Source organism: Elephas maximus, chromosome X (genome assembly GCF_024166365.1).
Source record: "Elephas maximus indicus isolate mEleMax1 chromosome X, mEleMax1 primary haplotype, whole genome shotgun sequence".
Lineage (NCBI taxonomy): Eukaryota > Metazoa > Chordata > Mammalia > Proboscidea > Elephantidae > Elephas > Elephas maximus.
This window is the reverse complement of record NC_064846.1, coordinates 134,898,075-135,186,432: the sequence shown is the minus strand read 5'-3', so window position 1 is coordinate 135,186,432 and position 288,358 is coordinate 134,898,075. Positions and strand designations below refer to the sequence as shown.

General features: G+C 46.2%; 1 long non-coding RNA gene and 1 other non-coding gene across 8 annotated transcripts; both read right to left on the bottom strand.

Moving 5' to 3' along the window:
• Nucleotides 1–69,718: 69,718 nt before the first annotated feature.
• Nucleotides 69,719–260,956, bottom strand: LOC126068908 (uncharacterized). 7 transcript variants are annotated; one of them, XR_007515770.1, is made up of 4 exons: nt 259,846–260,651; nt 241,415–242,318; nt 143,154–143,247; nt 69,719–69,750 (listed from the first exon to the last, which is right to left on the bottom strand). It is a non-coding gene; the product is annotated as an uncharacterized LOC126068908 (long non-coding RNA). The 7 variants fall into 7 exon arrangements; XR_007515769.1 differs by lacking the exon at nt 69,719–69,750 and adding an exon at nt 139,634–141,351; XR_007515772.1 differs by lacking the exons at nt 69,719–69,750; nt 143,154–143,247 and adding exons at nt 218,405–222,859; nt 249,433–249,891.
• Nucleotides 260,957–267,011: 6,055 nt separating this feature from the next.
• Nucleotides 267,012–267,082, bottom strand: TRNAG-UCC (transfer RNA glycine (anticodon UCC)). The gene has a single exon. It is a non-coding gene; the product is annotated as a tRNA-Gly (tRNA).
• Nucleotides 267,083–288,358: the final 21,276 nt, after the last annotated feature.

Genomic DNA, 288,358 nt, shown 5'->3' with positions numbered 1-288,358 from the left:
ACAATGTCTAGTCCAGGGTCCAACCCAGCCCTATGGACAGGAGAGTGCTTTAGTGCAACCTGGACAGTGACACTAATGTTGAACATCCTATCCCATCACCCCTACATGAATACACCTGGTGAAGGGGATCCCCACGTAAACCTGCTCCTATAGGCTTCTTCCAGAATCTAACACCAGGAGCTAAAAGCTCCACGATCATGTGCTAATAACCCAAATCGCCAACTCCTTTTTAAATTACTTGTCACTCGCAAGCTGGGGAGCTACTAACTGGCTGTGTGGCTTTGGGTTAATTACGTCAACTCTCAAAGCCTCATTCTCCTTATGGGTGAAATATGGCTAGCACCTACCTCAAAGGGCTCATGAATGAATTAAATGAGATAATAGCATATGCTTATTGAGTGCTCACCATGCTCCAGAAACCGTGATGAATCCTTTAGTGACTTCAATCTGGGAGCCTGTTATAAACTTCCATCACCATAAGACTAGCTGGGCTCAAGGAAACTATAAATGATTTGAATATGATGAACATTAACTGTATTGAAAGTACTTGAAACAAGTGAATAATCAATTGGGGCCGGAAAAAATCTTGAAAACGGATTTTTCTTTGTAACATGAATCACATGTGGCATTGAAAGAAAGTCAACCTTCATTTTGGCTCTCAAGGTGGCAGTGCAGAGGAACACTGACTTAGGAGCATGACAATTGAGCTGTCCTTCCACGTTTGTCCCGTAGCAGCCAGAGGAGTCAGGCTTTCCCGTGGCTGCCCATTACTTGGGGAACACAATCCAAAGTCCTCACCATGGCCACAAAGCCCTGCAGAAGCTAGCCCCTGCGATGTCCCCAACCTCAGCACCTGCCCATTCTTCTCCCTTCTTTCACCCCAGCTCCCTGACCTCTTTGCTGCTCCCCAATTGAACATCCAAGCCCACGCTTGCCTCAGGGCGTTTGTGCTGGCTCTTCCCTCTTCCGGGAACATTCTTCTCCCAGATATTTCTGGCCTCGCTGTCTCATTTACTTATGCCTCTGTTCAAATGATCCCCTTCATCATCTATCCCCTTAATTTGCTTTATCTTTCTTTCTTTAGGATGTTGATCTTGACATCATATTACATACCTGTTTGTTTATGTGTTCATTGTCTGTCTCGCCTCACTAGAATGTAAGCTCCCTAAAGACAGGGCCTTGGTTCTTCTTCACCTTTTCATCCTCAGCATCTGGAACAGGATCTGACACATAGTAGATGTCCAAAAAATATTTATGGATGAGTGGATGACCTTTCCAAAATGTCAACCTGACCCATCAGCTCATTCAAAGGCTCCCCTTTGCCCTAAGAGTAAAGTCTTACAGAGCCCCTCGTGATCTGGCGTCTGCACAGCTCTAATCCTTCCCCACCCCATCCACTCCACAACTCACACACTCACACTCCCAATCTCATGCACACATGCATATACTAGTGTGCACACACAGACACGCACACATATGTATCAACTCACAGATATATGAATATATACACACGGGCACACACGCAAACGTACATGTGGACACACACAGACACACATATATGACCACACACACACGTGCATACACAGGGACACACAAATACACAGACACACCTACGAAGACATACAGACAGACAGATACACACAGATATGCACACACACACATACATACACACAGACTCATACAGACACATGTGGGCAGACATATGCACTAACACACACACAGAGACACATATACAGAGTTACATGTACACAAATGCATACACACACCAACACACACACAGTCCCACAGACAAGCCAAACTCTTACCTCCAGGATTTTGCGATTTTGCACTGCCATTCCTTCTACCCGGCAATTCTCTCCAGGGCAGCTCCCGTTCGTTCCTCAAGTTATAGCTCTGATAGAGTCCTCCCCAGAGTGTCATATAACATAATGTGTGCACAGACTCTGGAGCCAGACTGCCTGAATTCAAATTTTGGTCTGGCCATTTGCTAGCTGTGTGACCTTGGGCAAGTTACTTAACCTCTCTGTGCCTTACTTTCCTCTCCGATAAGCTGGGATGGTGTTAATAATAGTACCTACCACAAAGGGCTCTTTTGAGGAGTAAATGGGCTAATTTAACACTTTTTTTTTTTTAAAGAACTTAGAACAGTGCCAGGCACGTAATAAAGGCTAGCTAGCTATTATTTTTTTTTAGCTATTATTGTGATTTCTGACTACCCCTAAGATTAGAATTAGTGCTCCTTAGAATCCAATATGGTTTTTTGCACAGGGTGTGGAGCAGTCTGCATTATTTTTTTTTTTTAGCTATTATTGTGATTTCTGACTACCCCTAAGATTAGAATTAGTGCTCCTTAGAATCCAATATGGTTTTTTGCACAGGGTGTGGAGCAGTCTGCATCACAATAGCCTCTTTATTGTCTTTCTCCCCAAGGGCATCCTGTGCAGTCTGGGCCCCAGTGCTAAGCCCGGGGCCTACACGCCGAGGTGCTGGACAGATACTGGCTAAATATCAGAATGCCCTTGGGTGAGCCGTTTAGCTGCCCTGGAACCTAGCTTTAGCTTCTGTAAAGGGAACTCATTGGACTGGAAGTTTTCTATGGTCCTTCCGGGTCAAATGGTCTGTGAATCTCCAATTCCATGCATGACCCTCTCTGTGAAGAAAAGTTCTCCCCTTGTTATACCAGAACCGTAATTGGTATCTTCATGAAAGCTCTTTTCAACTCTTTCCGATCTTTTCCAAAGGGAACTTGTAAAATGATGCGCTTCAAGGGCCCTTGGAAATGAGGTCAATGCCGACCTTTTGCCGCAGAGAGGCCCGAGGCCCAGAGACTGGAGGAGGCTGGCCTACGGTCACACGGTGAGCTAATGGAAGAACCACAGCCACCATTTAGGAGTCATGGCTTCCTACACCATTTTTTTTTCTGCACAATAAATATGATTGGGGAGAGTTCTTTGGCGAAGGCAGAATAGTGAAAGCTAGCAAAATTTGGATGGAAATTTGAGAGAGAGGATGAGTCATAGCTCTTTAAAGTATCACTCTGTGCTTTTGCTGTGACAGGACATAAAAATAACCCTTGCTAACTGGTTTAGTGAATTCGTGCTACCAGCCAGGCACTGCACTAAGCACTCGACACACTTTTTCCCAATACGCCTCACGCCAGGGCTACCAGAAAGGTACCCATTTTACAGATGAAGAAATTGAGGCTTCGCAAGAACAAATAACTTTTCCAAAGGTAGCCAAGCAGTAAGTGGTAGAACCAGGATCAGAATCAATATGGGGCAATTACAACTCCAGGTACCTGACTACTGCACTGTTCTGCATACCAGCCCCTCCTGGCAGAGTGTCATCAGCCCGAAACCAGACCCATTGCCCTTGAGTCAACTCCGGTTCGTGGTGATCCCACGTGTGCAGAGCAGAACTGCTCCATATGGTTTCCTTGGTTGTAATTTATGGAAACAGATCTCAAGGCCTTTCTCCCGCAGTGCCTTTGGGTGGGTTTGAACTGCCAACCTTTAGGTTAGTAGACGAGCGCAAACCATTTATGCCACCCAGGGACCTTTTGTTATCAATACTTCCTCACAAATTAACTTAACTTTCCTAGACAGAGTGGTGCATTTAGCAGAAACAAGTTTACGAGCTGAGCATTTCAGCTCTTTTTGTCCCTCATATTTTATAAACGGCTTGCTGTATAGGTCATGTGCATGTGTGGCAGACACCACCTCAGGGAAGTGGATTACAGAAGATGGGTGATATCAGTTAGCTATTGCTGGGTGACGACCACTCCCACACTCAGTGAATTTCTTCTCAAGTCATGCGCACGCGTCTCAGGGGCAGCGGGGGCAGCTATGCTTCACTGCATGCCTGCGCATCGGCTGACCCAAGCTGGACTGAACTCCAAGCGTCCCCCATGTCCCCTCCCGCTTCTAGGACCAGTTGGCTCCCATGTTGTCTCATGATGATGGCAACAATGCAAGACAAGCACGTTATCGTTTCTGTCCACATTCCATTGGCCACAACAAGTTATACGGCCAAGCCCAACATCAATGAGATGGGAAATAGACTCCAGCTTTACTGAGAGGAATGGCAAAGTTACAAGCCACTGGGCATGGACCGAGAGAGGGGTGAGGAATTGGAAACAGTTATACAGTGTACCACAGGGGTCATTCAAAAATTTAGCAAAATATGAGCATCAGCGCATTTTCATTTTGTGAAGATGCAGGAGGGAGGAGAAAGGAAGGGGACTGCGTTACCTTCGTTGCAAAAGCTGATTTCAAATGCTGACAAGACGTCCTACTTCACTTTGAATTCAGGCCCAAGGTTTCCAGGGAGAGCTGAGAGAGGGGCAGGGAAGCTTCTGGTCTGGCCAGGGGATCTGGGACCAAGCGACCTCCTGAGGTGTGTTCTCAGACCATGATTAGTGCAGCAATTATCGCCATTAAATCGGAGACCTGTTTGGTGTGCACCCCGTGTGTCGTGAAGAGCCGTAGCCTTAACCACTTCCAGGGGGCTCCCAGGGAAAGCAGGTGGGCACACGCAGATGGCCCAGACACCTCCATGCACCAGAAATGATAACCAGATGGCCATGCTGCATTGTGTGGCGGCGCATCTCCTCCCTGCTGCTGCTGCCGCTGCTCCTCCTCCTCCCTCTTGAGCTAGCAGGAGAAATTCCATCCATACAGGCTTGGGGAATGAAGCCAAGGGGTCAGCTGAGCTCTTCCTACTCGGGGAGCATGTTGTCTTCCTCTGCCGCCTGTCTGCCCTAAACAAATACGTCTCGCTCTCTCACTACCCCCCTCTCTGTCTTCTCTCCCCTCCCCACTATTTCTCTTCTCTCTTTCTCCCACTCTCTTCTCTCTCTCTCCCACTCTCTTTCCTATTCTCTCTCCTCTGTCTCACTCCCACTGTCTCTTCTCTTTCTCCCTCTCTTCCACTCTCTCCCACTGTCTTTCCCATTCTCTCTCTCTCTCTCTCTGTTCTCTCTCACTCTCTCTCCCACCTCTATCTTCCCTTCCCTTTTCTCCCTCTCCCTCTCTTGGGGCCTCGATTTCCTCACTTTTAATGACAAGTGTAAAATCCTCCCCACCTCCTACCGAGGAGCCAGGGGTCCTATGGGACATGTGAGGCAGTGGTTACCAAGTGTTCCTGGAGTGGAGATGAGGATCTGACACCTGGAAAGTGTGAAGAAGGTGGTCCAGGCCCCAGCTTTGGAGTCAGGCAAGTCCAGCCTGACCACCGTCCAACCTGGGCCTCAGTCTTTTCACCCAGAAAATGGTAATAATGATGATACCTTCCTCACAGGAATGCTGTGAGGACTGAATGAGGAAAAATTTCTACAGTGGCTGGTACATAATAATCCTGTGAAATTCATGGCTATTATTATATGTCTCTTGGATTTATGATGCTGGCGTTGAACTGCATGTTAAATCTACGCAGGCACGGTCTGTCTTACGGCAATGGTGTTCTAAACATCTCACATCAGCCTTGCCAAAGTACAGCCTTGCCGGTGGGCTCCAGAAACCCATACATTCACTCATTCATTCATTCAGCCATCCATCCAATTATTTTTATTGGTGGCTTGCTATATGCCCAGAACCTTCCCAGACACTTAGGGAAATATGAAGAAATATAAAACAACCTGTCTCTCAAGTAGCTCCTGGTCTAGCTGGGTATCAATGCCTTGAAGCCTGGGAGCTACTGGGATGGTAAATCTGGGAGACAGGAGAGGCCTAAAGGCTCCTGGCCCGATGCTCACCTAAGGCAAGAAGTCCCGCTGCCACTTGCCCCACAGACGCTCAGCCAGCCTCTGCTGAAAAAGCCCAGTGACAGGGGGCTCAGGGCCTGGCAGTGTGGGTGGGCGGGACTGTTCAGTTCTGTGAGAAAAAAATCTCTTCTCTAACTTTGAGCTGAAATTCATCTTCCAGTGATGTTTGACCTCTTGGAACATTTGCAGGCAGCTGTCCCATCTCCCCTGAGCCTTCTCTGAGCCAGACACCCAAGTTCCCTAAATGGTTCCTCAGATGAGTCCTCGCCATCCATCTATAGATGCCAACTCCTTCCCACAACACCCCTTTCATGTAAAGCAACAAGTCCCAAGACCCAATGTTGACGAATTTACTAAGCCTGTGCTTTCTGGGGTGTTCTCTGAAACACTAGTCCCACAGAGTAGAAGTACGTATTGCAGCAAAATAAGGGTTCTCTGGTCGTTGAATTTGTGAAATTCTAACGGCGCAAAAGGCTTGCACTTGTCTACTAACCTAAAAAGGAGCTTGGTAGCATAACGGTTAAGTGCTAGACTACTTCTCAAAAGGTCAGCAGTCCGAACCCACTTCGAATCCACGCAGCAGCTCTGTGGGAGAAAAACCCGGCGACCTGCATCCGTAAAGATTACAGCCTAGAAAATCAACGGAGCAGTTCTGTTCTGTCACATGGGGTCACTGAGTCAGAACCAACTCGACGGCACCTAACGGCAACACTAACCTAAAGAAAGTTTGGCCATTCAAACTCACCCAGTGGTGCCATGAAAGAAAGGCCTGGCAATCTGCTTCTGTAAAAGTTATAGCCAAGATTATGGTGCGGTTCTACTCTGTAACACATGGAGTCACCATAAGTCAGAATCAACTCAAAGACAACGGGTTTGGTTTTGCTTTGTTTTTGGTTAGGTGAGCAAAGCCAAACAGGTTTCTTTACTGAAAGATGTTGCAAAGCTTTTAAGAGGACCATGTGCATTGTGACTCTCCAAAAGGTGACAGAGAATGCAGCTATCCCCAAATCTTTTTGATCCCAGAACCCTCCACTCATGGAGCATTTCCCAGAGCCAGTGTTCCTCAGAGAGCTCTTTGGAGAAAGTGGTGTTAAAATAATAAGTAATCCAGGCTGTGAGTACACAGGCAAGAAAGACTGTTCTGAGTTGGATGGCGTAGCAGAAGCCATTGGGCCCTGCCCGTACACCTCAGCACTTAACATAGCCATGCACGCTGGGCTTGACTTCTAATTGCCAGCACCTGCATACCTGCCTGAGAACTTTCTGGTATCTAGAGCCCACTGTGCCCATGCCTGTGGCAGGCAGCAATTTCAAGAGATCTAAAGAGCTCCTCCCCCAGAGCAGATCTCAACCAATGACTGATATGAGGTACTGAATAAATGACCCTTGATTGGGATAACTCGAAGATTCATGCTCTACACTTTTGCCCAGAGGTTTTCGGTGGGATTGAGCCCCAGTTGTCCACAATGGTAACTGACTTGATGACACACATTTTGTTGGCTTCCTTCCCTTCCTTGCCTCAATTCCTCACTCCCCTACTGGTTTTTCCTGTGACCGCCTTCCAAATAAATTATTTGCACGCAAACGTATGTCCATGCTCTGCTTCCGGTGGGACCCAAATGACAACAGATGGTCTGGGGAGTCCACTCTGAGATGCTGGGGCTTGGGCATAAAGGCGGAGGTAGTGTTTGACTGGGCCAGGGAAGGAGAAGGAGGAGGGGGATTGAGAAGGGAGGTGTCTTGCAGAGGCTGACCTGAACACCCTGCATGGGTTCTTCCTGCTCTTGGTGAACTGTCTTCTTCACTTCCTCCCATCCTTCCTGAACAAAAAAGCTTTCTTGTCTTGAGGTAGTCATGGTTCAGTGGTAGAAGTCTCACCTTCCATGCAGCAGACCCGGGTTTAAGTCCCAGCCAATGCTCCTCCTCTGCACTTGTCTGTCAACGGAGGTTTGCATTTTGCCATGATGCTAAACAGCTTTCAGTAGAGCTTCCAGACTAAGACAGACTAGGAAGAAAGGCCTGGCAATCTACTTCCAAAAATCAGCCAATGAAAACCCTATGGATGACAATGGTTCAATCCAAAACCGATCACAGGGATGGTGTAGGACCGGGTAGCATTTCGTTCCATTGTGCATGGGGTCACCATGAGTCAGGGGCAATTAGACAGCAACTAATAACAACTGTCTCTCTGCTTCTCTCTCGGCCTCAGTTACCCCACTTGTTTCCCTAGTGATTAGGGACTTAGCCTGGCCAGAGTGGAAGGGGACTGCAGACAAGGAGTCACGGGAAAGAAGGAATTCAATCTCTTGGGCACATCAATCACTCTGCAGTGGAGAGGCCTGGTGGCCCCGAGCCCCAAAGGTAATTCTCAGGGTTTCGAAGAACTTGGCAAGCAACCGCCAAGTCGGGGCGAGACTTGGGGCCCAGCTTCTGAGGCACTTTTCTCCATTTTAATGTGGGTGTAACCTTGATCCCTCTGCAGAGGTAAACAACAGGGGCTGAATTATCTGGTTTGGAAATGGAAGAGGCCCCAGAGAGGTAAAGCGCCGCAGTAATAAATGAGGAGCAGAGACTGCTGTGTGGAGTGTGCCCGCTTCCCCGTCCATTAGCACAAACCCAGGGCATCTCTAAAAGCTAAAAGGCATCACTCTCCTCTCCCTCCAGCCTGGACCAGAGTTGCAGAAGCCACAAATCATGAAGAAAAGTGCACAAGAATGTTCACCATTTCTTGGAATGGAAATAATAATAAATAATAATAATCTGTTTCGTGTATTTAGCCAAGCCATTGTCTCTAAGGAGCTTTGTGCTCAAATTTATCATTAAGTCCCCACGGTCTGGATATTTTTTAATTAAAACTTTTATTGGGGACAGCATACAAATACAAAGGGAAAAAAAATTAACCCGGAAATGAGTTAGGTGGAGGGTCATCATCTTGCATTTCTTCATCATTTGTCTTTTTGGTCTTTTGCCATTGGGATGGTTACATCCCGATCAGTCCTGCTATGTTGACTGCTCATCACGTAAAAAATTATCCGTAAGTACCTGTACTGGATGCCCTGAAAGAGAGAAAGGAAAGGCGTGAAAAGACATTGAGCATCTTCTAAGTGCCAGGCACATCTGACACACATTATATTCTTAATTCTCATTACAACCCCGCGAGCAACCACTGAAGTGATTACTATGTGCCAGCTAAGTGCTTTTGATGCATTACCCCATTAAATCCTCACCAAGCCCTCAGATGTGCTTTCTCTCAGCATCCCCATGCTTCCGAATAGGACATTGAGGCTTAGAGAGCTTAAGCAACCCTACTGAAATCTCACAGGTGGAAATCGGATGGAGCCCAGGGCACGAGTTTTCCCTCTGAAAGAGGGAAGGCCAGACGCTGGCCTTGAACATCACCTTCTCCCAAAAGCCATGCTGAGCCAAGGAGTCAGGTACAAGTGACTGATGAAGGCCACGCTCCCAGGAGCAACCAGTAAGGGGATAGGTGAGCAGGAAGGAAAGGGGAGTTAGCCAAGCAAAGCACAGACTCAAAGTCCAGTTTCAACCTGATCCTCCAGGGGAGCTCTGGAGTGTGAATTACACCCCAGAGTTTGTCCTGCCTCCAGGCAACCAGTTACCAGCAGCTGTGGAGTTGATTCTAACTCGTGGCAGAGCTGTGCTCCAAGGGTTTGCAACAGCTAGTTTTTCTGCAGGCCTTTCTTCCATGGTGTCTCTGGGTGGACTTGAACCTCCAACCTTTCAGTTAGCAGCTGAGTGTATTAACCGTTTGCACCACCCAGGAACTCTACCTCCAGGTGAAGGAGCTGGGTTTTTATTTTTTTAAAACTCAATACAAGTCACAGACCTGGTGCCCTGGAGCATAGCATGGAAGTGGGGAGGGGGACATAAAACTTGTAGGCCCTTCCAGCTCTCCTCAAATACCTTTGAGGAGGCACCAGCGCCCAAGGGCCTCTGAAGGTTGCCCTCTGAACCCTCTGACAATTGGCGATGTTCACAGCAAGGCACGCTGAAGCTGGGAGTTGGGCCTACAGACCTGGTAAAACGAATGTGAGCAACTCTGGAAGGGGCACCAGCAATGTGCACCACACAGGGCAACTCTATTAAGGATGGACCACATGGAAGGCTCACGTTCTTGGGCATGCGACCTTCCTCCAACCCCCTATTGGTGGCTGCTTGGTGAAGAACCTTGGGAGTGGACATAATTGTCAATAGCCTGCCCCTACCCATAAGACCCCATGACACATATCACCTTGGCCAAGGCTGAGGGAATGAGGGATGGAATGGGTGGTTGACCCAAGCTAGTCAATCCACTGGTTGAAGAACAGCCAATCAGATATTGTCACTTAAGAATATGAACTAGGACACGGTGGGTCCTACCAGGTCCTATAGACTTGCAGCTGCTGCTTAGCTAAAAGCATGTGCAAGAAGCCTGAAGCCAGGGAATAAGGACCAAGAGAAGCCAGCTGGGCAGGCCCATGCCACTCTGAGAGACAGAGAGTATGCCACCGTGGTATGTGTATACCAAGAAGCCCAACTACACTTTGGTCTCTGTGCCTGTGAGACTGCCTAGGGTGGCCTGACAAAGAACCCTGCTTTGTCTGTGCCAACCACAGGGCCTTCACTGAGGCAGAAGGTCAAGAGCCTGAGTGCCAGGTATTTGACCAGAAAGAAGCACAGATGTAGGGTGCCACTGAGCCACAGCAATGCAGAGACCGGGAGTCCACAAAGCCCTACACTGGCGCTTTGGGCCTGGGGCTGCCCCGGTGCCCCTCCCTAAGGCTCAGAGCTTGCTGTGAGGCCTTTCTGGATCTCACCAGAAACCTCTTTTTGAATTTAGGCAGGTTCGAATGGGTATCTGTGCCTGGTCATTAACAATCTCTAATACACTTGGCACTTCAGGCTCCCAGAGACAGTGGAACTCAACAGGGCAGCCTGGGACATATTCAATTCAGGTAGAAGGGCTCATATACACACACTCACATTCACACTCATACACAAACTCAAACTCACACACACTCACACAGACACAGCCACACACAAACACAATCACAATCACAATCACACACAGATACAAAGACACAATCACACACTCATACATACAATCTCTCTCTCTCTCACACACACACACCTCCCACACCTTGCCTGTTGAAGTACAAAAAATACTCATATCACATTAACCAGAGACTCCACCAGCCTGAGATCTGAAGAACTAGATGGTGCCCAGCTATCACCAGTGACCACCCTGACAGGGGACACAACAGAAAGCCCCGGACAGAGCAGGAGAAAGATGTAGAACAGAACTCACATGAAAAGACCAGACTTAATGGTCTAAAAGAGACTGGAGGGATCCCCGAAACTATGGCTCCCGTACACACTGTGAACCCAGAACTGAAACTATCCCCAAAGCCCACTCTTCGGACAAAGATTAGACGACAGTATAAAACAAAAAAATAATACACGTGAGGAAAGTGCTTCTTAGTTCAGTCAGATACATGAGACCAAATGGGTGGCTCCTGTCTGGAGGCAGGATGAGAAGGCAGAATGGGACAGGAGCTGGTTGGATGGACACGGGGAACCCAGGCTGGAAAGGGGAAGTGTGCTGCCACATTGTGGGGATTGCAACTAATGCCACATAACAATATAAGTATAAATTTTTGTATGAGAAATTAACTTGAGCTGTAAACTTTCACCTACAGCACAATAAAATAAAGTAAAAAAAAAACTCATAACAACACACACATTATGTTCTCTATATTTATACATGTTGATAAGTGTCATTTCATTTCAGTCAATGGAATAAATTTTCTATTGCAGGACATGTAGGTGGTTTCCACTGCTTTGCTATTGCAAGCAAATAACGTTGAGCGAACAAGATATAAGTCCCAAAAGGCTACGTACAGGATGCTCTCACCTTTGTGAAATCTAAAAACGTTCCAGACGACGGAGGCTATGGTCCATGAGTACATGCGTTTGTAGTCCAAGTCCAAAGCATGCAGAGGGTGAGACACCCACCCCGGATGGTGTTGAGCTTCCCTGGCGGAGGGAGGGAGCGGAGGAAGGAGTGGGGGAGGGGAGGGAGAGGGTTTTATTTGTATTTGGAAATTGACATTTTTTAAAGGCATGAAAGATGAATGAAGGAAATATGGCAAAATGTTAACGTTTATCTAACCTCTGTGGTAGGTTCATGGGTGTTTCATATTACTTCCTGTACTTTTCTGTATTTGGAATGTTTCCTAGGTTTAAGTAATATTTCAATGGTTTTTAAAACGTTAAAGCTGAACATCGGCATCCCCTACGAGCCAGCAATTCTACTCCTAAGTATCCACTCAATGAAATGTCTCCATGTGTTCACCAAAAGGCATGAACAAGAATGTTCCTCCTAGCACTATTTACAACAAGCCCAAATTGGAAAACACCCCAAATGCCTGTCACCAGCAGAAGGGATAAATAAATTATGGTGTATATACTATACAGCAATAAGAAGGATCAAACAACACACAGCAACTTGGATGGAGTTCACAAACATTATGCTGAGCGAAAGAATCCAGACACCAAAGAGTCTGTACTGTATGGCTCCAGTTATATGAAGTTCAAAAAACAGGGAAACTAATTTCTAGCATTAGAAGTCAGGAGAGTGCTTACCCCTGAGGAGGGTAGTGGGTGGAAGGGGGCATGAAGGGTCCCTGGACTGTTAGTCATGGTCTGTTTCTTAATCCAGGTGTGGTTACATGGGTGTGTTCATTTTGTGAAAATTCACCAAGCTGTGCACTTACGATTTGTCCAGTTATCATCAGGATGTTAGGTTTGAATAAAATCTACACTAATTTTTTTTTCCAAAACTTGAAAGTGAAGGCACATTCAACGTAATGCTCTCTGTCCGAGCTACCACATGAAGGCCATTGTCAGCCATTAATTTCTCAGCTCAAATTAATCTATTGATCACCAGTGTTGTAACATACTCAATATTGGACATGAAATTATCGACCTGCAATAGCCTCTCAGTTGCTGCAGTAATGGGGGGTGGGGGATGGGGGCTCTGTTAATGGTATTTCACAAGAAGTAGCATTGCGTCGCTGCATCTGCCCAATGGAATGTCCATTTTTAGCCCAGATCCATCAGAAAATGACTCATCCCACTCCACAGGAAATTAAACTACCCCTCCCTGCTCTAGAGCAGTAGACTGATCGCAGTCCAGAACACAGACCCAGGACCAAGTGGCCAGGTTAGCTGGGCAGCTAAAAAAAAAAAACAAAAGGCCAGTCTGCCCAGTCTTTGGGACCACATAGTTCCTTTGACATCAGCTGCAAACGCCTGGATCCAGAGAGACCTTTGAGCATGGGCAGAAGCAGGTGTGCAAGCCAGGTACACACAACTTCCTAAAATGGGAACGGCAAATACACAACACATGGGCCCCATCTCTCTGCCAAGCCCTGGCAGACATTACCAAAATCACAGCCCTTTTACCTCTTAAATGGAACAAGACCTCTCAGTCCTTCTCAACGCCTCTCTGGGAAGCCTGGAAGGAGACAGTCTAGCAAAGACACTGTTGATTTTTCTGGGCTTGGTGCATACATTTGGAGCCCTGGTGGCACAGTGGTTAAGAACTTGGCTGCTAACCAAAAGGTCAGCAGTTCTAATCCACCAGCCGCTCCTTGAAAATCCTATGGGGCAGTTCCACTCTGGCCTTGTAGGGTTACTGTGAGTCGGAATCGACTTGACAGCAATGGGTTTTTTTGTTTGTTTTATGTATACATTTATTCTTCTGTTTATTGAATACTAAATATATTTCAGAAGGTGGACTGTCTTTCTGTGGTCCTATGGTAAAGTACCTCTTTGAACTATTGTTTCATTCTCATAGTAGACAATGAGACTTACATCAGCAACCAAGTGTACCTTTCCGCCATAGCAAGGACAAGCTGGAAGGGCAAGAAGCTGGAAACTTCGCCTGTTTCATAATTGTGCACAAGCTAGACCTGGGCAGGAGCCCAAGTCCAACTGACTGCTTAAAGGTAAAAGTGCTATCTTTCCTATGCAGAAACATTCTCAATGGAACAGATTACCAAAAGCCAGGGCTGCCATGTTGCACAACTCCAGGGGGCACTATTCACAGTATATTCGATGAGATTTGCTTTCCCTGGAGCTGTGCAGCACAGCAGCCTGGCCCACCAGGGACTGAGCAATGCCCAGTGGAAAGGCTGCCCATGAGTTGCCCCCTGGAAGGAGGGCAGAGGGCCCTGGGAAGGGCCATCTCAGGCCAGGATCAACCTGTCCAGTTGTTAATAAAATAGAGCTTTGTCTTGCGTTCAGCTGTCGTTCCCCAGACAGGGGAGGAAAGCTCGGGGGAGGAGTCAGGCCCCCAAACCCCTTCTGCAACCCCAACAGATTCTGACACTTGGCTGCAGGCAGAGAGGGGAGTTGCTGAAGCGCCTGCAGACAGCCATCTATTATCACATCCCCACCCCTGGAGGACTGACAGCCGCTCTCAGCCTCAACATGTCTCCCCGGCCAGCTGCCGTGTACGGCGTGGCTGCGATCCAGCCGTCAAAATGGCTTTTTCCCCATGGCTGAGGTGGCAGACAGAGCCTTCCTCTCCTAGGGGAGGGTGAAATGGTGACTCAGTTGCTCTGTTAACCCCATATTTAACCCATCTGTGCTCCTGACATGTTCCCTGAGGTGGCTGTGGCATGCCAGCTCATCTGCCTCCACTTGGCCCTCCATTCCTCCCTTAGCTCCTCAGGGCCATGCCTTCCCTCCCAGCACACCCGCCCCCCTGCTGAGGCCCAGAACTGGATCTGAAGAAAATCTTGGAGGATTTTGCAAGCTTCCGTTCTACTTCGTTCTCTGATTTTAGATCCAGCTCCTTCAGGCATTTGTCCTGAGATCGATAAGATGGAACTTCTCTGGGCCAAGTCCCAACAGTGTGCAGGTTGCTGAAGTGAAAGGGGGCAAAGGGGTGCTTCTCCCAGAAGCCCTGCAGCAGGCATTTCCAGGATCAAACTCACGGAACTAAGCATCCTTCTTAATGCCCCATTAAGCCTCTCTCGGAGAAGGTCCTGAATCAGAAGAGATGACAGGTGAGGTTGTGCCATGGCTCCTGGATGGAACACCTTTTGCATCACACCAATAGTTTTGGGCTTTGTTTTTTTCTAGCTAATTGAGAGCCATTGGAAGTCCTTAAAGAGGGGAAAATATAAGCAGAGTGACATTTGGGGAGGTGTGCAGGAGAAAAGCCTGGGGACACAGGACCAGTAGCCCAAGAAAGAGGGGAGGAAGACCTAGCCCACAGCAAAATTCCAGACAGTTCCAAGAGGGAAGAGAGAGTTGCAAGGCTGAACAAGCAAAGCATCCAAGGCAACCATTTCCTCATGAAGCCATGTAGAATGCAACCACAGGTGCTTAGAAGTGGATGTAGCCTTGGAGAACATCTATCCCAGCCACCTCTTCTCGCAAGTGAGGAAAGTGAGAGCAAAGGCCCAGAGGAACTGACTATTGAGTGCTGGCTCTTGGCCAGCCCCTATGCTAAGTGGTTTATTACCTCTTCCCCACCCGCTCTTGTTGTTGTTGTTGTTAGCTGCTGTCAAGTCGGCCCCCAACACTTGGTGATCCCATACACAACGGAAAAAAACTCTGGCTGCCTGATCCTGTGCCATTCACGACTGCTCATGGGACCACTGTGATCCATAGGATTTTCTATCACTCGTCTGTCAGTAGAGGCTTGCATGTTGCTAGAATGCTGAGCAGGTTTCAACGGAGCTTCCATACTAAGATGGACTAGGAAGAAAGGCCTATTGATTTACTTCTGAAATCCCTACCCTTAGTCCTCCTAATAACTTAGTGAGCTAGATATTATTATTCTCATTTTTCTGGGATGGGGAAACTTGTCCTAGAGGGGTTAAGGGATTTAGACCAAAAGGTGGAAGTGGGAGAGATGAGCTAAAAGCACAGAGCCTCCCAAGCGTGGAAAACTTAAACGGAGACCTGTACCCTGGGACATTAGGGACAGCATGGCAGCATGATGGCTTCAGCCTGTGCTGCTGCATCGCCCAACAAACAGAAAGCTGAGTTTAGCCTCGGACCCGTGGGTAACCACAGGAGCTCCTCGCCTACAGCCAAGAGCCCTCACGAGAACTGGGGCACACTCAGAGAGGAAGGAAAGCCCGGAAAAGGCTTTCCTTAAGTGTCTTAGGTCAGGTTCCCTAGAAGCAGAGGCTAAGATGGGGATGCTTGTGCAAGTGATTTATTGAGGGAGGACTCTCAGGAGTGAGGGAAGCAGGACAGGGCAAGCAGCCAAATGAAGACGTGGGGTCAGCTCAAGTCCAGGGTGACCAACGGTCCCCGTTTGCCCAGGACCAGAGAGTTTCCTGGAACTCAGGACGTGCCGTGCTAAAAATAGGACAGGCCTGGGAAAACCGGGGCAAGTTGGTCACCTACCTCAGCGTGCTCCAACAGGGAGCTCTGGAACATGAAATTCACCACAGAGTTGCTCTTCTCTTTGAAGCAAAGGGTCCAGGCTTTGGTACCACTGGCAGAGGTCTTTGGCTATGCGCTTCCCCACCCCACTCCCATGGGGTGTATATTGTTGTTGTTGTTGTCGTTAGTTGCTGTCGAATCAGCTCTGACTCATAGTGACCCCATGTACAACAGAATGAAACGTTGCCTGGTCTTGTGTCATCTTCATGATCATTGGTATATTCAAGCCACTGTGTAATTTGAGAGCCTGGTGATACAACAGTTAAGCACTTGACTGCTAACCAAAAAGTTGTTTGTTCAAACCCACCCAGTGGCTCCACGGAAGAAAGACCTGGCAATCTGCTTCCATAAAGATTACAGCCAAGAAAGCCCAATGGGGCAATTCTGTTCTGTCACATGCGGTTGCTATGCATCGGAGTCAATACAAAGGCACACAATGACACCAACCAACCTAGGGAGCTCTCACCTCCCAGCACTATGTGGAGCAATATCCTGTTGTGATTCATAGGGTTTTCATTAGCTGATTTTTGGAAGTAGCTTGCCAGGCCTTTCTTCCTAGTCTATCTCAGTCTGGAAGCTCGACTGAACCCTGTCCATCATGGATGACTTTGACGGTATTTGAAATACCAGTGGCACGGCTTCTAGCATCACAGCAACATGTAAACCACCACAGTACGAAAAACTGACAGACAGGTGGTGAGTGGGATGTATAACCTCCCAGATATCTCTGGGTAAGGTGGATCTTGTTGACCAAGGGCGTTCTCCTGAGAAGGAGGCAACTGTGAGCTAACAATAGCAAGCACCCAGCCCAGCTGGTGGAGGGGAGCACCAGTCAGGTAAAGGGAATCTGGAAGAGGCGCCAACCAACAGTGTCTGCTACATAAAAAATGTAGTCTCTGAAGAACCACCTCTTCCCATGGCCCTCACAGCCTGAGCACTCAACCCACTTTCTCTTCTCTCTTGAAAGTGACTCCAACCCTTACAGTCAGAAGAGCATGCACCTGGGGCCGTCTGTTGGGGGCTGCTTGGGAGTAGGTTGGCTAATCCCTCCGCTCCCACAGGGGCATCATGGTTGAAGGCTTTCACCAACACCTCTCTGATGCAAGTGAGCAAATGGCCCCAGGCTCATCAACAATCCAGAGCACAATAACTAAGATCTGTATCCTCCAACCACATTCTATACTTAACTGAGCTTTGATGAAAATGAGAAAATGCTCACCCATCAGTATCCTCCCGTCAACTGTCATTAACTGTCATTATTTTTTTTCAGAATGCAAAGGAAACTTGTGATTCCTTAGTGGCGTATCAAGTTCGATGAAAATTATTATTTAACAAAGTTATCGGAGAAAAAAAAGCAATGTGAAATGCCAACACATTCCTAAGGTTCACATTAGGTTTCTTCATTCATTTATTCAACAAGCATTTATTGAGAACCTACTATGCACCAGGCAGCTGAGTGCTGGATGCTGGGGGTAGAAAGATAAATAGCACAAGATTCCTGCCCTCGTGGTGTTCACAGTCCAATGGCAAAGCAGATACAGAACCAGATACATTCCAATAACAGTGCTGGGGAATTATAGAGTAAAGGCATCAGCTGTACCTGGGGCAGGGTGTTGGGGTGAAGGAGGGCTTGAACTTTTCCCTGAGACTTCGATCTTGGTTGAAGTTTGTCAGGTTGAAGCAGACACTGTTAGTTGTCCCCCAGTATCTGGTTCCCCCCTTCTTCCTGATTTCTGATTGGTCAAGAGGACACCCAGAATAAAACTACACTTCCCAGGCTCCTTTGCAGCTAGACATAGTCATGTGACTAAGTTTTCTGGTCAACGGGTGTGGCGTAGTGGTTAATTAAGTGCTATGGCTGCTAACCAAAAGGCTGGCTGTTCGAATCCACCAGGCGCTCCTTGGAAACTCTATGGGAGAAGTTCTCCTTCGTCCTATGGGGTCGCTATGAGTCGGAATTGACTCAATGGCAACAGGTTGATTCATTTGTTTGTTTGTGTGACTTTTGAAGCCCTGCTGGTCAAGCGGTTAAGTGCTATGGCTGCTAACCAAAAGGTTAGCAGTTCAAATCCACCAGCCACTCCTTGGAAACCCTATGGGGCAGTTCTACTCTGTCCTATAGGTAGGGTGGCTATGAGTTGGAATCAACTCGCTGGCAACAGGTAACCCCTGTGATGGATGCTGTGGTGTACTGACCAGAGCTCTTTGCAGGAATGGCTGCTTCAGCTACTGGGAGTGGTGCCAACAAACAGCCTTTGGCTATCAGTCCCTTGGGGAATGGGGCACCTCAGCTGCAGGGGGCTCACCTAAGATCATGGTCATGCTTCTTCTCAATGTAGCCCATATCAGTGACTGACAAATGTGGAGTAAGGAAGCCTGACCATCTCAGCCCAACTCAGGATCACTCTGCGGGACCATTCTCTAGCTCCCAAGCTCTGAGAGACTGTTCCTGGGCCTGCACAGCAACTCAATTTCTCCTTCTTCCCCTTCCAGCTTCCTTCTCCTCCCTTCTTCGGGTGTTGATCCCAAGAGTCCTCCTTAATATTATTATCCTGTACTTGAAACTTCACCTCAGAGTCTGCTTCCTAGAGAACCCAGCCCATGACAGCCCCTGATGGCTTGGCTTCTGGACTCTGTCCCAGTCTTTCAGCCTCTTCTTTCCCTCTCCATTCTTTAATAACAATTTAGAGCCAGTGACAACAACACCTAACGATGGGTGCAATTAGCACCTAATGCAATTAGCACTTAATATGAGCTACCGTGATGCTAACAGAAGCCTCTCAGCTGAGCCCTGGTCTAGGGTTCCTCTGACCTTCCCCAAGTGGCCCACAGGGAGGCAAGTTAGGTAAACCGAGCCCTGAGAGGAAGTCAGGAAACCTGGGTTGCCTACCCATCTTTGCCTCTGGCATACTGTGTGACATTAGTGCTGCCACTCAACTTCTCTGTGTTTCCAATACTTAAAGCAGGAAATAGAAACTACAAATTTGATGTTAGAGGACACTTTTGTCATTAAACCAGGGTGGGCAAACTATGGCTCATGGGCCAAATCAAGGCTGCCTGTTTTTGTAAATAAAGTTTTATTGGAAGACAACCATGACCATTTGTTTACCTATTGCCAATGGCTGCTTTGGAGCCCTGGTGGTGCAGTGGTTAAGAGCTCAGGCTGCTAACCAAATGGTCGGCAGTTCAAATCCACCAGCTGCTCCTTGGGAACTTATGAGGCAGTTCTACTCTGTCCTATACGGTCATTATGAGTCAGAATTGACTCTACGGCAACAGGTTTGGTTTTTTTTTTTTTTTGGTTTAGTGGCTGCTTTTGTGCTATAATGGCAGAGTTGAATAGTTATGACAAAAACCATATTGGCCCACAAAGTAATATATTTACTACCTGGCCCTTAACAGAAAAAGTTTGCAGATCCCCGGTCTAAACGAATTAAGATGCTATTATATTTCTTGTCTCAAGAGTTAGGACTGGAGCCTGCCCATTCAATATTTATCGAGCACCCACTAGGTGCAAGGCCCCATGCCAGACACTGGACTGGGGATGCAGTAGTGAACAAAGCAGACACAGCCCCTGCTCTCCCAGAGCCCATATTCCAGCGGAGGAGACAGACAAGAAGCAAACTAATAAATGTGTCAGGGGGTAAGACGTGCAATGGAGAAAAGTAAAGCAGTGCCGGAGAGAGAGGGGGATAGGGGTGGGGTGGGGCTGCAGTTTTAAATTGGGTGGTCAGGAAATGCTCCTCTGATGAGTTAGCATTAGAGCAGAGACTCAAAGGAGGTGGGAGAGCAAGCAAGCTGTGCAAGTGTCTGCCGTAAAAGCATTCCAGGCAGAGGGAACAGCAAGTGCAAATGTCCTGAGGCAGGAATACAGCCAGTATGTTAGAGCCAAGCAAGGAGGCCGGTGTGGCTGGAGCTGAAGGAGCCAGGGGGAGAACAGGAGGAAGTGAGGCCAGGGAGGTCACTAGATCCCAGGGGGCCTTGTAGAACATTGTAAGAACTTCGGCTTTTACTCTGAGAGACACTGGGTGTCACGGGGTGCTCTGAGCAGAGGAGGGACATGTCTGACTTTGGCTTAAGGATCCCTCTGCCTGCTGTGTGGGGAACAGACTGTAGAGGTCGGGGGGCCGAGGCAGGAGGCCAGTGAGGAAACTGGCAATAATCCATGTGAGAGATGAGGGTGGCTCCAACCAGCAGGGTAGAGCTGGAGGTGCAGAGAAGTGGTCGCTTTCTGAGTATGTTTTGAGGGTAGAGCCAAAAGGCAAGCACGCTTGTTCCAGGAATGGGGCGGGGGAGCTGGATTTCCCACTTTTGCCCTTTTTCCTGCTCTTCCTCAAATAGGGGTTGTTGTTGTTGGGTGCCACTGAGTTGATTTTAGACTCGTAGCAACCTCGTATGCCGAGTAGAACTGCCCCATAGGGTTTTCTTGGCTGTAATCTTTACGGAAACAGATCACCAGGCCTTTCTTCCACAGCACCACCGAACAGATTCGAACCTCCAACCTTTAGATTAGCAGTCGATGCTTAATGGCTGCGCCACCAGGGCTCCTTCAAATGGGGGTATTGTACCCTAAAGTCATTTTGCAGACACCTGGCACAGTAGGAATTTACTGGCCCCAAAAGCCCACCCTGTCAGAAACGACAAATATGAACTTCACTGATGAGGGGGAAGGGTCTGTTCTCACCAAAGGTGATTCCAGCCATCAGTGAGGAGGGCAGAGGTTCTCGTGTCAGCCATCCCCAATGACTCTGGCAGGCTCGTTTCCCCCAGACCCAGCTCTGGGCCCCACAGATACTTGGCTGCATGGCCAGCCTGACTGCAAAGAAATCTTCCCCATCACGGTGGTTCGAAAACATGTTCACAAAGGTTTTCACATGCCTCCCATCAAAGGTTCTCTGCTCCCTCCTTTGGAGCCTGGGCTGGCCTTAGCGACTCACTTGTAACCTGTAGAATGTAGAAGTGACACTGTGTGACTTATGAGGCTGGGTCAGAGAAGGCCATTCAGCTTCCACCTGGCCTTCTTGGAGCACTCACTCTGGGAAGTGCCAGGGCCCTGTAAGGAGTCCAACCACCCTGAGAACTCTGTCCTAGGGAGGCCACGTGGAGGCGTTCCCATCAACAATGCCAGCTGAGCAGCCGCCCAACTGCCAGCTCTGTGAGTGTGCCATCTTGGATGTGCAGCCAGTAGAGTCTCCAGAGGATTCCAGCCCTAACCACCATCTGACTGCAACCACAGGAGAGGCCCCAGGCACTCACTGCCCAGCCAAACCCGTCCTGATTCCCTGGCCCATAAAATCATGAGCAAAGTAAAGCCACGAAGTTTTAGGGTAAGCTGTTACCCAGCAGTACTAACCAAAACACTCATTTGGGACCTGCTGTTGAGGATCTGTAGGTAGGCTCAAATTGGTCACGCCGTGTCCCCCACTCACCTGCAGAGGGGCCGGTGTCAAAAGGACAGCAGTGTGCCACTGTGGGTTTCTTTTCCTTTCCTCCTCCAGAATAACCCCCACCAGCCACCCAAGGAACAGTGAACATCGCTTGATTTTTAATCCTTTCTTCAGCTGGCTCCTCTAAGCCAGGGGTGGCCTGGGACGGGTGGGTCCCAAACCCTAGAGAATCGCTCCCACAGGCTGAGCAGCATCTGATCCCAAACTGAGTGGGGGGCCAGAGAGTCCAATGAGGGAAAGATTTATGCCTCTTACTCTCCATCTGCAAAGCAAAACAAAAATAGCTGAAACGCCGGTTTTCTGCTTTATCGGCTCTGTGAATAAGCATATAAATTTCTATGACATTTCTGGAGGCTTGCTGAAGGGGAAAAAAGCCATCCCCCAGGATGCGGCCAGCAGCAGTGGCAGCATATGGTTTGCTGAGAGTGGAGGCAGAGAGTGTTGTATGTCTGTGAGCACGGAAAAAGGTGACTTTGCGGGTAATTTCAGACTCAAGACAGAGTTTCCACCACCCCCCCGCCCCGCGATTTCCCTCTTTTTCATTAAAAAAAAGGTCTTGCCTAAGCCAGTGCAGCTGTCACAGCCAATCACTCCTCGGCAGGGAAGCAGGGCTGTGCTGTGCTGTGCAGTGGAGAAGTGCAAAGGAGTCAGTTCTGGTCCCAGGCTCCCTTGAGATGCCACGTTCAGCCTCTGGAACCGAGTAGGGGCACCCCAGTAACGAGCTCACATAGAAGAAAGAGGGAAGCAGTCCGTGGATTTGTGGAAAGGCCCGAATAACTGAAGAACAGAATCAGCCTGTTTTTCTGCCTCACTCCACTGATTCCTTCCCCCAATGAGGACTCGGGCAGGGAGTTCAGCGAAGATATCTACAGCCCTGGCAGGCAGGGACCAGTCCTGACATTAAATCTACATCTACCCAGCAGGGAGATAAGCCCTACTCCCGCCCCCTCCCTGCCAGGAGGCAGAAAGGTCACAACCTGTGTGCAGTTTCGTAGAGATAGGAAAGACCAATCAACACTATCTCCCAATCAGCTCACTCCATACTTAAGTTCTACAATTAGATGCATTCTTATGGCTCAAGCCGTACAAGGGCCTTGTCGCCTTTTAGATTGTAATTATGCCTTTTCCTGATGCACATCAATACATTGGTTTCTTATCAGTCATTTACACTTTAGTATAAGTGAATATATTAGAACCTGTCTTGAGAATAAATTGTACAATGGAGGTGGGGGAAAGAGAACATGAGGGCACTGAGCTGGTAGTGGGGGTGGGGAGGGTTGAAGGATAGGCAGAGAGATTTAAAGAAAGAATAGAGAAGGGGAAAGTACCCCCAAAGACAAGCCTAGTTTTCTTCAGTTTCACCCAGGGCCCTACCCTACTGCCAGGAGACAAGCAAGCTGTCGAGAGGAGAAAACGGCTGGATATACTCAGAAAAAGAACTAGTACAAATAGAAGCACTGTGCCAGTATGAAGAAATGGGCTTTCTTTGTTCCTTTTTGCAGGCGCACTAGCTGACTGTCATGGATCGGACTCCATCCTGCTCCTGCCTGAGTGCTCCACTGAAGCTACCTGGACCTGATGCCCAGAATATTTGCAGAATAACAGAATATATCTGCAGAATGAAATGATCACTTCTCACCTTGGCATGTGAAGCCCATCACAATTTGGCTAATATCTGCTTTTCCAACCTTATTCTACAGCCTATCCTTCCCCTCCTGCTTTGTCCCTCTCCCCATTCCCCAAGCATTCTCCCACCTCTATCTTTGTTTCAGCTATCTGCTCTTCCTTGAGTGCCCCTTCCCATCCTTGCTGGCCGTCAAACTCCTATGCTCCCTTCAAAACCAAGATCAAATTATAAGTCTTCTAAAAGTTTTTCAAGATCTTCCCATAGACTTCCTTGTTCCTTTTTCATTATCCCTTATCAGGCTGTTTGAAAGTCGATTGTCATACTTTGCCTTGAGCCATAGCTTGGTTTCCTCCAAAAGCAGAGCCTGAGACAAGGGTTTGGGTGCACATAGTTTATTTGGGTACAAGTGAACTCAGGAAGCATAGGAAAGCCAATGATGGGGGCATCCCTGGGTGGCACAAATGGTTTGTGCTTGACTACTAACAAAAGGCTGGTAGTTCAAATCCACCCAGTGCTGATGCGAAAGAAAGGCCTGGTGATCTACTTTTGTAAGGTTATAGCCATTACTCTATGGAGCACAGGTCTACTCTGAAACACGTGAGGTCACCATAGTCAGAATCAACTCAGTGGCATTTTGTTTTAATGAAGAGGTTATCCCTGTGGACAACTGGGGTACAGTCCCCCTGGGGAACATTTGAGAAACCATGTGGCACACACCTCAGGATCAGCCAAGAATTCTGCCTTCCTCCTTTTTGAATCTTTACTTCAGCACGGAATTTGTAAGTGGTAAACACCTGATAAATAGTCATTAGCAAAGGACTTTCTTTGGCGCCTTGTGCCCAGTGCTGGGCAAGGGGTGGTATAGGATCTCCCACCCCACAAAGTGGCAGCAGGAGTTGAAAAAGCTGTGCCAGACACTTTCAACCTTCCACTTGACCAGACTGGAAGGTGCTATTACATCTGTCTTAGTTATCTAGTGGTGCTATAACAGAAATACCACAAGGGGGTGGCTTGAACAAACAGAAATTTATTCTCTCACAGTTCTGGGATCCAAAAGTCCAAATCAGTGTCATGGTCAGGGCAATTCCTTCCTTGTAGGTAGTGCTGGGTGTTCCTTGATTCCTTAGCTTGTAGATGATCTTCACATGGCGTCTGTCTCCCCACCCCACCCCCTATGTGTATGTCTCTGTGTCTAATCTGCTCTTTTTAGAACTCAGAAGTGATTACTTTTAGGGCCTACTCTATACGGGTGTGGCTTCACTAACATAACAAAGAAAGCCCTGTTGCCAAAAAGGATCACATCCACAAGTATAGGGGTTAGGATTCCAATACATATTTTAAGAGGACATAATTCAATCCATAAGACCCTCTTATCAAGCCCTGGGTCAGTAGACGTGAGGGTTCTGTCTACAGTCAGAGAAGTCCTGGCCCTCCATTGGCTCACCTCTGATCAATCCAGGAAGGTGTCAAGGAGGAGGCAGAACTTCAGATAGCTAATGGGGTGGTGAGGATCAGGCAACTGGCAAATGGGGAGGAGGCTGTGACCTGCTCAGGGGGCAGAGGCCTGCCTTCTGCACAGAAGAAGCCAGAGACACTGTCAAGATCTCCAAGCACGCTCCCACTGGTCTCTGCCTGGCTCACTCCTCTCCAGCTACTCTGGTGTGGTGGGTTGAATGGTGACCTCCCCAAAAGATATATCCACATCATAACCTCCAGAACCTATGAATGTGACCTTATTTGGAAAAAGGGTCTTTGCAGATGTAATTAAGTTGAGAATCTCAAGACAAGATCATCCCACATTATCTGGGTGGGCCCTAAATCCAATGGCAAGTGTCCTTATAAGAAGACAGAAGAGGAGAACAGAGAAGAGGAGAAGACTGTGTGAAGATGGAGCCAGAGATTGGGCTTATGTGGCCACCGTCCAAGGAACGCCTGGAGCCAGGCAAAGAAGGATCTTCCCCTAGAGCCTTTAGAAGAAGCATGTCCCTGCAGACACCTTGATTTCAGACTTCTGCCCTCCAGAGCTGTGAGATAATACATGTCTGTTGTTTTAAGCCCCTCCATTTGTGATACTTTATTACAGAAGCTCCAGGTGAAGCCATCGGCTGGTAACCGAAAGGTTGGTGATTCAAACCCACCCAGAGGCACCTCAAAGGAAGACCTGGCAATCTGCTTTCGAAAGGTCACATCCTTGAAACCCCTATGGGGCAGTTCTACTCTGCACACGTGGGGTCACCATGGGTCAGAATTGACTCGACAACAACTGGTTCGATTGGTTAGGAAACTAATACAACTGGCCTCGTAGTAGACACTCAGTAATATATTTGGTAAATAAGTGAATGATCTGAGTGCAGTAAGAACATTAAGGAAAAATAATAATTCACATTCTACGGTGCTTTATCAATAGCTGACTGCTTTTGCCAACATAATTTCTTTTGAGTCTCGCAACAGCTCTGGAAGGTGACATTATTGCTTCATTTCCCAGAGGACGAGGCTCAGAGACTGAGTAATTTGTCCAAGGTTACAAAGAGGCGGAAGTAAAATTCAAACTCAGGCCTGTCTAGCTCCAAACCTCAGGCTCTTTGCAATACACATACGTGCTAGGCGCCACTGCTAGAACATTGCCAAGAAGACGGGAAAGGACATCGTGGCCTGAGCAGAGCTAATTAAAAATCATTTGTGTTTCATATTCAAGAGTGTAAGGTTGGCATCTGTATATGTGTCTGTGTGTATACATATGTGTGTGTGTATCTCTGTGTGTGTGTCTGTACATATGTGTGTGTATCTATGTGTGTGTGTATGTTTAAAATTGAGGGGCTTGGTTCCTACTGAATATAATTGCCAAAATCGTTATTCCCATGTCATAAGGATCTGAAGTTCGAATATACGCTCAGCAAACATCCATTCAACAAATATTTGATCACTTGTAGACTACACCATCCTGCTCTAATTCCCTCAGCCCACCCCCGAGGTCACCCACAGCTTGATGGACAGTTTGGACACTCTAACAGCTTCCCATCTCAGGCATTCATCTGGCCGCCTTCCAGCTTTCTCTGGCCACAGAAGGGTGCTCAGCCCACACTCCAGGCAGGCAATGCCCAAGGGAGGACCCTCAACCAATGGGGGCACCAGAGTTGGTGCTTAAGTACCTCAGCTTCCTTGCCCCTCAGTGGAGAGCAACTCTAGGGTGTGTTCCTCACAGTCTTCCAAAAGGTACCTCGCAGGACTGAGCCCCAGTCGCCCACCTGCTCATTTGTTGTTAGGAGCCATCTAGTCTATTCAGACTCATAGTGAGCCCCTGTGACAGAGTAGAACTGCCCCATAGGGTTTCCTAGGCTGTAACCTTTATGGGAGCAGATTGCCAAGCCTTTCTCCTGTGGAGCTGCTGGGCGAGTTCGAATCACCAACCTTTTGGTTAGCAGCCAAGTGCTTAACCATTGCAACACCAGGGCTTCTTCAGTGCTCATTAGTACACCCTTTATTGACTTTCCTCCCTCTCCTACCTCACTTCCCCACCCCTCACAGAGCTATCTGGAATCACCTCCCAAGTAAACTACTTGGATCCACATCCTTGTCTCAGGCTCTGCTTTAGAAGGATGCAAATTAGGACACCTGCCATGTGCTCTGTGCTGTGCTAGAGTCAGAGCAGAGGAAGCTGTGGCGATGTTCCCAGAGCCACAGAATGCCGGTCCCAACAGTCGAGGAATCTGGAGAGTCGGCTCCCTCTGAAATGTGGCACTCCCTCTGGCAGTGTGTAGCAGCTCCACAAACTCTGGGGACGTGCCAGAGGGGTGACATATCACAAAGCCGTTCTCTGAAAACACCTTCCAGGGCCGTTGACAAGCCAAGAAGGAAAGTTAAGCTGATCCTGTTGTTGTGATTCTGCATCCCTCCTTTTGATCCTGAAAAGGATCAAAAAGGATTTCTTCGAAGAATCTCTCTTGAGCCTCCTGCTGGATCCTGGGAAGAGTGCCAGGAGCCAGGCCAGCCTGGAGTTCATGCTGGGGGTTACTCTCTCACCTCATCACCAAATGTGGCCCAAAGGGCAGAGATTTGCTACCACTGAAGCCACACAGGAACATGGCCCAGGCCCCAAAGGCATGCCCATGAGATGTTTCAAGAGCCTGTCTGAGTGATGATAGCCACCTGGTAATAAGGAAAACGCCTCCGAAGGCATCGCCCTCAAAGGGACCACACTCAGGAGCAACACCGGCTCTGGAATGCTTGTTTTCAATACAGTGTCTCATTATCTTGCTACGGCTGTTGACCAAAAGGTCAGCAATTCGAATCCACCAGCCACTCCTTGGAAACCCTATGGGGCAGTACTACTCTGTCCTGTAGGGCCGATACGAGTCAAAATCAACTCGACAAAAATGGGTTTGGTTTGTTTGGGTTATACCATTTTTTAAAATTGTTGTTTTTACCTGCCATCAAATTGAAGCCAACTCCTGGTGACCTTACGTATAACAGAACAAAATGTTGCCTGGTCCTGTGCAATCTTCATGATCATTGGTATGTTTGCAGATCCCAGCACTATATTGGACAATATTCCATTGTGATCCATGATGCTTCCATTGGCTGATTTTGGGAAGTAGATTGCCAGGCCTTTCTTCCTAGTCTGTCTTAGTCTGGAAGCTCCACTGGAATCTGTTCACCATGATGCTGGTATTTGAAATACCTGTGGCATAGCCTCCAGCATCATAGCAACATTCAAGCCACCACAGTATGACAAACTGACAAATGAGTGGTGGTTTTTAAAATTACTCGTGTTAAATCAAACAAATAGACAGACCTATATCAGACAAACAGACAAAAGATGAAGAATAAATAATCTGTGTTCACCCAGAAGGCCCTGGAAAAAAGCCAAGCCAATAAGGAAACTGTGGTAGGCTCCTTCCACTCCGTTCCCCAGAACAATACCTTCTATGAGGGCGCTGTGAGATTTCTGTGCGCTGACTGTCCTGAAAACCGAAACCGGCTGAGGCAAGCCATTTGATCTAGCAGCCTCAGTAACCCTCATTCTCCTCACATGCTTGGCTGAACCTCTGAGTAACAGCAGGACCCCTCTGCCTTACACACAGGATCCTGGCACTGCCAGCCCAGGGAGCCAGAAGCCCTCTGACCCCTTGATTCTCAGCAGGACAGCTTTAATGCCAACCTCCTGGTCGGTGCCACGGACGGTTTGTTCTGGGCTTTCCCTTTTCGCCTGCCCAGTGCTAAATGCAACTGATCACCAGGTCAAGCTCGATTCTCCCTTTCTTCTTCCCCACAGAGGAAAGGAGTTCCCACTCTCCTGTACCCACATCCTCCAAAGAGGCCCCGGGAAACGTGACTGTCCCGTTCTTTCCAGTCCAAGATGGTCCCCGGGAAGAGGCAGCAGTGAGGAGCGGGCCAAAATCTCCTGGCTTGTCCCAGCAGCCTGCCAGGCCCCTCCTCACATGATTTGAACCGTTTGCCTTTCTTCTTGCAGGATCCCAAGTTCTGTCCTTCTGTTTAATTCATCAGGAGCCGGTGGCTGGTGGAACGCTCTAAGATCAAAAGAGGAAGGAAAGGGCTCCCCAGAAGGCGCATCAGGCCTCTCTGGGAGGGAGGGAAACATTTTCTAATTCAGGAAGCAAAAATCCTGCATTTTAGGCAGTGAGTAAAGATGGGCTATTCTGTGTCTGCAAGGGTTGGGAGGAGGAGAGAAAGGAGTTATTTCTATTTTTAAATGCCACCGAGTGCTAAAAGGGGCAAGTAGCACTCTGTAATTCAGCGGCAGGGTTGGAGGAGCCCGAGGCTGACAGCGCAGAACGTTGGTCAGGGCTCTCAGAGGACACCACGCAGCACGGGGCTCAAGCCCAGAAACAGGTTCTGTAGAAAACCTGGGTGGTATGAGAGACCTCAGCCCTGTCTCTGAGATTCCGGTCTTCTCTGGGGGGCTACTGCAGCCACCCCTTTCTGACCCCTTGCCAGCCTTTCCCAGGGTGCGAGAACATATTAATTCACTCATGCATTCATCCCACAAATACAGCTACTCTGCGTCAACTCCGGATCTGGCACTAGAAATACAATGAGGGGGAAAACACAGGCAGTCTCTGCCCCCAAGGGGTTTACAGTCTAGTGGGGGAGCCAAGCATTTAGCAAATAATTTGAAATAAATATACGAGCTATAATGGAAAAAGTAGAAGGTTCTATGTGCATTTCTAATAAGGGAACATGACCTAGTCTTGGGAGGGGGGCCTCTTCCCTGAGGAAGTAATACTTGAGATCTGAGGACTTGCAGGAACTAACTGGGTAAAAAAAAAAAAAAAAAAAAAAAACTGGGTAAGGAAGGTATAAAGAACATTCTGGCACATCTTGTGACCGCCTGAAATAATGGATGTAGGCAATGATCATCAGCGCAAATAAGGGCCATCACAAAGGGAGGAGAGCCATGAAGACATCATGTCCCTCCTGGCCAAGGTCACAGCACTGCCTATGAAGCCTTCTCCACCCCTCCCCCAGCCCTGCCCCCCACCCAAAAAATGCACCGGGGCTCTGATCAAGCCTCTAGGTCTAACTACCCAATTTACAGGAAATACAGGCGACAGAGGAACATGGTATGATGCTACAAAGATGTAATCAGGAACAGTTCGAGAAAGTCTGTAAGATAAAAAGTCTGCTTTCCTTCCACAAATAAACTGCAAAGAGAGACAGGGAGAGAGCTTAGAGATATCACTTACTTCCTATGTGTGGCTCTTATTTGAATCCCAGTTCAAACAAACCATTAAAAAAAATCTTGAATTTGTTAAGCAATAGGAAATCTCAAAACTCACTGGATGTTTGGTACTATTAAAAAATGTTGCATTTTTTTTTACACATGATAATAGTATTTCGGTTCTCTTTTTTAAAAGTCCTTATCTTTTAGAGATAGATACAAAAAAATATTTACAGGTAAAACCATATAATGCTATGATGTGCCTCAAAATAATATAGGCAGGGAGTGGATAAGGGTATAGAGGAAACAGGATTGACCATGAGTCAGTGATTGTTATAGCTCAGTATTAGGTATATGGAGAATTCGTTCTACTATTCTCTTTTACTTCGTGTATACGATGGAAATTTCCATGTTTAAAAGTTTTTTAGAGGCAAAATTTACAGCATGTGCAAAGGCCCCCAGCAGGGAGGAACCTGTATATCCCAGATCCCAAAGGTGGGCCAGTGTGAACGGGGTATAGACAGTGACCAGAGCTAGCGTCACGGTGGGGCTGGAGAAGGAGGAGGCTAGATCATGTAGGGCCTTGGAGCCTAAAACTCATCTCTTTGGGGCTTATGTTATTGTTAGCTGCTGCTGAGTTGGGTTCCAAGTCACGGAGACCCCATGTATAGTGGAACAAAATCCTGCCTGGTCCTGTGCAATCCCTACGATAGTTTGCAGATCGGACCATTGTGATCCACAGGATTTTCAGTGGCTGATTTTTTAGAAGTAGATTACCAGGCCTTTCTTCCTAATCCATCTCAGTCCGGAAGCTCCGCTGAAACCTGCTCAGCTTTACCGAAACATACGAGCCTCCACTGACGGATGGGTGGTGGGTGTGCATGGGGTGCATTGGCTAGGAATCGAACTCAGGTCTCCCACATGAAAGACAAGACTTCTACCACTGAACTACCACTGGGGCTTGTAGGGATCTCCTTTGGTCCTCTGGGTGAACACAGTACAGCCTGTCTGCTTCCAGACCAGAGGAGGAAGAGGAACAGGGCAATGGGCACATGGGATTGAAGTACCTCTTGAATTTTGAAGAGTTGATGAAGGGGCCCCTCTTTGAGACAGCCCAAGCACTCTGAGTAATTTCTCAGTTGGGAGTCAAGTCACAGAGCCAAGAAAACCAAACGTAGTCTGACCTTGGACAAGGAAAGCAAAGACGTGGAAACACTGTGTATTCGTCTCCTCGGGCTGTTCTAACAAATCACCACAAACTGGGTGGCTTAAAACAACAGAAATTTATTCGTCACCGTTCTGGAGGCAAGAAATCTGAAATCGAGGTGTCAGCAGGGCTCACTCCGAAGGCTCTAGGCAAGGATGCTTCCTTGCCTCTTCCAGCTTCTGGTGGTTGCTCACAGTCCTTGGTGTTCTCTGGCTTCTAGATGTATCACTGCAACCTCTGCCTCCATCTTCACAAGCCTGTCTTCCCTCTGTGTGTCTGTGCGTCTCCGACTCTCTCAGGGCCCACCCTAATCCGCTGTGACCGCGTCTTAACTAATTACATCTGCAAAGGCCCCATTTCCAAATAAGGTCACATCCACAGGTACAGGGGTTAGGACCTCAACGTACCTTTTTGGGGGGAGGACCCAATTCAAGTGGGCCCTGCAGCTGGGCATAAATAATCTATCTGCCTCTGACCCCAGATCACCTGGCCCCCTGTGCTCAGGGTCTCCACTCCTTCCAAAGTCGTGGGGCTCTGGAGTCCTGGAATGTCACGATGAACCAGCCCTAAAGCACATCTGATCCAGTTTGAGCCCTCTGGGGACCCCAAGCTCCACTGAGAATCTGATGAAAGCTATGGACTCTCTCCACAGAAAAATGCTCACTTGCAGCTACTTCTTGAAAATGTTTGGATAGAATGTTAGGAGGTTCAAGGACCTCTAAAGCCCTGAGACCCCTGGAGCCCAGGTTAAAGAGTCCTGCGTGTAGTTTTCCAGATGAAAAGCAGAGACCTAGATAAATAGAGAGAGGCACTGAGGTCTCACAGCCAGCTCCAGGGGGAGTTGGAACCTGCCCTTCCTGACAGCAGCGCTTTCTCGGCCATAGCCCAGCTCCCAGTAAGTTTTCTGCCTGACCCAGAAGTGCACAGCAGGCCCCAAGGGAGAACCGCCAGGTCAGAAAAAGTCCCAGCGAGGAGGCTGCTGAGGACCTGGGCACCTCTTCATCTCAGAGATGGACTGCATGATGTAGTCAAACATCTTGGATATAACCCTACAAAACATGGAGCCCTATAGCCTGCTGATCACCAGAAAGTATCTCTCGGGCATGATAGGCAGCCCCCAGCCACCAAGGCCAGAGTCCTACTAAAGATATAGGCAATTGGTGATCATCCTTTCCAGACCGATTTTTGTATGAACAAGTTTCACAGAAAATTGGGTTGAATAGTGTTCCCCCTCAAAAAATTCCTGTCCACCTGGAACCTTAGAATGTGACCTTATTTGGAAATAGAGCCTTTGCAGATGTAATTAGTTATCATGAAGCCTTCCGGGATTAGAGTTGGCCCTAAGTTCAATGACTGGTGTCCTCATAAGAAGATCATATGAAGACACAGAGATGCACAGAGGAAAAGACCGTGTAATGACAAAGGATGGAGTGATGCATTTACAAGCCAAGGAATGCCACCGATTGCCAGCAGCCACCAGAAGCTAGGAAGAGGCAAAGAAGAGTTATCCCCTAGAGCCTTCAGAGGGAGCATGGCCCTGCTAACACCTTGACTTCAGACTTCTGGCTTCCAGAACTGTGATAGGATATATTTCCGTTGTTTTAAGCCACCCTATCTCCCATCCTGGAGCCCTGGTGGTGCAGTGGTTAAGGGCTCAGCTGCTAACCAAAAGGTCGGCAGTTCAAATCCACCAGTTGCTCCTTGGAAACCCCATGGGGCAATTCTGCTCTGTCCTACAGGGTCGCTGTGAGTCAGAATCGACTCAATGGCAACGGGTTTGGTTTTTGGAGTTGCCATTGAGTTGGTTCCAATTCATGGTGACCCCATGTGTGTCAGAGTAGAACTATGTTCCTTTCTACCAAGGTGTTTTGAATAGATTTGAGCTTCCAACCTTTTGGTTAGCAGCCAAGCGTGTTAACCATTTGTCCCATACCCAGTTTGTGGTAATTTGTTACAGCAGTTCTAGGGAACTAACACATACCCCTGCCAAATCCCTCGCTGGGAACATATGGGCATCACTAGAGTGTCCCACGTGAGCCTGTAGCAGGCCTCTTTCACTCCTCCTTTTGGGCTACAATAACTTCCATTCCACCTTGTTCACCATGGTCCACAATCAAGGAGAGGCCTCATCCCAGCCAGTTCCTCCATGAGTCACTGATATTTGGGCCAAGTGCATGGCCTCAGGTCACTCCCAAATGTGACCAGAACAGTGAACAAGTACCCCTCAGGAGCTGTAATCCAAACACCATTTAATTTGTGTCTCTGACTGTCCATTTAGATTGGTTTAAGCAGGGGAAGGTTTTGTCCCTGCTCCCAGGCCCTACAACTATTCTGATTTCTCTTTCACACGGTCACTTTAGTCTCTCTCTCTCCCTCTCTCTCTCTCACACACAAACACACACACACGCACAAAGAGTCTCATTTTGGTAACTGCAGTGACAGGCTCAGGTAATAACCAAAACTCCTGACATAATTTGGCATTGTACCTACACCCCTCTCCCAGACGCAGTATGGTTGCGGGAAAACACCAGCCTTGGGGGCTAGGGTGGGATAGGTTTCTGCTTTCTTCCTGGCTAACTGTGGCTTCTACCTCCTCTGGTGTTAGAGGGCGGGGTATGGGGGTGGGCCGGGGTGAGGGAAAAGGGATAAAGTTCTTATTTAATGGTGCTATCGTAAGATGGCATCCTGGGCCTATCCAATGCTTGAAGTTACTTATTCTTTCATGCGAACTTTTGTAGGCTCTTCAGAGGCTCCAGTCACATCTCCCATGATGGGTCACAGTGTCTCCTTGGGTGGACACTCTCATGCCCCTCAGTGTCCCATAGTGGTCCCTTCACCCTCCGACAAAAACCTTTGCTTTAGTTCGAGTTCACCCAGCCATGCTGGGACAGGGACTTGAGTGCAAATAGCTTATTTGGGAGGCGAACCCAAGAAACACTGGTGGGGGAGTGGGGAAGTGAGACGGGGAAGGGAAGGCAGGCAATACAGGGTGTACTGATGAGCAGGTTATAGCATGGACAACTGGGGCTCAACGCCACTGGGGACTCTGAGAGACTGTGTAGAACACACCTCAGAGTTGTCCCACCCAAGGAGAAGGAGACTGGGAGTTCACCCATGAACTCCCACCTGCTATTGGTTTAGGGCTGCTCCCAAGAGGCATTAGCTCCCTGGCACTTTGGGACCACGCAGCCAGCAGCCAAGCACATGTCTAAGAGAGAGTGCCCTCAGGCAGAAAGGTATGGGCTTATAAGGAGCAAATGGTACGGGGCTATGCGCGAGCACCAAGAACATCTGCTGCAGCCCTCTTGGCAGAATTTCTTTTAGAGAGAAACCAGGCCAACATTCCACCGTGGTTCAGCGCCTGCTGCCTGGGATTCATGCACCGTTGACCTGCCAGCCAAGGGAGGGCAGTTATTTTCTACTCAGAAGCAGCTCCGTGTGTGTGTGTGTGTGTGTGTGTGTGTGTCTGTGTCTGTGTCTGTGTCTGTATCTCTCTCTGTCCCTGTCTCTGTGTGTGTCTCGCTTGCTCTGTTCCTCTCGCTCTCACTCTCTGTCTTCTCTCTCTGTTTCTCTGTGTGTGTGTGTGTGCGCCTCTGTCTCTCTTGCTCTTGCTCTCACTTGCTTTCTTTCCTTGTTGCCTCAGGCAAATAGCCACAGCCTCTCAGATAACTGCAGGGGCCAAGTGTGGGGCGGACTCTCCAAGTGGAGCGCCTCAGTCATTCTTACTAAGATCTCGGTTAGCACCCTCCCCCCACCCCACACAAACCTTAACCTTCTTTTTTAGTGGGAGGTTGGGGGCTCCCAGCAGGGAGAAGTTTTCTCCAAAGAAATCTGCTCACAGAAAATCCAGTGCCTCTTCTTTTCCCCCTTTTATATCTTCTTCTGGGTTTTAGAGCCCTTTAACTTGTTCTTTGATATTTCCTTTGAAAAAATCTGTATTTTGGTCTCTTGTTGGAATTTCTTAGCTATTGTTTTTGGTGTCCCTGGTGAAAGAGGCTGTTTAACTCCTGACGTGGAGGCGCAACTCCGGAGGCAGCAGAAGGCACGCTGGGCTCTGAGGGGCCAGGGAGCATGCCCTCTTCCTCACCCAGTGCCCCCTTCTGACCTGGCACCAGAGTAGCCCATTGGTGCCCTGCATGGCAGAATTGTTCAGGAGACCAGCTTCTTCCTGTTGTCCTGCAACCTCTCTCTCCATAAGCCTCAGTCCAAGTTCAAAGGATCTGGTTTGGGGCCAACATTGAAGAGCATAGTGGGTTGAAGGTGCCCCTCTCCCCAAGATACACCTGCCTGGAACCTGCGAATGTGACCCTATCTGGCAAAAGGGTTTTTGCAGATGTAATTAAGGATGAGATCATCCTGGATTAGGGTAGGCTCCAAATCCAGTGACAAGTGTCCTTATTAAGAGAGAAGGGGGAGAAAACACAGACACAGAGAAGAACACCATGTGAAGAGAGAAGAAGAGATTGGAGTGATATTATTTAAGGGCTGCATTCCTTTTGGAGTCTCTAAGGTAGAATCTGTTCCCTTGCCTTTTCCAGCTTCTAGTGGCCACCTGTATTCCTTGGTGCATGGCCTCGTCTTCCATCTTCAAAGCCAGCAGGCAGCATCTTCTCTCCTCTCTCATTACCTTCTCTGACTCTGACCCTCCTGCCTCCCTCTTGAAAGGACCCTGGTGATTACATATTGGGCCCACCCAGGTAATCCAGAATAATTTCCCCATCTCAATTTCCCTCATCCTTACCTTAATCACATCTGCAAAGTCCCTTTTACCATGGGAAGTAACATATTCACAGGTTCCAGGGATTAGGACATGGACATCTTTGGGGAGCTATTATTCAGTCTCTCACACTGGGCATTTCTGACCTGCCCCACACAGACTGAGCTGCCTTCTGGAAGTGAGGGGGGTGACTCTCAGGTACAGACAGACAGACACATTGAAAGGTTGGGGGAAAGTTAGCTGTTCTTAGCAGAGCAGCAAAAGCAAAAACACACAGGGAAAGTCACTGTGTTGGCAGAGGTGAAGCAGGTGGCCACAGTGGTCTCAGAACTCTTTAGACTGAAGGTGTTGAAGAGAGATGCAGCTGCCAGAACAATCAAAAGAGCTAAACTGACACATAAACATCTTGGATTCTCACAACAAACATTTCACTGTGAGGAAGGCACATACAATTTTTCCTGTTTTATGGCCAAAGAGACTGCGGTCCTGTGATGTGCCCCAAATCACACAGTGGATGAGGCAAGACCTGCTCTTGGGTCTCTCAAGTCATCATCCAGGGCCGCTTTCACAGCCCCTCGCCTTGCCAAAACACGGCTCAGAAGAGCCTAGAATGAGCCAGGTCTATAGCCACACCTGAGAAGATGCTAGCCCCTTCGGTCACATAATCTACCTCTGAGCCTTTGAGTGCCCGACTGAGCCACTGGAATGGAGAGACCCAGCAGGACTGTTGATGAATCTGATTGCTTTACCAGAAGTTTTAAAATGTGGCTATTATGGTTGAGCATTGTTCAGAAGCTATCTCCGGTAATTTGCTTCCTACGTGTGTATACGTAAGATAAGTTGCCAGATCTGACTGATGGTACCTCCCAAATCTCTCTCTCCCATCTGTCGCCTCTTCTTCCTTCCCATTCTCCTAGCTCAGACCTCCATTTCCTCCTACCCAGACCACAGCTGAAGCCCCCTTATGGTAACTCTGTCTCTGGAGTCTCCCTGCTCCCATCCATCTGACATCCATCCTCCTGAAGAACCCCAGCTAAGACCAGCATAGGAGAGCTGCCAGTGCCCTGTCCATATCCCTCCAGACTTTTTCAGTTTGGTGTGTTCCGGCTGACTTCCGACTGCCAGTATCTTTATCTCTGTTTCTAAGTGTTTTACCAGAATCACCAGTTGGAAGGGCCAAGGAATTAGTACCCCCAGGAAAGAGTTGGTAGATAAATACCCCAGCTCTTTGCCCCTCATTTGAGATAACCCTGAGATGTGTGTTCTGTATTGTCTCTCAGGGTTCCCCAGGACATTAAGCTCCAGTTGCCCACAGTGGCAACTTGCTTCATTTTTTTTTTTTTTTTGCTTCATTACCCACCCTTTATTTCTGCCTCCTTTCCCTGTCTCATTTCTCTGCTCCCCTGCTAGTGTTTCCTGCAATCACCTTCCAAATAACTACTTACCCTCGAAGCCTTGTCTCAGGGCCTGCTTCTGGGGAACCCAAGGTAACACAATTGGGTTACTCATCTACACAACAACTTGCCAGACCGTGTCTCCCCATGACCTCCTTAGCCCACTAGCCAAGAATCTCCAAGGGCTGGTCCCAGCCCATCTTCCCACTCAAATTTCCTTTCTCCATCATGCATGTAACAGAGAAGTCAAAGCTCACGGCTCACACATTCCCTGCTGTCACATCCCCATGCCTTTGTTAAGCTGTCTCTTTTACCTGGAGTCTATCATATCCAAATCAGTTCAGAAGTATACATGAAACAAGAAGGGAAGAATGTTGATAATTGTTGAAGCTGGGAATGAGTGCATCGGGGTTTATTACACTATTCTGTTTACATATGTGTGATATTTTCCATAATAAAAGCTAAAAAGCAAAATCAGTTCAGATGTGTGAAAGGCATTGTGGATGTCCTGCCCATATGCCTTCATGTGCTCCCTTGGTTTCTCACAGCAAGCACCTGCTAGTCTCTCTCTGAGGGTGTTCTCTAGTGTGGGAGCATGCTCAGTTCCTGTGCAGAGCAGATAGGACGTGCCAAGGAATTAACACTCCCAAAAGCAGCTCTCCACCACGGAAGCATGGAGTTAGTGGATAAATACTCTGGTTTTCTCATCCTTGGGTGTCATAACTCTGAGGCGTGTTCCACACCATCTCCCAACAGTCCCCAGTGGAACTGAGTTGCAGTTGCTCATCAGCACACCCTGTATTGGCTTTCTTCCCATCCCTGCCTTACTCCCTCACTTCCCTACTGGTGTTTCCTGAGATTTCCTCTCAAATAAAGTACTTACACATAGATCCTAGTCTCAGGGTGTCTTCTGGGGAAAGCCAATCTAAGATAACATGCCACCGTCACCATACAGACGTTCCTTCTTCCCCTACTTAGAAATGATGTCTTCCTCTGCTGACCCCCTGGAGCACAATATCTGGGCTCTGGAAGATTCAGAACACACTCCTCATCAGAAATGTTTGGAAGTATGGCAGGATGAAGCCTGGTGGAGAAATCAACAGAGCAGAGTTTTAAATCCTGGAGGCCAGGGCTTTGCTAAAAATAAAAGTATTGTTTATTCTGGATGGACCAAGCCTCAGAGCACCTTCCATGCACACTGTCTCTCCTAAGAGTCTTTCTACAGAAGTCACTGCACTGGCCGTGCTAATTGGCCAAGAGTGGGCACCTGCCCCAAGCTTCATTTTCAGAAGCTTAGATCATGGAGGTCACGAGTGGGGAGCATGCAAAGGCTGGGCTAGTAAGAAGAGACCAGTCAGGGGTAAAGAACAGGAGGAAATTCAAGACTGACAGAATTGTGCTGGTGGTGGTAGGTTCCATGGGAGTGGGAGACTAGTGCCAAGCTCCCACATAGGCCCTGGTGATGGTAGAACCTCTAATGGGGCTGCTTCTTGGATTCTGGGGTGTAGACCCTAAATTCCATGGCCTTGGGAGCCTCTGTGAAGGTCTTGGTGGATGTGGTGGGCCCAGAGAGAGTGGACAGTGTGAACAGGAAACTTTCACAATGTATAGATCAGTGGCCATCACCCATGGTCCTTCCCCTAATTCTAGCCAGCAAGAAAAGGTCTCCCAGAAATGACTGGCCCTGGCAAGAAACAAATGATCCTACCACAATGAAGCAATATGGGATTTCTTGCCTTCAGGAGTTGTGAAGCAGACACTTGTATAAATTTATCCCCTGGTGTCATGGGTGCAATTGACTTCCAAAGATAAGTCAGGAAAGGCCATGAAGCTTGTGCTGTTTTCTCTTAGCACCTGTGCCTTGGGAGCCCTGAGCCTCTATATAGGATGTCCTGCTACCCTGAAACTCCCATGCTAGAGAGATTGTGTGGAAAGACCACATACAGATAGAGGGAGATGTCCAAGGGGCCCCAGCTATTTGAGCCAAGAACCGACATCAACCACCAGATATGTGAGTGAGCAGGCATTCAGATAATTCAGCGCCAGCCTTTGAGCCAACCCATCTGACACTGGGTGGAGCAGAGAAGAGCTATCCTCACCGAGCCCTAACCAAATTGTAGATTAATGAGCTAAATATTATTGTTTTCAACCACTAGGTTCGGGTGTGGCTTATAACACAGCAATAAGTAACCAGAACACCATCCCCACCCCTGAAAACTGTGTGGATGTTGAATTCTCACAGTCTTTTCCAACTGTGGCAGAAACAATGCTAAGTGTTCACCAAACCTCATTTTTCTTTACCTCTTAGATATGCAGGAAGACTCCATTTCCCAGAAACCTTTGTAGTTACATGAGGCCAATGACTGCGTTCTGGACGATAAAATGTAGACAGACTGAGGCCTGGTCTCAAAAATTTTCCAAACAATCCTATATGCTCTCTCCCTTCTCTCCTCTGCCCACTGGATGGAAAGGATCCACTAGAGGACTCCAAGGTTCTAGAAGATAAAAGAACCAAAAGATAGAAGGAGCCTGGGCCCCAAATCACCTCATGGAAAGCTACCTGCCAAACACCCATGTTAGAATCCAATATTTGAGGGTTATTTGTTACAGCAGCTAGCATTCTCTGAGTAATACATATTTACTGGATCTTATATGTGCCTTCTGAGAACTATTTGAGAGGGGGACAAAGTGCATATTGTTGACCTTTCACTTTATATTTTATATCTATATTCTTAATAATTATTTATATTCTTATTTTGGCTTCTTCACTAGGCTATTAAGTCCCTGAGAACAAATTACATGCCTGAGTAACTGTCGTATCCTCCACAGACTTCACATAGTTCCCTGCGCGTTGTACATGCTCAATCGCCATTTGTTGAGTGAACATGTTAATACTCACTAACACTTATTGAGTCATCACTAGATATTCTATAAGTTTTAACATATTTAATCATCACAATAACACCATGAGATAGTTATTATTTCCTCTAAATTAAGAAATTGAGGATCAGGAATGTTAAGTGACTTTCCCAAGGTCACACAGCCAGGAAGTGGAAGATCAGGAATAGAAGCCCAGGCTGTCTGGCTCCAAAGCTATGTGCTTCATCACTGCCTGAGCACAAGGCAGGTGTCTACATCACCCTACACTCTTTTCAATTTCCAGAATCCATGAACATAAAAGTAATCCCAACACAAGTCCTTACCACACACTTCCCATGAAGAAGGCTTTGTATTTGCCTGAGCAGCAGAACGCCAGGCCTGGTTGCTTTCCCTTCACAGTCACTGGCCTTGGCACACAGGCCTCCCCAGCCACACAGCAGCTGCAACAGGCAGCCTTCCCAGCTTGCATCATCTGGCCTGGCAGCTCCAGCTGCTTCCTCCACCTCCAACGAGCCACAACAGGCAGCTTCAGGCTGACAGAGGAAGCCAACCAAGGCACACAGGTGTGGTCCCTGGATCCTGGGTCCTCTTCCAGCTCTGCCTGCACCTTTCCCAAGGCTAGCTCTGCATTCTGCTGTGGTGATAACTTAAACCCATCAAGAGAGAAAGAGAGCGAAAGATTGTGTGTGTGTGTGTGTGTGTGTGTGTGTGTGTGTGTGTGTACATGCATGAAGAGATTTGCTTGGAAACGCCAACCACTCACCAAAGATGTTCTCAGCCCTCATTTGTACACACAGTCTTCAAACATCAAAGTGTTTGTTAAGTGTAAATATTTTTATTCGCTCCCCTCCTTCTCCTCCCTCTTCTCTTCCATCCAGGCTCCCAGCTTGGTGGATGCCAGGAGACCCCTCTGACTCAGAGCCAGCAGGGATGGTTTTTGGAAAAGGGCACTTCCAGGTCCCAGCGGGCAGCCAGCAGCTGAGCCTGACAGCCGCCTGGGACTCGGGGCTCCCAGCAGCAGGCGCCTATCTTGGCGCCTGTTTCCATAGGAACGGGGAGGCCTGGGATTGGCGGCCATGGAAGCGTTACCCACGCTGGCTGCTTTTCAAGTGGTCCCTTGCTGTACTTCCCCTGCCTTGCCCTCCCTGTGCTCCAGCCTGCCCTGGAAAGGACTATGGACCTGGAAAAGTGCCAAAGTATACGGGAATGGGGGACTTCCTCCAGCACTCTGAACTCTGGGCCACCAAGAGTCTGAGCAAACACCTTGCTGGGAGCCTTTGCTGCCCCCCAGTATCTGCCTGTCCTTCCCTGGGTACTCAACGTTGTGCCCAGCCTAGCTTTCCCGCTGTGCATCCCAGCCTGGTAGAGGACAGAGAGCCAATCCAGAGACCCTGTCCAAGGCCACGCTCAGAGGAGGTGCCCAGCCACCCATGGCAGCCACTCTTTCTCATCCAGTAAAACCCTATTATTAAGTACCTCTCTGCACTACAGCTTCATGTGCCCTGCAGGTCAAATCGTGCTCTGCCTCTTCATTTCCCTGCCAACCCTGTGCTGTGCATCTCTCATTATTAAACAGATGCCTGCAAACAGAGGGGCTTTCAGGGTCTCCAAAGCCAGCACGATTATGGCTTGACTAGAGATAACTGAGAATGCACACATGGATGGCTGCTGTCTCCCAGGGTCTCAATTCCCTGCTGGGGCGTACCTCCTCAGGCTCTCCTTTCAGGGGACACTTCAGGAGGAATGTGCTCTGAGCCATTCCAGGTTATGGCTGTCTCCATACTTTGAACTCAGGTCTCCTGGCCATTCTCAGGTTTGTCTGTGGTCTCCTTAGGCCTCCATGCAGACGGGGCCTCCTGAGGTGGGGATGAGCCAAGCTCTGCCAAGTTCAAACGGTACTCAGCAAGAAGAAGCTGGGCTTTTGCTGATGGGGTTGAGGAGTCTGAAAACTCCTGCTCAGAGCTAAAGGTTGAAATGCCAGCCCATCAGCAAGAATGAAACAGCTCTTAAAGCAGGAGGACACTCGGAACTATTGATCAAGGATGCACAGACTAAATCTATAATTAGACCCAGAAAGCTGCTTACACATCAGAAAGAGAGAGAACAACGCGACCAGGGCTTAGCTAGAGCCAGATATGCATCAGGGCTTCAAAAAGCAAACAAAAGCCCCACCATGAAAAATGCCCTATGCTGTTCATTCGTCTCTCTAGAAGGTTCCCCATGACCCATAGACTTCAGTCCTATTACAAGCAACCAGATGTTACTGAAAAAAAAAAAAAAAAGCTCAGAAGGCGGTGGCAGCCGACTCTTTAGGTTGATCGTAGCTCAACCTCCCAGCTCTGTGGTGCCCATGACCTCCCAGACCAGAGCAGCCCAGCAGCTGACGCTTTGGAAAGCCAGGAAGCCAAGTGACTGTTGAGAAGTTTTGTTTGTCTTTTGCATTATTAAAAGTGGCAGGAAAAGGCTTGGTTTCTGGGCTTTTTGTGGCATTTGTTCGTTCTTTTGTATAATGAATCTGATTTGGGAACTGCAGCTGAAATTTGGAGGGGGAGAGTCCATTAGAAAGAAATACTGTTTGTTGGGGCCGTGGAATGCTTGTGGCAAATTGCCCTTCCTAAGTGCTGTTTTTTGAAAACTCATTCCTGCGGTAGGAAAATAAAGCGGATTTCCAACACTTAAGAGATCATTTTCGGAATGGTCTAGATGCGCGCTGGTGTGCTGGTACATTTGCCTCTCATTGTTTTTTAATCACTATTTTGTCAAGTTTAATTGCTGCCACGCTAACAACCCAAATGGGAGTGAAACAAAATAGGGGATATCTATCATTGGTGAGAGCATTTTGATGGAATCTATATCCATTTGCATCTTCTCCAACGAATTAGGAAAAAGGAAAATAGAAAAGGTTTTCTCCGTTGCTGGCTAAGGATCCTTTTCACTGGTGTGGGTTGGGAAATTCCCAGACTATCAGGCAAATTGAGCTGCTTCCTACCCAGCAGCTCAGCCTCTTGGAAACTGGGGTCTGGGGTTTTCATGACTGGATTTTCTTTCTAGGGATATTATGGATTCTTACAAGTTCCACTGGATGGTGAGAGTCTTGAAGGGTAGAGAGAGATCTTGCTTTGTTTATGGATGTGTCTTCGGTGTCTGCTCCAAGTTGCCCCTTTGGGTCTTGTGACAGAGAGCGTTCACTCCGATTCCTCTTCAGGACTCGCTGCCCAGCTGCCTGGAATGTGGTCCGCTGACAGCCTTGGGGTCTACCTCAGCTTTCCAGATGAGATCAAACCCTCCTCACAGTGGCCCCTGGCCAATAGCTGAGCAAGGCGGTAGGACTGGGGCTTGGCCATTTCTCCCAAGGTGGGGCTCCTCTAATGGGCACCCTTTGCTTGGAGCTCCCATGGGCTGGCTGAGACTTTGCCAGATTTCCCTCAAAGTCTGCCGGCTGCCTCTACCCAATCCACGTCCTCCTTTTTCTTTTCACAGGTGTTACTCCTGTGTTATGATTTTATGCTTAATTATGTATAGTCCTTCCTGGGAGTCTCTGAAGGACTAAATCATCTCTCACAATCACTAACTCCACCTCAGCAACCGCTTCCTGAAGAACCCAACCCAAGACAGCCCTTTTTCCCACAAGATGGATTTTTAGAACTCTACTTCCGCTACCTTCAGCGGCTACTTAACGAAAGAATATTAGGTACTTTGCTGAGCACCAGGAGCCCTGTTTTTTTTTAGCTACCAAGGGAAAATGCCAGGCCAGCTGCTCTGAAGGATTGGAGGTGAAACCCAGTGTGCCTTCTGAAGAAATCTGGTCCAAACTCCAAGAAGTTTCTGGCATGTTCATTGCAGGGTTTCCATCTGGCAACTTGGTGAAGAAACTCAAAAGAACCCACAGTTCACAGGAGGTTTCTCCTCCAGGTCCTGATGTGGAAATAAAAGCCTTGTTCTGGGAAGAGGGATTCACAATTATGATCTGCGTCCCAGCAGGGCTGTGGCTTGTTATCACTTAAAGGTTTACCAAGCCCTCAGTTCCCCAAGTAGACTGCCTGTCAGCCCCTTGTAGGCCAAGACATGCCTGTCTTGCTCACCGTTGTATCTCCAGGGTCTACACCTGGGGAAGGCACATCATTGTTGCTCAGTGAATACTTGATGAATGAATGAATGATTGGGCTTCATATATACCATTTCATTACTTCACCCTAATGCTCCCCATCGCCTCGAGGATAAGGTCCGAACTCCTCCACATGGTGGACAAGAACCATCTAGATCTGCACTCCATGTACCCACAATGGCTTCCTCTCTCTCCAGCCATAACTCATAGAATTAGCAAAGCCCCTTGGGCCCCACTCTGCCTCACTCAGCAGTGGCTGCCTTTCACGCTACTTTTTGAGCAAGCCAGTGCCTTCTCATCCCTACTTCTCCTCTACCTCCTCCTTCTTTCCTCTCCCCCTGGCCCCTGGGCCCCAGGACTGCCAAGGGCAGTGCTTAACATTTTCATTGTTAAGGTCCTCAGATAGAAAATATTAAACAGAATGTTTTTCCAGGCCATTTCCCAGGAAGGCCTTGACTGAGAGGCTTCTGTTAACACTCTCTCTTGTACCATGCAATAATAATAGCTCACACTTTAATGTTGAGCTTACTGTATTCCGGACACTTTTCTAAGCACTTTATACATAGTAGCTAATTGAAGCCCTACGCCATTTCCACAGGCTGGTGTTATTCTTACCCTGACTTTACGAATGAAGAAACTGAGGCACAGAGGGATTAAGTAACTTACCCCTGGGTCACACAGCTAACACGTGGTGGAGCTGGGATTTGAACCCAGGCAACCTGACTCAGAAATTCATGCTATTACCAGTTCTATCATGGCCTTGACTGTGTGGATGGAGGCTGTGGACGGTGGATGGAGGCCTGGTTGTGGAAGAAACTCTGCCCCAAGTAGGGGCAGTTGGCCTGAAGCCAGTTTTTGAAACCATGGCCTCTGGCAGGCCAGGCCTTGGCTGTCTTTGTTCTGGTGGGCCTCATGCTAGTCACATACACTTGGCACCTTTTCTATCTAGAAACAGCCACCCAGTTGGCACAATCTGCCCTTACCTAGCAGAGGCCAAAGCTGAAAGATGGGGGCAGGGGGCTGATCAGAGACACACTCCTGGTCTGCTGGTCTCACACCTCTCCTGACGAGGGCACTGGTGTGAGTGCGGACCTTTGGGGAGCACCTGCCACCTGTCAGGTGGTGCCAAGACATTTAATCCTCATGACATCCCCATGAGGTGAATATTGTCACCCTCATCTTCATCTTACAGGTTTGCAGGTAGTAAGTGGTATGGTCAGGCTGTACACCCGACCAGGTCAGACTCCAGAGCACAGGCCCTGAGTGGAGCAAGAACTATAGAGAAACCCGTGAGAACCAGAACTCAACGGGACTGCCTTGTTTCTCTCACAAGTTTTCCGCCTTTGAAGGGTGCAGTCTTACCACTTTCCCATGGCTTGTTTCAGTGGAAAATATTTGAGTTTTCCTTCTCTGACAGGTTTGCACGTTACACAGGTTCCGGCTTTCGCAAGTGTTACTGTACTCACCTAACAGATGTTGGTTCGCACTCACCCCCCAGCACCTCAGAAGAAAGGCCTGGGGATCTGCTTCTGTAAAGATTATAGCCAAAAAACCCTACATATGGAGCTCAGTTCTGCTCTGTAACACGTGGGGTTGCCAGGAGTCGGAATCACCTCCACAGCAATGGATTTGCTTTGGTTTCGGTTCGTGTCTGCTGACAGGAGCACCGAAGAGGCCCTCACTATCCCAGATCAGGCCTAGGCTGCCCCCTCCTCCCACCCATGTCCCCTTCCCACCTTCCTCCTGCTGGTTTCCCTCTGGTCAGTCTCTCTTGCCTTTCTCTCAGCCACCCCCCGCCATTGTATTTGGGAGTCCTCTACTGACTTTGGGGTGCCAGCTGGAGGCTGTGCTGAACAGCTCCTCTCAGCCTAGATGCTGTGCAGTCTCCCCACCACCACCGTCCTCCGAACTGGCTGGCAAAGGAGTCAACAGCAATTGGTACTGGAGTGTCAGGCAGTCACTGAGAGGCATGATAACTAACACAGTGGTTAAAGGCCAGGCTTTGGGGTCAAATACAGGTGGGATCAATCCCTGGACCCACCACTTACTAGCTGGGAACCTAGGGCAAGTCGTTGGACTCTTTGGGCCTCAGTTTCTGTATCTGTAAAGTGGAAATAATAACAGTCCCCCCCGACCCCACCCCTTACCTGCACACACAGGGCTGTTGTTGCTATCCAATATGATGCTCTTTGGAAAAGAGCTCAGCACTCTCCTTGACGCTTGGCTTACACTCAGTAAATGGGAGCTAATATGTGGTGGCTTGTGTGTTGCTGTGACGCTGGAAGCTATGCCACTGGTATTTCAAATACGAACAGGGTCACCCATGGTGAACAAGTTTCAGTGGAGCTTCCAGACTAAGAGTAGGAAGAAAGGCCTGGTGATCAGCTTCAGAAAATTAGCTAATGGAAACCCTATGGATCACAACAGAGTATTGCCCAATATAGTGCTGGAAAGTAAGCCCCCTAGGTTGGAAGGCACTCAAAATACACAATGGCCACAACAGTGGACTCAAACATACCAACAATCATGGAGATGGTGCAGGACTGGGCAACGTTTCATTCTGTTGTACGTAAGGTTGACATGAGTCAGAGCCAACTCAACAGCACCTAACAATGGCAACAACAATATAGGTCCACAGTCCCTTTTTCAAACCATGGGGGTAGAATTGTGAATTTTTCAGATTTTTGGCAGGCCATAAGGTGTGTTTAGCACAGATTACATGAAATCCCAACAGTGTCTAGGACAACGTCTCACAACCAAACACATTAAGATGTCTACAGCAAAACAGACAAATATTCACATTAACTGGGGTTAAAAAAAAAGGACTTAAATAGTCTCATATCAATTCAGGCCAGATTTTGCCTTGAGTTTTTGCCAAACCTAGGGACATGCCTGTTCATTTTCAGGACTGCTTTTTGGATTTAGGAGCACTGGTGGCACAGTGGTTAAGAGCTCAGGCTGCTAACCAAAAGGTTGGCGGTTCAAATCCACCGGCCACTCCTTGGAAACCCTGTGGGGCAGCTCTACTCTGTCCTGTAGGGTCGCTAGGAGTTGGAATCGACTCAGTGGCAATGGGTTTGGTTTTTTGTTTTTGTTGTTGTTTGTTGGTTGGTTGTTTTTATTTTTAGGATTGAAGCATAGAAGATAAGACAATCAGTCGGGAGTGGCAAGCATTCTGGCTGCAAATGAAGGGACAGAGGCCCCCTGTGCAGGAATGGGCAGTGGAAAGCACACAGGGTAAGCAGAAAGCCTCTTCTGTTTGGGGCCCAGAAACCACCCTTCTGGGGGCAGAGGGAGAAAGACGGGTAAATCGCAAACTCACCATCAGGCAGAGGGTGGGAAAAGAAGGCAGACTGTTCCTGCATTTCTAGTAGCATAATTTTGCTCCCCAGAGGCCTAGAAAACATTCATTCCCAGACCTCCTCTATCAGCCACTGAATAGCTGAATAAATGGCTGCAAGGCAATGAATAAATAAACAAACAGAGTGGAGGAGGAGAGAGGAGTGCTGCTGGGTTCTGCACCCTCGAAGAGGTGGACAAGCCAGTCACCCCTTTTCATGGGGCATTCCCGAAGGTGTACTGAAGGACCGTTGCTGACACCCTGGCAGGAGGTGCTGGTCAAGAGGAGCATGCATCTGGCCTACAACCATGGGGCAGAAGGGAGCATGGCTGGGCTGACCACTCACCAAGGGAAATTGGCCTGTGGGACCCACCAAGAGAAATAGACCAGGAGTTACATAAGCCCCAAGAACCACATCTATTAGCCTGGTTTTTGTATCCGGGATCCTGATAGCAGCCTCCGATCGGTCATTCGTAGTGACACTGTACGTGTGTGTGCTTGCGTGCATCCTAGTGCGCGTGTACACACAAGCGCACACACATGTGTTGCGCCTATGTAACAACAGAGACACAGAGAGAAGAGAAAACAACTGTTTTCTGTGAGCCCCAAAGGGAGCAGACCCAGTGTTCTGGAGCTGAGCTGGGGGAGAGAGACAAGCATGTTCTCCTCCCCACGTCTTTTCTTATTTTGCATTTCTCATTACATCCGCATGTCATGGGGCTGCTGGCTGATTTATAATTTATTGGTTTAGTGTCTCACGGCAGGGAAAGGATGCTACGCTATATTTTTCAGGGACACTCAATTCAACTTTGGTGAAGCAGCCAGAGCCACAGCTGTGAGGGGCACAAAAGAAAGATGTGTGCGAGGAGGAGGGCGGAAAGTGAGGAAAACCAGAGAGCCTAAGGCTGCCAGGTTTGTCCTGGCTAAACACCCTCCACCATCAGATTGGCTGGCCTTCGTGCGTGCGTGCGTGTGTGCCTGTGTGTGTATGTGTAAGTGAGTTCTTTCTAATCAGATTTTGGAAATTTGATCTCAATCAAACCTGTGAGCATGCAACTTCAATGTGAGACATGGGGCTCCAAGTACAAGACAGTTTGGGCGTAGTCCTGCTTTGGTCGGGTTCCCCATGGCAGACCCTGAGACCAGGATGCACTTGGAAGTGATTTTATGAAGAAGTTCTGCCAGGAGAAATGGGTGGGGGTGGGGGTGAGGAAGTGAGACAAGGAAGGGAAGGAGGCCAAGCAAGGGGACAATGTCAAGCAAAGATTCACAAAGGGTAACTTTGGCTCCATCCAGCAGGGGATTCCTGGAGACAGGTCACCCTTAGCATCATCCTAACTGGGAAAAAAGGGAGCCAGAGTACTGGTTAAAGGAGGCCCTCAGCTTCAGTTGTCATTGAGTTGACTGCAACTCATGGTGATCCCATGTGTGTCAGCATACAACCGTGCTCCACAGGGCTTCCAGTGGCTGATTTTTTAGAAGCAGATTGCCAAGCCTTTCTTCCAAGGTGCCTCTGGGTGGATTCAACCTTTAACCTTTCAGTTAGCAGTCAAGCGCTTAAAAATTTACACCACCCAGGGACTCCAAGGAGGCCCCTGAACCAAAAGCCTCATTGCCATCCAGTCGATTTCGACTCGTGACAACCCCATGTGTTATACAGTAGACCTGTTCCATAGGGTCTTCTTGACTGTAATCGTTACAGAAGTAGATCGCCAGGTCTTTCTTCCAGGGTACCAGCAGGTGGGTCTGAACTGCCAACCATTAGGTTAGTAGTCAACCACAAACCATTTGCACCACCCAAGGACCTTTTCCAAGGAGGCCCCCAAAAATCAAACCCATTGCCGTCGAGTCGATTCCAACTCATGGTGACCTTACAGGACAGAGTAGAACTGCCCCCATAGGGTTTCCAAGGAGCAGCTGGTAGATTTGAACTGCCGACTTTTTGGTTAGCAGCCAAGCTGAGGGTGGCCCGCCGAAAAAGGGACACAGGTGCTAGCTATTGGGAATGAAAGCAATGAGAAGCTGATGTGTAGGAAATGGGAACAAGATTCCTGCTGTGAACCCTAAAGTTCAATTTCTACCCAGAGGTGACTAGTGGCCTCTTTGGTAAGTTACCTACTGCAGGTGGCGGACACATGCATGTAGCAGGGCCTGGAGGGGAGACAGAAAACTGGCAGGTGAGAGCATGGATTCCCAGGAAAGCCTCGATTGCTACTGAAAAGCCAGTTGTTATTTTCGTTATGTTTTTGTCAGTGGGAGATTTGACTTGTGAAGGGGAGGGAGAGTGGTGTACAGACAGGCGAGAGAGCCGGCCACAAACAGGGAAAAGGAAATACACTTCAGGGAAAGTGGTAATGATCGACTCTCGGGGTTAGAACCATGGTCTTTGATTGAATAACATGGCAGGGTTTTGATTCAATAGTAATCTGATTTGGGTGGCATACCAATAATAAATTCTCCAGCAAACTGAAAAATTCTGTAGGGGAATGGAAAGCATTCAAACCCCATGGTTTTCATTGAATTAAATATGAAAATGTATCAGACAATCGATATTGCAATATTTGATTCAATCAGCATTTCAGGGATGGGAACCGTTTTCCCCCGTTTGTTTTTATGCTGTCGCAAAATATTTCAATTTGCTTCAGAATTTATTATTGACAAAGCACCCTCACGGCCGTTGGGGCCTGGGATGGGGAGCTCATCACAGAGGATTGGCAGCTGAGAGCTGGTGGGCCAAATCAGGCACAGACAAATAGCCAGCGAGCAGAGAACGCTCAGGTGAAATTCCAGGAAGAGGCTGATTATGCAAGGAGGGAGACAAGGACATTTGTCACTAGGAGAAAGGACACAGACAGGACAGGTGGCCCTGCCTTTCCTTTGGATTCCAGGTCCTCTCAAAGTGAAGTCCCAGCAGCAAGGGCCTGCCCTGGGCAAAACTATGAGACAGGAAGAAGAGATACCCCTCCACCCCAGCTCCCCATGGCCCAGGCCCTCAGGCTGCCCTACCATTAGGAGAAAAGGCCTTTCACCTGGACTTCAAGCACGCTGTCTCCGTAGCCCTGGCATCAGTGGCCTGGTACCATGTTACAAATGCCAGCTTGGAGTCCCAGAAACTTGGGTCTGAGTCTGGGTTCTACCACCAACTAGCTGTGTGGCCTTGGGTAAATGACTTAACTGCTCTGTGCATCCATTTCCTTATTTGTGGAATAGTGGTAAAGCCTTACCTTCCTTATAGAGCTGTTGTAATTATTAAATGAATGCGTATTAAATTAATGGCTATAGCATGCCCAGTACTTCATACACAGCCAGGAAATGGAAGCTATTATTATTATTAGGTCCCTGGGTGGTGCAAATGGTTTGCGCTCATCTGCTAACCTAAAGGTTGAACCCACCCATTGGTATCACAGAAGAAAGGGCTGGCAGTCGGTAAAGATTACAGCCAAGAAGACCCTATGGAGAAGTTCTACTCTGTAACACATGGGGTCGCCATGAATCCGAATTGACTTGATGGCAATGGGTTATTACTATCAGTTATCTACTGCTTTGTTAAAAACCTCCCCAAAACATAGTGGCTTACAATAAATATGATTCAGTTAGTCAGTTGCTCTAAGTACCAGTCACTGTTCTAAGCTTTTGCCATGCATTAACTCAGTCAGTGTGCACACCACCACTGTGTATCACTTTGTTACTGTGTCAGTGAGCTTTTGCTGCATAACAGCTAATCATAAAATCTCAGTGACATACAACTGTGAACATGTATTTCTCAAGCATCTGCAGAATTCAGCTGATCTAGGATGGGCTTGGAGTCCCTGGGTCATGCAAATGGTTAATACGTTCGGCTGCTAACTGAAAGGTTGGAGGTTCAAGTCCACACAGAGGTGCCTCAGAAGAAAAGGCTGGCGATCTACTTGGAAAAAATAAATCATTGAAAACTCTACGGAGCACAGTTCTACTCTGACACACATGGGGTCGCCATGAGTCAGAGTTGATTCAACTGCAACTCATAGGCTGGGCGTGGCTGGGCAGCTCCGCTAATCTCGCCTGGGCTTGCTGGTGTATCTGGGGACCCGCAGGAGTGAGCTGATCTAGGCTGGCCTCAACCAAGATGGCTCAGCTCTGCTGCACTTGTCTCAGTCTCCGGCAGGCATGTCCTTAGAGCAGCGGCACAGGCACGAGAGGGCAAGCTCCAATACACAAGCCCACTTCACGCCTCTGCTCGCGTCACATCTGCCAACATTCCATTGGCCAAAGCAAGTCATATGGCTGAGCCCAGAAGCAAGGGGTGGGAAAGATTCCTCTGCCTACAGTAGGAGGGCACTGAAAAGTTGCAAGGCAAAGGACATGGATTCAGGGAGGGTTGGAGTTTTGGGAACACAAAGACACAGGATACTACATCACTGAGTTCATTTTACAAATAAGAAAGCTGAGCCCAGAAAGTTTAAGGTATTTGCCCAAGGAAGCACAGTCAGTAAGTGGAGTATGTATCCAGGGCTTGACCTCAAGCCATCTGCTCTTACCCACTCCTCTAAGCCATTTCACTCCTTCTTGTTGCTGTGTGTCATTGAGTCAATTCCAACTCATAGCAACCCATGTGACAGAGTAGGATTGTCCCATAGGGTTTCCTAGGCTGTAACCTTTATGAGAGCAGATCTCTTTCTTTTACTACTTAGCTCTGGCTTAATCCAAAAATAAAATTAAGAGTATGGGATGTATGGACTGTGTCTCCTCCAGGAAATCCTCCATAAGTATCTTTTTTCCTTCTAGATCACAGCCTTGAAAATCCTATGGGGCAGCTCTACCATGCAACCTAGGGTCACCAGGCATCAGAATTGACTCCACAGCAACCAATAACAGCAACGATAAGCCATAGTACGTTCAAGGTCATTCCGGTCAAATACGCAGAGTTTGGGCATTAAGTAGCACCGTTTGGGTGTGCAGCCACATGCTCTCACAGTTAGCTGCTCTAGGTTTTGACATCTTGTGTCAGTGAAGAGCCTGGTATTAAGGTCTCTCTCCCCTCCATGGAGTGGGAAGGTTGGGGAGAGATTCTAAGGCAGCCCCATTGGCCAGGCCAAGGTTTTACTCAGAAAATTATTTCAATCCTGTTTTAGTCCAGAATAGACAAGGTAATCCCAGAGTTACATGCGTAGAGGAACGGATCTTAACCTTTTCTGGGTCACAGACTCTTTGAGAACTGATGAAAGTTAAAGACCCTCCCTTCAGAAAAATGTATACACCCCCAGAATTCTCCGTATAATCACAGGAGTGTTGAGAAACTCATGTGTGTTCAAGTCCAGCACCTGTGAAAGGGTTGGGCTATAATAATTTTAGGCTGGGCAATTTGTACAGCAGATGTCTACGTCAGCCCTGCAAGTTTCAGTAAAGAACTCATAGGCTGTTTAACTTTGAACCACTTAATTTCCTGGCATACTCTTTGAGATCAGCTTATGGCAAAATAGGCCCCAGGCAAAATTCTAACTCAAGAGGGCTCCTCCTTGAAGAAGAAGCTTTTGCCTCCCTGTTCCAGCCTTGTCCCAGCTACTCCAAAGATGTGCCCAGAAGCCTACAACTCATATCACCCCGCTCCCGTGGCCAGCCAGAGGGTACCCATCATGGTAACATAAGTTTCCCCAGAAAGCCACAGATTCAGAATAACTCATTTCTGGCCAGAGACCAGTTAGGACAGAGGGCTTTTCTGCAGTGAGAGGCAGTAGAGGATAGAAGTTAAGAGCACGGATTCCAGTTCCAGGAGCATACAAATTATCACATATCTATTTCTACCTCTCTCAGCTCTCCTTGTCTCTGCTTCAGTTTCCATGTTGGTCTCATTCTCTCCTGCCACAAACAGGTTCTCCCCACAGGGAGAAATGATGGCAGTTGGCAGGCCAAGCTGGCGCCTTTCAACTTGCTACCAGAAAGGAAAAAGCAAACCTCCTACCACTTCTACCACTCTCCCAGCATTCATTTTTCAAAATCGCTCCTGATTGAGCTTGCTTGGGTCATGTGACTCCCTTGGACCAATCACTTTCGACCAGAGAAGAGTGTCCTATATGATTGGCCAGGTCTGGGTCACATGTCTATCCTGTATCCCAAACACAGGTGGGGCTTTGTGACTGTCAAGCTCCCCAAAACCACAAAGGATGGCAGAGGAGGGGTTCTGCAGCTGAAAGAAAGGTACAAAGCGGATAAAAAGATCAGACACTTATTACAATTATTGATTACTGTTAGGAGAAATAGCCCGATGAAGCTCATTACTGTGCCGACTGTTGGAACAGGATGTTGTAGAGACATTACTTACCATATTGGAGGGGTTCTCAAACATCAGAGCTCCTCAGAATCACCTGGAGGGCTTGTTAAAACACAAATTTCTAGGCCCCACCCTTAGCATACAAATATAAGAATTTGCATTTCTAACAATGCCCAGGTGATGACGCTGCTGCTTGTCCAGACAACACTTTCAAAACCACTGTCATATTGCCTAGCCAGTTGCGGTTGAGTGGATCCCGACTCATGGTGACTTCATGTGCATCAGAGTAGAACTGTGCTCCACAGGGTTTTCAGTAGCTGATTTTTCAGAAGTAGTCTGCCAGGCTTTTCTTCTGAGGCTTCTCTGTGAGGATTCAAACCTCCAAACTTTAGACTGCCAGGCTTTTCTTCTGAGGCTTCTCTGTGAGGATTCAAACCTCCAAACTTTTAGTTAGCAGCTAAGCACGTTAAGTAGTGTCCGACCCAGTAAGTGCCCTCTTTAAAAAGACCCACAGAGAAATCCTGCCTGGTCTCAGTATTGTACCATGATGAGTGTTGTTTCTGACCAATTGGTTTATTTTTATTTTTGTAGACACTGCGGATCTTATAAATCATGTCTCTTTCTTTGGGCTGGCTGCTGGAAAGCTCAGCACTAACGGTGTGGCCCAGTTCTATTGTGTCTACGAAGCCACAGAGTGTGCGTTCATTGACTAACTTTAACCCTAGCTTCATTTTTATTTTCCTCCTTTTGTTTTCCCTTTAGTCTAAAAAAACTGATTTGGAGAGGATGGAGGGGGTTAGAAGCTGGCGAAAAGGACACGAAAAGAGAGAGTGGAGGGAGAGAGCAGGCTGTCTCATTAGGGGGAGAGTAATTGGGAGTGTGTAGCAAGGTGTATATGGGTTTTTGTGTGAGAGACTGACTTGATTTGTAAACTTTCGCTTAAAACACAATAAAAATTATTAAAAAAATGATTTGGTTGAAAGTGACAGAAACCAGCTTGAACTATGCTAAGCAAAAAGGGGGATTTATTATAAGAACATTGGAGTGTCCTAAGAAAGAGGAACTTGGTCAGGCCAGGGAACACTTTGGGCAAGGGACCACTTGATCACCCCGCCTCCTATCTTGGCTTCTCTCTCACTTCATCTTTATTGCCCTTTTCCTTCAACCCAGCTTTCTCTACAAGGTGGGAAACATGATCACCAATGGCTCAGAGCTTTACATTTTACAGTCTCCACCACTGAAAGAGACTCACCTGATCTGATGCTTGTGCCTATCCCAGGTTTAAAAACCCCGAGGAACAAATATATCCTAGAGAAATAAGACCCATCACGTGAATAGACATATGCACACTCATGTTCATTGCAGCATTATTGACAATAGCAAAAAGATGGAAACAACCTAAGTGCCCATCAACAGATGAATGGATAAACAAATTATGGTACATATACACAACAGAATACTACGCAATGATTAACAACAGTGATGAATCCATGAAAACATCTCACAATGTGGATAAATCTGGGAGCATTATGCTGAGTGAAATAAGTCAATCACAAAAGGACAAATATTGTATGAGACCACTGTTATAAAAATACAAGAAGAGGTTTACACACAGGAAAAAACAATCTTTGATGGTTACAAGGGACAGTAGGGGTGGAGAAGGGAAATTACTAACTAGATAGTAGACAAGCATTAACTTTGGTGAAGAGAAAGACAACAAACAGTACAATACACAGTATAGGGGAAGTCAGCACAACTTTGACCAAGGCAAAGCCACAGAAGCTCCCTAGACACATACAAACGCCTTGAGGGACTGAGTTTTACTGGGGCTGAGGGCTGGGGACCACGGTCCTGGGGGACATCTAGGTCAGTTGGCATAACATAGTCCATAAAGAAAATGTTCTACATCCTACTTTGGTGAGTAGCATCTGGGGTCTTAAAAGCTTGCGAGCAGCCATCTAAGACACATCAGTCCCATCCCATCTGGAGCAAAGGAGAATGAAGAAAACCAAAGACACAAGGAAAATGTTAGTCCAAAGGTCTAACGGACCACATGAACCACAGCCTCCATCAGCCTGAGCCCAGAAGAACTAGATGGAGCCTGGTTACCATGACCTACTGCTCTGACAGGGATAACAATAGAGGGTCCTGAACAGAGTGGGAGAAAAATGTAGAAAAAAATTCAAATTCACAAAAAAAAAAAAAAAAGACCAGACTTACTTGTCTGACAGAGACTGGAGGAACCCCCAAGACTATGGCCCCCAGACACTCACCTAACTCAGAACTGGAGCCACTCCCAAAGTCCACCTTTCAGCCAAAGATCAGACAGGCCTATAAAACTAACAGCACACGTGAGAAAGGTGCTTCTTACTTCCATCAAGTATACAAGACCAAATGGGCAACACCTGCCCAAAAGCAAAGACGAGAAGGCAGAAAGGGACAGGACAGGCTAGACAAATAGACAAGGGGAACCCAGGGTGGAAAGGGAAACGGGGAAAGTGCTGACACAATGCAGGGATTGCAACCAATGTCAATGTCAATTTGTGTATAAGTTTTTGAACGAGAAACTAATTTGCACTGTAAACTTTCACCTAAACACAATAACTTTAATTTTTTTTAAAAGGTATTTTAAAAAGCTCAAAAAAAAAAATCACAAAGAACAACTCTGATTGGCCCAGATCAGGGCAGGTGCCTAGCCTCAGGCCAATCAGCTGTGGCAGGAGGTGGGTCATGTTGTACAAAATGGCTGCTCCTGCAGCAGGTATTGGTTTGGGTTTGGAGGTCTATAGTTCTCATAAATGGATGCTGGAAGTACAATCCCGTTGGTGTCCACCTCACTCCTTTTGTCTTGATGTATTCTATATACTAATGTTAACTAGCTGTAGTCAAGTCTATTCTGACTCACAGTGACCCCATGTGTGTCAGAATAAGACTGCTCCACAGGGTTTTCAATGGTTGATTTTTCAGAAGTAGATCACCAGGCCTTTCTTTCAAGGTACCTCTGAGTGGCCTCAAACTGCCAACCATTCAGTTAGCAGCTGAGCATGTTAACTATTTGCACCACCCAGGGACTCTACATTAATGTTGTTGTTGTTAGGTGCCATCGAGTCTGTTCCGACTCATAGTGACCCTATGCACAACAGAACGAGACACTGCCCAGTCCTGCGCCATCCTTACAATCATTGTTATGCTTGAGCTCATTGTTGCAGCCACTGTGTCAATCCACCTCGTTGAGAGTCTTCCTCTTTTCCGCTGACCTTGTACTGTACCAAGCATGATGTCCTTCTCCAGGGACTGATCCCTCCTGACAACATGTCCAAAGTATGTAAGACGCAGTCTCGCCATCTTGCCTCCATGGAGCATTCTGGCTGCACTTCTTCCAAGACAGATTTGTTTGTTCTTTTGGCAGTCCATGGTATGTATATTCAATATTCTTCGCCAACACCACAATTCAAAGGGGTCGACTCTTCTTCGGTCTTCCTTATTCATTGTCCAGCTTGCACATGCATATGACGTGATTGAAAATACCATGGTTTGGGTCAGGTGCACCTTAGTCTTCGGGGTGACATCTTTGCTCTTCAACACTTTGAAGAAGTCCTTTGCAGCAGATTAACCCAATGCAATGCGTCTTTTGATTTCTCGACTGCTGCTTCCATAGCTGTTGATTGTGGATCCAAGTAAAATGAAATCCTTGACAATTTCAATCTTTTCTCTCTTTATCATGATGTTGCTCATTGGTCCAGTTGTGAGGATTTTTGCTTCCTTTATGTTGAGGTACAATCCATACTGAAGGCTGTGGTCTTTGATCTTCATTAGTAAGTGCTTCAAGTCCTCTTCACTTTCAGCAAGCAAGGATGTGTCATCTGCATAATGCAGGTTGTTAACGAGTCTTTCTCCAATCCTGATGCCCCGTTCTTTTTCACATAGTCCAGCTTCATGTATTATTTGTTCAGCATACAGATTAAATAGGTATGGTGAAAGAATACAACCCTGACGCATACCTTTCCTGACTTTAAACCAATCAGTATTCCCTTGTTCTGTCCGAACAACCGCCTCTTGATCTATGTAAAGGTTCCTCATGAGCGCATTTAAGTGTTCTGGAATTCCCATTCTTTGCAGTGTTATCCAAAGTTTGTTATGATCTACACAGTCGAATGCCTTTGCATAGTCAATAAAACACAGGTAAACATCCTTCTGGTATTCTCTGCTTTCAGCCAGGATCCATCTGACATCAGCAATGATATCCCTGGTTCCACATCCTGTTCCAAAACTGCCTGAATTTCTGGTAGTTCCCTGTCAATACACTGCTACATACATTAATGTTAGCCACCTGAAATAATTTCCAGAACAACTTCAAGGATATACAGAAAGGCAGAAGAATACTAGTTGGCTATCTTTTTAAAATGGTATAAATTACATTTTCTCTCATTTCTGAATCCCCAGCACCTAGCCCAGTGTCTGTCATATTGTAAGAGCTCAGTGAATGTTGAATGAATGAATGAGCAATTATATTTTAAATGCCCTAGGAAGAACTGTGTCATTTGAAGGAACACTGAGGTTAGGCCCTCTATAATGGAATGTGAGGAATTATACCCTAATTCACTCAACTTGAAGGTTCCGAATTTAATTTATTGGGTCTCCTTAATGCCCTTAATGCCCTTAGTGAGTCCCTGGGTGGCACAAATGGGTATTAAGCACTCTACTACTAACTGAAATGTTGGTGGTTCAAATTCACCCAGAGGTGCCTTGGAAGAAAGGCCTGATGACCTACTTTCAAAAGATCACAGCCATTGAAAACCCTATGGAGCACAGCTCTACTGTGACACACACGGGGTTGCCATGAGTCAGAATCGGAGCTTTTTTGTTTGTTTGTTTGTTTTTAATGCCCTTTATAGAGAGGTTTGGTGGGTTTAAGTTTCTTTCCTCCTCAGATGACTGGGGCTGTGATAGAGATGCATACTTTTGTGACAGAGATAAGAATTAGCCCTCTACTCAGCTCTAAGCCCCAGAATTCACAGCTCCCTGGAATTCTGTGCAGGTGCTCTGAGAGAGAAACTGGACCCAGCCTCCCCCATATGAACCTAAGAGCTGGCTGTGTCTTTCCTGGCTGGAGCTGCCATGTGGCAGGTGGTACATCATGTAGCACGTCCCAGCAAGTCTTCAAACAAAAGGTGGGACCTTTCCACTCCCAGGTCTACCCTCTGCATCTGCCCAGGGCGGGAGGGGTGGGAACACACAGTTCTAGAAATGAGTTGCCAAATGATGTTTTCTCTCCAGTTGAGCCTCTTATAGCAAAAGTCCCTAGCTAACTACATTTGAAGGTGGTTTCACCATCACAACCATGATAGAAAGCAGTTGCAGGGATCCTTGGTTCAAATTCTAAAATGAAATATTCAAAATATGTAATGATTCTGTGTTGGAGGTCACAGAGGGCAACCAGGAAGTCAGCGATCCTCTATTTCACTGCACTGCCTCAGTTGGCTCATCTATAAAATGGGCATAATAAGGCATAGTGTTGTGATCCTTTAATAATATCATTAATTCATTTTTTACATATATGTATTCAATGGCTACTGTGTGTCAGACATTATTACACGGACATGGACCCTGCTCTGGTGGACATGTAAAGAAAACGAGCTGGACACCACCAAGTTGTGCCAGAAGCAGTAGTACAGGGGTAGCAGCCCCACCGTGGCACAAGGAGTAGCAAGGACCCACGTGAGATCTGAGACCCGTGGTCAAAGGCTAGCATTCAGAGAGACATTTGTCACTACCTTGTGCCTTCACCCACTCTATTGGATACAGTTGTGCAGCTGACATGGTTAATTCTTTAGTAGAGAGTAGGTTAAATATAATGAATGAAGTCATTCATCCAGATGACTTGATGGCCTCAGGCCCTTTATAAGGGCCACAGAAATGGAAACACCACCCAATGAGCACGGCAGGCATAACCAGATTAAAATTAATTAGGAAAAATACTCAAACACTGAAATGCTCTAGAAAAAAATAATTTTATGTTTCAGAAGAACATGCCTTCATGGGTGTGCATGCAAATGCACCAACAAAAGAGCCTGACACACATTTGATTAATATTTATTGAGCACCTACTATGTGCCAGGCACCGTGCTAGGCCCAGGGTATACAACTGTGAAGAAAATAGACAAAAATCCCTGATCTCACGAAGTTATATTCTAGTGGGGAGAGACAGGTGATAAACAAGTAAAATATATGTCAGGTGCTGAGAAATGCATGAGGAAAAATAAAGCAGAGAAGGCGAACAGGGGCTGGGGGACAGAGTTGCTATTGAACAAATGACTTAACCTTTCTAAGCCTCAATATTCTCACCTGTGAAACAGGTAATAATCTCAGTCTCATTAGATCCCCTTGATAATTACATTAGATAATGTAGATAATGGGAGTAATAGCACATGGGCCCTCAGAGGGACTCAATACATTCTTCCCTTAACCCGCCAATGCCAACAAAAGCCACTTGGCTAATGTTCAGAGGAAACATCTCCCTCACAGCATTTCAGAACATTCCTGTTTGTCCTTTTGCTCTATTGTCTGTATTGAGAGTATAATCTTGACCTTAGAAAATTCCAGGCATTTGTTGGAATCAATGAGGAGGTACCCTATGTTGTGGGAAATGTACAGACTTAAGAACCAGAGAGACATGAATTCAAATCCTGGCTCTGCCTCTACCAGTTGTCAGTCCTTAGTTTCATTGTTGTCGAACTGGAAAACATTATAGTCCCTACTGTAAAAGGTTTGGGAGAGGATTAAATTAAATCATACATCAAACTGTACCTAGAACACTCCCTGCATGTAATGGCTGCTCTGACAATTACAGTTCCTTCTCTTTGCCTGTGGGCACCAGAGTATGACTTGCCATGTCCAGAAGGCCAGCTGATGACAGCATCAGCACCTGCTGATCTTTCTGGGGTCATGCGTTTATGCCACACTTGTATCAGTCAAATAATCAGCCTTCACCCCAGGAAATTCAGATAAACAGACTTTAATGGAGGGGATACTTGCAGAGGTGCTGCCAGGTGAAAAGAACCAAGGGGGAATGGCGAAGCACCCACAAACAAGGAACAGCTGGAAGCCATTACCACCTTGGGCATCAAGGGGAGGAGAGCATGTTACTTGGGAGCTCAGGGAGAGGTGGAGCCTTGGAGGTTCCTTGGGCAGAGGGAGGGGAGAGGCTCTGGAAGGAGCTGTAATGATGAAGGGACAAGGCCAGTGCAAGAGACAAGTGCCAAAGCAAAGAGGGAGCAAATAAGAATTATCCCAGCCTCCTCCTCCTCCCCTGCCTCCAATCTGTTGCTCTCAATTGGCCAAAACCAGCTGAAATTTAGATCTCCCATTGGCCCAACTCAACTGAAATTTTATCCTTTCATTGGCCAACGTCCCTGGAGAAGGTCATCATGCTTGATAAAGTAGAGGATCAGAGAAAAAGAGGAAGACCCTCAATGAGAAGGACTGATACAATGGCTGCAACAATGGGCTGAAACGTAGCAATGATTGTGAGGATTGTCATGGATTGAATTATGTCCCCCCCAAAATGTGTGTATCAACTTGGTTAGGCCATGATTCCCAGTATGGTATGGTTGTCCTCTGTTTTGTGATTGTAATTTTATGTTAAGAGGATTAGGGTGGGATTGTAACACCACCCTCACTCAGGTCATCTCTCTGATCCAAGGCAAAGGGAGTTTCCCTGGGGTGTGGCCTGCACCACCTTTTATCTCTCAAGAGATAAAAGGAGAGAGAAGTAAGCAGAGAGCTGGGGACCTCAGACCACCAAGAAAGCAGCACCAGGAGTAGAGCACATCCTTTGGACTTGGGGTCCCTGCACCTGAGAAGCTCCTTGACCAGGGGAAGATTGAGGACAAGGACCTTCTTCCAGAGGCGACAGAGAGAGAAAGTCCCTGGAGCCAACGCCCTGAATTTGGACTTGTAACCTACTAGACTATGAGAAAATAAGTTTGTCTTTGTTAAAGCCATCCACTTGTGGTATCTCTGTTATGGCAGCACTAGATGACTAAGACAAGGATGGTGCAGGACCAGGCAATGTTTCATTCTGTTATGTATGGGGTCACTATGGGTCAGAACCCACACAATTGGCACCTCACAACAACATTGGCCAAACCCAACTGAAAGTGTGTCCTCCCATTGGCCAAGCCCAGCTGAAAGTAGATCCCCCCATTGGCCACACTCAACTGAAAGTGGGTCCCCCTTTTGGCCAAACCCAACTAAAAGTTGGCCCTCCCATTGAGCAAGCCCAGCTGAAAGCCAGCCATCAAGGGAGCTCAGTGAGTCATACCACAGAGATCAGTCTCCATGGCACAGAGCATGGTAGAAAGGGTTAACAATGGATCTGGGGCATAGAGGGGGTAAACAGAGAACGACCAGCACCCACCTATACCCTATCATAATGTTTACTTTTGAGACACTTTTGGACATCAGCTGTTCCTTTACAACAGTGGTCCTCACACCTGAGCACACATCAGACAGAATCTCTTGGGAGGCTTGTTAAAACACAGTTGGCCAGGCCCCACCCCCAGGGTATCTGGGGTGGAGTCTGAGTTTCTGGATTTCTAACAAGTTCCCAAGTGATTCTGATGCTACTGGTCTGAAGACCTACTGCTTTATAACATGAGATTTCTGGAGAGCAGCTTCCCTTCTTCCTTACTCAGCACTTAACCAGGTCCATAGGCATAAGCAGTTTACACTCAACTACTAACAAATCTGTCTTGAAAGAGTACAGCTAGAATGCTCTTTAGAAGCAAAGATGGCAAGGCTTCAACTTGCTCACTTTGTGCACATTAATTATCAGGAGGAACAGATCCCTGGAGAAGGACATCATGCTGGGTAAAGTACAGGGTTAGCGAAAAAGAGGAAGACTCTCACAAGATGGATAGACACAGTGGCTACAACACTGGGCTCAAACATACCTACTATTGTCAGGATGGCACAGGACCAGGCAACCTTTTGTTCTGTTATACATGGGGTCACTGTGAGTTGGAGATGACTCGACGACACCTAACAACAACACTAACCTGAAGCTTGGCAGTTGGAACCCACTCAGCAGCACCGTGGAAGAAAGGCCTGGAGACCTGCTTCCATAAAGATTACAGCAGCCAAGAGAACCCTATGGAGCACAGTTCTACTCTGTAACACTTGAGGTCCCCATGAGTCAGGATTGACTGGACAGCAACAGTTACTATGCCCACAGGACAGCTCCAGGCCTTCGCATTGCCAGCATGACATGTAGCTCAGAAATATCCAGGATAGATATCTGCAGCTCAGCTCACCTGACAGCCACAGGGCCGTGAACCCTACCAGATGGATTGTACTACCTTGCCTCCTTCCCTTGCCTTCACTCTCTCACCCTGTCCTTCCTCCCTCTGGGCCTTGTTCTCTGCCTGCTCCTCGTTAAAGCTCCCTGCCCTGCCTGCCTGCTGCACTGCTGATACTGTATAAGCATGTGCGACCCCCCCCCCACACACACACTCTGATTAGCTGCACCTGGACGCCTGGCCAGTTTCCTATGGGAAGATGAGTCAGCCACTCCTTGGGGCCCTGCAACATCCTGTGCTCAGGCTAGGAGGTCACAGTTCCTGGTCACACGACATTGCCTCTCTGCAGGCAGCCCTGCCACTCTGAAGCTTCCCCTGACATCTTTGTTGTAGGGGGAAAGAACACAGAACACTCCTGGGGCCCTGCCAAACATGGGTCATCTGTGAGGCCCCTCCTCAGTCTCCTAATGGGCCGAGACCCATGGGAGAGCTCTCCTCTTGCCCTTCTTGTCCTTGCCCAGCTCCTTATCGGACCCACCCCTTTCCTCAGCTTCCTGCTTTGAGGATGTAATTTTGACAGCAACGCCTCTTGTCCATCTTCACTAAACAGCTGCTAGTGTCATATATGAGAAGCCCCAGGGAGTGTCAGCAGAGGGAAGAGCCTTCTGTGAACACATGTTGTCTGGGCCCCTTATTCGTGGGCCCCTACTCCCACTCCATGCAGTTCTAGTCTGGCTCTTAGTCCCACCATCCTATGCTCCCTCTCCCACCCCAGGCACAGGGCAAGAAGGGACCAAGTCCTGACCAATCAGCACAACTCATTCATTCTCTAGGATGCAAGTCTTGGTCCAGGGTTGGGTCTGAGTGCCACGCAGGGGGGATCAGACTACTTTTCTGGGATGGGCGTGTGTAGCCATGTGCTGGGACCCCCGGCAGTGGCTCCTGTGCATCTCTTTGATAGCTTGAAATTGACCTGGTGGGAGTCTGTGCCATGGAAAAATTGACAAATGCTACAGATAGAGGTTTTTTATTTGGAGATCCAGTTGCTAAACATTTCACAGCACACCACGAGATGGCTAAACCAGGAGGCTGTGGAGACAGCAACTTCTTGAGCTGCCTGAAAAGAGCTGTGTGCAGCAGCAGGTGATAAAAGCAATGCAGAGAGAAGCAGAGTCAAGAATAGTTGAAGAGAGATTGTCAACAAAACGGTGTATGTGCCCCCTGGATCAAGCCCTGCCTGAACTTCGAACCAGCCCAGTTACATGAAACATAAATTGTCTGTTTCGCAGCAGCGAATTTGAATTGGGGCTTTTCCTTAAGCAATCTAAAGAAGCCTGACTGAAATGGGACGTAAGAGAAATTCTCTTCCTCTTAGGGATCCCTCCCCTCTCCCAACCCTAAAATTGTACCACAAAAGGGGACGCTTATTCAGTCCAAAAGGGATTCATCTCATGATTTGGGAGTGGAATGAAATGAAGCCTGATCAGGCCCCTGGCAAGCCAGGATGCAGGCCATCTAGGGTGTGGCTCTCCAGTATTAAGGAACCCTGGCATCACAACAGTTAAGTGCTCAGCTGTTAACCAAAAGGTCAGTGGTTCAAACCCACCAGCCATTCCACAGGAGAAAAATGTGAAAGTCTGCTTCCACAAAGATTTACAGCCTTGAAAGCCCTATTGGGCAATTCTACACTGTCTTACAGGATTGCTATGAGTCGGAATCAACTCCACAGCAGTGGGTTTGGGGTTTTTTTGGTTGCTTGTTTTCTCCAGTATTAGACTCACACTCTCAGCCCAGCTCTGGGGACCCCAGGCCCAGCCCCTCCAGGCATGAGGTCACCAGCTCAGAGAACTCCCACCACCACCACCATCATGAAGTCAAGCTTGAACCCCCTGATTTCCATTACTGGGGATCTCAGGATGCAAATGTTTGAATATTGGCCCCTTTCCAGCCAGGAAGCCTCCAAATCTTCCCACCCTGCCTGCCCAAGTCACTTCTGCATACCAGCCCTCTCAGGAAAGGTCAGTGCCAGCATGTCCCAGGAGACCCTGTTACTGCCTAAGCCCCTACTTTTGTGTATCTGAGAGAGGGCACTCTAGTGCCTTCACCCCTGAAAAAGATGGTACACTCCAGGCAACTGGCAGCCACCTCCCTCAAGGGTACCCTGTGTAACCCCAGCCTCAAAAGTGCCCTGCTACTGTTAGAACCTTGGGTGACACTTGACCCTTTCTAAAGTACCCCACTTGTGTTATTTCCTGGTCAACGCCCTGATCACTTTCCCTCTCAGGAATACTCCCACCGTTTGCCACATGGTAGTTGCCCTACTCTGCCCCACTCCCAGTCTTTTCCCCCATTGTGATTGGCCTTGAAACTCTGACACCAGAAGGTTCTGCAGGTCTTCCTTCCAGGAGAGAGAAAGAGGAAGAGGAGAGACTGTGGCTTATTCTGCGACCTGGCCTAACCATGGGAAGGGGGCCTGCAGGCTGAGCCCCAGGAGCTTAGAAGAGGAAAACAGCGAGTGGGCAGCCTGCTATGGACAGAAAAGGGGCCCTGGGCAAACAGTGCATCCAGCAGGGAGGGGCCTGGTGAGTTAAACCCTGTGTGGAAGCCAGCCTGGCCTCTGTGTGTCCAGACCCAGAACTGGACACACATACTTTCACACACATACACACCACCACACACACCACACAAATATATACCACGTATAATACACACACACTATACACATCACACACACACACTCTACACATAGCACCCATACATCACACACTGCACATACCACACACGTATGCACACACTCTACACATAGCACACACAGACACACATACTCTATACATACCACACACACACTCCACACATACCACACACATACACACACACCACACACACTACACATATCACACATTTACAGTCTACACATAGCACACTCATACATGCACACTTTACACATACCACACACATACATTCACCCACTCTACACATACCACACACATACACACACTACACATATCACACACACACTCTACATATAGCACACTCATACACACACACTTTACACATACCACACACTGCACACACCACATATCACACACACCACACACACCACACACACTCTCTACACATAGCACACTCGTACACCCACACTTTACACATACCACTCACATACACTCTACACACACCACACACACTCTACGTATGCCACACACACACACTACACACACCACACATGCACACCGTGCACACACCCTGTACTTGCTGCTATGCAGACATGAACAGAGACACATAACACCCACCAGTATATACACGTGCATGTACACATACATATATAAGCACACACGTACGATCACACGTGCATGCACATACATACTCAAATACACATGGACATATACTCTTACACATGCAAACACACACAGGCTTACATTTACACACACACACACACACACACCTGTCTACAAAAAAATCTGAGTTCAAAAGCAATCTCTAGGAGGCTTCCTGGATCAAACCTTTTTCCTCCTCACAGACAAATGCCAGTTTCTCTCCCCACTGCCGACTGCTGCAACCCCCGATGAGTGGGACGGTGCTTCCCACCCCTCCCCCGCCCCAAGCTTGCTTTCTTTTCCTGAGCAATTTTAGGTTCCCATCTGTCATTTTAGGTCATTCATCCCAAGCCAGAAGGTCAAAGAAGCCTACCCTACCTATCCAACCCATTAACTAATTACAGAAGGTGTCCGCATCACATCATATTAACCCCATCGAAGCAGCGCACCACCCAATACTTGCTTCCTGAGTTTCGCTGATAAAAATCATGCGCTGCTAGCTCCGTCCCTGGACAGCGCTGCAATGATGGATGGCCCGTGTCCAGAAAGGGCGTGGGTTGGCCACAGCAACCCACGTGTCTGGCAGAGGAGGGCATGGAGAGGCAGGCAGGGGCGAGTGGCCAGCTGCCAGGGTCACTGTTGCCTCAGCTGAGCAGGATCCCAGACTTCCTGGATACTGAGATATGGCTGCTCAGGCCTGGTGGGCCTAGACCTAGGGATGGCATGGCCTCTGAGGACAAGACAGGTGGGAAGGCTTGAAAGATCCCCCACCCCCTGCTTCTGGCAACTGTTCTTTCTGACCTTTCAGCTGCTGGTCACTCAGTCAGCAAGTTCAAGGCAGCTGGCTTGCAATTGACCACCCTTGGGCTGCAGGCAAAAACCTTCTTTCTGTTGGGTGGTCCTTGAATGCTGGTGGTCTCCAGGAGCTTTTCCTCACCTCTGCTAGGGGCTTGGAGGCCATGTGCACTGTGCAGGGACTGATGGATGGTCTATTCCCAAGCCAAGGTTGTTGGAGAGTCTGCATGCACACACATCTCGCTTTCCACTTCCAGGATTGGAATAAATTGCCTGATTGACAAAGCTCCTCCACAGTTCAAGTACACGGTGCCCCACATGTTGGCCGCAGCTAGAGTTGCCATCAGCTGACTTAATCCATTTATCTTATTTATACTGTATTCCACTTTTCATAAGCAGAGTTAGGGCCTCCTGGATCTGGTATGCAAATTTGACACAATGATTTGCAAATGAGCAGAGGCCTGGCACTTTTAAAAAATTATCGTTAAGAATGTTGCCACCCTGCCACTGGGTAGGCTAAGGGAGGTGGGAACTGAATGCCACCGAGTGTGAGACTCAAATTCCTTCCCTACATGGCTGGTGGGCACCCCCCATCCTCCCAATCTCCCAAACTCCCACTGACTCCTATCCCCTTACAGGTTCACTCCATTTTTGAGGGGTGATGGGGACAGACATCGTTGGGGAGAAAAAGGCGGACAGGAGATTCAAGAGAGCTGAACAAGGCCAGAGGGGTATGTCCAAGTTCAAGGTTGGAAGTGGTGATAAAGGCTGATACCTGCTATCCATGTGTCCAGTGGCCCCTGGAGTCCCACGCCAGCTGCCTCAGTGAGCAAAGGAAGGAGGCTCACTGATCGATTTTTTCTTTTTTAGGGGGGTGGTGAGGGGGTGGTAAGGAAGCGGACTCCCAGCTTTGTATAACCAGATCTGAATTTGAGTCTTAACCAGTTAACCAGTTACCGTGGATTAGATTTTGACTCATGGCGATCCCTTGTGTGTTGGAGTAGAACTGTCCTCCATAGGGTTTTCAGTGGCTGATTTTTCAGAAGTAGATTTTTTTTTTTTTTAGATTGCTAGGCTTTTCTTCCAAGGTGCCTCTGGGTAGACTCAAACCTTCATCCTTTTGGTTAGCAGCTAAGCGCGTTAACCATTTTCATCACTGAAGGGCCCCTGGGTCTGCACGGTGGCCACTAAATTATAAACCACAACCACACAACCTTACGGAATTCTTCTTTCCCCTTCATTCTCTCCTCAACATCCCCTTCAGGCAGATGGGGTTCAAAATTCCCAGGCAGCCGGGCCCAGCTTAGCCTTTATACATCATCCATGGCTCCAAAGTCAGGGTATGGATGAGGCTGAGCGGGCGCATAAGAATCTGAATCCTCCTAGGGAATGCCAAGCAGTACATTCACTGCGAGGTACCGGCTATGATCCCACAAGGCATCACAACGAGGGAGTCACCTCTGGCAGCCAGTGGGGGCCAGCAAGGAAACCCAGGCTTGAGAAATGGCAAAGGATCACCACTAAAGCACCTCCGTGAAGCACTGTGCCCCTTCCGCTCGCCCCAGCTTCAGCATTCTAGAAAGAAACCTCATTTTAGTTCAAGGTTCTAGGGATTAATTTGAAGCCAATGCCTTCCTTTAAAAAAAAAAAATACACTGGAGAAAAGAACATGTAATCCCAGATTTTCCAAAGGCAGGGCAGGAGACTTCAATAATAAAGTTGTATTTCATTTGGCGATCAAGGGAGGCTGTCCTTGTGCTTTTTTGTTTGTTTGTTTGTTTGTTTCCAAGTGTCCTTGATTATTGTTCTGTTTCTACGAATATGCAGAAGGGATATCTCCAGGGCAGCAGGCCCTTTTTCACCAGGAATTCCAAAAATGGCATTCAAAACATTTTGCCAATAGTTAGGCCAAAAGTGCAGTTCCCTACATGCAAATAACTGTGCCTAGTATCAGGAATGGTGTGGCAGGTTGTCTCTGACAAATAGGATGATGAAGTTTGCAGAGGCTTCCATAAAATTAATTACAAGGTCCTGAAGACGAGAGTGCCATGCTTAACCCCAAAGTGCCTGGTTTGCATTAAGAACCCACTCGGCCCTTTGCTATCCCTCCAGCTCTCAATGCAAACTCAAGGTTCTTTTGCAGCTTGTCTTAATATTATCCATCAAGGGCAAGTCACCATTGGTGACAGAGTCATGTTTTTAATTACTATGTTCTCCTTCACTTCTGAACAGTCTTGTTGTTATCATTCCAGAAGATAGGTACAAATATGACTTCTTTGGGGGTTCCCTGTGATCTCCACGAGGACTGCAGCTGCTAATGCAAGTCAACCAGGCCCCCAGCCAACAGGGTTGCTGATTATCAAGCCAAGAAACATCCAAACTCAGAAACTAATGAGCTGGCAGTGAGACCAAAACAGATGAAGAATGTGGAGCGCAGCGTTGGGGAGAGAGGCCACCGAGACAACCTTGGGAGGGAAACAGAGACGGGAGATAAACTTTAATTCTCCCAGAACATTTGTGGTTCCTAACAGACAAGGCAGCTGTGCTGACGGGAGCAGAAGGGAGCTGTTTATTTGAAGGTCTCAGAGATATGGCTGCAGTCCATCAGAGAAAAAATGTGGGGGCCATAAAAGAGGATATTTGTTCCCAGGAGGCTCTGCTTACTTAGGGAGGAGACTTTTGAAGACCAGCTCTCTCCCCCAACATTACTCTCCCTCCCTGGAATGACCTCTACCACCCACCCACCATACCTCTCCCAATCTGCTCAGCTACTCCAAGGCCAACAAGCGTTCCAGCCCCTCTGCTGGACTTTCCCAGCCAACAGTGGCTTTAATCTACTAAACACTTATTAAGTTCCTTCTGTGTCCCACACCCACCACTTGTCTGTCAGTTGATCACACTGTGGTTGCTTGCATGTTGCTGTGATGCTAGAAGCTATGCCACCAGTATTTCAAATACCAGCAGGGTCACCCATGGTAGACAGGTTTCAGCGGAGCTTCCAGACTAAGACTAGGAAGAAAGGCCTGGTGATCTACTGAAAATTAGCCAATGAAAACCTTATAGATCACAACAGAACATTGTCTGATTCGTTTGCTTTGGATGTGTCAGGGATCAATTGCTGGAGGAGGACTTCATGTTTGCTGAAGTGGAGGGCCAGCGACAGTGAGGGAGACGCTCAGTGAGATGGATTTGTACAATAACCAAAATGATGGACTCAAACATGTCAGCTATTATGAGAATGATGCAGGACCAGACATTCTGTTGTGCAGGGGGTCAACATGAGTTGGAGTTGACTCAACAGCTATCTATGTCCCATGCATTGGGCTAGGTGCTAGGGAGATGATTCTGGGCCAGTACCTGTCTGAAAGAAGAGTGGGGAGGACCAACATGTGAAGGAATACTACTAGGAAGTGGGAGCCCCAATGGCTATCCATTTAGTTAGGTAATCACGTTCTGCCTTGGGTATCATCTTGATCTGAGATTCCACTCAGGAATGTTTCAGACATACGCCTTGGGGCAGAGACGGACCAGACGCTCACCAAAACTGTGTATTCATTCTGGGCACCACTTAAACTAATTTTAAAGCCCCCTTTCGTCTTGATGATTGATTAGCTCTCACCAATCAAACGTGAGCAGAAGTCATGTGCCACTTCCTTCCCATTCCTTTCCCTCCCCTCCCCTCCTTCTCTTCCCCTCCTCTCCCCTCCTCTCTCCTCTCCTCTTCCTTTCTCCTGTCTGCTAGCTAGCTAATGCCACAGTGACCTTGAAGCCATGTGTTGAAGGACGCAGAGCCACATGTGTTAGGAGCCAGGGCGTGTCAGGTCAGGTTCCCTAAAAGCAGAGCTTGGGATAGGGGTTCCTATGCATGGGAGTTAGTAACAGAATGCTGCCAGGTTAAATCTGCAAGGGAGTGAGAAGAGGAGGATAAGGCAAGGGAAGAATCTAAACAACAGGTAACTCCCCAGGAAGCTCTAGAGTGAGTAGCTCCACAGGGATGCACCCACTTGAGGCAAAGGAGTCAGGCAATTTGCACCCTGTATCAGTCAGTCATGAGGCAGTGGTGGTTCAGTGGGAGAATTCTCACCTTCCATGCAGGAGACCCCGGTTTGATTCCCAGCCAATGCATCTAGTGCACAGCCACCACCCATCTGTCAGTAGAGGGTTGCGTGTTGCTAGGATGCTGACCAGGTTTCAGCAGAGCTTCCAGACTAAGACAGACTAGGAAAAAAAGGCCTGGAGATCTCCTTCCAAAAATCAGCCAGTGAAAACCCTAGGGATCACAAAGGTCCGATTTGCAACGGCTCATGGGGGCCAGGCAGTGTTTCATTCCGTTGTGCATGGGGTCCCATGAATCAAGGGCTGACTTGACAGAAGCTAACAACAACATAAGTCAGTCATTAGCTGTGGCCTCCCCCGGGATTGCCTAACGTCTCAGGCATTTCTGGGTGGCATGACTACCTGTCAATTCAGGGCAGATAGCTGCATAATGGTGCAGCTGTGAGCAATTAGTAGCAGATATTTACAGCAACTGCAGGATGGGAGCACCAACCTGATAAAGGGAAACTAAAAGAAGACGTAGTGGCATCTACTACAGTGTGACCCTAAATGACTGTCTGGCACAGAGCCCCCACCTACATTGGATTCTGACATGAGCAAAACGTAATCCCTTAATTGTGTTAAACCGCGAGATTTTGGATTTGTTTGTTACAGCAGGTAGTGTCGCGTACCCTGACTAATTGCACACCTAACCTCCTAAATCAGGGGTTGGAGAACTTTTTCTGTAAAGGGCCAGATTGTAAATATTTTCAGCTTTATGGGCCATATGGTCTCTGTCACTACTATTCAACTCTACGCTTGTATCGAGAGCAATCATAAGCCATATGGAAATGAATGGGTATGGCTGGATTTGGTTTGTGGGTATTTGTTTGCTGACCCCTGTCCTAAACTAGGAGCCCTGGTGGCACAGTGGTTAAGAGCTTGGCTGCTAACCAAAAGCTCAGCAGTTCAAATCCACCAGCCGCTTCTTGGAAACCCTATGGGGCAGTTCTAGTCTGTCCTACAGGATGGCTATAAGTCTGAATCTACTCGACAGCAACGGGTTTGGTTTTTGGTTTGCTCCTAAACTATGGAGTCCTTGGGTGGTGTGAATAGTTAATGAGCTTGGCTGCTAACCAAAAGGTTGGAGGTTCAAGTCCACACAGAGGCACCCCGAAAGAAAGCCCTGGTGATCTACTTCCAAAAAATCAGCCATTGAAAACCCTATGGAGCACAGTTCTACTCTGACACACAAGAGGTCGCCGTGAGTTGGAGTCGACTCCCTGGCAACTACTTTGGTTTTGGGGGGTTTTGGTCTTAAGCTATAACCCCTAAGAGTGGAAGCTAGGTCTTAGAGTTTTTTTTCTTTTTCACCTAAGACCTAGGATAGAACTTTACCTGTACTGTGCACCCCATCAGAACCCAGTCGATTGATTTGAAAATGTAAAAATAAAAGTAAGATTTTTCATTATGGTTGTTGCTTCATTTGATTGCAATTTGAGTAGTAACAAAATGGCTGACTTTCTGGGTTTGATTGGGATGGTTCTGGGTTCTGTGTGACCTATTAGAGATGGCTGGCTATAGCTCCCCATGTCCCGTCTCAAGTCTGCCTCACCAGTAGGAATAGAAAGTAGTTAGAGAGATCAGCAGCAGGCGCAGTGCTGACAGTGGAGGGCCCAGGCATGCGAAGGACCAGCAGCCTCACTGACGGTTAAAATAGAGGTCCATCCATCCAGCTTTTAAAGTCTCCTCTGCTACCATCTCATCTTGGCACTCCCACATCCAGTTTTAATGGTAAATAGACAAATATGGCAGCCATACCTGAGAAAGGTGTGGTAGTCAGGGGCTCAGTCCCATATGAGATGAGAGTCTGGACCACTCCACGAGGAAAGCTGTCCTTAAGGGTTAGAATTGTGCCCCCCTGGTACCTGTGAATGTGACCTTATTTGGAAATACGGTTTTTGCACTTGTAATTAGTTAACAAAACCTCACACTGGAGTAGAGTGGGCCCTGGTCCAATATGACTCGTGCCCTCATAAAAAGAGAACAGACACAGACACGGAGAGACACAGAGGGAAGATAGCCACGGGAAGATGGAGGCAGAGATTGGAGTGATGCTACCACAAGCCTGGGACTGAGAGAGACAAGAAAGGATCTTCCCCTAGAGCCCTTGGACACAGCATGGCCCTGCTGACACCCTGAATTCAGACTTCTACCCTCCAGATCCATGAGACAATAAATGTCTGTTGTTCTAAAACATAGTTTGCGGTGATTTGTTATGGCAGCCCTACGAAATGAATACAGCTGCCAAGTTCAGCAGAAGTGCTACTAAGTGTGAGGGAAGCAAGGAAGGCAAAACTTTGGCTTGCTTAGATGGTAGAGGGCAGGGTGGTGAATATCAGTTATGGCCTCAAGATCAACTAACCCTTCTTTTGTAAATTTCTGTTATGGATTGAATTGTGTCCCCCCAAAATATGTGTTGTAAATCCTAAACCCTATACCTGTAGGGGAGCCCTGGTGGTATAGTGGTTAAGAGCTTGGCTGCTAACCAAAAGGTCAGCAGCTCAAATCCACCAGTCACTCCTTGGAGACCCTATGGGGCAGTTCTACTCTGTCCTGTAGGGTCGTTATGAGTCAGAATCAACTGAAGGCAACGGGTTTGGTTTGGCTTTTTTATACCTGTGAATATAATCCCATTTGGGAATATGGTTTTCCTTGTTATGTTAATGAAGTCATGTCAGTGTATGCTTGGTCTTAAGCTAATCACTTTTGAGATATAAAAAAGCAGATTAGGCACGGAAGCACAGACGACTAAGGTGTGCCTGACCCAAGCCATATATGGTCTTTTCAATTGCTTCACATCCATGTAAAAGATGGACAATGAAAAAGGAGGAGAGAAGAAGAATTGATGCATTCTAAATGTGTTGGTGAAGAATATTGAATATACCGTGGATTAACAGAAGAACAAACAAATCAGTCTTAGAAGAAATACAACCAAAATGTTCCTTAGAAGTGAGGATGGTAAGATTTTGGCTTGCTTACTTTGGACATGTCATCAGGAAAGACCAATCACAAGAAAAGAACATCATGGTTGGTAAAGTAGAGGGCCAGCAAAAACAAGGGAAACCTCAATGAGATGGATTTCCACAATAGCCACAACAATGGGCCCAAACATATCAATGATCATAAAGATGGCACAGGACCAGGCAACATTTCCTTCTGTTATACATAAGGTTGCCATGAGTTGGAACTGACTCAATGGCAACTAACAACAACAACAACAACAAATCCAACAGTAACCAAAATAGTATGGTACTAGCACAAGGATAGACATGGAATAGAGTTGAAAGTCCAAAAAGAAGCCCTTACGTTTATGGTCAGTTGATTTTCAACAAAGGTGCCAGGGCAATTCAATGGGAAAGGATAGTCCTTTCAACAAATGATGCTGAGACAACTGGATATCTTCTTGCAAAAAGATGAATTTAGATCCTTACCTCTCATCATACATAAAAATTAACTCAAAATGGTAAAACTATAAAACTTTCAGGAAAGAAAATAAGAAAAAAAATTCTTGTAACCTTGGATTAGGCAGAGTTCTTAGATACAAAACCAAAAACATAATTCACAAAATAAAAAAATTAATAAATTGAACTACATCAAATTTTAAAACTTTTTCCCTCCAAAAGACATCATTAAGAAAATGAAAAGACAAGGCAAAGAGAAAATATTTGCAAATCATATATATGATAAAGATCTTGTATCTAGAATATATAAAGAAGTCTTAAAACTCAATAACAAGAAGACAAAGAACCCAACTAAAAAAAAAAGGGCAAAAAATTTGAGTAGACATTTCACCAAAGATACAGGAATGGTTCATAAGCATATGAAAAGATGTTCAACATCATTAGTCATTAGGGAAATGCAAATCAAAACCACAATGAGATATTACTTTATTTTTTTTTTTTACTAGGCTGACTATGACAAAAAGAAAGACAATAACAAGTGTTGCCGAGGATGTGGAGAATATGACACTGTGGGAATGTAAAATGGTACAGCCACTTTGGAAAATAATTAGAAAATCTCTTAAAAATTTAAACATAAATTTACCATTAAAAAAACCAACCTCACCAACAAAAAGACAAATAACAAAAAATAGGCAAAGGATATGAACAGACACCTCACCAAAGAAGACATTCAGGTGGCTAACAGACACATGAGGAAATGCTCGTGATCATTAGCCATTAGAGAAATGCAAATGAAAACTACGATGATATACTATCTTACCCCAACATTACTGGCAATAATCAAAAAATAACAAATGTTGGGGAGGTTGCAGGGAGATTGGAACTCTTATGCACCACTGGTGGAAATGTAAAATGGTACAACCACTACAGAAAATGATATGACGCCTCCTTAAAAAGCTAGAAATAGAAATACCATACAATCCAGAAATCCCACTCCTAGGAATATATCCTAGAGAAATAAGAGCCATCACAAGAATAGACATATGCACACCCATGTTCATTGCAGTGATATTCACATAGCAAAAAGATGGAAACGACCTAAGTGCCCATCAACAGATGAATAGATAAACAAATTATGGTACATATACCCAATCACATACTATGCAAAGATAAAGAACAATGATGAATCCAAGCAACATCTCACAACATGGATGAATCTGGAGTGCATTATGCGGAGCGAAATAAGTTAATTACAAAAGGACGAATATTGTATGAGAGCACTGTCTTAGTAACCTAGCGCTGCTATAACAGAAATACCACAAGTGGATGGCTTTAACAAACAGAAATTTATTCTCTCACAGTTTAGGAGGCTAGAAGTCCAAAATCAGGGTGCCAGCTCCAGGGGAAGGCTTTCTCTCTCTATTGGCTCTGGGGGAATGTCTTGGTCATCAATCTTCCCCTGGTCTAGGAGCTTCTCAGCACAAGGACCCCAGGTCCAAAGTATGTGCTCCACTCCTGGCACTTCTTTCTTGGTAGTATGAGGTCCCTCTTCTCTCTGCTTGAGTCTTTCTTTTATATCTCAAAAGAGATTGACTCGAGATACAACCTAGTCCTGTAAATTGAGTCATGCCTCATAAATATAACCTTCTCTAATCCTGCCTCATTAACATCATAACAGTTAGGATTTACAACACATAGGATAATCACATCAGATCACAAAATGGTAGACAACCACACAATACTGGGAATCATGGCCTAGACAAGATGACACACATTTTTAGGGGAGACAATTCAGTGTGTAACACCCACTATTCTAAAAACCCAAGAAAAGGTTTACACACAGAAAAAACAATCTTTGATGGTTACAAGGGAGAGGAGAGGTGGGGAAGGGAAATCGCTAACTAGATAGTAAACAAGCATTAACTTTGGTGAAGGGAAAGACAATACACAACATAGGGGAAGTCAGTACAACTTGACCAAGGCAAAGTCATAGAAGCTTCCTAGACACATCCAAACACCTTGAGGGACTGAGTTACTAGGGCTGAGGGCTGGAGACCATAGTCTTGGGGGACATCTAGGTCAATTGGCATAACATAGTTCATAAAGAAAATGTTCTACATCCCACTTTTGTGAGTAGCATCTGGGATCTTAAAAGCTTGCAAGCGGCCATCTGAGACACATCTATTGGTCCCATCTCGTCCAGAACAAAGCAGAGCGAAGAAAACTAAAGACACAAGGAAAATGTTAGTCCAAAGGACAAATGGGCCACATGAACCACAGCCTCCACCAACCTGAGCCCAGGAGAACTAGATGGTCCCTGGCTACCACCACCAACCACTCTGACAGGGATTACAGTAGCGGGTCCTGAACAGAGTGGGAGAAAAATGTAGAACAAAATTCAAATTCACACAAAAAAAAAAAAAAGACGAGGCTTCCTGGTCTGATGGTGACTAGACGAATCCCCGAGACTATGGCCCCTGGACACCCTCTGAACTCAGAACTGAAGCACTCCTGAATTCTACCTTTTAGCCAAAGATTAGACAGGCCTATAAAACAAACAATAACACAGATGAGGAACGTGCTTCTTACTTCCAAAAAGTGTACGAGATCAAATGGGCAACACCTGCACAAAAGCAAAGACAAGAAGGCAGGAAGGGACCGGAAATGTAGACGAATGGACACAGGGGACCCAGGGTGGAAAGGGTAAGCGGGAGAGTGCTGACACATTGCAGGACTTGCAACTAACGTCACCAATTTGTGTATAAAATTTTTGAATAAAAAACAAATTTGCGCTGTAAACTTTCCCCTAAAACATAATAAAATTTAAAAAAAGACAGTTGCCCTTGAGTCCCTTCTGACTCATGGTGAATCCATGTGTTTCAGAGTAGAACTGTGCTCCAAAAGATTTTTAATGACTGTGACCTTTCAGAAGTACATCATCAGACCTTTCTTCTCATGCACCTCTGGCTGGATTCAAACTACCAACCTTTCGTTTAGTAGCTGAGCTTGTAATCATTTGCACCACCCAGCGACAAATTTACCAAAAGACCCGGCAATTGTACTCCTAGGTATTTATCCAAAAGAAATGAAAACATATGGCCACACAAAAGCATGTATGTGAATGTTCATAGTAGTCTTATTCATAATAGCCCAAAAGTGGAAACGATCCAAATGTCCATCAACTGAGAATGGATAAATAAAATGTAGTATATCCATACTATTGTTGTTGTTGTGTGCTGTCAAGTCATTTCTGACTGATAGCTACCCTATATGACAGAGTAGAACTGCCTTATAGGGTTTCCTAGGCTATAATCTTTACTGGAACAGATAGCCAGGTCTTTTCTCCTGCAGCGCAGTTTGTGAGTTCAAACTGCGACCTTTGGGTTAGCGACCCAACGCTTAACCATTGCACCACCAGGGTTATTTGTCCATACAATGGAATACTACAAATAACAAAAAAATTAAAAGGAACAAAGTACTGATAGATGCTACAACACGGATGAACCTTGAAAACATCCTAAGTGAGAGAAACCCCAGACGCAAAAGACTACATATTGTAGGATTCTATTTATATGAAACATCCAGAAAAGGCAAACCTATAGAGACAGGAAGTAGATTAATGATTATTTGGGGCTGGGAGTGGAAATGGGCAGTGACTGCTAATGGGCACCAGGGATCTTCTTGGGTGAGAGAAATGTTCTAAAGTTGAATTGGGGTGATGGTTGTACAACTTTATACTTTTACTAAAAATCTTTGAACTGTACACTTAAAATGGGTGAATTTTATGGTATGTAAATTATACCTCAATAAAGCTGTTTAAAAACAAAAGAAAAAACTCTCTGCATGTAACTCTCCATCTCAAGGTCTATTTCTGGGGAACCCATCTAAGACAGCATACATTGTGTTACGAAAGAAATGCCCATTACGTTTTATTTCTAGCCAAATTTGAGACAGTCGTGTTTTTAAGATGACAATCCTCAAAGTGTGCCCAAGCACACAGAGCTCCCCTTTCCCACCTCCAAGATCTCTCCCTTTATACCATACCATCATCCTCGTCACCCTTCTCTGACTCCAGCTCTTGGACCCAACATTGGTATACCTTCCCGCAAGAAAATAACACAGTCCCTGCCCACATGATGCCAAGTTACAGGGGCATATCCTACCATTTCTGATCATTTTAGATTATGAATTCCTATCTTTAATAGATGTTACCATTCAGCGCTATTCATCATAATTCTTTGGCCTGAGAAGCCCAGATACCTGGAGGTGTAAACACTGGTGGTATAAATTACCTGTGTTTGGTGGAGAGTGAGGGTCACCAGGTTGGCAGGACTGAGCCCATGAGACAGACTAGGAAACAGAGAAGAGAAGGGGACAAAAGGAGCTGATAAACAAGGACTCCAAGTTCATCCCCACAAGGCTGGCTGCTCGTTGCTCAACGTTGCGAGACACTGACTTCTTAGAGGTTTGCAGTAACAGCTTGCTCGAGCCGGAAATTGCTGTGAATGTGCTTGCTGCCTGAGGCTGAGCTTGTAAAAAGGGTTTTCTGGTATCCTTGCCTCTCTGACAGGTCTGGGACATTCTGTGCCCCTTCAGAGGCAGCTGAACCTAAGCCCCAGCAACACTGCCCCCAATCTCTAGACCAATGTCCCATTTCGCTCCCTCATTGTTGGGTTCGATTTCAGCCAATGCCCTCATGTGCAGCCACTACCCACCCGTCTGCCAGTGGGGGGCTGTATGTTGCTATAATGCTGGTGGAAACTTGGGTGGCATAGTGGTTAAGAGCTATGGCTGCTAACTAAAAGGTCAGCAGTTCAAATCTACCAGGTGCTCCTTGGAAACCCTATGGGGCAGTTCTACTCTGTCCTGTGGGTTCACTGTGAGTCAGAATCAACTTGATAGCAACGGGTTTGGGTTTTTTGTTTGTTTTTTTGGTAAAATGCTCGTGGCGTAGTGGTTAAGTGCTACGGCTGCTAACCAAAAGGTTGGCAGTTTGAATCCACCAGGCATTCCTTGGAAACCATATGGGGCAGTTCTACTGTGTCCTGTAGGGTAGCTATGAGTCAGAATCAACTCAACGCCACATGTTTGGGTTTTTTTATAATGCTAAATGGGTTTGAGCAGAGCCTCCAGACTAAGCTGGACTAGGAAGAAAAGCCTATCAATCTACTTCTGAAAATCAGCCAGTTAGAACCATATGGATCACAGCAGTCCAATCTGCAATTGCTCATGGGGATGGTGCAGGAGCGGGCGGCGTTTTGTTCCATTGTGCATCGAGTCCCCATGAGCCAGGGGCCAATTCAAGGGCAGCTAACAACAACTATTAAAAAGCACTTGAAATGTGGCCAGTGCAACTGAGAAACTGAATTCGTAATTTTACTGAGTTTTAATTTATTTTAATTTAAAGTCAAATATCCATATGTGGCTAATGGCTATTGGAGTGGATGGCACAGCCTCCGAGGCATAAAACAGCAGGGGCGTTCTCAGAAGTGCAAGTAGTGTTATGAGGCAGAAGTTCAAGGCGCCTGGGCACCGCTGCTAGAGACCCAGCCAGGGAAAGAGGCCGGGAGGAGGAGCAGCATGTGCGGAAGTCTGGGTCACTCTGCCAGACAGCAACACATAGACATCCAATTGACACACCCAATAAAGTCATCGGTCCTCTCTTTCCCCCTCCACTCTCCTCAAGCCCAAGAGTTGCAAACTCAAATGCCTACAGCTGCCAGGGGCTGGGGGCAGGAGTGTGAAAGGGCCTCCATGCACGGTGTGGGCACCCCAGGCACTGGGTTCAAATGGATGGTGCGAGCCCATGAAAAGAAAGCAGCCGCTACTCAGCATCAGTTACACTGATGTTGTCTGCAAATGAAGGCTCAGGATTGTCAGATTGTCAGAAGTTTCAAGAGAACCCAGAAATCACTATTTATTTTGCGAAATCTTTCAGCGTTTAAATGTTGGTTACTTTTTTTAATACCCTGCAGGCCAAAAAAACAGCCAGTCTTGCCTGGGATTTGGTCCTTGCACTACAAGTTTACTGCCATTACTCAAAAAGCCAGTCTCGGACTGAAGTTTGGTCCTTGAACTATGAGTCTGTAAACAATACTCCGATCCCTATGTCTTGTAGCACCTGCCATGCTATATAGATAGCACATACCTGTGCTGGTATGTCCATCTCTCCTGCTAGGCTCACCATTCCTCAAGAACAGGGACCAAGGCTTCATTTATCTGTCATTCCCAGGACCTAGTGAAATGTTTAATAGCCATAAAAATGGACTCAAACATACCAACGATCATGAAGATAGTGCCGGACCAGGCGACGTTTTGTTCTTTTATACCTAAGGTCACCATGAGTGGGAGCCAACTCCCATTCTTACATGTTCAAGGTCACACCCTAACAACAACAACGATAGCAGTACAACATCTGCACATAGTCATTGTTTGTTGAATGAACAAATTTCATTCATGAAATAATTTTGCCAGCCAAGGCACTGGCTCAAAGAAACAGCAGCAAAGGAGTTAAAACGCAGGAAATGAAGTAGGCTTTGGGACAAAGCCCTGTTAATTGCTGTCTTACCAGAAATCCTTTCCCCTGCAAATCCTCGGGCTGTAAATTAAGATCTGAATTGTTGTTTTGAGCACAGCTTTCTCCAAACCACAGATTTGCAAAAGCGTCTCTTCTCTTCCCGGTAGTTTGAGGCCTCACAACCGTCTTCTGCTATTCAATCTTGCTGAAAAGTGGGCTGAGACCACTAGGTCTCCTGTGAAAATTATCAGACTTGTGGACGGCTGATGTGGGATTTAGCGCGATGCCTCTGTCCTTGTTACCAGGAAGGACCCAGCCCTGAAGCAACACTGTGGGGAGGAAGCTCTCTGACCTTGGGGGCCCCTCCAGAGCTGCCTGCAGGGAGGCTGGAGTCAGCAGGTGGCTTCCCAGAATGGAGAATCTGGGTCCACAGTCCCCTTGCTTGTTCCGCTCCACATTCCAACAGCAGCCTAGGGGAAGTCATTTCAACTCTTTGCTCCAGTTGCTTCAAGCGTTGACTGGAAGAAACGCATTACACAGCATGGCAGCTTCTGAAAGCCAGGTGGATCTTTGTGCAGTGATTTCAAATTTGTGGCTATATGATTAGGCACCAAACCCAAGTAAATCTGCAGTGGAACTTCTTAAAAAGACAAGGGCCGGGGCACCACAGCAGACACAGAAGTGTCTTCTCCTGAGGAACCCACACTAGCCATCCTGGTAGACAGCACGCAACTGCTTCCTGGGTATTTTCTCTCTGGGGCCATTTTGGAGATTTGAATATCTGAAATTCATCCCTGTGGAATCGAGGGTAAAAGGCACCAAGAGGACTTTGAGTGAACCCTCTCCCCCTTGCTGTATAGATGAGGAAATTGAGGCTCCCATTTCTTACATGTTCAAGGTCACACCCTCCACTGGATTTCCCCAGCCAACAGCAGTTTTATCTACTATACACTTATTAAGTTCTTTCTATGTCCCACGCCCACCATCTGTCTGTCAGTTTGTCATACTGTGGTGGCTTGTGTTTTGCTGCGACGCTAGAAACTATGCCACTGGTATTTCAAATACCAGCAGGGTCACCCATGGTGGACAGGATTCAGCATATCTTCCAGACTAAGACAGAATAGGAAGAATGACCTGGCGGTCTACTTCTGAAAAAATTGGCCAGTGAAAATCTTACAAACAGCAGTGGAGCATTGTCTGATATGGTGCCAAAAGGTGAGTCCCTCAGGTTGGAAGGCACTCAAAATACAACTAGGGAAGAGCTGCCTCCTCAAAGTAGAGTCGACCTTAATGACGTGGATGGAGTAGTTTTCAGAACCTTCATTTGTAGATGTGGCATGGCTCAAAATGAGAAGAAACAGCTACAAACACCCATTAACAATGGGCTCAAACATAGCCAAGATTGTGAGGATGGAGCAGGACTGGGCAGTGTTTTGTCCTGTTCTACATAGGGTCGCTATGAGTCAGAACTGACTTGGCAGCACCTAACAACAACAACAAGGTTACACTGCTAGCCATGCCCCCAAGCCCAACCCAGCACTCTCTTCCTTATATCGCACCACAGAGCCTCTCATTAATCCATAGGTCTGAGCACACTAGTGCCCCCTCAGAGTCATTTATGACAAAGGCCATTTTTCACAGTAGGCTATAATCTGCTAAAATCTTCGCCTGCATTCCAGGGTAAGAATGCCTGTATTTCACCGAGTAGGTTAATCACAAATATCAACTGACGAGGTGGGAAGACAGTCAGGGAAAGAAAGGAACCCTCGCTATCCACAGTCAACTTTTGAAATGGGACCCATTTTACTTCCTCTGCCCATACAACAATAGAAACCTCTTAAGAGGTTCAAAGAAGAAGAACAGAGCATCAGAATTGGAGGAAGACTCATTAACAACCTGCATTATGCAGATGACACAACCTTGCTTGCTCAAAATGAAGAGGACTTGAGACACTTACTGATGAAGATCGAAGACCGCAGCCTTCAATATGGATTACACCTCAACATAAAGAAAACAAAAATCCTCACACGTGGACCAATAAGCAACACCATGATAAATGGAGAAAAGATTGAAGTTGTCAGGGATTTCATTTCACTTGGATCCACAGTCGACACTCACGGAAGCAGCAGTCAAGAAATCAAAAGACACATTGCATTGGACAAATCTGCTGCAAAGGACCTCTTTACAGTGTTGAAAAGCAAAGATGTCACCCTGAAGACTAAGATGTGCCTGACCCAAGCCATGATGTTTTCAATCGCATCATATGCATGTGAAAGCTGGACAATGAATAGGGAAGACCGAAGAATTGACGCCTTTGAATTGTGGTGTTGGTGTAGAATATTGAATATACCGTGGACCGCCAAAACAAAGAACAAATGTGTCTTGGAAGAAGAACAACCAGAACGCTCCTTAAGCAAGGATGGAGAGACTTTGACTCACATGTTTTGGACACGTTGTTAGGAGGGATCAGTCCCTGGAGAAGGACAGCATGGTTGGCAAAGAACAGGGTCAGCGAAAAAGAGAAAGACCCTCAATGAGATGGATTGACACTGTGGCTGCAACAATGGGCTCAAGCATAATAAGGATAGTGAGGATGGCACAGGACCAGGCAGTGTTTCATTCTGTGATACATAGGGTCGCTATAAGTCAGAACCGACTTGATGGCACCTAACAACAACAACAAAAGGCTTGAATCGTTAAGTGCTCAACTACCAGCTGAAGGGTCATCGGTTTGAACCCACCCAGAGGCACCTCAGAAGATAGGCCTGGCAATCTGCTTCTGAAAGGTCATAGCCTTGAAAACCCGACAGAGCCTTTCTACTCTGCACACATGGGGTTGCCATGAGTCAGACAGCAACTAGCAACAACAGTAACAGAACTTGTAACATTTAGTAAAACTCTTTTAAATACCTGGCTATCAAATAATATTCTCTCTAAACCGATAGATGGTTTCTTTAGAAAGATAATTTATGAGTTATTTATATTAGTCTCCAGTGTCCAGGGCTGCCATCATTGAGATGAAGTGCTAGGGACAGAGTGAAATCCTTTAATTTCTCTCGCATGTGTTGCATGTTGCAGGCAAAGAAAATATAATGCAAAGTGCTTACATATTTCAGCAGCATAATAGCTTGATGAAGATTTCTAAATTTTTCAAAATGTCATTTCTTTCCAAAAGATGGATTATTTCTGTTGGGGTTTCATCTACCTAATTATTCCTGCCTTGATTACTTAACTACTCCAAATATTTCATCCCTCCATGCTCTTATCATGTTCAGCATGTTAGAAGAAGTGCAGCAGCTTATTAGCACAAAGTAGACCATCCCGTTTCCTGGTAGTTAGTATGGGAAGGTGGGTTACAAAAGGGAGTACCAGAAAACTCCCAGATGAAGCAGCTGGCCTCACAGCAGCCTCCGTCCACTTGCAATGATACAGGCTTGTCTGAGGCCTTGTCAGCCGGAACATTGTTTCATCTTCCAAACAAGTGCCCTGCCCCCAGTCCCAGGAGACAGAGCTTGCTGTCCAGCGCCATGTCTGTACATTACATAGACCTAGCATATGGGCTCTGCTTTTCTCTAACTAAACAACCAGGTGCCTTTTAGTTCATTTTGATTCATGGAGACCCCATGTGTGCAGAGTAGAACTAGAACTGCTCCATAGCGTTTTCAATGCTGTGACCTTTTGGAAGCAGATCGCCAGGCCTATCTTCTGAGGTGCCTCTAGGTGGATTCGAATCACCAACTTTCTCTTTAGTAATCGAGCCCTTAAACACCACCCAGGGACTCCGCATTTCTCTAGATGAGTGGTTCACAGACTTCAGCCTGGGAGGCTGGTTAAAAGATACTGCTGAACTCCACCCACCCACCCCCACCCCTGAAGTTCAGCTTCAGCAGGTCCAGGGTGGGGCCTGAAAATCTGCATCTCTAACAAGTTCTCAGGGGATGCTGATGCTGCTTGTCCCAGGACCATACTGCGAGAATCTGTGCTCTAAGACATTTTTTCTTTCTTTTAAAAAATAATTTACAGCTTTAGTGCTGTGGTTGTTGTCTGTATTGGGCTGGAAACTAGAACCCTATGTGACATTTATTTGAGTTTGTGAATGTCTGTCCAGTGGAAGAGACCTCTGAATTCAAATGAGCACAATAACCACTGAGGTAAAAGGTTAAGGGCCTCAAAGTGGAAGAAAAGTAAGAAAAAAGGGAGGGAGGAAAGGAGAGAAAGTGGAAGAAAGGAAGGAGGGAGGTAGGGAGGAAGAAAAAGACATACACGGTTGGAAAAGGCATATTCAAGAACATCTCCGGAGAGTGTGATTCTAAATCTATGGCCCTGAAGAGTCTGGGAGTAGGCACAGCTCCGTGGCTCAACTAAAAGAGAAAGGAAGGTGGCTTTTCTCCGTGCTTCCTCTGACGTGGGGATAGCAGGGGTCGTTTACCCTACCGCCCGCGGGTCACCCTTCACTCCCACGTGGGTGATGGGCAAAGGGCAAGACAGGAGCCTAGCGCCTGCCCCGGGTGCACCTGCCACGCCAGGGAGGGAGGCCCGCGCCCTCTGGCAGATCCCACAACCTGGAAACAAGCCAGACTCCGTCTTTCTTGGAGCGATCCCGGGTCGCTAGGTTTGTTTCGTCTGTTTTTTTTTTTTTTTTCCTAGTTTATTAAGCCGCCCCGCCTGAAGTCCGCCCCTTGCTCAGCGGTCCGGAAGGGTGGGAGGGGCGCGGTCAGTGCCCGGGGCTCCGGGAGAGCCGGCTCCTATTTCCCGATTATAAAGAAGCGTTTGTTGGGGGCTGATGAATTGCGGCAGACTGGGGCTGGCCGGGACGCACACCTGTGATGCTCTGCAGTCGCGGCCTCTGTGCCTACTGGGGTCTATTGATGCATCCAGTGTGGCCGTAGGTTTTCTTTTCGCTGGACCTTCGGGGGGTGGGGGAGATTCGGGCAGCCACTCGCTCCCCACCCCCAAGTTTGAAAGCCGCTGAGACCTTGTTACTCAAAATGTGGTCCGCGGACCAGTAGCTGCATCTGGGAGCTGGTTAGAAATGCAAATCTGTCTCCGCCCCAGACCTACCGAATCAGAACCTGCATTTTAATAAGATCCTGGTGTAGCTGTTATTCACGTTAAAGTTTGAGAAGCGAGACACGGGTCCAAGACAAAGAAAGGTTAAGATTTCCTGCTTTCAGACAGACTGTAGCGACCCTATAGGAGAGGGGGGAAAAAAAGGTTCAGTCCCTGCATTAGAAAGGTGGAGTGGAGGCTTAACCATGAGGTTTGCCTGCTGGAGCTGCGGACAGAGAAATTAACACATGGAATGGGTTAATGGGGAAGGTCATTGAAACGCGGAATAAACGCTTGTTGGGGGGATATCTCAATCTGTCTGTCCCAGAGAGCTGGAAAGAGAAGAGATGGGGTCAGTGGGCACCACCCACACTCTCAGGAAAGGTGGCTATGTTGGGTGCTGTGGTCTTTCCTTCTGCGTGCTGCATAGTGTTTTCTGACACCTAACCTAGGCGTTTTTAAGGAGCCCTGGTGGCGTAATCATTAAGCGCTCAGGTGCTAACGGCAAGATCAGCGGCTGGAACCCACCAGCAGCTCCTCCGGAGAAAAACCCGGCAATCTGCTCCCGTAAAGATTACAGCCTAGGAAAGCCTATGGGGCAGTTCTGTTCTGTCACATGGGGTCGCCATGAGTCAGAGTGGACTTGAGGGCACACAACGAGAAGCAGCCAGGCATTTTAGCAAATAACAAAGGCTAGCTGAGAAAACAGCAGCGGCTGGGGCTGACCTCAGGCGCGGGAGCGCTACGAGTTTCTTAATAAGCAGGCTGACATGTGGTGAATAAAACTTTAATGCTAGAAGAAAGAGAAAGCACATGGTCATAAAAACTGTATCGGAAGCCAGCGCAGCCAGCAGTGGCATGGATTGCAGCATTCCGCTCGTTGGAGCCCAGCATCCGCTCATGTCTGAGCCCAGGAAGCAGCCCGCTCTCCATTTTCTGCACTAGCGGAGGGGAGAAGAGGTACTGAGCGTAATAAAGAGTAGGTAATCCAAAAAGAAATGATTTAGATTTGGTGGGAGGGCAGGGACCTGTACACACAAGTCTTTCTACTGGAGCAAAGTGGCCACCGGGGGGGAGGGGGCTTGAGTTAAATCTTCTCAAATCCAGAGTAGGTGATACACTTTCGGACTGGCTTCCAGGGCTCGCTCTTCAGCCGTGGTCAACATTTTTAAGCATGGAGCAGGTAGAATAATGGAAGACACCTATCAAATGTCTGGTTGCCCCAAGCAGGTTGTTATTAGCTGCCATTGAGTTGACTCCAACTCATAGTGACCTTATGTAGAATGAAATATTGCCTGGTCCTGTGTCATACTCACAATTGCCAGTATGTTTGAGTCCATCGTTGTGGCTACTGTGCCAGTCCATCTCACCAAGAGTCTCCCACCTGCCCTCTACTTCACCAAACATGATGTCCTTCTCTAGAAATTAATCCCTCCTGATGACATGTCCAAAGCAAGTGAGTCAGACAATGTTCTATTATAATTCATAAAGTCTTCATTGACTAATTTTTAGAAGTAGATCGCCAGGCCTTTCTTCCTAGCTGCTTAGTCTGGAAGCATCACTTAAAATCTGTCCACCGTGGGTGACCCTGCTGGTATTTGAAATACCAGTGGCATAGCTTTCAGCATCGTAGCAGCATGCAAACCACCACAGTATGACAGACAGAAGAGTGGTGGCCCTATGCTGGTAAAAAAAAAAAAAAATGTAGGTTAGTTAAAACACTGGATAATCTACTTGGATTTCAGTAATGTTTCAACAGACTGTTAAAATAGAGAAACCTGTCAACGTGATGTTTATTTATTTATATGCTTCCCCCATCCTCTTCCATAAAGATTTTTAAGTGATTTGCAGGAATCGTAGTAAATTAAAATATGAAAATAAAAAAAATTTAAAAATCAGGTCCAGTTCTAATATAAATTAGAATTGAAGATCCACACTGGTGAGAATGGTGGCATTTAATAAGAATAAATATGAAGTTCTGCATTCAATCTAGAAAGCATAAGCCCTGGTATAAAATGTGAGAAATATGGCTTAGCAACAACTTGGATAAAAAAGAAACTTTAACGGACAGTAAGCTCGGTATGAGTAAAGTGTGGGATATGGTGACTGGGAAAAAAGGAATCTTGCCCCAGGCTAGTCACACATGTAAATGCCTACAAAAAGGGAAGTGATGGTCCCACTTTGCCCCACTCTTGTCCAACCACTTCTGGAACATTCAGTTCAGTTCTGAAAGTCATACCTTAAAAAGGACATTGGCAAACTGGACACATTCAAAAGATAGCATCCTAAGGAGTGGATGAATATGAAATATGAACCAAAAAGCACTCTGTGTAATGGCCCTAGAGGTACAAAGTCACATAAGATATGATCCCGTTCTTCAGAAGCTTACAGCCCTGTGAGCAAATCAGATAAAGAAGTAAACCACAGAAAGAGAGAAGGCTAAATCAGGCTGTGGGATCTTGGAAGAAACTGTGAAAATTATGAAATACTTTGGACTGGATAACATCCAACACTCAACACTCCCAACAGCTGGGGGAATAAGTGTGTCCATCCTGAAGGAAGGCTCCAAGTGGTCCATCCCCTCCATGATTTATCAGTTGCCGATGAGACAATTCTGACTCATGGTGACCCCATGTGTTGCAGAGTATAACTGCACTCCACAGGGTTTTCAATGGCTGTGATCTTTTGGAAGCAGATCGCCAAGCCTTTCTTTCAAGGCATCTCTGGGCGTGTTTGAGCCACCAACCTTTAGGTTAGTAGTTGAGCATTTAATAATTTGCACCATCCAGGGATTCCCCTTATGTATCCAAAACCCTGACTACAGTGGCTTAAACAAATAAGATGCGTTTGGCTCACGCAACAGGAAGAGAGAAGGTAGTGAAATAGAGATCAAAGAACGTCAGCACTCAGTCTCTATGATTCTCTTGCCCTTCCCTCATAGTTACAAGGTGACTGCACTGCTCTTGCCTTCATGTTGACATTCCAGAAAGAAGCAGGAAGAAGGGAAAAGGGAGAATACCTGTATCAGGAAAACAAAATCATTCCCAGGAACCCACAGCAGGCTTCTGCTTACAATTCTTCAGCCAGAACTGTGGCCCATGGTCCCATAATATGGTTAATTATCAGGAATGGGGGTTGGGTCCTCCAACCAACAGTGTGTTCACAGATAGGTTTCAAGTTTCAGCTTGGAGACAAGAAACACAGAGGAGAAACAGGTTTGCTGGGGGTAGGGGTGGCAGTCGATGAGTTCACTCACGAACATATGAAGTTGAGAAGCTTGTGAAATGTCTAAAATCACGGATGTCAAGTGGACAAACTAGATGGAAGGGTTTGGATCGCAAACTGAGAGCTCTGTGTTTAAAACATGGATTTAGGAGTCACCAGCAAAGAAATGGTCATGGAAGCCCAGGGTGTAGGTAAGGTCCCTCAGGGAGGATATGCAGAGTGAGGAAAGAGGGCTGGGTGTGGGACTAGTTTGCATTTCGGTATGAGGATGGCAGGAAGAGGAGTCTGTAAAGTGTACTGGGAACAAACAGCCAGAGAGGCAAACAGGAAGCCAGAGAAAATGGTTCACAGAGGCTGTGGGAGGAGAGACTTTTGAGGAGGGAGGGAGGGACAGGAGTGGCCCACACTGTTGACACCCCACCCCTTTTCCCTCAGACCTCTCTGAGCACACCTGCACCTGAGGGGGACCTTTCCTGTCCACGCCTGCTGACAGCTTCCCCCCCGTAAGTGCTTGTGTGTCTCTCTGCTTGAGGCTTGCTCTGGCACCACAGGGGCTTGCTCAACAAAGTGCTGGCACAGTTGGAAGCATAGGGAGTTAACCCCAGAAGCATCCGTCAACCTTGTGGGACACAAACTGTTGGATAAATGCCCCAGCCTTCCCAATTCTGAGGTGAATCCCACACAGGCTCTCAGAGGGCCCCAGAGGGATTGAGCCCCAGTTGCTCACTGCAGTGACCACTATATTGGCTTTGTTTCCTGTCCTGTCTCATTCACCCTACTCCCTTCCCCGTGCTTCCTGGGATCCTCTATCAACTACATAAGCCTGAGTTTTTGCCTCAGGGCCTGCTTCAGGGGATCCTAAACTAAGACAGGTGTCCCTGGATGGTACAAATTTTTAACACACTCAGGTGCTAACAGAAAGGCCGGAGGTTTGAGTTCACCTAGAGGTGCCTCACAAGAAAGGCTTGGAGATCTACTTCCAAAAAATCAGCCGTTGAAAATCCTATGGAGGTTTCATGTGACATCACAGTTAATTGGCCTACTAATGTGTTTAGTGCTTCTGTTCTACCTCCTAGTTGGTTGTGTAGTGCCAGGGGTTTTAAAAGCTTGCAAGCGGCCATCCAAGGCCCAACAGTCGGTCTCTATTCGCCTGGAGCAACAGAGGAAGAAGAGTTAGGAATAGGAGGAGGATAGAGAATATGTGGCTAATTGCCTCCATGAACGACTGCCTACTTTACCTTGAGATCAGAAGGACTGGATGGTGCCCAGCTAATATTACTAAACATTTTGATCAAAGTTTCCATAGAAGAATCCTGATCAAAAGCAGGAAAATGAACATCAGAATTTCAAATTCTCATGGACTTCAGACTTCCTGGAGCCATGAAGGTTGTTGGATGAACCCCTGAAACTATTGCCCTGAGACGTTTAAACCTCAAAGCAAAAATATCCCCTGAAATCATCTTAAACCCAAACAATAGTTTAGCTTAACTAGTAAAAAAAGGTCTGCCTTGAGCATTATGCTCTTTTAAGAACTATCTAGATGGGATCAAAATGACAATAGCAGCTTGAAAGATTAGATATGAGCCTCAGAGGACAGTGAGTTCAAGTTAGTGGGGGTGGAACAACTCAGAAAAGAAGGGTGAGAATGGTTGCACAACTCGAAGAATGTCATCAATGTCACTAAACAGTACATGTAGAAACTGTTGTATTGGTGTACGTTTTGCTGTGTATATCCTCAACAAAAACAAAATAAAAATTTTTAAAAAACACCCTATGGAGCAGTTCTACTCTGATACTCATGGGGTCTCCATGAGTCAGAATTGACACCACGGCAACTGGAAAAAAACCAAGACAAAAGGGCTAAACGGAGCAGAATGGTCCTGAAGGATCCTGGCCAAACCAGCCCACAGAATGCCCTTCAGTAGACGTAGTGCAACCTCTGAGAGCTGCAGTGCAGGTCCTGGTAAAAGAAGATGCCTCACTGCAGGCCCAGCAAGAATTGCAAGGCCTGGAGCCCAGGATTTGGACAGTCTGACTCCCTAAGGAGCAGAATTGCCTTGTACGGTAGTTTGAGCTGTTTGGGGGTGCTGACATGGCCATAGATGTAGAAGGCAGTGAGCCCACTATTCACTGTCACAAAAATAGTCTAAGTCCCCAGGGGCTACTAGGCCCAGTGAGTCATGGATGTGCCTCAGGAGACTCCGAGGATGTCATGGGGAGCCACCCATCCACAAAACAAAACAAAAAACAAACCCAGTTCCATCTAGTCGATTCTGACTCATAGTGACCCTATAGGACAGAGTAGAACTGCCCCATAGGGTTTCTAAGGAGTGCCTGCTGGATTCAAACTGCCAGCCTTTTGGTTAGCAGCCATAGGTCTTAACCGCTATGCACAAGGGTGTCTACCTACCCACTAGTAGCAACATTTTGTTTCTCTCCGTAAGGTTTAGTTGTTGCTTTGGAAGTAAACCACATTGAAAGCAACCTTGAACCAGGTCCAAGCCATCATGTCCACCCATCCTTGGACCTAGACCAGACTCTGTGATCTGACCCAGCACAAAGGCCAAAACACCTGAGATAAAGACAGAAAAGTGAAGTTTGGCTTTGCCAAAGGGGTTTAGTGTTGACCTTTGACGGAGCAATTTCAGAGGGGGTGGTGGTGGCTGGGGCCAGATTTCAAGGAGTTGAGAAGTATCCAAAAACTAAGGAAATGGAGTCGGCAAGAGTAGACTCCACTTTCAAGACTCTTGACTGTGAAGGGAAGGAGAGCTATAGGACCATAGCTAGAGCATGATGTAGAGTCAAGGGAGATGGTTTTGTTTGTATTGTCCTGTTTTGTTTTGTTTTAATTTAAGATGGAGGAGTGTTGATGGAACAGGCTTAGCAGATAGAATACACTGGAGAGACAGGAGAGATGGTGGCTATGAAGGGTCTCTCTGGGGAGGTGAGAGGGGACAGTTAGGAAGGGGGCAGGGAAGAAGGTGACGGGGCTTTTTGTAAGTGGGGTACCTCTTCACTACACCTTCATGTAAGGAGAAAAGAGTGGGAAGGAGAGTAGTTCTTACCTCCAAACCCAGTGCCGTGAGTATGAGTATGAGTTCTTACCTAATGACCTTCATTTTCACATTAAAGTAAGGAGTAACGGAAATGAGTTCGTACGTCCAAAAAAGACACACACAGGAATGTTCATGGCAGCTTTATTCATAATAGCCCCAAACTGGAAACAACCCAAATATCCACCAATCTAGTGTAGTTCATACAGTGGAATACTATGCAGCAATAAAAAAGATCAAACCACTCGCAACAACATAGACGAATCTCACAGATATTATATTGAGCAAAAGAAACCAGACATGAAAGAGTGTATATATTTTATGATTCCATTAATATGAAAGTTCAAGAAGAGGTAAACCTAATCTACAGTGATAGATGCCAGAATAGGGGTTAGCCGGGAAGGGGCAGTTGTTGACTGTAAGGGATCCCAGGGGAGTTTCTAGGGTAATGAAAATGCTGTATATCTTGAGCTGGGTGGTGATTATATAGGTGCAGACATAGGTAAATATTCATCAGCTGACACCTAAGATTTGTACACTGTACTATTTGTAGTTATGTCTCAGCCACAAAAAAAGAAAACAAAAGTAGGAAGTAACATCATCAGTAGTCAGTAAAATGAGAGTTGACTGGTAGGAGACTAGAGGACAAAGGGCAAAGCTTGAAATAGCCAGAGGAAAAAGGACATGACTAAAGACATCAAGGAAGAAAGTCAAAACATTATGCTGCGTGAAATAAGTCAGGTACAAAAGGACAAACACTGTATGATTCCACTTACGTGAAATATCTAGAATAGGCAAATGCATAGAGACCAAAGTTCACTAGTGGTCACAGGGGCAGGTGGGAGGGGGAGATGGGGGTGGAGAGTATAAGCAGTACAGGGTTTTTGTGTTAAGGGTGATGAAAAATTTTGGAAACAGATAGTGCTGATGGTCGCACAACATGATGAATGTAGTTCATGTCACTGAATTGTATGCATAAAAATGGTTGAAATGTTTTGATATATACATTTCACTACAATAAGATTTAAAAAAAAGTCAAGAAGCGTTTAATGCCCAGCTAAGAATGAAGACCATGAGCTCATCATGTTTCCAAACCATGGTGGTGCATTTTCTCGAACAGGCCTCAGCAGCATGGGTGTCAGGATAAAGGTATCCAAGGCACATGAGTTGGAAACACAAGGTAGACAGATACAAGGATCGGAACTGAAGGAATTGAAGGCAGAAGTAACCTTAAACCAGCTGAAGAGTCCTCAGCTTGCTGCAGCCAAAGCACAAGTGTTTGGGAACGAGGAAAAAGAATGGGAGGTGGAGAAAACTTAGATTTTGGACATGGAACAAATGAGGCCCTGGATGTAAGTGGCTGGAGCCAAAGATGGCAGCAAACATGGTAGCTAATGCCAACGATTTCAGCTGTGGTTATATGAGGGCAAAATTAGATTTGTTCGGTAGGACCTTAGTGGGAAGAACCAGGTCCATTTGTAGGAGGGTGTCTTAGTCATCTAGCACTGCTATAACAGAAATACCACAGGTGGATGGCTTTAACAAAGAAAAGTTTATTCTCTCATAGTCCAGTAGGCTACAAGTCCAAATTCAGGGTGCTGGCTCCAGGGAAAGGCTTTCTTTCTCTGTCGGCTCTGGAGGAAGATCCTTGTCATCAGTCTTCCCTTGGTCTGGGAGCATCTCAACGCAGGAACCTCAGGTCCAAAGGATGCACTCTGCTCTCGGGACTGCTCTCTTGGTGGTATGAAGTCCCCACTTTCTGCTAGCTTCCCTTTCCTTTTATTTCTTGAGAGATAAAAGGTTGTGCAGGCCACACCCAGGGAAACTCCCTTTACATTGGATCGGGGATGTGACCTGAGCAAGGGTGTTACATCCCACCCTAACCCTCTTTAACCACAGGCAGAGATTATGATTTATAACACATACAAAAATCACAAAATGGAGGATAACCACATAATACTGGGGATTACGGCCTAACCAAGTTGACACATATTTTCTGGGAACACAGTTCAATCCGTGACAGAGGAGAGGCTTAGAAGGCAGATATTGGCTCTTAAAAAGTGTGTCTTCCACACCCAGATAGGGACTTTAGGTACAAAGTGACCAGTTGAGTGTGGAGGCAGACGATCGCCTCCCCTGTTCTACCTTATATACTTCTGTTAATGCTGTGTGGCTAGATAATAACTTTATTATATTTACTTCTTGTTAGTTGCCATCGAGTCATTTCTGACTCATGATGACCCGGTGTGTACAGAGTGGAACAGCTCCATAGGGTTTTCAAGGCTGTGACCTTTCGGAAGCATATCACCAGGCCTGTCTTCCAAGAAGCCTCTGGGTGGGTTTGAACCACCAAAAACCTTTCGGCTTGTAGTCAAGCACTTAACCATTTGCGCCACCTGGGACTTCTTATATTTACTTACAGGATGTTTTTCTCCCTCTATTGTCCCCTTTCTTTCCCCCATTCAAGCATGCTTTCTGCCTCAGGGGAGTTATGTGACAGGACAGAAAGTAGACATAGCCTGCAAGTCTTTCCGACCTTTGTTTTCCAAAAGCCTGTGCCCCAGAGGAAAAGAGTGTTCGGGGACATGAAAAGTTATCTTGAAGAGATATGAAGGAGGAACATTCCTTTTTCTATTCACCAGACTAGAAGAGATTCCCCTGGGGCTAGGGGGAGGAAAGGACAGAAAGTTCTTTGAGTCCCCAGAGGCAGGAGGACCCAAAAGGAATGGCCCCGTGGAGGGTCTATGTGAAGAATAAAGTACAGACAGCCTCAGCGAAGACTCCCAAGCTGTGAGCATCACACAGGTGGCAGAGACCCAACTCAACAGGGCTGTGTGAACAGGGGCAAAGAACAGAGCATGGTCCAGCAGGGAAGGGTAGCCTGATAGCTGGGGTCATCCCCACCCCTGCCTCGGTATTACATAAGATCCAGAACTATGGCATAACCCTGGGGAGGTAGAAGTCCTCCAAAAGCATCAAAGTTTTCCACCAGGCAGTAAAATGCATTCTCTGAGTCAGAATTCCATCGGAGTTACAGAAAACAAAAATCCATAGCATGTAACCCCTAATGAAGTAATGAATCTAGGCATCATGTGTCAATGGCTGCTGACATCACAGAAAGAGAGACAACCAGACACTATGTGCCTGCTGAGGGAATTTAAAAAAATATTGAGCCTTCAAAGAAGATAAATAAACGACCAGTAAGTACATGAAAAGATGATCAACTCATTGGTCGTCAAGGAAATGCAAATGAAAACCACCACAAGATACCAGTTCAGCCCCCACTAGGATGGCTATTAACAGAAAAAAAGGAAAATAACAAGTGTTGGTGAGGTTGTGGAGACATTGGTGGGAATGTAAAATGGCACAGCCACTGTGGAAAACAGTTTGGCACTTCCTCAAAAACTTAAACATAGAACTACCATATGACCCAGCAATTCTTCTTCCAGGTGTTATGTCCAAGAGACTTAAAAGTAGGGACTCAGACAAATACTTGTACACCAAGGTTCACTGTGGTCAAACGGTGGCAACAACACAAATGTCCATCAACGGATGAATGGATAAACAAAATGTAGTACATACATACAGTGGCGTATTATTCAGCCATACAGAGAAATAAAGTCCTGATAGATGCTACAACATGGATGAACCTTAAAAACGTGATGCTGAGTGAAATAAACCAGTCACAAAAGGACAAATACTGTATGATTCCACTTATATGAAATATCTAGAACAGTCAAATTCATAGAGGCAGAAAGTACATCAGAGGTTACCAGGGGCTGGGAGGAGGAGGAATGGGGGGTTATTGCTTAATGGGTACAGAGTTTCTGTTTCAGGTGACGAAAAAGTTTTGGAAATAGGTAGTGGAGATTGTGGCACAACATTGAGAATGTAATTAATGTCATTGAATTTTATGTTATACATTTTTTATATATTTTTTTTTAATGAGCCTGAATTCAATCAAGTCCCCAGATCCAACTACCAAATTGCAGTAAATACCCAGGACAGAGGAACGTGTTAAACCACACCACAGGGATGCAATCAGCAAAACCCACACTAGGGAAAATTCTATGGCACAAATGACCGGGTTTCTTCAACAAGCCCTGGTGGCACAGTGATTAAAGACCTTGGCTGCTAGCCAGAAGGCCAGTGGTTTGATTCCACCAGGCGCTCCTTGGAAACCTGATGGGGCAGTTCTGCTCTGTCCTGTAGGGTTGCTATGAACTGGAATCAGCTCGACAGCAAGGGGTTTGGTTTTGGTTTTGGTTTTGTCTTCAAGAAATAAATTGCAAGATAAAGAGAGAAACCTACAGATTAAGAGACTTAAAAGACATTATCAGCAATCACAGTGTGTCGACTTTATGTGGATCCTGATTCAAAGAAACATAAAAAAAATTATGAAGGGTATGAGGCAATTAGAAATTTGAACACTGACTGGATATTTGATGATGTTAACAGATAACTGTTAACTTTAGGTGGGATAATAACATGGTTACGTTAGAGAAAGTCTATCTTTTAGAGTTACATACTGAAATATTTACATTTAAATGCCATAATGTTTGGGATTTGTTTCAGAATAGTCAGTGAGTGTCAGGAGGGAATAATGAAAAAAAAAATGATATGAGTAAATAGCTCTTGAAGCTAGATAATAGGTACATGGAGGTTCCTTATCCCAGTTTGTCTACTTTTGTGTATGTTTGAAATTCTGATTTTTTTTTAAAGAGGGAGGGGAGGAGCTCTGGTGGCTCAGTGGTTAAACATTTGGCTGCTAACCAAAAGGTCCATGGTTCGAACTCATCAGCTTCTCCGAGGGAGAAAAATGTGGCTGTCTGCTTCCATAAAGTTTACAGCCTTGGAAACCATTTGGGGGTGGTTCTACTCTGTCCAACAGGGTTGCTATGAGTCAGAATTGGCTGGAGGGTAATGAGTAGGAGGAAGGGAGAGAGGGAGGGAAGGGGGAGGAAGAAAGAGAGGAAGAAAAGATGAAAGGAAGGGCAGGGGAGGGCAGAAGATCACACAGTTTTCTCCTCAATCTAAAACAATAAAAATGAAAAGTAAAAAGCACGTGGCATGTAGTAAACTCCTGCATTTGGGGAGGATTACAGGGTCGCTATGGGTCAAAATCGACTCAACAGCATTTTTTTTTATTCACACCCACGGGTGGTACAAACAGTTTGTGTTCAACTACTAACCTAAAGGTTGGCAGCTCAAACCCACCCACCAGCACCATGAAAGAAAGGCTGGCAATTGGCTTCCATAAAGATTACAGCCAAGAAAACCCTATGGAGAAGTTCTACTCTGTAACACATGGGGTCACCATGGGTTGGAATTGACTAGATGGTACCAAGTTTGCTTGTTTGTTTTGTTTTGTTAATTGTTCACACACAGACTAAGAGGGACTAGGAGGAAAGATCTGGCAATCTACTTCCAAAAATCAAACAATGAGGACCATATGGATCACAACGGTCTAATCCACAACCAATCCTGGGGATGGTACAGGACGGAACAGCATTTTGTTCCATTGTGCATGGGGTCGCCACAAGTCAGGGGCTGACTGGACAGTAGCTGACAACAATTCACACCCACCACGGTTGCAGAAGGAAGGCTCTGAGCTGCTCACAGCTTCGCTCACTCCCACTGTTGACTCACTGACCATGTACTTAAAGCTCTCTACATATTTTCACTTGCCCTTTTTTTCCTTCTGAATTTTATTTATTTTGTTGTTGTTGTTGAGAATATGCACATTAAAACATACACCAATCCAGCAGTTTTTACATGTACCATTTAGTGACATTGATTACATTCTTCAAGTTGTGAAACCGTTCTCACCCTGTTTTCCTGAGTTGTTCCTCCCTCATTAACATAAATTCACTGCCCCCTAAGGTTCATATCTAACCTTTCAAGTTGCTGTTGTCAGTTTGATCCCATGAAGACAGTTCTTAAAAGAGCATAGTGCTCAAGGCATAACTTTTTTACTAGTTAAGCTAAACTACTGTTTGGTTTCAAGATGACTCCAGGGGATATTTTTGGTTTAAGGTTTAAAGATTATCTCAGAGCAATAGTTTCAGGGGTTTGTCTACCCTCCATGGCTCCAGAAAGTCTAGAGTCTATGAGAATTTGAAGTTCTGTTCTATATTCCCCCTTTTGATCAGGATTCTTCTAAGGAATGTTTGATCAAAATGTTCAGTAATGGTAGCCAGGCACCATCCAGTTCTTCAGTCTCATGGCAAAGGAGGCAGTTGTTCATGGAGGCAATTAGCCACACATTCCATTTCCTCCTCCTAATCATGACTCTCCTTCCTCTGTTGCTCCAGGTGAATAGTAACCAATTCTTGTGCCTTGGATGGTCTTTTGCAAGCTTTAAAGACCCCATGCACTATGCAATGAACCAGGGGGTAGAACAGAACCACTAAATATGTTATTAGGCCAATTAATTGGGATGTCCCATGAAACCATGATGCTAAACCTCCAAACCAAGGAACCAAATCCCATGAGGTGTTTGGTCGTACATAAGCAGCCTCAGCAGCTACTCTTTTTTTTTTTGTCATTGTTGTAAATATATCTACCACACAACTTTTGCCAATTCAGCTTTTTACAGGTGTACAACTTACTGACAGCAATTACAATAATCGGCTGTGCAACCCTGCCCTTAATCAATGCGATTTTTCCATCACCATTAACCCTTTTCCCCTTCCCTCCTGTACTTTGGTAACCACAAATAAACTCTGGTCTCTATATATTTGCCTTTTCTTGTGTTTTTATATAAGTGAAGTCATACCATATTTGTGGTTGACTTATTTCACTCAGCATTATGTCTTCCAGTTTGCCCATACTGTAGCATGTATCAAGACTTCATTTCTCCTACTGGCTGAGTATGTATGTAGCACATTTTGTTTATCCATTTATCTGTTGATGGGCATTTAGGTTGTTTCTACCTTTTGGCTACTATGAATAGTGCTGCAGTGAACACTGGTGTACACATCTCTTTTTGAGTCTCTGCTTTCAAGTCTTTTGGGTGTATACCTAGGAGTGGAATTGCTGGGTCACATGGTAGTTCTATTTTTAGCTTTTTGAGGTACCACCACATTGTTTTCCACAATGGCTATACTATTTTCACGTGCACTTTCCTGAGCCTCCTCTCTCTATCCTGTGATGTGGGATGCAAGTGTCCCTGAGAGAGAAAGTGGCTCCTCCCCCCAGAATTAGAATTAAGGGAAATTAGCTTGCCCCTGAGAAGTAAACTAAACCATCAACATTTAATGTGTCATGGCAGAGTCACCTTAAAGGGGTGGGATGCCCAGGCCAGCAAAACTTGGCAACAGCATGATTTCAGTTATTAGGAAATTAGAATGTGTCTATCACATGGTGAGCTGGGGAGGTCAGAGCTGGATACCTTCTATTTCTCCCTCCAGAATCCTTCTCCTCCCTCCTCCACCTGCTCAGTTGACCTATATGGCTTCCATCAGCAGACACCCCTGCCCTCAGGCTTCTGGTAGAGGTCAGCCCATGGAAAGCCCTGGAAGGTGATCATAGGGAAGAAGAGTGGGATCAAGATACTCAGTCCCCTGGCTCCTTCCCTGCGATGGTGCCTTGGACTGGCTGCACCCTTCAAGAAGGTCGCTTACCACCCCTCTTAAAGCACTGTGTCCCTCAAAATATGTGTTGGAATCTTAACGCCATACCTGTGGATGTACTCCCATTTGGGGATAGGCTTTTCCTTGTTATGTTAATGAGGCCATATCAGTGTAAGGTGTGCCTGAAACCTAATCACCTCTGAGTTGTAAGGAGCAGCACAGACACAGAGACAGCAAGCACAAATGGGGAAGACAGACACCACATGGGGATCATTAAGGAACTGAGGAATGCCAGGACTACAAAAGCAGGAAGAGGCAAGGATCTTACCCCCAGAGCGGATAAAAAGAGAGAGAGCCTTCCCCTAGAGCAGATGCCCTGGATTTGGACTTCTAACCTCCTGAGGATGGCGCAGGACTAGGCAGTGTTTCCTTCTGCTGTACATAGGGTCACTATGAGTTGGAACCTAACACCTCGACAGAACCTAACAACAACAAGAGCCTCCTGAACTGTGAGAAAATAAAATTATTTTCTTTAAAGCCACCCATTTGTGGTATTTACAGCAGCACTAGGAAACTAAGGGAGAAGCCCTGGTGGCACAGTGGTTAAGCATTCGGCTGCTAACTGAATGGTCGGAGGTTCGAACCCACCAGTCAATCCATGGGAGAAAGATGTGGCAGCCTCCTTCCGTAAAGATTACAGACTTGGAAACCAACGGCAATGGGAGGAAACCAAGACTGGCACCTTCTTCTCTGCCATACCCTTCCCCTGGGTTCTGGGAACCACTGTCCCCTCGTTGCTGTGAGCCTAGGGGTGCTAATGGCCCCAGGTCTCTGACTATCACTTGTGGCTCCTCTCCACACATTCCTCTGTTAAAATCAAAATTCCATTGCTGTAGAGTCGATTCCAACTCATGGCAACCCCATGTGTTAGAGTAGACCTGCTCCACAGGGTTTTCTTGGCTGTAATCCTTACAGAAGCAGCTCATCAGGCCTTTCTTCCGTGGTGCCACTGGGTAGGTTTGAACCACCAACCTTTCGATTAGTAGCCGAGAGCAAACCATTTATGCCACCCAGGGACCTCACCTGTAAATAGTGCCTATAAAAATGGCGTGGCAGCCATGTCAGGTCTCTTCGTCTAACTTCACGAGAGAGAGAGGATCGTTGGCATCGACAGCCCAAGGCTGATTCTTATGAGGTGGAAGTCAGATGTACCTCCTCTCTCCAACCTTTTGAGTAATTCTAAAACCAACCCTCCCACCCACGGCACTCTCTGCTTCTCTGCTGGGTTCGATAATTCATTGCAATGGCCACACAGAACTCACAAACTATGCTCACGATTATGGGGTCTATTAGGGAAGTAGCAGGTAACAATTCAGGATCAGAAATAACTCAGGATACAGTTCTTCGATCAGGACAGCCTCTTCTCAGCCATGCCCTCAGGCAGGTCTCTCTCTCTGGCCCTTGGCACCTCAGCCCCTTGGCCTGGCCCCTGCCCTGCTTGGGCAAGTGTTACAAATCTCTTTAGCTCTGCCAATAAGTGCCCGGGGACACCCCACTCCACCAGTAAGCCTCGGCCTGAAGGTGCGCAGCTCTCTCACTCCATGGGTTGGCAAGCCCAGCTCCGCTGACAAGTGCCTGGAGGCACCCCACTCTGCCAGGAAGCCTCTTGCCATAGGCACTTAGCTCTCTCACTCCATGGGTTGGCAAACTCACTGTAGCCTTCTCGCTCCATGGGAAGGGAAGCCCACTGCACTGTCTTGTGCCAGTCTCCTGGTGCTGCTGCTGCCAGTTCTCTGCCATGCTTGCCGCTGCTTCTTGCTGTCTTGTGCCATCTCCAGTGTTACAGCTCTCTGTCTCCTGGTCCCAGCTATTGGTAGCATCCAGTCAACTAGTTTCTGTTAATGACTGCATACCTTTCAGCTCTTTCGAGCACACTCTGTAAACTTGATTCCAGAGTCAACTCACACTGACCATCATGAGACTGAGTTTCTGAGCCTACAAAAGCTGAGAGCCACACCAGGCTGTGGGAAGGCCACCAAGGGGAGCTGGCTGATGCCCAGCTCTGCACCACTGTGCCTCACACTTCATTTGAATTCTCTGCGCTTGAACTTGGCATCACATAGCACTACAAGGAACCTTAGCAATCAGATGACCTAGTCTGGGCTCCTCATTTGAAAGGTGAGAGAATCGAAGATCAGAAAGGCTAAGTAAGTTGACCAACAGTATTCAGAGAATGAGTGGGTGATGACTAGCACCCAGGGCAGTGTCCTTTCAACCACACCCCAGTGCTGTTTACCTGGGGGCTCTAGATCTATCAGCCAATGGAAGTTCCAGCCTTCTTGAATCAGAGCCATCTTCAGAGCTGGTAAGTGGGAGTTGGTTGGTGGAATGGAAAGACCACTAGACTCAACTTAGACAGGTAGAACTTGACCTGCCACCTATCCCCTCACTTGCTGTGTGACCCTCTGGAAGCTTCTTAACCTCTCTGAATCTTTTCCTCATCTGCAAAAATGCATATAATAATACCTTCTTTCACAGAGTTGTCACGAGGATAAAATATGAAATTGCATATGAAAACTCCTAGCTTGGTGCCTGGCATGAAATAGATGCTCAGTAAATGTTATTCAGAACTAAACAGGAGTTATAAAATGTTCACCAGGGCCAAGCTTAGGACCACATCCTCCATGTGGCTGTCTTAGTCTGGGTTCTCCGGAGGAGCAAAACCAGCGAAGGGTATATATAAATATATATAGAGAGATTTACTTCAAGGAAATGGGTCAAGCCATTGTGGGAGCTGGAAAGTCCCAAATCTGTGGGTCGGCCAACAGGCTGAAGACATCTGCTGGCTCACGTGGTTTTGGGGGCTGATGAATCCAAAATCTGCAGGTCAGGTGGCAGGCTGGAGTCCTCTGCTGGCTCACGGGGGTGGCGAGATCTTACAAATCCAAAAGTTGCAGGTCAGGCGGCTGAAGGCTTCTGCAGGCTTGCATTCGAGGAACCAGAGGTCAGGCAACGAGAGTGTGAGCTTTACCAGAACATCCTGGAATATACAGAATATACTGGATGCAGGCCACACCTCCAAGGACACTCCCTTTTCAACTGATTGGCTGCTCACATCAGCTCATGAAATGGAAAGCAATTACATAGTGTCTGCCAAATCACTGAGAATCATAGCCTAGTCGAGTTGACATATAACATTAACCATCACACCAGTTGATGTTAACACCTTCCTCAGCACCCTTAATATCAAGGAAAATGTAACAGACGCTGTCAGTGCCTCACCTAGATCCCCTCAGCCTATCCCTGGATAGTGTTCTCTCACTTTCTCTCTCTCTCTTACTCTCTGCCTGAGGGATTTCTCTGGCTGCAGGAACATACTCAGACCACGTACAGGGCAGGCTACCAGTGCCAGGGAATTGATACCTTCAGGAACAACCTTCAAAATACATGGGACCTGAGTTGATGGACAAATGCCCCAGCTTCCTCACCCCTCAGTGGGACAGTTTTGAGGCATGTTCCACAAAGTTCCTGAGAAGATCTCCAGTGGAATTGAGCCTCAGCTGCCCACAATAGTAACCCACTCAATGTTGTTGTTAGCTGCCGCTGAGTCAGCCCCCGACTCATGGCGAGCCCGTGCACAATGGAACGCAACAGCGCGCAGTCCTGGACCATCCATAAGACGGGGTTGCAGATAGGACCATTGTGATCCATAGAGTTTTCATTGGCTGCTTTTTGGAAGTAGATCGCCAGATCTTTCTTCCTAGTCTGTCTTAGTCTAGAAGCTCTGCTGACACCTGTTCACCATCATAGCAACACGCAAGCAAGCCTCCACTGACAGATGGGTGGTAGGTGCATGTGAGGTGCATTGGCCAGGAATCAAACCCAGGTCTCCTGCATGAAGTGAGACTCTACCACTGAACCATGACTGCCCCCCTAAACTGCTCAATAAAAAAAAAATTTTTTTTTTGGCTTTTTTGTTCCTTCCTTACCTCACTATCTCTCTCACTCTGCTTGCTGGAATCACCTCCCAAATCAACTACTTGCACCAAAATATTTACCTCAGGGTCTCCTTTTAGGGGAACCCAAACTAAGAGTGAGAACAACAGGTGGAGGGAAATCACACCTCAGTGTGGGTCCACAGTGGGCTTCCCCCGCCAAAGCATACCCAGAGTGTTGTGGAGGCTCAATCCCCAGATGCCCCAGGGGGTCCCGGAGAGAATTAGCCTTAGGGAAGAGAGAATGGAGGAGCAACAGTTCTGGTTCATTGTTAGAGCACAGAGCTGCGTCTAAGGACAGAACTCTCCGTCACTAAAATTGTCCCCCTCCTCCAGCCCAGTGAGATTCTGTGTGTATCCACGGGCAAAGGGATATAATGAAAGAGCAAGGAAAATCAAAATTTCTGAGACGCTGAAGCACTTCACCCCTGCAGTGCTGATGGCCATAGAAGAGGCAAAGATGGGCACCAGGATCCTTGACCCTGGACACCATCAGGCTCCTTTCAGCTGTCAGCGCCTGGCCTAGCCCACCCATTTCAGCCATTGCAGAGACAAGGGAAAAGCTTCTACAGGCTTTTGCCTCCAAAAATGCTTCCAGTGCCCTTCCTGACCTCTCTTTCCCTTCCTGCCTTTCCTCAGCATCCCTATTTTCCTGACTGCTTGAAGACATTTGGCTTTCTACTTGGCTCCTGCTCCTCCCCTTGTGCCTGTGGATTGAAGACCGGTTTGCAACTGAACTTTGACTTTTGACACCTGTATTAGGCAGGTTCCCTTGAAGCAGAACCTGAGACAGGGATTCTGATGCAAGTGAATTAATGAGGAAGTGTTCTCAGGAGGAACCTGTAGGCGAGTAAGGGAAGCAGGAGAGGAGAGGTGGTGGTTGTTGTTAGTTGTTGTCGAGTCGACTGACTCATGGGGACCTTATGTATAACAGAAGGAAACATTGCCTGATTTTGTGAGAGGAGAGAAGATGCTGAACAGAGATGTGGGTTCAGCTGAAGTCCCGCCTCAGCCTCATCCTGCAGGGAGACCTGGAGTGTAAGGGTACCACAGAGTTGCTCACCTTGAGGCAAGGTGTTGGGTTTTTGTACATCCATATCAGTCAGTCAGTGGCTGCTGGCCACCGCGGGGTAGATGGTAACCCCCCAGGCATTTACTAGTCAGGACAATTGTCAGGAGAAGGGAGCAGCTAGGAGTTGTTAACAACCAAGACTCACAGCAGCTAGGGGATGAGTGTACCGGCCTCATAACGGGACCCTGGGGCACCAGTAACCAGTAGCATCTTCCATAACACCCTCCCAGAAAACAAGCTCTGCTCTCTGTCCTCTTCCCCCAATCCTGCACACATGGGTAAGAGATATCTCTGTAGGGCAGAAGCAACAGTGTTGGGTTGAATCCTGGTTCCACGACATACCATGGTTGTCATCTGGGCAATGTCATTTACCTCTCTCGGCCTCAGTTTCCACATTTGTAAAACAGGAATGTGAATGTGGCAGTTATTATTTTATTATTTCAAACATAACTCCCTTCTTCTAGTGACAGGCCCTACCCACCCCTTACTCAGCCATGAGACATGTGACACAGGCCTAACCAATCAGTGTCCCATTCACCTGACTACTCAAGAATAGGACTATGACCCCAGTAGGCCATTTAGAAGTCTTCTCTGGGATTGTTACAACTGGAACTAACAGGGAAGGCCCCTTGCCTGGGGGCCATGGAGCTGGACCAATGTAAATCAGACACTGGTGTGGCTATGTTCCCCACCTTATGTAGGAAGTCTGTCTGTCAGAGGAAAGGGAGGTCTACACCAAGAAAAGAGAGAGAAAGAATGAGAAAGAATCTGGCCAATATCATTTGCAGCCCTAGATCCAATCATGCCTGAAACCAGTTCCATGGTTCTGCTTCCCAGGTACCTAGGCCAATAAATTGTCTTCTTGTATAAGTTTGAGCTGAGTTTCTCCAACTTGCAAATATAGAAAAATGGACTAGTACAAGTAATGCAAGGTGTTAAAAGCACAACAGTTAAGTGGTCAGCTGCTAACTGAAAGGCTGGTGGTTCGAATCCACCCAATGGCTACATGGGAGAAAGACCTGGCCATCTGCTCCCATTAAGATTACAGCCTAGAAAACCCTATGGGGCAGTTTCACTCTGTCACATACGGTCTGTATGAGTCGGGATGGACTCAATGGTACCCAACCACAAGAAGTAATGCCTACTTTGCAGGACTGTTGTGAGGATTAGATAAGGTAATGTCCACAGAGGGAGATATCTAAGAAATGGACAGTGTAATTCTCAGAAGGTCAAAGAAAACGGGGGTTGAGATCCACTTCTTCTGTCAACTGTGAATATATTATCATTGAACCCCCAGGCAGAGAGCAGATGCCTTACTTGCTCGCCCTCCTACTTAGAATTTAACTTTAAAAGCCCTTGTTGATGCCTAGCATTGTTTAAGCCTTGATTTATTATTTAGCCTTCCTAATACAACTCTTACTGTTCTTTGCAACTGTTGATATGTTCATCATTGGCTGTATGCCAGCTAGCTCTTATGCACGATTTTTGATAAGTGTGTCCATTGGGGCTCCCTGCATAGCAGTAGCTCTTCATCAGGTCTGTCTTCTATTCCTCCTTGGGCTCATCATCTGTGGTAGTTGACTTGGAATTTCACATTTGAGCTTTTCCAACCTCCTGGATGGTCTCTATGACATTTCAAACCATGAGTTCCTACCTCTGTTTTCTCTAAAGCACTATTTCTCAAAGTGCCCTCTGGGGTTCACCTGCAACAAGAATACCTGAGATTCCTGGCCCCATGCCAACATTCTGAATCAGAATCTTGGAGGCCAAACCCAGGGGAATCTGTTTCTGTCCTTGGTGATTTGTATGGACCCTAAAGCTGAGAACCACTGCTCTAAGCCTTTCCAAGTCTAAGAAGCCTACTCTCCATGACCCTCATTCTGAGATGACAGACTCACTCTGTACTTGGTCGAATAGTGTCCTCCAAAAATCATGTCCACCTGGAACCTCAGAATGTGACCTTATTTGGAAATAGTATTTTTACAGATGTAATTAGCTAATATGAGGTCACACTGGATGTGGGCGGACCTTAAATATAATATGACTGGTGTCTTTATAAGAAGAGGAGAGAACATAGAGATACAGACATACAGAGGGCAAGGCCATGTGATGACAGAGTAGAGACTGAAATGATCTATCTACAAGTCAAGGAACTCCAAGGATTACCATCAACCACCAGAAGGTGGAAAAGGCAAGGAAGGATTCTTCTCTCAAGCCTTCAGAGGGAGCGTGATGACCTTACCGACACCTTGATTTTGGACTTCTGGCCTCCAGAACGATGAAAGAATAAACTTCTTTGTCTTAAGTCACCAAGTTTATGGTACTTTGTTACAGCAGCCCTAGGAAACACTTATCCTCTCCAAAAGTCCCTGCCCTTCTCTTTCACCAAACAATTCCTCCTTCTTGGTTTGAATTAAATCAAGAGTAGCAATTCTCCCTTGTCACTCCTCTGCTTTACAGGAGGTAAAACTTTTAGCAAAGCAAGCCAAGAGTTTTTTCAGATGTTCTGCTTTCAGCTGAAGGAGACTCTGAGCAGCTGTCCAGTTGGTGATGTCCCCCATCAGTAGTAGAGTCTTTTGCCTCTGGGCCAGTTGTGTGGTCTCAGTAAGGAACCCATCATCAATTTCCCCATCTGGTCTGGCAGCCTGTAAGGCAGCCTGTAATATGCTCCTACAACAATATGACTTCTGTTCTCTTTGCCTTTGATCTTCACACACATGTTTTCCAACACAGCCCCACCCTCAGGACTGAGGATTTCCATGTGGGTGTAAATCTTTTTATCCTGCACTAATGCTCCACCTCCCCTTCTAATGGTTTCTTTTTAACAAGGCCAACCCTCCTATGTCTGCCCGACCCACAGCCCTGCTTCTGAGGACTGCCTTACTGCTCAAGTGACTTTGACCACAGCTCACTGGACTAGTATTTTAGTTTGGGTTCCCCCAGAAACAGATTCTAAGACAAGGATTCATGAGCAAGTAGTTTATTTAGAAGGTGATTCCAAGATGCACTGGAGAAAAGAGACAGGGAAGACAACCAATACAGGGTGCCTTGTCAAGCAAGTTACCACTATGGGTAAATGGAGCTCAGTTTCACTGGAGAGCAGTGTAGAAGACAAGCCTCAGAGTTATTCTCCAAAGGGACAAAGAAATTGGAGTGTTTATGCACTAACTTGTCAGTCATTGGGCATTCATACCCAGCACTTTTAGCCAGTCACACCTACAGAGGCAGAGCAGTGGCAAAGAGATGGAGAAGCACAGTTGGATGTGTAACCAACATGCACTGAAATGGTAAAGCCAAGGGCCTCTGGACAGGGTGATGACTGCATCTGCTACAACCAAGTTGTAATACCCATCTATGTAAGAGTCTCCAAAAAGTTGAACCAAGAGTCACAGAAACTGCAGTTGTATAATATGATTGCTTGAATTTAGAAACCCCATAAAATAGGGGATGGAGCAGCCTCTTCCAGCCACATACATGCTGATGAGTAAACAGAAAAATCTATGTGCAAAGACAAGTAGGAGCTTGGGGGAGATAAGCAGGAAAAAGGAGAAATAAGAGAACGTGTGGTTCCAAGAAGGAGAAAGAAGGTCAGCAGCCTCAGACCCTATCAACTTGCTTGCAATGCCAGCCCCTGAACCATTATTTCTCATGCCCCTGTGTCTTTTTAATAAAGCTCTTTTTAATGGAGCCTATTTTTTATTGTACGCCTGACCCGAACCATGGTCTTTTCAATTGCCTCCTATGCATGCAAAAGCTGGAAAATGAATAAAGAAAACAGGAGAATTGATGTATTTGAATTGTGGTGTTGACGAAGAATACTGAATATACCGTGGACTGCCAGAATAACAAACAAAATCTACCTTAGGAGAAATATAACCAGAATGCTCCTTAGAAGCAAGGATGATGAGATTTCAGCTCACTTACTTTGGACACATCATCAGGAAAGACCAATCACTAGAAAAAGACATCATTGTTGGTATAGTAGAGGGTCAGCAAAAATGAGGGAAACCTTCAATGAAATGGAATAACACAATAGCCTCAACAATGGGCTCAAACATATAAAAGATTATGAAGATGGTACAGGACTGGGCTATGTTTTATTCTGTTATACATAAGGTCTCTATGAGTTAGAGCCAAGTCAAAGGCAACTAACGACAACAACAGCGAAGTGGGTTTGTGTTTCTCCCAACCAACAAGCTTTGGTGAAGACCACCTATGATGTCTTCTGTTAACATTCCAAATGTGTTTTATTTGTGCTCATACTTCTGGACATTGAAATATAGACTGGATTTCTCAAGCAATAGGATTGTTCCTATTGCCCTTTTCAATCACTTTCTCCAATTAATTATACAAGGCATTTCTTCCCCACTCTCATGCTTTCCATTTCCCTTTGGCTCAATCAACACATATCACTGCAATGTAAGTTTTTCTCTGTCCTTGAAGTGCAGCCTCATACCTCCAGCCCACCATGACAGTGCCTTAACCCTAGGTACTCAACACATTATGCATCATCTGTGAGAAGTCCACCACAAACCCTGATCTGGAATTTTCCCTCCACCTGAACTGAGGATCAATATCCCGCTGCCTCTTTGCAGTGAGTATGTTCCAGGTGGGCTGGTGACATCATCCTGTTAAAATCTGTAGATGCTATATGATCACTCAGGTGGTTATCCAGACCCTAGAAGAACCAGAGAGGGCCATCTGAGCTCAAAGGCAGAGTGTTTCCTGCAGGCTCTTTGCAGCGTTGATTTGATAGATCATGGGACTCAGAAGCAAAGCCACAACTCTCCCCAGCCTGTGGCCTGGCTTCTCGGGCCCTGGTAGCCACGTGCCTGTGAAGAGCAGCTGAAGGCCAACTACCCAGGGCCTGGGTCTTCTTCATCGTGGTTAAAGATCCCCATCTCCCAGCTCAGACACTCGGTCCATCTTGATTCAAACTCTGTTCAGTGAGCCTGTGCTAGGAGCGTTCGATGAAGCCAGATTTTGTGGTATTTTATTTTTCCGATTTGCAAATGTAGCTCTATGGTAATACAAGGTCTTTTATTTGGCCAGAAATTCTGCCTTAGCAGTGTTTAATTAATGCATTACCTTAGGAGTTTCAAATATTTCTTGGAAGTAGGTAGGAAATTAATACAAAACTAAACAATTAAGCATTTTCTTTCTTTAAAGCCAGTATTTTTGGTGTGCAGTAAAGACTTATCAGAGTAAAAACCCAATTCACTGTCACCTACACTGATGAGAATCCTGAAATAACCAGGATGTATTCTGGATAGTCAACTTTTAAGAAAAAAAGTACAAATGAAACAAAGAGCACAGTTTCTTGAACTAGGCTGGTACTTTTGAGCCATTTGGTGATGGATTATATTTTTTAAACTTCATTTTTTTTAATTATAAACTTAACAGGGGATCATGGTGAAAATTTCAAACTTGACACAAACAACAAATACATTTCCTCCTAAGCCTATCCCACTTTTAGTTCCAGGTCTAGAGATATCCTCTATTAACAGTTTCTTCAGTGTTTTTCTAGAATTTTCCATGTGTATACAAGTATATTATGTATTCAGTACAAATTTAGTTAATCTAATGGAATCATACGTGACACACTATTCTGGCATTTGGATTTTCCACATAATTATGTCAATTAACTTAAAAAGAACTTAGGTATACCCTGGAATCAGTATAAATTCAGCCTCTATCTTTTAAATCCATAGTCCTGTATGGAAAAAAATGATGTCCAGGATATAAGCCCGAGAATTACAAGGTGCCAATTCACCAAAAGTTCAACTATTTTGAACATCTTGTAGCAGTTAGCTTTTTCTACATAGCAAACTACCTCATAACTCAATAGTGTAGAACAAGATTCTGTAGATTGTCAATTTGGGCTGGACTCACCTGGGCAGTTCTGCTGGTCTCAGTCATGCTCTCAAGCGTCTATGGTCAGCTGTTGTGTCAGTTGAGTTCACGGGAGTGACTAGGCCAGCAGGCTAGCCCAAGACTCCTTCACATGGTGGTGGTCACAGGGCTCCAGACAGCAGTGCAAGGGCAAGCCCTGGGCCACAAGTAATTTTGAAGCCTCTATTTGCATCATGTTTGCTAGAGTCCCAAGGCATTGTCAGTTCCCTGGTAGAATCGTCACCCTCCATGTAGGAGACCTGGGTTCGATCCCAGCCAACGCACTTCATGAGCAGCCACCACTCTCCTGTCTGTCACTGGGGACTTGCACATCGCTATAATGCTGAACACGTTTCAGTGGAGCTTCTGGACTAAGACAGACTAGGAAAAAAGGCCTGATGATCTACTTTTGAAAAAAAATTAGCTAATGAAAACCCTATGGATCGAGACAGCCTGGTCTGCAAGTGATTGTGAGGATGGTGTGAAACTGGACACCGTTTTGTTCTGTTGTGCACGAGGTCACCATGAGTTGGGCCCACTCAATGGCAGCTAACAACAACATTGGCCAAAGCAAATTCCGTGGCCAAGCCCAGAGTCTCCACCTCTTGATAGAATGGGAAGAATCCGTGGCCGTTTTGGCAATCTACTAGATATATCTGGGGGGAGGAAGATGCAGCATGTCGGTTAAACAGAAATTCACCCTTAATGTTTTGAATACTTCACGTTTTGTAAGAGAAGTCAGAATAAGAACACGGTCTGTTATGCACGGGTGACCCCAGAATTTTGGCTCGGAGCTTTGTGCTCTAATTTACGCTAGCAGTAATGGATGATGGACTCATGAAAAACAGGAGAGGCACCCAAGCACTGGGATCTCCTTTCAGATTCTTCCCAATGATTCTCAGAGAAAGGGGTTCAACCCACACACAGAGACTACCCAGAAACAGAGCACCCACAAGCCACCTTCACTGAGGTTTGGTAATTTGGTTAATAATTTTTAAAAAACAAACTATTGTGGTGGTGTAATATCTTGAAATAATAACAGTATGCTCATTCCTAAATTTTCCCTCTCGCCTCTACGAGCCTTTGGTGCGTGATGTCCGTGGCCTTCGTGTAGTGTTATGTGTGTGGGAAGGCTGAGAAGACAGCCTAAAACAAAAAAGCCGTATCAGTTTCTGCGCAGAGTTTTAGAAAACTCAGAACAGAAGCAAAAGTTTTGAGAGTCAGGACTTTTAATGGCAAGCACAGAGCTCTTGAGCGGCCAAGAGAATAAGAACCTAAGGGTTGTTATGGCCTGAATTGTGTCCCCCAAAAAATACGTATTGTCAATCTTAAACCCCTATACCTGCATATATAATACCATTTGGGAATAGGACTTCTTTCGTTGCATTAACGAGGCTGTATCAGTGTAGGGTGTACCTTAAGCCAATCATCTTTGAGATATAAAAAAGAGCAGATTAGGCACAGAGAAAGAGACACAAACAGAGGGACAGATACGTGCCACATGAAGATCACCAAGGTACCCAGGAAAAGAAACTGAAAAGAGACAAGGACCTGCCCCAGAGCCAACAGAGAGAGAAAGCCTTCCCCTAGAGTTGGCACCCTGAATTTGGATTTCTAGCCTCCTAAACTGTGAGAAAATAAATTTCTGTTTGTTAAGCCACCCACTTATGGTATTTCTGTTATAGCGGCACTCAGAAACTAAGACAGGTGTCTAGAATCTGCCGACAACGGAACAGGGATGGCCTGTTCCTGCCCTGAAGTAGTTAAAGTTCAAGCCAGTTGGTGAGAGGAGAGAATTAGAGAAGGCAAGGCTTGAGCTTAAATGCTGATGGTCTGCCATAAGAAGGGGGCCCTAGCCAATCCTCTGCCAACCCAGGCTGGTCTCGGGGGATGGGACAAGAAGAACACCATGGCAAAGGTCAGGTGAGCTGAGGTGAGTCCCAGAGCAGAGAAGACATTCAGAGAAGCCTTAGGTCCAGCCAGGACAGTGGCCCAGGTGGCGTGCAGGTATTGGTAGGGAGTGTAGAGCTGCCTCAGGAAGGAGCTCACAATTCAGCTTGGCCCAGAGTGGCTGAGATCCGGCCAGAAGGGTCTGGAAAGGCTCCGTAGTCCACACCTAGAAGCTGCCAGGTGACTGCATGCACCTGTGAGCCAGGTGCAAAAAGGATACAGACATTTTCCATGCACAGACTGGGAGGTGGGTGCTAATGATGGAACACCACGGAGTCTGTGCCCTCACCAACAACCAGAACAGGACGGAAGTCAGCCTCATGCCTGGGGCCTTGCTGCTGTGCCAGGACAACCGTCAGCCCACCAGAGCCTAGGATTGGAAGTTGGGGGCAGAATCCTAAACTGGCTAAATTTTTAAAAATTTCTAAGTGACTCAGTTTATGTGGAAGGCTAGGTCAAGTTTTCTGCAATTTGGGAGAATGGAGCTCCAGTCCAATTTCAGTTCCATTTCATAGAAATAAAAACTCTTACACACCTCGCTCTGGGATTGTGAAATTTATACTCCAATCCCCTCATTCACTGTTCGACTTGGGAGGGGGAACATTTGCTAATTCCCCCGGGGATAAATGGATATTTACTAACCATAAATGTGTCTATAAGGAGCCCTGGTAGTGCAATGGTTAAGTACTCAACTGCTAACCAAAAGGTTAGCAGTTCAAACTCACCCGGTGGCTCCTCAGGAGAAAGACCTGGTGATCTGCTCCCGTAAAGATTACAGCTTAGAAAACCCTATGGGGCAGTCCTACTCGGTCACATGGGGTCACTATGAGTCAGAATTGACTCTAAGGCGCCTGACAACAACAACAAATGAGATTATAAGCAATGGAAATAAAAGTAACTCTGATTGGTAACATATTGGGCATGTTTGGCCATTGCTTCAAGAAGGCAAGCTCATGCAGACAGTATCCTTGTATCCAGGAAGAATCTAACATCCTGTAACTTAGGGTAATGACTCAGCAGGACCATGGAGACGAGGTGGCCAGATCAGAGAAGTAAATCAGGAATGGGGCAGGGGTAAGGGGAGCAGTGCAGCAAAACTCAGTGTGCCCATAATCCCAGAATAATGGTTGATCACAGTTCTGGATCACCCATATTATGGCCGCCTTCCCAGCGTGCACAGGAACAGTCCGAAGCTGACTAGTCTTATACCATCATTGGATTTCCTTTGCATATCATGGCCAGATTCATCTTCATTGTCACTGTTGTCATCGTCATTGTTGTTGTTGTTAAGGCCCTCTCCACTTCAGAAACCATTTGTGGATCTCCATTGCCAGTATTGCCAGTTCTGTGGTCCTTTCTCCTTAGCAAAACACCAATATATAAAACAGATAGATAAAGAGCTCTTCACGTGATTTCTTCTCCCTCTGTATTGCTTAGGATTAGGTTGGCTATGTGTAAAAAAAAACCCAACATAATACATAGATAGAATTTTAGTTCTTGCTAACGTGAAATAAGTCCAGAATAGTCACTGCATAACTGGTACAGCACTCCATGTTGTCCAGGATCCAGGTTACTTCTATTTTTATTACTCTGCCATGAATGGCTTCCAATGTCACTTCGGAGTCAATGATCTGAATCCAGCCAACTAGAAGGGATAAAGAAGTTTGCACCTCATCCCTTGAAGGACACTCCCTGGAAGTTACACACACCTCTTCTACTGGCCAAAAGGTGATCACATGGCCACAGCTAGATTAAAAAGGAAGCTGGGAAATGTAGTCTTTATTCTAGGGAGCCATATTTCCTGCTAAAAATCAGGGGTACTCCTCCTGAGGAAGAAGGGGAGAACAGATGCTAGGGGACAAGCAGTCTTTGCCACAGTCCCCAGTACAAGGCAACCCCTTGGGCACCTCTAAGGAGCTATTGTGTTCTGTAGTTTTTGAAAAGTAATACTAACTGGAAAAATTCCAAAATCTTTATCATGGTATTCATGACCTCACACAACATGAACCCAACTTCCCTTTCCGGCCTCATCTCCCCTGGCCTCCTATTATGCATCTTCTGTGCCCATTTGAAGGCCCATTACCCACCTATACACCCTTCCCATTCCCCACTGCTGTCAAGTCAATGTCAGCTCATAGTGACCCTATAGAACAGAGTAGAACTGCCCCATAGGGTTTCCAAGGCTGTAATCTTACAAAAGCAGACTGCCACATTTTTCTCTTGTGGAGCATCTGGTGAGTTTGAACTGCAGACCTTTCAGATGACAGCAAGAGTTTAACTATTGCTCCACCAGGGCTCCTATACACCCCTACTCATCCCCATCTCTGGGATCTTGCTCATTCTGCTTCCTCATTCTGGAATACTACTGCCCACCTTCTCTGTAAATCCTACCTGTCCTTTGTGTAACACAACAGGCATTCCAAAAAGTCTCTTCCATCTCTGGGGACAAAATGGAGAAATGGGGCTGAATTATGATTAAATTAGATTATTTATAATGTATAAATTACCAAAACCAAAGAATGCAGAATAATGGATCGTTGGCCACCCAGAGGACACTCTCTGGTGGTGGGACATACATACAGCTCTATTTATCTTCAAAAGTCAATTCAACATTGTTATTATTGACACCAGTAAAACCCTGGTGACATCACAATGAAATTTGCAGGTAATATGAGACTTGAAAGAAGAGAGGGTATGGATTTGGTCCTACTTAAATATTTTGGAGTCCTGACTCCATCAAGATGAAATTTAATAGAAATATAATGTAGTGACCTGCATTCGAGTCTAAAAGGTCAATACCACAGGTCCAGAGCTTGGCAAACATATGTTAAAAAAAAAAAACTTTGTTTTTACTTTACAGCGAGTTCCATGTAAGCCATCAGTATGGCTATCTAAAAGAGTTGTTAGACCTTAGGTTGAAGTAAGAGAAACATGGTGTCTGGAAAAAGAGAAGTGATAAACTAGCTCTCCTTTGATCTGATCAGATCAAAACTATGGTAACCCAGAAACCCAGTGCCGTCGAGTGGATTCTGACTCATAGCCACCCTATAGGAAAGAATAGAACTGCCCCATAGAGTTTTGAAGGAGCTCCTGGTGGATTTGAACTGCCAACCCTTTGGTTAGCAGCCGTACCACTTAACCACTATGCCACCAGAGTTTCCCAAAACTATGGTGGGCTGTATTAATGGCCCCAAGTCTTCAGTCTTCCCTGTGTCCATGCCTTTTGCCATGTTGCTTTAAAGTTTTTCCTGCAAAACAGGCAGAGTCCCCCTCCCCCCTTGCCTTTAAGTTTGACCTTGTGACTTGTTTTGTTAGCAGGCTTCCCATGACCAAAGGTTTGAAAAACACTTGTGCAGTTGGGCTTGCTCTGATCCATCTGCCACCTCCATGAGAAGAGCATTCTCAAGTTAGCCAACCGGTTTCAGGAGGGGATGAGATACATATGGAGCAGACTGAAAGACCACAGCCAAGCCCAGCCTAGACCACTCTACCCCAGAAATATGAGTCCAGTCAAGATCAACAGAATTGCCCAGCCAAGCCAACCCAGATCAGCTGGCCCCCAGCCAATCCAGATACTCATGAGCTAAATAGATGCTTACTGTTGCATGCCACTGAGATTTTTGTGGTTGATTGTTACACAGAAATAGCTAACTGAAACAAGAACAGTGTGCAAGGTGAGGGACATTGAAGACATCCAAAGGAGGGCAGTGGGAACCATGAAGGGTCAAAAGGCCACAGGATGTAAGGAATAGTTGATGAGACTGATATCATTTATGCTGAAATAGAGGAGACTTGGGGAGGACATGAATATGTCCAAATATGTGAAAAACTGTTACCTGAAAGAGGGGCTAGACTTCCTCTTCATAACACTTAGAGTCCTAAGACCTGTGAGAGAAATTACAAGAGTTGATTCCACTGTGCAAGCTGTCTGGGATTGGAACGAGTTTTCAAAAGTTATGAGTTCCTCTTTGCTGGAGTTGTTCAAGCAGAGGCTATAGGACCCCTTGGAGAGATGTGACCTGATGTCCTCTAAGGTTCCTTCCAACCTTGAGACTGTTTGAGAGACCATCACCTGTCCCACAAAGCACTCGCCTCACTGCTATCCTCATGAGGGTATTTATTTCACAGTCCCTTTGCCCCAACACCCTTCCTGGCCCCCTCCTTGGCTATTCCAGTTCTTCAGCAACACCTCTCCCTACTGCTGCATGGGAGGCCTGTAGTTTCTGTTTCAATGATGAAGATAGAGTGCTACTCACCACAGCTGGGTGGTGATGTTGGGGACAGTTTCCAGTGGTTCTCCTGGGTCTGGATTCCCACAGAGAGAACCCCAGGTTTATGTGAGGCCCTCTCCCCACCAACTACAGCGGGACACTTTCTCCTCCCACATCACTCACCACCCTTGGTCACCTTCAAGAAGATCTTCCTTCCTCAACCACAACCTGGCTAGAATTGTTGTTGATGTTGTTGAGTTGGCCTTTGACTCATGGTGACCCCACACACAATGGAGGGAAACCCTGCCCAGGCCTGCACCATCCCCATGATCAGTTGTATATCAAACCATTGTGATCCATAGGGTTTTTATCAGCTGATTTTTGGAAGTAGATTGCCAGAACTTTCTTCCTAGTCTGTCTTAGTTGAAAGCTCTGCTCAACCTTGCTCAGCATCCTAGCAAACAAGGAAGCCTCCACTGACAGATGAGTGGTGGCTGTGCATGAGGTACATTGGCCGGAAATTGAACCCAGGTCTCCCACATGGAAAGCGAGAATTCTACCATTGGACCACCAATGCCCCCTTGGCTAAGAATGACTATCTAATATTAGTGAGTTATAACGGCATGAATTGAAGCCCAAGTCCTACCTCCTCTCCCAGAAGCACTTGAATTCTAAGTGCTATTTTCTTGCTGCAGAATGAAGCATGGTAGACCTTGCATCTTGTTCAAGCAATTCACAATAGCCTCATGTTTTTCCTTTGGGAGCCAGCATCGCTTGGGCTCCTCCAACCCCTATCTTCACTTTCATAAATAAGGATTTAAATAGAGTGGGACACTCCATGTGTGAGTTAGTGCCTCCGACACCAGCCCAAACAGGCAGCTGAAAACAGAAAATATTAGTCAACAATCTGATATTTCCAAGTAATCCCACATACTTAGCGGTGGGTAGAAATAGTCTTCCGCCTGGGTCTTTTGAAAGGTCATTTTTTTTTAAACGCACTCACAGTGAGGAAAAAGCAGGGTAGAGAGACAGACATAATGCCCCAAATTAGCAGCACAGTTCCTGTCAGGTGTGTTTCTGTGAGGAGCAAAGCCCTTTGGTCACAGGCAAGTGTGTGGCCCCGCTTGTCAGAGCTATTGATTGACTGCTCGCAATATTGCAGGTGATTTAAAGAGTTCCCCGCCACCTTGTTTGTTTAATGTCACCTCCATATGAGAATGTCAGCCTCTGACATGTTTGACTTCTCCACAGGACAAATGCCAAGCCATGTGCAGTTGTCCCACCAACACAGATTGTTCCCTACCCTCAAGAACAACAATGGTGATAATTTCTAAATGCTTAATTTCCAAGAGACAGTAACCAAATCTGGTACTCTCCTGATCAGTGGCATAACACGACTCTGGCATTGTGCCGAGAAAGACTGTCCTATTCATTTTTCTTATCTATATTTATAAAACGTTCCAAATCTGTGTCACCCTTAGTGGTACTCAGAAGCCTCTGTTTTGGAAGGGGGTGTGAGGTGGGGGGGGCAAGGAAGGGGTGCAGAGACAGAGCCTAGACTGTCTGGGGCCAGAGGCCAAACTTGGCCAGCCCAAGACAAACACAGACTGGAGATAAAAAGAGGAGACGAGGAAACACAGCCAGAGATGGCAGAAACAGCAGAGATGGAAAATAAACAGCGGAGAGGACAGGGAAAGCCAAAGTCTGCGCTGAGGGGGGAGAGCAGAGGGGAGAGGGTGGGATGGGAGCTGAGGAGGAGACACAGCGGGAGGCAGAGAAGCAAGGGGAGTGAAGGGAAGTGGGGAGAGAAAAGGACAGGAGCCAGAGAGAGACGGGGGCAGGAAGACCGCCATGGAGGCAGGGTGGAGACAAAAGAGAGAAAAGGAAAAGAATGTGAGCAAAAAACTACTGGAGGGGGAGAGGAAAAAAGGGAGGTAAAAGAGGTGGCAGAGGAGGGGGCACTGACAGCCCAAGTGGGAAGCATAGCATTTAGTGCTCAATGAAGATCCAGCAACAGATTCCACTGATAATTTTTGACAGAAAAAAAAAAACAATCTAGTCTGGTGTGTTGTTGGAACATAATACATTTTTGGCATTTTAGAGCAGATGTAAGAAGAAATGAAGCTCAAATTTAAATTCAAAAAATTTTAATGGAATGTGTTCAAACCCTGATGTCAGAGAAAGGTGGCGGGGGGGTCTTTATGTTAGACGAGTGGTTCTCAACCGGGAGCAATTTTGCCTCCCTCCTCCCCCCGAAGCATTTAGCAACGTCTGGAGACACCTTGGGTTGTCACAATTGGGTGGAGGTGCTACTGGCATTTAGTGGGCAGAGAAAAGGTGTGCTACTACACATCCTACAACGCACAGGACAGTCCCCACAGCAAAGACTCATCTGGCCCAAAATGGCCAAGGCGTTGAGGTTGAGAATGGACTGGCACCATCAGCATCATCTGGGAATTTGTTAGAAATGCAGATTCTCAGGCCCCACCCCAGTCCTACTGCATCGGAAGCTCTAGGGGTGGGGTCCCTGCAGTTTGTGTTTTAACAAGCCCTCCAGAGGATTCTGATGCCCGCTCAAGTTTGAGAACCATTGGGCTAGAGCTGATGCCATCCAATATGGTAGCCACTAGCCACATATAGTTATTTAAATTAAAGTTAAATGAAATTAAAACTTCAATTCCTCAGGCACAGTACCAGTTGCCGTACATGGAGATCCAATGTGTGTCAGAGTAGAACTGAGCTCCATGGGGTTTTCAATGGCTGATTTTTTGGAAATAGATCGCCAGGCCTTTTTTCCAAAGTGCCTCTGGGTGGACTCAAACCATGTGGTCATTCAGGGACATTGTGCCAGGAATTTTTTATCCTTTTGTGCCATGAACTGCTTTGGCATCTGGTGATGCCTATGGACTTCTTCTCAGAATAAGGTTTGTAAATGCATAAAATAAAATAAAATTACAAAGAAAACCAGTTACACTCAAATGTAGTTATCAAAATAAAAAACACATTTGTGATATTGGAATATATACACTGCTTTATTAGCACAGTAATTAATAAGATAGAGTGACAGGTCTAATAACTGCTGTAATTTCAAAGAACGAATAAGTGAAAATGATATTTTGAGACATGCATAACAATGGTAATATGATATGAAATATCTGTGATTTTTATTGAGGACAAGGTCTCAGGTACTGTGAATGTAACCGTGGTTTGTTGCCTACATTCATAACTGAAGGAAATGCTAAATCTCATTAGGAGCTAGTGGCAATAAAGATACAATTGCTTCCCACCCAAATTCACAGCCTGCAGGTTTAGAACCTCTGGTGGTATGGCTTCACTGTCTCCAAGGGCCTCATGTCCTCCATGGGATCCTCTTCACCCAGCAAAGGCAGAGACAGGGAGGGTTCATGAGGGAAGTTTCAAGGGCCAGGCCCGGAAGTGGCAGTGTGCACATCACTTCTGCCCTGGTTCCAGTGGCCTGGATGCAGGGGGCACTGAGAAATGGAGTCTGGCTCAGCACCATGAAAGAGAGGGCCTCACCCTCTGCCCCAATAAGCATGGGCATGGGTGGTTTCTGTTGTGCCTAGCTACCTCAAAGACCAGATAAGCGCTCTGTAAAACTGTAAGAGTTTGATTTTCTGAAAGCAAAATTTTCACAAGAGCTGGAAGCAATATGGTGGGGCCCTTCTTCCTCCAACCGAGAGCTAGGGAGACCAAACAGCTTGGGGGAAGAGTTGAAGGGCTCTTCCAAGAAGCGAGGTCTCAATGTTAATAACAAGGCCACTCCAGCACCATTTGCACACCAGACCACACCTTCCCACCCCTTCCCACCCACCCCTGAAAAACCCAAAAAAGTTCCCAGACTTCAGGCCGGGTACGGCCCACCTCCCTCGGCCATTCAAATTGAGGCCTGGCAGGCCCCCAGGAGGGAGGTAACAAAATTAAAAATAGCCAAGGAAAAAAATTTAAAATAGATTCCAACCCGCATGAAAATTTGGGTGGAAAGAAAGGAAAGGAAAACAAAATGAATCATCTTTATGTGTTTTGCCGAGCAAGAGCCCGTTGCCATGGCTACGGGGCCCTGTGTGCAGGCCTGGTCTTTTCCAGCAAGTTCAAGGCCCACTGAGGAGCCAGTGGGGGCAGTCCCATCACCAATATATTATAGCCATAGGATCTGCGATCCCCCCAGTGCAGTTGCTGCCACCAAGCAGATCGTATTAATGACTGTCACAGTTAATTTAGTGTTTCCTTCCATTGTGATCTATCGCTGTAACTGCGCAAACGAGAGGACTTGTCTGTGTCCCCTGGGAGTTTAGGGAAATCTTGCCTGGTTTTGCAATCTAGACAGTCAGGGGAGGTTATGCGAACTTGTGGAGGAGCTGGGTCTTAAATCAGAGAGGGAGAAAGTCAGCTTTGCAGCCGGCATAAGCTGGCTACCGCCAGCCTTCCTGGGGGGCTTGCTTGTGCTCACACGAAAGCCCCAGGAAGGAAAGAGGAGAGAAGATTAAAGGGCCCATGAGCTCAGTGTCTGGTGGCACAACACATTACTGTAGCCCTGAGTTGGCTTCTTGAGGGGGACAGTGCCCCAGATTAAGAAGGGCTGAATTCATGAGGTCCCCTTCTCAGAACCACAACTTTTGACCTTACCCTAAACTGGAAAGGGGCTGCTTCGGGCTTTGGTGGAGCCTCTTATCTCACACACACTTTCCAAAAACAGCAGTGGTCTTCCTTTAAGAAAACCCAATATAGTGAAAATTTAAACTGACCAAATCAGATGCGAGGGGAAAAGAAAATCAGGCTCATTTCATAAAGAATTGTTCACTTTGAAATAATTGACCTGGGTCCATGTAGGAGACTAAAGAGGTATGTCAGCTAAATGTAATAGCTAATCCTAGATTGGATCTTTAACTGAAGGGGGAAATGCTATTAGGAACATTATGGGGGCAGTTGCCAAAATTGGAATATGAATGGTGGATTCCATTTAAGTATTGTATTGATGATAAATCTATTGAAGTTGATAACTATACTGTTGCTGACTGAACTGTGGTCAGGTAAGAGAATATTCTTATTAGAAAATACTCACTGAAGTATTTAAGTGTAAAGTGCCATGATGTCTGCAACTCACTCTCATACAGGATAGAAAAATTATGTGTGTGTGTGCATAAATACATACACACTGCTATGATTGAATTATGTCCCCCAAAAACATGTGCTGTAAATCCTAACCTCTATGCCTGTGGTTATAATCCCATTTGGGAATGGGTTGTCTTTGTTATGTTCATGAGGCAGGATTAGTGTAGGGTGTGTCTTGAGTCAATCTCTTTTGAGATATGAAAGAGATTAAACAAGCAAAGAAGCAAGCAGAGATGGGAAAAGAGAGATGCCAAGGCACATGAAGATCGTCCAGGAGCAAAAGTTCAAAGAGACAAGGACCTTCCTCCAGAGCCGACAGAGAGAGAAAGCCTTCCCTAGAGCTGGTGCCCTGACCTCAGACTTCTAGCGTCCAGTCTTAATTATCTAGTGTTGCTATAACAGAAACACTACAAGTGATGGCTTTAACAAAGAGAAATTTATTCTCTCACAGTCTAGGAGGCTAGAAGTTCGAATTCAGAGTGCCAGCTCCAGGCTGTGGGGAGAGGTCCTTGTCATCAATCTTCTGCAATCTAGGAGCTTCTCAGCACAGGGACCCTGGGTCCAAAGGATGCACTATTCTCCTGGCTCTTGTTTCTTGGTGGTATGAGCTAATCTTATAGATTGAATCCTGCCTCATTAACATAACTGCTGCTAATCCCACCTCATTAACATCATAGAGGTAGAATTTACAACACATATGAAAATCATATCAGGTGACAAAATGGTGGACAATCACACGATACTGAGAATCATGGACTAGCCAAATTGACACACATATTTTGGAGGACACAATCAATCCATAACACCTCCTAAACTTGAGAAAATAAATTTCTGTTGGCTAAAGCCACCCATTTGTGGTATTTCTGTTATAGCAGTGCTAGATAACTAAGACACAGACATACATACACACACACGCACACACACACATACATAGAGAGAAAGAGAGATTATACAAATGATGAAACAAGTGGGGTAAAATGTAAAATGTTAAAAATATGTGAATATGGGTAGAGGGTATATGGCTATTCTTTATACTATATTCTTGCAACTTTTCTGTGAGTTTGAAATTCTTTCAAAATAAAATTTTTAATTGCCCTGTTTTCTTTAAAATAGTCACTTAAGCATCATTTAATTCATTAAAATTCTATTACACTCAGATTTTCAGGGACAACTCTGGTACATGAAACTCAAGTACATCTGGGATTGTATTCCTTTTATCTTTCATAGACAATGAATACACTCTACACCAATGCTGTCCAATAGAACTTTCTGATGATGGAAATGACCTGCATCTATGCTGTCCATTATAGTGGCCAGTAGCCACATGTACCTATTGAGCACTTGAAGTAAGGCTAGTCTGAATAAAGAGGCGCTCTATGTGTAAAATACACACCAGATTTCAAAGACTTGGTGTGAAAAAGAATGTAAAATATTTGGAGCATATTGGACTAAATGAAATATATTATTAAAATTAATTTTACCAGTTTCTTTTCACTTTTTTAAATGTGGCTACTAAGGAAATTTAAAATTACACATGTGGGTTTCAGGGGACATCTAAGTCAATTGGCATAATAAAATCTATTAAGAACACATTCTGCAACCCACTTTGGAGAGTGGAGTCTGGGGTCTTAAATGCTAGCAAGTGGCCATCTAAGATGCATCAATTGGTCTCAACCCACCTGGGGCAAGGAAGAATGAAGAACACCAAAGGCACAAGGTAATTATGAGCCCAAGAGACAGAAAGGGCCACATAAACCAGAGACTACATCAGCCTGAGACCAGAAGAACTAGATGGTGCCCGGCCACAACCAATGACTGTCCTGACAGGGAACACAAGGGAGCAGGAGAGCAGTGGGATGCAGACCCCAAATTCTCACTAAAAGACCAGACTTAATCGTCAGACTGGGAGTAGAAAGACCCCAGAGGCCATGGTCCCCAAACCTTTTGTTAGCCCAAGACAGGAACCATTCCCAAAGCCAACTCTTCAGACAAGGATTGGACTGGAATATGGGGTGGAAAACGACACTGGTGAAGAACGAGCTTCTTGGATCAAGTAGACATATGAGACTATGTTGGCATCTCCTGTCTGGAGGGAGGATGAGAGGGCAAGCTGCCCAAATGGACACAAGGAGAGAGAGTGGAGGGAAGGACTGTCCTATCTCATTAGGGGGAGAGCAATTAAGAGTGTATAGCAAAAAAAAAAAAAGATTTTTTTAGCAAGGTGTATGTACATTTTTGTATGAGAGACTGACCTGATTTGTAAACTTTCACTTAAAGCACAATAAAAATTACTTAAAAAAAAAGCTCAACTACAAAAAGACAAATAACCCAATTAAAAACTGGGCAAAAGATATGAACAGACACTTCACTAAAGAAGACATTCAGGTAGCTAACAGATATATGAGGAAATGCTCACGATCATTAGCCATTAGAGAAATGCAAATCAAACCTACAATGAGATTCCATCTCACTCCAACAAGGCTGGCATTAATCCAAAAACACAAAATAATAAATGTAGGAGAGGCCGTGGAGAGACTGGAACACTTATACACTGCTGGTGGGAATGTAAACTGGTACGACCACTTTGGAAAATGATTTGGCGCTTCCTTAAAAAGTTAGAAATAGAACTACCGTAGGATCCAGCAATCCCACTCTTTGGAATATATCCTAGAGAAATAAGAGCCTTTACATGAACAGATATATGCACACCCATGTTTATTGCAGCACTGTTTACAATAGCAAAAAGATAGAAGCAACCAAGGTGCCCATCAATGGAAGAATGGATAAATAAATTACGGTATATTCACACAATGGAATACTATGCATCCATAAAGAACAGCGAGGAATCTGTGAAACATTTCATAACATGAAGGAACCTGGAAGGCATTATGCTGAGTGAAATTAGTCAGTTGCAAAAGGACAAATATTGTATAAGACTACCATTATAAGAACCTGAGAAATAGTTTAAACAGAGAAGAAAATATTCTTTAATGGTTATGAGAGGGGGGAGGGAGGTAGGGAGGAAGAGGGGCATTCACTAATTAGACAGTAAACAAGAACTACTTTAGGTAAAGTGAAAGACAACACACAATACAGGGGAGGTCAGCACAACTGGACTAAAACAAAAGCAAAGAATTTCCTGAATAAACTGAATGCTTTGAAGGTCAGTGTAGTAGGGGCGGGAGTTTGGGGACCATGGTTTAGGGGACATTTAAGTCAATTGGCATAATAAAATCTACTAAGAAAACATTCTGCATCCCATTTTGGAGAGTGGCGTCTGGGGTCTTAAATGCTAGCAAGCAGCCGTCTAAAATGCATCAAGTGGTCTCAACCCACCTGGAAAAAAGGAGAATGAAGAACACCAAAGACACAAGGTAAGTATGAGCCCAAGAATAAGAGTGGGCCACATAAACCAGAGACTATATCAGTCTGAGACCAGAAGAACTAGATGGTGCCCAGCTACGAGTGATGACTGCCCTGACAGGGAACACAACAGAGAACCCCTGAGGGAGCAGGAGAGTAGTGGGATGCAGACCCCAAATTCTCATAAAAAGACCAGACTTAATGGTCCGACAGAGACTAGAAGGACCGCAGAGGTCATGGTCCCCAGGCCTTCTGTTAGCCCAAGACAGGAACCATTCCCAAAGCCAACTCTTCAGGCAGGGATTGGACTGGATAATGGGATAGAAAAAGATGCTGGTGAAGAATGAGCTTCTTGAATCAAGTAGACATTTGAGAGTACGTTGGCACCTCCTATCTGGAGGGGAGATGAGAGGGCAGAGGGGGTCAGAAGCTGGTGGAATGGACACGAAAAAAGAGAGTGGAAGGAAGGAGCGGGCTGTCTCATTAGGCGGAGAGCAATTAGGAGTATATAGCAAAGTGTATATAAATTTTTGTATGAGAGACTGACTTGATTTGTAAACTTTCACTTAAAGCACAATAAAAATTAAAAAAAATTACGCATCTGGCTCATAGTTGTGGCTCACATTATATTTTCATTGGATGGCATTGGTCTAGAAAGTCATGGAAGATGGGCTGGTTCTAATTTGGCCTGTGGCTGAGGTTACAAGCATCTCCTAGCCCAGCCATTCTGGCACGGTAAGCATTCCTGAAGAATAATGGCTGATTTTAAGATCTCCAAGGAGCTGGATCCTTCAGAGCCAGAGGACTGAGCATCAATGTGAGGGAAGGAGTTGGTGGAGAAGTGTTCTAAGTAGAGGCAACATTCTGTAGAAGCACGGTTGTGTTCAAGAGAAGGCATAGTAGACTTGAGGCATGAACTGCAGCTGGTAGTAGGAGGAGAGGAAGTGGCAAGAGGTAAGACTGGAGATGTAGGCCTTGTAAGCCCCAGGCAGAAGCCTGCATTTTTTCCTAAGCCCTACGGGAAACCATCAAAAAGTACTTTAAGCAAGGAAGTGCCCTTATCCAAATTGAGTTTGTCAAAGATCATTCTGTTAGTTCCCTTAAGTCTGCCTATATGGTCGAGATTCCTATCTTCCATACTTCTACCTCTGTCCTCACGCCCTCCTCCATCTCTCATTGTTCAGTCTCTGTTCCTTCCAGCCAGAAGACCACGACTAACAGCTCTCATCCAAAAGAGTCAACAGGACCTCACTGAGGACAGCCCCAGTGTGGCAGATGGTACTTTCCACATCTACGGTCCTATGTGCTATTCCAGCACCCTGCAAACGTCTCACTAAGAGGTAGAGTCTGTGTTCCACGACAGTTCCTACCATAAGAGTCCAGCAAAAGTGGCACTGCATGACTTCTAAGGCTAAGTCATAAAAATGATACAGCTTCCACCTGGCTCTCTCTCTCTCTCAGGACACTTGCCCTTGGAATTCAGCCACATGGTATGAGGAAGTCCAGGCTACATGGAGAGGCCGCATTCCAGTTGACAGCTCCAGCCACCTATGGTCTCAGGCAACAGCCAGCATCAACTGCCAGACATGTGAGTGCACAGCCTTCAGATGAATCCAACCCCCAGACTTCAAGTCTCCCAGCTGAGTCTCCAAACACATGGAGCAGAGGCAAGCCATTCCCACTGTGCTCTGTCTGAATTCCTGACCCACAGAATCTGTAAGCATAAAAAAAAGTTTGAAGGTAATTCGTTTCACAGTTCTAGTAACTGGAACACCCACAGTGTGGCTATAAGCATCCAAGGTTTACTGAAAGAGGTCTGACGCTGCAGTGCATGCTGGGACATGGGGGTGGGGCCTAAGCAGTAGCCTCTTGCCACCAGCTTCTAGCACACTGTGGGGCACAGACCAGCTGGTGTCCCCCTGTGAACTTGGCATTAAGCAGGTGGTATATAGCTCTTGGAAACCCTGGTGGCGTGGTACTTAAGTGCTACGGCTGCTAACGAAAAGGTCGGCAATTCAAGTCCACCAGGTGCTCCTGGGAAACTCTATGGGGCAGTTCTACTCTGTCCTATAGGGTCGCTATGAGTTGGAATCAACTCGAGGGCGGTGGATTTCGGTTTTTGGGTATATACTTCTCAACTGGGCTTTCCAGAATTATCAGTGGTTTAGACAACTTTGTAAAAGAAAGAGTCAAATAAAATGCAAAGCAGATTTAAAAGCACTAACTTTGACATTAAATAGGTGTTAAAAATGTGTCATCTATATTGCCTTTCAGCTCTAGAGAACTCCATCATGACAATAATTAATATAATAGCTTGATTTATTGCTATCTTCCTCGGGACCATATTTATTTCATTATTGTAAAATGCTTGAATCACCCAGGCACACCAGCTAAGGTAAAATATTGCAGGGAATGTTCTGCCAAGAAAAAAAAAAAGAACATAATTTATAAAATTAGTAACGTAAAGTAAAAGTAGCTGTCCATGTACTTTAAAAATAAACTGGCTCTAGGCAATCTTGGAGGTGAGGTCAATTTAAAAAAATACTGAAGAAACCAAAAGCTGAATCACTTAAGTGGTCAGGTGATATGTTCTTAGAAACCAGTTGCTGGTGGCTCCTGACCCAGCCTGTGTTTGCTAAACCACCTGACAATGCCCAGAGGAAAGAATTGTGCTGTTGGCCTTTCCAGCATGGGTCCCATGGGGGGTAGGAGGGGCCCACACATATGCAGTCACCTGCAAGCACACCCTCTGTTCCCAGCCTGCATCCGAAGAAGGCAATACCTCTGGCCTGAACAAGATGCCCTCACGTCAGCCTACTAAAGTGAGTCACTGGGTTGGAGTGGGCGCGGGGGAGCACAGAGGAATGTGTCTCTCCCAGAGGAGGGTGAATCTGGAAAGACAGGACCACGAAAGCCTGAAGTGATCAGGCTCCTGAGTGAGAAAACCAAAAAAAACAAACCCGTTGCCATCTAGTCAATTCTGACTCATGGCGACCAATGTGTTACAGAGTAGAACTGCCGGCCCTCGGCTGCTAACTGAAAGGTTGGCAGTTCAAACCCACCCAGAGGCTACACAGGAGAAAGACCTGGCAATCTGCTTCTGTAAAGATTAAAAAAACAACAACACCTCATTGCCACTGAGTGGATTCCAACTCATAGCGACCCTATAGGACAGAGTAGAACTGCCCCAAAAGGTTTCCAAGGCTGTAATCCTTATGGAATCAGACTGCCGTATCTTTCTCCCGCGGAGCAGCTGGTAGGTTCGAATCGCCGACCTTTTGGGTAGCAGCCGAGTGCTTAACCACTGTATCACCAAACCAAAACCAAACTCATCGATTCTGACTCATGGCCACCCTACAGGACAGAGTAGAACTGCCCCACAGGGTTTCCAAGTAGTCTCTGGTGGATTCAAACTGCCGACCTTTTGGTTAGCAGTTGTAGCTCTTAACCACTATACCACCAGGGTTTCCTACTGTACCACCAGGGCTCCTAAAACAAAGGTGAAAACTGAAGCTCCAGGTTTAATTTCCCAATACCACCAAATCACAAACTAAGAAATAATAAAACATGAATCAAGCACTAATCACTATGGTCCCAGAAGTATTCCTAACAACTTAACTGCATTATATAGATATTATTATACCCATTTTGCAGATAACAAAAGTGAGGCTAAGAGAGATAACCGTGTCCAAAGTCATGAGACTAAAGTCATGAGACTACGCCTCCTTCAAATTGCCCCTAGGCCATTTCTCAGACCAGAGAAATGGGAGGGCTTCTCCAAGGGTGTGAATGGGGCAGATAAGACAGTGGAGAGGACTCGACAGGGAGGAGCGGACAGCACTAATGGGTATAGTGGAGACAGTGTGTCCCAGGAGACAGACACAGAGAGAAAACAAGCTGCAGCAGTGTCTCTGTGGACGGTGGGGCCCAGGGATTCACAGCCTAATGAACTAGATCATGAAATCTCATTTGCGTGTTCGATAGCTTCTGTGATGTGCTCAGGTTCACTTAGGAGGAAAAGAAGGGGGGGGCTGGGAATAGGCTCATTTTTTGCACTTTCAAAGCGTGGGAAGATTGATGGGGAGAGAGGTCCCAGGGGTCCCCAGGAGGCAGGCGTGGACCAGTAAAAGAGACAGCAGGGAGGCCTGAGAGTCAGCACTAACAGCCAATGTCCTATGCAAGCCATTGCCGCCTGCGTGGTGCTGGGTTCTCTAGCGACAATTCATAATTTAATTTACTGAAAAAGCAGCTACGCTCCTCCTCTTACGATCTCCCAGCAGGGGGATGTTGTAAGAGGGTGGCCACTGGAACTCACAGGGCAGTGCTTCTCAAACTGTGATGAAGGACGTTTTTTGGCTATTTATTTTATTTTTCTCAGTCTGTCACAGACACATCTTTTGTAAAATACAATAAAAATGAATTACTAGGAAATATTCTCAGTTTCTGTACTTATTTCGTCACTTACAGGCAATAAATAGTTGCCGAACTGAGACCACTCTGAGTAGCGCAGCCGCAGAGAACTCTCTGATGGTTAGGCGGTGAACTCCCACTGCCAACTAGTTATCCAACCCAGGAATAGGGGAGTGAGACATCCTTGAAGAAAAGATGTTTCAGCAAGGGGGTTGGCAGGACAGGATTCTACAAATGTTGGTGTTTATCACGCTTTCACTCATAACAGTTCCCTGAGGGAAGGAGCAAGGACAGGTACTCCATTTGGTCTTCCTGAAATGGGGAAACTGAGGCTCAGGGCAGTTATAGGACTTATTCAAGTATAAAGGAGCTTGTGGAGCCCAGGTCTTCTTCCTTCACTTCCAATAAACTTGCCTCTTGAACCAATTCCTTCATTCTGAAGAGGGGATCCCGTTGTCTACACAGGGACGCCCCATGGAAGATGCTCTCTGCAGAGTCAGCGAGGGGCCCCTCTTCTCTGAGGGTGCTGATAGCTTCAGTGGGGGTCTCTCAGATTCCTCATGACTCTCTTGCCTGCCTTCCTCATCCTTTCTTCGAAATGGAGTGGGGGTCCCAGCCCCTTGCAAAAGAAAGAGCTGAACACGATGCCCAAATCAGAGAACCTATTTTCTTTGGCAACAGGAACTAGGAGGCCCACCTCAGATCTTCTCTCTCACCCACTGGTGAATTGTACTTTCTGGAGTTGAGAGGACATCTAGAAGCAGCAGGACATGGACCCTCTGTGCCCTTACCCACACACCCTGCTATCTGGGCCTGTTCTCTGTATCATTATCAGAAGGGACTATGCACCCCTCTTTCTCAACCCAGCCATCCACAAACCCACACTATAGATGGACCACCATCTCCTGGCCTGGCAGCTGCCAGCAACAGAAAAACCTACTTTGGCCAGTTTCACTTTTGCCAGCAGATGTCACTACAGCCTGACCTCAGGTTACCAAAAATAAGTCACTAATTTTGTTTATGAAGCACTGGGAGGGCCCGTGGACAGACAGGCACACAGGACATACACTTCTTTCACTCTTTTTCTTTTCTTCCTATGTGACAAATTGCTCTCTGACTGCCAGAAAGATTTTTCTTTTTTTATTCCTCGGTTTCACCATCTGTAAAATGGACATTTCCCAGTTCCTTTCCTTCCTGCAGCGATGCTGGGGGATTCCAGCATTTGCTGTGATTCTTTCAGAACTAATTGGTTTCTCTCCTCTCAGAATCTGTTATTTCCACAAACAGAGGATGAAATCACAGCATCCTGATGATAATTGATTTACCTAGCATTTGCTTTAACAGGTATCCCGGAACCACTTCCACCTACTCCCGTTTCCATAGTAACAGAAGGGTCAAAAAAAAAAAACCCTCTAACAAAATAAGACACCTAAGAGGCATAAACAAAATATGTGATGGTGTGGGAGGCTGTAAAGTTTTTATTGCCACCTGTTTGGGAAGACCTGCATAATTCAATCGTGCTCCTGGCATTTGCGAGGGAAGCAATCACCCCAAAGTTGTGGCAATAAAGCCTTTATAACCCCCCATGCCCGCACGCCCGCTTTCGAGGTACAAAGCCCCAGTTTGATAAACTTCCGCTTCTCACATTTGCATAATGGAAACGGACGCGATTTTAAACCCAGGCTGTTGGGAGGTATAACTCGCCGCTCTCCTGGAAGTGAATCATGAGCTTGCCTGGATGGGGGTGGCAGGGACAGGCACCAAACTCCACCAACTCGAATGCGGGGCTGGGCGAGGGGATCAGGAAAGACCTCTCCTGCCTCCCCGCTCCCCCGGACCTGTGGCCGGCCGGTTCTAGTTGAAGGTCACATTACCCCGCGTCCGAGAACCATAACATGACAGTGTCTTTGTGGCCAGCACAACGGCACAGAGAACCTGTCTAGCGCAAGTTGGGGTCAGAAAAGGTGGTCACCGGCCCGTCCTCCCGCTCTGTGGTACCCCCTCTCCTAGTCGACCATCCGTCGCCCACCACTCCGGCAATTTTTTGCGGAGTGTACACGCCGTGGGGGAGGCCTCCCCTCTAAGGGGAGCTGCCCCTCTAGGTGCCTCTCCTTTCAGGAGATTACTGCAGCCCTGCCAGCGCTCAGTGGTAAAAGTTTGAACGTGTCTGCAGAGCTTAATCAAATGCTAATTCCGTGCGGTGAAAGAATTTGCTGGAATCTGCAAGGGAGCTCCTGGCAGCAAGAAAATGCGTTGATTCACTCCCAAATCTGCTTTGCCCAAGCCGGGTGCGATTTAGAATGTAAAGCTGCATTAAATCACAAAGTGCGGTGTGGATCACACAGCCATCCTTTGTGTCGTTAATGAAGGGAAAAACAGGGCTTTCTTCTGAAGCTTTGTGTATAATCAGCTGCCATGTTGTAAAGCTCTGGAAAACACACCAGAAATCATAATTGGGAAGAAATAAAAGGGTTAGTCCAAAACAGCATATGATTTAAATAAGAAGGAAAAAGAAACTGCCCCCAAGATTTGTGCGTTGCAAGAATCAACTTTTAATTCATTCGCATGGAGATTACAGAAGGGGAGCAGCAGCCTTTAAAATAGTATGAAAAGCTAGTTTAGATGTAAATGAGAGATAATGGGCTTTCACCGGGAAATAGCAAGGGGGCCAAGTTTGTGCCCTCGGGAGGGACCTCTTGGCATGCTCAGCTCCGGGGCCTCCAGACCCAGAGGCCGCAGAGAGCAGCCCACTGCCTCCCTCTCTCTTCCTTCCTCTGGGGATACTGGGGAGGTTCCGTGGCACAAGGTCTGGTAACTGGTACTTAGAGGAAGGAAGGTGCTGGCTGCCCCTGGTGGTCCCCAGTGATTCTCGGGCTTGGCTTGGTGGGGCCGGGGAGGGGAAAGGCAGGTAGAGCTTGATTGTGGCTTTAACCCAGCAAACCTTCTTGGTGTGAGTATTTTGAGGTAGGTTTTTTTTTAAGGAAGGGGGGTTGAGGCGCCTACACTTGTCTTACAGCTGGAGTTAAGGAGCGCTGCGTCAAGCCCTCCCCAGCCCTAATTCACTAATGATTTGCTTATTAGTTCGGATCAGGGAGCCAGCTTCTGGAGAGATGTGAATTGGCATTGATTTAATCCTCTTCCCAGCACGCGCTCCCAGCCCAGGGTGAGGCGGGGGGAGGGGGGGGGGGTGCTGCCAGCCTGTTCAAGAGCAAGTTGCTGCTTCTCCTGCCTGGCTTTGTCTGCTTTCCTTACCATCTGCTCGCCATCAGAAAGGAGTAGTGTGGATGAAGGGGGCCAGCCGTGAGCCCCAAGCCCTGGGCTCTAGTCCTGGCTGACTCAGTGGGTGATGCTGAGCACAGCGGCCTCCTGGGAAAATGAGGGGTGCTGACGAGATGCTGCCAGAGGGTCAGCTCTAGTGTCTCTAATTAGATGGACTGGGGCATCTGGAAAGTTTGGGGGGGGGGAATAATTCGTTCTGCTCACAGCATTCTGTGAGCCAGGTTCTGTTCCATGTGTTGTCTCATTTAAACCCGACAACAGCCTTTCAGGTAGATACTGTCATTATCCACACTTTACAAGGGAGAGAACTAAGCCTCAGAGTGTTTATGTAACTTGCCTAAGGTCACACAGCTACAACACTGGAACACAAGCAGTCTTCCCTCTTCACCACCACACTATGTGTCTGAATCTGAGTTGCTTCTCATTTGATGATCCTTTTGTAAACTGTCATCAAGAGCATTTTTCTCCATCCATCTTCTAATGAGACAATTTAATTATAGTTGGAAACTTGGTGGTCTAGACCATGCTGCCCATGGCTCACCTTAGGAACCCAGTGCCCTTTTCTGAACACAACAAGAAGTACAATGCAATGTTTGCTTATTCCCACTTGATTGGCCTGATTATAGTCCCACCTCCACACCTTTGCAAAGGTAGTACCCTTGACCTAGACTACCCATCCTTCCCCTCCCGACCTATCTAAAACCTAACAATAGCCCTGATTTTGGATTAAATTGTGTCCCCCCAAAATATGTGTTGGAATCCTAGCCCCAATGCCTGTGGATGCAATCCTGTTTGGAAATAGGGTTCTTTGTTATGTAAATTAGATAACAGCCAAGCAGGGTGGGTTCTAAATCTAATCACTTCTGAGTTATAAAAGGAGAAGATTAAACACAGACACAGGGGGAAGACAAGCACTTTCTGATTGCAGACACAGATGAATCTACAAGCCCAGAAACACCAAGGATTGCCAGCAGCTACTAGAAGCTGAAATAGACAAAGAAGGACCTCCCCCTAGAACCACACCCTGAATTCAGACTTCTAGCCTCCCGAACTGTGGGAAAATGAATTTCTGTTTTTTTAAGCTCTGCACTTGTGGTATTTCTGTTATGGCAACACTAGCAAACTAATACAGACCCTAAGCGTTAATCTATTGGCAAATTAATGGTCCTCTTGTCCCCACCTGTGAACTCTCCCTAGAGTTCTCTTTTCTGAACCATGAACCAAACCCTTGACTCATCCCTTCCTGTTGTCCACCTTTTCATACGTATATGGGCTTCCATTTTCTTGTCTCCCTCCCCTGTTGGAAGAAGCTTTTGAGAATTGAAACTGAGTCTTACACTTGTCTGCATTTTTTGTTCTACAGTGTCCTAAACATAAAAAAACATATTTAACCAAAAAAACCAAACCCATTGCCGTCAAGTCAATTCTGACTCATAGTGGTCCTATAGGACAGAGTAGAACTGCCCCATAGGGTTTCTAAAGAGCAGCTGGTAGATTCGAACTGTCCACTGTTTGGTTAGCAGCCGAACGCTTAGATTTTCACAGAAACCACGAGCCCCAGCCCGTGTTCTATCCATCAGTCAACTGGCAAATCTCTTCTGAGGGCCCTGGTGGCACAGTGGTTAAGTGTTATTAGTTGGAATTGCTATTAGTCGGAACTGACTTGATGGCAACAATCCTATAAGTCCTGCTACTCCTCAAAAGGCATTCATTACAGATTTCACTGCCAAAGACTGAGTTTTAGAATGCTATGGTGTTGTTGGTAAGTGCTGTCGATTCCGACTCATAGCGACCCTATAAGACAGAGTAGAACTGCCCCATAGGGTTTCCAAGGAGTGGCTGGTGGATTCGAACTGCTGACCTTTTGGTTAGCAGCCAGGCTCTTAACCACTGCGCCATCAGGGCTCCTTAGAATGCTATCCAAAATGGGTCCAAATCAAATGAGAGTTTCCGCTAAAGTCAGTTCCAAAAAGGCCAACCAGCATTTACTAAATTCCTACTGTGTGCCCAGGCATGGAGTCTCTGGGTGGCGCAAAAGGTTAAGTGCTCAATTACTAACCGAAATATGGGCAGTTCAAACCCACACAGAGGCATGTTGGACGAAAGGCCTGGGGATCTGCTTCGGAAAGTTCACAGCCTTGAAAACCCTACAGAGTAGAGTTCTACTCTACAACACACGGGGTTACCATGAGTTGGAATCGCCACAATGGCAGCTGCTTTTGGTGTGCCCAGGCCCTGCAGATACTAAAAGGAGTTAGATATAGGGTGAATCCTTGCATCTGGAGTATTATAATCTGAACCAGACAACCACTGCATGGGTCTCCCCACTAAATGGTAAGCTTTGTAAGAACCAGAATCATGCCAAGTTTTGTTCACAACTACATCTCCAAGGTGCAGCACAGTGGAACACACGCCCAATAAAATACCTGTTGAATAAATGAACATGCAGAGAACTTTGCCACGTTGCCTCATTTAGTATTTACCTCAGTACAGTGAAATTAGTACAATGATTTTCATTTTAATGATGAGAAAACAGGCTTAGTGATTTTACATAAATTAGTGGAAATCATATATCTGAGGGGGGGAGGTGGGCGGGTCGGATCCGTTTGTGTCCGGTTCTGAACTCATGCACCACATCCCTCACCCAGGACTCAATCCTACTGTGGTAGAAGATGGGACAGAAAGGTTTGAGCCAATTCTGATTAAGCATAGCTTTCCGTCATCTCCATCTCAACAGCCAATTTACATCCCAGCTTAAAAGAAATTGCTCACCCAGCCCTTGGTTTCTAAATACCATTTCCCATCAAAAGGAACCAGACTCCTAGGAGAAACAGATTAAAGGAGGCTAAGGAGACATGACAACTAAATGTAATATTGATCCTAGACTGGATTCTGGATCAGGACAGTAGCATGTTACAACGTACAGTAGAGGGACAATTGGCAATATTTGAATATGGACTATATACTAGATAATACTTTTGTATCAGTGTAAATTCCTTGGATGTGAAAATGGTATCCTGGTTATGTAGCAGAATGCCCTTGTTCATAGGAAATACAGGCTAAAGTATTTAGAGATAAAGTGTCATGATGCCTGCAAATTACTACCAAATGGTTCAGGGAGAAAAAGACAGAAACAGACAGATACAGAAAGGGATACAGACAGAGAGGCGGGGGGAGAATGGAGGCAAAAGAGCAAATATGGCAAAAGAATAATTGGTGAATTAAGATATAGGGTGTATGGGTGCTCACTGTACTATTCTGTTTACTTTTCTGAAGGTTTGAAATTTTTCAAAATCAAAATTGGAGAGAATTGCCCAGAAATGGCCCTGAAAATGTTGCCCATGTCCACAGGAAGGTCTGGGATAGAGGTCCAGGACCACAAGCACAGATGTTTTGGTCCCAGAAAATAGACAGCAGTTCTGGGAATGGAGGCATTACCTGAGGTCCATTCTGATTAGAACACTCACCAGAAGCTTCTGTGGAAACTGACCGTTTTGATAGGCATTTTCAAATTGGAAGCCAAATTAACTCCTACATACCATTAACTACAGAGCTGTACATGTGAAAACCCTTGAGTGGTAACCCCGAATGAGGTGCAAGCAGGTTTGAGGTAGCCCATCTCCACTTCAGAGGCTGGAAACTGGGCCACTTATTACCTCTGGTAACACCTAAATGTCAAAAGGCAAGGATGGAGCCAGAGAGCAAAGCTTGTCTGTGAATACAAATGGGAGCAGGCTTAAAAAATAAAGCCGGGGTTCAGGTTCCAATACTCCAAATGCCAATCAAAAGACTCATTTATTTTTTAAATATGTGGGTGAGAGTTGAGAATTATGTCTGAAAGGCCACTATCCAGGAATAAGTACAGAGATCATCCTGTAGATCTCTGAAGTTCTGTTTGTCTACCTCAGCTTTGGTTTAGATTTTTTTTTAAAGGAAAGTGGGTGGGGGGAGCACTATTGTTCAAAGTTTTTAAACTAAGCATATGTTCCTGAAATTTTTCGTTTGAAATTTTTCAAAATAAAATTTGGCGTGAAGGGAAAATAATTGTTCAAACATGGCCCTGAAAATGTCTACCAGGAGGTAGGTCTGTTAATAAAAGGTGGGCTGCATTGGCTCAGAAAGTTCTAACTTCTGTTGGCAAGGTTCTGGTGGTGTCTTTATTAGCTGGTGGCAGAATTTCCTCCTAAAGCCTGGCAGTTGAGGGGCAGTCTCTGCCCACAAGCACATACCACAAAGCATATGACCTCTTTCTCAAGTGGGAGGGTCCAGTTCGGTACAAAGGAAATTCTCACGGCCACACTGCCCTCCTCCCCTGCCGCGCCACCCCCACCCCGCCACACTGCCCTCCTCCCCTGCCGCGCCACCCCCACCCCCAGCCCTGAGCCACTTTGAGAGCCAGGTACAGTCAGATGCCCTGTTCAGGGCTCAGGAGAGCAAAGCGCTCCTTCCTGGATGGGTGCCATTTTGTTTCTCCTGAGGAGAAACCCAGAACAAAGACAAGGTGGATATGTCGACAGCTGAAGAGAACCAGGGCAGATTCCAGCAACAGAAAATATTCCCGTTTGGAAAAATAGGGACAATCCAGTCTATTGCTATAGGCCAAGGTTGCTTTTTGTTTCTATGGGGTTGGGGGGGGGGCGTTAAATCATAATACTTTGGATGAGGAACGCTAAGGCCAGACACAGAGAGACTCTGTAAGTTTTAAAGATTTTATTATACTTACAATTCCATGAGAAGAACACAGCACACCACGAGGCAGCACCACACAGTGGGTAGCACCCAGGGCCAGGGCAACAACAAGCTGGAATCGTAGGAGACGGCTTACGTATGGCAAGCAGGGTGGGGTTAGCTAAGTCTCTCAGGCTTCCTGGGGATTGGATATTTTGAATAATTCTGCAGCCTCAGGGGCATAGGGGCTGTCCCTAGTTGTTGGGTACCTGGCCCTGGATCGATTAGGACAGGTTCATAGTGGCCCCCCCCCAAAAAAAAACCAAGTGTGAAAACCTGATAAGGGGAGTGGTGAAGTACGGATCTAATCAGCTGTTCAAGAAGGGGAACAGACTGGCCTGCAGACAGGGCCTCAAACCTGGGTCGAGAGAGCGTTTTAAGAAAAAACTGTATTACAGGGGGTATTGCAGGGAATAGAGTCAAAAAGTCATTCAACCTTCTCCTGCTTTGCCTTCCAAAAGTTCTCAACGAGAAGAGCCTCTGGGCTGAAAGAACAAGGCCTGTATGATGTTGAGGCTTTGGAATTTATTTAGGCTGCCTTGTTGGTATGTTACATTCTCTTTCTTTGTGAATGTGCCAGGTATGTTCACAAAGAATGTATAATCTGTTGAGTGTCAAATTCTATTCATATCCATTAGTTAAAGTTTATTAATTATGTGATTCAAATCTTCAACAGCTTAATTTATTTTTTTTGTCTTCTTTACCCATAAGTTTTCAGAAAGAAATTTTTAAATCTTCAGCTACACTTCCTGACTTATCTTATTCTCTAGTTCTGCCCATTTGTTGCTTTATATACTTTGAGGTTATATTGATAATTATATAGAATGTTAATTCTAATGAATATAAGTATTTCTGTTTTGTTCTTTGCTGTATGCCTCAAGAGGAGCCCTTGTGGTGTGGTGGCTAAGCACTTGGCTGCTAACCAAAAGGCTAGCAGGTCGAATCCACCAGCCACTCCACGGGAGAAAGATGTGGCAGTCTGCTTCGGTAAAGATTACAGACTTGGAAACCCTGTGGGGCAGTTCTACTCTGTCCTATAGGGTAGCTATGAGTCAGAATCGACTCAATGGCAGTGGGTATCCCTCAAACCTAGAACAATGTGTATCAGATTGTAGGCATTTAATATATTCTCTTACATGAATAAATATATGTTCATAATTGTTATATACTCTGTAAATGTTATTCTTTTTCCCAGTATATATTATCCCTCTTTGTCCTTTATGTCTGTTTCTTGAATTCCATTTTTTCTGATACTAAAATTGCTACCCCAGCTTTATTTTATTTATTTTTCCTGGTATATCATTTTTTTTTTCTATTCTTTTACTTTCGGCTATTCTGTTTTCTTTAGTTTTAAGAATACAAAATAAATGAAAGTAGACAATAGCATGCTGGGTCTTAATTAGTGAGTTTCACCCACTTATATTTATTGTAATTACCATTATATTACGAGTGAATTTTACTATCTTATTTTCCATTGTCTGTTAACTGAAATTTCTTTTTGTGTTTGTTTTCTTTTTTTCCTGACTTTCACTGAAATTATCAAACGTTCCTCTGCTAATTCATAAGCTACACATTCTAATTTTATTCTTCTGATAATTATTTCTACCTTATTTATACTCATTTCTTCACTCAGTTTATTAAACTTATCAACATCTATACTGCGGCAGATTGTATTTTCCAAAGATGGCCCCGGCAATATCTTCCATCCCATGCTATTCTAGAATGGGACCTTGTCACTCCTCACATCGAGGGAGAACTATGGGGAGGAATACATGTCCTTCCCCTTGAATCTGAGTGGGCATGTGATTCGGGTGTAACTTGCATGCAGTGGACGTGACACTGTGTGGCTTCCAAGGCTAGATCCAAAAAGGTAATGCAATTTCTACCTTGTTTGTTGGATCACTCATGCTGGAGCCCTGAGCCACCATTTAAACAGGTCAACTACCCAGGCTGCCATGCTATAAGCCCAAATAGCTCACGAGGAAAGACCACATGGAAAGGCCCTGAGACCACATGAAGAGAGAACGATGCCCAACTATCCCCCAGTTGCTCCAGTCCCCTGCTGTTTCAGCTCCAGCTGTAGTTGGACTTTAACCACATGAGAGACTCTAACCCGGAACCACTCAGCCGATCTCCTCCAGAATTCCTGACCCATAGAAATCATGTGAGATAACAAAATGATTGCAGTTATTGGCTGTAACAACTGGAACAGATATATTTCCCCTGGAACAAGTAAAGTAATACAGTAGATTCTAATCCTTCTAGTTTCTACCCACCCACTCCACCACTATGATGGTATCATCTAGAATTTTGCTCTGAATTGATGTGAATGTACTTGGTGGGAGGGGATGTCTTACCTTTTTACAGAGTAATGTATTTACTAAGTCACTAAATCATTCTTACTTTCCATATATCTCATAATTGAAATATTGAGTCCATTTATTTTGATGTGTGATTTGGTGTATTTACACATGCCATCTTATTTTGTGCTATATATTTACCAGGCTTCTTTTTTTAATCATCCGTTTCTTTCCTCTATTGGATTACTTGAGTTTTCATCATTCTCTTTCTTTCCCTCTGTTGTTGTTCTTGGTCGCTGCCATCGAGTCTACCCCCAACTCATGGTGACCCCATGTGTTACAGAGTAGAACTGCTCCATAGGGTTTTCTTGGCTGTAATCTCTATGAAAACAGATGGCCAGATCTTTTCTTCTGCAGAGCTGCTTGGTAGGTTTAAACCGTCAATCTTTCAGTAGAGGCTGATAAACTGGCTTGGAAATTATGCACGCTGTTCCTATCTTTTTTAATGTTACCTTTAAATTTTTAACATGCATATGTCACATAACCAAGTTTTAAATTAATCAAAAGCCCTCTCTTGTGTTGGACAATATGAGGATCTTAGAGCACTTTAACTCCATCTTCCATCCTTCATGTTATTGTTGTCCTACTTGGGGACTATCTTGTTTTTAACCTTCAAACTTTTTAGATGGTATTGTTATTATTTCACACAATCTGTGCTTGCCAAATTATTTAACATTGCTTTTTGCATCACACTCTTACCTTCTGGAATCATTTTCCTTTTTCTGAAGTACATCCTTTAGGAACCTTTTCAATGATGATCTGTCAATAGTAAACAGTTTTTGTTTCTCTGAAAATGTCTTTATTTCACCTTCACTCTTGATTAATAATTTAACAAGGTATGGAATTCTAGGTAAACTTTTCACTCAGCATTTGGAAGCTATTATTCTATTGTCTTCTGGCTTTTTTGTTGCTGGGGAGAAATCTGCTTGTTGGTCATAATATCAGTCCTTAGTAGGTAATCGGTATTCTTTGATTGTTTTTAAAATGTTCCCTTTCTCTTTAGAGTTTCACTATAATGTGACTAGGTTTTACTTTTATTTATCCTGCTGAGGATTTATTATGCATTCTGAATCTATTGTTCATCAATTCTGGAAAATTCCTAGCTATTATTATCATTGAATATTGCTTCTCCTACATTCTCTCTATTCTTTCTTTCTGGAACTCCTATTAGTTTTATATGGGACATTCTCATTCTATTCTTCGTATCTTTTCACCTCCCTTTCTTATTTTTATTTCTCTGTGCTGCATTCTGGGTAATTTTTTAATCACTCTTCTGGTTCACTAATTTCTGTTTAACTCACACACTGAGATTTTTGTTTCAATGGTTATATATTTTTTTTTCTAGAAGTTCTATTTAGTTCTTTTCCCAGATATGCATGTTCTTTATCATAGTGTCTTCTTCCCCCCCATTAGGTTTCTAGTTTTTCTATGCCTTCAATCCTTTTAAACATGCTAAATTTGTGGTCTCCAGTAGTTTTTTTGTTGTTGTTGTTATCTGAAGTTCTTGGGTGTTTAATTCTGCTCTCTCTTGCTCATAGTGAATTATTTCTTCAATTGTTTTATATTTTTTTAATTGTGAGCTCTTTCTAAGCACAAATTATCTGTGGGAATTCTGTGAGACCTGCCTGATGGTGTGTCTTTCTCTGAAGTTTTTTTTTTTCTTCCAAGCTCTCCAGGGATTTCAATATTAGGTGAAATTTTTATAAGATTTTCTTAGTTTGAGGCCTCCTGGACCACACAAGTAATACATAGTCAATTCTCAGCCCTAATAAGACAAAGGTCAAAAATTTTCAGGGGAAACTTTTTTCTACGTAGAGCCTAGACCAAGACAGAAAAGCCTCTCTGAATCAGTGGGCAGATTTTTTTCTAGTCTACTTTTTCACGAGGGTTCTGGCTTTGGGGGCATATCACAGTTCCACCTTTTGCCTCACAGGACCCTAAAGCATCAGCTCCTGCCCCCCACGTAGGCATTAAAATGTCTAAGCCCCTAGAGTACTAAGCAATGTCCTTCCCAAATCACCCCCACCCTAAGAGGGTCACATCACCATTCATAAGCTCGATGCCCTAGTTTTCAGTACCCTTTTCATTCACAGACCCTATCAATTTCCCACCTGCTCATCTATTCATTCAAATATTTGCTTCTTTCTAGATAACTGTGACAAAGGAGTTTTCAGGTCATCTTGATCACAGTTTTGCCCTAACTAGAAGCCAAATTCATTTATATAAGCAAATATGAAATTCACCAGTTGCTGAGATTTCTTGCTGTGATATTGGTATTAAGTATCTCTGACAGATCAATGTACTCGTTTGCAATATTTGCACATATTTTTTCATGCTGCAATCACGAAAGCTAGCCATTGCACTAAGTTTCACTATATGGTGGGTTAAAATTCCTGAAAAAATATTTGGCCTACTGGCTGGAAGTGCTTCTTCATAATCAGAACTCTGTATTGTTATCTCTTCTGTTGATCTTCATCTACAAATACTCTTGTTTTTATACTTTAGTAATACTATTAAATTATTAACCAGAGAGAAAGTACAGAGTATGAGAAAAAACATACCTGGGCTCTGGAGTCAGGAAGACATGGCTCCTTTCCATCTGAGTGTCCTTGGGCAAGTTGTTCTACCTGAGCCTCAGTTTCCCCAGAATTAGAGCTAACAAATGGAATTAAAATTAGAGATAATGTTTATAAAGCATCCAACACAAAATATGTCCTTGAACTATTATTTATTCCACCTTTGAGGCCTTTTCTTTTAATTACCTAAATATGCCCCTTGACATCATCCACAACAGCTAAGAGGGTATTCCTTCAGCTATACGTTAGTTCCTTGATTTCACTGGTCTCCACCTATTTCCTTTTTTTTTTTTTTTTAACATTAACAAAACTCTCCCTTTTCATGTGCTTCTTGTCATTTAGGGAGCCATCACCTTAACTTGAATTGCCTTAACTAAACTTCCAAACCCAAAACCAAACCAAACTCATAGCTGTTGAGTTGATCCTGACTCATGGCAACCTCATGTGTTACAGAGTAGAACTGCTCCGTAGGGTTTTCTTAACTGTAATCTTTACAGAAGCAGATCGCCAGGTCTTTCTTCTGTGACACCTCTGGGTGGGTTTGAAAGGCCAACCTTTAGGTTAGTAGTCTACCGTAAACTGTGCTACTCAGGGACCTTCACTAAACCTCCAGACCCAATAAATGTGCCATAAACTCAGTCATGGCTTTATTTGCATGTTCTTAGCTGGGATTATCTAAGTAGGAAAGGCCAGAAGGTCATTTGTAAGTTTCTAGTTGGGACATACCTGATCCAGAAGATGTCAGAGCTGGAAGGGACCTTAAAAATCCCCAAGATGAGTCTAAGGGCCACCAAGGAAAGCTGACCGCCTAAATTCACCCAGCCAGTGAGTGACAGAGCTAAGAACAAAAGCCAGGCTTTCTGATTCCAAAAGAAGGCGCTAACTGGAGCTCTTTCCACCGATCAGACTACAAAAGGTACCGCTAACCTCCCAACGTTATCAGTTTATAATCTGAAAGCAATCCAAATTGTTATTGTTAATAATTCCCCTCCCATCTTGTAGCTTTCCAGGGAGCCTTATGACTCAGGGTACATAGTAGATGGTGAATGACTGTGTATTCAATGAAATAACGAAGGACTATCTTGCCATTATCTACCATTATATGCCATGGATTCACAGCCTGGATGGAACCCTTTTACATTCTGTTTGTGTGTTAGAAGTGGCCCTTATTGTTTTCCTGCCATTGCTATTTTTATATGTTTTTAATATTTTCCCCATATGAGAACCAAAAACATGCCTTTCTTTAATTTCTGTGTGGTTAATCTCTTTCAGACTCAGGAAGCTGGCAACCTTTCCATGATGAGTGATGGTCTCCAGACTGTCCTCTGAGCTGTGGCCACCCAGCTGAGTGATGGATGACATTTGTCAATAAGCAAGCCAAGGTGGGGAGGATCCATTACCTCCATGAGAAAATTCAAAGGCTGTATCCTACCAACAGTGTGTTGGGAATGTGGTGGATCTAGACAGAGGTATAGAGTCCTCTGGGTCTCAGCCAGGTGCTGGCAGGGGCTTGAGAAGAATTAATGGCACAGAGTAAGTGAAAACGAGAGTCCCAGACTTCAGGAGCAGCTTTGGTGTTACAGAACATGGTAGCAGGAAGGCAGGAGGCCCACCAGCCCTGGGGAGCTGAGTGGGCAGGGGTGGGGAGCACAAATGCTAATCCATCTCTGAGGTCTGACTGGTCAATTTGGTCTGACTGTCGGTTTAAGGGTTGTATGGTTCAGTGACAGAACTCTCACCTTCCATGTGGGAGACCCGGGTTTGATTCCTGGCCAATATACCTCACGTGCAGCTGCCACCTGTCTGTCTGTGGAGGCTTGTATGTTGCTAGGATGCTGAACAGGTTTTGGTGGGATTTCCAGACTAAGACGGACTAAGAAGAAAGGCCTAGTGATCTACCTGCGAAAATCATCCAATGAAAACCTTACGGATCTACAGTGCAAGGAATAGTTTTATATGGCCTTTCTCGCCATAATCTTGTAACGCCCACCAAATGATGGGTGGGACTATGCAAATAAGGTGCTTGTGGCCCACCAAGGGGATTGGATAGCTTGATAATAATGCAAATAATATGCATGGCACCCTTGCGGGGGTGGAACCATGCAAATAAGGTGTGTGAAACCCTAATGAAGGGATTGGTCAATTTTGAATCCTACTAGGCTTAAAATGAGTCTTCCCAGAGGCAGAAAGGGAGGACCTCACTATCACGAAGAATAGATAGGACTGGAGAACATCCTTTGAACCTGGGATCCTTGTGCTGTAAACCTCCTAGATCCAGGAGACGCAGAAAGAGAGCTGTAACACCAAAGACAGTGAGAAGCGGTGGCAGAGAAATGACAGCAGGAGAACAGCATGAGATGGCACAGGGGCAGTTCCCGGCCCACAGGGTAAAGCGGTTACAGTGGGTGTGCTGACTCAGAGCAAGAAAGCTGAGCACCTTCAGGCCAAGGATTCCTGGTGGAGTGGGTTACCCCCAGGCACTTATTGGTGGAGCTAAAGAGCTTTGTAACACTCGCCTGAGCAGAGAAGAGGTCAGCCGAGGGGCAGAGAGGCAGAGGGCCAGAGAGAGGCCTGCCTGTGGGCACAACTGAGAAGAGGCTGCCCTGATCAAAGAACTGTATCCTGAGTCATTTCTGATCCTGCACTGTAACCTGTTACTTCCCTAATAAACCCCATAACTGTGAGCATGGTCTGTGAGTTCTGTGTGTCCATTGCAATGAATTATAGAAGCCAGCAGAGAAGTAGTATTGTGGGAGGGACGGCTGGTGTCAGAATTGGTAAAAAGGTTGAGGAAAGGAGGTATGTCTGACTTCCACCTCACAGGAATCAGCTTTGGGCCAATGCTGATGGTGATTCTCTCTCTCCCTGGCGAAGTTAGAGGAGGTCGGATGCCCCTGCCATGCCATTTTTACAGGATCACAATGATCTGATCTGCAGCTAATCATGGGGATGGTGCAGAGCCAGGCAGCGTTTTTACATTGTGCATGGGGTCTCCATGAGTCAGGGGCTGACTGGGCAGCAGCCAAAAACAACAGTCCTGAAATCAGATGGATCTTCCTCTAATGAAGAAAATTAAGTGGTCTTCAGAACTGGGAGCTGAAGTGTGGGACCCCATAGAACTGGACTAGGTCTGGCAGCCCATAGGCAGTCCATGTCCCATAGAAATAACTGCCATAGAGGTCCTTGGTGCAAAATAATTTGTTCTGTCCTTGAGCCTTGATGGTGTCCCCTTGAGTCTTTTGGGCCACAAGAATCAATCGATTCAAAACAGCCTTAACTTGGGCGGTACTACAGAGACAGCTAGCTGTTTCACTAAAATGTACATTCCCCCTCCTGTAGTATCGAGTTGTCATTGATGCACAGCTATGCAGCCAGGGACTATATTCCCCAGCTACCCTTGTATTCTGGAGGGGCTGTGTGACTAGTTCTCATCTACTGAATGAGAGAGGAAATGATGCTTATCATCCCAGACTAAGGCATGTAAGACACATGCATGCCTGCCTTCTCTATGTTCACTCTTCCCTGTTCCTTTAGACTGGAAACTGAGGACTCTCAGTCCTAGAGCAGTGGTTCCCAGTGTGGTCCCTGGACCAGCAGCATCCACATCATCTAGAAACTTGTTAGAAATACACATTCTCAGGCCCCACCCCAGACTTACTAAATCAGACACTCTGGGCGTGGGCCTGGTGATCTTTTTTTTTTTTAATAATTTTTATTGTGCTTTAAGTGAAAGTTTACAAATCAAGTCAGTATCTCGCACAAAAACCCATATACACCTTGCTACACACTCCCAATTACTCTCCAGCCCGCTCTCTCCCTCCACTCTCTTTTTTGTGTCCATTTCGCCAGCTTCTAACCCCCTCCACCCTGTCATCTCCCCTCCAGGCAGGAGATGCCAACATATTCTCAAGTGTCCACCTGATCCAAGAAGCTCATTCCTCACCAGCATCCCTCTCCAACCCATTGTCCAGTCCAATCCATGTCTGAAGAGTTGGCTTTGGGAATGGTTCCTGTCCTGGGCCAACAGAAGGTCTGGGGGCCATGACCACCGGGGTCCCTCTAGTCTCAGTCAGACCATTAAATCTAGTCTTATGAGAATTTGAGGTCTGCATCCCACTGCTCTCCTGCTCCCTCAGGGGTTCTCTGTTGTGTTCCCTGTCAGGGCTGTCATCGGTTGTAGCCAGGCACCATCTAGTTCTTCTGGTCTCAGGATGATGTAGTTGCTGGTTCATGTGGCCCTTTCTGTCCCTTGGGCTCGTAATCACCTCGTGTCCTCGGTGTTCTTCATTCTCCTTTGATCCAGGTGGGTTGAGACCAATTGATGCATCTTAGATGGCTGCTTACTAGCGTTTAAGACCCCAGATGCCACTCTTCAAAGTGGGATGCGGACTGTTTTCTTAATAGATTTTATTATGCCAATTGACTTAGATATCCCCTGAAACCGTGGTCCCCAGACCCCTACCCCTGCTATGCTGGCCTTCGAAGCATTCAGTTTATTCAGGAAGCTTCTTTGATTTTGGTTTAGTCCAGTTGTGCTGACCTCCCCTGTATTGTGTGCTCTCTTTGCCTTCAACTAAAGTAGTTCTTACCTACTATCTAATTAGTGAATGGGCCTCTCCCACTCTCCCTCCCTCCCCCCTCTCATAAACATAAAAGAATGTTTTCTTCTCAGTTTAAACTATTTCTCAAGTTCTTATAATAGTGGTCTTATACAATATTGGTCCTTTTGCAACTGACTCATTTCACTCAGCATAATGTCTTCCAGGTTCCTCCATGTTATGAAATGTTTCACAGATTCCTCACTGATCTTTATTGATGCATAGTATTCCATTGAGTGACTATACCACAATTTATTTATCCATTCATCCGTTGATGGGCACCTTGGTTGTTTCTATCTTTTTGCTATTGTAAACAGTGCTGCAAGAAACATGGGTGTGCATATATCTGTTCCTGTAAAGGCTCTTATTTCTCTAGGATATGTTACAAGGAATGGGATTGCTGCATCATATGGTAGTTCCATTTCTAGCTTTTTAAGGAAGCACCAAATCGATTTCCAAAGTGGTTATACCACTTGACATTGCCACCAGCAGTTGTAGAAGTGTTCCAATCTCTCCACAGCCTCTCCAACATTTATTCTTTTGTGTTTTTTAGATTAATGCCAGCCTTGTTGGAGTGAGATGAAATCTTATTGTAGTTTCGATCTGCATTTCTCTAATGGCTAATGATCGTGAACATTTCCTCATATATCTGTTAGCTACCTGAATGTCTTCTTTAGTGAAGTGTCTATTCATAACTTTTGCCCATTTTTTAATTGGGTTATTTGTCTTTTTGCAGTTGAGTTTTTGCAGTATCATGTAGATTTTAGAGATCAGGCGCTGGTCAGCAATGTCATAGCTAAAAACTTTTTCCCAGTCTGTAGGTAGTCTTTTTACTCTTTTGGTGAAGTCTTTGGATGAGCCTAAGTGTTTGATTTTTAGGAGCTCCCAGTTATCTAGTTTCTCTTCTACATTCTTTAAAATGTCTTGTATACGGTTTATGCCATATATTAGGGCTCCTAACATTGTCCCTATTTTTTCTTCCATGATCTTTATCATTTTAGATTTTATATTTAGGTCTTTGATCCATTTTGAGTCAGTTTTTGTGCGTGGAGTGAGGTATGGGTCTTGTTTCATTTTGTGCAGGTGGATATCCAGTTATGCCAGAACCGTTTGTTAAAAAGACTGTTTTTTTCCCCAGTTAACTGTTTTGGAGCCTTTGTCAAATATCAGCTGCTCATATGTGGATGGATTTATGTCTGGATTCTCAATTCTGTTCCATTGGTCCATGAATCTGTTGTTGTACCAGTACCAGGCTGTTCTGACTACTATGGCGGTGTAATAGATTCTAAAATCAGGTAAAGTAAGGCCTCCCACTTTGTTCTTCTTTTTCAGTAACGCCTTATTTATCCAGGGCCTCTCCCTTCTGTATGAAATTGGTGAATTTTTTTCTCCATCTCCTTAAAGAATGTCCTTGGGATTTTGATCGGAATTGCATTAAATGTATAGATCGCTTTTGGTAGAATAGACATTTTTATAATGTTAAGTCTTCCTATCCACGAGCAAGGTATATTCTTCCACTTATATAAGTCTCCTTTGGTTACTTGCAGAAGTGTACTGTAGTTTTCTTTGTATAAGTCTTTTACATCTCTGGTAAGATTTATTCCTAAGTATTTTATGTTCTTGGGGGCTACTGTAAATGGCATTGATTTGGTGGTTTTCTCTTCGATGTTCTTTTTGTTGGTGTAGAGGAATCCAACTGATTTTTGTATGTTTATCTTGTGCCCCGATACTCTGCTGAACTCTTCTATTAGTTTCAGTAGTTTTCTGGAGGATTCCTTAGGGTTTTCTGTGTATAAGATCATGTCATCTGCAAATAGAGATACTTTGACTTCTTCCTTGCCAATCTGGATGCCCGTTATTTATCTAGCCTAATTGCTCTAGCTAGGACTTCCAGCACAATGTTGAGTAAGAGTGGTGATAAAGGGCATCCTTGTCTGGTTCCCGATCTCAGTGGGAATGTTTTCAGGCTCTCTCCATTTAGGTGATGTTGGCGGTTGCCTTTGTATAGATGCCCTTTATTATGTTGAGAAATTTTTCTTCTATTCCGATTTTGCTCAGAGTTACCATGAATGAATGTTGAACTTTGTCAAATGCCTTTTCTGCATCAACTGATAAAATCATGTGATTCTTCTCTTTTGTTTTATTTATGTGGTGGATTACATTAATTGTTTTTCTAATGTTCAACCATCCCTGCATACCTGGTATGAATCCCACTTGGTCATGGTGAATTATTTTTTTGATATATTGTTGAATTCCATTGGCTAGAATTTTGTTGAGGATTTTTGCATCTTAGTTCATGAGGGATATAGGTCTATAATTTTCTTTTCTTGTGGTGTCTTTGCCTGGTTTTGGCATCAGGGATATGGTGGCTTCATAGAATGAGTTTGGTAGTATTCCATCCTTTTCTATGCTCTGAAATACCTTTAGTAGTAGTGGTGTTAACTCTTCTCTGAAAGTTTGGTAGAACTCTGCAGTGAAGCCCTCCGGACCAGGGCTTTTTTTTGTTGGGAGTTTTTTGATTACCTTTTCAATCTCTTCTTTTGTTATGGGTCTATTTAGTTGTTCTACCTCTGTTTGTGTTAGTTTAGGTAGGTAGCGTGTTTCTAGGAATTCATCCATTTCTTCTAGGTTTTCAAGTTTGTTTGAGTATAGTTTTTCAGAGTAATCTTATATGATTCTTTTAATTTCAGTTGGGTCTGTTGTAATATCACCCATCTCATTTCTTATTTGGGTTATTAGCTTCCTCTCCTGTTTTCCTTTTGTCAGTTTGGCCAGTGGTTTATCAATTTTGTTGATTTTTTCAAAAAACCAGCTTTTGGTCTTGTTAATTCTTTCAGTTGTTTTTGTTTTCTATTTCTTTTAGTTCAGCTCTAATTTTTATTATTTGTTGTCTTCTGGTGCCTGTGGGTTTCTTTTGTTGCTTTCTATTTGTTCAAGTCGTAGGGATAATTCTTTGAATTTGGCCCTTTCTTCTTTATGGATGTGTGAATTTATTGATATAAATTGGCCTCTGAGCACTGCTATGCTGTGTCCCAAAAGTTCTGATAGGAATTCTCATTGGATTCTCTGAATTTCTTTATTCCATCCTTAATGCCTTCTATAATCCAGTCTTTTTTGAGCAGGGTATTGTTCAGTTTCCAAGTGTTTGATTTGTTTTCCCTGCTTTTCTTGTTATTTCCACTTTTATGGCCTTATGGTCAGAGAAGATGCTTTGTAATATTTCAATGTTTTGGATTCTGCTAAGGCTTCCTTTATGACCTAATATGTGGTCTATTCTAGAGAAAGTATAGTTGGTTGCTGTTGGGTAGAGTGTTCTGTATATGTCTACGAGGTCAAGTTGGTTGATTGTGGCATTTAGATCTTCTGTGTCTTTATTGAGCTTCTTTCTGGATGTCCTGTCCTTCACCGAAAGTGGTGTGTTGAAGCCTCCTACTATTATTGTGGAGCTGTCTATCTCACTTTTCAATGCTGATAGAGCTTGTTTTATGTATCTTGCAGCCCTGTCATTGTGTGCATAAATATTTAATATGGTTATATCTTCTTGGTGTATTGTCCTTTTAATCATTATATAGTGTCCTTCCTTATCCTTTCTGATGGATTTAACTTTAATGTCTATTTTGTCAGAAATGAATATTGCCACTTCTGCTCTTTTTTGATTGTTGTTTGCTTGATACATTTTTTTCCATCCTTTGAGTTTTAGTTTGTTTGTGTCTCTAAGTCTAAGGTGTGTCTTTTGTAGGCAGCATATAGACGGATCCTGTTTTTTAATACATTCTGCCACTCTCTGTCTCTTTATTGGTGCATTTAGTCCATTTACATTCAGGGTAATTATGGATAGGTATGAATTTAGTGCTATCATTTTGATGTCTTTTTTTGTGTGTTGACAGTTTCTTTTTCCCACTTGATTTTATGTGCTGAGTAGATTTTCTTTATATATTGTCCTTTCCTCATATTTGTTGCTGTTGATTTTGTTTCTGCTGAGTCTGTATTTTTCCCTTGTATTTTCTTTTGATGAGTAGGATAGTTTGTCTCCTTTGTGGTTACCTTATCATTTACCCCTATTTTTCTAAATTTAAAACTAAGTTTTATTCCTTTGTATCGCCATATCTTCCTCTCCATATGGAAGGCGTCTGATTACATTTCTTAGTCCCTCTTTATTATTTGAATGCTGTCTTCTTTTATATAATAACATCGCCATTACCCTGTGTTGGGCTTTTTTTTTTTTTTAATCTTGCTTTGTTTTTTTGGATTTCCCTGTCTGGGTTGACTTCAGGTTGCTCTGCCCAGTGTTCTAGTCTTGGGTTGATACCTGATATTATTGATTTTCTAACCAAAGAACTCCCTTTAGTATTTCTTGTAGTTTTGGTTTGGTTTTCACGAATTCCCTCAACTTGTGTTTATCTGGAAATGTCTTAATTTCACCTTCATATTTCAGAGACAGTTTTGATGGATATATGATTCTTGGCAGGCAATTTTTTTCTTTTTATTTTTTAAATATGTCATCCCATTGCCTTCTTGACTGCATGGTTTCTGCTGAGTAGTCCGAGCTTATTCTTATTGCCTCTCCTTTGTAGGTGACTTTTCTTTTATCCCTCGCTGCTCTTATAATTGTCTCTTTATCTTTGGTTTTGGTAAGCTTGATTATAATATGTCTTGGTGACTTTCTTTTAAGATCTACCTTATTTAGAGTTCGATGAGCATCTTGGATAGATATCTTCTCATCTTTCATAATATCAAAGAAGTTTTCTGCCAACAAATCTTCAACAATTTTCTCTGTATTTTCTGTTATCCCTCCCTGTTCTGGTACTCCAATCACTCGTAGGTTATTTCTCTCGATAGAGTCCCACATGAGTCTTAAGGTTTCTTCATTTTTTTTAATTCTTTTATCTGATTTTTCTTCAAATATATTAGTGCCAAGTGATTTATCTTTGAGTTCAGAAATTCTAGCTTCTACTTGCTCAATTCTGCTCCTCTGACTTTCTATTATCTAATTCTGTAATTTTATTGTTAATCTTCTGAATTTCTGATTGCTGTCTATGTATGGGTTTTTCCAGCTTATTAAACTTTTCATTATGTTCCTGAATAATCTTTCTGATTTCTTCAGTTGCTTTATCTGTGTGTTCCTTGGCTTGTTCTGTGTATTGCCTCATTTCCTTCCTGATGTCTTGAAGGGTTCCATGTATTAAACTTTTGTATTCTGCATCTGGTAGTTCCAGGAATGCACTTTCATCTAGAAGATCCCTGGATTCTTTGTTTTGAGAGCCTGTTGAGGTGATCATGGTCTGTTTCTTTATGTGACTTGATATTGACTGCTGTTTCTGAGCCATCTAGAAGTTACTGTATTAGTTTATGCTTGCTTTCTGTGTCGTAGCTGCTTGCTTTGTTTTGTTTTGGCATACCCCTATGGGTTGCTTGAGTGAGCTAGCTTGATTATTTTTGTCTTTGGAGCTCTGGTGTCCGGTCCCCAGCTGGCTAGAGCTGTTATCAGGTATATCAGTCCAGGAGTCCAATCAGTTTTCTTATATGAATTCAGCTCAGGTTTCCAGGTAGCTGACATCAAGTGTGTGGTACAGGCTCTGTCCTACAGTCTTAGAGGGACAGGGGTAATTGTCGTATATACCGGTATCTGATTGCAGCAGGGGGTCATGCTTTGAACAAGGCAGGGGGCTGAGAAGTGACCCCCAACTGTCTCTGAGGAAAATGTGTCTCTGTTCCCTAGAGCGTGCTGGTGGGTGGGTTCTGCAGAGGGACCATGGGCACCCAAAGTTTTTGTTGTAAGGACTGGGAGGTACCAGTTATCCCTGAACCCCTGTCGCAGGTGGCTGGGTGACCCAAGTGGAGCCACCAATCCTTGGGTCCCTGTTGTGGGTAGGTGAGGACCTTGTTTAATAGGGAAAGTAATGTCAAACGTCAAACACCCACCTCTCAACCGCACAGCTGAAATGGTTGGAGTTTGCCAACAAGGGCCTATTCTCCCAAAATAGGCCCACACGGGTCCATGCAGAAGGGAAAGGTGCTCAAGGTCCACGGACAGTTTATGCCTGGACAGGAGCTGCTTCTGTCCTGAGCTCCCCTGGTTAATGGAGCTAGCAAATTATCTTTTCCCACCAGTTGCAAGTTTTTTCCTTCCCCAAGGCTGGGAGGACGGCTCTAGGTGCTCACCAGGGTCTATCTCAGGCCCAGGGATTCAGCCGCTGAAGCTGGCTTGGGGGTGGGGAGGGGCGTGGTAAAATATACGCAAGTACTTAGCTTTTGCCGAGTGCGCCCTTCTGCTCAGTTCCTGGAGGTGTGAGTGGGCTGTGTGGCTGCTGCTTCTCCCTGAGGAAACTGCGGCCCAACGCTAGGACCAGCCCGCCACTGCCGCTGCTCAGGGAATGGTGCCTGAGGGCTCCCCGCAATTCAGGTCCAGTAACTCCTCTCCGCTTCTGAAAGGCCTCTTCCTCCCCCTGCCCCTCAGCTCATTGTCTAAGATTGCCTTTGATGCTCAGGGCTCCCAGCTTGTCACAAATATACTCATCTCACTTGTTTTTTTGGGTGTTTGTTGTGAAGAGGGCTCGACGGAAGCGTCTGTCTATTCCGCCATCTTGGCTCCGCCCCCCCCCCCCCCCGCGATCGATTTTAACAAGCCCTCCAGGGGATTCTGATTCTTACTGTAGTTTGAGAACCACTGTCCCTAGGGAATGGCAGAGCCACAAGACAGAAGAAACCTGAGTTCCTGTAACACCATTTGGAGGACAGCAACCCACCCACCCACTGGAAACATCTACCTCAGACTATGATATGAAATAGAAATAAACTTTGGTTGTGTTAAGGCACTGATGTTTGAGGGTTTATTTATTACAGTACCTAGTGTTGGAGGCCTAACTCTACCCCAAACACAATCACAATGCAAGGGTGTGTATGGTCAATGAAAGGGTGTAGGGTGAGCAGAGGGGTGATGAATATCACTGGATTCCTGGCACTTAAGGGGGGTACAGAGGAGCCTTCGCACAGCTACAATTAGTGGCAGCAGTGACAATAGAAGATCAGGGTCTAGAGTCCTCAAGTAATGGTTGAGCATGCCACTCAAACAAGCAGGCCTCCAGAACCACCAGGAAGAAGAAGGGACAATGGTAATGCTGAATGGCTATGTCTCCCATGATCCTTTGCTAGTCTCACAGGAAGGCTTTTCTCGGGAAACAAGCACAGATACCAAGGATTATCTGCCAGTTGTCAGCTGACTATATAACTATATAAACACCATTACTGGCAGACCAAAGTGCAGGAATTTTCCAGTGCCCATAAATCTGTCAACACCTGTGTCTGAAGCAGCTACTATCATGCTACTGACTTTGCTAGATCAGTTTCAAGAATATCTGCAAGGACATTGTGTGTGGTAGGCAGAATTCTAAGATGATCCCTGTCTTAGGCTGGGTTCTCTACAGAAGCAAAACCAGTGAAGTCTGTGTATATGTAGAGAGATTTATCTCAAGGATATGGCTCATGCAGTTGTGGAGGCTGGCAAGTCCCAAATCTGTGGGTCAGGCGACAGGCTGGAGGCTTCTCCTGACTCACGTGGTTGCAGGGGCTGATGAACCCAAAATTGGCAGGTTAGGCAGAAGGCTTCTGGTTCAAGTCCCAAGAAATGGAGGTCAGAGGATGATGAGTTGGATGCAGGATCCAGAGCGCAAGAGCTTTGCCAGAACATCTGTACATATTAGATGCAGGCCACATCTTCAAGGAAACTCCCTTTTCAAGTGATTGGCTGCTCACATCAGATCATAAAATGAGAGATTACTACATCAGATCACAAAATGGAGGATGATTACATCATTACGTAACTGCCAAACTACATCATTACATAATTGCCAAACCACTGAGAATCATGGTCCAATCAAGTTAACACACAACCTTAACCGTCACAACCCCAATGACTCTCACACTTGTATAATCTCTTCCTTTTTGAGTGTGGGTAAACCTGTGAGTATGCTGAAATCACTCCTACAATTATGTCACATTATATGGCAAGAGTGAAATTATCTAGGTGAGCCTGACTTAATTGGGCAAGCCCTTTAAAAGCAGAAAGCTTTCTCTGGCTGGTTGCAGAAGAGGAAGGCAGAAAGACACTCTCTGACTGGCCTGGAAGAAAGCAAGCATCCATGTGAATTGTCTAGGGGGCCACATGGCAAGGAACTGCAGGCAAATTCTAGGAGCTGAGAGTGACATCCAGACAACAGCTAGCAAGAAAATGGAGCCTCAGTCCTACCACCCCAAGGAACTGAGTTCTGCCAACAACCAGTGAGGTTGGAAGAGGACCCCGAGCCCCAGATGAGAACCACATGCCCAGCTGACAATTGATGTCAGCCTGGTGTGACCTGGAGCAGAGGATCCAGCCACACAGGCCTGGACTTTAGGCCTACAGGACTGTGAGGTAATATGTTTGTGTTGCTTTAAGTTTCAAAGTTCGTGGCAATATGCTCCACAGCAGTAGCAAACTAATATCTGGGAAAATCACGGGTCTACCAGTGTAGCAGACTCTGCATACACTCCATTCAGATCCCCTGGCTCCCGTCTATAGGTTGTGTGTACATTGCCCATCTTCTGTGTCCTTGTAGTTCGAACAGCCCGCACACACCTGTAATTCCCTGTAGAAGGCTGTACTTGGGCCTCTGGAGCTGCTTTACCTGGTTTGTGCAAAGCTGGCAGTGTCCCCGGGAAGCCACTTAGTCAAAGATGGGCTGGTATGGGAAAGTAAACCCCAGCTCCCTTGCCTCAAGTTGAGAAAAGCTGTGAGGAATAACTCACACTCCAGAGCTCCCATGCAGGACCAGGCAGAAGCTAAGACTTGGTTTGAGATGGCATCTTGCTTTGCTTCTTCTCCTTCCCCTACTCCCTTACTGGTCTCCCATGGGAGCACTACCTTTCTTAATAACTTGCACCTGAATCCCCATTCCAAGTTCTTCTCCTGCGTGCCAATACCAGTTTCCATCCAGTCCATTCCAACTCATGGCGATCCCATGTGTGTCAGGACAGATTTGCGCTCCATAGGGTTTTCAATTTTGGGGGGGGGGGTGGGAGTAGATTGCCAGGCCTTTCTTCTAAGACATCCCTTGGTGGACTCCAAAGTCCAACTTTTCAGTTAACAGCTTGCACCACCCGTGGACTCCATTCTCCTGGGTAACCCAACCTAAAGCAATCAGTTCTCCTTTTCCTCTCATGTCTGCCTTACCGGCTGAAGGAAGAATCTGGTGGAACGAAGTGTACGGTGGCACTTTGTAACTGCAAAGCAGTCCCTTGTGAATTTCCTTGCTGTGCTGCTTGCTCTGCCCTCTCCTGTAAATGTCCACGTATCAGGATGAGACAATGATTTTAACAGCTGACATCCAAGTTCCTTTTAAGGAGAAATTGTCCTTCTTTAGGAAAATACCTTGATGAGGAAGGGGAGACTCTAAGGGTACACTTTACAGGAAGACCATGGAATAAGGTGAATAAAATGCCATGCATAAGGAATGAAGGGAAACGGAGGAGGGGAGGGCAGAGAAGGATGGCAGGGGGAGAGGAAGCAGTCAGCAGGTCCCCCACAGAGGATGGTACCTAGAGAGGAATCCCCAGAGTGTGCTGGAGGAAAAACTCGAACTGTCAGATGTCCTTGCTCTTAAAAGTTACATTGATTACATGGCTTCCACTTGAATCTCTAGCCCATTGACATAGGCTTGAACTTCAGTAAAGTTGACTCTACTCACAGTTATCTGGTGTGAGTGGTTTTTAGGAAAACCAGATTGCTTTTGTTGGTCATCATGGAGCAGGGGGAGGAAGACAACTCAGCTCTCTCTCCAAGTTCTGACCACCTGTGCCAACTACTGATTGGAGCCAGGACTCAAACCTTTCCTCTGAAACTGGGTCCTTTTACACTACTCCAGCCCTCCAGTCCTCTTCCTGCCCAGGGAGCGATGAGTTGTGTTCATTTAGATTTCTCCAAAAGCAGACCCTGAGACAAGGGTTTGGGTTGCAGGTAGTTTATTTGGGGGGTGATTCCAGGTTGGGGGGGGGGGTGGTGAGGAAGTGAGACAGGGAAGAAAGGAAACCCAGTAAAGGGTGTGGGCAGCTGGGGCTCAACCCTGCTGGGGACCCTCTGAGGGACTAGGTAGAACATGCCTCGGAATTTCCCAAAGGATGGGGAAGTGGGTTTTACCCACTGGCTCCTGTCCCTCATTGGCTGAGAATTGCTTGGTTGTTGTTATTGGCTGCCATTGAGTCAGTCGCCGATTCATGGTGCCCCGTGAACGAATGAAATGCTGCTCAGTCCCGCACTACTCCCATGATTGGTTGCTGATCAGGCCATTGTGATCCACAGGGTTTTCATTGGCTGATTTTCAGAAGTAGATCACCAGGCCTTTCTTCTAGTCCAGCTTAGTCTGGAAGCTCACTGAAACCTGGTCAGCGTCATAGCAAGGCACAAGTCTCCACTGACAGACGGGTGGTGGCTGCACACAAGGTGCATTGGCCAGGAATCAATCCTGGGTCTCCTGCATGGACGATGAGAATTCTACCACTGAACCACCACTGCCCCCAGGATAATTGTTCTGGGTGAAAAGTGGAATACCAACAAAATCTATAAAAGAGCCTAGAGTCGCTTCTAGCCCCTCCCTGCCCTCACCCCTCTCATCCCATCAGTCATACCCAACTCTTGGTCAGTTAATCTAACTTCTCCTTCCTTCCTATTCTCAGCCAAGGCTGTAACTCAGGCCCTCACGGTCTCTCTTCTAGAAACAAAAACTTGCCTGCTGAGCTCCCACCTCCAATCTCTGCCTCCCATTTCAATGGGATTCTTTCTATAAAGCTCCCCAGCACTTCCAGGATCAAATGGAGATCTTTGGCATTGGCCCCAAGGCCCTGCAGGCTCTACACTCTTGGCCAGCCTTGTCCTGGCTTACACTCGGTATTCCAGCCACCCCAATTTTTAGCTTCCCAAATTTTCCATCTCTCTGCCTCTGCAATACTATTCCTGCTGCTTAGAATGACTTTTTCCCCCTTCCCCCCCCGTGGCAAAGCTCTGCTCCTCCTTCAGTGGTCCTGTAATGGTTAATTTTATGTGTCAACTTGGCTAGACTATGGTTCCCAGTGATTTGGCCAAACAATAGTCTAGTTGTTGTTTTGTAATGTAATGTAATGTGATCACTTTCCATAATGTAATCTAATGTAATATAATCAATCGATCAGTTGAAATAGGAGTTTCCTTAGTGTGTGATCTGCCTTCAGACTGTTTATAGATATTTTGAGAGAACTTGATTTCTCTCCACTCTGTACTCATTTCATTGCCTGACCTATGGACCTTGGGATGCAAATCTGCAGAAGTCTCCAGTCTGTCACCTGACCTATGGATTTTGGACTTGCCAGCACCCACAATTATGTGAGTCAATCCCTTGAAGTAAATCTCTCTCTCTTTCTCTCTCTCTATATACGTGTGTATATATATATATACCAAACCCATTGCCATCAAGTCAATTTCAACTCATAGCAACCCTATGGGAAAGAGTACAACTGCCCCATAGTGTTTCCAAGGAGCAGCTGGTGGATTAGAACTACTGATCTTTCGATTAGCAGCCGAGCTCTGAACCACTGTGGCACCAGGGCTATAGCCTCCTCCTGCCCAGTAAGCAATGAGTTGTGTTCGTCATATAGCCTATACAGGCTACAGCCCCAGTGGCACAGTGGTTCAGAGCTTGGCTGCTAACCAAAAGGTAGGCAGTTTTAATCCACCAGCCGCTCTTTGGGAACCCTATGGGGCAGTTCTACTCTGTCCTATTGGATCACTATGAGTCGGAATTTACTTGACGGCAATGGATTTGGGTTTTTTGGGGGTATATGTATATTTAAATACACACACACACACACACACACACATCACTGTTTCTGTTTCTCCCAAAAACCCTGACTAAGACTGTTCCCTCCTCTTCCCTGAGTCAGAGTTGATCACACCCTCCTACATGCCATGATCTGGTTTCTAACGTCCACTGCAGCATGAATTACCTGGTATTGGGCTTGTCTCCCTACCTGTCAGCCTGCCCACCTGTGTATCCCCCGCATGAAGATCAGTGTCTGTTACATTGTAGATGCTCGCATATTTACTAAATAAATAAGGGAAGGAGGAATAAAGAATTGTTCTTTTATAGGTCACGGACTGTTACAACGGAAAGGAACGTTAAAGATGATAGGGTCCAAGATCCATATTTTGCAAAAAAAAGGCAAGTGTCCCACCACTGTCCCACCCATGTGCTCTTAGGCTTTATCATTTCAGTGTACTCCAGCCTGAGTTCCCACTGCCAGGACCTCATCTCTGTCTGGGGGCTTTCTATGGCTTCTGGAACCTGCTTTGCCCATACTTGTAGCAGGCCAGAAATGACTGACAGGAGTTGGTGGATAAATACCCTAGCTCCCTCGCCCCTGGCTTTGGATTAACTCTGTGACATGTTTTACACTATCTCCCAGAGAGCCCCAGAGATATTGGGCTCCAGTTTTCCACAGTAATAACTAGTTTGATAATTTCCCCTTGATTGATTTCCTCCTCTCCCCTGTCTTACTTCCTTACTACCCTGCCGGTACATCCTGGGATTATACCCCAAATAAACTATTTACACTTGAATCTTTGTTTCAGGGTCTCTTCTGAAGTAACCCAAGCTAAGACAGAGACTGAGGTTCAGAGAGGACAATGAATATGACTAAGGTCACACTGTCATTCAATACTGTCTCCTGCCTCCTATTGCCTTACTGCTCAGGCTATCACCCAGCACATATAACTCTCCCGGTAACCCCAGGCAGCAGGCCAGGAGGTGTGAGCCTCTTTCCCTGTGGGAACCAAGGAAAGATGCAGGCCCTCACACTTTGTGAGAACTAGGGCCAAGCCAGTGATTTGGTGTCACACCCGCTGATCACCTGGCCCCTGACACTAGACTACCCAGTCCTGCAGCATTACTTCTAAACCACTTCTCACCTCCTCTCTTTTGGGGCCAAATCTTTCATGTCCCAGTGCAGACAACCCTAGCTGGAGGAGACTTTCTTTGGGGACCCCCAAAATATTCAAACCTAACACTCTTCTCTCTCCTGCATTTCTCACCCCTTTTGCTTTCATGCTGAAGTGGATGGGAACACCCCATTGATTTAAAGCTGAGGATGCCAACTTCCAAGCCAAATACAATGAATCTTGTATTTGAAAGCTCATTTCAAGCCCCCTCAGCTTCAGGGAATTGATACTAAAAAATGTCTTATTCACACAAACACACATACATACCCCCCATGACACACACATACCCTCCACAACACACACACAATGCATAAATGGAACATATATAACACATGACACGCATAAACGCAAGGAACACATATAACACAGTCAATGCACAGAACACATATAACACACACAAACATAACATATTCAACACAAGTGACACAACCCATACAACACACATATACAATACACACACACAGCACACGCAACGTACAAACGAAACACATATAATACACAACACACATAAACACAATGCGCACACACAACATATACCACACACACAGACAACCTACACAGTACAAATGATACATACAACCTATACAATGCACAAGCACAAAACACAACACACACGTACAATACAACACACACGCACACCATCTCTTTTCTTTCAGTTCTTTCCTCACCTGGGCAGCAGGCAATGTCTGAGAGGGCAGGGCACCAGCTATGATCTAGTCGTCCATCTGGATTGTACCGAGTGCCACACTGAAGAGAGGGTTATTTCAGTTCATTTCCACTAGGCATTTGAACCGACTTGCTCGTTTCCTTCTCACTCCTCAGTATTAATTAGCCCTGGGACTTAAATCTGATGCATTAGGCAAAAACAATTCCAAATGCTTTTGGAGAAACAAATTCCAAATTAGCTGTAGCTGAAAGTGCGTCTGTTTGAAAGGCAGGCAGCATGAACATTGACGCTATAAAAATTAGAAATGAAAGCCCTCTAAAGGGTAAGGCCAAGATCAGCGGTGTTTGTTGACTTCCTGTTCACAGCCTTGCCCTAGCAGAGGCTCTGGGGTGGAAGATGGGGTGGGGGGGAAGCTAAGTTTTGCATGGCGGTAACAGGTGAGAGGGATGGACAGCAATTCTGTCTTCTTCCTGCTTTCCCTAGTTGGCCTTCTCTTGTTTGGAACAGCCCTACCTCAAAGGCTGTTGTCATTGTTGTCTGCCATCAAGTCAATTCTGACTCATGGCAACCTCATGTGTGCAGAGTAGAACTGCTCCATAGGGTTTTCAAGGCTGTGGCCTTTCAGAGGCAGATCACCAGGCCTGTCTTCTGATGAGCCTCTCAGTGGGTTTGAACTGCCAGCCTTTTGGCTAGTAGTCGAGTACTTAATCATTTGTGCCACCCAGAGACTCCCTTGAAGCCTAGAGAGAATGATCTTCCTAAGGCTGCTAGAGGCAAAATCCCTCTCAAATTTCTCCTACTCCAAGCAGTAATCTTCATTCACCTGCCTGTTCCTCTTCTGAATGGTCCCTGGGGTCTTTGTAGGGCTGAGGAAGACCACATGGGGATGGATGTTCCATCTTGTACTGCACTGCAGTCTCTCTTTCCTGCAGCTCTGTCTTTTCCCCTCAGATGCAGGGATGGGGCACCTTTGGGGTTAGCGACACCAGGCTTTCAAATGTTTTCTGTGTACTGTTGCCTAACTGGTTGTATCAGCTGGAGTTTGATCAAGGAAGCAGAACCACTATGAGTGATACAAAGGAGCCCTGGTGGTGCCATGGTTAAGCACTTGGCTGCTAACTGAAAGGTTGGCGGTTGGAACCTACCAGTGGCTCTGCAAGAGAAAAGGCCTGGTGATCAGCTACTGCAAAGATTACAGCCTAGAAAACCCTATGGGGCAGTTCTATGCTGTCGCATGGGGTCGTTGTGAGTTGGAACCAACTCCATAGCACCTAACAACAACAAGAATTATAGAGATTAGCCCTGATGTAGTTGGAGGAGCTGCTTAAGCATCCATGGAAGGCTATCGCTTCTGTGTCTGGTGATAGGCCTGAAGCCAGCATGGCCAGTAGTCAGAAGAAAATGGTGGGCATGAAGTGGGAGAGACCAAGGACAAACCTGAACCCGGAAGGACAGATTGGAACTGGCATCTGTCTCTCACCTCCAACCTCAAAGACTTGAGTGACCTGCAGACTAAGCCAGTGCCCCTTACCATGTAACCACACACTCAACAGCCCCAGGCCTCAGAGAAGTTAAGGGAGATCCGGCAGGAGCTGGAGGAGCTACAGGGCTGGTGCTGCCCTCACCAACAAGGGAAGCCAGCAGATCAATGATGTTGTGTGAGAGCTGCAACGGTGCCTGCCCTTCCCCAATGTCAGAGTATAAAAATGGCTGCTCCCTCACTTCTACTTTTAGAATCTCATGCGAAATTCTCTTGTGGTCCACCATAATCCAGAAACATACAGGGAAGAGAATTCCGGGGAAAGTAATTCAGCTCAGCTAGGTTGACACAATATAAAGCCATCAACTGGGTAATTACTTCCCTGTCTACTCAATACCCTCCAGTCACTCACACTTGCTCCAGATGGTAAATAAGCTGGATTGTTGGTATATCAGGCAATAATTGCTGCGTAACAAACAATCTCAAAATCACAGTAGCATCCAACAGTGAACATTAATGTCTTACTCACAAGTTTGTAGGTCAGCTGGGTGGCTTGGCTCCACAAGTCTTTTACCCTTCTTTCTGGGACCTGTGCAAGCTAGGGAATGTTCTTCTTATGGTGATGGTAGAGACACAAGAGAACAAGCAGGAACTCATGAGGCCTGTTAAAGCCTAGGCTCAGAACTAGAATACTGTCTCTTCTATCCCATTCCATTAGCCAAGTAAGTCATATGACCAAGTCCAAAGTCAAGGGATGGTAAAATACACTCCACCTATGATTTTTTTTTTCATGATGAAGCCATGGCAAGGATGTGGATGCAGGGAGAGGGGAAGAATTGGAGTAAATGATTCAATCAATCCATTGCAAGGGGAAAATCCCATCCATTGGACATCTCTTCCCCACCATTTCTGTCCCCAGCCCAAGGAGAGCTTGGGACTCTTGTTACCTCTCTTTCAAAGACTTTGACTGCTCAGTTAATGAGTCTCAGCCTAATTCTGTCTCACTTCTACCCCTATCCTTCCAATTTCTCTCTTCCAAATCTTGTCTAGTAATCATAAAAAAATAGGGGGAAAAAAATCTCTTCTTTTCTTTTCTTCATTCCATATCTGAGCCAAAAACCATGTGATAAAAAAAAAAGCCATGTGAAATTCTGCAATAAATACAACCGAGCTGAGGAAAAGAAAGCCTATTAGTTTTGAAGTGAAATTAGATAAAATAAAGAGTCAGTGTCATCAATCTCTAACAACCCTTGAAATGGTCTAGAAGTGCCATCCATAATCACTCCACAGTCTCCACATGCCTCCTCACACCTACCTAATTAATATCTGTTTTCCTTTAAGCCCCGGTACTAAACTATAAGAAACTTTCTCCATCTAAAGTTACTGTTTGAGGTGTTTGTGTTTAGTGACTAAGCTAGCAATCTGTAAAAAGTGGCATGGTGGCATCAGACCTCCTCTAACTTCAGGAAGGGAGAGGAGAATAAATATCAACATCAGCCCAAAGCTGATTCCTATGAGGTGGAGGTCAAACATATCTCCCCTCTCAATTTTTTCACCAGTTCTGACACCAGCCGTCCCTCCCATGGCACTCTCTACTTCTCTGCTGGGTCCAGTAATTCACTGGAATGGACACACAGAACTTACAGACCATACTTTCGGTTATGGGGTTTATTAGGGAAGTAACAGGTTACAATTCAGGATCCAGATCAACTTGGGGAAGTAACAGGAACAACTCAGGATACAGTTGTTTGATCAGGACAGCTTCTTCTTGGCCATGCCCGCAGGCAGGTCTCTCTCTCTCAGCCCTCAGCCACTCGGCCACTAAGCCACTCAGCCCTCAGCTCTCACCCTAGCTTCTGCCCTGCTCGGTCAAGTGTTACAAAGCTCTTTAGCTCTTCCGATAAGTGGCTGGAGGCACTCCACTCCCCCAGCAATCTTCTTGCCCAAAGGCAGTCAGCTCTCTCACTTGTTAGGTTGGCATGCCCACTACCTTGCTCCATGGACTGGGAAGCCAACCATGCTATCTCATGCCAGTCTCCTGGTTCTGCTGCTGGCATTTCTCTGCTGCCACTTCTTGCCATCTTGTGCCATCTCTAGTGTTACATCTCTCTCTGTATCTTGGGTCTAGGAGGTTCTCAGCACAGGGACCCCGGGTCCAAAGGACATGCTCCTCTCCTGACTGTTCTTCTTGATGGTAGTGAGGTCCCCCTCCCTAACCTCTAGGATTGGCTCATTTTAAGCCTAGCAGGATGGCAAAACTTGTTAGGGCTCCATATGCCTTATTTGCATGATTCTACCCTTGCAAGGGTTCCACGCACCTTATTTGCACTATTAGCAAGCTGTCCAATCCCGTTGTTGGGCTACAAGCACCTTATTTGCATAGTCCCACCAATCATTTTGTGGAAATCACAATATCACAGCTAAAAAGCTAGAAGGGCCATATTAAGTAATTCACTGCACCACACAACCATATTACTTTCGCCTGGTTTATCTCCTGGGTATTTTTTAGGACGAAATGAGTTAATTCACAGAAAGCATTTAATACAGTGTCTGACGCACAGTAAGCACTCAAAAACAGTGAGACATTGTTAGCTGTAGTTGAAGTCATCATTACTAATGCACAATGTTTCAGTTAGTTACTACTGTGTACCTAACCACCCCAAAATATAATGGCAAAAAAGAAAAAAAACAGCCATTGCATTAGGCTTACAGAGGCTGTGGGTCAGAAATTCAGAGAGGGGAAGCATGTCTCTAGGAGTCCTTGGGTGGTGGAGACGGTTAAGGCATTCAGCTGCTAACTGAATGGCTGGCAATTTGAGTCCACCCAGAGGCACCTTGGAAGAAAGGCCTGGCGATCTACTTCTGAAAAATCAGCCACTGAAAACCCTATGGAGCACAATTCTGCTCTGACACACATGGGGTTGCCGTGATTCAGAGTCGAGTCAACGGCAACTGGTTGGTTAAGCCTGTCTTTTTTCCATAATGACTGAGGCCTCAGCAGGGTAGACCCAAATGATTAGGAGTGATTTGAAGGACTGTAAGTTTGGTGGGCATCTCTCTTACTGCATGGTCCCAGGACCTCACTTCTCCAGCATGGCGACTTCAGTGTAGTCAGGCATCTTACATGGAGGTTCAGGCGTCCAAGAATAAGTGTTACAGCCAGAAAGCATGACCTTTTATGACCCAGCCTCTGAGGTCACATGTGTCACTTCTGCTATACTCTATTGTTGAAGCAGTCACAAGCCCACTAGACTCAAAGGAAGGGGACATAGACTGCGCCTCTCGATGGGACAGGCATGAAAGGATTTGCAATCATGTTTTAAAGCTACCACTCAGCTATTTCTGGTACACTGATAGCTAAATAGGCTTTTGTGGGCTAACTGGGAACCTCAAGACTACTTAACAGTGTTTCTGTGGGAACTATGTTTGTAGGTCCAAATAACAGACTTACAAGTTGGAACTCAACTCATTCATAAGGTAGGACCTCCTGAATTCTTGTTCTTACCCAAAATGCCTAGCATTGTGAGCATAGGTATCAATACTATTTATTAACTATCAATGTTCATTGAGCACTTTCAAGTTTTAAAAAACAAACATGTCACTTTGATGACTAAGGTGCATTTGACCCAAGCCAAGGTCTTTTTGATCCCCTCATATGCATGTGAAAGTTGGATAATGAAAAAGGAAGACAGAGGAAGAACTGATGGATTCAAACTGTGATGTTGGAGAAGAATATTGAATGTACTGTAGACTGCCAACAGAATGGACAAATCACTCTTGGAAGAAATACAACCAGAATGTTCCTTAGAAGAGAGGATGGTGAGACTTTGACTCACTTACTTTGGACTCGTCATCAGGAAAGGCCAATCACTAGAAAAGGACATCATGTTTGGTAAAGTAAGATGGTAAGCAAAAATGAGGGAAACATACAATGAGATAGATTGACACAACAGCCACAAGAATGAATTCAAACATAACAACCATCATGACGATGGCACAGTTTTGTCATACATAAGGTCACCATGAGTCAGAGTCTACTCAACAGCAGCTAACAACACTCTACATGGATTGTGTCATTTGATCCTCCCAACAACCCTATAGATACTATGGTTATTTCCATTTTACGGATGGGGAAACTGAGACTTAGAGAAGGCAAGTGACAAGCCAAAAGTCATACAGCTGGAACTGTGACACAGATTTTGAAACCAGGTCTATCTGATTCCAAAGCCCATGCACTGACTCCATAAATACAATAAGAGTTAAAAAAAAAAAAAAAAACCCAAAAAGGTTTGTAAAGGCCAGGGGGTTCTCTCCAGGGGAGTAGGCCTAACAGGGAAACTGTCACATATGTAGCCATCAGAAGCTCAAGCCTCTAGCACCAGTGACCTCTTCTTGTGCCCGCAGGCCCAGGGGCACTAAAGGGACAGTGTTCCTTCCTGGATGGATCTGGGTCACACAGTCCCTCCACATGGGCACAGCCATTCCTGCCTTGCCCCTGAGTTCCTGGCCTTCTCTGCCCCCACCAGCCACATCTTTCCCAAAACGTAGCAGACCAGGCCACACTCAGCTTTTTGTCCCCAGGCATGGATAGGGAATGAACGGCTGTTTTGTCCCTGGCTGTACAATGCCATTTGTGCACGGCTGCCCTAGGTGGGAGCGTGAGGCAAACACAGCCCCCATTCTCCAGGGCTGGTTACCAGACAGCAACAGCACACACAGTGGGAGGCAGCGCTCAGGCGGGAACAGCGTCGCCTGTGGGCTGCTCAAGAGGAAAAGAGGTTGCTGCCCTGGTAGGCTGTCCCCAGAGGTTTCATAGTCAAGGGTCTGTGTCACCAGCCCCAGCCTCCTCCTCCCACTCCCTGTTTCCCCAGCACCCATCCTCCACTGCGGTTTGGGATGAGAAAACGCTCTTGTTTGGGGTCTTTGCAATAACGATGAAAGCCTTGTTTTTTTCTTCTTAAGAATTCATCACTGCATTCCAGTGGGGGCATTTATCACCCTGTGCCCGGGCTGCAGACGGCTCCCTCCTTCAGATCCTCCTGCCCAGAAAGGAGGCCTTGTCAGACACGTGAAACCAGCCCCTCTGGACATCTGGACAAGACGCAGCCCGTTGGCTGAGCACGAGGCCATCACGAATGCCGCAGACAGTGAAAGGAGAGCCCTTGTTCCCGCTCCCAATAGCCCAGTTAAACGGACGCAGCTGGGCATGGAGGGGGCAGCAGGGTAAGGAGGGGAGCCAGGCCCTCTTGGCTGGCCTCCCCAGGCACCTTCACAGGGCAATCTGAAAGGCAAGTTTTCTTTAGGAAGAAGCGCCTGGAGCTGCCTTAGTAACTAACACCCTTTCCCTAAGAATTAAGCTGGATCAGTAACAGGGTAGTGGGTAACTGTTGCTTTTGCCTGTCCAGTGCCCCGTCTTCTTGTGACAGAATCTTTCTGTCCTGTAGGCAACCAATTCCATTAAAGGGTCTGACCCTTCCTCCACTCCCTCCCCGCCCCTACTCCCCATCCACAAGACTATGTTCCAGACCTGGGTGGCCAATCAGTGTACTCCAACACCCTGGCACTGCCATTGGGCATCTGCTAGTTCAACCAATCAGAGCCCTCTATAGCACTTTTCTCCCAGAGATAAAGACTCTCTGTTTCCAAGAGGCCAAGATGAGGCCTGCAGCTGCCAGTGGCCATCTTGTCCACCATGTGGCTTCAGGCTGGTTAAGAAATGGAGTGACAGAGTGCTAAAACTATTTTTTGAGCCCTAGATTCAGCCATGTCTTCAGGTATTTTTTGGACATTTCAATGTTCTACACCAATAAATTCAACTTTTTTATTAAACTGGTTTGAGTTGGGTTCCCGTCATTTGCATCCCAAAGTGACTCATTAGTTCCTCCTCAAACAAATATAAAGTCCTCAGCCTGGCTCTGGAGGCCTTCTGTGGCCTGGCCACACTCTAGCCATTCCAGGTCCCAGTAGACAGATGGGTCAGCCTCTCCCTTGCTCTGGAAGAGTCACTCCCAGCCCATCCCTCCTGGAGCAGGTGTGCACCCTGAAAGTGGCTCTGTGAGGGAATGTGAAGACTGGTAACTCCAGTGTCTCAGACCAGCTGTGGCCCAGGAAGACCTGGCAGGAATCGATCCCCCTCACACTTTGTAAAACCTTGTGGTCTGACCGAGGCTCTGCACAGCTGGTGGCTACCAAGGCTGAAGAACCAGCTCTCACCAAATTCCCTCAAGAGTCCCCACAGAGGTGTGTCCCAGTGCCTCCCCCCACCACCCCATGAAGGCAGCAGTACTGCCCAGGCCCAGCTTCTCCCAGTGGCTCCTCAGGGGCAGCCATCTTTAGGGGCATGTTACTAGTCCTCCAGTGCGAAAGAGCTGTAGCTGACTTCTGGCTTCGCAACAGTACAGGAGCATGCAGGGCTGGCTCCCGAGGGCAAGGCTTCTTAGGCATGCTTGGAGAGGACTCAGGAAAACTAATTCCCTGCTTATATGGGCCGGTGGGCCTGAATGAGAAATTTCAGGCACTAGCCAGGGGCTAGAATTTGCTTCCCCAATTACAAACCAAGAGACCCCAGTTACAACTATAACTCTCTTTATATCTGCCCCCCACCACCACAGTGCCTTGCAGCACACAGTAGGCATTTTGGCAATGCTGCTGAAATCAATGGAAACTTTAGGCCTCAGAATTGATGTTTGGGTGCGCTGGTAAAGTCGAACCAGGCGTTAAAATATGAAAATACATAAAGGTTAGTAAATCTTCCTGACCCAATGCCCTGAGTGTTCCCCCTGCTGCCCAGCCTTCCAACCTTCGTACAATCCACCATTTAAAGGGTTAACTCTACAGCCTTGTTGCAGCCCTGACCCAGCACCAAGGAAGACACCTTTTTGATAGATGGGTGCCCAGGCCTTAAAAAAAAAAAAAAAACCCAGGCCTTAATGGTAGTTAAATATTCTCTCAACCCCAGTCAAGCAGAAAGTAAATGAATATCCAGAACCCTGAGGCATGGGGCCTGTCAGGGGCGGAGAGGCCACCCAGCTTCCTTGGTATTTCTCACTGAGCCTCCCTCCCCAATTTCTAACCTTCTCTCTGCCAGCTCTCCGGCCCTGGGTATGTGTATGTGTGTTGAGTATGTGTGCAACCAGGCACAAAATCAACACAATAGATCGTGTGTAGATCCAGGCACAGAATCAACCACAATGGATACATTTCACTCATCCATTATCCCCTCCATGTTCTTCCCCCCATAGTTTTCTAACTCACACTGTCCTTCTCTCACCTTCTTCCCCCAATGACCTCACTTGCTGAGAACACTGCTGAGAGCCTCCTTGGTGTCAGACGCTTTACCTATGGTACTTCTAAATAGGTATGATCATCCCCATTTTACAGAAGAGGACATTGAGGTTCTGAAGGGTTAATTCCATTGCTCATCACCACACAGCAGAGTTGGGATTTGAACCCAGGTCTGAGAGGCCGTCAGCACCTGTGACCTTCCCACTGTACTCCACTGCCTCCAATATAGTCACTTGCATAAAAACCCATGTTTCATGTGGCTAATATCCAGAACCATTCTGAAAATGGTTTGTCTTTCCCTCCCTACCCGGATTATAAAGCTCTCAAGTGTAGAAATTCTTCTTTCTTTGTCCTTCCATCCCCTTCTTCCTCCAGTATTGGTGGTATGTGGGCACTCAATCAATATTGATTAAATTGAATATCATAAGATGCACAGCTTGAGAAACACCGAGCGTGTTCTTCCCTTTTGGTTTTCCATTTCCAGCTCTTCGCACATGTCATTGTAATACTTTCCTTTGTCTTCTTAAGCCACTCTTTGAAATCTTCTGTTCAGTTCTTTTATTTCATCAATTCTTCCTTTTGCTTTAGCTGCTCGACATTCAAGAGCAAGTTTCAGAGTCTCCTCCAACATCCATCTTGGTCTTTTCTTTCTTTCCTCTCTTTTCAATGACCTCTTGCTTTCTTCATGTATGATGTCCTTGATGTCACTCCACCACTCATCCGGTCTTCGGTCACCAGTGTTCAATGCGTCAAATCTATTCTTCAGATGGTCTTTAAATTCAGGTGGGATATACTCAAGGTCATATATTGGCTCTCATGAACTTCCTCTGATTTTCTTCAGTTTCAGCTTGAACTTGCATATGAGCAATTGATGGTCTGTTCCACAGTCAGCCCCTGGCCTTGTTCTCACTGATGATGTTGAGCTTTTCCATTGTCTCTTTCCACAGATGTAGTCAATTTGATTTCTGTGTGTTCCATCTGGCGAGGTCCGTGTGTATAGTCACTGTTTATGTTGGTGAAAGAAGGCATTTGCAATGAAGAAGTCGTTGGTCTTGCAAGTAAAGTACTATAATGACATGTTCAAAGAGCTGGAAATGGAAAACCAAAAGGGAAGAACACGCTCAGCGTTTCTCAAGCTGAAAGAACTGAAGAAAAAATTCAAGCCTCGAGTTGCAATAGTGAAGGATTCTATGGGGAAAATATTAAATGACACAGGAAGCATCAAAAGAAGATGGAAGGAATACACAGAGTCATTATACCAAAAAGAATTAGTCGATATTCAACCATTTCAAGAGGTAGCATATGATCGGGAACCGATGGTACTGAAGGAAGAAGTCCGAGCTGCTCTGAAGGCATTGGCAAAAAACAAGGCTCCAGGAATTGATGGAATAGCAATTGAGATGTTTCAACAAACGGATGCAGCACTGGAGGTGCTCACTCGTCTATGCCAAGAAATATGGAAGACAGCTTCCTGGCCAAATGACTGGAAGAGATCCACATTTATGCCTATGCCCAAGAAAGGTGATCCAACCGAATGTGGAAATTATAGAACAATATCACACGCAAGCAAAATTTTGCGGAAGATCATTCAAAAATGGCTGCAGCAGTATATCGACAGGGAACTGCCAGAAATTCGGGCCAGTTCCAGAAGAGGATGTGGAACCAGGGATATCATTGCTGATGTCAGATGGGTCATGGCTGAAAGCAGAGAATACCAGAAGGATGTTTACCTGTGTCTTATTGACTATGCAAAGGCATTCGACTGTGTGGATCATAACAAATTATGGATAACATTGCGAAGAATGGTAATTCCAGAACACTTAATTGTGCTCGTGAGGAACCTTTACGTAGACCAAGAGACAGAACAAGGGGATACTGCATGGTTTAAAGTCAGGAAAGATGTGCACCAGGGTAGTATTCTTTCACCATACCTATTCAACCTGTATGCTAAGCAAGTAATCAGAGAAGCTGGACTGTATGAAGAAGAATGGGGCATCAGGATTGAAGGAAGACTCATTAACAACCTGCGTTAATGCAGATGACACAACCTTGCTTGCTGAAAGTGAAGAGGACTTGAAGCACTTACTAATGAAGATCAAAGACCACAGCCTTCAGTATGGATTACACCTCAACATAAAGAAAACGAAAATCCTCACAACTGGACCAATGAGCAACATCATGATAAACGGAGAAAAGATTGAAGTTGTCAAGGATTTCATTTTACTTGGATCCACGATCAACAGCCATGGAAGCAGCAGTCAAGAAATCAAAAGATGCATTGCATTGGGTAAATTGCTGCAAAGGACCTAACTTCAAAGTGTTGAAGAGCAAAGGTGTCACCCTGAAGACTAAGGTGCACCTGACCCAAGCCATGGTATTTTCAATCGCATCATATGCATGTGAAAGCTGGACGATGAATAAGGAAGACCGAAGAAGAATTGATGCCTTTGAATTGTGGTGTTGGTGAAGAATATTGACTGCCAGAAGAACAAACAAATCTGTCTTGGAAGAAGTACAACCAGAATGCTCCTTAGAAGCAAGGATGGCGAGACTGCGTCTTACATACTTTGGACATGTTGTCAGGAGGGATCAGTCCCTGGAGAAGGATATCATGTTTGGCAAAGTACAGGGTCAGCAGAAAAGAGGAAGACCCTCAACGAGGTGGATTGACACAGTGGCTGCAACAATGAGCTCAAGCATAACAACGATTGTAAGGATGGTGCATGACCAGGCAGTGTTTCGTTCTGTTGTGCATAGGGTCGCTATGAGTCGGAACTGACTTGACGGCACCTAACAACAACAACAAGATGCACAGAACTAAGCCACGTGGCCAGGAGGGTACCAAATCTTTTTAAAATAGCTATGTTTGGGACCTGTTATTTGTCATCTTTGGTCTGTAAAAGGGGAATAATAATAGTATCACCTTCATAGGTTTGTTGTCACGTTCAGATGCAAAAAACCATGCTGAGTGCATGGCATAGTGCTGGTACACAGTAAGTGCTCAATAACTATTGATGTTAGCGGCTGTCAAGTCAGCCCCTGACTCATGGCGACCCAACACACAAGATGGAACCATTATGATCCCTAGGGTTTTCATTGGCTGATTGTTTGGAAGTTGATCGCCAGGCCTTTCATCCTAGTCTTTCTTAGCCTGGAAGCTCTGCTGAAATCTGTTCAGCATCATAGCAACACACCACCTCCACTGACAGACGGGTGGTGGTCGTGCATGAGGTACATTGGCTGGGAATCGAACCCAAGTCTCCTACACAGAAGGTGAGATTTCTACCGCTGAGCCATTCTTATTGTTGTTATCATTCCCACCCAATGGCCTAAGCTTGATGCAAGGTTTTTAATTCCCTTTGCTCCATGACAGCTCTGCCAAACACTTCATTCATTCAATGGGGAAACACCCAAGAAGACATATCTCAACAGCCCAATGACTGTCTCCTGGGTCTGAAAGCTGGATTTGCACTGCTCTTAAGCCCTCCCATAAACGCATCTTTCTACCTAGGCACTCAGAGAAGAGAGGGAGGGTCAGCAGAGTGAGCCATTTTGTGTCTTATTTAGAAGCAGTCTTGCATACTGGTGTAAAGGTCACTGAAATATGGCCGCGTGACAGCCTGTGCCCATCGTAAGTCCTTGTCCAGGATCCACTGTTGAACCTACTCCTGCTTCCTGTAGGTCACCAAGCACAGATCCGCCATGTGCCTGAACGCCAAAATCATTTAATGATTTAAAAAGATCGAGATCAATGGCTTCAGCAATTTCTGGGAAGCGGAAACTCAGCAAGCTGTGGAAGGTTCTCAATTTGCTGTCTCCAGCCTGGCCCAGTGGCAAGATTTATGCTGAATGGGCTCCACGATGCAAATATATCCTGGGATCGGGCCCCATCCAATCACCCCGCCCAGGAAGTGTTGGCTTACTGACATCACCCTCACAGCTGCCAAGTCTCCCTTGCTCTGAGGGGCACTCTCTCATTTCACATTAATTAGAAGGCCATTTTCCAAGCATTTCCATCCCATAATGAAGGGCTTTCTGCAGTGGCTCAGTGAAATATTAAAACATCTGACTTGGAATCTTAAAAAAAAAAAAATACATCCTGCCTACTCAGTCTGTATATTGTATAACCCTTCATATTCCAAGGGGGAAATTGAATTTAGAAATAAGGACATCTTGTCCAAGATGCTGGCTGTGGGAGGGGGGAGAAATGGGGGAATGGCCACCCTGCCACAATCAACGCTGACCACTGTGCTGTCCTCTTCCCCCACATCTGTCTCTGATGGGGAGACGGGAGTAGCAGAAGAGAGGAGGGATAAGAGAATAGGGAAAACATGATGAAAATAAGGGCCTCTAAGAGAACAGAAACAGTAGATCCCTTGTGACTGCTATTTCGGTGGCTCCCAGTGAACTGCACCTCCCAGTATTCATCTCCTTTTGTAGTCCTACCACACACACCCCCCTCCCCACGCTGATTCTGGGCTTGGCCATTAGACTCACTTTGGTCAATGGGGACACTAACAAGAGTAATGCAAGCAAAGGCTGGATAATCGCTTGCACATTGTTCTCTTGGAACACACACTCTTGGGATCCAGCCACCATGTAAAGAAGCCCAAGCTAGCCATGTGAAGAGACCATGTGGAGAGAGGTCCCAGCCTTCCAGCCATTGCCACCAAATAGCCAGGCATGTGAATGAAGCCATTTTGGACATTCCAGCCCCATTCACCATTTGACTCCAGCCACATCAGATATCCCAAGCAAGACAAGCAGAAGATCCACCAAGGTGAACCCTAGTTAACCCACAGAATCATGAAAAATAATGAAGTTGTTTTTGTTTTAAGCCAGTAAATTCTGGGGCTGTTTGTTATGCAGCAATGGAGAACAAAAGCATTCCATTATTCTCTAGCACACTCAAGGTCAAGACCGCATTTGGTCCCCAAATGCCTGCCATTGACTTTCACCAACCTACTCTAGGTCTCCACTAACTTCCACCTTTCCCCTTCTCTCTGGTATAGCCATCTCTCCTGGTCAACAAAAGTAGGGCTTCTGCTAACCCACAGCCTCTACATTTCTCCCACGGTGAGTCTTGATGATCAGGTGCCCTACTCAGTCATGGACCTTCCCTGTAATCACAAACCCGGGATACTGGGTTATAGTGATGGAAAAATCACATTTGGGCCACACGGTGTGGCAAGGCGTGTTGTTGCAAAGTAGCAGAGTGTGAGTATTCAGAAATGAGGTCTGAGCTGCTAAAGACTCTAAATTTTATGCATACATTTTATATATGTACCGTGTGTGTGTGTGTGTGTGTACACACAAAACCAAAGAAATTGCCATGGAGTCGATTTCAAGTCATGGGGACCTCATGTGTATCAGTAGAACTGTGTTCCATAGGCTGATTTTCTGGAATCAGATCACCAGGCCTTTCTTTTGAGGTGCCTCTGGATGGACTCAAAGCTCCAATCTTTCAGTGTTAACTGTATCACCCAGGGGCTCTCTCTCTGTGTGTGTATACATATATATATAAAAAAACCAGTATATATATATATATCTGTGAGGGGGTGTGTGCGCACACCCACATAATATCCTGGTCCATGCTATATCACAAACTAAGCTAAGCATTGAAAGGCTGTTTTGCTATGTGGAAATCCCTGCCATAATGAATTAATAAGAATCCTGTGCAATCAACATATTAATTGTATGTAAATGGTGTTTTTTAAATGCTTTAAAACAATTTATTCCCCTGAGCATTTTAAATAGGCCCCCTGGAAAGTTGTTTATGTAGTCATTTGCTTGGTGAACTTCTCTCTCCTAGCAGGTTCCTGCAACTCACAAATGAACATTGGAGGAAGCCTTGTTGTTCCCCTCTTCTTCTCTGGGCACCAGGAGGTTTCCCGAGGGCCGTGGCCTGGGATGTAGCCTAGTACTTGGGGAGTCAGATCACTTGTCTCAAAGCCTTTTGTTCCTTCTGTCAATTAAGGCCTATCCTGCACGAGGTCTGGATAAGGTTAAAACTTCGGTGGCTATCAGGGACAAAAGAAAATTAATCAACCCGCTAACAACTGCTCACTCGGCTTCTACCACGTTGCCACCTTGGCATAAAAGGTGAATGTTGCTGAAGCCAGACATCCCGTACATTCCCAAGACGACCACCAACATGAGAACGCGGCAAGTCGCTGAGGACATTCCTCCAAGACCTTCCGCGCTTTCACATTGAGCGAAAGCAACACCCCAGGAATTGCTGAAACAAGATGTTTAATAAACACAAATGCATGAGTTGAAGACACAGAAAGAGCCACTGTTTGATTCATTTTGTTTTGTTTTGTCTCATTTCGTTTGGCTCCAAGCAAAGATGCAACCCCAAATTAACCCAAGTTCCAAAGGACCTTTCCGGTGAGTATGACCTGACCTAGGACAGGCCTGTTGAACCTCTGGAATTTCCCCACATGCTGCCACTGAAAAAAAAAGCATCATTTTATTTATTTTCTTGAGATGCATATGATTGCAGTGTAGAAGAAACGTGCTGGGGCCATCAGTGAGGACCAACTCCTCTCACCTGGAATGTTTAAAGGTAGATCCTCAGAAAGTTAAGTAAATTTCTTTTTCCTCCCCCGACCCCACCACCTTCTCCTCCTTGAGCTGAGGCCACTTATTTTTCTGATTCCCAGAAGAAGCACAAGGCTTAAAGGGACAATTAACGAAGTCAATGTACATCATGACCTGGAGCCACATAGCACAACTGCAGCCACCTCAGTGACAAAGGTGACATTTTCAACTCAGCAGCCATGAATAGCTAATAGTTACCAACTAATAGACTCCAACTCACAATCGCCCTTGAACGAGGGGATACTGCGTGGTTTAAAGTCAGGAAAGGTATGCATCAGGGTTGTATCCTTTCACCATACTTATCCAATCTATATGCTGAGCAAATAATCCGACAAACTGGACTACATGAAGAACGAGGCATCAGGATTGGAGGAAGACTCATTAACAACCTGCGTTATGCAGATGACACAACCTTGCTTGCTGAAAGTGAAGAGGACTTGAAGCACTTATTGATGAATATCAACACTACAGCCTTCAGTATGGATCACACCTCAACATAAAGAAAACAGAAGTCCTCACAACCGGACCAATAAGCAACATCGTGATAAACAGAGAAAAGATTGAAGCTGTAAAGGATTTCACTTTACCTGTATCTACACTCAACACCCATGGAAGCATCAGTCAGGAAACCCATGCAGTGCATTGAGCAAATCTGCTGCAAAAGATCTCTTTAAAGTGTTAAAAAGCAAAAATGTCACTTTAAGGGCTAAGGTGTGCCTGACCTAAGCCATGGTGTTTTCAATCACCTCATATGCATGTGAAAGCTGGACAAGAAATAAGGAAGACTGAAGAAGAATTTACGCCTTTCAATTGTGGTGTTGGTGAAGAATACTGAATATACCATGGACTGCCAAAAGAACAAAGAAATCTGTCTTGGAGGAAGTACAACAGAATGTTCCTTAGAAGCAAGGGTGGCGAGACTGCATCACACATACTTTGGGCATGTTATCAAGAGGGACCAGTCCCTGGAGAAGGACATCATGCTTGGTAGAGTAGAGGGTAAGCAAAAAAGAGGAAGACCCTCAATGAGATGGATTGACACAGTGGCTGCAACAATGGTCTCAAGTATAATAACCATTGTGAGGATGTCACAGGACCAGGCAGTGTTTTGTTCTGTTGTACATAGGGTTGCTATGAGTCAGAACCGACTCGATGGCACCTGACAACCACAGTAGACTCCAACTCACAATCGCCAGCATGTTCAAGCCCATCACTGCAGCGATTGTGCCAATCCATGTCATTGAGTGTCTCCCTCACCCTCCCTGATCCTATTTCACCAAACATGAGGTCCTCCTCCAGCAATTGATCCCTCCTCATGACGACATGTCCAAAGCAAATGGGTCAGACAATGTTCTGTTGTGATCCATGAGATTTTCACTGGCTAATTTTCACAAGTAGACTGCCAGGTCCTTCTTCCCAGTCTGTCTTAGTCTGGAAGCTCCACTGAAAACTTTCCGCCATGGGTGGCCCTGCTGGTATTTGAAATATCGGTTGCATAGTTTCCAGCAACACAACAACATGCAAACCACCAAAGCACAACAAGCTGACAGATGGGTGAATAGCCAGTAGGGGAGGGGAAATGGAAAGCAAGCATTCCTAAAGGCAGGAGGTCATCCCTGTGGACTCTGGCACAGACATGGGAAACCTGTAACCTGTTGCTGGGAGCTGAATTCAGCTTGCTGAGGTTTGCTAAGGCCTCCATTCCCCAGTCTTTCCCATGGCAGCAAGGCTGCAGCCAGGCATGGTCCTTGGGTTGGTCAAATGCTAGCTTTGTTTGACCTTCTGCAGTACATATATGTGAGAAGGTCCCACTGACCCCTGTAAAGGCGACAGAAGCCAGCTGTTGCTCTCAACACAGTCACCCACAGCTGGTAAAAGAGATGGGAGCTGCTCCTGACTTTCCAAAGCAGCTATGACAGGGTGCTGAGGACAAGGCTGTCCCAGTGGGTACTGCTGTGAGACTCCAAACACCTCCCCAAACACCCTCCCAGATAGACGGCAGCATGTGAGTCTTTCAACTGGGCAAGCCAGGGAAGGCAGGTGCCTATGCCACCCCCTGCATCTTGGCACCTGCTTCTCCCTGTCTGCCCCATCCCCAGGGCACAAGTTTTTGCAAAGGCTAAGATGTAAAGAACATTTGAAAGCAGGATCACAGGGGAGGCCAATACTTAATGCAAAAGAACGTGAAATCACAGTAGAGATATTTAGGACCTTCATGGAGGGGACATTTGAGGGTGTTATGGATTGAATTGTGTCCTCCCAAAATATGTGTTGGAATCCTAAGCCCTATACCTGTGGATGTAATCCTGTTTCGGAATAGGGTTTTCTTTGTTCTTTAATGAGGTCCTATCAGTGTGTAGGGTGTGTCCTAAACTTAATCACTCCTGAGTTATAAAAAGAGTAGATTAGACACAAAAGGAAGTACAAAGCGGGGAAGATAGATGCCATGTGAGGATCAACAAGGAACCCAGGAACACCACACTACGAAAGCTGAAAGAGATAAGATCTTCCCCCAGAGCCAACAGAGAGAGTCCCTTCTCCTATAGCCTGTGCCCTAAATTTGAACTTCAGCCTCCAGAACTGTGAGAAAATTAATTTCTGCTCTTTAAAGGTACCCACTTGTGGCATATGTGTTACACCAGCACTAGGAAACCAAAGACAGAGGGTGAGGTCTCTCAAGTTCACCTACAGGTCACCTACCGGCCACCTAATACCTTTGGTAAAAGCCAGAGCTGGCTAGGGGTGATGCCACTGACCAAAGTGAAGGGAAAGGGTCCTGAAGCTCCCCTGGGGCACCTGCTGTTAACCCTTTAGTTGCTGGGGTGTGAGGAGGTCTTGGGAGAGGGGGCAATTAGGGGCTTGGGGCTGTTTACCAAGGAGTACAAAGAGATTTCAATGTTTTAACAACTGGCGAGGCCTGGATGGGGCAGGCCAGCTAGGTATGACCCAGGACAGGGCCTCTTGGTGGGAAGCCACAGAGACAAGTGACAGCTCTTTAAGGCAGGTTCTCCCAGGCTCCTAGGAAAGAGCCCACCAAGATAGAGGGTCCCTTCCTGAGCAAACACTCTGCCACCACCACTGTAGACACATGGCAGCCTGGGAGGCTGGCTCCAGGAGATGTCTTTCCACAAAGCGAGGACTGAACAATTTGCGCAGAGCCTCCCAGGCTCAGTGGCTCACTTGCTGACCAGCCTGGTCTCCAAGGCCAACGTCTGTGAAGGAGAAGGAGGAGGCCAAAGCCCCCACTGCTATTCCCTGTGCAAAGCTAAGTGGCCTGGTGGGCTGGGAAGAAGACCTTGACCTCAGGAGCCCTAAGCTGCCACTGACAGCAGACAGCAAGGGGGCCCTTGGGAACAGAGCTTTATTGAAAGACATTTGTCTTCATTTGGGGCAGCCTATATCTCATCCCACAGGCGTGCCCTGCAGCCCAAGTGTCCCTACCCCTTACCCTGATTGTCCCTGCACTGGTCATGTGCTGGACTTAGGGCAAAGTGGCCTCTTACACCCCCTCAGGCCCAGGGTGACAGATGTCAGGGAAGAGTAACAGGAAATCCCAGCAGTACCCCCAAAGGCCCCTGCCCCAAAAAGGAGACCTAGCACAGGGCGGGCCCCTCACAGGCTCAGCCCCAAAACATGAGTCCTGGGCTAGTGATTCTGCAAGTTCAAAACCCATATTCAACATAATAATCATAGATTTGTACAAGGAAAAAAATATGTACCTAAGGTTTGCAGAATGCAAACTGAAGAAGCTAAACCTTCTCAAAATCCTTGTGACTGGCAGAAGGTTCCCCAGACTCTCTCTGCCTTCTCTCTCATGGAAAGAGATGCTGGGGAGAAGGGCTCTGCTAGTGGAGGTTTAGAATCTGAAAACCTCAGGGTGCAAGATTTCGGTGAGTTTTTTCCCTGAAAAAGTCGGAGCATTTAAAATATTGGAAAACCACCAACTATGCCCTGGACGCTGCCACTGATCTGTGGAGTTGTTGTGAATAAATCATTTCACCTCCCCATGCCTCATTTTTCCAAATATTAAAAAATCAAATCTCCTAATCTTCAAACGAGATGGCGGGAAGCCAGGTTACCCAGGCACCAAGCTGACTATAACTGGCCGCAGGTCCGGGTTCCCAACTAGGCTTTGCCCTATGTGACCTTGAGCAAGGCTCTAAACCTCTCTGGGCCTATTTTTCCTCTTCTGATGTCCTCTACCTGGAGAGGGGGGCGGGGATGTTAAGGAGGAGAGCATGGGAAGCCTCGGTAGAAGGTGGAAAGCACCTTGTAGAGCCCGAACCTCAACCTTTACGGAGCTGTAGAATGGAGGCATAAGGCACGGGGCGCGCCTCTATCCAGCACTTTCTAAACACACAGTTGCGAGGTGCTCTTGGTGAGAGCGCCTGGGCGCTTGGGCCCCCCTGCCATGCCCCCACAGGGAGTGGGGGTAGGGAAGTGTCTCCGCATTCAAAACGCGGGTACGGAGTGGGTAAGACGCGCCAGACCTCCAAGCCCACGTCCGGCGCGCCGCCACGTTTGCCTTCCCTGCTCGCTGGATTCATTTTCATTGCGCGCGCGACGCGTCCCAGCCGCCCTTATCTCGCCGCCGCCGCCGCAGCGGCTCTGCAGGCGCGGGCGCCCCGGGCTCCCTTCCCTCCCTCCCTCTCCTCCTGCCCGCGCCTTTGTCTGGCCCTGCGGCGCGTTCGGAGCCAGCAGGGCGGGTAATTGGCGGCCAGAGGAGGCGAGCGGGCCGGCCCGGCCTCCGCTAATGAGCGGGCGGAGCCGCGGGGAGGGCGCAGCGGGTTCGGGCGCAGAGCTGGGGAGGAGGCCTCCGGGGCCGCGCGGAGCCCGGGATGGCCCTCCGAGGCCTGACCACCCCCCTCCCGGACTGTGGCAGGGTCGGGGACCCCAAGGGACATCCCCTTCCCCTCCCCCATCCGGTCCCGGGCGCGCTCCAATTACCCTGCGGCCATGCCAAGGCCTCCGGCTGCCCCCGGGCCGCCCCCGTGTCCCCGGAGAAGTGCCAGGGATGGAACGCGCGGGCGGGAGGGGAGAGCGGGGGCTCCCTGAGGGCTTCGTCTCCGGCAGGGGACCCCGGCGGCCCAGGCACCCCTTGGGTAGGGGCACTGGGTAGAGGGGACGCCCCCAGGGTCTGGTGCCAGAGAGCTGTCTTTAGGGAAGCCTGCAGGCAGCAGTGAAACCTGCTCCAGCGTAGACGATGATAAAATCCACCCTGGTTTCTAAATTAATTACGCTGAAGCTGCAGCACTCTGCCGTCTCGGCTGAGGCTGGCTTGGATGGTCTATAAGGGGCACGGATGGCCCCTTGCCTGAGGCGGGGGCGATCATGTGGTGTTGGCTCCCACAAACAAAAGCCCCACTGCAAGCCTGGCTGTTTGGGAATGACAGAGGCCCGCGGGGCTTTGTGGAGAAGGGGGGCGTGGATTTTTCTCCTTTTCTCCACTGAGCCCTTGTCTCCACAATGTGCAAGCCCCTGAGGGATGCCTCATGTTAACAGAATCCTTCATGGCCGCCCTTTCGGAGGTAGCTTCTCAGGCTTGGAGGTAGAGGTTAGGTGGCCTGTGAAAGAAAGGGCCCAGGCCTCAAGAGACTTGGGGGTCCGCGGGGGAACCCCACCTCAAGCAGCTCAGTTCAGCTCCAGGCCAAGTTCCCCAGTGGCCTCCAAGGTCATTTGACTTAATGGGGACTGCAACCCCCAGGGTAAGTGAGGACATTTTCTTCCAAGAACTCTCCACCTGGAATCCCCCCCTTCTCCCCCTTTTTCCTTTCCTGCCTAACCCCCCCACACCCCCCCTCCCGTGGCCACCGGGGAGCAGCCCACCCACAGCGAGCTTTTCCCTCTTTATTTACTTTTTTATTGAGGTATAACTTACATACAGTCAAGTGCACACATCTCAAGTGCCCAGCTTGATACATTTTTACATATGTATATACCTGCACAATCACCACCCAGATCGAAATATGGAACTTTTCCAGCAGCCCAGAAGCTCCCCTCTTGCCGCTCTTAGTCAATAACCCCCAACCAGTGTAATCTCCATCACCGTAGATGACTTTTGCCTGTTTTTAATAAATGGACTCCTGCAGCATATGCCTCTCGTGTGTGGCTTCTTTCATGCACTGTCTGCCAGATTCATACATGCTCTTGCGTGGAACAATCTTTCTTCCTTTTTAATTACTGAGTAGTATACCATTGTATGAATATATCACAATTTATTTATCCATTTTACTGTTGGTCGATGTTTGGATGGTCTCCAACTTGGGGCTATTATGAATAAAATGGCTGTGAACATTCTCCTATATGTCTTTTGGTGGCTATGAGGACCCATTTCCGTTGGGTATAACCTAGGAGTGGAATTGCTGGGTCATGAGATAGCATGCGTTTAACATTATTGCCAAACAGTTTTCCAAAGTTGTACCCAGTTAGCTTTTTAAAGCTGCAATTAAGGTACAAATGCTATTCAGAAAATCTCCAAGCACAGCATAATAATGACCCAAACCCAAAACTCACTGCCGTCGAGTCGATTCCGACTCATAGCGACCCTATAGGACAGAGTAGAACTGCCCCATAGAGTTTCCAAGGAGCGCCTGGCGGATTCGAACTGCCAACCCTTTGGTTAGCAGCCATAGCACTTAACCACTACGTCACCAGGGTTTCCATAATAATGACCCAGCCCACCCAGTGCCGTCGACAGTGGACATATATTCAGTACATATAATGTGCTAAGTCCCTGGTGCCATAAACATTTTAAGCACTAGGCTTGGATCTACTCAGAGGTGCCTCAGAAGAGAGGCTTGGTAATCTACTTCTGAAAGATGACAGCCATTGAAATTCTGTTGGAGCATAGCTCTAGTCTGCACACACATGGGGTCACCATGAGTTAGAAGAGAGTCGAAGGTAACTGGTTTGGTTTGGTTTTGACGTGCATTTCCATGCAAACATTCTCACAGTGCCTGTCTTCATCTCAGAATCAGTGCAAAATCTCAGAGGCTGAGTCATATTGCTCTTTGTCCTGGCTGCCCCGATTGGGACCCAGGCACAATATTCTGCTTGTGGAACAAATCTCCATTCTACAGGTGAGGAGACCAAGGCCCAGAGAGGTGGCGACTTGTTGAATATTCCAGAGCTAGTGAGTGACAAGGCCAAGTCTGGAACTCAATTCTCTGGGCTCCTGGCCTGGCTAGCATTGTTCGCTTATGTATGTAAGCCTGAATCCACTTGCAGCCTTTTTAAATTTCCTCCCTCTTACACTGCACATGACTAATGTGCCCCTGACCCAAGCCATGGTCTTTTCAATCACTCCATATGCATGCAAAAGCTGGACAATGAAAAAAGAGGACAGAAGAATTGATGCATTTGAACTGTGGTGTTGGCAAAGAATATTGACTATACCATGGACTGCCACAGTCTTAAAAGAAATACAACCAGAATGCTCCTTGGAAGCAAGGATGGCAAGAGTCTGACTCATTCATGTTGGACACATTATTAGGGAAGACCAATCGCTAGAAAAAGACATCACGTTTGATAAAGTAGCAGGTCAGCGAAAATGTAGGAAACCCTCAAAGAAGTGTATTGACACTGTAGCCACAATGATAGATTGCAATGCACCAACCATCATGAAGATGGCATAGGGCCCACAGTGTTTTGTTCTATTATGCATAAGGTTACCATGCGTCAGAGTCGATTCAATGGGAACTAACAACACCGCAGTTTGGCATCTCCAACACTCCAGTACTTCAATCCTTTGGAGCCTTTGTCTTTGTTTTCTGGCTATCTATTCTTGTGTAATGCATATGGTAGTAGTGCAGTGGTTAAGATCTCAGCTGCTAACCAAAAGGTCAGCAGTTTGAATCCACCAGCAGCTCCTTAGAAATCCTATGGGGCAGTTCTACTCTGTCCTATAGGGGTCGCTATGAGTCGGAATCAAATCAACAGCACACAACAGCATTCTTGTGTGACATACCACCCTCAGACTTAGTGACTTAAACCAATGATTATTGTGTCTGGAGTATTGTGAGTTGACTGGACTCAGATGAAAATTTCTTACTTGGTGTCTCTCAAGTGGTTACAGTTAGATGGTGGCTGGGGCTGGAGTTCACCTGAGCTAGACGTCCAATGACACACTCATAGGGTTGGCAGTTGATGCTGGCTGTTGGCCAGATCATCTACATGTGGCTTGAGCTTCTCACAGCATGGTAGCTACGTTCTGAGAGGGAGTGACCCAAGAGGCAGGAAGAGGAAACCATCAGGCCAATTAAGAGCTACACCAGGAACTGGTATAGATTCATTTCCATCATATTCTATTGGTCAAAAGAGTCACAGGTCTGGGCCAAGTTCAAAGGGGTGGAGACACAGACTTGATAGTTGACTGGCAGGTCACATTGCAGAAGACCATATGGGATAACAGCTATAGTCGTGGCCATCTTTGTAAAATACACACCTTCCTTGTCCACTTACCCTGCTTCCCAACTGTAGGTCCAGGAAGGCCAGAAACATCCCTCCACCTCTTTGATTCTTGAACATACTAGGTTCCCAGGACTCCTTCCATTTCAGGTTAAAACCACCACACTGAGTCATCTCAACATCAGATCCTTGGCATGCCCTAACTGTGCCTATCCAGCACTGAACACTGAGCCAGCTCACCATTCCTCTGAGCACATGGCTTCTCTGGGTTCCAGCCAACACATATCAGTTCCTCTCCAAACTCTGAGCACTGTCACCACTCTGGAATGTCCAACCTGAACCCTGCCATCCTGGCTTCCAATATCCAGCTGCCACCTCCCCAGATCTTCTCCTCCTGACAATCATAGAACCCACTTGAACCCCAGCCTAAACTAGGATTCTCCCACAGCCACCTAACATGTTTGGAAAGGGAGGCTCGGCCACTACCCTTGTGCACTTACCCCTTTGAAAGAACACAGACTTTATAGTTCAAAGACCTGGGTTTGAATCCTTACTCTGCTCTTAACTGGCTGTGCAGTCTTGGGCAAGAGGTCAAACCTCTCTGTGACTTGGGTGTCCACATCTACAAAATGGACATAATTACTATACCCATTTCATAGGGTTGTTGTGAAGACGAAAGGTGATAAATATATAAGCATCTGGTACAGTGCGAGGGAAAGAACACTCAAAAACTAGAAGGCAGTTTCCCTGATCCAATTTTTTCTTTTCCCAGACTCCAGAACTACTTTTTTAAAGTAAACTGTTTACATGGGGGAAACCCTGGTGGCATAGTGGTTAAGAGCTACAGCTGCTAACCAAAAAGACGGCAGTTTGAATACACCAGGCACCCCTTGCAAACTCTATGGGGCAGTTCTACTCTGTCCTATAGGGTCATTATGAGTTGGAATGGACTCGACGGCAACGGGTTTGTTTTTTGTTGCTGTTGTTTACATGGGATTCCCTTTTATATCTGATGAGTTTTCACAAAGCAAACATGCCCACGTAAGCAGCACCTGGATCAAGAAACAGAACGTTATCAGCACCCCAGAAGTCCCTGCCCCTTTAGAGTTCCTACCCACCCCACAAGACTATGATTTCTAACACCATAGATTAATACCTGAGCACATTTGTGGCCGCCAACTCCCCTGTACAATTGGCCGACAAGATAGTCATCTATCTGGTGTGATTTGAAAGCCAGAAAATCCAGCTCCCAATGTGCCTCAATTTCCTCCATCACTGAGGCATTCCTTTGGTTAAGCATTGCTCCCCTCCCACGGTTCTCTTAAAATGCAAATCCATCTGTTTTGGGGTAATGGTAATTCCCTCCAAAAAAGAAAAACAAAAGACCAAACTCATAGTGACCCTATAGGACAGAGTAGAACTGCCCCATAGGTTTCCAAGGTGCTGATAGATTCAAACTAGTCCCATAGAAAAACTATCTGGTCAACTTTTTCACACTCGCTCCCTGCACAACAGAAGTGTGGTTAGCTGCCACTGTTGAGTCACGTGGCAATCCTTATGCACAAAGGAGCAAAACGCTGCCCAGTCCTGTGCCATCTCCATGATCGCTTGTGGATGGGACTGTTGTGATCCATAGGGTTTTCATTGTCTGATTTTCAGAAGTAGGTCACCAGACCTATCTTCCTAGTTCATCTTAGCCTGGAAGCTCTGCTGAAATCTGTTCAGCATCACAGAAACACACAAGTACCCACTGACACGTGGGGGTGGCTGCGAATGCAGTGCATTAGCTGGGAATTGAACTCAGGTCTCCCAAAAATTGTGGTGTTGGCGAAGAATATCGAATATACCATGGACTGCCAAAAGAATGAACAAATCTGTCTTGAAAGAAGTGCTGCCAGAATGCTCCTTAGAGGCAAGGATGGCGAGACTGCGTCTTACATACTTTGGACATGTCGTCAGGGGGCATCAGTCCCTGGAGAAGGACATCATGCTTGGTAAAATAGAGGGTCAGTGGAAAAGAGGAAGACCCTCAACGGGGTGGATTGACACAGTGGCTGCAACACTGAGCTCAAGCATAACAACGATTGTAAGGATGGCGCAGGACCGGGCAGTGTTTCGTTCTGTTGCGCATAGGGTCGCTATGAGTCGGAACCGAGTCAACAGCACCTAACAACAACAACAACTCCCACACAGAAGGCAAGAATTCTACCACTGAACCACCACTGCCGCCCCACCCCCAGCACAGTAGAGCCTTGTTAACCAGCAAAGAAATGGAGAACAAGGGAAAAGCACAGAACACGGAAGATAGACCTTACCTGCTTCACAGTATTGCCCACAGCCAATTCAGACTTTGGGCGTGCTTTTTAATCTGATGTTTAAAGCACTTCGGAACCCATCACTCACCACTACCACCAACCACAGCGATTCCAGCAAACCACCTGAGACACAGAAAAGGAGCAGGTGGTGACAAAAATTAATCCTGTGAGTTTGCTGAGGTGCGACCCCACCCTGCTCTCTCAATACACCTTTTCTAAGTCAGGCCCAGGAGAGCTTCTGGCACTCTGACATCATCAGATGTCAGGCCTTTGACAAATGAGCCCAGCCCCACAGCTGGAGCCTTTGATAAGCCATTTGCAGGCGTCTGGGAGACAGCCACGCCGTTCTTGGGAATGTATCCTAGCCCCGTCTCAAATTCATAGCTTTTCATGTTTTTTAAAAGTATGCCGTACATCTGTGAAGATTCATGGTTTAAAAGATTTTCTCTTTTCTCTGACGTTTCACCTTTTCTCCTTATTTTATTTTATTTTTTTAAGGAAAAGAAAATATTCACTCCAAGGTTCATTTAGTTTCTGGGTAATAACTGTCAGATATTAACGGATAGCCCCATACATCCAGCATAAAATAATAGAATTTGTTGAGTGCATTAGACATCCAATAATGGGCACGGCGGACAGTGTTGTAGAGCTGAAGAAAGGCTTCTGTTGGTAAAATGGAATGCATGCTTTGAAAAACAAGGCATAAAGGACATTTGTCAAAATGCCCTCTTGTACCTCCATGCATTTGCAAATGCTGGTGCCCCTACCTGGAAAAATTGTTCTTGCCTTTCTCTCCCAGACATCTCCTCATCCTGCAAGACTCGAATCAGCATCGTCTATCCCAGGCAGCGTTCCCCCGTCCCTCTGCATCACATCCTGTGGTTGGGAGCCAAACCACTGGCCGTGGAGTTGACTCTGACTCATGGCAACCCCACGTGCATCAGAGAAGAACTGTGCTCTGTGGGGTTTTCGATGGCTGATTTTTCAGAAGTAGATTGCCAGGCCTTTCTTTCAAGGCACCTCTGGGTGGAGAACAGCCAACCTTTCGGTTAACAGCCAAGTGCATCAACTGCACCACCCAGCAACTGCATGGTTGGAAGCACATCCTCTCTATTCCCATAGCATTCTGGGCTTGCTTCTACCAAGGCACTTGTCATACTAACTTGTAACTGTCAACTGCACCGCTGTCCTCTTCAAACTGCAGGCTCCTTGAGGGCAGGGCTCCTAACGCCGCATGAGACTCAGTCTAGCAGATGTTATCAGAGCCTCACCTGGGTCCCCCAGCCCTGACCACTTCAGCACGGGCCTCTCCAGTCCCAATAGGCAGCATCTGCATCTTTGCCTGAGTGTTTTGTCTGGCTCCCAATGCCCACTTTCCTGCTCCTGGGCAGCCTGGAAGTTCTGGGGAATTACTGCCCTCCCAGCAGCCCTCAAACAATGTTTGACAGAGCTGGTATATAAACACTCCAGTTACCTGCTCCCCTCCCCACCCCACCACATCCTGGATGGGAAAACTAAAGCTTGTGTGCAACATTGGCTTAGAAAGTTCCCCGGTGGTATTAAACTCCAGCTGCCCACTCTGCTAATGGGCTTGATAACACTTTTTATTGCCTTCCTGCCTTCCTTTCTCTGTCTCACTTCTGCACTCCCGTTTCCTGGGATCACCTCTCAAATAAACTGTGGCTGTTAGCTGCCATAGAATCAGCCCCCAACTCATGGCAAACCCAAGCACGATGGAACAAAATGCTGTCTGGTCCTGCACCATCTCAATGATCGATTGTGGATCAGACCACTGTGATCCATACGAATTTCATTGGCTGGTTTTCAGAAGTAGGTTGTCAGGCCTTTCTTCTTAGTCTCTCTTAGTCTAGACACTTTGCTGAAATCTGTTCAGCATCATGTTAACATGCAAGCCTCTGCCGACAGACGGATAGTGGCTGTGTATGAGGTTCACTGGCCAGGAATCAAACCCAGCTCTCCCACATGGAAGGTGAGAATTCTTCCACAGAACCACTAAAGCCTTTTCTCAGGATCAGCTCTGAAAGAAGCCAAACTGAGACGGAAACACATCATAGATGCTAACTAAATGATGTTTGAATGAATGAATAAATGAGCGATGGGATTTTTATAATGCAAATATCCAAAGGAGCTCTCGAGTCTTAGGCTCTTATGCACCTATTGCTGTTGTGTCAATTCCAACTCATAGCAAATCTACAGAACAGAGTAGATCTGCTCCATAGGGTTTCCAGGGCTGTAATCTTTATGGAAGCAGACTGCCACATCTTTCTCTCACAGAGCAGCTGATGGGTTCGAACCACTGACCTTTCAGTTAGCAACCGAGTGGTTAACCAGTGCACCACCAGGGCTCCTTGGGCTTTCATGTAGGGCCTGTATTATCCATTTAAGTGACTGCACTGAGTCGATCAAATTCAAAGACTACTTGAAAATCTCTCCCTCACTTTGAACAAAGCAGACAAGGCCAAGTGCTCTGGACCTGGGAAGACTGCATATTACATGGCACTGAAGTATAGCATGGCTGCACCCAACTTAGACATTGGAGCATGGGGAAGCCATGCCAATTTGGTTTTGCTTTGGGTCCACTGGCCACACTGGGTTCCCCTTTTCCTTCTGTAATCTATCACTTTGGAGCTCAGTTAGGTCTTGGGGTTTTGTTGACAAGAGAAGCTTTCAAAGACCATGTGTGCCATTGCTTTGCCTGGTGGAAACATCAGCAGCTAAGAGTCTGTCCTCACTGCTGGCTCTCAGCCCCTTTAGCTAACACAAAACAAAACCCAAACCAAACCCATTGCCATCGAGTCAATTCCAACTCATAGTGACCCCATAGGACAGAGTAGAACTGCCTCACAGGGTTTCCAAGGAGCACCTGGTAGATTCAAACTGCCAACCTGGTGGTTAGCAGCCATACCAGGGTGTCCTAGCTAACACAAGGGGCTCGGAAATAAGGAAACAAGTGAGGGTGTAGTCTAACAGTGCACGGTCTAATTTTACTGATGGCTTTTTTTTCCCAACGATCCTCTGTCCACTAGGGTCTAGCTTGGTTCTAAGAGACCATTTCATTTCCAGGCTGATATTTCTGCCACTTATATGGGTCAGGGGCTTTGCCTGCAAGTGCTCGAGCTTATTGGAGACAAAGCTAACTGCTGACATCCTTTCTAGCTCGAAAATCCTTTCAAAATTTTAGAATGTCTTGATTTTTAATGGACTCAACTTTAGTTGCAGTTCTCTTTTCACTGTTTCCTGACAGGATTTCTGAATTGAGATTTTCTTTTATGGTCCTTCTTGCAGGCAAAAGAGCCTAGAATACTCACTTGGCCCACAGGTAGGGGAAGCAAACCAACAAAAATAGCTAACATTTATTGAGTGCTTATAATGTGCTGAGAGCTCTGTGTATGTTATCTCCTTTAACCTTCGCACAACCCACAGGGCACTACGATTATCTCCCTTTGACAGAGGAAGAAAGTGAAGCCCAGAGAGATTACAGAACTGGCCCCGGGTCATCGGGTTAAGAAATGGCAGTGCAGGGCACACACCATGAGCCTGCACTCTTAACCATGGCACTCAGCTGACTTAACGTTTATTGAGCATCCCTTATTGCTAGGGGTTTATAATATAAGCTTTACTTGCTTTGTCTTACTTTATCTTCCCCCCAAATTCTAATCAGTAGCATTTGTCTTTGTTGTTGTTGCTGTCAAGTTAGCTGCGACTCATGGCGACCTTATGTACAACAGAACAAAACATTGCCCAGCCCTGCACCATCTTCGTGATCATTGGTGTGTTTAAGACTATTGCTACAGCGATTGTGTAGTGCCTTCCAACCTAGGGGGCTCATTTTCTAGCACTACATCGGATAATACTCTATTGTCTTAGTTTAGATTCCCCCAAAAGGACACCATGGGATGAGGATGTGAGCACAAGTTGTTTATTTGGGAAGGGATCCCAGGAAACCCCAGCAAGAGAGGGGAAATGAGACAAGGAAGGGAAGGAAGCCAATAAAGGTGTGTTATCGATCAAGTTAGCACCACGGGCAACTGAAGCTCAATCCTCCCAAGGAAATTGAGGAGGCATTGTAGAATGTGTACCTCAATTACCCTGGGCATGGAGGCTGAGGTGTTTGTCCACCAACTCTCACCGGTCATTAGTTGAGGGCTGCCCCTGGTGGGCATACATTGTCTGGCCCCTCTGGCCTGCTGCATGCAGGCAGAGTGGGCTCAGGGTTCAGAGGAAGCTCTAAAGCCAAGAGCTGTAGAGGCCAGCAGTTATAAATCAGGCCTGTGTGCATTGCAGGGCAAAAGCATGGGGAAATATGGGCAGGGTACCAATTATACCCACTATAGGATTAATATTCTCAGCGTATAAATGAGATGAGGAAACTGCAGCTTTATGACACACAATAGAGGTCTGGTTAACTAGAGATAAATGCCATAGTCCCCCAAAATCTCAAGACAGCAAGGACGGACAGCACTATCTCTGCCCTTAAAAGATTTATCTATTTAACTAGATAAAAGTGGCCCCCAACCCTAGAGTTGTTAGGGGGCTGATGGGTAGCCTGGGGATGATTCAAGGGAAGAAGAAACAAAGGCAGGAGATGGTGCTAACAGAAGAAGAGGAGCAACAAAATCAGAGAGAAAGATTTTCAGTATGCTTGCGGTGATGTGGCAAAACCAAAAATGGAAGAAGAAATTCCTATACATCATGATGGTAATATTCTCAAGTTCTTTTGATTAGTAAGAAAACAAACAAAAATGTCCTCTGCCTAAAGGTACATAATCAAATGTCCTTCCAAGAGCAGCCAGAATCCATAAAACAGCACTCTCCACCAGGGGATTCCCGGCTCTCACTCCACTTTCTGGGAAACCCAACTTTGCCCGACCACAGGAAAGAGGAATGGCCTTGAAGGAGAACCTTCCCTGGAACTGGTCTGACTCCCAAAGCAATGGTGCTCTTAGCAGAATGCTCTGTGGAAACTTGTTTGTCCCAGGGGAGAGAAGCCAATTCAGTTAAGGGAATGGTTGGTTCTTGAACCATAAAAGTCCAAGTCATTTCTTTTAAGATGTTTAGCAGTGCTATATTGCCAAGTGTGGTAGGGAGAATAATGGCCCCCAAAGATGTCCATCTTTGGAACCCGTGAATATGTTACCTTGTATGGCAAAAAAAAAAAAAAAGACTTCAGCGATATGATTAAGTTAAAGATCTTGAGATAAGGAGATTATCCTGGTTTATCCAGAGAGCCCAATGTAATCACAAGGGCTCTTAGAAGTAGAAGAGGGAGGCAGAAGAAGAGGCCATGTGAGGACTCAACCCACCATTGCTGACTCTGAAGGTGGAAAAATGGGCCCATGAGCCAAGGAATGTGGGCAGCATCTAGAACCTGGAAAACACAAAGAAACAAATTTTCCCATAGAGTCTCTGGAACGTAGCCCTGCTGACACCTTGATTTTAGTCCAGTGAGACCCATTTCAGACTTCTAACCTCCAGAACTAAAAGATAATAAATTTGTGTTGTTTTAAGCTACTAAATTTGTGTTAATTGTTACCACAGCAATACTAAACCAGGTACCTGGGGAACCCCCAAGTTGGCAGGCTGCTCATGTCCACTACGAGTGCTACGGGTGTGGAATAACCTCACAATTACCCCTTTAAGCAGTCCCGGGGAAATTTGCAGGAGGCCCCCACTTCTTGATAGACAACAGTGGTCCCTGGAAAATGTCAGGTCTAAGAGAATTCCCATTCCCTGCATCCATGAGGGAGCTAAATGCCATAGGAATTAGCAAGCAGCTCCCCAACACATGGATTTACTGAGTTAACCAAGAACTCTACCGCAGCTGTTTCTCATCATCTTCAGATGGCTTTAATCACATCTAGAATCATAAACAAATGGTTCCCAAATCTGGTTGGGCCTCAGAATTACCTGAGGGCACTTGCTAATGCCACCACTCGTCTGTCAGTTTGTTGTACTGTGGTGGCTTGTATGGTGCTGTGATGCTGGAAGCTATGCCACCAGTATTTCAAATACCAGCAGGGCACCCATTGTGGACAAGTTTCAGCTGAGCTTCCAGACTAAGAGAGACTAGGAAAAAGGACCTGGCGATCTACTTCTAAAAAATTGGCCAGTGAAAACTTTATGAATAGTTTGATATAGTGCCAGAAGATGAGCCCGTCAGGTTGAAGGCACTCAAAATTCAACTGAGGAAGAGCTGCCTCCTCAAAGTAGAACCCAAAAAAAACAAACAAACCCATTGCCACTGAGTCAACTCCAACTCGTAGCAACCCTTTAGGACAGAGTAGAACTGCCCCACAAGATTTCCAAGGAGCAGCTGGAGGATTTGAACTGTCACCCTTTTGGTTAACAGCCATAGCTCTTAATGACTATGCCGCCAAATATGTGTATGGAGTCAAGATTTCAGGACCTTCTTTGCTGATGTGGCTTGACTCAAAATGAGAAGAAACAGTTGCAAACATCCATTAATAATCAGAACATGGAATGTACAAAGAATGAATCTAGGAAAATTGGAAGTCATCAAAAATGAAATGGAATGCATAAACATTGATATCCTAGGCATTAATGAGCTGAAATGGACTGATATTGGCCATTTTGAATCAGACGATCATATGGTCCACTATGCCAGGAATGACAAATTAAAGAGGAATAGTGTCACACTCATCATCAAAAAGAACATTTCAAGATCTATCCTGAAGTACAATGCTGTCAGTGATAGGATAATATCTATACAAGTAAGACCAGTTAATATGACTACCATTCAAATTTACAAACCAACAACTAATGTCAAAGAGGAAGAAATTAAAGACTTTTACACCAAATTCTATAGTCTGAAATTGATCAAACATGCAGTCAAGATGCATTGATAATTACTGGTGATTGGGAAGTGGAAGTTGGAAACAAAGAAGAAGGATCAGTAGTTGGAAAATATGGCCTTGGTGATAGAAACAATGCCAGAGATCGCATGAGAGAATTTTGCAAGACCAACGACTTATTCATTGCAAATACCTTTTTTTCAACAACATAAACTGGGACTATACACCTGGGCCTTGGTGGATGACATATGCAGGGATCAAATTGACCACATCTGTGGAAAGAGGCGATGGAGAAGCTCAATATCATTAGACAGAACAAGGCCAGGGACCAACTGTGGCACAGACCATCAATCGCTCATATGCAAGTTCAAGTTGAAACTAAAGAAAATTAAAACAAATCCATGAGACCCAAAGAACGACCTTGAGTATATACTACCTGATTTTACAGACCATCTCAAGAATAGATTGGATGCACGGAACGTTAATGACCGAAGACCAGATGACTTGTGGAATGACATCATGGACATCACACATGAAGAAAGCAAAATGTCATTAAAAAGATAGGAAAGAAAAAAAATGGGTATCAGAAGAGACTATGAAATTTACTCTTGAATGTAGCTAAAGTGAATGGAAGAAATGATAAAATAAAAGAACTGAACAGAAGATTTCGAAGGGTGGCTCAAGAAGACAAAGTATTATAATGAAATGTGCAAAAAATCTGAAATTAGAAAACCAAAAGGGAAGAACACACTCAGCATTTCTCAAGCTGAAAGAACTGAAGAAAAACTTTAAGCCTCAGGTTGAATACTGAAGGATTGACCAACACAGGAAGCATCAAAAAAAGATGGAAGTAATACACAGAGTCACTGTACGAAAAAGAATTGGTTGACGTTCACTGATTTCAGAAAGTGGCACATGTTCAAGAACTGATGGTATTCAAGGAAGAAGTCCAAGCTGCACTGAAGGCATTGTTGAAAAACAAGGCTCCAGGGATTGACTGAACACCAGTTGAGATGTTTCAACAAACAGATGCAAGGCTGGAAATGCTTACTCGTCTATGCCAAGAAATCTGGAAGACAGCTAGCTACCTGGCCAACTGACTGGAAGAGATCCATTATGTGTCCCCATTCCAAAGAAAGGTGATCCAATAGAATATAGAAAGTATCAAACAATATCACACCCAAGTAAAATTTTGCTGAAAATAATTACAAAATGGTTGCTGCAGTACATCAACAGGGAACTTCCAGAAAGTAGAACAACGGATATCATTGGTGATGTGAAATCGATCTTGGCTGAAAGCAGAGAATAACAGAAAGATGTTTACCTGTGTTTTAGTGACTATGCAAAGGCATTCGACTCTGTGGATTTCAACAAATTATGGATAACATTGTGAAGAACGGGATTTCCAGAACACCTAATTGTGCTCATGAGGAGTCTGTACATAGACCAAGAATTAGTTGTTCGAACAGAACAAGGGGATACTGCGTGGTTTCAAGTCAGGAAAGGTGTGTATCAGGGTTGTATTCTTTCACCATACCTATTCAATCTGTATGCTGAGCAAATAATCTGAGAAGCTGGACTGTATGAAGAAGCACGGGGCATCAGGATTGGAGGAAGACTCATTAACAACCTGCAATATGCAAATGACATAAGATTGCTTGCTGAAAGTGAAGAGGACTTGAAGTACTTGCTAATGAAGATCAAAGACCACAGCCTTCAGTATGGATTGCACCTCAACATAAAGAAAACAAAAATCCTCACAACTGGACCAATGAGCAACATCATGATAAACGGAGAAAAGATTGAAGTTGTCAAGGATTTCATTTTACTTGGATCCACGATCAACAGCCATGGAAGCAGCAGTCAAGAAATCAAAAGACTCATTGCATTGGGCAAATCTGCTGCAAAAGACCTCTTTAAAGCATTAAAAAGCAAAGATGTCACCTTGAAGACTAAGACTAAATACCTGGCCCAAGTCATGGTATTTTCAAACACCTCATATGCATGCAAAAGCTAGACAATGAATAAGGAAGATGAAAGAAAATTGATGCCTTTGAATTACAGTGTTGGCAAAGATTATTGGATGTACTGTGGACAGCCTGAAGAATGAACAAATCTGTCTTGGAAGAAGTACAGCCAGAATGCTCTTTAGAAGCAAGGATGGCGAGACTTTGTCTCACATACTTTGGACGTGTTATCAGGAGGGACCAGTCCCTGGAGAAGGACATCATGCTTGGTAAACTACCTGGTCAGAGAAAGAGAGGAAGACCCTCAAGGAGATGGACTGACACAGTGGCTGCAACAATGGGCTCAAACATAGGAGCGATTGTAAGGATGGTACGGAACGGAACAGTGTTTCGTTCTGTGGTATATGGGATCGCTATGAGTCAGAACTGACCTGACAGCACCTAACAACAACAACTTGCTAATGAAGTCCAAAGCTACCCTATCTCTGTCCTTAAACACTTTGGCCCAGGCCAGTAAAATGAGGCTGTCTGATGGTGCGGTCTGGGAGTCTGTGTTTATGACAGGTATCTCCAGGGCATTCTGGCACCTGTCTGTGGACCAAGATTTAGGAAGCACTGTTCTAAACTGCTGAGCTTTAGAGCCTCATGGAATGCTTCAACTAGCTATGGTATCTAGATAGTTGGATTCCAAAAATTTCAAAACTCTCAGCAGGGCACTGTGTTACTGAAAGAGTTTTACCGTGAGAATGCAAAATTGCAGCCTTAGTGTCCTTCACCTGGATAGTCTATAGCTGAAGGTGACCCTAGAGCTGAAAGTCCCTCATGGCAGCAAAGACCTCTGCATTCAGGCTCCAGCTCCACCACATTTGTCAGACCCCTGGCCTCAACCCTGATGCCCCACTGCTCCAAACCAGAAAAACCAAACCCATTGTCATCAAGTCCAACTCATGGCAACCCTATGCGTGTCAGAGTAGAACTGTACTCCATAGGGTTTTCAATGGTCTTAATCTTATAGAAAGGAGCCCTGGTGATGCAGTAGTTAAGCACCCAGCTGCTAACCTAAAGGTCGATGGTTTGAACCTACCATCAGCTACATGTGAGGAAGACGTGGCAGTCTGCTTCCATTAAGATGACAGCCTTAGGAAACCAATGAGGCAGTTCTACTCTTTCATATAGCATTGCTATGAGCTGAACTCGACTCGACAGCAAGGGTAATCTTACAATAGTAGATTGCCAGGACTTTCTCCTGCAGCACCACTGGGTGACTTTGAACCACCAACCTTTCAGTTAGTAGCCAAGTGCAAATTCCACTGTCTCGAGACCTCCGTTAACAGAAAGACAAACTTGGGCAATATCCAACATTGTGGACTTTGCTGGTTGACTACTCATCAGCCTCTCCCTCCCTTTGTCCTTGCTAACAGAAGCCTAGTTCTGCTGGCAGGCAGCAACCGAACAGGAAAGGTCGGCCCCTCCGCAGTCCCAGAAAAGGATTACTCTACTCCAGCCGTGGGACTCCCAGTTCTCTCTGCTGATGATTGGTGAAAAAATGGTCCCATGGCCCATTTCTGAATATAGAGTCATAACTGGAAGTCTGCTGAGGATTTGGGGAAGAGAATTTTCCCCCTGATATAAGGGAAACCATTGCAGGAAGAGGTTTCTTTCCACTCACTCTCTTCTTTCCTGCTTGGGATGCTATTATGTAGGGATATAAAGCGTGGTGCTATAACTGCCATCTTGTGACCATGAGGTGACAGATTTAAGGGTTGAAAGAAAGAGCAGAAGGATGAAGAAGAGTCAACCTTGATAAAGTCATTGCGCAGCTCAGTCAAACTTGTAAACGCCTAGCTCCAGATTTCTTGTCATGGAGATCAAATAAAAGTCAGTATTGCTTGGGCCGCTGTTAGTTATGCCATGTGAGAGCTTTAAAACTTGGCACCCCAATTTTTTGCCCCCCCCTCATTGAGAGGTAGAGTTTATATACCTTCCTCTCAAGTTTGGGTTCTGCGACTACTTGATCAATAGAATACAGTGGAAGGCTATGCCAGTTCCTGAGCCCAGGCCTTAAGAAACAGGCCATCTTCTGCTTCCTGTCTCTTGGGACATCTGCTCTTAGAATCCAGATGCCATGGGAGCAGCCCATTGGGAGGCCCACATCAGAGGAACCAACTTACCAGCCAGGTAGGTGAGCCATCTTCAAAGTGGCTCCTCAGGCCCTATGTTAAGCTGTCCCAGCTAATGTCACATGATGCAGAGACAAACCTTCCCCACCAAGCTCTTCTCAAATTGCAAATTCCTGAACTAAAAACATGATCATTGTTGCTTTAAGCCACAAAGTTTTGGGGTCTTTTATTACACATCGATAGGTTACCAGAACACTCTGTCACTTGCAGCTGAACTACATTCAAATAGGGGCAGAGCCATCCTGTAGACCAGGGGTTGGCAAAACTTTTCTGTAACTGGTCAGATAGTGTTTTCAACTTTGCAAGCCATACAGTCTCTATTGCAACCACTCAATTCTCCCACTGTAGTGTGAAATCAGCTATAGGCAATAAGTAAAGGAATGGGCATGGCCATATTTCAATAAAGTATTACTTATAAAAACAGGTGGTGGGCCAGATTTGACCCTCAAGCCATAGTTTGCCCACCCTGCTGTAGACCAAGGCTACACATTCTGCCTCCTCCCAAGCCCCAGACTTCTGTTAGTCCTTGCCCTGGGTCTCCTGTCATGCCAGAAGAGACCACTGGGCCGACTGCGGTCATCCATCATGATGTTTTAACCAGCCAGCGGGGACGTTGAAAAACTCAACTCTCAACTGTGCATTGAACCCGAGGCCTGACCAAAAAGCCCTCCAAAAGCCTGTGGTTCCTCCCAGGGAGGCCAGACATCGAAACCATACAGACTCTTCCCCAGGCAAATTGTTACCCCCACTTGACACTCTATTTAATGGAAAGCCTTTCCCAGAAATAAGTATATTAAAGTAAGCTTTGCATTTTTTACATTAACTGAAATTTGATGCAAATTGATAATAAATTACCTTCCCCCTACTCATTCATTTGGGAATCACATAAACTAGTTTACAGTTATGTATTATTACATTTCGCATTAATATAGCCATAGGAAGCTAGGCTTTGGAGAAATTTGCTTCCCAGCAAACCATCAGAAATCAAGGAGGTAAAAGTGGGATTTGGAGGGATATCTGACACTCCTAATGCGCTAGCCTCTGAGAGTTGTGAAAAGTAAGGCATCAGTGCACTGCTCGAGGCCCAAATAATTCATCAAATGATCACCGTTTGTCTTATTTGTCTGGCATAATTTTGCCCACTTCAGGGTCTTACAGCCTTCCTTTCTTCTTTCTTCCTCCCTCCCTCCCTTCCTTCCTTTATTCTTCTCTCCCTTCCTTCATTATTCTTTTCTTCCTTTCATTAACTTTTACATGAGTGTCTGCAAGGCCATTAGCAATGTACTACCTTGGATAGCAATGATCAGATTAGAGAGTACAAAAGGTTTACTATCTAATGAAGGTACAACAACTAGACAAAACTATAAGATGGCTAAAAATATTCAAGGTAGAATTTCTAAGTATACCTTCACATCTAGAATGTAAGTTCAGTGGAGGCTTTGGTTTAAAAACGGTGGACTGAACACACATATTTACCTCCACTTCCTCTTGACATATCACTAAACCACAGAAAATGAATTTTTAAAAAGACAAGCCCACAAAGGCAGAGAAAATGGGAGAGGTGAGAAAGCAAGAAAATTGTAGACTATGGAAAGCAGGTAAATGAGTAGTAACTAACTTACCAGATTTGAGAAAGTTCCTAAGCAGGAAGGGGTACAGAATCTCATCTGCAACATAGAATTTTTAAGATCTTCACGCTTGCAAATGTCTTTATAGTCCTTCATATTTGATTTATATTTTTTATGGGTATAGCATTTCAAGTTGGAAATCATTTTCTCTTATCATTCTGAAGGCATTTCTCTATTGTCTCTTAGCTTCCAGGTGCTGTTGAGAACTCCAACACAATTCTGATTCTTCATCTTTTTTATGCCATCCTTTTTTTTTTTTTAACCTTTGGAATCTTTTAGGGTCTTCTCTTTGTGAACTCTCTCTTCAGCAGTTGTACAGCATGAGTAGGGAAAAGAAAATCAGTCCTGGTTAGAGTAGGCCAGGAGATTCCGAAAGTGATAGCTCCGTGAAGATGGAATAGAATATTTTATGTGCTTAACTTTATTAACAAGAGATTTAGACAACAAGTGAAATTTTGGAGTTGAGTTAGCAATAGGTACGTAGAATAATGTATCAGTTAGTTGTTGCTGTGCAACAAACCACTCAAAAAATTAGTGGTTTAAAACAATCACTACTTCATTTGGTTACAACTTTGTGGGTCAATAATTTGGGCTGGAGTCAGCTGGGTGTCTCTTCTGCTGGTCTTGCCTGAGGTCACTCATGCAGCTGCAGTCATCCGGTAGCTCAGTTGTGGCTGGATGGTCCAAGATGGCCTCACTCACATGTCTGGTGTTTACCAGGTTGTTGGCTGGGAAGTCCTGGTTCTCCTCAACATGGCCTCACTGGCAGGAGAGCTCAGGCTCATTCACATCATGGCCTCAGGGTTCAAACTGCATCACATTTGCTAATATCTGTTGTAGGCTCATCCTCTGTATATGTCCCAAAGGAGCCCTGGTGGTGCTGTGGTTAAAGGACTCGGCTGCTAAGCAAAAGATCGGAGGTTCGAACCCACCAGCTGCTCTGAGGGAGAAAGATGTGGCAGCCTGCTTCTGTAAAGATTTACAGCCTTGGAAGCCCTACGGAACTGACTCGACGGCAGTGGGTTTGGTTTTGGGTTTATATGCATCCCTATCTTAATCTCTAGAACCTATGAATCTTATACGGCAAAAGAGAACTTTGCAGATGTGATGAAGTAAAGGATCTTGAGATGGGGAGATTATCCTGGATTGTCTGAGTGGACCTGAGGTAATCACCAACCAAAAAAAAAAAAAAAAAACACAAACTCGTTGCCGTCGAGTCGATTCCAACTCATAGCGACCATATAGGACAGAGTAGAACTGCCACATGGCGTTTCCAAGGAGGGGCTAGTGGATTCGAACTGTTATCTTTTGGTTAGCAGCCAAGCTCTTAACCACTGCACCACCAAGGCTCTGAGGTAGTCACAAGTGTCCATATAAAAGGGATGAAGGAGGAGTCAGAATCAGAGGAGAAGGTGATATGATGACAGAAGCAGAGATTGGAGTGATGCACTTTGAAGACAGAGGAAGGGGCTAAAAGCCGAGGAATTCTGGCAGCCACTAGAAGCCAAAAAAGTCAAGGAAATGGATCCTCCCCTCAGAGACTCCAGAAAGAACCAGCCCTGCCAACACCTTGACTCTAGCCCGGTGCAACTGATTTCAAACTTCTGACCTCCAGAACTGTAAGAGAATAAACTTGTGTTGTTTTCAGCCACTAACTTTGTGGTAATTTGTTACAGCAGCAACAGGAAACCAGTACAATGTCCCACTGACAAAAGCAACTCACATGGCTGAGCTCAGATTTGACAAGGGAGAAACCAACCAAGAGGCGGAGGAGCACAAAGTCATATTGCCAAGGGGTGTGCACTCAGGGAAGAATTATCACAACCAACTTTGCAAATAATCTACCAGAGCAAATAAGAGAGAAAACAGAACAGTAGACTGAATGGCTCCACTATGAGTATTGTTTACATAATCATAATAATATGAACCCTGAATATTCTCTAACCTAAATTTATAACACGAGTATATTGAGAGAAAGTGAGACTGCGGAGAGTGAGAATAGGTGATGATGATGAAGGTAAACGAAATACTCATTTTCCATCATAACCAAGTCAGTAGGAATTAAAAGATAATGTCTACAACAGAAAACTCAGAGTAGTAGTATAAGCATGTTATTTAGAGTTGTTGTGACTCACGGTGACTCCCTGTGTACAGAGTAGAACTGCTCCATTGGGCTTTCAAGTCTGTGAGCTTCCAGAAGTAGATCACCAGGTCCTACTTCCAAAGCACCTCTGGGCGAGTTCGAAGGCCAACGTCTGGCCAGTAGTCTATCACTTAAATATTTCCTCCACCCATACTTATCTTATTTAGAGTTGTTGTTGTTGTTAGATGCTGTTGAGTTGGTTCTGGCTCATAGCGACCCCATGTACAACAGAACAAAACACTGCCTGGTCCTGCCCCTTCCTCACAATCGTTGTTATGCTTGAAACCATTCTTGCAGCCACTGTGTCAATCCATCTTGTCGTGGGTCTTCCTCTTTTTCTCTGACCCTCAGTTTCCCAAGCATGATGTCCTTCTCCAGGGATTGGTCCCTCCTGATAACATGTCAAAAGTACATGAGACGAAGTTTTGCCATCCCCGCTTTCAGGGAGCACTCCGGCTGTATTTCTTCCAAGACAGACTTGTTCATTCGTCTGGCAGTCCATGGTATATTCACTATTCTTTGCCAGCGCCATAATTCAAAGGCATTAATTCTTCTTCGGTCTTCCTTATTCATTGTCCAGTTTTGCATGCATAGGAAGCGATTGAAAATATCATGGCTTGGTGAGGCACACCTTAGTCCTCAAAGTGACAGCTTTGCTTTTTAACACTTTAAAGAAGTCTTTTGCAGCAGATTTGCCCAATGCAATACATCGTTTGATATCTTGACTGCTGCTTCCATGGGCATTGACTGATTTAGAAGTTAAAGAGGTAAATACCCAAAGAAAGAGATAGCCAGAGGAGGTGAAGTGGGAGAGGGGTGCCAGAGATTTCTGTTTGTTCACATAAAGGCTTGTAGAACTCTCACTGCTTAAACTCTATCCATGCATAGAATAGACTGTCAGTGAAAGAGAGGGAGACCCTCAACGAGATGGATTGACACAGTGGCTGCAACAATGGGCTCAAGCATAGCAACAATTGTAAGGATGGCACAGGACCGGGCAGTGTTTCATTCTGTTGTACATAGTGTTGCTATGAGTCAGAAAAAAACTTGACAGCACCTAACAACAACATGCATAGTTTGACAAAAATAGAAGCTAGGTATTTTGAAAGGAAGGTGCACTGCCTTTCTTGTGTAACAATACAATCTGTCCTTTACAATCCTTAACCCATTACCATCGAGTGGATTCTGACTCATAGTGACCCTATAGGACAGAGTAGAACTGCCCCATAGGGTTTCAAGGAGAGGCTGGTGGATTTGAACTGCCGACCTTTTGGTTAGCAGCCTAAGCTCTTGGCCATTGTGCCACTAGAGCTCCGTACAACCTATTGCCAATGCTAAAAGCTATACTCTTCCCTCACTAATAAACAAGTGAAAATAAATTTAAAGGCAAGGTGATATACAAATACATGCAGATAAAACTAAAAGGCCTCAAGTAGAAGTGAAGACTCCAAGCTCCTTAGCCTAGAGGCTGAGGAAAGGTCACTATAACGTTAACAGGCATTTGCCTGAAAGTTATAAAGGTAATTTATATCCAGAACATTTCCACCCATGTGAGAGAATGACCCTCCATTTTACTACATGTTGTATTAATGTCAATCAATATATGTTTGAGCGCTTTATACGTTATGGACAATAATGTTGGAGCCTTGCAAACCATTCCTGTTGGGGGAGCCACGCAAAATTCTGCAGGAAACAGCAGAACAACCAAGCCCTGCATGGCCCATCTCTCACTGGGCTCAGCAAATGTTAATCAGTTCAGCTATGCAAATAAGGCCAGAAGTTGGCCTATTCCCAGGCTGAAAACAGGAAATGCCCTGAGGGGAAGGCCATTTGGAATGGGGAAGTCTGGGCTGTATCTGTTCTAGAGGAAGCTGAGTGTTCTCCTGAACAGGGTCCTGTGCCGAGGAAAGATAGCCATGCAGATGAGCCAGGGGACTTGGGCCAAGTCACCTCAGTGATTTGGCAAACACAAAAAAACCAAACACGTTGCCGTCAAGTTGATTCCAACTCATAGCAATCCTATAGAACAGAGTAGCCCCACAGGGTTTACAAGGAGCCACTGGTGGCTTTGTATGTTCAACATTTTGGTTAGCAGCTGAGCTCTTAAGCGCTGCACCACCAGGGCTCCAGTGACTTGGCAGTCCATGGTATATTCAATATTCTTCACCAATACCATAATTCAAAGGCGTCAATTCTTTTTCTGTCTTCCTTATTCACTGTCCAGCTTTCGCATGCATACGTGGCGATTGAATTTACCATGGCTTGGGTCAGGCACACCTTAGTCCTCAAAGTGCCTAATACAATATGTCATTTGATTTCTTGACTGCTGCTTCCATGGCTGTTAATTGTGGATCCAAGTAAAATAAAATTCTTGACAACTTCAATATTTTCTCTGTTTATCATGATGTGTATTGGTCCAGTTGTGAGGATTTTTGTTTTCTTTATGTCGAGGTGCAGTTCATACTGAAGGCTGTAGTCTGATCTTCATCAGTAAGCGCTTCAAGTCCTCTTCACTTTCAGCAAGCAAGGCTGTGTCATCTGCATATCACAGGTTGTTAATGAGTCTTCCTCCAATCCTGATGCCCTGTTTGTCTTCATATAGTCCAGCTTCTCGGATTATTTGCTCAGCACACAGATTGAATAAGTATGGTGAAAGGATACAACCCTGACGCACAACTTTCCTCACTTTAAACCTCTCAGTACCCCCTTGTTCTGTTGCAAAGACTGTTTGCTTCTTGGTCTATGTACACACTCCTCATGAGCACAATTAAGTGTTCTGGAATTCCCATTCTTCACGATGTTATCCATAATTTGTTATGATCCACACAGTCAAATGCCTTAGCATAGTCAATAAAACACAGGTAAACATCTTTCTGTTATTCTCTGCTTTCAGCCAAGATCCATCTGACATCAGCAACCATATCCCTCATTCCATGCTTTCTTCTGAATCCAGCTTGAATATCTAGCAGTTCTCTGTTGATGTACCGCTGCAACTACTTTTAAGTGAGCTTCAGCAAAATTTTGCTTGCACAGTGGTTAAGAGCTCAGGCTGCTAACCAAAAGGTCAGCAGTTCAAATCCACCAGCTGCTCCTTGGAAACCCTATGGGGCAGTTCTACTCTGTCCTATAGGGTTGCTATAAGTTGGAATTGACTTGAGGGCAACAGGTTTAGTTTTCTGGTTATGTCTCCTTGGAGCGCTGACCGTTTTATCATTATGTAACGCTTTTCTTTCTGGCATGCTCCTTACCTCTCTTTGGCATCCACAACTTCCCTCACCACCAGCTGGGTCCTGCCTGCAGGCTCTGAGCATCCTCACCTGCCTGATGTTCCTCCTGTCCATCACCCACCCAACCCTGCCCTCCTTTCTCACTCCAGTTCTTAACCCCAGCACCTGCCTCACCCCAGGAAAGTAGCCTCCCTGGCCCAGGACCTCCCGCTGGTAGCACCAAGAGACACAACTGGAATTTTCAGGAGCTGCTGATGACAGCGTTGCGGATGCTGCTGTGAGCAGTACCTGCAGATGTTGAGGCAGTTATTTTTGTTCATCGATTTCAATTTGGTGTGCAGTCATTTCCTGGGCTCCCATTGGCCCAAGCTCTCAGGATGCTGCTGAGAGGAGCTCTGGGGTCCTGGGGCAGGCCAGTCCTTCTTCGCAGGGCGTAAGCCAGAGCACCATGAAGCCACTTCAATACGTGGGCCAGCGCCGAGCAAATGGGAAAACATTTTGAAGCCGCAGGCTTCTCCTGAATTAAATATTTACTCATTTCATGCCTCTCCCTCTGTCCACGGAGAATCCAGCTCAAACTAAATAACAAAGGAGGTCAGGCCTGTGATCTGCACAAAAATACTTACCCTGCAATTATAGGAATATTGGGCCTTACTATTAATGCCAGGCCTGTGGAACTTGGAGAGGGTCCAAAGAAAAGCAACAGAAATGATGAAGGGGAAGAAAGATAAAGCTAGTCCGAAAAGCTAGAGAGGTGGGGCTTGTTTTGAATGGAAAAGATCTTGGGGGTGGCTTAATTACAGTCTTCAATACATTCCAGGGCTGGGAAATGGCAACGTGGGGTCTCCAGTTCCACTAGGGACATGCTTAACTTCTACCATCAGGTTGGCCACCTCTTGTTTCCACACTTTTTGATCTTGCTGGCCTATTAATAAAACATACCGAGCACTCACCCCATAATGGGCTTCATTTATTTAGTTTGAACTTGTATAAATATATCTTTGGACTATATTATCTTCAGCATAAAACACATACAAAAAAATGCTGTTGTTAGTTGCTGTCGAATCAGCTCCAACTCATGGGGACCCCATGTACAACAGAACAAAACATTAACCAGTCCTGTGCCCTCTTCACAATCGTCAGTATGGTCAAGCCAATGGTGGCAGCCACAGTGTATTGTGAGTGCCTTTCAACCTTGGAGCCCTGGGGGCTCAGTGGTTAAGAGACTGGCTGCTTACCAAAAGGTCAGCAGTTTGAATCCATCTTCCAGCACTACATCCGACAATGTTCTGTTGTGATCCATAGGGTTTTCATTGCTAATTTTTAGAAGTAGGTTGCCAGGCCTTTCTTCTTAGTCTGAAAGTTCCGCTGAAACCTGTCTGCCATGGATGACCCTACTGGTATTTCAAATACTGGTGACATAGCTTCCAGTGTCATAGCAATACATTACAACAGACAGATAGCTAGGTGGTAGTATACAAAAATAGAAAGTGTTAAGGGGCAAGACAGAGACAACTTTAAATTGAAATAAAAAAGGTTCTTCCCACACTTCAATGGATCACCTCGCTGCCACATCCTACTTTGGAATCCACTGTCTGTGCTGAAAGTAGTCCCAGCCACAAGGCTGTCACAAGGGCAGGAACTTTGTCATAGCTTTCATGTTCAGCAATGTAGCCCCAGAACCCAGAGGGTGACTGTTTTACGTTGAGATTCCCAGAAGCAGGTCCTGAATGAAGATTCATGTGCGAGTGATGTACAAAGGAAGTGCTCCGAAGGGAGGTCAGAAAGGGAGTGGGGGAAGCCAGACAGGAAAGCAGAGGAGGCCAGGTAAGATGCCATTGCAGGCAAAATGCTTACAGTGGGTAGCTTCAGCCTGATCCGCAGGGGAGCTCTGGAGGATGAATTACACCTCACAGTAGTACTGAGCTAAGGCGAGGGAAGAGTCCCTGGGGGTGAAAATGGTTAAAGTGCTCAGCTGCTAACTGAATGGTTGGAGGTTCAAGTCCACCCAGAGGCACCTTGGAAGAAAGGCCTGGCGATCTACTTCTGACAGATCAGCCACTGAAAAAGCCTACGGAGCACAGTTCTACTCTGACACACATGGGGTTGCCATGAGGTGGAGTCAACTTGATGGCAACTGGTAAGGCAAATGTGCTGGGCTTTCCTGGTCCTACGTGGGTTAACATGGGCCTCAGGGCTGGGGGAGGAGGGGTGATATACACCTCAAGTTTCCTTGGGCTCTCTGGGCAGGCAAAGTGGCTCAGGTAGCCTGAAGGCAATCCCCTGAAAAAGAGCTACTAGTGCTAATTGGAGAAAGCACATTGAAAGGGGCTGCAACGAATATCTGACATTGTTCACTACGCTAACTCATTCATTGCGCATGCTCAACTAGTGTTTGCTGACTGACTGAACTGCTTGATATATGTTGTTGTCAGCTGCCATGGAGTCAGCCCCCAACTCATGGTGACCTCATGCACAACAGAATGAAATGCTGCCCAGTCCTGTGCCATCCCCAAGATGGGTTTTGGATCGGAGTGTGGTGATCCGTAGGGTTTTCACTGGCTGATTTTCAGAAGTAGATCACCAGGCCTTTCTTCCTAGTCTATCTTAACCTGGAAGCACCCCTGAAACTTGTTCAGCATCGTAACAACACGGTGGTGGCTGCACATGAGGTGCATGAGCTGGGAATCGAACCCAGGTCTCCCGCGTGGAAGGCGAGAATCCTACCCATGAACCACCAATGCCACGTGTCGTGTATGCTCCCAGATCATTCTCTCCGCTGTCGTTAGGGGCTCTTGAAGCTCTCTTTAGATGTGGTGGACAGGAGATGTTGTTAGGTGCCGTCGAGTCGATTTCAACTCATAGCAACCCACGCGACAGAGTAGAACTGCCCTGTGGGGTTTTCTAGGCTGTAATCTTTTCGGGAGCAGATTGTCAGGTCTTTCTCCCATGAAGCCACCGAGTGGGTTTGAACTGCCAGCCTTTCAGTTAGCAGCTGAGCGCTTAACCATTGCGCCACCAGGGCTTCTTGGAGGGGAGAGAAGCAGCCAGATTCCCTTCCCAGCCCTGGGCTACAGAGGAAGCACTATGAGGAGAGACTCTTCATAGTCTCTATGTCTGGCTGCCCTCAGAGATTGAGACCAAGGCGTCTCCTTCATAAAACACTAACAAAAACAAAGCCCCACCCAGGAGGTGGTGATCCCGCAAGCCGGAAGGGAGCCTGCACTTTCTAAAAGCATTTCTCTTGGCTTGGCTGAGCAGCGGGGACCTGCTGCCCCTGGAAACTTGGGCCAAGGACCGAATGCCCCATTTGCCAGCTTATGCTGTGGCTGTGTGACCTGGGGTAGAGCTTGGCTTGTCTCCGTGTGGACAATCCTGCATTCGTTAAAACGAGGAGGGCCACGTTTGCTTCCTGCCTGATGCACGTATAAATCTTCTGCTTCTGGAAAACTCAGGGGCCCTGGGAAAAAGGGAAATTACAAGTACCTAATGCCACGGGTTTGTCTTTCGTGACTTGGATGAGAGTGCAGACACCCAACAGCAGAGTGACTTGTTCTGTTTGTGGCTATGCTCTGACGTTCCAGAAGTTGTCCTGTTGCCATTTTAACAGAAGAAACACCCATGGTTCTCTGCTGTGATGTTATCGCCCTCTGTTCTCTGGCCCTCTTCGTCTCAGATATATCACCATTAACTTTTCGTCGTTCTTGCAGCATTCTTTAATGAAGAACTCTATTTCATCATCTGAAACGCTGTGGAGGTAAAAGTGTGTGGCTGCGGATTCTAAGGCCACCGGATTTCTGAGGCACCAGACAACGGTCAGATTTATATTTTGCTGCACCGTCTGCCTTTTAGATGGTGTTTATGTTTCATGTTAAATATAATTCTCTTTGGCTTCTCCAGCTGCCTGGGGCCTAGTTCTGCTCTGTCCTAGAGCGTTTCACCAGGGAGCCGCCTCTCCATGTGGCCTCTGGGGTCGATTCATTTTTCTCCCAATGCCTTAATGAGTGATGAGTTCTAGAGACAATCAGATCGGCTGCGCGGGAGATTCCGCTCCATCATTACGACAGCCGGATACATCCCAGGCACCATTTTTCAAACCCATGTTTTTCATCACACAGATATGACTTGATTAAACCTTTGTGATATTACATTGGGATATTTGAAAATAGCCCTTAGTGACCAGCATGTGGGTCTTGTTTCTGATAAATATATTACTGGTGCCTGAGGGACTTTTACATATGGCGTTGGAGAGCACAGTCTCTGAGGCCAGACCACTCGGGGCCAAATCCCAGCTCTGCCACTTACTGCTGTGTAACTTTGGTCATTACTCAACCTCTCTGTGCCTCAGTTCGTCATCTATAAATTGGAAATAATACTAATAAGAATATACTTACCACATTGGGCTGCGGTGAGGGTTAAAGGAACAAATATGTGTAAAGCACTTAGAACAGATCCCAGAATGTAGTAAGAGCTATACGTGTTTGCTATTATTATTTTTATTATTTGCTTCTCACCGCAGGAGGTAGGGCCAATAAGAAACAAGGAAACCGAAGATCGAGAAGAGCTCCGTCACCTGCCCGGGCAGCAGAAACATGGCACCAAATTTTCGGTCCAAAATGGAATACCCGTGCTGGTCGCTACTTTGCATCATCTTTCTCCCTTCGAGGCTGGCCTTGATGTGAAGGTAAAGGAGAATGTTGCAGGGGATGGGGAGGCACAAGGAGAAGTTAGCCGGGCCCCACGCCCCACTCCAGCCCCTGTCAAAGAGCAAAAGGAGGAGTTAAGACACACACTCCATCCCTCAGTCAGTCGTGGATTAAGCCATGTGTCCAGCAAAGGCATTGGTGGGTCAGTGGTAGAATTCTCACCTTCCAGGCAGGAGACCAGGGTTTGATTCCTGGCCGATGCACCTCAAGTACAGCCACTACCCATCCATCGGTGGTGGCTTTCACGTTGCTGGGTTGCTGAACAGGTTTCAGTGGAACTTCCAGATGAAAATGGACTAGGAAGAAAGGCCTGGTGATCTACTTCCCCAGAAATCAGCCAATAAAAACCCTGTGGATCACAACCAATCAACAAAGATAAACTAACCCCATACACCACGAAGAATGCTAGAAAAGACACCGGTACCACATGTTACAGGGAAAACAGAAGTCTGAGGATGTGATGAGTTGGATGGTGTCCTCCCAAAAGATATGTTGAAATCCTAAACCCTGGTATCTGTAAAGGTGACCTTGTTTGGAAATAGGGTCTTTGCAGATGTAATTAGCTAGCATGAGGTCATACCACAGTAGGGTGTGTACTAATCCAATCTGAGGGACTCCTTGTAAAAGGGGAGGAGAAGAGACAGACAAAGGGAAGACAGCCATGTGATAACAGTAACGAATGCTGCAACCTACAAGTCAAGGCACACCTGAGGCTCCCAGAAAACTGTAAGGGACAAGAAACCGTCTTCTCCTAGAGCCCTCACAGAAAGCATGGCCCTGATGACAACCTGAATCTGGCCTACTAGCCTCCAGAACTGTGAGACAATAAATTTCTGCTCTTATAAGACACTCAGTTTGTGGTATTTTGTTACAGCAGCCCTAGGAGACTTATGTAGAGGGAAAGAGGCAAGTAGGGAATCTGGTTGACATCTTTGATTCCCCTGGCTCATGCCTCGTATCAGTCAGCTTTCTGCCTAAGCCTGCTGCATAACAAACAACCCCCAAGTATCAATGGCTGACAACAACAATCATTTCGTTTTCTTCAGCTGGCTGCTGTAGGTTAGGTTAAGGGCTGCTCCACACATCTGTACTTTCTGGGACCAATAGCTACCAACACATGTTCTCTCACATCAACTAGCAGGAGAGTAAGAGGCCAAGACAAGCTGCACAAGGCATATTTAAAGCCTCTATTCATGTTACCTCTGCTGATTTCTCATTGGCCAAAACAAATCACGTAGCCAAGCAACATGAATGGCACAGGGAAGTATTCTCTGCCAACTCTAATAAGAGGGCCAGCGAAGTCACATTGGCATGGCTGGATAACCCTATTATTGGCATAGAGGAAAGAATTGGGAGCAATAACGCAATTTACCATGAGTTTCATGGGCAAGGCCAAGCAAGGGGAATAATGTCGGTTATGAGAGCACTGGAGGCAATAGTGGTTTAGTGGTAGAATTCTTCCCTTCCATGCAGGACACCCAGGTGTGATTCCAGGCCAAGGACCTCATGCACAGCCACCACTTATGTGTTGCTATGGTGCTGAACAGATTTTAGCTGAGCTTCCAGACTAGGAAGAAAGGCCTGGCAATCTACTTCCAAAAACCAGCCAGTGAAAACACTATGGATCACAGTGGTCTGATTCTGTTGTGCATGGGGTGGCCTTGAGTCAGGGGTTAGCTAATAACAACAACAACATACGACCACTAACAGCTGGTCCAAGAAACAGGATATGGCTATATTATGGATTGAATTGTGTTCCCCCCAAAATGTGTCATAAATCCTAACCTCTATGCCTCTGGTTATAATCCCATTTGGGAATGGGTTGTCTTTGTTATGTTAATGAGATGGGACTGGTATAGGGTGTGTCTTAAATCAATCTCTTTTGAGATATAAAACAGATTAAATTAGCAAGTGAAAGTAGTAACAATGGGGAAAGAGAGATGCCAAGCCACATGAAGATCCCACAAGAGCAGAAGCTCAGAAGGCGCAAGGACCTTCCTCCAGAGCCAACAGAGAGAAAAAGCTTTCCCCTAGAGCTGGCACCCTGAATTTGGACTTCTAGCCTCCTAAACTTGAAGAAAATAAAATTCTGATCGTTAAAGCTGCCCACTTGTATTTCTGTTGTAGCAGCACTAGATAACTAAGGCCACCAGGTTTTCCAGATAACTAAGACAGGCTACTCTATTAGGCGAGAGACAGAAGCTCGACTCAAATTCCCTTTTGCTTAACCAAAAAGAGAAAGTATTTGTTACATAACTGGGAAGTCTGATGGTTAATTGAATTCCAGTTTGACTACATCCAGAGACTCAAATGATGTTGTCAGAGTTCTTTTGCCCAGTCTCCATCTTGCTGTTCTGATTTTCTACGTAGCGGGAAGTTGGACTTGTCAGCCTGAGGATTTTATGGTCTTTACAACTTGAGATCCCAGAGGAAGAGCCTTTAGAGCTCACATAAGAAATCTCAGGGAAACTGCTTATTGGCCCAGTTTGGCCTGTCTATTTTTTTTTCATCCCTGAGCCAATTACAATGACCTTGGAATAGAATGCTCTGGTTGACTGATGGAAACCCTGGTGGCCTAATGGTTAAGAGCTACGTCTGCTAACCAAAAGGTTGGCAGTTCGAATCCACCAGGTGCTCCCTGGAAACTCTACGGGGCAGTTCTGCTCTGTCTTATAGGGTTGCTATGAGTTGGAATCGACTCAATGGCAACGGGTTTGGTTTGGGTTTTGGTTGACTGAATTAGGAGGGTGGTAGCCTAAGGATACAATGATTGTCAGCCCCACCAAGACCACTTGGAGTAAAGAAGGGACAGTTCTCCAAAGGAAAGCAGGGTACTATTTTGAGACAAGGAGGAAATGGATGCCAGGCGCCCCTAAAAGTTCTCATTCAGTAGGTGTTTCTGTTATATCTTGCTGTATATCGAACCACCCTCACTGGAAAAAAAAAATCCAGAGTGGGGGTGGGGGGAGCAGAGGGAAGAAGAGTTGAGTTATAAAACTCTCCTGGATCCAAAATGAGGGAATACAGCCCAGTGCAGCTTTAGTTTAAAAGAAAAGAAAATACTGCCACCTTTGCTACAAATCGCAGGCTGGCTTCTTTCTTGCCATCTCACCGCCTAGTAAAGCTGATCCAAGTTCAACACTTCACTTGCCTTCTGTAGCCTGGCTTTGCTCCATGGGGCAAGGAGAACCAAGCCCCAAGTGCCCTTCTATTTCTCGTTCATTCAGATCTTAAGTAGCAGGAAAGAACATCATATTAGGGCTCGCCAGAAGTGGCGTTATCCAATGTTCATTAAGTGTCTCAGCTATTATCTAATGCTCATTAGCGAGGCCAATCTGATATTTGCAATATATTGTTGGACTCATGTAAGAAAGGAACTTGATTTAGGAACCAGCAAGGGCTGCTGCTGTGAAATCTCTGGAGCTCCCTTCCCTGTGGTTTCTAGAATGTTCAGTAGTGAATAGTGAATCCCACTCTTTAGGAGAAACATAAGTTCTCCTTCCATGCCATTCAGCAAACACCAGGAAAGCGTCTTGCCCTTTTTCGGGACCTCCATCTTTGGCAAAACAACACACTCGGCTGCTAATCGAAAGATTGGTGATTCAAGTCCACCCAGAGGCACTTCAGAAGAAAGGCCTGGCAATCTACTCCTAAAAAAATCAGCCATTGAAAACCCTATGGAGCACAGTTCTACTCTGACATACATGGTGTTGCCGTGAGTCGGAATCAACTCAATGACAGCAACTGGTTTATTTTTGGCAAAGGTTCCACAAAGCCAGGAGACCTTCCGGAAAGACATCCCATATACATCTTATCGAAAGAATAAACCAAACCAAACTTGTTGCCATCACGTAGACTCTGACTCATAGCGACCCTGTAGGACAAAGTAGAACTGCCCCATAGGGTTTCCAAGAAGCGGCTGGTGGATTCGAAGATACCGACCTTTTGGTTAACAGCTACAGCTCTTAACCACTGTGCCACCAGGGCTCCAGCAGAAGAGCTGCCTTATTTCCCTTGGCAGAGGCCCCTGTGATGTAACTTCAGAACAAATGCCCTGTTGGAATGCCAGAATATGAACTGACTTCCCAGCGCGCACCACACTGCTCACGGAGTCTGCACTCTCCTCGGCTCGGATCATTTACGAGGTTTGAAAAGCATCCATATTAAACATGGGCTACAACATTTTCCTTCCCATCAGCATTCTGCAGACTCTATATCAGGAGACGATTCAGCCCTTCATACTTAGCTGAGAGGCTGGCGCTCTAACAAGCCGTTTCATGAGAAATATCTCTGAGAAGTCAAGAGAGTTGGCTGACAGTGGCCATAACGATGTGCCTTGTACTAAGGAGGTCAAGGGCAGGGATCGCTGCCTTCATCCACTCTGGATGCTATATTGACTCTGTACTAAGGCAAGAGTCCTGGGGGGAGGGAGGATGCCAAGCCAAGGAGTGGACCCTGCCCTCAGGGAGTTCAGTCTGGCTAGGGAGACAAGTTCCCTCCCAAACAACTACTAGAGAATAACAGGCTAGGTAGGAGACCCTGGGTGGCGCAAAGAGTTAATCACTCCGCTGCTAAGCAAAAGGTTGGAGGATCAAGCCCATCCAGAGGTGCCTCGGAAGACAGCCCTGCTGATCTACTTCTGAAAAATCAGTCATTAGAAATCCTGTCGCGCACGGTTCTAGCCTGACACACACAGAGCCCCCGTGATCCAGAACTGACCCTGCGTCCTCTAGTAAGAGAAGCGATAAAGCATCAGCCAGGAGATGACAGGAGTCAGAACAGTGGAGTCAGAGCCCAGGATGCTGTGCGAGAAAATCAGATCCAGCCCGTAGCTAGAGGGTCCCAGAGCACATTGGACATAAGATCTAGAAGGAATAGAAGTTTGAGGAGACAGTGGAGTAGGGTAGATTGGTGGTGCAGAGGGTTCAGAACAGGTTCAAGACCCGTTCAAATTTTTCTCTCTTCAGCCCTGTCTTTGTGCCTCTATTTCACTTTGTCTTTCTTTGTGTTTCTCCTCCTCCTGCTCTTTCTCTCTGTCTCTGTCTCACTCCTCCCCCGATCATTCTCTCCTATTCTGTATTCCTCTTTTAGATCCTCTTGGTGGTTTTTTTGGTTTTGTTTTTTTCAGTTCTTTTAACCTATCCATCTTTTAATTCTTCAATCCCTTTCTCCACTCCTCCTGTCACTGGACAAAGGAGACAAAATAAGAGACGGAAGGTACTCTCTTTCTCTCTTTTTTTTTTTTTTTTTTTTGGCTCATTTGCTTCAAACCCATTCTGCTGGATTTTTTATTTTAAAAAATAAGAGCTGGGAAAATTTGGGTATCCTCAATGGTGATGCTCGGACAACATGATGAACATAATCAATGTCACTAAGATTGTTGAAATGGCAAATGTTTTGTTACCTCTATATTTACCACAATTAAAAAAGAAAAGAAAAAAGCACCAGGCAAAGGAGTTAAGGGGAAAAAAAAGAAAGAAGTGAATCAGACGTTTGAGGCCGTTTTATAGTAGAAGAAACTGAAGTACAGAGAGATTAGGTGATTTTCCCCAAATCATACCACTAGTAAGTGTTAAGCTACATCTCAAACCATGGTCTTCTAACATCAGCACAGTGACCCACAAGGACCACTCCCTCTACCAGTCCACACCAGTACCCAGAGTTTCACAGTATCTTACAACCAAGCAATTTGCCTGTTTATTTATTATCTCAAGAATTAAAAACACTAACTTTGATTTTTTTTTCACACACACGGAATATAGAACTTTCTACATCTCTGCCCTCTAGCCTAAAGTCAAATCTGTATGCTTTACTATTAATAGACTGCCTCCTCCAGAAAGTAGCATTAATTGCCATTAACTGGGAAAAGCTGGGTTCTGGGACAAGGTCTAAATCATCTGTTCCAAAGAAATGATAGGCCCTAGCCACGGGGACATGGAAGAAAGGCCTGGCAATTTGCTTCCACAAAGATTACAGCCTAGAAAACACTATGAAGCAGTCTTACTCTGTAACACATGAACCAGGGGTTGCCATGAGTCAGCAGCTGACTTGGTGGCAGCTAATGACAACTACAGGAACATAGGAAGCTCAAGCTGGATGGTTCATATTGGTCAGTCCATCCAGCCTAGAGCAGATATTAAAGGCCTAAGAAAGGACACAGGCTGTGGCCAAAACTTCTGGCTGTCCCCCAGTGTCCTTTAGTTACAAGACCCCTGCCTTCTAGTAAGGCACCTGGCTACACAGAATGAAGACGACATTTTCCAGCTTCTCTTGCAGCTAGGTATAGCCAGATGGCTAAGTTTAACCAGTGGATATAAGCGGAAGGGTCAAGTAACATTCTGGGTAATTTTCCTAAGAGATAGCAGACACATGCCCTTTGCCTTCTTCTTCTTCATCCTTTCCTCCATACTGCTGCTAGACCTCCAAGAGCCATCTTGAACCATGAAGTATGACCTTGGGAATGGAGGTCTCACATGGTGGGACGACAAAATAGCAGGAGCCTGAGTCCTTGAGACTTTATGAAGCAGAGTCCTTGACGGCCCTGGACTGGCTACGTCTAGACTTTTACATGAAATTAACTTCTATCCTGGCTTAGTATCTTAGTTTCCTATTGCTGCTGTAACAGAAATACCACAAGTGGATGGCTTTAAAGAACAGAAATTTATTTCCTCACAGTTCTGGAGCTTAGAAGTCCTAATTCAGAGTGTGGCTCTAGGGGGAGGTTCTTCTTTGTCTATTTCAGCTTCTAGTAGCTGGCGATCTTTGGAGTTCCTGAGTTTATAGATTCACCTGCCTCCGTAGTCATCAGATAGCATCTGTCTTCCCCTTTTGTGCTTGCCTGTCTCTGTGTCTAAGCTGCTCCTTATAACTCAGAAGTGATTAGGTTTAAAACGCATGTTGTATGATTGGCCCTACACTGATACGGACTCATTAACATAACAAAGAAAATTCTATTCCCAAATGGGATCACATCCACAGGTATAGCGGTCAGGACTCCAACACATATTTTGGGGGCACACAATTCAATCCATAACACTTAGGTAAATCTGATCCCAACTGTAACACAAGAGTTCCTTGGAGCCATATGAAAAAGGGAGAGAGTGGGTTAGCAACTCCAATGGACAGTCCGTGCTCAGAGACTAAAGGGGCCTGAAAGGGGGTATCAAGTCAGTGAAAAAAACAAAGCAGGTAGTGTTGACCTCCAGCCCAAGAAGGAAATGACAGCCCTTTTACAGCTGAGAAACAGTGAACAGAACATAATGTCAGAATGTGCTCTGCAGAAATTATGGCAGGTGCTGGGTGATGAGCCACCTACATTGGAGCCTCTCCGATACCCATCACTCTGCCATGTATCGCCATCATTTATTGGTCATCTTTCCATTCCATTCCTCCTGCCTTGGCTCTTCCAGACCCAACATCGTGAGAGGACAGGACTGCCATGATATGTGTCTTTGTATCAAGATCCCATAGTACCTGCACAGACTTTGTTTTTGATAAGGGCCCAAGGGACGCTAATGGTTGCTAAACGCTATGAAGAAGAGTTGGCATCTTTCGTCATCATATTTTTCTACTGCCTTATATATTTTACACAAAGAACATATGTCATTTAGCCTTCACAACGACTCTTCAATCCATTCATTAATTCATTTGTTCATTCATTTTTCATTGACCAAGCACCAGCTACAGTAGGCATCTGGCTGGCCACCAAGAAAACAGATGAATGAACCATGGTCCATCAATGTAGGCAAAGGTAACAAAGGGGTCAGACAACTAACAAGGGGTTATTATCAAAATAGATAAAGAACTCAGAGATTTTTAAAAAATAATAAAAATGGGAAAAAGGTCAAATGATATGGATAAACAATTTATAGACAGGAGATCCCTAATGACTAACAAAAAGATGAAAAGATAGCCAATCTCCATGGCTTATCAAAGAAATGCAAATTAAAACAGAATCACTTCACATTCTAGACATCGGCAAACCTTACAAAACTGAATAAAGCTGAGTGCTACAGTAGGTGTGGGGAATGGGAATTCTCCTGCACTGCTGGTGCAACTAGGAAGCAACACAGTCATTCTGAAGATTACCTGGCAGTGCTAAGAGGAATAAAGTCTGTATAAACTTTATGCCCCAGAAATCCCCCAGGTCTTTATCCCTGTACAGGCTTGTACAGGCCCATGAGAGGACATGATTGAGGATGTCCATTACAGTTTTATTTGCAGTGCCAGAGAGTGGGAGGCAACCTGGGTGCTCCTCACAGGGGAATGGAGAAGCAAGATGGTGGTAGATACATAAGAAGGTAGCAGATATATGTGATGGTGGTAGATATACATGATGGCTGTAGATACACATGATAGCGGTAGATACATATGATGGGGGTAGATACATATGATAGCTGTACATACATTAGATACATGTGATGATTGTAGATACATAAGATGATGGTAGATACATAAGATGGCGGTAGATACATATGATAGCGGTAGATACATATGATAGCTGTACATACATAAGATACAAGTGATGGTTGTAGATACATAAGATGGTGGTAGATACATATGATAGCAGTAGATACATATGATAGCTGTACGTACATTAGATACATGTGATGGTTGTAGTTATATAACATGATGGTAGATACATATGATAGCAGTAGATACATATGCTAGCTATACATACATAAGATACAAGTGATGGTTGTAAATACATAAGACGGTGGTAGATACATATGATAGCAGTAGATACATATGATAGCTGTACATACATAAGATACATATGATGGTGGCAGATATATGTGATGGTGGCAGATAAATATTACGAAATACTGTGTAGCTGTCAGAAGCAATGGACCAAATTTACATACAGCACTTGAAGAGATCTTTAAAACATAGTGTTGGGTGAAAAAAGGATGAGATCTATGGCTTTATATTAAGTTACTATTATAAATCAAAATCACCTGTATATATATTTTTAAAAACTCTCCATATATCTTTCAAGACATACGCTAAATATATTGGAATTGGTGCCAGACCTGGAGGTAGGATGGGGACTGAAGAATGGAGTAAGGATGGGTGATATACAGGAAAAATAAGAAAATAAATAAGATGAGAGGGGTCTACGCCTTGATCAGTGAGGATGGCAGTGTGACATGAACTTGGTGTATGATTAACTCAACTCCCTGCATCTAAAGGCCAAAGGACATACAGAAAGACAAGGAAGAGAGGAAGGGAAGGAAGGAGGGGGAAAAAAGATGAACATGGTCATTGTCCTCAAGGGGTTCAGAGCAGGTGTAATAAATCCTCTTTTTTAAGAGGAGGAAATTAGCTCAAAATGAAGCCATTAAATGACTTGACCAAGGTCATATGGCAAATAGAGGCTGGACCCAGGTCTTCTCATTTCTGATCCAGGCTCTTCTCAGAATGCAAGGAAGCAATGTATTCTCAATTGCCCAAATTTAAGCATTACGCCAGATAACGAAGATAATGGCCAAAGGATGAAGGGAAAAGAAAGGCAAATAAATGGACTTGATCAAGTGGAAGGGTCTCTGCTCCAACTAGGCCAGACCCCCAGGCATTGGCTCAGAGGGGCTGGTACCAAAAAAATCTGTTGCCGTTGAGTCAATTCCGACTCATAATGACCCTATAAGCCAGAGCAGAACTGCCCCATAGGGATGGCAATGTTTCATTCTGTTGTACATAGGGTCACTATTAGTTAGAACCGACAACATAGGGTTTCCGAGGCTGTAATCTTTATGGAAGCAGACAGCCACATCTTTCTTCCTCAGAGTGGCTGGTGGGTTCTAACCACTGACTTTTTGGTTAGCAGCCAAGCCTTTAACCACTGTGCCACCAGGGCTCCTTTTAAGGGGCTGGTAGCTAGTGCTAAAAAAAAAAAAAAAAAGGAATGAGAAGATTCAAGACTTGAATACATACAATTCCCATATCCTCAGGGGAAAAGGTAGAACTGACAGGATTTCTTTGCCACTCCTTTTGGTGCTCTGGGCTGATCTAGATATTTCCTTTCTTCCTAACTCAGCTTCATATAAGTATGTACGCAGTTCAGAACTTCTGGTGTAAAAAACAGAACCCAATTAAAATGGACGGGAAGAAAGAACAAGAGAGTGGCAAGTCCATGGAATGTAGCTCACCTCAGGCATAGCTGGATCCAGAGATTTAAACGTCAAAGGTCACAGCCTGTTTCTGTCTTCCCGTCTCTTTCTTTCTTCCTCTGTTAATGCCTCTCCCTCTCCTCTGTTTTCCTCAGTGTTGGCTTTATTCCAAAGTAGGATCTCCCCTCTCTACCAGCAAAGACAGCTGCTGGCTGGTTTAGGCTGATACTCTACCCGCTCAACAATTCCAGACACCAGAGAGTGTCTCTTTACCCATAGCAGTAACAAAAGTTGTAGGAAAGGCTTTCATTGGCCTGGCTGTGTCATGTGCCCAAGCTTTAGCCAATCATTACAGCCAGGGGTATCCTGAGCTCTGATTGGTAAGAGTGAGGCATATAGCTACCCTAAGAATGTGTGTATATGGGGAGGAGGGGATGTTAAAGCCAATACCACTGAAGCTACAAGAACTGTGAATAAGGGGTAGTGATTACCCCAAAAGGAAATCAGGATGCTGTATAGGTACAAATAATGGATATCCACTGCTGTGTATAAAAACCAGTCGCTGTCAAGTTGATTCCGACTCATGACAATCTCGTGTGTGTCAGAGAGGATCTGTGCTACATAGGGTTTTCAGTGGCTGATTTTTAGAAGTAGATTGCCAGGGCTTTCTTCAAAAGCACCTCAGGGTGGACTCGAACCTCTAACCTTTAAGTTAGTAGCTGAACATGTTACCTCTTTTCACTACCCAGGGACTTCACTTCTATGTATATATATGTGTGTGTGTGTATACATATACATATATACAGGGACATATTACCAATATACAAGGTACACACAGGCTTGCTTGTGCTTACTAATCTGTAGTGTACAATTTCATCTGTCTTTCACCACATGTTTTTCACCAGATGTGGTAAAACTCATGTGAAATCGTGCACTACAGATTAAGTAAACACAATCAAGCCTGTGCGTACCTTGCTTACTGGTTAACCCACCCCGTGTGTGTGTGTGTGTGTGTGTGTGTGTGTGTGTGTATACCAGACCCACCCAGTGCCGTCTTATATACACATATATATGTATGTATTGTGTGTGTGTGTGTGTGTGTACAGGCCGTCCCCAGGTTATGAGCGAAATCCATTCCTGTGTCTTTAAATCGAATTTGTAGGTAAGTTGGAAAAGGTGCATACGGTTCTTATTTAGCCTTAATTTAGTGCAAGAAAAGGCTGGAAGCCTTTTCAGTGATTTAGAAGCTGCACGTGCAGCGAGTGAAGGTGATTGTGATGAAGAATTTGTTGCGAAGAGGGGTTGATTCAAGCATTTCAAAGTGACAGCAAATTTATACAACATTAAAGGGCAAGTACGAGTTGTCTGTAAGTCTGATGTTCATAACCCAGGAACTTGCTGTATATGTATTTTTATATATCTGTGTATGACTTTGTGTTTATTTTTAGTCATTTTTTACATAGTTAATATATTCACATGGCTCAAAATTCAAAAGATACAAATGAGTAGACAATGAAAAGTCTCCTTCCCACCCTTATCCTAGCCACCCAGGTCTGGGCCTTACCACTCTGCTTCCCACTGCACTACTGGCCCAGACCCAGCACCTTACTCTGACCCTGCTCGGCAAACCTCCAGCAAGGCCACAAAAATCGGAAGCCTGGAAATGGTCAGTCACTGGTAATGCCAGCGATGCCCCGGCCGCCTCTGACATTCACTCACCTGTTGATGCTGGAACCCAGGGCCGCTTTTTACCACAGGCCTGGGGCTCCCTGGGCCAAATGGAGGGGGCCAGGTCCCCCTTTTCTTCCATCTGACCTCAGCAGAGCTGCATGCTTCTGATGACCAAGAGCGTGGAGAGGCATGGAGCAGCGTGGGTCACAGAGGTTAAGTGTTGTCATAATTCTCTCCCCTGGAGCACTGAACTCCATCTCCCTCCACTCTGTGTGGGAGGAATGTAATCCAGTTCTCCTTGGAAGGCAGAGCACATAGTGACTCCTTTCTCCTTTTGTGGTCAGGAAATGAGTTTTGCTCTGTTTTGCACTTGGGGGCTTATTATGCAATTGCTTAAAATATGCAACGGGATGCGGATATTTATATGGGGATGTTGAAATGATGACTTTTTAATGGAAGCAATCTAATTATGCCGTATCTGCGCTCTTTTCATTTTTTGAAATTGTTTTCACATTGTTTTAAAGAAGAGATTGTGTGTGTGTATGTGTGTGTATGGGTTTTGTTTTTGTTTAGGGTATGTGGTTTTATTTAATCTCCCAGACTGTTGCAATGGATTGCAAAGAAGAAAAAAAAATCCAAAAAGTATATGGCTGTGATTTAACAAGATAATTAGCAGCTGCACTTTATAACAAAATCTAAGGCAATTATCACTTCAGGAGGACCCCGAGGAATCCCAGCTGCCAACATCCTGCTTCTCTGCCAGAGGGAATGACGTCATAACTGCTCCAGACAAAGGGGAGGTGGTTTCTGGTCACTGTGATGTCACTTGCTCCGGCAGACGGTCCCAGGCAGCTGGAAGACAGGTGACTGCTTCCTAGGACGTGAGGGAGAAGGGTGGGCAACAAAGGGCGGGCATCAGTTATTTATAGGCCCAAACCCCGCCCCCTCTCTGGGCTTCTCCCGTTGGACCACCAAGAGGAAACTTTTTTTTTTTTACTTAGGCTCCTCCCGCCGAGTCCTTTTGGTACCTTTTTTTTTTATTGTAAATATATAGGTAACAAAACGTTTGCCATTTCAACAGTCTTAACATGTACTGTTCAGTGAGTGGTACCTTCTTTAAAGAAGTTGAGTTGCTCCTTTTCTCCTCTCCGAAGCCTCATTTCTAAATCTTTGCCCCAACTAATCAAACCCTCAGTGGCTTACTGGGTCTCAGTCATGGTCAAGTTTACCAAAATGTGTCCATTCAAAGATAAAAATTTCTCAGTTACATTGGACAGCAAGTCAAAGCAAGCTGAAGAACAAGATTTGTATTTTCACATCGGGGTTGCTTTCTTTCACCCCGTGACAAAATATTCATCAATCTAGATTCCTGAGCAATTTTTTGATCAAAAACAGAATACTCTAGTACATTATCTTCAAGTTCCAGAGAGCAAACTGGAATTTGTCATTGATTGAATTTTACATGTAAAATTGAACCAAACTATCTCTTTCTTTGATTATAAATGCCAGCAAATGTTTATGTGCATTGTGGGACAGCCCACAATTGAGTCCACAACCAGTCTTTTAATGGTTCCGAAGGATGGAGAAAGTGGGTCTGATTTTCTTGTAAATTGTAGGAGTCACCGACCAGCAGGCAGATTCTGGCCACCCCCGCCCCTTCATGAAACTGTAAAGCAATAGCCAAGGCCTCGTAAGTCACAGTGCCAGATGACATTCTTGGGTGTCCGGGTGGGAATCTGTCCTATGTCCTTTGACAGATAAACCACAAAACGATGTGTTCCTGCACGCCCTCCCTCTCTCTTCCCCCTCTCCTCCCCCCTCTCCCGAAAGCCTTAGGCTCAAGATCCAAACTAGGGGAGGATAACAACAACTGGGTCAGGACATCTTTCATTCCTTCTCTCAACCTCAGCTAGAAGGCTTCTTTGACCACATAGGAAATGAAATGAGACACGAACAGCCCCCAAGCCGCAGCCCCCAGGGGCCTTACCCAAAGACTGAGGAGTAAGTCCAGCGATAAGGAAGCCAGGCCTGCCCAGAGCTCAGCTTCCCTCTGGAACTGGGCAGAGTTCTACAGCCAAAGAGTGGGGGAGGGAGGCACTAAGTGTGCAGCCCACACAGCAGATCTTTTGGCCTAATGCCATTCTCAGCCTTCTAGAAAACTTCCTGCTTCCTTTATGGAAAACAGGTGTCCATGTCTTCCTACATTAGACTGGATGTCAGACAGGACCCTGGGCTAAGGAGCTGTTCCTGCTATCTATTGCTGCTTAACAAACCACCCAGGCCACAGTGGTATAAACAACAACCACTGGAGTATGCTCACAGATTCTGGGCTTCAGAAATTCAGACAGGACACAGCAGGGATGGCATGTCTCTGCTCCATGATGTCCCGGACCTCCCATGGGAAAACTTGAATGGCTGGGATGACTCAATGGCTGGGGGCTGGGATCAGCCAGAGGTTCCTCGGTGCTTGGGCTGAAACGACTCAAATGTTGGGCTCAGCTAGTACTGTTGACCTGCATGTTTACATGTGGGCTCTTAATGTGGCTTGAACTTCCTCATAACATGGCAGCCAGTGGTCAGACTTTTTACATGGCAACTTGGCACTCCAAGCAGGAGTGTTTCAGCAAATAAGGCCGAAACTGCCTGGCCTTTTTGGAAGTCACGTAGCAGCACTCTTGTGTTGTATTGGCTGAAGCAGTCTCAAGCTCACCCAGATCTAAGAGGAGGGTCGTAGAACCCACCTCTGGATGGGAGGAGTATCAAAGAATTTGCTACCATGTTTTCAAACCACCACTGAGATGACTTCTGTGCAGAGCACACTTTCACCTTCAGGCAGGCTTGAATGCATGGATGTTTTGCCAACAGTATCAACGATGTTAGCGCCATGCTCGGGGTGGCCAGGAGAAGCAGGGAGGAAAGACAACCCCAAAACTAACCCACTGCCGTTGAGTCCATTCCAACTCATAACGGCCCTCTTGAACAGAGTAGAACTGCCCCACAGGGTTTCCAAGGAGTGCTTGGTAGATTTGAATTGCTGACCTTTTGGTTAACAGCTGTAGCTCTTAACCGCTATGCACCGGGGGAGGAAAGAACCTGTTGCTGTCGAGTCGATTCCGACTCATAGCAACCCTAAAGGAGAGAGTAGAACTGCCTTGTACGGTTTCCAAGGAGCACCTGGTGGATTCAAACTGCCGACCTTCTGGTTAGCAGCTGTAGCTCTTAACCACTATGCCACCAGGCTTTCCTGGGGAAGAAAGAGGGAGGCACAAAACTTTGTCTTTTTTTGCTGTTTACTTCTATTCTCTCATTTCTGAGAGTCTCTAAAGATGCCTCTGACCTTCCCCCTTGCCATTTTCTTCCAAAGTAGGTGGAAAAGGATGACCCCATGACAGCCCTACTCCCGGTGTAGAAAATATGGCCGCCATTCCCACAGAGTGTGGGGAGAGAGGCAGGAGGCCTGTCCGGAGGTAATCTAGGTAATCTAGACAGGAGGGGCGGTGGTCAAGTAGGAGCTACAAAGCCCTTTTACTTTGCCCACACCCACCCCACTCCAACCTTGAACACCAGCTGGGTGAGCCCTTGACTCCCTCCCAGGGCTTCCGCCCTGCAAAGGGAAGTGTTAAAATAGAAAGCGGTAGAGTATCTGAGGTTATCGCTGAGTTCTTGGTAGGGCAGGCTTCAGGGGTTTTGTTTTCCACTCCAGTCCCAAGGATGCACCTGGTAACCTGCCTGAGTCTCTTAAAACCCCCCAGCATGTCTATAGAACCTTCCAGGTGCTAAGGCCAGTTAAACGAAGAGGGCTGAAAGGGAGCTATCGACCCAGGTAATTAATTCAGCCCCCCTGTCCCATTTCAGAGCTGAAGGAACCAAGGCTCAGTGGGGCTGTGACTTGCCCAGGGTTACTAGCGTGTTAGTGGCTGAGTTGGAACTGCTTGCTGTCCTCTGAGTCACCCTGCCCTCTGCCCTGGGGCATTCTCACAGCCAGCCGCCTGTCAGGGGTCACACTTAGGGGAAAGCCACTAATCGCTAGTGATTTGGCCAGCTCGGCCAGCAGCCCGGGGCTTCTGGGCAGCTCTATGACTGCCAGGAGGGCCCTGCCCACCCCCAGCAATCCACAGAGGCCCCCCAGGCTGCCAGGACCACGTCACCACAGCCTGCGGTCTGCCCCGCTAATGGCAGCGGCTGCAAGGGGAGCGAAGCAGCGGTAATTACAGCATCAAGGAATCACAAATGAATCTGCAAAGATGACATTAGGAGCATTAGACCTGGCACGGCTGCCTCCCGAGAGGTCGCTGGGAGGAGGCCGGGGCGGGGGCCAGGGGACGGGAGACAGACGCGCCTCTGTCTCATTCCACCCCCTTCGTTCCCAGCCAGGACTGTGATGACAACGCCAGGATTCACAAGCCCCTCGCAGAAACCACGTCTGCTGCCAGTCTTGTGTGTGTCAGTGAAGATAACAGCTGCCTTTCACAGGGAAATAATTGCTTGAAACACAACTGGACAAACCCCCAGGGGGCTGCATGAGAGAGGGGGAGCCCTGCTTTGGAGGAGGGGGATGTAAAAATGGTGTGGCAGGGGATGCGTCATCTGACCTCCTCTAACTTCACAAGGGGGAAGGAGAGTCATTATCAGCATCTACAACCCAAGGCTGTTTGCCATGAGGCGGAGGTCAGACATGTTTCACCCTCTAACCTCTTTACCAATTCTGACACCGATGCCCCATGCCACAGCACTCTCTACTTCTCTGCTGGGTTCCATAATTCCTTGCAATGGCCACACAGAACTCACAGACAACAGTCACAATTATGGGGTTTATTAGGGAAGTAACAGGTTACAGTTCAGGTTCAGGAATGCTCAGAATACAGTTCTTCCATCAGGAGAGCCTCTTCTCAGCTGTGCACACAGGTACACCTCTCTCTGGCCCCTCAGCCTCTATCCTGCTCAGGCAAGTGTTACAGAGCTCTTTTACCTCTGCCGGTAAGTGCCCAGAGGCACCCCACTCAGTCAGAAAGCCTCCTGCTTGAAGGTACTCAGCTCTCTTGCTCTGTGGGTCGGCACACTCACTGTAACCGCCTTGCTCCTTGGGCCACCATGCCATCTCCTGCCAGTCTCCTGGCTCAGCTACCTCTGCTGCTGCTTCTCACATCTCTCGCTGTCTCTGGCGTTACAGTTCTCTTTCTCCTGGGTCTAGGAGGTCTCAGCACAGGGATCCTGGGTCCAGTGGACATGCTCCACTCCTCACTCTTCTTTCCTGGTGGTAGTAGGTCCCCCTCTGCTCTGGCACTGACTGCTCTTATAAGCCTAGCAGGATGGCAAAACCGACCAATCCCCTCGTTAGGGTTTCATACACAATTTGCATGGCCCTACCCCCACAAGGGTGCCATGTACCTTATTTACATTATTAACAAGCTAGTCAATCCCCTTGGTGGGCCACAAGCACCTCTTATGCATAATCTTCACCCAGTCATTTGGAGAGAGTTACAAAGACTATGGCTAGAAGGGCCATATTAAGTAATTCACTGCACCGACGGGGTAACCTGGGAGGACTCCCCATCCGCAATTCCCGTGATCCTTTGACATCCTAATGAGCTGTGCCGGCCTTGCCTTGTGCCGTCCCCAGCCCTCCGGAAGGTAATTAGTATGTCAGCAATGGCCACCACCTGCCCCTCCGGCAGGCAAGCCTGGGTGGGGGCGATGGTGGTGGGGTGGGGCTTCCTGGGTGGAAGTTGTTGCTGGAGGAAGTCCTCAGAGGCTGGAGAGGACTGAAACCCAAAAAACCAAACCCATTGCCATTAAGCTGATTCCAACTCACGGCGACACCACGTGTGCTGAGTAGAACTGCTCCATGGGGTTTTCAAGGCCATGACCTTTCAGAAGCAAATCACCAGGCCTTTCTTCTGAGGTGCCTCTGAGTGGGTTCGAACCACCAACCATTCAGTTAGTAGTGCCATGCTTAGCCATTTGCGCCACCCAGGGACTCCAGAGGGAGTTGAGGGAGGAGGAATTGAGGCAAGAGTGAGGCCTTGGTCGATAACCATCCTCCCAAGCCTGAGAAATGGGTCTGAAGCCGAACCGCTGCCTTTGGCCCAGCTGGCACCAGTAGATGTCACTGTAGGAAAGGTGGGGGCCTGGGGGTTGTCTGTGGACTGTGCTGGTAAAAATAGAGCTTGCCTGTGTTCCCACTGCCAAGTTGCCAAGCCCAGTGATTTATAAGGCTGAGAGCAGACGTGTGTGTAAATGTTTTTGCGTGTGAGATGTGTAGCCAACCGCGGACTGGCTTTTTCAAACTTACAAGGAGAGAGCGAGGGAGGGAGGGGAAGAGAGAGAGAGTGAAGGCAGCCAGGGTGGGAAGCACATGGGCCACTTTTATGTAACCCTCCTCTGATACACACCGCAGTGGGGATTTATGCTCTCTTTGAAGTAAATTGCATCCCGGTGCACCATAGCATGAAAGTTAAGATTTACCATGGCTGGGACCTCCGAGACTCTGCTGGAAGCTAGAATAATTAGCACAGCATTTGGCTGCCTCTCCTCCCGCTCTGCGGGCGGTGACAGGAGTGGCACTAATAGATCTTCCAGGCCTGGGCCCCGTGTGTTTGTCATGGGGTCTAGAGTGGCTGCGGGCAAAGAGGACCCCAGTCAGCTGGGGAAATGGGCAGGGGAGCTGGGACAGTGGGACCTGCCCCTCCAGAGGCTGGCTGACAAACCAGCTCACTCCCATGAACCTCCTGTGCTCCTCTGGCAAAGGAAGGGGCTGGGCTAGAATGAACACTTTGCTCTGGGAACACAGGCACAGGCCCAGGGGCTTGTCTACGCAAGAGATTCCAGTACGGGACTTCCAGATTGCTACAAGTGGTTGTCCTGAGGCACCTGGCCAGTTTGAGGGTCTCCCAGACTGTGTCAGCTCCAGTATTCAAAGGCTCTCAGAAGATATTGCTGAGGCCTCTCAAGCCCTCCTGACTCACTCCCCTCCCTACCCCCGCAGGCTCCTTCCCTGGGTCCTTTCCCAGGGCCCTTGCACTCTGGTGCTGAAAGCTCGGAGAAGTGAACTTGACAAAGCTTGAGCCCCATGGAGCGAGTCTTAACAGCTGCTGGTCATCCCAGCTCTGCCGCTAACCTGCGGTTGTGACCGTGGGCACGTCCCTGTCCATCTCGGGGCCTCAGCTTCCACCAGGTGGTCTCGAAGGGCCTCCTCTAACATTCCGTAATGTAGCTGACTCTCCCTCTCCCCAGGACCCCTTCGTGGGGCTCTAAGGACTCTCTAAAGCCAAAAGTAACATCCAGTTATAGGATCGCAGGCACTGTGATAGGATGTGGTAGAAGTGGGGGGCTTGTCAGCACTGCTCACAGCCAAGATTATAAGGGGGTTACAGTAAGGTCATATGCTTAACTTTTTCTCAAAGCAGAGAGCAAAGCAGGGTTTCCAGAATTCCCAGAGACTCTGTTTCATAATAATAATAAGGAAGCAACACTGAGCAGGGTTTTCCAAAGCCCTCATAACACTCTCACAGCATTATGTCAAGGTTGGTAATAACATTGTCCCCATTTCACATCTGAGGAAACTGAGGCTGTAGAAAATTGACTGGCCCAAGTGAGACAACAGAGCATGGTAGAGATAGAGATTTTGAAATCAAAGCCACATGAGTACAAATCTCAACTCTGACAGGGACTAGCTGGGTGAAGTAGGGTAAATGAGAAACTCTCAAGACCTTGGTGTTATCATCTGAAAAATGGGCATTAGCTTGACCTGAATGAGCCATCGTGAGGGTTAAATGAGATAGCATCTGTGGAAGGGGCTCACAGGGCAGGCTCCTCTTAGGTGACGTTAATAAGAAGGAGTCCCCCAGCCCAGAGTGCTCAGCCAGCACCAGGGACAGCTGGGCATCAGACACAGGGCTCTGGCCTCAAGCCACCTTTGCTTCCAGACCTTGCCTGGTGCCTGGCACAGGTCGGGCACAGTAAATATTTGCTGAACTGAATTACACTGGCTGCTACCACAGAGGTCTCACTGGCGAGCAGCGCTGGGGAACTATCAGATAGAGCTGTGAGGGCACAGAAGATTCTCTGAAGGGAGCAGGCAGCTGGTGGTATGGAATTTAGGAAAGGGGGAGAAGCAAGTTAAAAAAGCTGAGGCTGCTTCTTGGATCAGGTGGACACTTGAGGCTATGTTGGCATCTCCTCCCTGAAGGGTAGATGAGCGGGTGGAGGGAGGGAGCAGGCTGTCTCATTAGGGGGAGAGCAATTGGGAGTATGTAGCAAGGTGTATATAAGTTTTTGTGTGAGAGACTGACTTGATTTGCAAACTTTCACTTAGAGCACAATAAAAATTTAAAAAAAAAAAAACCTCAGGCTACCAGGTCCGGAGGCCCGTGGGGCTTGGACAAAGAATCCAAAGTGGGGCAGAGGTTCTTGGGCAGATTCTAGAGGATGAATCCCCAAAATGCCCAGAGCAATCTTCCAGATCAATCTTCTAAGGCTGGCGATTGAAGGAGAATCTCCTCGGTAAAGCGGAACCAGCAGCCACACATGGCAAGTGGGATTCCTAAACTGTCTTCCCTAACCTCCCTCTCCCAAACCAAACAACCAAGCCAGTTGCTCCATAGGCTTTTCAAGGCTGTGACCTTTCGGAAGCATATCACCAGGTCTGTCTTCTGAAGCACCTCTGGGTAAATTCCAACTGCCAATCTTTTAGTTAGTAGTCAAGTGCTTAACCATTTGCACCACCCTCGGACTCCTTTCCCTTCCTCTACCACACCCCAAATTCCCATCTGCCATGTAGACATGGGTGTGAGAGGGAGAAGATGAAATGGGGGCTCCCTCCAGTATAAATCCTGAGTCCAAAAGAATGGAGGTCTAAGAGTCACCCCAGAAAATTACCACCCACCCCCACTCCAGGTTCTCCAGCCTCAGGTCTCTTCCTGGCTTGAAAGTAACAAGACATTCCACCCCTACAGTGCACTGTAACACCTGCCTTCTGCCCTGTGGAATGGCCAGGGCTGATGAGAAGTCCCCCAGTGCTGGGGCCTAAGGCCTCCCTCGTATAACTACCCTTTGCACAGGTCAGTGACTTATCAAGCAGAGGGGCCAGCAGAACACCCTGGGGTTCTTGGTCTCTCTGCAAAGGCCAGGGATGAAGAGATGGATGGATGGACAGATGGACCGAGTTCCCCAGCCCCTGCTGGCTTCTTGCTCTGGAACCTTACAGCTCTTACAATTGAGAGGGTTTTCCGAGTGTCTTGTCTACTTGCTCCCAACTAAGGCTTTAAAACACTCCCTTTTCTCTGCTCCTCAGGAGACAACAAACAGCTGGACAACCTCCCGTAGGAAACTGTCACGTTTCGTTAACTGCCATTCCACATACGTGACATCATGGAAAGAGGGAGGGTTTGCAGACAGGCAGGCCCAAGTTTGAGAAGCAGACCTAAGACCTTTGAGCTGTGTGATCTTGAGCAGCCTATGAAACCTCTCTGAACCTGTTTCACCACTGGTAATATGAGGGTTGTAATCATAACTTCTCAGGAGTGTTGTGAGAAAAGAGGCCATTCCCAAGAAGTACCTGGCATCGTGGTAGGTATTTTCTTTTCTTTTTCAGGAAATGAGCTAGAGGTGGTGGAAACTAACATAGGCTTTTGTGTCTAAACAGGCCTGGGTTGGAACCTGCTTCACCACTCACTATGTGGCTTGGAGCCAAGGTAGTGAATTCTGAGCCTCAATCTCCTAATCTCTAAAAGGGTATAATAATACTTAACCTGCAGGGTTGCTATGAGAAATAGAAATATTTTACATAAAGCTCCTGGCACATTAAAAAAAAAAATGAAATGCCATCAACTCAACTCTGACTCATGGCGACCCCATGTGTGCAGGGTAGAACTGTGCTCCAGAGGGTTTGCAAGGCTGTGGCCTTTTGGAAGCAGATCGCCAGGCCTGTCTTCCAAGGTGCCTCTGGGTGGGTTCAAACCACCAACTTTGTGGTTAGTAGCTGAGCACTTAACTATTTGCACTCCCAAAAAATAGGTGTTTAATAAGCGGTAACCATTATTGTCTCTTGTGAAAGGAGATGGGGAAACTGAGGCACAAAATGGCCTGCTCCGATAGTGAATCAGTGATGGGGTCTAGGCACCAGTGTGGCCCAGGGGAGACATTACCAATGCTTGGTCCCCAGCAGCAGCCCTGTGGAAACAGGACCCTTCAGGCTCCCTGTGATTAGGATTTGGCCTGACCTTTAGAGTAGCTGGAGCTCACAGGGTGGGCAGGGGCCTGAGAGATAACTTTGTCTAGTTTTTGGAACCAGAACCCAGGTCTCTTGACTCCCAGTCCAGTGCTTTCCCTAAACCTTCACAAGGCAGCATAGCAAGGTCTTCAAGAACACTGGGGCTTCCTCAACAAGTTAAACATAGAATTACCATATAATCCAGCAATTCTGCTCCTGAACGTATACCCAAAACAATTGAAAGCAGGAACTCAGATACATGTATATGCATGTGCATAGCAGCACAATTCACAATTGCCAAAAGACGGGAACTGCCCAAAAGTCTATCAACAGACGAATGGATAAACAATGCATGGTACACACATGCAGTGGACTATTACTCAGCCATAAAAAGGAATGAAGTTCTGATAATGCCACACCATGGATGAACCTTGAAAACATCATGCTGAGAGAAAGAAGTCAAACATAAAAGACCACATAGTGTATGATTCCATCTGTTGGAAATATCCAGAACAGGTAGGTCCATCGAGACAGAAAGGAGATTGATTAGTGCTTACCAGGGCTGGCAAGGGAGGAAATAGGGAGAAACTGCCTAACGGGTACAGGGTCTCCTTTTGGAGTGAGGCAAATATCTTGGCCCTAGATAGAGGTGGTGGTTGCACAACACTTTGCATGCAGTAAATGCCACTGAATTGTTCCCTTTAAAATGGTTAATTTTATGTTATGAGAATTTCACCTCAATAAAAAGTTTTAAAAAAAATTGAAAACGAATAAAGAGCACGGAGCCGCACTGTGTTGGCTTTACTCCTGGTTCCACCACTTGGGACTGTGTGACCACTGGCCCTGGCTAGGCCTCTCTGTGTCTCAGTAATGGGGGTAATAACAGTGTCTACCTCAAAGGGTTGTTGTGGTGACGGTGAAACAGTGCCTGGCACATACCAAGTCCCCAATCAATGTTAGCTATGATTATTATTCCCTCTTTGCCACAAGAGCTTTGATCCTCAAAGACCCATTAATTGTGCAGCCCCTTCTTGAAGGGATTAAAAAAAAAAAGCAAATGAAATTTTACATGAAATCATCACTGTAATATTTCTGCTGCCAGGACAAATCATTAGGAAGAGGAAAAAAAAAACCTGGCAGTGATACCACACTGGCCTGCTCAGAATGAAAAGGAACATTAATATGGCAGCTGCCCAGGTAACGGCTGGGGAAGGGGTAGGAGAGGGGAGGGCTCCCCAAGGGAGGGGACGCTGACCTCACTGGGGTGTGAGAAAGGGGCCTGTCAATCAGGAACCCCCGTGAGGTAAAGGGATCTCTCCACCAAATGGGAAGAGGCGCAGAGCCAGCCTGAGCTCTGAGAAGAAGACAGGACCCCCAGAGACCCCTATGAAGCCTGGGGTCTGGCTCAGCATCCTCTTGGCAGCAGCCCTCCCAGCAGTGACCCCTGAGTCTGAGCAGTGCCCCATCAGTCTCTGGCTCTGATGCCCCCTTCTTCAGGACCAAGTAACCTGAACCTGCCTCCATTCTCCACAGACCACTGGACCGAGCAAGAAGCTTCCCTAGGGATCCAAGAGGCTGGCAGCAAGAAGCAGTAGACCCAGGGTTGTCCCACCTCTGCCTCTCTCTCACCTCCCCCATCCCCTTTCTGTGCATCAGTTTCCTCAACTGAAAAGTGAGGTTGTGGTTTTAAAAGCTGTGTTGGAGGGCCCAAGGGTAGGCAGGGGACTGGTAGAGGCCAAGGTTGGGTATGGGCCTCCACCCTGCTTCTCCCAGAGCCAACCCATCTGTATCTGACTTGTGGACCTGAGTTACAGTTAAACATGATGTTGTTTAACAAAAGGGTTAAATTACTTCAAATGTGAGAACGTGTAAAGCCCTGAGTGGAGGGTGTCTAAACACCCCTTCCCTGTTAAGTGTCCTCTGTCCTAGGAGCACCAAGGGCAGGTTGCGGGAGCTGGCTTGGCCCTGGCTCTGGATCCAGAAGGAGAAGTTTTGATCTAGAGGGCTTGCTGATGATCCTCCTTCTTGAGCAGCCAACCATCCTCAGGTGTCAGTTTATCCTCCGGCAAGGGCTGGCTGGACACAATGCCTTGGCCCAAGGCCTGCCTTCAGGAGCCAAACCCAACACTCTCCTCAGCTTCCTGGCTTATGCCAGCACACTCCTTGGCAAAGGAGGTGACCAGCGGGCTCAGGGCACACCAGGAGGTTGTCTCACTGGTCCCTACAGAGCAGCTGAGAGTCATATTCTGGATTCAAGCCTAGGGTGTCCCAATAGGCAACATATCCTGCTGGCTATGGTGGGCAGCAAAGGGTAGAGGAGCATTTCAACCTTGTGGGGTCTGCCTGAGCCCACCCCTGGGACCTTCAGGAAGTGAGCAACCATGGCCCAGCCACTCTCTGATGTGAGGCCCCAGTTGTAAATTCAATCTCGGGGGCCCTGACCAAAGACAGGGACCACTGGCTAAGTCACGGAGGCATGTCTCTGATAGTTTCCTTACAGCACATTTCGTCAGGCGTGAGGGAGGGCATTCGTGCATTAGGCATGCCAGAGCTACAAGTAGGGATGGAAATTTCCTTATAGGGGGAAAAACCAGGGACCCATAGCCTATTTTATAGCTTTGCATCTGGCTGGCTCAGTGGGGTGCTAATCTGAGCTCCTTGGTATAGCAGTTAAGGCCCTCCTAAGTTAGGACCCCTGCCTGCTCTCCCATATCAGATCCAGCCCCTTCCCACCACGTGGCCCCTCTGAACTCTGCAGTGCGTCAACTATCAAGTCACAGTCTTGCCCCTGTGCCTTTGCATATCCTGTTCCCCACCCCCCCCCCCAGCAATGCAATGACCATCTCCTTTCTCCTGTCTACTCTCAACATTATCTACCTGGCAAGCTCCTACTAGCCCTTTAAAACCCACTTTTCCCTTCCTCTGTAAGGCCTTCTCTGATTCCTTCCAGGGAGAGTTTCTCACCCCCTCCTTTGTCTCCCCACAATATCTCACAAATACACATCACAAATTTTTGTGTACATGTATACTTGCATGATTGTATGAATTTTTGTCCCACCTCCTTATACAAATTATTTGAGATGGCATCAGGAATAATGATAACCATCATCTATCAGCAGCCCAGTGTGTACTCTGCACCTGTTGACAGGTATTTCCCACAAGAACCCTGCAATGTGGATACTATTACTCCATTTCACAGATGAGAAGACGAAGGCTCAGAGAGGTTTGGTCTCCTTCCTGAGGCCGTACACCGGGAAAGCTAAGTCAAGACACAGCCATCATTCTTTGAGATTCCAGCGCCCAGGATTTTTATTGCTTTCTCACCACACTGAGCTGCATCCTTAAGGTCTTACCCATTTCTGTATCTCCAGTCCCCACCAGTTCCTGCACCGTCAATACTAGTGAAGTGGCTGGGCCAGGTGAAGTGACAGACAGCCTGACCACTAACAGTCTGACAGTGACCCCCTTTGTACTCAAAGTGTGGTCCTCGGAGCAGCAGCATTAGCACCACCTGGGAACTTGGACAGACTCTCAGGCTCCACTCAGACGTCCTCAATCAGAATCAGCATTTCAACAAAATCCCTGGGAGATTTGTGAGCACAGGAAAGTCTCTAGTTGAGGTACCTGTTTCCAGGAGAAAGAGCCAGAGGAAGCTTCTAGCAGAGGGAGCTGACAGAGCAGAGGGAACCAAAACAAAAAACAAAAAAAACAAACCCATTGCTGTCGAGTCAATTCCAACTGAGAGCAACCCTATAGGACAGAGTAGAGCCTTCTCATAGGGTTTCCAAGGCTGTAATCTTTAGGGAAGCAGACTGCCACATCTTTGTCCCACGGAGCGCCTGGTGGGTTTGAACCACTGACTGTTCAGTAAGCAGCCGAGTGCTTAACCACCACACCACCAGAGCTCCTCAGCAGAGGGAACAGGTCACTCTTAAAAAGCACTTCCAATGCTTCTCACCACACAAGAGAAAATGTAAAATTTCCTTTCTCGTTTCCACTTTTACTTTGCTAATTTCTTCCACAATAATTTATTAGACTGTAAAAGGTGTCAAAATTTTAACTGTGTTTTTTCCTTTCTTTGATATGCTCAGTCTTAGGAAGTAGAAGCTAATGTCAGGGAAAACCGTTTGGTCTTATTTGGTAAAGCTGAACATGCACATACTCTTAGTTCCACTCCCAGGGATACACCCCGAGAAATGTGTTACATATATTCACCAGTGAGGCAGGGGTGGTTCAGTGGTAGAATTCTCGCCTTTCACGCAGGAGACCCCGGTTCAATTCCCGACTAATATACCTCACGCACAACCACCACCCACCCCTCTATCAGCAGAGGCTTGCATCTTGCTATGATACTGAACAGGGTCTCAGTGGAACTTCCAGACTAAGAGGGACGAGGAAGAAAGGCCTAGTGATCTCTGTCCGAAAATCAGCCAGTGGAAACCCTATGGATCACAACGACCTGATCCACAACCTGTCATGGGGACGGCACAGGACTGGGCAGCATTTTGTTCCATTGTGCATGGGGGTTGCCATGAGTCAGGGCTGACTGGCCGACGGCTAACAACAACAGCAACGTGTCCACCAAAAGGCATGTACTAGAATGTCCATAGCAAAGCTAACCTGCCCCAAAGCCCATCTACGGCTCGGTAGCGGGATGGATAAATAATGGTGGCACAGTCAAACAATGGACTACTACACAGCAGCGAGAATGAACTAGAGCTACATTCAACAAGGTAGATAAATCTCGCCATCATAATGTTGAGCAAAGGAAGCCAGGTCCAAAAGAGTACATGCTGAATGATTCCACTTCATAATGCTCAAAGACAGGCAAAGCCATGCCCTGGGTCAGGTCAGGTCGGGATATCCTCCTTGGCGGAGGCAGTGCCTGGGAGAGGGTGTGAGGGGGGCTCTCAGGGGGCTGCCATGTTCCGAGTCCTGCTCTCACATGGGAGCTTTCCGTTTGTAAAACAGCTTCAAGCTGCACACTTAGAATACATGCATTTCTCTGAATGTAGGTTATACTTCAATAAAAAGTTAAAAAAAAAAAAGCTAATGTTGCCTAATGGCCTAAATTCTATGAATATGCAATAAACTTGCAGCATAAGAATTTTGTCCTGCAATTTGCCGCTGACTCGGAGTTCGGAGGTGTCAGGGTAACAAAGCATCCCAGGGTGAGCATTGGACAGGAAGCATTAGCTGCCCCCCAGGAGCCTCAAACACCTGACGGGGTTTCTCCTGCTTAAAATTAAAAACCTGCCCACAAGGCTGCAGAGAAAGGGAGAATGCACCACCTACCCTCATTTTGCAACAATATTAACTGTGGGAGTTGAACACAGTGGGTAGTGGGACTGTCTATAGCTGACAGCTGGACACCAGGTCCCTGTTCCTGGAGGGCGAGGCCGTGGTTTATTTATCTTTACGCACCCCCCACACTCACAGACACACACACACACACACACACTAACACACGCTCACATATACACATTCACACACACTCATACACGTACATGCTCTCACACACGCTCACACCCTCAAACACACTCACACTCATGCACACACTCACATATACACAATCACACACTCAAACATGCACATACATACACACACACACTCACATATGCATGTTCATACTCACCTACACACACACTCACTACACACAAGCTCACACACACTCACACACAGCCTTATCCACAAAGGCACACAAATGTCTGTTGTTTAACAAATGGCTGCCTATAGACCATAGCACTTTAGCCCTGGGAAGAGTAATAGTATCAGGCTTTTCTTTTGCACTTGCTGTGCGCCCAGCACACATGAAGCACTTTATACACATTGTCTCATTGAATCCTCGCGATCACCCTGGAAGGTCAAAACCCATTGCTGTCACGTCAATTCCGACTCCTAGCGTCCCTATAGGGCAGAGTAGAACTGCCCCAATGGGGTTTCCAAGGAGCGACTGGTGGATTTGAACTGCCGACCTTTTGGTTAGTAGCTGACCTCTTAACCACTGAGCCACCAGGGCCCCTGGGAGGTAAGGACCATTATTATTCCCATTTTATAGATGAGGCTCAGAGGGGTGAAGACAGTAACTTACTCAAGGTCACACAGTAATAGGTGGCAGAGTGGGGGTCACATCCAGAGAGGGCATTTGATCCAGAACCTGCTTTTCCTCTGTGCTTCGCTGCCTTGGGAACCATGTTTTCTGAACTTTACAAATACGGTCACTAAGATTAGCTAATAAAGACACAGGACACCCAGTTCAAGTTGAACTTCAGGTAAACAATAAATAATTTTTAAGTATGTCCACGCACTATTTGGGATATACTCATACTAAAAATTATTCGTTGTTTATCTGATATTCAACTTGAACTGGATGCCCTGTGTTTTACCTGACACCCCTAGCACTGGGGCCCAAGGAGATGGTTTGCAGAGACTCCTCATGCAATGCTCTTTCCACTCATTGCAGCCTGTCAGGGATTGAATTATGTCCCCCCCAAAAATCTGTGTATCAATTTGGCTGGGCCATGATTCCTGGTAATGTGTGATTTTCCTATATGTTGTAAATCCTGCCTCTATGATGTTAATGAGGCAGGACTCAATCTACAAGATTGGATTGTGTCTTGAGGCAATCTCTTGAGATATAAAAGAAAGAAATGAGCAGAGAGACACGGGGACTTCATACCACCAAGAAAACAGCACCAGGACCAGAGCGCATCCTTTGGACCTGGGGTCCCTGCACCTGAGATACTCCCAGACCAGTGGAAGACTGATGACAAGGACCTTCCTCCAGAGCCGACGGAGAGAGAAAGCCTTCCCCTGGAGCCAGCATCCTGAATTTGGACTTGTAGCCTACTTAACTGTGAGAGAATTAACTTCTCTTTGTTAAGGTCATCCACGGGTGGTATTTCTGTTATAGCAGCACTAGATGACCAAGACAGAGCCCCTCTCTGAACCTCCTCACACTCCATGTATCTACAACTGAACCCATCACTTTTCCCTAATTAGCAGCCCTCCCAACTTCCAGTTGTTGTCAGTGACACCACTGTTCACCATATCATATGGCCACTGCTATCACTCCTATCTCTGAAGTTCTGTGGCACTTAGTGTCCACCCGTGTCTAGCATTTACACAAAGTGCCTGGGGACACTGGCTGACCTCAAAGCATGTAACTTTTCTCACCCCAACAAGATTGCAAATTCCTTACCATCTGCATCTCGTATTTCCTGTATCGTACTAAGTCAGGCTTCCTGTGCTAAGGCCCCACCATGTTCCCAGCTGGGGCCACTTAAGCCCCACCTTCAGCTCAGCCCAACCCTAGGCTGTGGGAGTGTGGACCTCTCCCCGGGGGAAACCCAGGGGCTCCTGAATTCATAGTGCCGTGACTCAGCCTTGCCACAGCTTCCTCTTTGACCTAGAACCCTAGTTCCAGAAACTAGGTGTTCCAGTTATCTCTCGCTACATAGACAAAACCAAACCAACCCCCGTTGTCTTCAAGTTGGTTCCGACTCATAGGGATCCTATAGGACAGAGTAGAATGGCCTCATAGGGTTCCAAGGCTGTAAATCTTTATGGAAGCAGACTGCCACATCTTCCTCCCGAGGAGCAGCTGGTGGGTTCAAACCGCCAACCTTTCAGTTAGCAGCAGAGCACCACCAGGGCTCCTTTGCTGCTTAACAATCCAGCCCAAAACTTAGAGGCTTAAAACAATAACAATCATTCATTTTGCTCATGAATCTGCACTTTGGGCAGGTCTAGATAGAGAGGACTGGTCTCTGCTCCATGTGGCATCATCTTGGCCAGCTCAACTGGGAGCTAGAGGATCCACTTCCAAGATGGTTCCCTCAGGTGGCTGGCAAGTCGGTGCTGATTGTTAGCCAAGAGCTCAGCCAAGCTAAGGACCAGGGGCCTTGGTTCCTCTTCATGTGACCTCTGCACATAGCCTGGGCTTACTTTCAGCCTGGTGAATAGGTTCCAAGAGGAGAATCTCAAGAGAGGACAGGGTCGAAGCTGAACTGCCTTTTATAACCTAGCCTCAAGAGTCACGTAGCATCATTTCTGCCATACTCTTCTAGTTGAGGCAATCACAAAGACCCACCCAGGTTCAAGAGGAGACATAGACTTTACCTCTTGATGAAGAGTGTCAAAGTTCCAAAAGAGCATGTGGTACTGGAGCTATTATTGTGGCCATTTTTGGAAAGTACAACCTGTCATGCAAGACTTGTTACTTGGGACCAAACTAGAACCGTCTAACCAAAAAACCAAACCCACTGCCATCAAGTCAATTCCAACTCACAGTTTTTTTTTTCTACCCTATAGGACAGAGTAGAACTGCCCCACAGGGTTTCCAAGGCTGTGATTTTTACAGAAGCAGACTGCCACATTTCTCCCTTGGAGCGGCTGGTGGGTTTGAACCACTAGCCTTTCAGTTAGCAGTCAAGAGCTTTAACCACTGTACCACCAGGGCTCCTCAAAACATCTAACCAAGGCCAAATTAAGATCTTTGAAGACCCTTAAAAACCAAACCCAGGGCCATCAAGTCGATTCCGACTCATAGCGACCCTATAGGACAGAGTAGAACTGCCCCATAGAGTTTCCAGGGAGCACCTGGCGGATTTGAACTGCCGACCCTTTGGTTAGCAGCCGTAGCACTTAACTACTACGCCACCAGGGTCGAAGACCCTTAGCTCTGAAAATATTATGGCATGCCCTCCCCCAGATATTGACTTGGAGCTCAAGAAACTATTAGTTGAACAACTAAAAATCCAAGGTAGCTGCAAAACAATATATTCAATATGATATCTTTCATATTAAAACACATTCACAAAAACAAAATCATGTTTCTGTGTACATATATGTGCATCAATCTTTTTTTTTTAATCTTAGAGAAACAGCATCCAAGAGGATAACAGTGGTCATGTCTAGAAAAGGAATTGGGATTGAGAGACATTGAGAATGAAAAAGCGGACTCTGGCTTTATCCACAGGGCTTGAATAATTGACAGTGGAAATGTACTCTTGTTAGTTGAGTAATTAAAAATAGAAAGAAAAAAAGTAAGAAAGGGAAGGAAGGAATAAAGCTAGATATATATGCTTCCAACTGCTGTTAGAATAAAAAGCCAACTTCTTAACATGGCACATGTGGTAGATGGAATTATTTGCCCAGCTCTTCCCTCTACCCGTGATGGAATCACACACCCACACCCTTTGCCATCTGATTGCATACCTTCTAGTGGACTTGTTAGCTGCTGTCAAGTCGCCTCCAACTCATGGCGACCCCACATGTAACAGAATGAAGCATCACTTGGTCCTGCACCATCCATGATCATTTATATGTTTGAGTCCACTGTTACCTTCCAACTAAGAGGGCTCATCTTCCAGCATTATATTGGACAATATTCTGTTGTGATCCATAGGGTTTTCACTGATTAATTTTCGGAAGTAGATCGCCAGGCCTTTTTTCCTAGTCTGTCTTAGTCTGGAAGCTCTGCTGAAACCTGTCCACCATGGATGACCCTGCTGGTAACTGAAACACCCAGGGACTGCACTTGACTGCACATAACCTTGACTTTGTTGTTGTTACGTGCGGTTGAGTTCGTTCTGACTCATAGCGACCCTATGTACAACAGAACAAAACACTGCCCAGTCCTGCAGCATCCTTACAATCGTTATGCTTGAGCCAATTGTTGCAGCCACTGTGTCAGTCCATCTTGTTGAGGGTCTTCCTCTTTTTTGCTGATCCTCCGCTTTACCAAGCATGATGTCCTTCTCCAGGGACCGGTCCCTCCTGATAGTATGTCCAAAATATGTGAGATGAAGTCTTGCCATCTTTGCTTCTAAGGAGCATTCTGGTTGTACTTCTTCCAAGACAGATTTGTTCGTTCTTTTGGCAGGCCATGGTATGTATATTCAATATTCTCCATCAACACCACAATTCAAAGGCATCAATTCTTCTTCGGTCTTCCTTATTCATCATCCAGCTTTCGCATGCATATGATGAAATTGAAAATACCATGGCTTGGGTCAGGCGCACCTTAATCTTCAAGGTGAGATCTTTGCTCTTCAACACATTAAAGAGGTCCTTTGCAGCAGATTTGCCCGATGCAGTGTGTCTTTTGATTTCTTGACTGCTGCTTCCATGGGCGTTGATTGTGGATCCAAGTAAAATGAAATAAAATGCCGTACCGTTAATGTAATACCAGAAGGTCAAAAAATGAAGTGCAATCTGTTGGTCCAAAATAGACTTTACATTGTTGATATATAAAATAAAAATATTGTAAAGTATTATTTATCTCATCTAAAAAAATAAAAAACCCATTGCCGTCGAGTCAATTCTGGCTCATAGCGACCCTATAGGACAAAGTAGAACTGCTCCATAGGGTTTCCAAGGAGTGCCTGGTAGATTCGAACTGCCGACATTTTGGTTAGCAGCTATAGCTCTTAACAACTACACCACCAGGGTTTCCTATTTCATCTTAAAGCTGTTGTATTTACATGAATGTGTACACATATTGGAGTTTCTGGGTGGTACAAACAGTTAACACACTAGGCTACTAACTGAAAGGTTGAAAATTCAAGTCCACCCAGATGCACCTCAGAAGAAAGTCCTGACGATCTACTTCCAAAAAATCAGCCATTGAAAACCCTGTGGAGCACAGTTCTACTCTAACACGCATGGGGTTGCCATGAGCTGGAGTCTACTTGATGACAACTGGGTTTTTTTTTTTTTTGGTACACATATTATTATGCTCATAATATATAAATAGTGTATTATATAATTTATAAATGAAGCAGATTGATGCATGGGAAGTCATGAGAATACAATCTTTCACCAGGTACCTCCCTCGGTTAATGTGATCCACTTGAAATCTATGAGACCTTGAGTAGTCTGGCCCTTGACAACAATTCCAGCCCCACCTCCTTCTACACTATTGGTTTGTTTACGAAATTCTAGCCATACTAGCTTTTTAGTGCCTCAAAAGTTTATAGCCTTCTCAGGAAAGATTTTGTCAGCCTGAGCTATTTTCAACTGTTATTTTAGCTAATTCCCACTCGAACTTCATGTCTCAGGAGGACCTCATCTAAACCTCCACTACCTTGTTAATTGCCGTCAAGTCGGCTCTGACTCATGGCATCCCATGCACAATGGAATGAAACGTCGCCCAGTCCTGTGCCATCTACATGATCATTGGTAGGTTCAAGTCCATTGTTTCGACCACTGTGTATTTTGAATACCTTTCAGTCTAGGGGGCTCGTCTTCCAGCATTATATTGGACAATAGTTTGGTGTGATCAATAGGGTTTTCACTGGCTAATTTTTGGAAGTAGATGGCCAGGCCAGGCCTCTTTTCCTAGTCTGGTTTAGTCTGGAAGCTCTACAGAAACCTGTCCACCCGGGGTGGCCCTGCTGGTATTTGAAATACTGGTGGCGTAGCTTCCAGTGTCACAGCAACACATAAGCCACCACAGTACGACAAACTGACAGACATCTGGTAGCCACCTAAGTTAGCTTCTCCCTTGATTGGCCCTCTGATAACACCTTTTTTATTTTTCATAGCCCTTAATATAGTTTTAATTTCACATCTCTGTGATTATTTGATTCCTGTTTCCTCCTCCACATGAGGGCAGAGACCATAACTATTTTGTTCATCAACATATTCCCACTGGTAAGTAGTTTGGTGCCTGGGACAGTACGTTATTAAATAAATGAATAAGGCTGAGTCAGTGGAGGGCCTTAACGGAGGAAGTGGGATTTAAGCTCAATCCAAAGGTATGGGTAGAATTTCATAGAACAAAGATGTGCCCATGGGAGCTCCAGTGACTCTAGGGAGCAGTGATGGATGAAGCAGTTGGACGAGGTCAGGGGGTTACTGCTGAGACCAGGGAGGTACAGGGGCCTTCCCTATCCTGCTGTGGAGCTCCAACTTTATTCAGCAGCCAGTAGGGAGCCATGGATGGGTTTTGATCAAACACAGGAAGTGATAAAGAGCCATAAGAACTCTGTTCTGGAAGGTGCCAGTGGTAGGGAGGCCAGTAGTCTGCGTGTGCGGTGAGGAGGGCAGGGCCTAAGGGAGAAGTATCGCTAAGCAAAGATAGTCTCGGCTTGGAGGTCAGTAGAGAGAAGCGCTCATGCTAAAGGTGTTCAATAGATATTGCTCACCGATAGCGACTGATGTGGTGGAATAACTTTCGTGTTTCTGCCCTGAATAACTGGGGGGAAATGGGGTGGCTACTAAGTGATGGGGGGCAAGACAGGAGAATGGGTTAGTTTGATGGGGAAATGAGTAAGCATAATTTTATATGTGTTGAGTTTCATATGAGCACAGGATGTCTAGAAGACAATTTGGAGATGAGTACCAGAATTTGGGAAAACAGCTAGAGAAGACGCCTTAGTTTGTATTTCCCCAGAAGCAGACTCTAAGACAAGGATTTGTGTGCCCGTAGATTATAGGGAGCTGATCTCTGGAAACACTGAGAAGTGAGACAGGGAAGAGAAGGAAGCAGGGCTTCCAAGGGGTTCCTTCTGTTTCAACCCTCCTGCTGAGAATTCACATTTCTATCAAGTTCCCAGGAAGTTATATGTAAGAATCACAGTGATTCTTACATATAACTTCCTGGGAACTTGTTGGAAATGTAAATTTCCAGCAGGGAACTTGTTAGAGATGCAAACTTTCAGCAACGGGTTGAACCAGACCGAACAGGTTCAAAGCTCTGGAAGGAAGCCATTAAAGGATGAGTTTTCAAGCAAGCTACTACTATGGGCAACTGGAGCTCATTTCTCCTGGGGATCTCCAGGAGCCAATGCAGGACATGCACCTCAGAGTTCTTCCACCTGAGGGTTATGGAGCTGAGGTATTTACACACCCCTTTTTGAGGAATGTTCCCGTGGCTCATTCATCCCTTGGCACTTCCCGGTTACTGTGTACATAGGCAGAGAGGGCTCTGACGGTCAAAGAAAGCCCTCAAGCAAGAAGACACAAATTCTGGCAGTTGGAAATCAGGTAGCTACGTACAGAAATAGAAATGGAAATGCTATTTTCGGTCCCTATTATGAACCCTGGTGGCACAGTGGTTAAAAGCTCGCCTGCTAACCAAAAGATAGGCAATTTGAATCCACCAGCTGCTCCTTGGAAATCCTATGGGGCAGTTCTATTCTATCCTATAGGGTCACTATGAGTCAGAATTGACTTGACAGCAATGGGTTTTTTATTATTATTATGTGCCAAAGGAGCCCTGGTGGCACAGTGGTTAAGTGCTTGGTTGCTAACAGAAAGGTCAGTGATTTGAACCCAAGAGTTGCTCCACAGGAGAAAAATATGGCAGTCTGCTTCCATAAAGATTACAGCTTTGGAAACCCTATGGGGCACTTTTTAATCTGCCCTATAGGGTCACTATGAGTTGGTGTCAACTCCACTGCAACGGGGAGTATGTGCTAAGGAGCCCTGGTGGCACAAAGGTGCTCAGCTGCTAACTAAAAGGTTGGCAGTTCAAACTCAGCCAAGGGAGAAAGACCTGGTGATCTGCTCCCATAAAGATTACAGCCTAGAAAACCCTATGAGGCAGTTCTACTCTATCACATGGGGTCGCTATGAGTCAAAAATTGACCCGATGGTACCCAACAGCAACAATGTTATGTGCCGGGCACATTTCCAGATACTTGCAAGTATTATCATGTTCCACCTCACAAGAACCATTTTAAAGATGATGAGGAAACAGTCTCAGAGAAGATAAGTAACAGTTATAAAGTGGCAGATCACAGATACCCACTTTGCCAAAGGAACCAGCCAAGAAGACATGGGACCATGATGCCTGCAGGGCATTGATGGGACTCAGAAGCTTCCAGCCCCAAGAGCCCACTGTAGCAAGAGGAAATGAAGACAGAGAGAACTCTTAAAAGAACCACAGTAGTGATGGCCATATTTAACTCCCTGAGTAATTACTTGTCATGAAAAACAAAGCTACAAAAGAACATGAAACCCCTACTCTTGTAAGTCAGTAGAGCTGAGTGATAGTAATTCTAAGATTCTAAAGGAAATGAAGCATTTAAATAGCATGAATGTAGACAGAGATGGGAAATCCATCCATTCAGTGGCGCCTGATCCTGAAGATGAGAAAATATCACCCAAGTGAGTTCACTTTTGGGGGTTCACCTAGGGGCTGCCCCACTGAGTGCCAGCTCACACGGTTTATCTCATCTCTGGAAAAACAAGAGAAATACTGAATGGCCGGGTATTACAAACAGAACGTCAGGCTTTCTCAGCCACATCAAGGCCAAAAATAAAGGAAATTAATTTATTGATGTCATGGGCAGGCAAAGAATTGCTTTTGAAGAATTGTAGCAAATGGCTGGGAAAATATGGACCCAAAAAATTGGAAAGCTCAGTTAATGCTAAACAAATTATTAATCATTAACAGTAGTTGGAAAACAGGCCTGTGCAGGCAGATGAAAGGAACTGAGGTCGAGAAGGCTGGAGAAAGGAGAGACGATCAACTGTCTTCAAGGATGTGAGAGGTCATTAGTTATTTTCCTGTAATTTGGTGATTATTAGTGAGGCAGTGTGTGTGTAGCCAGGGGGCAGGGACAGAGGCAGGAAGGAAGGGTGATCATAGCAGAACTACCTGGGGTGCTTTTTCAAAATGCAGGTGACCCATGCCACACCTAATTTTAGCAAATCTTTCAGGGTGGGCTATCTCATCTCAATCTACTATCTGACATCTAATGTCTTACAGTCTTGTCAAAACTCCCATTTTCATATCCTGAGAGTGGGCCTTGCCATATCTCTCCCTTCTGTGGACTTCCATGAAAAGCAAAGAGCTGGCAGAATGTTCTTCCTCCATGGTGGTCCCTCTGACCAGCACCCTGGTGAGACCGATGAGCCCCTGAGAATAGAGCCTGGATGGCCTCGTCTACCATTGTCCCTATTGCCCCCAACCTAGTGCCCAGCACATAGTCAGATGCATGGTTATTGAACGAATGGCACAAGCATATCCCCACCACCAACTGGAATGAACACTCCTGGGCATTTCCTCAAAACAAGAGCAATTGCTAAAGGGACCATGACCTCTCTCTCACTGGAGACATGTCAAAGGAAAACGCCCACCCAGGGAGGCAGGAGATCGGGCCAATGGCCTCTTGAGAAGAATGTTAGTCCTTTCAGCCACAAGAAGCAGCAGCAGCTAGCTGAGGACATTCTATGCTGCCATGTGACAGCTCTGACTGTCGTGGTTGTCACAGCTGTCATGGCGGCCGTGGCAAGCCTGAGCTCCCTCAGGAAGGGCTGCTTAGAGAGATCTCAACTAGACTGCCCTTGTCCTGGGCCCTGGGTGATTTATAGCTTCATCCACACACACACACTCACTCATCCTGTCCACAGCCTGAATCTGGGCTAAGGCCCATAAAATAGGCAACAGCTATTGGCAAATTCATTAATTAGGATTCTGTTTGTACTTTTATTGTGAAGGAAAATCATTTGTCAGCTTAAAGTCAGACCCAGTGCCTGATGAGAACTGTTATTCTAAGAAGGTATCGACTGACAATGATTCTACGTGGCATTCTCTCTCTCTCCCTCCGTCACTGCCATCCCACTCCACCCCACCCCCTCAGCCAGAGAAAGATTCCTGGCCCTCCACTTCAAACGGGGCCTGCCCAGGCCCCTTCTTCCTTGCCAACAGAACCCCAATTTTGTTCAAGTAAAGGGCAGCCGTGTGGGTCAAGGGTGACTGGCCCCCTCCCAACTCCAGAGGGCGAAACTTGATTAATCAAACCAGTCATGGCCATTCCATTTCCTGCTGGGGTTCCTTCAAAATGACACATGGAAGGAACAGTCCCTCTCAAGCCTTTGGACCTGGGCTGGGATATGACACCTGGAGCTAATGAAGCCCTCCTGTGAACATGAAGAGGCAAGCTGGAGGATCAGCTCCAACGTGCTAAAGATGGCAGAGCAGAAATGTAGAAAGAACCTGGATCTTTGAGGACAGCAATGAACACGGAATTAACCAGTTCAGGAATTGTCCTACCTTAGGCTTCTTTGTTACAGGAGATAATCATCTTCCTTTGCCTAGGCCATTTTGAGTAGGGTTTCTGTCATTAGAGTTGAAAGCATCTAACATAGCTGCAAACATCCTGCTACGTCTTAACCAGCTAAAATGAAAACAACCTCCAATTGCCCGTTCTAATAATGGCAATCCCCCTGTTCTAGATAACCTCATGTGATTGTTCAGACCCTACCTAGACTCTGTTCACCCTGCCTTTGCTGGGAAAAAAACTGAATGTCTTCCCAAGAACCACTTTCCCATCAGGCCATTTTACTATCACTGGTAGAATCCCTCCATAAAAAGAAAAAACAGAAGTTTTAGGCAAGAGATCACACACGCACACACATACACACACTGATCCTATATGCAGTGTGGGTTGCTGAAATATACTGAGACCCAGTTTACCTGTTGAGGACCGCAAGATCAAGGTCATATCTTTTGGGCTGAGGCCAGATCTTCTCTAAATTGTAAAATCCCTCCTAGTGTCCTCAGACACAGAGTCAGCTGAGCAGGCCAGCTGGGCAGTTGCCCAGAGCACCAGTCTATTAGAGGGTCCAAAATACCGCTGGAATAAATAGAAATGCCCATGCCAGTTGACTCAAGTCTCCACATGCTCCCACCAAAGTAAACAACATCCTTATATGGAATTTTCAAAAACACCCCTGGCTGGCACTGACCCCTCTCTTTGGGTATTTTTGCAATACACACATATAGCTGTGATCAGCTGAAATTCTGAAACCAAATAAAGTGTGGTGTAGCTTCCCTACTTACCAGAGACAATGATTCATTTTATTATATAATTTGTAAAACCTTCAAGATACTCCCCGAAATTGTCTGTCTTGAGAAATGGCCAAAGAAAACTCATGTGAGGAAAAGAACTACAAAAAATGTAAAACATTTTGCCATTTTTTTTTAGATCATTAACTTTTCTTTAGCCAAGAGAAGTAAATTAGTGAGTGAATCTATCCGTACAAAAGAATTTTCAATTAATAAGTTTGGCAGAGTCTGCTTCTTTCCTCCCGGTATCCTTTTCCCCTTTTCTCAGGGGAATCAACTAAGAAGCAGCAATTTTACCTGCCCACATGGCCATTCAGAATAAAGACTACATTTCCCAGCCTCCCTTGCAGCTAGGGGTGACCATGATCATGGGAATAAGTTCTGGCCAATGAGATATGATCAGAAGTATTATGTGACAGTTCTGGGAGCCTACCTTAAAAGATGGTTGGCACCCTCTGCTTCTTGATTCTTTCCTACATTCTGATGGCTGGAATGCAGACATGCTAACTGGAGCTTGGCAATCGTCTTGGACCATGAGGTAATCTTGAGAATAGAAACTAGGCAGGGCAGAGCAATGGGATAGAAGCCCCTAAGGACTTCATAGAGCAGAACTTCCATGTCAGCTTTAGACTGCTTACCCCCAGTCTGCTGCATGAGAGAGGAATAAACCCTTGACTTGTATAAGTCACTGATGTTTTAGGTCTGTTACTTGCAGCCAAATGCTGTTCTGAGAGTAAGTCTGTTTTTTCCCTGTATGAAGGGCCACCAAATTATTTCCCTGCACACAGTACTGTTGAGTCTTTGTCTGGAGTTGATCAGAAAAAGCAGGGCTCTCTCTCCTGGTCTGGCTTTCCTGTAGGCACTGCTGGGTGGTAAGTGGTATGATGGTGACCTTTCCAAGAGAGAGAGATCAGGTATTAGAAAGGGCAGGGTCCCAACTCCTTATGAATTGGAAGTGAGCCACTGTGATGGTTTTAAAACACGTCTAAAACTTCTTGGACCATTCCTCCCATCAAGAGATAAGTTCTAATTCCCCTCCTCTTGAAAATAGGCCAGTCTCAGTGACTACTTCTAACAAATAGAATATGGTAGAAGTGATGCTGTGTGACTTCCAAGTTTAGGTCAAAAAAGACGATACCGCTTCCACTTGGCTCTCTCTCTCTTGGGATGCTTGACCTTGGAACCCAGCCACCATGTTGTGAGGAAGCCAAGCAGCTATTTGGCAAGGCCATGTATAGACATTCTGATTGACAAGTCCAACTAAGGTCTCAGCCTACAGCCAGCATTAAACTGCCAGACTTGAGGGTGAGTGGGCTGTCAGCTAATTCAGTCTCCAACTTTGAGCCACCCAACTGACACCAAATGGAACAGAGATGAGCTGGCCCTTCTGAGCCCTGCCCAAACTGTATACTCTTGAGCAAAATTTAAATGGGCATTATTTCAAGCCACTAAGTTTTGGAACGGTTTGTTATATAAAAAAAAAAAATTTTTTTTTTTTATATAGTGGGAGATAATTGCAACAGCCGCCTGCTCTGCCCCACAAGCCTGCATGCCAGCTTATGTGGGTCACCTACTACCACTGAGGCTTCTGGAAAGTTCTAACCTCATTTCAGTGGGCTCCTGAGTAGAACGCAAGGGTCCTGGACCACACCTGGGGATGAAGGGCTAAATGGGGCACAGGTTGGTAGTGTCAAGTGTCCGAGGGGGGAGAAGGTCCAGGCAGAGGGAGCGAGCTGCCCCTCTATACTTGGCATACACACGGGCATGGGAGAAGAACCTGGGGCCAGAATCACAGCCCCAGGGCCTACATGCAGCACTACTCACCCCCCATCCTACCACCTGGAGATTCTCCTTCTAGGTTTCACTTCAGAGGGCTGGATTCCACGTCATTAAGGTTGGCGGGCATTTCCTAGGTGGACCCTGACATTTCTGGGAGGATTTCTCTAAATGAAGCCCTGACCCCCAACAGCACAAAGAGAGGGCTGAGACACTTTCTAAGAGACCCGCATGGTGAAAGAATTGCTGAGGCTTTTTGCTAAAAGTCCAAGGTCCCACTGAGAGAGAAAGAGAGTACGAGGGAGGAATGTAGGAAAGAGAGAAGACCCCAGACCATTGTTGTTGTGATTGACTCAAGGGAGGGCTTTGTCCAGGTGCGTCCTCAGCAGCACAATCCCATGCAGGGATTCCCTGCAGGTAGATGACTGGGGGACATATGCTAGGAAACCCCCATCCTCATATCTCACACGGCGGCAGCCCCCTTGCTGTTCAGCATTGCCCTCTTCTTGCGGTCACATGTCAAATGCTGATTCTCCCAGAAGGCGCCACCCCTGCAGTGTGTGTGTCTGTGTCTGTGTGTATCTGTGTGTATACACACGACTGTGTGCCTTTACCTGCCAAGCAGCAGGAGATACGAAGGCTGGGAGAACCCTCTGGCCAGGGCACGGGGAAGATGACACCTGAAGATACTGCCTGAATCACCTGCATCTGTTCCCTGAAGCAGGTCATCTGGAAGCCTCTCCTCAGCTCTGCCAAGCCTGCACTCCTCCATGCAACAGCTGTAGACCTTTCCTCAGCGCTGCCTTTGTGCTTTGAATGCAAGTGTATTTATGTCTGATTCCCCCATTCCCACCCTCCGTTCCTGAAGGTGAAGGAAGGGAGGGAGGGAGGATAAGTGTGGAAAGAAAGGAAGGAAGATGGGGAAGGGATGAGGGAGGATAAGGGTGTGAAAGAAGAAAGGAAGGAATGGAGGGAGGAGAGGAGGGAAGGAGGGAGCATGAGGGTGGGAAGGAAGAAAGGGAGGAAGGAAGGGAGGGAGGGAGGAAGAGAAGGAAGAAAGAGGATGGGAAGGATCTATAAAGCTGGGCTCAAGGACACTTCTACCTCCCTACTCCATTTCACCTTACCTTCTCAGTGCTCCCTCTATTTCTCATTGAGGGCACCAGGCAAGAACCCCTTAGCTACCCTGCTGCTGTCAGCCCCTATTTGAGCAGGAGCCTAGCAGAGCTGCACTACAACCAACGTAGACAATCTGGCAGAACTCCAAGACTTCCAGGTTAGGACCGTACTTTGTAACATGTTCCTGAGCAATCTATCGTTCATTCAGCAAATTCTCAATCAACATTCATTCCACAGTCGTGGGCCAGGCCCTGTCCTAGGTCCCTGCTTCCATGGAGCCAACATTCTTCTGGGGGAAACAGACAACCAGCAAATAAATGAGGAGATGGCAAATGGCAGTCTGTCCTATGCTAAGAACCAAAACAGGATGCTATGGTGGAGAGACTGGGGTGACACTTTAGGTGGGTGGGCAGGGAAGACCCCCCTCAGGTGACCTGCAAGCTGAGGTCTAAAGGACACGAAGAAGCCAGGCATGGTGATGATTGAACGGAAGTGTATTCCAAGCAGAGAGAACAGCTCATGCAAAGGCCCTGAGGCAGGAATGAGCTGCATGCACCCTACAGATAGCAGAAAGACCAGTGTGCCTGGACTTCCCCAGAAGAATGACAACTGATGCTATCAGAGCCAGATCACATGGGCCTTAGTGGACAAAGACAAGGAGCTTGGATTTTTAACTGGGATCAGGGAGGAGAGGTGACCTAATGGGATTTCTACTTTTTAAAAATTGCTCAGGACACAAGATATTTTATGATTTCAAAGGGGGAAATAGTAACTTTACATGGAGAAAGCTGGCTGACACCATCTTAAGCAAGTAATCAAAGTGAACATCAGCAGTAATGGGACATATGGACATCAGGTGCCCCTGATATGATGCACAGGGAAGGACCCACATCACTTCAGTGGGATTCTTGCCCAAAATGCATATCCTGAATCTGGTCATGAGGAAACATCAGACAAAGCCAAACTAAGGGGCAGGCTGCAAAACAACCAGCCTGTGCTTTTTCAAAAGTGTTCACATCACTGAAGACAAAAACAGACTAAGGAAATACGCCCGATTAAAGAGATACTACGACTGAATACGGTGCACCATCCTGGATCAGGTCTCGGGGCAGGAAAAAATATTTTTTCTTTTGTTATAAAAGACATTAGTGGGACTACTGGTGAAATTTGAATAAGATCTACAGATCAGGTTACGGTATTGGCTCAGTGTTAATTTCCTGGGTTTGCTAGCTGTACGGTGGTTATTTAAGAGAATGTCCTTGTATGTATATAGGAAATACACCCTGAAATATTTAGGAGTAAAGCGGTGTTGTGTCTGCAACTTATTCTCAGAGGTTTCTGGGGGGGAAATGTGTGTGTGTGTCTGTGTGTGTGTCTGTGTCTGTGTGGAGAGAGGGTGAGAGAGGAGATAGAAAAAGGTAAGGCAAATTGATAAAATGTTAACATTCTGGGAATCTGTGAAGGGGATACAGGAAACCTCTGCACTATTTTTGCAAATTCTCAACTCTGAAATTATTTCAAAATCAAAAGTCTATAAAATAAAAATTTTAAAGTTCACACTGGCTACTGAGGGGAGAACACATATTGGGGGAGGAGGAGGGACACTAGGGGAGTAAGGGCCAGGGTTGAGGGGCGCTGCCCTTGGCCTGGGGCACCCTGCTTGGAGGCAAACAAGGACCAAGGCCCTCCAAAGCAGAGAAATCAGGACTCAGTGGGCTTCTCCTCTTCAGAAAGCCACTCAGCCCCCCGCTGTTTGGATAACAAGGGCCCAGCCAGTGCCCTCAGCTGCCGAATGGCTCTTACGACCTTTCTTTGCAGCCACACTGAAGAACAATCAAACATGAAAGCCTAGGGAGGCCGGTGCAATGTGGCCAGCGCTCAGCTCTGGGAAGCTGGTCAAGGGGGGTAGGGGGGCACAGGCTGTAGGGCCCATTGTCTGGTCACCTCATCCCCCAGTGTCCCCACCACCCCAGCCCCCTTGGCTAGCCTCAGCCCCTCAGGCGACAAGGCTCTTCGGGCCCCAGAGGGCCTTTGTCAAGACCCTTTTGACCCCAACTGGGGCAGGCCAGGGCCCGGTTCTGACAGAATAAAGGAGCAGGCCACCTCGGGCCACCCCGCCTCGGCCTGGTGCGGGGACACGTGGCACAGTCAGCAAGGCTGTCTAAACAAGCATGGGTTTAGCCGCACACCAGGCGCCACACTCATTAAACACAGGGCCAGTCTCGGTCCTAATCTGATGGGGCCGCCTCCAGCCGCCCAGTTCCTGCAGGTGGACGGGTGTGTCTCCATCCTGAGCACGTCTCAGTGAATGCCGGGTGGTCTTATGATTCCCTACAAATGAGCCTCCTGCCTGAGGACAGAGAAGCCTCCTTCTCCCTCCTTCCTTTCTCATGCACATAAACTAACAGCCCTGTCAGGGAGGAGAGAGAGGCTGACACAGCACATGTGACTGTCACTGCCTCTAGGAAGAGAACTTTTGCGGAACTCTTTCCCCTGCCCAAGAAGTGCCTTTCAGAAGATTTGACACAATGGCCCACAATCCTGGATTAGAAGCATTCATGGATTGCAGAAAAAGCAGGTCCAAATGTAGACATGGTGATAGATTGCTATCAGCAGGCCCCTAGGAGAGGCTGCTCCTTTATTCTTCCGAACTCTTTCATGGAGATGGCCCAGGCGTGGTGACTCAGACGCTCCAGAATTCAGAGCAGCCAGGGCCAAGGCCTGGGTGGTGGAGTCAGCCTGTGTGTTAGGCCCAGCCCCTGGCACCCAGCCAGCTGGGAGGCTGGAGACGGAGGTTTGCAGGCTCATAAAAAGAAATTGCTTGTTCCATGTGGGGAAACTGGAACCCTTATCCATTGCTGGTGAGAATGCAAAATGGTACAGCCGTTGTGGAAAACAGTGTGGCGCTTCCTCAAAAAATGAAAAATAGAGCTACCATATGACCCAGCAATTCCACTCCTAGGTATATACCCAAAGGTCTTGAAAGCAGAGACTCCAAAAGAGATATGTATGCCAATGTTCACTGCAGCACTATTCACAATAGCCAAAAGGTAGAAAAAACCTAAATGCCCATCAGCAGGTGAAGGGATAAACAAAATGTGGTACATACCTACAGTGGAATACTACTCAGCCAGAAGGAGAAATGAAGTCTTGATACATGCTACAGTATGGATGGAGTTGGAAAACATTATGCTGAGTGAAATAAATCAGTCACAAAAGGACAAACATTGTATGACCTCATTTATATAAAAAGACAAGAAAAGGCAAATGTATAGAGACCAAAGTTTGTCAGTGGCTACCAGAGGCAGGAGGAAGGAGGAAAAGAGGGGTTAACAGTCATGGAAAAATTGCATTGATTAAGGGTAGGGTTGCACAGCTGATTATTGTAATTGCCGTCAATAAGTTGTACATCTGTAAAAAGTTGAATTGGCAAAAGTTGTGTGATACATATATTTACAACAATGACAAAAAAAAAAAAAAGACTAGCTGCTGAGGCTGCTTATGTACAACCAAACACTTCATGGGATTTTGTTCCTTGGTTTGGAGGTTTAGGGTCCTGGTTTCGTGGGACACCCCAGTTAATTGTCCTAACAACTTATTTAGTGCTCCTGTTCTACCTCCTAGTTCTTTGCATAGTGCCTGGGGCCTTAAAAGCTTTCAAGGGGACATCCAAGGCACAATAACTAGTCTCTATTCACCTGGAGCAACAGAGGAAGAAGGAGAGTCGTGATTAGGAGGAGGAAATGGAATGTGTGGCTAATTGCCTCCATGAACAACTGCCTCCTTTGCCATGAGACCAGAAGAACTGGATGGTGCCCGACTACCATTACTGAACATTTTGATCAAAGATTCCTTAGAAGAATCCTGATTAAAAGGGGGAAAATACAGAACAGAACTTCAAATTCTCATGGACTGTAGACTTTCTGGAACCATGGAGGGTAGATGAACCCGTGAAACTATTGCCCTGAGATAATCTTTAAACCTTAAACCAAAAACATGGCCTGAAGTCATCTTAAAACCAAGCAATAGCTTAGCTTAACTAGTAGAAAAGGTCTGCCTTGAGCATTATGCTCTTTTAAGATCTATCTATGTGGGATCAAATTGACAACAGCAACTCCGAAGATTAAATAGGAACCTTAGGGGGCAGTGAGTTGATGTTAATGGGGGAGAAACAACTCAGGAGAGTGAGAATGATGGCACAACTCAAAGAATGTAATCAGTGTCACTGAATTGTACATGTAGAAATTGTTGAATTGGTGTATGTTTTGTTTAATCTCAACAACTGCAACAAAATAAATAAAATTTAGAAGAAAAAAATTTTCTTGTTCCTCCGCAAGACGGGAGAGCGCACCAGGTTCCACGGGGAAAGAAGACAGGTGCTGCTGGGGCCGGGCTGTTCACGCCCAGGACGATGTCATCCTGCTGGTCAGGTGGCTGGCAAAATCTCACCCTGCCTCAGAGATCGGCTGCTTCTTCTGGGCAGGCGGCAGCCAGGCCAAGGAGGGCCTGCACTGCCTACCCAGGTGCAGGTGACCCAGCTGCAGGTAAGAAAACTGGGGTGCAAGGCCCCCACTAAGATCTTCCTCTCCCCCACTTCCCCATGGCAGGGCGTTTAGGAAACTTGGGGCCATAAAGGGGCGATGGCCCACACCTTCCAAGTTAGCCCAACTGCTCAGACTTGAGTACTCAAATGTTTTGCCCCACATGGGGCAAGCCTAAGATTTTTTTCCTATTTTTCAGCGTCAACTCGATGGCAATGGGTTTTTTTCTCTTAATTTGAAAAGGCACAGCATCCAGCAATGTTTCTCAAATGCTCTCTGGTATAGGACCAGTTTTAATTTTGTCTCTTACGTTAATTTCCGAATCATCAGAGACTAGTACTTTTGTAAAACACAGTAAAAAATTATTTGCTAGAAAAATGAAATGAAAAAGAAACACAACATATAAAATGCAAGCCCAGATTTTTTATCATTAGATTGAACAGACATACAAATACTCTGTCCAATGGTGGTAAAAGTCTCTAAACACTCACTCTCAATGCCTATACTTATCTCATCGAGGACAGGGGCCAGACAGTTTGTGGAGTGGCACTGGTCTGGGGGCCACATCGAGTAAAAAAAAAGTAGTGGTGGCTAAATTCAAGGTCAAGATGTGTGAGGTCTGATCCTACCTTGGCTAGAAGCTTCCAGATATCTGCAGCAGAGTGGTTGGTCTTGGCTGTCCCCGGAATGGTGATTGCTGAGGTGCCAAACTGAAGTCTGAGGGAGGAGAACTCCTGGTCTGGCCAGGAGTCGCCTCCCCCTGCCCCCAACTCTGCCTACCCTTAGCTCTCACTGGTGCTATGGAATCCTTGGAGACTCTGTGACATCCCCCATCTGGACCCCGGCCTAGGCCCACTGGCTCTCAACACAGCTACCTTCCATCATCCCCTCTCAGGGGCCCAAGGGAACCACTGGGTACCATTGTTGGCCCCAAGAACCAAGGGCAGCTCTGGAAACCACTCTGTACCACCAAATTTTCTTTCATGTGGTGTCCACCAGACAAGTGTGGGGTTCAGCCTCTGGAACTGTATCCTCTCAGAGCCCCAAATACAAACAGAAGCAAGCACGCCACTGCCTGACACATACCCTCACTTCTGGAAAGTACTTCCCTCAGGCCAGGTCCCAGTGCCGCCGTCAGAACTCCTGGTTGCTTCCCCTAGCTCGGGCTCCATATTCCCACGGTCCCCCTAACCAGCAGGAGCATGCTCTCCCCCATTCTCTTCCTATCTGGTTAGGACTTCCCTCTTGATATGTTAGGTAGGAACCAAAGAAATTTGGGAAACCTTCTTTCTCTCTGGACAATGCCTGGCTTTCAACCCAATTTTCTCCCTGTTAGATTCGAACAAAGCTTGTTATCGTGTGTACCCTCTAGTTGATTCCAACTCATCCCAAACCCATTGCCCTCTAGTTGATTCCTACTCATAGTGACCCTATATGACAGAGTAGAACTGCCCCATGTGATTTCCTATGCTGTAATCTTTATGGAAGCAGATCACCAGGTCTTTTCTCCTGCAGAGCCACTGGTGGGTTCGAACCACCGAACTTTAGGTGAGTAGCTGGACCCTTAACCATTACACCACCAAAAATCAAAAACCAAACCCGTTGCCATTGAGTCAATTCTGACTCAGAGTGACCCTATAGGATAGAGTAGAACTGCCCTGTAGGGTTTCCAAGGAGCACCTGGTAGATTCCAACTGCTGGCCTTTTGGCTAGCAGCTTTTGTTAGCCGCTGAAATCTTAACCACTGTGCTACCAGGGCTCCATCGCACCACACATAAACACACACACACACACACAAAACCAAACCCATTGCCATCAAGTTGATTCCGACTCATAGCAACCCTATAGGAGAGAGTAGAACTGCCCCATAGGGTTTCCCAGGAGTGGCTGATAGATTCGAACTGCCCACCTTTTGGTTATCAGCCGAACATTTAATCACTGAGCCACCAGGGCTCCTTAATTTGGCCAAAACTAAGCAATGACTTCCCTGAGAAGCAGTAGCTGCTCTTCCCTGAAGCTCTGAGATCTACTGGAAATCCATGTGAAAATACTTCCAAAAATGATCCCTGCTACATGTAAAATGAAGAAGTCTCTCTCTTCCGCCCCAAGAATCTATGAAAGGGCCAATGTCTTGGAAACCGATCACCATTCCTAGAGAAGCCTGCAGCTGGGACCTCAGCTAACTCCATCATCCCGCAACTAAGTAGTGAGCACCTACTGTGTGTCATGTACCAAGGGGAGGACGGGGGAGGCAGGGTGAACCAGACAATCAAGGTCCTGCTTGCAAAACATTCATAAGATATCATTGGTGGCACAAACAGTTACGCTGGAGGTTTAAATCCACTCAAAGGTGCCTTGGAAGAAAGGCCTGGCAATCTACTTCCAAAAGGTCACAGCCTTGAAAGTCCTATGGAGCACAGTTCCACTCTGAAACATATGAGGTCAGCCTGAGTCAGAATTGACTCCCTGGCAACTGGTTTGAGGTGGGGTTTTTGCCCCTTTGGTGGGCGCTGTGTTACACCACCCAGGGCCTCCTTCAAAGAAAGGCTTGCTGCCCAGCCCTCAGTCCTCAGCTCCCTCAAGGTTGGCTCAACTGCAGAAAGCCGCCTCCCTGAAGACCACGCCCTCCTGGGGATGACCCACACCCAGCAACTGCTCAACAGAGCGCTGCAGGGCTATCAACTGGGGACTACTCTGCTGGGCCAGCATAGCTCCAGAGGTGGTGGGGGTGGGGCTTGGCCGAGCCTGTTGCAGCAGTTCAACTTTTCCTGTGTTCCCTCTGCTTCCTTCCCCTCCCTTCCCCAGGTGTGGCTCCCAGGGGCTCTCCTTAATAAACATCCTGAACACTAATTTGCATCTCAGAGTCTGTTTCTCAGAGAACCCAACCCTCAACACGCCCAGTCCCTGGGAGGTGAGGAGATGGGAAAGCAACAAGTAATTCTCCCTGGGCTCATTCTGAAAAAGAGCAGAGCCACAAGGCTGTGCCTGGGGACAGACCCCGCTCTGCCCTTGCAGCCAGCAGCAGAAGTGGAAGCTACCCCTCCAGGAAGGCAGGCCTTTGCTTCTCCAGCTCTCTCCTCTGAGGAGAGCCCTGGAACTAGCATCTGGAAGACCAGAGAGGAAGAGGAGCCCAAGGAGAGGAAAGCAAGCAGTAATGGTGCTGTGGTACAGGGAGGGAGCACAGGCCTAGTGTTCAGGAGAGGCAAGTTCCAGGCTGGGCTGGGTACCCTGCACAGACCACACTTTTCTCTGGGCCTGACCCCTCACCTCCAATGAAAGGCGTGCCTTTGTGGATGAGGTAGCCTCTAGGGCCTTCTGGCTCTGACATTCCCACCCTGAGCTAGGCTACGTTTGTGCCCTGGGCCTCATAGATGTGGCCAAGAGAGCTGAGAAGGTAGCGCAGAACTCACCAAGGGAAACTCCCCTCTCCTCTTCAGATAGGCGCTGAAAGGCTCCATTTTTGCTGTCTGTTCCACATGGGAAGGCCCAGGCCCTGCAGAGGGGGTCCAGACTGAGTGTCCACAGCTCCTAGTGGGGCAAGGCCTGGCCTCACAATTGCCTCTTGGCTGGATTGCAGAGCCGAGAGCTGTTGGCTGTAGCCTTGAGGCGTGGCCTACAACCTCACACTGTGTAAACCCACAGCTGGGTGTTCCACACCAAGAAGCGGAGAAGAGAGGGTGTTCCGATGGGCTGTGGCCACCATGGCTATCTGGCCTTCAGTTTCCCCACCTACGAGGGGTGCGAGCTTGACAATCTCCAAGGTTGTTCCCAGCTCCAATATGCAAATGGTTTGCCCCTCACTGTAGAATATAATCAGAGATAGAAGAGGCTGTCCACATGGTCTCAAACTCAGGGAGTCTCCACAATCTTACCATGGCCTGCTTTTTCTCTTGTTCCTCTGCTTGCTCCTCTTGCAACACCACCACCACACCCGAGGCAGCTTAGGGTGTCTCTCTCAGGAGAGAAGCCTGGGGCCACTCCCAATGCACCAAGCACAGGCTCCTCTTAGGAAGGAAGAGAGGCCCTTTCTCTAAATATTTTCTCTCCAGGTTTGGCTGAAGATGGCCACAGCCAGGGGGCTCGGAGAGTGAACCAGTCCTGCCAAGAGCCGCCTGAAGACTGCCATTGTGAAGAAAACGCAGGGAACAGGGCTGGCCCACTCCCAGGCAGCAAAGGGACAAGACCCACCCTCCCCTTCCTGGGTTCAAGCCAGGGTACCTACTGTGGCTGGGAGGGAGTGCTCAGGCCAGGCAGACCCCAGAAAACAGCCGCAGCCCTCCAGTCGGCTGCCGTGTATTTGTTTTCACAGCTGCTTCTCCAGCTCTGCTGTTCCAGTGAGCAAAGGAATCTGTTTGTCTGAGAAAAAGAATGTGGCAAAGAGGCGGGAGGCGGCCCTGGGCAGCCCAGGCAGCCTCAGCAGCTATGGGGGCTTGCCAAAACGAGCCAGACACCCAGGGGAGTCACCCAAAGGCCTGGAGGCCAAGGTCAGGGCTCAGAGACACTCTTGTCTCCTCCTCAACTCGCCCGACGACCCTGCTTCTCCGAGGGCCAGGGCTTTGCCCAGAGTCCTCAAGGCAGGTGCCAGCCTGGCCGCCTGAACACGTCACACAGAGGCCCACCCGCCTGAAGCATTCATTTGCTTCTTTCTCATTTATAGACGAGCACCCCCCACCCCCAAACACACACACAGACACTCTGAGAAGGAAGTCAGTCAGCTGTGTGTACGAGGAGCAAGCACATAGGACTGAAAGCAAACAAGTCTGCAGCCAGGCCTGCAGTGGGCTTGGAAATAAAGAAAACACAGAGGTGTCGAGAGACGCCCCAAAATCCCCTACCCTGGCCCCAGCCCCAAGGCCAGTCTGGTGCCAGCACAGCCAAGGGAGGCAGAGCTGAGCCCAGGAAGAGGGGAGGCTATCTGCAGGGCTGGAGCTCTAGCCACAGCTCCCCACCTCCCCCCCAACCCGCCGGCCTGTCATCCTTGTTGTGGAGAGTTCCAGACAGCCCAGCAGAAGCCGAGGCAGGGCCAGTTCAAAGGTCACCCTCATTTGGGTGGTTCTGGCCATGGTAACATTTGAGATCACCCTTAATACCCACACCCTTCTCACCAATCACCTAGACTGCCCAGGAAGTTGCCCTGGGGACAGGGACAGGGGTGGAAAGGGGACACAGCTTCAGGCTAAATTTTCCAGATACACCAGGCTCACACCCCTAAGTAGTCTGGTTTGGTTCGAAAAATTCCCCATTGCTACTGAGATCTGATGAGCTTAGGTTGAATCCCCTGGGTGTGTGGGAGTAGAATCTATAATAACTATTCCTTCTAGTTAGTCTTTCCTGGTCAGATCCGTAATCTAGGCACAGGAGGTTAAGTGACTTGCCCAAGGTCATGTAGCTAAAAAGTGACCAAGGGAAAGTGTCTTAGGCCGGGCTCTCCCAGAAGCAGTCCTCGAGACAAGGATTTGGGGCCAAGTGATTTATCTGGGAATGGGGCAGTGAGGCAGGGAAGACAGGCAGCAGAGGATCTGTTACCAAGCAAGTCACTAAAATGAGAAACTGGGGTCACTCCGACTGGGCCCCTCTGAGAGACTGAGAATAATAGGCCTGAATGTTTCCCCACCTCGGGGTGAGGGAGCTGGGGTATTGCTCCTCTAGTTCCCAGGAGTGTTGCCGCCAAGAACGAAGACATTCTCATGCCCTCGGAGTATGTCCAAGATTGGTGAGTGCCAAGGGGATTTGGGCAGGACAGGGCAGCATCTGCCCCAGAAAAGTGACCACAGTTCTATGTGAATCCAGAGTCTTACTGGGTTTCTTGCACCAGACTTCCTCTCACCTGGTTCCTGATCCTTGAATCTTCAAGGCCCATCAGCTGGTCTTCCATGAGGTCAGCCTGTCAGTAGTTGTGGTGGGTGAGACTAGGTATGGGGGGTGTTGAGATAGACACAGACACACACACGCACGCACAGGCACCAGTATGCACCGCGTGAATGAGTTTGGCATTGTTGGCAGCTGATTGGTGATTCCCTGGAGGCCTGTGAGGCTGCACCTCATAGGTTCTCGGGGGCTGGCTTAGTTATCCAGTGTTGCTATAACAGAAATATCACAAGTGGGTGGCTTTAACAAACAGAAATTTGTTCTCTTACAGTCTAGGAGGCTAGAAGTCCTAATTCAGGGCACCAGCTCCAAGGGAAGACTTTCTTTCTCTGTCGGCACTGGGAAAAGGTCCCTGTCTCATTTCAACATCTGTGGGCCTGGAGTTCCTTGGAGATCTCTACGTGTCTTGGCATCAATTTTCCCCTGGGTCTAGGAGGTTCTCAGCCCACGGACTCTGGGTCCAAAAGATGCACTTTGCTCCCAGCTTTTCTTTCTTGGTGGTAGTGAAGTCCCTCTCCTATCTGCTAGCATCTCTCTCCTTTTATCTCTTGTAAGATAAAAGGTTTTGCTCAAGCAAGGGTGTGACTTGAGTCGTGCCCTTTAGTAAGGGCACAACTCAAGATACACGCTACACTAATCCTGCCTCACTAACATATAGATGTTTAGGATTTACAACATATAATTACAAAAACCACAAAATGGAGGACAATTACATCAGATCACAAAATGGAGAACAATTACACAATACTGGGAATCATGGCCTAGCCAAGTTGACACATATTTTACATATTTTAGGGGGACATAATTCAGTCCACGACAGGGGTCCTCTCAGACGGGCCCCAGACTTTGGAAGTGAAGACCTGGATCTGATTCCATAATTTACCACTGTATGATATTGGGCAAGGGAGAGGTTGCTGAACACCTCAGTGCCTGTAAAATGAGAATCGTAATACCTACCTGAATCCTCAAAGGCTTGTTCTAAGAATTAGAAATAACAGAGTCCAGTGCCTAGTCCAGAGCAGGGGCAGTTGGCCATATTTTTTATAAGATAGTGATCATTCCTGGCAATAATTACCCTGAGATAAAACCAATACACAAGAATGGGACTTAGGTAGATGGGAAAAGGGACTCCAGAATGCCCTGGGCCTCCATCCCCTTGGACTAGATTTCAGAGTAGCTAGGTGGCTTCCAGTGCCTGAGGTGTGGGAACAGCATGTCATATCAGCTTATTTATCTACTTTTTTTCCTTCATTTGAATAAATTCCCAGGATTAAGATCACTAGAACAAAGAGGACAGACATTATTGTCACTGAGCCTTTTTAAACCACTACAAGCTATATATGAGTGTAGTTTTGCTACAATCCCTCAAGCAATGAATATCATTATTTTAAATTTTTTTGATAACTACACATAAAATTAATGAGCCCTGGTGGTACAGTGGTTAAGCACTTGATGGCTAAGAAAAGGTCAGAGGTTGGAACCCACCAGCCACTCCACGGGGAAAAGGATGTGGCAGTCTGCTCCCATAAAGATTACAGCCTTGGAAACCCTATGGGGCAGTTCTACTCTGTCCTATAGGGTCGCTATGCACAGAATCAAGTCAACGTCACACAAAACAACAACACATAAAATTGTTCTAATTGATTGTATTTGCTTTTTTGTGAGTTACCTGTGGTTTTGCTCATTTAATAATATTTTCCTATCAATTCAGATGAGCTCTTTTATAAAATAACTCTGTTGTTACTGTTGTTGTTGTTAGGTGCCGTCAAATCGGTCCCAACTCGTAGTGACCCTATGTACAACAGAACGAAACATTGCGCCACCCTCACAATGGTTGTTATGCTTGAGCCCATTGTTGCAGCCACTGGGTCAATCCATCCCGTTTAGGGTCTTCCTCTTTTTTGCTGACCCTCTGCTTTACCAAGCATGATGTCCTTCTCCAGGGACTGATAACTCCTGATAACACATCCAAAGTATGTGAGACAAAGTCTTGCCATCCTTGCTTCTAAGGAACATTCTGGCTGTACTTCCTCCAAGACAGATTTGTTCATTCTTTTGGCAGTCCATGGTAGGTTCAATGTTCTTCGCCAACACCATAATTCAAAGGCGTCAATTCTTCCTTGGTCTTTCTTAGTCATCAACCATATTTTTTGTCAGCAGCCTGGTATGTCTTTATAATTTGATTGGAATGTGATTTGGGATTCTTTCTTTGTGTTAAGCATTTTTTATTATCCGTACAAACCAAAAACCAAACCCATTGCCATTGAGTCAACTCCAACTCATAGCGACCCTATAGCACAGAGTAGAACTGCCCCATAGGGTTTCCAAGGAGCAGCTGGTAGATTTGAACTGCCAACCTTTTGGTTAGCAGCCTGAGCTCTTAACCACTGTGCCACCAGGGCTACAGTTAATTTGTTTTTTTTTTTTTTTTCTTATTTCTTCCAACATGCCCAAACTTAAAAAGTCCTTCTCCAGGAGCAGAACATGTTTTTAAAATAGGACTCTTTAGAAGAAAATGTTCTAGATCTTAAGAAATTGTGAAATCCTTCTGGTAGGTTAGATGACATTGGCTCCTTCATGTTCCCACAGCCACCCCCCTCCAGGGAGGGAGGGCCATTTACTGTCACAGTTGCAAGCATGGGCTGTGGAATCAGAGAGCTGGGTTTAAATCCCAGCTCTGTCACTCGGGCAAGTTACTTAATTCTCGATGTATCTACTTGATCATCTGTTAAATGGTGATGCTAATGGTACCCACTTCATAGGGTTTTTGAGAAGATCAAATGGTACCTGTGATGGTTAAGATTATGTGTCATCTTGGCTGGGCCATGATTTTCAGTGTTTATATATGTGATCACTCCCATGGTGGGATCTGCTGTGAATAGCCAATCAGTTGAAAGGGAGTGTCCTTGAGCATGTAGCCTATATCTGAATATAAGCAGACATTCTGGCTTTTTGCTCGCTCTGGATCCTGCGGCTGCCTCCTGTTCATCTGACCTCCAGTTCTTGGGACTTGAGCTATCAGCTTATCCGCCTATCCTGGGATTCATCAATCTTCATAGCCTAAGAGCAGGGGATCCTGCTCTTTGACCTACTGATCTTGGGTTCTCCAGCCTCTGCAGCTACGTGAATCAGGAGAAGCCTTGCAGTCTTGCCTGCCAGTCTTGGGATTCGTCGATCTTCACAACCTGTGAGATCAGCAGCCCTGCTCTCCGACCTGCTGATCTTGGGCTTGCCAGCCCCTGTGGCCACGTGAATCGGGAGAAGCCTCTATCCTGATCCACAGATTTGGGATATCCCAGGAAAAAAAAAAACCCAAACCCACTGCCATCGAGTCGATTCCGACTCATAGCGACCCTATAGGACAGAGTAGAACTGCCCCAGAGAGTTTCCAAGGAGTGCCTGGCGGATTCAAACTGCTGACCTTATGGTTAGCAGCCATAGCTCTTAACTACTATGCCACCAGGGTTTCCGGCCTCTACAATTGTGTGAGCCATTTCCTTGATATAAATCTCTCTATATACATATTTATATACATATTTATATGCTTTACTGGTTTTGCTTCTCTAGAGAACAGTACCCTAAGTCTATCTCAGTTTATCTAAGTAGAGCTCTTGAAGCCTGGCCTGGGCCTCAGATCTGTGTCAGGTGACATTAGAGAATGAGATGGAAATGGGTGTTCATTCTGGCCCTGCCTGAAAAGGGGCACAAACAGGGCCCGCCCAGTTCAGCAGGAAGGCTGGCCCCCTGCACTCACTGGGACTCTTCGGCAGCTTGTCCCTCTGCTGCCTCCTGTTTGGTTTGATCCGAGGTTGACACAGACCACCTGGCCGGCTAAACTAGGAAGGTAAGCTCTTCCCATCTGCCCAATTACCTGCCAGGAGATTCTTTGTTTTCACACACTGAGGGGGACTCAGGGGCTGAGAACAGCCCTGCTTGTTTTGGCACCAGGTCCCCACTGCCATGATTGCCGCCCTGTAATTCCACCCCAGGCGGCTCAGACCCAAGAATTTTAATTGACCTGGAATTAGAAACTTTGTTAACAAGAGTGGCTAGAGGAAGGCCTGAGGGGGATTCAAAGGCTTGCGACTTTCCGGTGGGAGAGTCAAGTCCAGAGAACCCCAGCGAGTGGGGGTGGGGAGTGGTGAGATCACCTAGCTAAGCAAGCCCTGAAAGAAACAAAGGTGAGGCTAAAACCGGTAGTTTTAGGGCTGTGGAAAACAATTATCCCCAAGTTCCTGTGGCCCGGGGTGGGTCTCGAATCCCTCAACTGAAAATGAAATCTCATCCTCAATCTTAACTCTCCTCACCACCCACAAACGCACTGCAACTGAGTGTCTGGGTGATAATAGCTGGCCTCGAACTGGGCTTTGCAAACTGTCTGCACATTCACTGTTTCAGTCTTGTGAGGCAAGCAAAGCAGGCACAATTGCTCCCATTTTACAGAGGAGGCGACTGAGGGCCAAAGAGGTGAATCTATAGCTCCATATATGGTTGAGTTGGGTCTCCATCCAAGGATTATAACTCAGACTAAAGCTGCCAGGTCAGCCCCAATTCATGGAGAACCCCATGCACAATGGGATGGGACCGTTGTAGAGCACCAGTCCTTTCTTCCTAGGACACCTTAATCTGGAAGCTCCACTGAAACCTGTTCAGTATCCTAGCAACACACAAGCCTCCACTAGCAGACGGCTGGTGGCTGCCCATGAGGTGCATTGGCCAGGAATCGAACCTGGGTCTCCCTCATGGAAGGGGAGAATTCTCCCACTGAACCACCAATGCCTCCTCGCCTAAAGCAGTGCTTCTCAAACTTTAGCCATCAGAAGCCCTTGAGGGCTTGTTATAACACAGATGGCTAGGCCCTAGCCCCAGAATCTCTGAGTCCCTATGTCTGTAATGAGGCCCAAGAATTTGCATTTCAGCAAGTTCTCAGTTAAGGGTGATGCTGCAGATCAGGGGCCCACACTTTGAGACTTACTGGCCTAAAGCTTCTGCATCATACTTCCTCATCATGTTAATAAAGGAATGCTTCCTGCATTTCTGGATGGACAGATTTGGGTCTTTTCCAAAGAATCTGTCAATGGCAGCATATCTGAAACAGAAGGCAGGAGCCGCAGCCTCCAGCCGCTGGGTGTCACACGTAAGGAAAGAGGCCGGATGAGAGAGGCTAGGGTATCCCAGGTTTGCTGCTTGAACACATGGGGTTAATTCTGAATCCCTTCTGGGAAGTGCACGTGATGGGCAAGGAGGAAGGTGGAATTATTGCTTATATACAGAACCATCAAGGTCTTGGCTGTGTTAAAGCCCAATCATTGCTTCCAGGTAGTAATGTGTTTTAGGCAATGTCTTCTGCTTGTGCTCAGCAATGCATGAGTCTCAGAGCAGTGGCCAGAGAAATGGCGAATCGTCCTCTATTGAGCGAGTGATAATGGAATCCAGGAGGTGGAAATTACAAGTCGAAAAGTAAAATCGATGCCCTGACTGTGAAATGACAGAATGCCCGGTGAGGAACTGTATGGAGATGCACCCCTGCCCCCCCGCTCTGCTCCGACCTTTAAGATTCCCACCAGTTCATAAGTTCCTTGAGGGCAGGGACCATATTTTAATCACGGGTAATCATATCACGTCAGGGCGGAAATGGGCCTTAGAGAGCTTCCAGTCCTAGAATGGCAAATCGGTTTCATTTTGGTGCCAGCTACAAGCATTTAGTGAGGCCTGACTGCAGGGCTGAGAAGGGTTCTCTGGTGTCTCTGGGCTCTGTGGGGAGCCAGCCCGATCAATTAGCGATGCTTACCACAGGCCTGTGGGGGGCGGAGGGGGGGAGGCAGCGCTTTGCTCCTGTTAGCCACCCCTGGTCTAGTCCCACCTGCTCCCCTGACAGAGGAGGAAAGAACAGCCCTGTGGCCTGCCTGTGTCCCCAGGCACACCTCAGCACAGCCAAGTCCCCAGGCGGCATTCCCTACCGTGCCAAGGGTACTCAAGGGTCCATGAACTTGGGTGGGGAAAAAAAATCATCACATCTTCATTTCTACTAAGCTGTAACTGCAATTGAGCACTTCCTTCCATTATGAACACAGGCAACAAGCCATAGAGGCATTAGCGGTGCCTGTGACTCCGCCACCAGGAGAAGCCACAGCTATCTTCAGAGCACATTGCTGGTGCTTCAAATCTCCCTAAAGCTCTGAGTCCATGCTTCACGGGAACCACATTATAGTTGTTACTCAGACTGCCATGGAATCTTGTTATTTAATGTGTTCACAAAGAAGCACATATATGACTACATCGCAAAGCTGTTTTTTAATATTTGGATATGTGTATCTCATAGACTTGGTCTCCTCTGTAATCCTATGCTGTACTTTTAAGTACATTATTCTGAGAAGGGGTCCATCAGCTTCACCAAATGCCAAAGGGCCCGCGGTCCAAAAAGGGTTAAACCCCACTGCAAAAGTTTGCTGATAACAAGTCCTGTGTGTCAGGCCCCCTCCTGGCCTCGGCTTTAGTCAGAGAGGTGGATGTGGGCCACACGGGCAGTCTTGGGTCCCTTGTATTCTTTGCTGTGACCTGGCGGCAGCTGGCAGCTGAGACAGTGAGAATTGGCTGCTCTCCACTCTGGGGAGACAGCTGACCTCGGGGGCTCCCTGGGCTCGGATGCCCAGACGGTGACAGCTCTGGCCCTGCGCCAGGCCTCCCCAGTTTGGCCTTCCACAGCGATGGCCAGTCTGGGTCACAGACACAGCAGCTCGATGTTTGGCTCCAACCTTCTTATTTCTCCTATAGCCATCCTTTCCTTCAACCGGGCTGGCCCCCAGGAATGGAAAGCCAGGCTTCCTGCGTATCTTCCCGCTGCGTCTGGATGTCTGTTTCTCAGCCTCTGGGGCAAAAGAGACAACCTAGAGATTTTCATCACGGAGCACAGGCCACCTGATTGTGGGCTCACCCCACCGTTGTCATTTTATTTTGAAAATGCATCTATCCGACTTCCTCGAGGTCTGCGGAAGGTGAATTTTTGACTCTGAACCCTGGAAGGCACTTCACAGATTGTTCCACACATTCCTCCGCCCCCATTTTACAAACCAGGAAACCGGCTGGGAGAGGGAACAGGACCCGCCCGCATCGCGCAGATCTGGAACTAGAATCCAGGCTCCGAACTGCCAGGCTAGGCCTTTCCCCACCACTGCACAGCCTCCCGAATAATGTAGGATTCTGGCATTGTGACCATCAGTGTAAGGGAAAGGACCAGTGAAAAAGAAAACTGTAAATTCTGCCCTATTGAAAATCGTCATTTGATGAAGTGGGGGAATTGGGGCCCCTGCAGTTGCCCGCTTCTGGGGGGGCTCTGTTTCTATTGGCTTCTCCGTAACTGGCATAGTCAAAGGTTCTGCGGTGAAATTCTTGTTTGTTTTTATTTTCAAAGACTCCTTGCAAAGTCCTGGCAGTGTGAGGTAAAGAGTGGAGGCCTCCTATTTTTGCATCATGGACAGTGGCTTAAAGATACTATCGGTTTGGAGGTTGCCCCTTTGCCCGAGGAATCTTCTCCCACTGCCTTTCATGTCAGCAAGCCATGCCTGAGATGCAAGGCCTTTCAGTAAGTCGAGACAGGCAAAGAGCAGCAGCAAACATCCCCCAAATCCCCATGGCTTAAGTCACATGCAAAAGGCTTATTCCAACCAGGTGTTCCACCGGCAGCCTGCCATATGGTGACTCAGAGACCCAAGCTTCTTCCATCCTGTGGAAAGTATCACTACCAACTTCAGTGTGTGGCTTCCAAGATCAAAGGAGAATGGGAAGGGAATATGGAGGATCCTGAGGAGAATTTTATGGTCCAGGAACATCACTTCTACCTATTTTCCGTTGGCTCGAACTCAGTCTCATGGCCCAAACCTAACTTCAAGAAAGGCTGGGAAATGTAGTTTAGCTGTGAGCCCAAGAAGACAAGGAAATGGGTGTGGTGAGGACAGAGTATTGGCACTGCCACAGTCTTCAATGCTATGCTATTGTCTGAGAAAAAGTTTTTTTTTTGGTTGGAAGTGACAAACTAGCTTAAAAGTTGGATGGAGATAACCAAATGGATGCCGGGTATCTCCCAGAATTCAAAGAAAAGTTGACTAAGCAGATTCAGGAAGGACTGGACAAGGAAATGGCCATTTTTCTTCAGTTCATTCATTCATTCATTCATTCAGTAAATGTTACTGAACACCTACTAGATCCCAGGCCTGGCTTTAGAGCAGTGAACAAAACAGACCAAGTCCCTGCCCTCGTGAAGCTGGCATTATGTTCAACTCTCTCTCTGCAAACCATTTTCTCTCTTCTTTGTGCCCATGTTCCCAAGAGCTGCTGTGGTTCTTGTAGAGGACGGTATGGTGCTACACTGCCAGCCCTTCTCTTGCAGGACTGTGGAGAGGCCATGTTGGCCTATGACCCTCCCAACTGCTATCTCTGTCTCTTTCCCCATCTACTGTCCCATCTTCTATCTATAAAGATGTCTGGACAATTGGTTTGTGCAGTGATTTGTGAGAGAGGGACTTCCAGATGGGGACTTCTTGCTCATCATTCAGACCAGGTGTCTTAATGTGGGTTCTCCAAAAGCAGACCCCGAGAGGAGGATTTGGGTAGGGAAACGAATAAATGAGATAGAGAGAGGAGGAAAGTCAGTAAAGCATGTGAAAGCTGGACAGTGAATAAGGAAGACCAAAGAAGAACTGATGAGTTTGAACTATAGTGTTGGTGAAGGATAGTGAATACACCATGGGCTGCCAGAGGAATGAATAAGTCTGTATTGGAAAAAATACAGCCAGAGTGCTCCTTGGAAACAAGGATGGTGATACTTCATCACGTGTAGTTTAGACATGTTGTCTGGAGGGACCAGTCCCTGGAGAAGGACATCATGCTTGGTAAAATAGAGGGTCAGCAAAAAAGAGAAAGAACCTTGACAAAATGGATTGACACAGTGGCTGCTACAATGGGCTCAAATATAGCAATGATTGTGAGGATGGCACAGGACTGGGCGGTTGTTTTGTTCTGTTGTACATAGGGTTGCCATGAGTGGGAACCAACTCAACGGCACCTAACAGCAACAATGAGCCAGTTACCAGTGTGGACAAGTGGAGTTCAATTCTCCTGGGTACCCTCTGAGAGACTGTGGAACACTCCTCTAAATTGGTCCACCAGGTGGCAAGGAAGCTCAGCATTTGTCCATCAACTCCTTGATGGTCAGTCTTTGGTGGTCTTTGGTTAACTCCCTTGCTACTTCAGGCCTGCCCTGCAGACAATCAATCACAAAACACCCTGGAGCAGAGAGACTTGGGGGTTGTGGGCAGGGCTAACAGTCATCACTATTACATCAGATATCAAGGCTCAGAGCCAAGCTCCTCAGTGTGCGATCCAGGACCCTCCATCTAGGAAATCCAGTGCAGCTTACTATGCACTTCCCCACACACCTTCTGATTCCAAGGATCTGAGGAGAGGCTGGAACCAGCACTCTTTATTGACTCTTTAGGTGGGGGATGTTTACCAAAGACTGTGATTTCTACTCAAGAAATCTCATAAGGAGCCCTGGTGGTGAAGTGGGTAAGCACTTGGCTGCTAACCAAAAGGTCAGTGGTTTGAATCCACCAGCTGCTCCACGGAAGAAAGATGTGGTAGCCTGCTCCCATAAAGATTTACAGCTTTGGAAATCCTATGGGGCGGTTCTACTCTGTTCTGTACGGTCACTATGAGTCGGAATCGACTCAATGGCAACGGGTTTAGTTTTGTTTTGGTACTGAAGAAAAGCATTCAAACTCCTCAACATAACCCAGAAGACCCCATATCCATTTCTTTCCACGCTGTCCCCTCTGTTGCAGCCACACCAGCCTTTTTGCTGTTCCTTGAATACTTCAAGCATGGTCCTGCCTCAGGACTCTTGCCCTTGCTTTTCCATCCATCTGACTGCTTTTCCCTCTGCCTTACCTTGTCCAGGTCTCTACTCAAAAGGCCTTCCCTGACCACCTTGTCTAAAATAACATCCGCCCCCACACTCTCCTGACCTGACTTAACTTTTCTCCACTGCACTTCTCTCCATGGGAAATTATGTAAAGTTACGTGAGATATTCATTCAGGTACTTGTTTGTTGCCTGTCTCCCCCACTAGAGTGAACACATCCTGAGGACAGGCATCTTTGCTGCTTTGTTCACAACTGAATCCCCACGCCTGGAGCTGGGCATGGAGCAGAGTAGGTGCTTAGGAAACGCCTGTCAAATGAACAGGCCTGCGCGCTCCCATCTGTGTCATGATCTCATTTTAGGAGTAGTCACCTCCTTAGACCAAACAGAGGAAATTAACTGTAGAGCGTGGGCATGTGGGGATCTTCCAAGGCAGCAGGCTACAAAAAGGAAAACCTTTGAACACTACTTCCCGCCCCCTCCCACATATGCCACCAATCCCCTATCAGCCCCACACCTGCCCAAGCACTGACCTCCAGGACTCCCAGGCTAGGCCCAGGAAGAAAAGCAATCTGAAATAAGGGATCTCAGGAGCTTGAGTTGGGAACTTTGGGGAAGGGAGGGCACACTGATTCATCTCTGTGTCCCCAGACCAAAGCAAGCACCATCAGGATTCCATAAATTAAAATGGACTCATTCGAAACCCAGCTCAGCCTCTGTTTCCTCATATATAAAATAGATATAATACTTACTGGAATACATTGTTCCAAGAATGAAGGGAGCTAATTAAATCTGAGTATAAACACTTAGCATAGTACCTGGTACATGGTAAAATAAATAAATAAATAAATAAATAAATAAGCGCTTGATAAACACTGGCTTGTAATTGCTTTTCCTATTATTAGGATCCAGGGCAATGGTGGTTCAGTGGTAGAATTCTCACCTCCCACGCAGAGGACCTGGGTTCAATTCCCAGCCAGTGCACCTCATGTATAGCCACCGCCTGTCTGTCAGTAGTGATTTGCACGTTGCTAGGATGCTGGACAGGTTTCAGTGGAGCTTCTAGACTAAAATGGACTAAAAAGAAAGGCCTGGCAATCCACTCCTGAAAAATCGGCCAGTGAAACCCTATGGATCACAACAGTCCAATCCCCAACTGATCATGGGGATGGCATAGGACCAAGCAGCATGTCTTTCCATCATGCATGGGGTCGCCACAAGTCAGGGCCGCCTCAACAGCAGCCAACAGCAACAGTATTCAGACGCATGTGGCACAGTGCCTGGCACACAAAAGACCCTGGGAATGGAAAAGTGATTTTGACCTAGTCCCCAAGAGGCTCTCAGGTTTTGGAGACGCTGACAGGAAAAGATAGTTACCACTCAACATGAGCACAACAACAGAGCTGAGGAAACAGCTCCAGAACCTCGAGGAAGGAGTCAGGGGCTCACTTCACCACAGGTAAAGCCTGGGTACCTCCCCAGGAGATGGGACCTTGGAGCTGCCTCCGGGAGGATGAAGTAGAGTCAGCTGAGCCACTGTTCTGACACGTGCACCCTGCAATTGCACTACCCAAATACTATGAACCATGGGGGCAAAATTTCTTATATGCCCCCCCCAAGTCCCCACTTCCATAATTTCCACCTCCAACCTTACTACCTCATACTTTGTTATTTTTACTAACATTATTTGTTGACCTGACCCTGAACTTGGGATTTGGAGGCGAAGACACGGCACCAACTTCTTTGTATTTCTATTTGCCCCTTCTCTGGACCCCGCCACATCTGTCGTGGTGGTCAGATAACAGTGGGATTTGGCAAGATCTCACAGGGGAACGATTATGAGATTTCAGTTGCTTCTTGTGTTTCAACCTACTTTCCGATCTTGGGAGGGGGAAAAAAGCCAGCCCACGTGGGCGACTCAGAAAACAAGCTGAGATAAGAGCTTATTGACAGGCCCAGCTAGCAGGCCCCTCATTCACACCGCTTCAAAGACAAATACTTTCCGTTTGTCGATTTGTTTTAGGCCTTGCCGAATCTGCAACTCTGTGGCCTTGACTCTAAAAATAAATCTCCTGCAATAATGACTAGGCTGTTGCAAAGAGGAAGGCGTGCAGAGAAGGAAAGACAGAGGGAGGCAAAGCTGAGAGCAGGCAGGAGAGAAACTGAATACCCAAACAGGAAGAAGGGATGTGGGGAAATATCCCCGGCTGCTTCCTCCTGACCAACAGCCAGCCTGTTGCAAAAGCAAACACCGCTGGGGAGGACACTGCCACGGGGACTGTGGTCTATTAGATCTGAGCCATGGAGTAGGAAAACAGGCCTATCTAGCCCTCTCCCCTCTATGAGCCCAGCTACTAAGTGTGGTCCATGGACCAGCAAAGTCAGCATCATCAGGGTGCTTGTCAGAAATGCAAAAATCAGCAGGCCCCAGACCTGCTGAATCAGAAACTGCACTGTAGCAAGACCTCCAGGTGATGCGCCTTAGAGCTTGGGGAGCTGGGCTGGGTCCCTGGTGTTTCACAAAATGCAACATGAATGCCTCAAACCGACTCTTTCTTAACTCTCCTCCCTTTTTTTTAAACAAAGAAGAAGTGAAGTCTTCCCCCACTAAGGGGCTTACCAAGAGAACTTTCTTTTGGATGAAGGAACCCAGCAATATCCAGCTAGAGTTCTTGTTGACCACAGTTCATTATTCAAATAGCGCAGCCCCTCTCCCCACCCTCAGGATAATTAGCAATTCCTTTCACCTGTCATATGATCGTCCATCATTCACGCGGACACGGACACAAACTCATTACAGAACTAGTTACTCAGGAGTCACTCTGGGGATTGCTCTTTGAGTCCCTTCCCTCCCACCCTCATTGCTTTGTTTCTCCTTCCTCAGCTCCTGGCCTGAAATGTTTCCCTGTCTCCTCATCTTTATGAAACTCTATTTCATGGCCTTGGTGCAAGATTTTGATACATGCTGACACCCCCCTTCATTCTCCCCTCCCCTTGTGTCTCGCTGACATATTTCAGTTCCTCCTTCCTGTTCTCATCAGTTCTCTGAAGAGACCATCCTTTCTTCCTTTCTGCCTCTGAGGTCATAAACTCGGTTATTTAGTGTGGATTCTGGTTCTCCTCGCTCCTGCTGCGGCCCAGGCAGGTGAACAGTCGGGCCATTGTTTAGATGCTGAGCAGGTGACAAATAGTTATGGTTGCTCTTTGCTGGAATTCTAAATAGTTGCTGTCACTTTTCATTGACTATAAAATGTACAAATGTGAATGATAAGAAAGAACATAACTGTGCCCCATCTTAGCAAATTTATTTTAGCTGTGCTTTAAAATCAATTTAATTTGTAAATTATTCATGGCATGTAGCAACGATTACAAGCTTGCACTACCCAAACCTATGCTTTAAAGATTGTACTAACTTTTTCCAGGCATTTTGTGCATACTTTTATTTTGTATTACAAAAGGAATGCATAGCTAGTTTCGAAAATGTGGATACTACAGATAAGCAAAAATAATTATTTTATTATTATCATCTTTAGTTCTATGACCAAGAAATAATCACTGTTAACATTTAAGTATATATCCTTTCAGCCTTTTTAATGCTGTGCCTACACATATACACACACGTGTGTGTGTGTGTGTATATATCATCTTTTTTTAAATAGGGTTATATCTCCCAAGATGGCTGCCATCAGTTCCTTCCCTCCTTGTACTGGAGTCCTTTGTGCTCTGGAACTGGCTCATACCAGCTCTCCAGGGTCAATTACGGGCATCTCTTGTCAACTTTTCATTCGGTAACATCATGTTGATAGCTTGAAATCAGCCATGGTGGCAAATACTACAAATTAGGGCTTTTTTTTTTTTTCCAGATATCTGGTGTTAATTTACCAGTATGCCACTATGTATATACAAGCCCAGGGCCAGATCCACGGGTGTGTAACACAAGACCCTGTGCTCAGAAGGGGTCCATGCTCGATTTAATGCTCTGCGGTCGCCATCTTGAAATTCTTAATAATTTTATGTTTGAACTTGTGCCTTGTAAGTGAAGTCCAATGGGACGATGGAGCGTGCACATGAGTAGAGGGAATGCATTTGCCCTGCACGTCCATTGTTCCTTGCTGCCCCATTCATATATGGTATTTACGATACCCCAAGAACACAGAATTCCGGTGGATCCATGATGCCTAGGAGTTCAGTGAGGATCAAAGTGAGTATAAGGTAAGTGACTGAGGAAGCTGACAGCCCCAAGAGGCCATGCTTTTTATTTGAACCCGAACTTGCTTCAGATGGAGAAAGAAGGCAATGGTGTTTGAAGAAACACAAATGACTGAGGAATCCTATCATATTCTTTCTTACTTATGTTACTTCTTTGTATTAGCCAACGATTTACACTGAAAATGATGACACACAAGGAAACGGAAAGATAGGGTAACCCATAGTCCATCTCCCTTGCTCATCAGTGGCTGAAGGAAGAGCGTTGGTAGAATGTGTGTATATCAAGAAGTGACATCAAACAGTTGAGTTGTGTGCAAAATTTCCACTGTTCTGATAACAAAATACATATGCATGTACAAGCTATGAAATATAAATAATGTAATTTCAGTGATTCTGCATACGATTTAAATGCTTTTATATTTGCATTTAAAACTGGCATTGCATAATATATAGATGAATGGTAAAATTCATACTAATAATTTAAATTTTTAATTTTTCTTTACTTAAAGCAACATGAAATTAAAAAAAAAAAAGACACCATAAATCAAGAGAAAGACCATGGAAGAAAGGAAAAAAAGCTCTGTATTTTAGTACCTATAATGGTACTTTTTCCCTGGTTTTTGAACAATTTTTTTTCCACACTGGGCCCTGCAAATTATTAAGCCAACTTTGAGGGGTGGCATCTATTCCACCATCTCTTGAATTTGGTCTGGCTGTGACTGCGTTGACCAGGAGAATCCCATAGAAATGAGCTTGTCAGTGGCAGAATTTACTTTTAGGAGGACTGGAGATTTCCTCTTCCTGTCTCTGGGGCCCCTGAGCCACCCTGAATGAAGGCCAGGCCACTCTGCTGGAGAGAGCGAGCCAGCGCAGTCAAGCCTTCTGATGACTCCAGCTCCAACTACCCTCTAGCTGAAACTGCATGAGAAACCCCAGACAAAAGCCACCCAACTGTGAGCTTTGTGAACCCACAGAACCACGAGTAATCACGAACTCTTGTTTAATACCACTAAGCTTCGGGGTAGTTTGTCCTGCGGCAATAGATAAGTGGAACAGCATACCTTCGCTTTTGTAACCTGTGTTCTTAGATTTTAAAGGTACAATTCTAGATTTATTTCTTCCACGTGATTCTGAGGCTGCCTTTGGTAAACCACAGTTTGTGGAACACTGCTTTGGGGAACATCACTCCATGGTGGCAATGGAATGTCATTTTCTTTCTTTCTCTTTTTTTAATTTAATCTTGGTGTTGTTATTGTTGTTGTTGTTGAGAATATGCATAGCAAAACATTCACCAATTCAACAGTTCCTACATGTACGATTCAGTGACATTGATTACATACTTTGAGTTGTGCAACCATTCTCATACTCCTTTTCTGAATTGTTCCTCTTCCATTACCATGTACTCACTGCCCCCTAAGTTTCCTATCTAATGTCTGTTGTCAATTTGATCCCATATAGATAGTTCTTAAAAGAGCACAAAGCTCAAGGCAGATATTCTTTACTAATTAAGCTAAACTATTGTTTGGTTTTAAGAAGACTTCAGGGGATGTTTTTTGGTTGAAGGCTTAAAGTTTAAAGATTTTCTCAGGGCAGTAGTTTTGGGGGTTCATCCAGCCTCCATGGCTCCAAAAAGTCTGGATTCCATGAGAATTTTGAATTCTGTTCTTCATTTTCCCCATTTTGATCAGGATTCTGCTATAGAATCTTCAATCAAAATGTTCGATAAAGGTAACCTGGCACGATCCATTTCTTCTGGTCTCATGGCAAAGGTGGCTGTTATTCATGGAGGCAATTAGCCACATATTCCATTTCCTCCTTCTATTCCTGACTCTCCTTCTTCTGTTGCTCCAGGTGAATAGAGACCAATTGTTGTACCTTGGATGGCTGCTTGCAAGCTGTTAAGACCCCAGGCACTATGCAATGAAGGAGAAGGCAGGACCAAAGCACTAAACACAGTATTAGGCCAATTACCGTATTTTCACAAAAATAACACGCACCTTCTACATTTGCTTGCCAACCATGCCATCCCCACATGAGGTATTTTTGTGAAGGCACTATGCTAATTTTTTAGAGCAACATGTAAAAAAAATTGGCACAGCGATGCTTATGAAAATACCTCATGGGAGGGAGGGCACGGTTGGCAAGCAAATGTAGAAGGTGGGTGTTATTTGAATAAAAATACAGTAACTGGGGTGTCCCATGAAACCATGACCCTAAACCTCCAAACCAAATCCCATGAGGTTTTGGATTGCACATAACCAGCCTCAACAGTTGCTCTTTTTTTGGTTGCTGTAAATATATCTGTCTTAGTTATCTAGTGCTGCTATAACAGAAATACCACAAGTAGATGGCTTTAACAAGCAGAAATTTATTCTCTCACAGTCTAGGAAGCTAAAGTCTGAATTCAGGGTGCCAGCTCGAGGGGAAGTCTTTTTCTCTCTGTCAGCTTTGGCGGAAGGTCCTTGTCATCAATCTTCCCCTGATCCAGGAGCTTCTCAGTGCAGGGAAGCAGGGTCCAAAGGACGTGCTCACTCCCAGCTCTTGTTTCTTGGTGGTATGGGGTCCTCATTCTCCTAGTCCATCTGAGTGGCAACCCCACCCTTTGAGACCCCAGAGGTCGTGGCCTACCCTTTGAGCCTGAGGCAGCGCTGCTTCCTGTGTTTCTTGTCGCTTCTGCTTCCTGGTTCCTTGGCTTCTTGGCCCTTGGGCCTCACCACCTGCGTCTGCCCTGCTGGGGCAAGTGTTCCAAAGCTCTTTAGCTCCACTGATAAGTTCCTGGAGGTACCCCATTCCACCAGGAAACCTGCACAAAAGCACTCAGCCCTCTTGCTCCTGGTTCTGTTGCTGCCATTTCTCTGCTGCTGCTTCTCACCATCTGCACTGTCTCCAGTGTAACAGCTCTCCTCGTTTCCTCCGAGTCCTCACCAGAATTCTCTTTGATGTCCATAATTCCACCAACAGTCCATTCAAGGCAATCTAGGCTTTACTATATCTATCACACAATATTTACCAATTCAACTTTTTGTAGGTGTACAACTTTTTGATATCAATGACATTAATCGGCTGTGCAACCCTTACCCTTAATCAATGCAATTTTTAATAGGATGTTGTTTTCAATGTCAGTAATGCCCATAAGTGCCCCAGCCCCAAATTATGGAACTGGATGATAGCCTGGGAGAGTTAACTGAAATAAGGATAGGCCTGCCTTCACAGAACTTCCCTCATCATATATTTGAAAAACAACAGACATACATACAATGGAATAGTACTCAACAATAAAAAGAAATGAAGTCCTGATACATGCTACAATATGGAGAAACCTTGAAAACATTATGCTAAGTGAAGGACAAAAGGACAAATAATGTATGATCCCACTTGTATGAAATACCTAGACTACGTAAGTGTACAGAGACCGAAGTTTATTAGTGGTTACCAGGGGTGGGTGGCAGGGAGAGGGAGAGGAGAACTCAATACTCGGGGAAACAATGAGCTTCTGTTAAGGGCAATGGAAAAATTTGGAAACAGATAGCGGTGATGGTTGAACAACATGATGGACATAATCAATGTCACTAAAATGTACACGTGAAAATTGTTGAAATAGCAAATGTTTCATTACATATGTGTTTGTTGTTGTTGTTGTTAGCTGTCATCAAGTCGGCCCCTGCCTCATGGCAACCCCATGCACAACAGAACACAATGCTGCCCAGTCTTGCACCATCCCCATGATCATTTGTGGATCAGGCTGTTTTGATCCATAGGGTTTTCATTGGCTGATTTTCTTCCTAGTTCGTCTTAGTCTGAAAGCTCCACTGAAACCTGTTCAGCATCCTAGCAACACACGAGCCTCCACTGACAGATGGGTGATGGCTGCACACAAGGTACATTGGCCGGGAATCGAACCCGGGCCTCTGCCATGAAAGGCGAGAATTCTACCACTGAATCACCAATCACCCCAATTTAAGAAAAAGAGAAAACAAACAAGAAGCAGCAACAAACAATTATCCTTACATATAAAGCAGAACTTTCAGGAAAGATATCTGTCTCGGTTATCTAGTGCTCCTATAATAAAAATACCACAAGTAAGTGGCTTTAACAAAGAGAAATTTATTTTCTCACAGTGTAGGAGGCTAGGAGTCTGAATTCAGGGTGCCAGTTGTAGAGAACAGCTCTCTTTCTGTCGGCTCTGGCGGAAAGTCCTTGTTCCTTGGTTTCTTGGAGTTCTCCACGTGCCATGGTGTCTATCTTCCCTCATCTCTGCTTGTTTAATCTCCTCCTTTTATATCTTGTAAGAGATAGACTCAAGACACACCCTATACAAATCCTGTCTCGTTAGCATAGCAAAGACAACCCCTTCCCCAACGGGCTTATACCCACAGGCATAAAGGTTAGGATTTACAACACATATTGGCGGGGGGGGGGGGGGGGGGGGGGACAGAGGAGGAGCTAAAACCTAAAAACCATAAGAATATTTTAGGTAGCCATACCAAAAGAAAAATATTAGTAAAGTTCAAATTCAGTTAAACTATGGCCTCTACATCTTTGTATCCCTAGCTCCTAGCTTGGTGCCTGCCTCATAGTGGGTGATCAGCAATTATTTGTCAAATGGATTAATTTTAGTCATCAATAAATTTTAAGGATCAAACAAAGCTACAGTCTTGATGTTGTGCAGACACGCACTGGATATAATTAGCAGTTGGTAGACCTATCTGACCCTTGTGGAAAATGTCCAAAAAAAGACAATGAGCACATCCTGGTGAAATAAATTCATTCAAAGATTTTCAGAAATGTCTGTATCCCTGGCAGCTCTCTGGGACAGACTGTAATAGAGCCAGGTTTGGTGAGTATACCCCACCCCCAGAGGATGAGGCAAGGAAAATGCTCTCTAGTTCTTGAGGCATGGATACGGAGAATGGATGTGGCCTCAGACCCTGAACCGATGAGGAAATGGACATCAGAGTTGCAAATGGGCAAGCAGAGGGAAGATTCTGTGACATCAAAGGTGATGGGAATGAGTACTGCTCAACCTCAGCTTCCTCATCTTTAACATGGTGAAAACAGTACATATCTCACAAGTTTTCATAAGAATTCCAGAAGGTAACACGTACAAAGCATCTTGCATGGTGCTTGGCACATAACACTCTCAACAAAGTGTTATCTCCTTTTTCCTCTCCCCAAACTCTCACTGCCCTGGATGATTCTTTCATGCTTCCACTTTCCCTGACAATCCAGTTGTGTTTGTTGTAGAGGAAGCTGGGGACAGGTAGTGTATCAGTCAGCTTTTGCTGTGCAATAATCCACCTCAAACTTCACAGCTTAAAACGACACTCATTAATTCTTGCTTTTGCATCTCTAGGTCAACTAATCTCAGTTGGGCTTGTCTGGGCAGCTCCACTCCTGGCTGCTAGTCTACCTGGGCTTGGCCCTTCATTGCAGATTGGGATCAGGTCTGACTCTGGGTCCCTGGCTGAGCGACAGCAGCTACCTGCACAAAGTACTTCTCATGGTAAAGACCGATGCAAGAGGACAAGCCAAGCCACACAACCCCATGTCAAGCTAGAAGGACAAAAGGAGATGGTAAAATTGCAGCCCAGAAGCCAGAGCCACCTGGCACAAGCTGGGACCTCAGAGGGAGAGACTGGTCAGTGGTAGCTGAAGCAATGGAGGAGACTCAGCTGCTACAGAGACTCCACCCAATGCAGGGAATGGGGAAGAAATACCCTGGGGCTTCTTTCCTCCTCCTGCCCCGTGATTTCCATCAGTGTCTCCTATTGGCCAAACACAGCAGGAAGCCAGAGAATAAGGGAGCCAGGAAGAGGCAGTTTCAGTGAGCCAGAACAAGGCAGAAAAAGTGGTGGATCTGAGTGCAAACGGGTGGATGACTGTTACAGTGTTCCTCTCTAACAGCATTTACTCAGCCCACATATGTATGCACACCTGGGCACACATATGGCACAAACACCTCAGCAACCACTCTCAGTGCCCCAGAGTCCCTGAGTGGTACAAACAGGGTTAAAGCTCTAAGTTACTAATTGAAAGGTTGGAGGTTCGAGTCTACCCAGCAGTGCCTTGGAAGAAAGATCTACTTCCAAAAAGTCGGCCACTGAAAACCCTATGGAGCAGTTCTACTCTGACACAGATGGAGTCACCATGACTCAGAATCAACTCAACAGCAACTGGTACTGGCCAGTGCCCCATCCATAACCCATTGGCACTCACCAATCTCTTGCCACAATTGTCTTACCGCAGAGAGCTGCAGCTCTGCCTGAGGGCTTTGCATGGTCACAGGCGCATGCTGGGGCTACATATTAGAAGGGCTGGGGAGCTGATGTTTCTAAGAGAAGCCCTCAACCAGGTTTGAACAGAAGTGGGTGGCTAAATACCCCAGCTTCCTCAGCCCCCTGAGTATGCTCTACCGTGTCTCTTAGAAGTCCTCAGTGGGATTGAGCCCCAGTGGCTCACAGGGGTAATCTGCTCATTAAGACACTCTGTGTTGACTTCCTTTCTTTCCCTCTCACTACCCATTCCTCTGCCAAATAAATTACTTGCACTTGAATCCTTGTCTCAGGTTCTCCTGGGAGAACCCAGCCTGAGACAAACACCCCAACATAATCCCCAGCCAGCATTCCTGCCTTCTCACCACTGTGCCTGGCAGTAGCCCAGAACCTGTGTGGCAGCAGAAAAAGAAGCCCCGAGGGCAGGGGAGGTAGGTCTAGGACTGGGCATCCCTGTATCCATCCTTAATACTAATAAACCTCTTGGGCCCTATTTGGCTCCTCCCACCCACCAGAGAGCAGTTTCTTTTCCATTCTTTCCATGGAAGGAAGATCAGAACTAGAAAGGCTCAGGGACACCCTACGGCAAAAGTCAGGGGCAGACTGGGGCGTGGAATGTTCTCCCAGAATCTCTGCCCTGTTCCCACTCCCACACTCCCTCATCTGCCCCCAGCACCCCACGAAAGGCCTTCCCTCTTCAGAAGAGAGCAAGTTAAATGCTGCGTTACCAAGGAACTGCCACAGTAGCCACCAAAGTGACTGCTCGTTATTTGAACACTTTCTTCTATTTGACTGAATACAGGAAAAATGTCACAAATAGAATATTCATCATCCCCCTTGTGCGCCTTTTCTTCCCTGCTTATCTCCCTGCTGTCATGTACGAATCCCGGCTTCAGGTTCATTTGGTATGTTGAGTGCGTGCCCGGGGAGAGGACGCCGCTGAAAGCCTTGCCCACACGCTCCGTGCCTCGACAGCCCTCCCTCCCCAGTGGTGACACCCCACCAGACAAACGCCACTCACACTGACCCCTTGAGGGTAGGACAACGTCTGCCTAGACGGAGAAGCCTTCTGCTCCACGCGGAGGGAACATAAAGGACCTGAGAAGCCTTCACAGCCGTTTAGTGATTCTCGGCATGTCACTTTTACAGACACCTCAGCTTCCAGAGCTTTTATCCTCAGGTGCTTCTTAGAAGACACAGGATGGCATCCCCACCCCGCTTCAAACACCTCTGTTTCGAGATCCTCAGAGGGGCTAACGCACCTGCCAATTTCTCAGCTACAGAGTCATCATCGTGAAGCGTCTCCCGCTGCCTCCTTCCCATCAGTGCCTCAGACACATCTCCTGTTGTTGGCCAGCTCTTTCTCCAGCCAGGCCCCACCCTACAGACTGCTATGTCAGACGGCAGGGAACACGTTTCTTGGACCAGAAAATCAAAGTACTTATTGCCCTGACAATTAGATTTTATGTTCAACTGCTAGTAACACAGGCCTGGAAACTGGTGGCTTGAACAAGACAGGGGTTTATTTTTCTCTTCTGTAATATAAGCCGAGGGCTGGTATGGCCACTCCATAAGGTCACCAAGGATCCAGCCCTTTTCCCCTGCATTCTCAGAGTGTGACCATCACCCCCTGCTCTTAAGATGACTACTGGAACTCCAGCCATCACGTCAGAATACCAGACAGGATAAAAGGGACTGGCAGAAGGGTGCCTCAAAATTGAATTGACCTCTCTTCTAAGGAGCTTTCCCAGAAATCTCACCCAAGAACTCCGGCTTACATTTCATTGGACCGTCAGTGTCATTTGATTGTCCCTAGCGGCAAGGGAGGCTAAGAAATCGAAGCTTTTAGCTGGGCACATTGCTATCATGCATAAAATTGGGGTTCTGCTACTAAGGAAAAAGAGGAGGAAGGGCATGGGTAGACAATTACCAGTACCTGTCACATTTGGGAAAACCTGATCTGTATTAACTGGGCTGATGGTTTAAGATAATTTTCATCAGGTATTATCCTGAAGGCCCACTTCTCTACCCTGTAATGTTAAGTCCATCCTTATCCTTCCCCAGCCAGCTCTCCCGCAACCTCCATTTCTCTCTTCACTTTGTATGATTCTCCTCCCTACAAATGTTGGTGTAAAAAATTGTGGCCTCTCTGGAACGATTTCAGAAGTTCTGAAATAGCCCTCCCTCTCTTCCACTGGCCACAAATAACTTGAAAATCTAAAGTTGGTGCTTCATTCCTTTGGTTACTCCTTTATCCCCTATGAAAAAGTGCTGATTAAATGGCAAATGATCTAGATCCAGCCAGCCCAGAGCAGGTTTCGATGGGGGGAGAGCACAGGGCAGGGCCGGGGAGGATGACTGAGAAAGAGATATCAGACAGCCAGAGGGCAGATCAGGGTACAGGAGGCCCCGGGGGGCTGCTGCCAGCAGAGGTGTCCCTCAGACACCACTGGGACCATCCTTCTTCGCTAAAAGGGAATAAGAGAAGGTTCTGGGGCCAGGATCAAAATGTTTCCCAGGGAAGACCCTATACCTCTGCCCCGTCCCACCCTCTGCCACCTTCCTACACATTCACTCTCCTGCTTTCCCTCCCTTGCCTGCCAAGCTTCTCCACAGGAAAAAAATAGACAGTTCATTGGGATGTTCCATCCCCCTGTATGCCATGACAGTTGTTCCCTCACATGGGATGCCACAGACACAAGACATTTTTCTCTGTCTTTGCTGAGTCTGACAGTTCTCTGTCTTCCTCTTCCTTCGATTCATTCACTTTTCGTTTTCTTAGAGAACACCTTGAATAATTCTTTCAGGAAGTGTTAAATGTCCCAAGTCCTTTCAGATCCAAAAACATGTTTAATTTGCCCTCATACTTGAATGTTAATCAGCTGGTGTGCCAGTGTTACTTGTCTCTCAGCCCTGTGTGGTGTTGTTGTTAGCTGCTGTCAAGTCAGCTCTGACCCACGGCAACCTTATGTAAAACAGAACGAAGCATCGCCCTGTCCTACGCCACCCTCACAATCATTAGTATGTTTGAGCCCATTGTTGCAGCAACCATGTCAGTCCATCTCATGGAGGTTTCCCTTCATTTGCAGTGACCCTCCACTTTACCGAACATGATATACTTTTCTTGCGACTGGCCCCTCCTGATGATGTGCCCAAAGTAAGCAAGAGGAAATCTCACCTTCCTCACTTCTAAGAACCATTCTGGCTGTCCTTCCTCCAAGACGAATTTGTTCATTCTTTTGGCAGCCCAATCAGACTAAAACCAAACCAGTCATAGTCCGGTCGATTCTGACTACTTCCCTTTAGACTCTGCTCTATACTCCTGGGCTGGAAGTCCGCAAGCTACATTTCCCAGTTGGCTTCCTGTTGTTGTTAGCTGCTGTCAAGCCAGCTACCAACTCATGGCAACCCCGTGCACAATGGTATCAGACCATTGTGATCCATAAGATTTTCATTGGCTGATTTTTGGAAGTAGATCACCAGGCCTTTCTTCCTAATCTTAGTCTGCAAGCTCTGCTGAAACCTATTCGGGATCATAGCAACACACGAGCCTCCGCTAACGGATGAGTAGAAGTTGTGCATGAGGTGCATCGGCCAGGAATGGAACCCACGACTCCCACATGGGAGGTGTCCTACCACTGAACCACCACTGGTAGGAGGAGACCAGAGAGAAGATTCCTGCTTCTGGCTCCAACAGGGTACAGTTGCTGGTTTCTCTTTTCCTGACTGGACCCCAGTTGATACTGTTGGGTATGGAATTCAAATCTCAAAATAATTTTCCCGCAGAATTTTGAAGATATTGCCTTCGTCTTTTAGCTTTTCCGCCGAGGTATTTAATGCCAGGTTACTACTTTATACCTTTCTGGAGGAGTTGGAATTTTTTTCATCATCCCTGGAGTTCAGAGATTTTGATGCCTTTAGGGATGGGTTTTTATCATTCTTTTTGTTTGGCATTTAGTCTGCTATCTATATCTAAAGATTGAAGTTTTTCTCCAGCTCAGGGAAAATGTTTATTCTATTATTACTTTATTTCCTCTCCTACAATCTCTGCTTTTTTTGTTTTTTGCGTCTGAGAATTTCTATTAGATCGATATTTGAATTTCAGGCCCTCTTCCATGTCTCTTAATTTTTCTCATACTTTTTTTTTTAATCTCCTGTATTTTTGCACTTTTTGAGAGAATTTCTCAGCCCAGTCATCAAGCCCATTAATTCAGACATCAGCCATGTTCAGTCGGCTACCCGGCCCATCAGATAAACTTGTTACTTTATAGCAATTGTACTTTTTTAATTCCAAGAACTCTGACTTATTGTTTTGACAGCAGTTAGCTCTTTATTTAAGGATATTACTTTTACTTAATTTAAATATCTCTTCTACTACCTGGGAGAATTCTGTGGGGATTTGTTCTTTCGTTTGTTTAGTTTGGTGCCTCTCTTTCATGATGTTGGTTTTCCTCAAACATGTTCGATAATTCTTTACTCTCTGTACCTATTATAGATAAAGGTCCAGGCTTATCTATAGTGGAGGCTGGCGTGTATTTTTTTGACTCAAGTGAAAAATTCCTACCCTCATGGCAGTGAAAGCAAGTTGTGACTATGGAAGCCCACTCTCTCATGGTTGTTTTGGTGGGAAGAGCTTGGATCAAGCCACCTTTCCTTTCAAGTGTTTGGGTAGCTTGTCTTCCAAGGGTAGGGACTCCCTTCCCTAATGGTCACCACCTGGGGCCATGTCCTTTTCTCCAGCCACAGCCTGTGGGAGTATCCTGGGTTAGAACCCTCACACTGGAAGGTTGTTCTTATGCTTGGCTGCTACCCAAAAGATTGAAGGTTCAAGTCTGCCCAGAGGCACCTTGGAAGGAAAGGCCTGGTGATCTACTTCTGGAAAATCAGCCATTGAAAACCCTATGGACCACAGTTCTACCCTGACACACGTGGTGTCACCATGAGTTGAAATGTACTCCACGGCAATTGGTTTGATTTGGTTTTCCCAGACCTCTGAGAGCTAGGAATGGGCAATGTCCCCAACTTACAGCCTTATCAATAACCCTACAACCCATCCTCCCTGGTCCAGCCCTTGCTGTCTCTAGTCTTGAGAAGAATCCAGGGTTTTTCCAGAAAATTTACCTTTGGCAGAGAGAATCTCATTTGTCTATGTGGAACTTCAGGATTTTCAGCACCGCTCTTAAGATCCTGTCTCCCAACATTTCTGGGCAGCTTTTTTTTTTTTTTTTTTAATGGGCACCTTTCTCAGCTTTGCATCTAGGCTTTTAGTTTTATATAACATTTTATCATAGAAAACTTCATGCACATACAAAAGCAGATAAAATATCATAATCAATTCCCCTATGAACCCATCACCCAGTTTAGTAAGTAGCAATTCATGGCCATCTTGGTTCATCTGTGGCCACACTCGCTCTCCCAGCCCCCACACATATTTGTTTGTTTGTTTTTATGTTTTCTGTCATTTCGGTGGAATTTGAAGGGAGGGGAAAAGTAATGTATCAGAAATCTTGAAACACAGCTTGTTTCTTCAAAAATGCTTAAGGAAATTATTGAAGCTGGGCAACGGGTATATTCACTACCCATCTGTCAATTTGTCAGTTTGTGGTGGCTTACGTGTTACTCTGATGCTGGAAGCTATGCCACCGATATTTCAATAC